Genomic DNA, 269,315 nt, shown 5'->3' with positions numbered 1-269,315 from the left:
TTCTCCCTCTGCTCGTGCTTCAAAGCTGACCCCCGCAGTGGCCAGCACAGTCGTGCTCGTTTAATGCTTTCCACGACTCATGTGCTTCTCTGGACCCAACCTTTGAGTGCGTGGGTAACCTGCAGGCAGGCCAACAACTGAATGGTGCTTTTTATTCTGTCCTAGAGCAGTAGAACAGGTATTTTCATCTGATGAGCATTTGGTAGAGTTTTTGAAGTCAGATTTTGTGGAGTCAAAAAAGGGTTTGTACAACTCTCGACGTTCTTTGAAACCTAGAGATGAGTCTGCGATGGATGCGTGTTTTGCCCTCGGGGCGACTTAGTATGTCACGTAATTGAAATACTGCCTGCCCCCCTGCCCCTGTTCCAGTCCTGCTTGGTCCGCTTGCTGGTACTGTGGCCGCCAGCCAGTCCTTCTGAAGGTGCTGCTGCATCAGATTGCAGAACCCCGGCATTCATGGTGGCAGTGCCCCTTCCCCTCCCAGCCCATTAGCAGCAGAAACCCACACCCTCACATGGGGTCACGTGCCAGCAAGGCCTCACCCTGTACAGGCCGGGCTCTGGGGGGTGGGGGGTCTCTAGCTGATCCAGAGGGACCAGGTTTGGAGCCAGACGCAATGAATCCCCATCCACACTCAGGGGACACGGTGACCTCTTTGGTCTGGACGGTGTGGGAAGCTCATGGGGTCTGGTTTTGTAGGAGGTTCCAGGTGGATAGTCTGCCTGGCTAGGGGGTTCTCTTCAGAGTATATGAAGTGGAAGCTTTCAGGGGTGGCTCTCCAGTAAGTTCTCTTCTGGCTGCAAAAGTAGCACACTCATCTTATACTGTATTGCTGTTTTTTAATGATTGTTTGCCAAGTCATGCGTAGGTAGATGTTTTGTCACAAATATGAATGTGTTTGTTGTTTCCAGACTTTGAGCAATGCAGATCAAGGCCATAAATAGCACTTAGAGAACGATGCCCAGGGTCACGGCAGCACTCCTGCGGACGTTCTGGGACTGCAGGCTCAGGGCTTCCAGCCCAACTCACCCACACACAGTAGCGTTGCTGCTCCAAACTTTCCTGCTAAACATGAGTGAACAGGGAAAAAAGTGGTTAGTTTTCATTTTTAAGCACAAATCATTCTTTTCTTCTATGTTTTTTGCCTTCCTGGTTTATTTGAATTGACTACAAATACCAGATCCTCAGGCTTTCCAGGTGGCTCAGTGGTAAAGAATCCACCTGCCAATGCAGGAGACATGGGTTCAATTCCATGGGTTCAAATGGCAACCCACTCCAGTATCCTTGCCTGGAGATTCCCATGGACAGGGGAGCCTGGCGTGCTACAGTCCATGGGGTCGCAAAGAGTCAAACACGACTTAGCAACTAAACAACAACAAACCCAAATCCTCACATCAGAGGCTGAAGGTGGGACAGCTCTGCCTTTCCCTCCAGCTGTCAAGATGGACTGCCTATGCTTTCTGGCACCTGGAATCCCTCAGACGAGCCTGGCAGAAAAGCAGGCACTTGACAAGAAGTGTAGGAGGCATTTAGACCATCCCAGCATTTGCGCCAGGTCGCAGTGATGTTCCTGGTGTCAGCGGCTGGTAGAGGAAGCAACAGGGCATCTTCTCCATTGCTGCCTCCTCAGAGCAGTGACCACCTTCTCAGCCTTGCCTTTCAGGGTGGAGTTGGGGGCCGCCCCCTGCCCTCACCACACTGGGAACCATTACCTGGAATCTGGAAAACCCGGGAAGCAGAGGGGACGGGGCTGGGTTGGGCGGGGACTTGCTGAGTCCAGATGAGACATCAGAGAGTGAAAGAAAAATCTAAAGCAGCTGGTGGTGAGGAGGGGTGTGGGGATAAGAGGGTGGGAAACCCATCAGTGGCAATCAGTTTTTCTTTTTAAAAAAAACTGTAGACAGGATGGGAATCTTCAGTCTACAGAGTCCCCATGCCAAGGGACGAGGTATTTGTTCTGGCCGACTTACCAAAACAGCATAGATGTTCTTGGCACGAGGCTGTGGAAGCTTTACTTCATTAATCTTACTGCTCCCTCCAAAGAACCCTAAGAAACAATTCCTGCAAGAAGCTTTCTTCCAGTAATAATGGAAGTAAAAAAACAAATAGAAAAGCCCCAAACAACAACAACAGAAACCCAATGCAGAGAAACACGTGGGCCCCTCCCCTGTGGGGCTGGCCTTAGAGGACATTGCCCTGGCTTCTCCATGCCTCTCCATCACCCGCTGGTTGATCATCTTTGCAGCTGATTTCTTCTTTATAAACTCAGTGTCCAGGCACCCATGTCAAGTCCCTCCGTATGGCCATGTGGCCAAGCCCCACAGCCTTGAAGGGAGAGGACTTGTCCCCAAACTCCATGGGGTCAGGCATAGATCTCTCGCAAACACTCTGAAAACAAACTTTAGGTGTGAGTATCATGGTGTTCTCAGGAGCATGATTAACAGCTAAAAGCTACAGAACTGCTATTACATGCAAGACCCTTGTAATTCTGCCAGAAGTTACAAATAATTTTCTGTTCTAAGGAGTGTTTTTACCTAGCATAATGGGTGAAAAGACAACCCTGCATTTTGGAAAAACTTTGTTTTTCCAATGTACAATTGTGTTCATCTCAGTTTTTCAGTTTTCGAAGGCATACTGGAGGGCAGATACTATTCTAATTTTGGAGAAAGAATTAGACACAGACAATCTTAAGTCAATTGCCTGCTCAAGATTATCCAGTTGTGAGTGACAAGGCTAGAGCTTTCCTCTGAGCAGCAGGCTTTGTGTTCTCTTTCTGTGACACTGCCATGCCCTCCCAGTAAAGGCTTTTTAATCCCGATTTTGACTATAGCAGCACCTTGAGATAAAATAAAAAATGCAACAAAATGTGTGTAGACAGAGGAAAGATCGTCCTAAACAGACACCATTCAATCAATTGGCCCATTTAATAATTAAACACTACAGAACTGCAGTTATGTGCAAGACTCTTTAAAAAATCTGCCAGAAGGCACAGATAATTTTCTGTTCTCAGGAGGGTTTTTAGCTAACACGATAGTTCCTCCCCACCCCACCCCCGCCCCTTCCCCAAGTTAGCTAAGGTGGGGGGCTGTTAAAGTTAAGACACATCTGGTCCTTATCACAATGTCCATAAGATAAACAAGAAGAGTTCCATGAGGGAAATGCCAAAACCTCCAATGCACGAATAATGATGAATTGCTCCCGGGCCGTCATCAGCCTTTGGGGAGCATGCTGGAAATGGCAGTGTTGCATTTTTCTTCCCCATGGAGTGAGAGGCTGTGTATTTTTAGGCAAGAAATCAGCATGGGATGCTGGAGGTTTGGCTGCCAGGAACACTCACAATGGAAATTTCTCCAACCTGGGGTATAATGAAAGAGAGACCAAGGTCTGCGGGAGGGGAGTCTTATTTGCATGCCATCCAAAGAAAAGCTCTTTAGCCAGCTTCCCCATTCTTCTGCAGAGGTAACAGCCCCACGACCACAGTTTTGGAAGAGAATTCTTTAATTAGGGTGCGGTCAAAAATTCTGTTAAACAGGATTCTGGAGTGGGCTGCTAGAATCTAGGTGTTGATGCAGTGAGCAAAGTGACCCAGACGTGGGGACACTGGAATAGGCAGAAAGGCAGGGCAGATGGCTGTGAAAGAAATGCTTTTGGGAAAGTAGAAATAAATTGGAAGAAAATGAAAAGTAATAATGGTTTTCTTTGGCTCAGCCAGACAAATGGAAGGTGGAAAGACCAGGCAAATTTAACAGTATTCCAATTATTAAAGAAGGGAACCAGTTGTAATGCTAATTAAAATGAGAGTTATATTGTAAAACTACTTAGCTCTACACCGAGGCACTCTTGTCCTGACACTATGCCACTGCTTGTATCAGAATCTCCCTTTTTCTAGTAGGAAGCTATGCATTCTCTACCAATCTCTTCGACTTATCAGGAATGTATAAGAACTGTGGTAAAATTGGCCAGTATGCCATCTGGTACCATTTTATGGATTTTAAATACATAAATTAAATCAAATAAGAATAGTTTGTATGTATATGAAAGCAAATTTCGCAATCTATAATGCAAGCTACCATGGATGAATTTTAAGGCTGAATACACATTTAGCTTTGGCAAATAGACTTACTGAATGACGTGCCTCTTAATTCAACATATTCTGTAAGCCTATGAATAAAAAGTAGCCCTGCCTGATACGGCTTGGATTTCTGCTCTGCTTGAATCTGGATATGCCCACTTGAGTCAGAGTTAAAGGGCTGCCCACAGTGGGCTCCTGAGGAAGGGCAGTGTGTACCCATCCTCTTGGTGTGCTTCCTCCTCTTTGACATGGAAGATGGGCACAGCAGGGGCCTCTTGCTTCTTCCACTTGCAAACTTAAAAGCCACGAAGAACTTTTACAGTCACACTTCTGCCAGATCTGCAGAATCATAATCTTGACAGATGACAAAGAAGTCTAGGATGTTTGGGTATTTTCTGATTGCATTGCTGGTGAGAAGGAGATGATGTTACAAGATCCCACTGGCTGGGTTGAACCACAATCAACTTGAAGGCTTTTGATTTGTTCTCTGCATGTCTGAGACCTAAGTGGGTACCCATTAATTATGCAGTCAAGTTTGTCCCCTGTACCTATGTCTTTAAGACCCATTTGGTTTAATTGAACAAATAAAGGGTCAAAGCCTCCAATCACTTATGACTGTGTCCCATGTGTCAGGTACTTTGATATACTGGGGGGCTTTTTAAAAAGTAGAACAGAGTTCTTGCTCTTGTGGTACTAAAAATCAAGTAAAGAGGAAAAGTCATAATTGCATTAAGCTAAAATTACAACACGGAGTCTAGCGGATATTCTGCAAAGCAATGTACGACTCATGGGGCAATGAATGGGACAAGGAAGGATGACAACTAAATTAACTACTGGTATGGTGTATGCCCTGAATTAGTTTGATATATGACGACACCCAATGGCTCAGCAGGTAAAGAATCTGCCTGCAATGCAGGAGACACAGGAGTTGCACGTTCAATCCCTGGGTCGGGAAGATCCTCTGGAGGAGGAATGGCAGCCCACTCCAGTATTCTTGGCTGGAAAATCCCGTGGACAGAGGAGCCTGGCGAGCTACAGTTCAAAGGGTTATAAAGAGTCGGACATGACTGAGCACAGATGGGACCAGATGATGACCACGTCTTAAACACGTTCGTCAGCTTCCAGTTCCCATGGGTCAGAAGTCCTGGCATTGCTCACCTGCTCCTCTGCTTAGGGTGTCATGAGGCTGCAGTCAAGGTATCAGCCAGACTGTGTTCTCGTGTGGAGGCTCGTGGAAAGATCTGATTTCAAGCTCATTCAGGTGGTTGGTAGAATTTATTTCCTTGAGATAATAGGACTGAGGGCCTGTTTTCTTGCTGGTTGTGGTTATGAGAACACCCCCAGCTCCACAGTTACATGCCACTAACCTTCACCATAGGTCTCCTCACAGCGTGAACCTTTGGCTTCTTCATGGTCATCAGGGATCTTGGGCCTGATGTCCTGTAACCTTTGCCTTGTTCTATTGGTTTGAAGCAGGGCACAAGTCCCGCTTACTCACAGGGAGGGGATTATAAAGAATATGACCCCTGGAGACAGATCACCTTAAAGTGTGTATACTACAAGCACCAGCCAAACAGAATGGATGCCCCGCTGATCATAGCAGACACTATTCATAAACAAACTTGACCAGTATGTTCCAGTCAAACATGAGCTATGAACACAGACAATACAATCGTAGGAAAAAAGGTCACTTCAGGCCAGGATAAGAACTCTTGACAAGGATAAAGGGGAGAAGGGCCTGGTTCCTTTTCCTGGTTTCTGTTTGGTGTTTGTGGGGAAGTGCTTGGAAGCACTGATTTTCTCTAAATCTGCAAGTCAGAAGCTCATTCATCCCAATCTCTCAGTGCATTTCATCTTAGAACTAAAACGCTCCATACAAATTGCCTGGTCCTGACCATGTGCCCATGAGATTATGGCCAAATGAATCCATTAATTTGAGGAAGTTTCGAAACCAATGTATACCCATGCCATACCCCCCTACACACATACCACACCATACACACACACACACGCAACATCCAAACACATCACACACCATGCCATATCAGATACAAACATACAAATACGTACCACATGTACTAAACCCCTACAAGCCACCCATCACGTTACCATACCCCCCAACACGCACACAAATACACATACACATTGTATAAGTGACAGGTGCCATTTCCACAGATAGTGCTTAACTAGGTTAATACACATTTCCTGAGTAAAAATCTGTATTAAAATTAAAAGGAGAAAATATTCAGTTGATCTAGAAGAACCAATGGGTGTTACTTGAAGGTATTTGAGCAATGTCTTGACTAAGAATTGACTAAAAGACACTTGCTCCTTGGTAGAAAAGCTATGACCAAGCTAGACAGCATATTAAAAAGCAGAGATATTACTTTGCTGACAAAGGTCTGTATACTCAAAGCTATGGTTTTTCCAGTAGGCATGTATGGATGTGAGAGGTGGCTCATAAAGAAAGCTGAGTGCCAAAGAATTGATGCTTTCTCCAACTGTGGTGTTGGAGAAGACTCTTGAGAGTCCCTTGGACTGCAAGGACATCCAACCAGTCTATCCAAAAGAAAATCAGTCCTGAATATTCATTGGAAGGACTGATGCTGAAGCTGAAACTCTAATACTTTGGCCACCTGATGTGAAGAACTGACTCATTTGAAAAGACCTGATCCTGGGAAAGATTGAAGGTGGGAAAAGAAGGGGATGACAGAGGATGAGATGGTTGGATGGCATTGCTGACTCAACGGACATGAGTTTGAGTGGGCTCTGAGAGTCGGTGATGGACAGAGAAGCCTGGTGTGCTGCAGTCCATGGGGTCACAAAGAGTTGGACACGACTGGGCAACTGAAGTAACTTGACTAAGAATTGAGTATGGAAGAGGAATGCAATTGCCTTAACTTCCTTAACCACTTCCAAGAAGAACTCTTAGTGACAGTGTGGCTTGTTGGCTGTGGCTGACCTAGAGCAGGGTATCAGTGCTCTGAAGGCCATCCAGGATACCTCAGAGACATCCTTGTCAACTCTTGGGCTTTGAGGTAACTCTCACTAGCTATGGACTGAATATTTGTTTCCTCTCAAAATTCATATAGACATGATCTCAGTCATGTCTGACTCTTTGTGACCTCTTGGATGGTAACCCACCAGGCTCCTCTGTCCGTGGAATTTCCCAGGCAAGACTACTGGAGTTTGTTGCCATTTCCTTCTTCAGGGGATCTTCCTGGCCCAGGGATCAAAACTGCTTCTCTTTCATCTCTTTCATTGGCAGGCAGATTCTTTATCACTAGCGCCGCCAGGGAAGCCCAAAATTCATATGTTGAAGACTAATCTCCAATGTGATGGTATTTGGAAGCGGGGCCCTTTGGGAGGTGATGAGGTCATGAGGGTGGAGCGAGAATGGCATTAGTGCCCTTATAAAAAAAGAAAGAGGAGGAGACCTAGGATCCCTCTCTCTGTCACATGAGGATATTAAAAGAAGACAGCTGTCTGCAAGCCAGGAAGTGGATTCTCACCAGAAGCAAATCTGCCAGCACCTTGATCATAGATTTCCAGCCTCCAGACTGAGAGAAATGAATGTGGTTGAAGCCCCCTGGTTTACCATTCTGTTACAGCAGCCCAAACAGACTAAGACACAAGCTTTCTGTTCTCTGTCTGAAAACTGTGCCCACTGAGAAATAAGAAAATGACAGAATAGCATCTCTCTAACTGATAAGGGTCACCTTGGAGACTGACATCATCTGCAGGCACGTGGGTTTCCTAACACTGAACCCTGAAACTGACTGTTTGGTCATAGACTGACAATACAGAGGAGGAAGAGACATACTTGCTCTTGGCAGATAGACCAGGGCGGGGCGGGGGGGGGGGGGGCGGTGGGGGTTGGTGAGATTGGGTTAGTGGATTCAGTTTCACATCCTAAGTCACCAGTCTCATTAGGACACCCCCTACCTTGTCTATGGTGGAGAGGGTGAAGCCAGCATACTGGTACCAGGAGAATCACACTCCTGGGCTCCTTCCATGTGGAGGGAAACATCAGCAGAAGGAAAGGAGCCTTTTCTCCACTACTGTCAACAGCTCAGGACATGTCAGTGTGTCTTGGTCCTTGACTGGATCTGGGGAGCTCGACTTTCTGTTCCTTACCTCTATTTGCAAGTTATCCACAGAGACCATAAAAATATAGTCTTAACCACTTGGCAAAGATATTTTGGTATAAAATGCTGCTGCTGCTGCTGCTAAGTCGCTTCAGTCGTGTCTGACTCTGTGCGACCCCATGGATGGCAGCCCACCAGGCTCCCCGTCCCTGGGATTCTCCAGGCAAGAACACTGGAGTGGGTTGCCATTGAAATAGACCAGAAGAAAAGGGAAATTTGCCCACATTGAGGCAGGGTCCTTCCTGCAGGTGATGGAACTAGATATACCTCAGTAAAGCTCTGTTTTCCCCACAATAATGTTCTAATTTTTAATTTTCTATTTTATCAGCTTTTCATATCATATAGCACCAAATATAGTGAAATCTAATGTCATTCCAGGGTCCTGAAAGAAGAAGCAGGTCAACTTTAAATGTCTTTCAGTAACGTAGAAAGTCAGGTGAATTTTCTGGCATTCATATATTCAGCGAAGTGGAGTATTTGCTCTACTTACTAAAAATGACACTCTCTCCCCACCGTTTCCATCTGCATTTACGTACTGTGGGTACTGCTGAGGTAGCTATTTTCCCTGATGTTTACTGCCAATACATTTGCATTTTCTGTCACAATAAATAACCCAGTAAAAACCTCCAATGAGTAGGTTCCAGCCCTGGCTCTTTCTAAGCATGGAATCACAGACCATGATTTATAGTCATGAATGCCCAGAGGAAGGGATAAGTGGACACTTGCAAAGGAAATATAAGTGAATTCAAACAAAAGCTCAGTGGCTGTTAGGAAATTAAAGATGTGAAAGTTCTACAACCATTCAAGTCATGGGTGGAGAAGGAGGCCATGGCAGGAAGAAGCTCTCCCTACACGGGCTGTGTCTAGGGGTCACCCCAGCACCTGCTATGTCACCAGCGTATGAAGCCGACACTCTCATATCTCCACTTCGCAGATGAGAAAATGGAGACTCAAAGAGTTTGAGGGCTGCCTGGGTCACACCGCTCAGTTCAGTTCAGTTCAGTCGCTCAGTCGTGTCTGACTCTTTGCGACCCCATGGACTGCAGCACGCCAGGTTTCTCTGTCCATCACCAATTCCCGGAGCTTGTTCAAACGCATGTCCATCAAGTCAGTGATGCCATTCAAACATCTCATCTTCTGTCGTCCCCTTCTCCTCCTGCCTTCAGTCTTTCCCCGAATCAGGGTCTTTTCCAAGGAGTCAGTTCTTCACATCAGATGGCCGAAGTCCCACTGCTAAAGAGTGGCAAACTCAGGTGACTTGTTCAAGTTAGTACAGAGATTAAGACCTGGAATGGGAACATAATTACATAGTTCACCACCAGAATAGGGTTAAAATGCAGGATGCCCAGTCAATTTGAATTTCAGATAAGAACTTTTTTTTTTTTAAGCATAAAGATATCCCAAATATTGCATGGGATATACTTATGCTGGTGGCTCAGCCAGTAAAGAATCCACCAGCAAGGCAGGAGACCCAGTTTAGATCCCTGAATCAGGAAGATCCTCTGGAGAAGGGAATGGTTAACCATGACAGTATTCTTCCCTGTGTATTCCATGGACAGAGGAACCTGGTGGACTATAGTCCATGGGGTCACAGAGTTGTACACAACTGAGCAACTTTCATTTCTCACACTTTTATGCTAACAAATGATCCTTTGTTTTTCTGAAATTCAGATTTAACAGATACAGTGTCCTGTACTTTTATTTGCTAAATTTGGCAACCCTAATCCAGAATCCACACTTTTAAGCACATATTGTTTTGAGATGCTCAAAGTGCAGCTGGGGAGAAGCGTTCCCCACTCATTTTAGTTTGTATGTCTGTATAGTTTACGTCATACATAAATGGTTGCACCTTATTCTCATAACCAATGGGAAGGGTCAATACTACGAGGAAGCTGAAACCAAACAGCTCATATCATTTGCCTTAAATCAGAAAATACTAATCATATCCAACCCTGACCTGGCACTTGGCCAATGCCAGGTGCTATTTTATGAGTTTTTTACCTATCTTCTCACTTAGTCCTCAAAAATCCTGTAGGATAGGTCAAATCATTATATCCATTCACAGACTGAGCAAAAGAGGCACAGAGGGGTTAAAGAAGTTGTCTGGGTCACACAATCAGCAAGTGGAAGAGCCTGGCTTTGAACCCAGGAAAATCTGGCATCAAAGATGGTATACTTTCATCCACTGTGCTACATTCCTGCTTTAACTCACAAATACAGAATAACTGTAGCTTTGTTCATGCCCAAGGCTGTTCACATGTGTTTGACTCCAAAGTCCATGTTGCTTCTGTAACTCCATTGTAAGTAAAGCCTGCATGTGTGGTGTTAGAGCAGGGGAACACAAAGAATGCTGTATGGGAAAATGAAAAGCTGAAGAGGTCATCCTTGTCCCCAGTCCTCACTGCAGCAAGGACTCCTGGGGATCAGTGCTGTCTGATTTTGTAAACAAAATTTTATTAGAACTCATCCATAAAAAAACTTTATTTACATTATGCTTTCCAACTATGGTGCTGGAGAAGAGTCTTGAGAGTCCCTTGGACTGCAAAGAGATCAAACCAGTCAATCCTAAAGGAAATCAACCCTGAATATTCACTGGATGGACTGATGCTGAAGCAGAAGCTCCAATACTTCAGCCACATGGTTCAAAGAACTGACTCATTGGAAAAGACCTCGATGCTAGGAAAGATTGAAGGCAGGAGGAGAGGATGACAGAAGATGAGGTGGTTGGATGGCATCACCGACTCAATGGACATGAGTTTGAGTAAGCTCCAGGAGATGGTGAAGGACAAGGAGGCCTGACATGTTGCAGTTGATGGGGTCGCAAAGAGTCAGACATGACTTGGCCACTGAACAACGCAATAGAACACAGCCACGCTCACTATTTACATATCACCTGTGGCTGCTTTTATGCTTCAACCACAGAGCTGAATAGTTGAGACAGTTTCCATGACCTACAAAGCCTAAAATATTTACTGTCTGGGCTTCTATACAAAATGTTTGCTGCCCTCTGGTCTACACAATATACACTTGTGATCATTTTACACATGAAGAAACTGAAGCCCTCAAGGGTTAAGTAAGTTGTTCAAAGTCAAATAGCTAGTGAACAGCTCAGCTGGAATTCCACACCAGTACTGTCTAACTCTCAAGTTTAGGTCAAGTAGCCCCTTTGATAAGCCAGGCTAAGAGTTGATGTTAAGTCATAAGTTGACTTGCACTCCATTCAAACAAGTGAAAAATTAAGCTTCTGTATTTTTTCCTCTAATTGACCTAATTATTTTTTAGTGGATCCCACACCAGTGGGTAAATGTAGGCCAGTCCAGTAAACTCAGTCTAATCCTACGGTTTTAATAGTTTCATTAGATCATTCAGGCTGTGGTGAGTCAAACACAGTATTTCAGATTTCCACCCTCTCGGCTTCTTCTTCAGGAGAGCTTTCAGGCACCTAATGGCAGTAGGAGTGGGGTAAGGAAGGATCTTCACGTCCACGTAGAATTTTCTAGATCCTGGTTCTGGGAGCACTAAGGTCTGGCTTATGCCATCTGTTCTCTCTCAGTGACCTTGGGCAGGTTCCCTTATCTACACAGTTGGGATCATAATAAAAGATCAGTTCAGTTCAGTTCAGTCGCTCAGTCGTGTCTGACACTTTGCAACCCCATGAACCGCAGCATGCCAGGCTTCCCTGTCCATCACCAACTCCCTGAGTTTACTCAAACTCATGTCCGTTGAGTCTGTGATGCCATCCAACCATCTCATCCTTTGTCGTCCCCTTCTCCTCCCACCCTCAATCTTTCCCAGCATCAGGGTCTTTTCAAATGAGTCAGTCCTTCGGATCAGGTGGCCAAAGTATTGGAGTTTCAGCTTCAACATCAGTCCTTCCAATGAACACCCAGGACTGATCTCCTTTAGGATGGACTGGTTGGGACTCTCAAGAGTCTTCTCCAACACCACAGTTCAAAAGCATCAATTCTTTGGCACACAGCTTTCTTTGTAGTCCAACTCTCACATCCATACATGACTACTGGAAAAACAATAGCCTTGACTAGATGGACCTTTGTTGGCAAAGTAATGTCTCTGCTTTTTAATATGCTGTCTAGGTTGGTCAAAACTTTCCTCCCAAGGAGTAAGCATCTTTTAATTTCATGGCTGCAATCACCAACTGCAGTGATTTTGGAGCCCAGAAAAATAAAAAGTCAGCCACTGTTTCCACTGTTTGCCCATCTATGTGCCACGAAGTGATGGGACCGGATGCCATGATCTTAGTTTTCTGAATGTTGAGCTTTAAGCCAACTTTTTCACTCTCCTCTTTCACTTTCATCAAGAGGCTCTTTAGATCTTCTTCGCTTTCTGCCATAAGGGTGGTGTTATCTGCATAGCTGAGGTTAGTGACCTCTTTGTCCCCCTGTCAGTCCTCTTGGCCTCTGCAGCCCTGCTTTCCCGGGCATGTAGACAGTGAGATCCCAGAGGGCTAGAAGCTTCTCCATAAGAGTCACCATCTTTCCACTGGAGCCATGTTGGAAGAAGCCACTCATGCCTTAGACCCTGCAGTCTCCACTGGGACTTGGGGAGAAGTGGGCCCCTGGCTCTTCTGAGTTCTTGGCCCTTGCCTCGACCTCTGCAGCACATCTTCCACTTCTAGGACCTTGGCTGGTCCTTGGCCTCCCCTGCCTCTCTCCCCTTCCTCCCATAATCTGCCAAAGTAGAAGAAATGGACCACCCATCTTCTCTGCCTCACACCATGGCTTCTTTCTCCTCTGTCCTAAGGCAAACTCTGTTCTAGTCAGTCAAGCTCTAACGTATAATAAAACTAGAGGAATTCAGAAAAATCCTTTTCTTTTGACAGTGCCTGGCTATGAAGACTATTGACTTGCTAAAGAGGTCAAGGAAGGCAGGTTAGAGGCTCCAGCTGATGAATGGCTTTTTTCTTCCAGATAGAACCTGCTCTTTCTTCCCTGGGGCAACTGAGGTTTATTATTATCCCCTCTAGAGAAGCACTCTGGCAGGTCCACTAGGTGGTGATGTTGCAGAAGGGAACCAAGCCTGGATGTCTGATTGGCCTGAGTCCTCCAGGGGCCTTCCCAACTGGGAGGACTGGAGTCAGTTTCCTGCCCTCAGCTGCGGTGCCAGCTGGGGCTTCCCAGGTGGCGCCAGAGGTAAAGAACCTGCCTGCCAAAGCAGGAGACATAACAGACTAGGGAAGATCCCTGGAGGAGGGCATGGCGACCCACTCCAGTATTCTTGCCTGGAGAATCCCATGGGCAGAGGAGCCTGGTGCGCTACAGTCCATAGGGTAGCAAAGAGTCGGTCAAGACTGACGCGACTTAGCAGGCAAACACGCTCTGCGTTTAGTTGTTTGCTTGCTGCCTAGTCCCCACGCCACCCCATCTCCTCCCAGAATGTAAATTTCATAATGGCAAACTTTGCCTCATCTTTCAGTGCCTGGGCTTTCAATACCAACTTTATTGTTTCAGCTCTTGATGGCTGATCTAACAGCTGGAGGGAGGCCAGGCAAGAAAACAAGTGTTCAGAAGAGGTCAGAAGATCAGAAACCATATAGAAATAGGGCAGAGCTGGTCCTTAACGAGCTCACAGTTCAATGCCATCTTTTACCCTTGAGGAAACAGATGCCCGGAGACAAGGACTTGAATGACATGGGGGGTTAATGGCAGAGCTGACCCCTAGAACCAAGTCCCCTGATCCTCCTTCCAGTCTCCTCCCACCAGGTCACATTCATGGTGAGTGAATCCACACAAAGGCACCGGTGTCTACCCTGCTCGCTTGGTCTTCTAATATAGTTTAGCTGAACATGGACAAATTGAAAGATATTTTTTATTACTTCTTTTTATTTCTCTATTAAAATACAGTTAGAGCACCATATTGATTTAAAAAAAAATATGTGTGGAGGTAGGTTATTAAGAATGAATTTCATTTCAGGAGAGTCATGGGGATCATCTCAGCCTGAGTCCCCAGAAAGCAGGGCCTGAGACAAAAGCTTTATTGCAAGGGGACTGTGACTCCTGGGAGCAGGACTGAGGAACAGGGGGAGGAGACCGGCTGGCCTGTGACACAGGGACTGCTACCCGATCCCACTAGGGACAGCTAAGTGGCCATGTGACCTGAATTTCAGAGCTCCCTGCTGAAGGGCTGGAAGCATTTATGTATCAGCTCTCAGCCTCCACTGGGCAAGGGTGGCCTGGCAGGCATTCCCTGTTGCCCTCTTCTGCATTGGGCAGTCTCTGGGCTGCCCCTGCCATGACATCAGGATGCATATCCTCCATCCCAAGGTGGATCCCACACGACATGTCCAGTTGCCCCTGGGCAAAGCTGGTCAGCATCTGCCTGGAGCAGGTCACTGCAGAGGCAGCTGGAATAAGAGGTGAGGCCCAGAGAGATTTAAGGAGGATTCAGGAGGGGTCTGATCCTCAAACCTTGGTTCTTTCCTATGCAGATGGATGTCAGTGTCCAGAAGATGAAGGTGACTTGGAGCTAGGAGCCTCCAGTGTTTCTGGCTAATTACATGGCCTGGATTTCTCATCGAGGAGTTCTCTAGGAAATTCCATCTGCAGCATCAAAGTCACAGAAGTGCAATGTGCTCTGACATTTGGAAAGAACTGAAACAAAATTCCACCTCGGGGAATTTGGGGTTGCCTAAGTTTTCCCACTTCCTTGAAGCTGCAGTAGGTGTCAGATTTGTCCCCAGATGGGCCCTGACTATATGGAGGTTAGTGAGCAAGCAGGAGCTTAGCCTGTCAGGCAAGATGCTGCAGGAAAAGTAACCTGCACCGACATGGAACAGTTATCATTTGTTGAGATGATGCTATTTCCAGGCACCAGGCTAAGATCACAAGAGTCATTTTCTCATTTGATTCTCATGGCAAACCTTTGAGGTAAATATTATTTCCACTTTATAAAGTAGCAGGACTAGCTACATCGTTTGCTAGGCCCATGAAAAATGAAAATGCTGGGCTCCTTGTTCAAAATTTAAGCATTTCCAGATGGCAAAAACGAAGAAGGAAACAAAGCAGGGAAACTTCTAAGCAGAGGGAGCTCTGTGTGACCATAGTTAACACAGTCAAGAAGGCAGTTCTGTAAAAGAGGAAACCAGAGCTCAGAGAGGTTAAGTGATCTGGCTAAGGTCACACTGTGGGTTAACAGTTGGTGCAATGATTTGAATCCACACTGTCTAACTCTACATACATTTGCTTAGGCTGAAGGTGGAGAGGTGAACCGGAAAGTGTATTTTATTGGGAGTCAGAAGGCTGAGGTTTGAGCAACTCCTCACTTGTTAGGTTTCCCTATGCAGGTCTGGTCTTTACCTTAGTTTCTTCATCAGTAACTTCAGCTCAAAAATCCCTGCATTGTGGTGACCTAAGAGATGAGTAGGAGTGCCAAAAGTTGTCTTGCACTTTGCCCGTGTCACAGACGTCCAAAGGAAGTACCTGATCTCTGGTCAGTCATTCCTAAGGGTTCATATGTCTTTCTGGGGGGAAACCTGGAGTTCAGTGAGAGACTCTGGAGGAGCAGGACCTTCACCAAATCACAGTGGTGTTTATTGGGCTTCTAGCTTACAGGCTGTAGATGCTGACGTGGGCTGACTAAGCAGAAAAGGAGCTTACTCAACGGCTATTGAGGCATAACCCACAGATTCCCTCTCTCCAGTTCTTCTGAATTGAAGTCTCCCTTGTATCAGTCTGATTGAGAGAGTCTCATGAGGGGAAAGGCCTGAGCAGTCATGTTTTCTGAGTTCCGCCATAGAGAAGCCCAACTCTTAATGCCAGAATGTCCCCAAACAGACCAAGGATGCCCTAATGTTTGGGACAGAGTGAAAATATCCACTGTATTGACTCCAAAATGTAAAGATGGCTATTGGTTAATCTAATGTTCAGTTCATGTAAACAGGAACCCAACTTCAGGAGCCTACTCAAAAGAGGTTCTGCTTACAGCACGAAGAGTTCAGGGGTGGGCTGTGTCGGGTTAGGGATGTTGCTCAAGCAACCAATTCCTTACTGCTCCCACCATTCTTAGAGAATGACTATCAACTTCACGGCTTCAAGAAGGCTGCTCTGCCTCCAGACGTTGTGCTGCATTCCAGGCAGAGAGAGGGGGAAGGAGCAACGGGCAAAAGGCACTTGTCAGCCAAATCCCCTTTTTCTCAGTTTAGCAATAGTTTTCTCGGATGCCCCATCCAGTCGACTTCCATTTGTACCTTTGGAGCAGGAACGAGGTAACATGGGAAGCTAAGGAAAAGGGCATTTTCCCAGACTCAATCAGTATATTGTTAGTACAGAAGAAACAGAATACAGATATTTGTTGGGCCATTCTAGCAGTGTCTGCCCCAGCAGCTCTGACCCATTATGACTCTGAAACCTCCCACAACATCCCAATCCCTACTAGCAATGCCCAATACAAATATAACAGAAACCACAAATGCAAGTTATGGTCTACTTCAACATTTTCTAGTAGCCACTTTTTAAAAGTAAAAGGAAACAGGTGAAATGAATCCAAATGTCTTATTTAATATACTGTTTTCAAGATATTATCATTCCATTGTATAATCAACATTACAAAATATTCATGAGATACTGCAGGGTTTTTTTCCATGCCAAGTCTTTAAAATCCAGGGTGTATTGTTTTACACTCACAGTGCATCTCAATTCAAACTAGCTTCATTAGCTTCATTTCAAGTGCCCCATAGGTTCACGTGGCTGGGAGCTTTCGCATTGGACAATACATGCCTACACTTAGCAAAACGGTTCTCAGTTGGATATTTTAAAAGAAGTACAGGGGTTGAGCTGTCATATGACTGAAGATGCACTGGCCATGCTTAGTGGGCAGAGAGGCTGAAGGTCTTCAAGGACCTTGACAACCGTGCAATGCCTAGGACAGTCCCAAAGAGGATGAACTGTCCTGCCCAAGAGCAGATAGGATTTTTTGATGTTGTTGTCTGTTTTTTGTTTTCCTGAGAATCACTGCTTTAATGTGTGGAAAGTGCTCGGAGCTCAGTGCAAGTTTATCATCATCATTAGGCAGTCAAGTGCAGCCTTGATCTTCTAGCATAAAAAACCCTCTGTATAGTCTGATTCCTACTACTAAGAAACTACATACACATGCACCCACAATACCCATAATAATATATATGGGTCGTTGCTATATCTACCATATACATTGTATGTCTGTATATCCATGTATCTGTATCTATATCTACATCTAGCTGTCTCTAGGTTCTTCATGTTTCTTTCCATCCGTATTCAAATAGGAGAATATTATTTATCCCATTGTACATATGAGAAAAGTAAGGCCATAAAAGTTAAGCTGCTTGCTTAAATTCATACAACTGATGAGAACAGAGCCATGACTTCAACCCTCTTTGTGACAGATTATCCATAAATCTGGGAGTCATAGGAGGACCAACGTTACTGGCATCATGGCTTAAGCCAGTCCATCTTTCATTTCCAGTGATCTGCCAAGCCTTTCCTCCAGCAACAATCAGAACAATCCTCCCCACCCCAGCCTCAAGCTCACCAGACTCTTTCTCTCATGTCCTAGAAATGAGCCTGGAGCTGGCGGCAAAGAGAACCTTCCTAGCGCAATTGCAGCCCCAACAATGACAACTGATGAGGCACAATAGCGGGATCTGGCCTGTAATCAGTCTCAAACGATGCTCAGCTATTTAGGCATCCATTCTGTGGGCTCCAGAGAGAGTGAGGGGAGAGGCACGTGCCCCCAAAGGCAGCTCCTTGCTCATCATCGCATGCACCGCTGCCGGGAAAGGACCCCTTTGTGACAGTACCACAAATTACAGCCCGAGCAATCTGGAATCTCAGCTAGAGCTGATTCTCCTCTTCCTAAAAGAAAAATATGTCTTAAGCTTAATTATAGTCTGTCATTACCAGCAATCTTATAATGATCCAAAGTCCCTGGGAAAATGATAATAATAATAATAAATGAGAGAATCAATTTAAATATGAGTTAAAAGACCCAGACAAGTGCGGGAAAGGGAGGTGATGGTGGCATTCTTCATACTGATTGTGAAATGAGGATCAGAGTTTTAGAATAGTTATTCTGGCATGATTGTCAATTTACCAGGCCAAGGGCTCAGTGTTAACTTTACTCTTTCTGAATCTTTAATCTTTTTGCTCCAGAATTCACCTTGTAAAATGTAGGGCCAGCTCCCAAGATAAACCGATACCCAGAATCAAATGACCTAGATTTAATAAGGCAATGCTTCTCAGATCCCAGATGGATGCATTGAACAGACTAAAAGTATTCAGTGATTGTTCTTGGCATGTTAGCAAGAAGATGCTGAGGTTTGTAGGAAGACACCTTTTAAGTCAAGTTTTCTTTGTCAGTTTCCATGGACTGGACAAGCATTTCCTTTCAGGTACAGAAAATCATTGGGAGCTCCCTCTGGTGGTCACATCAGGAATGGACCTGTGTCTCTCTTCCCACCTCCCCACTCATGCCCCCAAAGCAAAACTGAGAAGAGAAATTGCCCCAAGCTGGAGGTCCAAGACAGGATACTTAGAGTGGCAGACTTCTGGGGAGTCTCAGATGTTATGCTAAATCTTCCTGGATTCCAGATGTCCTCCTGAATCCATCAATCTTTGTGAAATGATGAGAATTTCAAGAGAAATTTCTCTTTTTCTAACTTCTTCCTTAGTTATTCTTCATAAATTATTTGTATAAATAAGTACTTTATAGTGTATATAAATAACTCCTTCGTTATTTTCCATTTATTGTTCTGTAAGAATTCCTGAAGCATCAAAGAAATCTTTTAAAATTAAGCCTTTGTGCTTAAAAGCAAGATTTTTATGTGAATTCAGCTTTCTGGAATAAACCCTAAAGCATTAGATATGGGGTTCAGATTGGAACACGGAGCTGACTGTGTTTAGAAAGATTTGGTGGATTCCCCAGTGTGGCCCTCTTTACTAGAATGCTGCATGTCACAAGAAGAACTTGGATACTGCTTCAAGCAGCTCTTCATTCACTTACCATTGCACTCCTGTCTCAGGAAGGAAATAATGGCATGACTTACCCATCAGCCTGGGTTTTGAACCACAGGGAATCTTCTTTGTGGGAACAAAGTTAGGAAATAAACTAATTAGAAGTCAATATATTGTACATAACAGAAAACTCATCTCAAACCAGTTTAAATAGTATACGGAATTTATAGGCATAGGTCAATGAGAAGTCTAGATGTTGCCTTAAGGTACTGTTTGATCCAACAAATCCGAAACATCATCAAGGATCCCCTTCTCTTCATTTCTCTGACTTCTAAGGTGAAGCAGCTACTGTGCTTTGTCCATTTCTCCTCAGCTTTTTCTGAAGGTCAGTTGCTGACATTTCTTATATACTCTAAATATTGTTCCCTGCATCTTTCTGCCAGAGGGCATTCACTATCTCTTCACTGAAGTATGAAGTGTTAGTCGCTCAATCATGTCCAATTCTTTGCCGCCCCATGGACTGTAGCCTGCCAGGCTCTACATGGAATTCATCAGGCAAGAATACTGGAGTGGGTAGCCATGCCCTTCTTCAGGGGATTTTCCTGACCGAGGGATCAAAGCCGGGTATCCTATACAGCAGGCAGATTCTTTACCATCTGAGCCACCAGGAAGCTAGAGTTAATATTTCACAATTGACCCTGATCAAAGAACAAACGTTAAAGTATCCCAGCTTACTCACCACAGCTGGACCATTATGAGACATATGCCACACCATTTCTCATCGTGTTCCCAAGGGACTGAGTCCCCTTTGCCTACAGTGGTCTTACCAATTCAGCCTGCATTGCCTTCTATCCTTTCCCTGTCTCATACAGCTACTCCCTCACAATGTTTTTTGGGACTTCCTCCCCCACAAATCACAACCCAAATCCTTTTCTCAGTATCTCTTTTTGGAGGGTAACACAGACTAAGAAAAAAGCACATGATTTCCAGAAGGGGGACATGGACATTGGACAGCAGACCCCAAATGTTACTCTGTCGAGAAACCCTGAACATGTCCAAGCCCGAGAACCCAGATGCTCCCTTCTGGATGAGGGGCATTTCTGGGAAGGAAACTGGGGTGAATGAGGAGCTCAGCATCTGCAGCAAGACTGCCAATGTTTCCACTGTGACCAGCACATAGGGTGCTGAGGGGGTGGTAGGTGAGGAATGGCAGGAGACAAGACTAAAGGGGAAAAGGACAGATAGTCCATTTTATTCACAGGGGAAATTAGAGAAAACAGCCAAAGGAGGCTGCTTCCAAAAGTCCCTCTCTGCCTACCTCATCACCCAATCTGAGGTTTGCCTGATTTTCTTGACTGCCCCAGACCTCACTGACCTCCCACACCAACACACCATCACTCACAATTTAGATTAGGGGCATCTGATAGAAATGTAATGGAAACCCCAGATGCAAGCCACATATATGATTTAAAATTTTTTAGTATCCACCTCAAATGAGGGAAAAGAAATGGGTGAAATTAATTTTAATAACATTTTATTTAACACAGTATATCACACACATATATATATATATACAATGTATCACACATATCATCCTTTCCAGAGATCATCCATATGTAAGTTATTAATGTGATATTTACTTTTTTTAAAGATACTAAGTCTTCAAAAGCTAGTGTGCATTTCACCCTCACAATACATTTTACTTTAGCCTAGCCACATTTTAAGTGCTTGGTAGCTGCATGGCTAGCGGCTAATGTGCTAGACAACAGAGATTTGGAACACAGTTTGTTACTAGGAATGTACTGCGCAACCCTGTCTGCAAGATGAGGGCAGCTCATGATGGCTCTGGTGACCATGTGAGAAGTTTGGACTTTCTCCAAGTGCCAGGGAAAACTACCAAAAGTTTCCAGACAGGAGAGTGTTATGATCAGAGTCACATGCATAGGTCCTGCAGACTGAGGCTCTTGATGGATCCACTAAGAGGCCTCAATTTTGACCCTGTGTGAATCTCAAAAAAGCAAACACACATACAGGGCAGCAAAGGAGACACAGATATAAAGAACAGACTTCTGGACTCAGTGGGAGGAGAGGGTGGGATGACTTGAGAAGATAGCATTGAAACCTGTACCTTACCATATGTAGACTGGATGGCCAGTGCAAGTTCGATGCATGAAGCAGGGCACCCAGGGACCCCTGCTCTGTGACAACCTGGGGGGATGCGATGGAGAGGGTGGGGGGAGGGGGTTCAGCCTGGGGGAGACACATGGATACTATGGCCGATTCATGTTGATGTATGGCAAAAGCCATCATACTATAGTAAAGTAATTATCATCCAATTAAAATAAATAAATTTATAAAATAAAAGCATTAATAATGTGTATTTATTAAAAAAATAAGCAAACACAAGTGGAGATCCCATAGATTCAAAGAAGCTTGGCACAAACTTTTGAGTGGACAGTCGAAATCCTTCAGAATCAAGGAGCCTGGAACCCCACAGAACTAGCGCAGCTGAGGCCAGGTTCAGTCCTATGCTCATTCAACAGGCATTTTCAGAGCACCTACTGTGTGCCAGCTTTGGTGTGGGGGGTGCAGAGGTGACTAGGACATGCTCCTCCCACCAGCTCCCATCAAACACGTACTTAAGAAACTCAGAATCTAGTGAGCAGGGAAAGGACAGTTCCATTGCTGAATCCCTTCCTAAGAGCTGGGGAAGTACATCATGAAATCCTTAGGATAAGCTCGCCTGGAAGAAGTGGAAGTTCCAGTGGTTTCCAGTGCCACCGAGGAACTGGGAGGAGACATTAGGTCTGCCTAGCTCCGAAGTGGTTGCTGCACCTTCTGGATTCACACATATATTACTTGGTGAGACCACATCTCCTGGAATCACTGACAAATGAAGCCGTGGGGCTTACCTTTGTGGAATTCAGGGGTTTGGGTTGGGGTGGGGGTGCACCCCTGTGGAAGTGAGGAGCACAAAGTCAATGACACCGTAAGTCTCTCCCAGGCCGGGATGTCTCAAACCGCAGATGGCTGACTGGTGGGGAAAGAAGCGAGCAGCTGCAGGTCCCCTTCGGGAGCAAACTGTCAAAGCAGTTGTGCCTGAGGCTGACCTAGCTTGACAGTGTCCACACACAGGTGCTCTCCTTTTCAGGATTTGTTCCAGGTGTTTGTTTATATGCAAACCACTCTATTTGCTGCTGAAAATACTCCTCCAGAGCAGAGGCACAGCTGACTGTGATTCTCTGTGAGACAGCCCAGTGCGCAAGCACTGAAGCCTCCTCCTGGCGCCTCCACACTTGGGGACCACCAGGGTCCCTGAATACAGGCAGCATTGATCACTCCTGCAATCCCAGAATGAATCCCCTCCAGGATACATGCTGATTAGGAAGGGCCTGTCAGTTTTTCTGTCTGACTGTGGACTATTTTATGGGACTTTTCAGTTGCAACAGAGAAAACTCAACTCAGACTGAGTTAATCTCTTTATCTTTCTCACACACACATATACACAAAGAGATGTTTTGTTTCAATGAATAAATAAAAATGTCAGGGATGGTTTCAGGAATAGCTGGATCCAGGTGCTCAAGGTATCACCAGAATCCAGCCTTCTTGCAAGTTCTATTTTCCTCTGGGTAGGCTTCACACTCAAGCAGGTTTTCTCCTCACAATGTCAAGATGGCTGCCATGAGTCTCAAGCTTACAGACTCTGCTCCAAGTTGAACCAAAAAAAAGCTTCTTTTCCTCGCTAATTTCTAATGGGTATGTTGAGGCATAACTGATATACAGCAAACTGCACACATTTAAAGTGTACAATTTGATGAATTTTGATATATGTAGTCACCTAGGAAACCATCTCCACAATCAAAATAGTAAATATATCCATGACTCAGAAGTTTCCTTGGGCCCCTTGTAATCCCCTTTTATTAATTCTCCTTTTCCCCCATTCCCAAGTAACTACTGATCTGCTTTCTGTCACTTTAGATTAGTTTGCATAGTCTAGAGTTTTATATAAATGGAGTCACACAGTATGTTCTACCTGTGAGTGGAGGTCCAGGGTTACTCTGAGATTAATTGGCCATTGGATTTCTAGTTTCTTAAGGCAGAAGCTGATCTGAGACCTTTCTTTTTGTTTAACATGGGTGCTTAGTGCTATAAACTTCTCCCTAAGTTCTGCTTTGTGTGAGTTCCACAAATTTCAATATGTTGTGTTTTCATAGTCATTTAGTTCAAAATACTTCCCAGTTTAGGAAATAGAACTGCCATATGACCCAGCAATCCCACTGCTGAGCATACACACCGAGGAAACCAGAATTGAAAGAGACACGTGTACCCCAATGTTCATCGCAGCACTGTTTATAATAGCCAGGACATGGAAGGAACCTAGAAGCCCATCAGCAAATGAATGAGTAAGAAAGCTGTGGTACATATACACAACGGAGTATTACTCAGCCATTAAAAAGAATACATTTGAATCAGTTCTAATGAGGTGGATGAAACTGGAGCCTATTATACAGAGTGAAGTAAGCTAGAAAGAAAAAGACCAATACAGTATACTAACGCATATATATGGAATTTAGAAAGATGGTAACAATAACCCTGTATGCGAGACAGCAAAAGAGACACAGATGTATACAACAGTCTTTCGGACTCTGTGGGAGAGGGTGAGGGTGGGATGATATGGGAGAATGGCATTGAAACATGTATATTATCATATGTGAAACGGATTGCAGTCCAGGTTCCATGCATGATACAGGATGCTTGGGGCTGGTGCACTGGGATGACCCAGAGGGATGAGATGGGGAGGGAGGTGGGAGCGGGGTTCAGGATGGGGAACACATGTACACCCTTGGCGGATTCGTGTCAATGTATGACAAAACCAATACAATATTGTAAAATAATTAGCTTCCAAAAAATAAATTAATTAATTAAAAATAAATAAAAGTGGTAAACAAATTATACTGAAAACATTACCTTCAAATATATTAAATGGAAAAAAAATACTTGCCAGTTCAATTGTTAATTTCTTCTCTGATCCGTGTTATTTAAAAGTGTGCAGTTTCATTTCACACATCTGGGAATTTTCCAGATGTATTTCTGTTATTTATTTCAAATGTATTTCCCACTGTGGTCAGAGAATATATTTGGTATGGCTTGAAACTTTTAGCAGTTTTAGTGATCCTTCTAGGTATTGTAGTATACCTGGAGTGTGAGTAAGGACAGACCTTGGCTGATATCTGTGGGCTGAGTCATTGGTCCACTTGACTGTTTCATGTCTCTTCTGCAGGAGATGTCTCTGGTGAACTTGAATGTATTAGCCAAAGTTATGACACTTTATGTCCACTCCCATTGCGTCCTCCTTAGACCTTTGTGTCTCCAGTTTCCCAATCTTACTCTTTCTTCTTCTCAACCACCTAACAGTTGGCAAAGGGCCAGGTAGCAAATATTTTACACTTTGCTCAATGCTACCATTATAGTGCAAATGCAACCACAAACAACATGAAAACAAAGGGGTATGGATGGGTTTCAATAAAACTTTATTTACAAAAACAAGCATGGGGCTGGATTTGAGTCTTGTTGGCCAACCCATGATCTGAGTCACTTGCCATTACCCATGAGGTTGTATATTCCCTTGACTCTACCTCTTCTTGTGCCATACAAAGTGGTTGACCAGAGGCAGTGCCCTGAGGCACTTCTCTCCCCGCGCCTTCCAGGGCTACTGTGTGGGGCTGTACGGTAGTGATAGTCCATTTCAAGCCCACACCTACAAATCACTTCAATGAATCAGTGCATTGAGCTTGGGCTAATTCTTCCTCCTTCGGAGAGTTGTAGGGAAGCCCATATCAGGTGTGACCTGTGAGCCATGAGAACAGAATCAGAAAATAGTGACAGGTAGTGTGAGGATCTGGGCCACTCGTTTGTGAAGCTTCCTTGCACCCTCTGACCCCGCTTCTGTCTGACCCCAGAGGTAACATTTCTTTTTTCAGTGTATTACCACTGGGTCTGTCTGTTCTATTGTTTGGTTGATTTGACACCTCCCAGCTTAAGACAGGCAGTCCTGGTCACATGGTTGCCTAAAGTCCCACAGTCAAGTATTCAGTTTCCATCAGAGCCCAGTTATGTGCCAGGAGCTGTGTTTTGAATGGTGTATAGTTTCCTTTCACAGACTTCATGACCTTGTTCCAGAACTCTAGGGGTGCGAGACTGCTATGTCTCTACTTTTGAGACCAGAGTTTCCATGCTGTATGTTTCTCGTGCACCGATACCTCTAGATCCATGGGGTTTCTTGGTTACGTAACCCAAACAAGGATGCTTATCCTACTAAGTCCTACTACAGAATCTTTTTATGCTCTGGGTCCCACTCAGAGCTAGAGACTTTCCAAGTCCCCTGATGAATTGGATTCTATCGGTTTTCTCAAGTAAGACATGCTGCCTCCAGAAAAGAAGCCCATCAAGTTTGTGCTTCTTTCTTGGTGAAGGAGGGCCAAGGTGTATTTTGGATGGACTGGCCCAGCCTGCCTCAGATCACTACACATCTCTGAAGTTTACCAATGTGGCAGGCCTCTGACTCTCTGTAGGGTTTTTCTCCTAGCCCCTACCATGTCCAGCTCTGGCATCCACAGTACTTCTTGCTCACTGGGTCAAATTCATATACTATCACTGATATGGACCAATGCATTGTTCTTCAGGATGGCTACACAGCCCAGGTCCCTTCAGACTATATTATGATAGAAATTAGGATAACTCTCAGGCAAACCTTATAAATTCAGAGCAAAACTGTGATTATGTCCTATAGCCCACCTCATGAAAATTCTAATCCTCCTTCTGGATCAATGTGGGAAAAAGCATATTCACCATATTAATAGCCACATACCATGTTCCTAAGTTATATTCCCACGTTGTGCCAATTTGCTCTAGTAAAGATACCCATTTAGCACATTAGCTGGAATTCTATTACTTGATTAAACTTGGGTGAAAATGGTGGTAGTCCCTTTCCATCCACCATTATCCGTCTGATCTCTGCAGGGGCCAAACTGGTGCATTCACTGGGAATATGATGGGGACCCTGATGTGCTGCAGTTGATGGGGTCTCAAAGATTCAGACACGACTTAGCAACTAAACAACAAAAAAAAAACTGACAGGAGTAGGACCCTTTTATCCTTATAAGCCATTGAAGATGGCACTGATTTCTCCATACCCCTCCCCCAGGGTCAGATAGATAAAGAAATAGATATATCTGTATTTATAAAAATCTATATGAAATATATATACTATCATGTCTTGGGAGGAGTGGGGAGATGTTGAAATTTTAGGTGCTTTCACTTTGTGTTTACAGACAAGAAGCCAATGTGAAGGCTCAACCAATTGCTAAGTGTGCCTATTCGCATCATACTTTCGGAAGCCAGAGAAATTATCAATGGGTAGCTTCATGGACCCAATGTCTCACTGTGAAACAGACCTGCCCCAGGAGTCAATTTATCACATGACCTCATAGGTCTATGCTAACAGAGTTGCTTTTTGCCTCTGGGTTTCAGTGTCAAGTTAGACCTTGTATCCAAAACCCTTGAAATGTCTGGGTGTTCCCCCTTCCCCAGGTTACCTGAATTGATGGACATAGACCCTTGAGGAAAGATGATACTTGTTCAGCTGCTGCAGAATCCATCCTTTCAAGCCTTTTCCTCCAAGCAGAGGGTGCTGGGTCCAAGAAGTAACTCAGATCTGGAAAGTGGCAGAGGATTATGACTTTGTACAGAGGTGGCAGACCTCAGTTTTCTCTTGATTTTCCATATTAAACAGTTATCCTTGTTGTCTGTTATCTAGGACCATGAGCCAGAGGAAGTGGTGGAGGTCTGGAGTAGCAGGGGGAGGGTGTGTGTTGATCACTAAAATAATAATCGCTAAAATAATTCGCATTGACAGCACAAAGTTGCTCAGACCCAGTTCAGTCCTCATAGAATGACCATGTAGCAGATTCACAAATTCAGGCTAAAGGATGGAGTCAGGCTGTAATCAGCCTTTAAACAAAACAAGACAGCTTTAGAAGTCACTCGGAAAGTCTTTACATATGTTAATAGAGGGTCACCAAGAGGGTGTGTGGGGATGAGCTGACCCCAGGCAAATTCAAAGAAATCCTTGTTGTGGGGTCAGGTTGGGTTAACTAGATTTTCCATCACCTCCCCCAAAACCGCTTTTGCTTCTACCTCAGCACAGGGATAAACGACCAGCACAGATCCAGTTAATTTGGTTAGAAGATACATGAAAAAGTTGAGGTTTATATTTTGGCCTCTTATTATTCTAATGATGGTGCCCAATTTCTTTCAGAACCACCTCTAGAGTCTAATACACGCTTTAAGCTTCCCTTCACCTTCTTGGCCAAAGATTAAAGCAAAGGTTTTTTCCCTCTGTTTGGGGAAGGAGGGCAGGTGCCATTTAACTGATGTCCCTAGGAGAATTTTATCTTTGTTTCTTCAAAAAACTTCCTTCAAGTGTAATCCAGGAATGACATTCTCTTCCCTTTCTTTCCACCAGGGGAAGTTGGTCTTATTCTGTTGTTCTGGAAGGAGTCATCTTGGTCCACACGACGCTTCCAGGACGGACCATAACCTGGGACACTATTTTAGTAATCCAGCAGGGGACAGGAGATTGCAGGGAGGAGTACCCATCAGCCTCAGCTCCGATGGAGCCCCCACCAGATGCGACAGAAGAGGTCTTTATCCCTTTCCCAGCTGCCACCCACTTGGCATTCTCTCCAGACCACATAGACAATGGATGACAACCGGAAGAGGAGCGGCTCAGTCCCTGGGGGCTGAACGCTTTACTATAGCCATACAGAAGTATCAGCTATGTCTCCATTGACATCATGACCATCTCCTAACATAAAAGGGCAAAAGACAAATGTTCTATGAATTCCGCTATATGAGTTATCTAGAGTAGTCAGATTCATAGACCAAAGTAGAATGGTGGTGAGCAGGAACCTGGAGGAGAAGAAATGAGAAGCTATTGTTTAATGGGCACAGAGTTTCAGTTTTACAAGCTGGAAACTTCTGGGCAGTTTGGGGAGGGATGAATAGGCAGAGCACAGAGGATCTGGGGTATAGTGAAAATACTCTGCAAGATACCATGTTGACTGACACATGATACATTTGTCCAAAACCCATAGAAGGTACACCACCAAGAGTGAACACTGATGTAAACTACGGACTCTGGCTGAGCATGTGTGTCAGCACAGGTTCACTGATTGTAACAAATGCAGCCCTTTGTTGAGGGATGTTGTCAACAAGGAAGGCTATGTGTGTGTGGGGGCAGGTCTGTGAAGATAGCTTTATCTTCCTCTGAATTTTACTGCCAACCCAAAGTTGCTCTAGTAAATTGTCTTAATTTTAAGCCTTCGCCCCAACCCCACCCCACCAAAAGTTCTGAAGATCTGTTTTTACAGCAATGTGAATACACTTAACACCACCGTACTTTTAAAAATGCTTCTGGGGCTTCTCTGGTGCCTCAGTGGTGAGGAATCCGCCTGCCAATGCAGGAGACACGGGTGAGATCCCTAGTCTAGGAGGATCCCACACGTCGTGGAGCAATTGAGCCCATGCACCACAACTATTGAGTCTGTGCTCTAGAGCCCAGGAACTGCAACTACTGAAGCCTTGTGCCCTAGAGCCCGGGCTCCACAACAGGAGAAGTCCCCACAATGAGAAGCAAGAGCACTGCAGCTACAGAGTGGCCCCTGCTGACCACAACCAAAGAAAAAAGCCTGCACAGCAACAAAGACACAGCACAGCCAAAAAGAAATAAAATTATTTTTAAAATGCTTCTGATGGTAGATTCTATGCTATGTGTTTTTACCACAATAAAAAATATTTTTAACGGTCATCTAAACTTCACTTACTTCCAAACCCAGGTAGCTCCAAACAGTTAACAACAGAATATGCATAGTGATATGTATGAATCAGGCTGTGTGTGTGTCCAAGGCATGCCCATTTGCACACATGTGATTCTGCACACATATGCCCCACAATACTTTCAGGAGAGTGAAGTTGTGCGTGCCCCAAAGTCAAATGGAATAAAATTGGGGAGACCAGAAATCAGTGCTCTTGTGCTGGGAGCCATGAGAGTGGGGCAGTCTGCTTGAGCTCAGCGGCTGAGGCAGAGTGGAGTGGGACTCCCAGGAAGAGGACGGCAGAGAGAAAAAGGAAGAGGCTTGCCCTTCACCCAACCTCGCTGTCCTCTAGCATCCGAGGAGCCACATTTATTTATTTACGGCGGTGACCCTCGGCAGAGTTTCAGAGGATACATCCACAGTGTGGGCTTTTGTGAAGACTTGGATTAAGATGCAAATTAATGACCACAATTCCTGGCCCTTAAATGGCACCCCTTCCTGAAAGCCCTCAAAGAGCTGTCCTATTTGCTGTTCAACAAAATGCTTCTTTCTCTAACAACACTGTGAAGTATAAACAGCCACAAACCACTATCAAAAGAAAATGTTTTAAATACAGTCACTATTGCAGGTGCATTTGAGTTGGGAAATGTATTTGCTCCTATAAATTATTATCAGCTAGGTTTTCCCTTATTTTCTCCCTTTTTAAGCCAGCATAAAAATCCAGAGTAAGTTACCATGAAAAGCTATAATAATGCTAATTTTGTTCCCATTTCCTGGCTTTTTCCCCCAGACTTGAGGCTCTTTATTATGACTGAACATTTTTTTTTCCATTAATCATACCCTTTCTCCTGGGCTCTGCTCTTTTGAAGTTGTGTTATTATTTCCCTCTATGACTGACTGTGGCATATTTGATGTTTCAGATCAACGCCTAATGCATGAAAGCACATTCCCAATGGCTACACTGTCTACCCTGTAGTTTAAAAGCTTCCCCAAATGAGTGGGGATGCGTCACTCTGAAATGTTCAGGGCAGCTTGCCCCGAGACCTCCTTGGGAGCAGGCAGGTCTGAAGCAGGGATCGTAGGTTTATGAGGAGGTGTGAGTCTCAGGTGTCACTCACTGCCTATCTTCCTGGTCACTGCCCAGTCACAAGCGGCACCCACACGTGGGGAAAGCATCCGCTGGGGGCAGCAATTTCCTGCGCGTTCCCTTCATGTCCCCCTCCACGACCCCCCAGCATGATAACAGCTGCTTTTTCTTCAGAAGTGATCCCTGGGGGAACACTGATGCTGCTGAGCAGAGGCTTTGAGGGAATCTGAATCCTTGAGTCTGGATGTGAGAAAGACGGGGAGCATCTAACTCAGAAGTAAGAAATCTGTCAACTCTTTGTGGCAACTTTGTCCTGATAGCTCAGTTGGTAAAGAATCTGCCTGCAATTCAGGAGACCTCAGTTCAATTCCTGGGTCAGGAAAATCCGCTGGAGAAGGGATAGGCTACCCACGCCAGTATTCTGCCTGGAGAATTCCATGGACTGTATAGTCCACAGAGTCGCAAAGAGTCGGACACGACTGAGCCACTTTCACTTTCTTTCACTCTCACTTAGTGGGAGGCCTTGAAGGACCATTACATGGGCCTGAGTCCCACTCCCAGAGGGAGACACAAGTTTGTTTCCTTAATAAACACATTTTGGTGGGTAAAATCTGTTTATTGAATAAATGAATGACGGAGCAAATGAAAAAGAGAGGAATGATTTGCATTAAGTCCCGCCAAAACCCTCAGAGGGAAATGCTCTCAGTAATGTCCATTTTATAGATGGAAAAACTAAGGGTATGAGAGGGTGAGCTCTTGTCAAGGTCACAGAGCTGCCTGAACACAGCTGATGGTCCAGTATTTGTCTTACTCTGAGAACCTCCACTTTCCCTTCCAATCTTGTGCTCTAGCTCATGAGCCAAATTCCAACCTCCAAGTCCACTTAACTCAGGGGCCATCCTGAAGTATTTTTTATTTACAACTGAGTCACTAGTAAATGAAAATAGCAGAGTGGTATGGAGTAATAGGATTTCCCACGTGGCCCTAGTGGTAAAGAACTTGCCAGCAACGCAGGAGACATAAGAGACATGGGTTCAACCCCTGGGTCGGGAAGATCCCCTAGAGGAGGACACAGCAACCCACTCCAGTATTCTTGCCTGGAGAATCCCATGGACAGAGGAGCCTGGCGGGATACAGTCCACAGGGTCGCAAAGAGTTGGACACGACTGAAGCAACTTAACACACTCTCCTATGAGGAGTAATAAGAATTAACATTTGTATAGCACTTACAAGGTGGGGGCACTGTTCTAAGCCCTTTCTTGCATATACTTAGTTTTTTACAATGACGTGTTAGTTTCTGCTGTACAATGAAGCGAATCTGCTATATATGTATATATATCCCCTCCCTCTTAGATCTCCCTCCAAACCCCAAGTTGCACCCATCCCACTCCTCTAGTCACCACAGAGCACCAAGCTGAGCTCCCTGTGCTATACTGCAGGTTCCCACAAGTTATTTATTTTACACATGGTAGTGAATATATGTCAGTCCCAATCTCCCAATTCATCCCACTCCCCTTTTCCACTCTTCCTGTATTAATTCATTAATTACTTTAAAAAAATTATTTGAATCTTCACATCCCTCCTCTGATGTTGGGTTAGGAACTGCCTTTACAGGTGCGGAGACTGAAGACAGTACGTGGCTTGTCAGCAGGAGGCAAAGACTGGACTAGGTGCTGGACAGTTTGGCTCCAGACCTGGCGCTCACTGACTGTGCTGTCATCTGTGATGGGGGAGGCGCTCCTGCATGTTCCCTCTACCCCCTCATGTGGCTGAAGAAGGTGAGGACCGTTCCTGCCTCTTCCGAGCAGGGCGAACACTGTCCCTCCTCACTTCCCCAAGTGAGGAGAAGCCACGGCAGAGGACTGGCCCTGACATACACATGGTGCCTTTGGCTCACACCCAGCATAAGCCTGGCTCTCTAGTTTTCTGCATGGCCCACAGACTCTGCAGCCCACCATTCAGTTGTTGTGGTTTCTAAAGCAGGTTTCTAAAGCAACCATCCACCTGAGCCAAGAGCCCTGGGGAGTCCATGCTTGAATCCCTGGTAGCATCTGGAGAAAAGACCTCGTCTGTCTCATCCTTCTGCCTCTGACCTTGTCCCTCAGGAGAAACTGGGTCCTACAGCATGATTTACGGTTCTTGCTCAGAGGTGGGGCCTCCCTTCGACCTCAGGGGACCTTCTTGGCTTCAGTGCAGATAAAGACAAGAACCTGAATTTTTAGTATTTGACTTGTGTGTTTTCAGAATGTGTGTGAGCCCCTTGAGACCAGTTATCACAGCTTGTTTATCTCTTAACCTCAGAACCTAAAAACAGAATCTGCCTCACTGAGGTGTTCTACTAAAGACAGCTGAATAAGTGAATAGATTAATATAGGGGCTCGGTATATTTGATTTCATTGGATAAAGGAGGCCCCCTCACCTCTCTCCAAGTGATGACTTGGAAAAACATCTCGGAAGTTTCTCCCTTCAGGATACGACGAGGCACATGGCGGTGGAGTGCACCATGGGCAGGGCCAGAGTGCCTGATACAGCTACAGTCAGAGTCGCTCTTCTCTCTTCTCTTTCCCCTAAGAAGTATCTGTATACATTAGTCCCAGCAGGAAAGAGACATCACATTTCTATGGAGGCAATTGAGGAGAATTTAATGAAGAGGTTATTTATAAAGGTGTGAGTAGGATTAAAGGAAACCCCTAAGGGATGGTGAGCAGCAGCAATTGCTCTGCATGTCTAAAGGGGTAAGGATGGGATGGTTCTGGAACCCACAGGGAAAAAGAGAGAGGTGTGGGCACCAGCCACTGCCAACCTAGGGCCTGGAGGGGATAGAGCTGACTTGATCTCTGTCTCCTCCCATCCTTCAGTCTCCTGCTGGTTCCTCCTACTGGCTGGAGCTGAATAGAAGCAAGAGGCATCCCAGAGCTCAGGGCAGGGTGAAGAAAGCAGATGTCTTAGTTCGTACGAGCTGCTGTAATAAACTGCCCACAGACTGGGAGCTTAAACAGCAAACATGTATTTCTCACAGTTCTGGAGGCTGGGAAGTCCAAGATCAAAGTGCTGACAGATCCAGGGTCTGGCGAGAGAACTCTTCCTAGCTTGCAGATGGCTACCTTTCCTTGTGTCCTCAAGGAGGCGGTGGAGAACAGAGACAGAAATCTCGTGCCTCCTCCCCTTTTTATAAGGATACTAATGCTGTTCACTGGGGCTGCTAATGAGCAAATCACCTCGCAAAGCCCACGTCCAAACACTGCCATGTTGGGGATGAAGTCTCAGCATACGAATCTTGGGGGATCACAAACATTCGGTCAATAGCAGCTATGAACCTGGAGGAGCGCTTCAAACCTTCAGCCCAGTAAGATGAATTCATTGATAAAAGCCTCCTCTATTGAAAAGACAAAACAACATTTTGAAAACCAGTACTCTGATCCATCTCCCTTACTTCCCAGCGAGGAAAGTGAGGTAGAAAATCTGATATTGAGCTGATTCACATTGCAAATCTGGAACCTTAACTACCTGATGGCTAATTCCTAATTTGTCCTCAAGGATACTCTTCTAGCTTTTTCTTGGGGCCATACTTCAGAGTCACATGCTCCTCTAAGCACTGGTGTTTGTAACCACTTGCTGATTTTTCGTGAGAGGTCTCTTAAATCACCTGCTGTAACCCACTGCCTGGCCAGGCTGATGCCTCTGAATTTACGGTTCCAGTTAAAGTCACATCCATGAAGGGGGAGGGAATGAACAGCTCTCCCATCGCTTCAAGCCCCCAAATTGATTTGGCACTCGAAGTCACTGTTATATTTTATACTGAGTCTTCTGAATCAGTTCATTGAATTTTAGCTGTAGCTATATAAAATCCTCTCCAGTGAAATTATTTGGCCATATTGCAGATGGTTCTGCCATGATCTATCAATGCCACTAACTATAAGCAATAAAGAAAAAAAAAATCTGCCTTCTTCTCATTATAATGGATTTTCTAAACTCAGATTGAACCTTGGGAGACCCTCCTTCCTTATCTTTTTAATTTTTAAAAGGTAGCATTTTGTATTTTTGTATGAAACATGCAAGAACAGTGGTGGCAAGTTTTGAAGATTTCCTATGTGGTGGAAATATTGCTGGGGAGATTCAGAAAATCTTGGCTTGGATTCCTTGGAAGGAAAAGGTGGGTCTGGGGAGGACTCCTCAGTGTCCAGTTGGACTTGAACACTTGTGATTTAGTGCAGAGCAGGGGGGAGGCATTTGTAAGCAAACAGCAGATATGAAAACCCAGCTGGGACTCTTTTAATGAATTAGTGCATTGCTCAAGGGGGAAAGTTGGCATAATGTCTCCGACAGTTGCAAAAATATATATTATTGTCCTTCTCGGGAACCTGAATCCCAAGTCAGAGAGGAAGCTATTGAAGTGGACTTTGGAAAATATTACAAAGTAGCTTAAGTGGAGGAAGCAGATGGCATCACAAGGAGGAACTGATTCACAACTCAGGGAAGAAAAGCTGTGAGTACATACGAATACATGCCATGCTATGCTATGCTATGCTAAGTCACTTCAGTAGTGTCCAACTCTGTGTGACCCCATAGACAGCAGCCACCAGGCTCCCCCCTCCCTGAGATTCTCCAGGCAAGAACACTGGAGTGGGTTGCCATTTCCTTCTCCAATGCATGAAAGTGAAAAGTGAAAGTGAAGTCGCTCAGTCGTGTCCGACTCTTAGCGACCCCATGGACTGCAGCCTGCCAGGCTCCTCTGTCCATGGGATTCTCCTGGCAAAAGTACTGGAGCGGGGTGCCATTGCCTTCTCCTACGAATACATAGACATCACAAATAATTGTGTATCTAACATCCAGTCTTAAACTCTAAGAGTGTATCTGGAGTTAATATAAATGAGACTTTTAAGACAAGTCTTGAGGCTGATGATGAAGCTAGAGTCAGTATTAACTCACCCAAAAAAGGTGGCAGAGAGAAAATTTCCACTCCTCACCATAAAGTAGCCACATGTTCACCAGTACTGTGGTTTCTTTAGACAGCCTTTTAATATGTCTGTTCCATTGTCAGAGAAAGCCCTTTAGTTAACTGAGATTTTATCCTCTATTATTATTATCATCTATATAATGTCATATACAATGGCAAGTCAAGCAAAAAGATTTTTTTAAGAAGAAAAAACTTTAGAAGTGTTGCAACATTTACACTACTTTTGTAATTAGGGAGGGGGAACCCAAGATCTTTTAATTGAAAACAATTTTATGTTTGAATTATAGGAAATTTGAAGTAAAAAATTTAGTCCTCATTCCTTGCCAACCCAGCTAAGTGTATACCACTTTAAGGACATATATGAAGACAACAGATTCTCTCTATTGGTTTAGGTTCTTTAATTGCCAGCAACAGAAACTGATTTGATAATTTAACTAAAATGGATTTACCCGAAGGATACTGGGGACTCACAGAATCTCCAGAAAGCTGAGGAACTGCACTACAAATGGGAGGGATTCCCTAGAGAGGTATGCAACCAAACCATGACACCATCTCATAGAGGTGTCTGGTCAGTTGGCTGGAAATCAATGCTGTATGCTTGTACCTGCATGTCTTGTTTACAATCCAAAGTCCAAGAGAAGAGTGTGATTGGCTAAGCACTGATCATATGCCATGCTCTGACTGTATTAGGTCAGGGACAGAAAGGACCTGGCTTCAGAGTAAAGTCTCCTAGAATGACCATTTCAGTGGCAATTCCCAAAAGCAATGAAAGCTGCTTTGTGTATGCTAACTCACGTCAGTCATGTCCAACTCTTTGCAATCTTACGGACTGTAGCCCACCAGGCTCCTCTGTTCATGGGATTCTCCAGGCAAGTACTGGAATGGATTGCCACGCCCTTCTCCAGAGCACCTTCTCAACCCAAGGATCGAACCTGCATTTCTTTCATCCCCTGCGTTGGCAGACAGGTTCTTTACCACTAGCACCATCAAGATGCTGTGGGACAACCTCAAAACAGCACAAGTCCACTATGGAACCCAAAAGAAAAAAAAGCAGATTAGAAGTTCCTTTTTCACAAAAATATTTTATTACTAAAATTCTTCTATGTTTTTGTATGGAAAGGTGCTTGGCCTTCTTTCCTTTTTCCCTAGAACCGTGATTCTCAAGTTGTGATCCCCAGACCAACGGCATCAGCACCTCTTGCTGTATCAGTTTCCTAGGGCTGCCATAGCAAATTAGCACAAACTGAGGTGACTTAAAAACAGAAATTTATTCTCTCTTGGTTCTGGAAGATAGAATCTGAAATCAAGTTTTTGGCAAAACCATTCCCCTCTGAAGCCTTCTGAGGAAAAGCATCCTTCCTTTTCTCTTCCTAGTTTTTGGTGGTTGCTGGCAGTCCTTGGTGTTCCTTGGCTTGTAGATGCACCATTTCAACCTCTGCCTCCATCATCGCCTGGCTTTCTCCCTGTATTTCTGTGTCTGTGTCCCTTTTCTTCTTATAAGGACACCAGTCGTATGGAATTTAGGGCCTACGCTAATCCAGTATGACATCATCATAGCTAGTTACATTTGCGGTTACCCTGCTTCTAAATCAGGTCACTTTCTGAAGTTCTGGGTGGATATGAGTTGGGGGTGGGGATGGGGCAGTGATGGGACACACTATTTAACTCTGAACATCAGGGAAATGAGAATTCTCAGAAATTCAAATTCTCAGGCCTCAGCCTAGACCCATTGAGTGGTAAACTTTCCACTGAGTGGAACTCAAGAACCTGTGTTTAAACAAGACCTCCAGGAGATTAACAGAGCCCCCTAAAGGGTGACAATCATTGTCCTGGAAGGAGGTGCACCAGCATCTCCCAACTTCAGCATTCAGTCTACAAAGAAAACATGGGGAAAAATTACCATAAGGAGAAGTTAAATGTCTGATGGAAGAGAGAGTGCAGTACAACAGGAGAGCAGGGATGTGGGGCTGAACTTGGAAGCAAGAGTGGATTTGCACTTGAACACTAACGACATTGCCAGTGGTTGTCAGCTAATGTGCATTTGTCTGCTCAGTTGCTCAGTCATGTTTGACTCTTTGTGACTCCATAGACTGTAGCCCACCAGGCTTCTCTGTCCATGGGATTATTCTGGCAAGAATACTGGAGTGGGTTACCATGCCTTCCTCCAGGGGATCTTCGCAACCCAGGGTTAAAACGCATGTCTCCTTTGGCTCCTGCATTGGCAGACAGATTCTTTACCACGGCAACACCTGGGAAGCCCCAGAATGTATTTATACTTACCCAAAAATAGTCACCTTCATAGTCGTCATCATCATGAACCACTCAAATCATATATGGCAGAAAACAAAAGTCATCACATTAAAGCTCTCAAAATGTGTTTATTGGAGCTAAAGGATGGTCCTTCTACCTTGGCCATTGATTTCATTACTTTAAACTTTATTTTTATTCCTTAATGTTGTTTCTTTCTTCCAAAGAAATGAAGGCTTTCCTTAATTACCAAAAGAAAAAGAAATAATATTCTCTCTTAAGATTTCTGCAGTCTTATTCCTCTGATTAGGGCTCTGTTGCTTCTCTTTAATGCCAGTAATTGATGTGTGGTACAGACTCATTCTCAGGGGTTGGTTGAATTGAATTTATGTGATGTGAAGGTTTTGGCTATTTCACTATGATTAAACTTTTATGCTACATATCAATCAATCTATCAGTCAAAAAGAAATTTCAAGCATATTCTCTGTGCTCCAACACTGTGTTAAGTATTTTTGGAAAGAAATAAGAAGGTACATACAGAAATATAAAGTAGCCTCTCATGCATGCCTCCCCACCCATCCACCCACTCACATACCTATAATCCGTTAGGAGGCAGTGTGTGTGTGTGTGTGCTAAGTCGCTCAGTCGTGTTCAAAGGAGGCAGTGTAGTGTTTAGGAAAAGTGGTGAATTTGGTATCTGAAGACCTTGGATATGGTACTCCTTTCTTCCTGCTTCAGAATAGCCTATGGGCAGGATATTTACTGCTCACTAAATACCACGTTTTTCCAGTAGTCATGTATGGATGTGAGAGTTGAACTATAAAGAAAGCTGATGCCGAAGAATTGATGCTTTTGAACTGTGGTGTTGGAGAAGACTCTTGAGAGTCCCTTGGACTGCAAGGAAATCCAATCAGCCCATCCTAAAGGAGGTCAGTCCTGGGCATTCATTGGATGGACTGATGTTGAAGCTGAAACTCCAATACTTTGGCTACCTGATGCGAAGAGCTAACTCATTTGAAAAGACCCTGATGCTAGGAAAGATTGAGGGCAGGAAGAGAAGGCGGCAACAGAAGATGAGATGGTTGGATGGCATCACTAACGCAATGGACATGAGTTTGTTTGTTTGTTTGTTTTAACTTATTTATTTTAATTGGGGGCTAATTACTTTACAATATTGTGGTGGTTTTTGCCATACATTCACATGAATCAGCCATGGGTGTACATGTGTTCCCCATCCTGAACCTCCCTCCCACCTCCCTCCCCATCCCATCCCTCAGAGTTATCCCAGTGCACCAGCCCTGAGCACCCTGTCTCGATATGAGTTTGGGTGAACTCAGGGAGTTGGTGATGAACAGGGAGGCCTGGTGTGCTGCGGTTCATGGGGTTGCACGGAGTCGGACACGACTGAAGCGACTTAGCAGCAGCAGCAGCAGCCCCCTGCTTACAGTTAAGCAGAGTCATGTGACTAATTATGGCCAATAGGTGTGAGCAGAAGGGACATGTGTCATTTCCAAGCTGGAGCATTTAAGAGTTAGTATGTGACCCTCCTGCTTTTTTTCCTCATCTTTTGCAGCAAGCTCTGAAGACATATACTAAGACACTGCAACCAGCATGACCTCTCTCAGGCTGAATCTCTGAGTGACCAAGTGGAGCAGAGCCTCCCGCTTACTTACAAGACTGAACAAGAAATTAAGTCATGTTGGTTAAGTCACTGAGATATGGTTTTTTGATAATGATGTTGCTTAGTAGATTCTGACCAAAAGAGCCACTGATCTAAATTTGATCAATAAGTTGTTCTCCCAGAATTTGAGCCTTGAGTCAGTGCCTCTTACATGAATGATGCTGTGAGAACATTCATCAAAACTGTGATGTGTTCATTAGACTGTTCCTGCTACAACACTGGTATCACAGTACCCCCTGTCCATCAGGGTTCCATTTACTCCTGCCCACCTCCCAGCTGGGCTGTCTAGATTTCTGTAGTTCTGTGGTCTCTTGACAACCCTCCAATAAGTTCACCTTTGCTTCATTTAGCCAAGGTCTGTTTCTTTTAGCCTTGGTGAGGTTCCTCCCCTTGGCTTTGATATCAGTGATATTGGCCTGCCTGTGCCCCTGCTCACACTCAGCGCTCCTCTTCTACCAGCACTGTCAACCCCACAGCAAGAATTACCTCAGAGGCAAGCCCCAGAAAAAGCCTACAATTAGACCCGATTACCCTTTACCCCTAGAGTACTATCAGGACCCATCTCATTTCCTCGGACAGCACAAAAGAGTACCAGCCTCCCAGGCCATTCCTCAGTGATCTGATTTCTATACATCTCTGGGTATTTCCTGATGTGACTCAGAGCTGCCAGCCCTTCCCAAACCCCAGGTTCTTCCAGCATGCCTCTCAAACTCATGCTTGGTCAGCAGCAAAACCCCACTGTCCTCAGCCTCTTCCATTATTAAACCCCACCTTTCCCTGAGAATGTGGTTTCCCTCAAGCCCTCTGCTGTCATCACTGGTTTTCTCCTGGAGGCATGGAGTATCTCCTCACTGCTCCTTCTAAGACTACCGATTCCATCCTACCCCTGCACCCCACCTCCTGCAAAGTTTTCAGCCTGCTGGAAGCACATCTACCCGCTCCCTGCCTATTGCATTCACCTACCAGCCTCCATGACATACCCCTCAGGCAGTGAAGAGTCAGCTAGCTTGACTTGTATTTTCTCTCCATCACATTTGTCAGCATTCTCAGAGGCTTTGCTACTAAAGTAAACAGTTCATCCAACACTCTGGCCTCTCAATTCTGTCTTCCAATTGTCTTTTTTCTCATCCTATCTCAGCTACCCATTCCCAGAATCATGCTGTAGACCTTGATGTGATCAACAAAGCCACCCCCTCCAAAATGTCTATTTCAAGAAGTAGCCCACTCTCTGATTACATCCTCTCATCTTTCCAGCTCACCTTCTATTATCCTAACTCCAACCAAATCTTCATTTTCACTGGCCCTACAAACTCTTCACTGCCCATCCCTTGCCTTGTGTCTCCACTTCCCTCCTGACCCATCCCTACTGTTTCTCTCTTCTATAAGTCCTCTAGAGAAGTATCACAGTGGTGAACAGCACAGGCTCAGGGTCAGACTGCCAAGTTCAAGCCCTGGCTCTGTCACTTACTAGCTGTGTGCCCTTAGACAAGTTCCTTAATCCTCTGGGCCTCAGTTCATCACCTCATAGAGGGAAATAAGTATCTTTGTCATAAGGTTGTTGTAAATATCAGAAGGGTTACTGTATGGCACCTAGTTTGTGGTGCATAGGAGCCAATATATAAGTGCATGTTGGATAAATTTTTAAAACTCCTCAATCATTTTTATAAAAATAGCATCCTACTGCCTTCTGCCATGTGGCAAAAAGCAAATTTTTGGTTAAACCCAATTCTCCATTTATTTCATACATGTACCTTAGCAGGTCCAAATGGCTAGAGAAAAGTACACGACCATATTTAATTTTAAATGTATGAATTTATGATCACATACTTTGGCTTCCCTGGTGGCTAAGTGGTAAAGAATCTGCCTGTAATGCAGGAGGCATGGGAAATGCAGGTTTGATCCCTGGCGTGGAAAGATCTCCTGGAGGAGGAAATGGCAACCCACTCCTGTATTCTTGACAGGAACATCCCATGGACAGAGGAGCCAAGTGGGCAACAGTCCATAGGATCGCAAAGAGTCAGACATGGCTGAACAACTGACACTGACTGGCTAACCTCATATGGGCCCAGAATCCTACCCCATTCTCTAACCAATACATTCTTCCATTCTCTTTGTAAAGCATTCTCCCCTCTCCAAAATATCTCTAGCACCTCCACCTAGCCTTCAGCTAATGACCTTCTTTCTCCTTTCACAGAGAAACCAAAACAACTCAAGAATTTTCTTGTAATTTAACCAGCATATCAACCAAGCCATCTGAATCTACATCTATCTACTCTTCTGTTTCAAGCGAACCCTTCCTCTTGGGCACTGGAATCCATACTCTTTGCCTATAAAAGACTTGGTTTCTGCAAGTATCTTCTTCTTTCCCTGAAATAGAAATTTCTCCCCATCAGTGATGTATATTCCCATCAGTGTAAAAACATACTTGAATATTGTTCATCTTAAAAAGAAAAAAAACTTAAAACCCTGCCTATCCTTACCCCCTACTGACCCATTTCTTCCTTCCCTTTTAAGCAAGTCTTTTAAAGAGTTGTCTGCATCAGCTGCCTCTACCTTCTCATCAATTCTTCCTTCCTTGATACTCCACTGAACTTACTTTTGTCAAGGTGGCCCAAGATCTCTGGACTGATCAAAGCCAAGAGATCTCGGCTCTCACCTTACATGACCAACATCGGCAACTTGCGAGAGGGTTGCCTTATTTTTGAAGCACGCTCTTTCCTTGGCCCCCCAGGGCATCACTCTCCTGTTGCTTCTCCTTCACTGGTCACTCCTTTTCTGTCTCTTTGGCTGCCCCTCCTCTTCCTGATCTCTGAAAGTTGAGAATCCCAGGTCCTATTCAGTTTCTTGGTTTTTTTTTTTTTTAAAGACTTTTATTTTGTCTAAGAATTTGTTCATGTGATCTTGGAGTCCTTGTCATCAACATGATATATATTTCCCCACCCCTTAACTTTGTTGCTGTTGTTTAGTAGCTCCGTCATGTCCAGCTGTTTTTGAGATCCCACAGACTATAGCCCACCAGGCTTCTCTGCCCATGGAATTCTCCAGGCAAGAACACTGGAGTGGGTTGCCATTTCCTTCTCTGGGGATCTTACCAATTCAGGAATTGAACCGGCAACTCCCACATTTCATGTGAGATCTTAGCTTCCTGATGATGTATAAAACCCACATTGGAAGGTGAAGTCTTAACCACTGGGCCACCAGAATTGTCCCAGTTTCATGGCTTTAAGTGCCAGCTGTACATTGACGACTCCCAACTTTGTGTCTTCAGTTTCCCTTCTCCCTTGAACTCTAGACCCATGTGTCTACTACTTAACTAAAATCTGCATTTTGATATCTAATAACCACCTTGAACTTAAAATATCTAAAACAGAGCTCTTTTTGTTTACTGCCCCTTACCCCAACCCTGCTCCTCATATGTCTTTTCTATTCCAGGAAATGGTCCCATGATTAACACAGCTATTTAGGTCAAATATTTTGAAGTAAGCCTTAATTCTGCCCTTCATCTCAGTTCTATATCCAATCTGTTGGCAAACCTTGCTGGATCTAACTTGAAAATATACCCAGAATCTGATACCTCCATCACTACTAGTCTGTGCTAAGCCGCCACCATCTCACCTGGATGACTAAGGAAGCCTCCCTGCTGGTCTCCTTCTACCTCTACTCTTTTCCTCTAATCCATTTTCCACACATTCAACCAGTGTGATCCTTCTGGTACAAACACCATTTCATTTTACTCTTCTACAAGAGCTTCTCATTCTATTTGTAAGAAAATAAAAAGACACGAAATTCAAAGTTCCTGGTAATCTGACTGTATCTCTGTCTATATCAACTGTCTACTTAACCTATTAGCAGCGTCCCTTAACTTTGTTACCAGGGAACAGTTTTGTGGAAGACAATTTTACCATAGACCAGGAGGTTTCAGGATGATTCAAATACATTACATTTATTATGCACTTTATTTCTATTATTATATCAGCACCTCAGATCATCAGGCATTAGATCCCAGAGGTTGGGAAACCCTGGTCTAGAGCATACCACCCCGCCCTCATCTTTGCCGTAGTTCAACCTCTCGCTTCATTCAGGTCTTTGTTCACATGTCATTTCCTAAGATCGTTTATCTAACACAACATGCTCCCTCTATCTCATTCAATTTCAGTACTAGACAGTTTCCAAAGATGGCTGCCATGGATTCTGTCCATCAGAAGGTGGAGTCTATTTTTCCATCCTTGAGTCTGGGCTCATCTTATGACCTACTTTGACCAATGAAACACACAGTCGATGTCAGGGTGCCCATTCAGGACTAACCTTTAAGAGTCTTGGGAGCTTCTACTTTTGTTTTCTCTGGGGAGACAAACTGCCGTGCTGTAAAGATCAAACTGGACCATTGAATACCATATAGAGAAAGAAGACACATGGATGAGCTTTGAGGCAACAAACAAACCATACAAACAAAGGAATACATTCTTGGATCTTTCAGCCTAGTCTGCTGCCAACTGAATGTGACCAAGTGATTGACCCCAGCTGATGCTACATGGAGCAGAAAAACCAGCCACCTGAGCCCTTCCCAAATGTTGACCCACAGAATCATGAAAAATAATAAAACCACTAAATATTGTGTTTAAAACCACTAAATGTTGGGATAATTTGTTACAAGGCAATAGATACCTGAAATACTTTTTAATTCCTCACTCTCTGCTATAGATAGAGTCTGTCCTCCTAAAATTCATGTGCTGAAACCTCTTCCCCAACGTGATAGTATTAGGATTTAGGGCCTTTGGGAGGTGATTAAATCATGAGTGCAGAGCTCTCGTGAATGAGATTAGAACCTTATGAAAGAGATGCCAGAGAGCTCTTTTGTTCCCTTTCCATCACGGAGGGACACAGAGAGATGATGGCTATCTATGACCCAGGAAGTGGGCTCTCACCAGACAGCAAATTTACTAGCACCTTGATCTTAGACAACCAGCCTCCAGAACTATGAGAAATAAATTGTGTTAATTATTAGCTTCACTGTCTACAGTATTTTTTACCATATTTTAATGGCATTTTGTTATAATAGCCAGAACAGACTATGGCATTGTTTATTTTCTTCATAGCAATTATCTCAGTAAGAAATTACACAATTATCACTTTATCTGTCTGTTGTTTATTATCAGACTCTCTCTCCAGAATATAAACTCTATGAGTGAAAGGACTTTGTTTTGTTCACCACAACATTCCCAGTGCTTGGAGCAATCCCTGGTCTATTTCAAGACCCAACAAATGTTTGTTGAATAAATGAATATACTAAGAACCTGATTGTAGTATAAACCCTGACAGTAGGTGGGATTTTTTTTTTTCTTTCTTGTAACGCAAGTACCTGACATAGGCTTTGATTACAGAGGCATCCACTTCAAAGAGAAGGCCATTTCAAAGATGGCAGTCTGCAATAACACATTGCCAGCTATGAACTAGATGAAGAGCCAGGCCACCTCACTGACTTTTCTTGGTTGGTTTTTGTAACTGACCCATTGGGCTGCTTGTTTTTTTCCCTCTCTTTCCACTCTTATGTTTTAGATTCATCAATAAAGAGTCCTCAAAACCCAAGACTATCACCCTGAGCCCAATAAAAATGCAGAACTCGAGGCCAGTGTTCTCTCTCTCTTTCTCTCTCTCCCTTTATTCCTTACAATGCTGTGTGTGCTTCCAGGTGTGCGCTATAATTTCTAGCTTCTGTTGACTAATAAATCTTTATTTTTTCAAAGTTTCCTGATAGTTATTGCTGATGAGTACCTTGCAATTATATCAAGAACCCAAGGGCCAGTCCAATCACAACATTGGTTATTGAAAGGCCAAGATGGACACAAAACATTGATACATCAGCCTTCCTTTTCTCCCCAAATCATATCCATTTTCATGAAAACATTCTCCTTTAAATTCCAACATCCAACTACATTTGCCTTTTAAACCAGAGATCTCTAGTCACTAGTAAAATAACAGGATTTTTTTTTTAAGTCCAGAAAATACTTTGAGTCAAGGTCTGCTGTGCATTTTAAGATGACATGGACATATTACCATTCACTGGATAGTACAGAACAATCCTGTGGGTGGGTTAATGACAAAGTACCACTTCGTCCTCTCTCTTCTCTGGATAGACTTCTGGTGCCACCAGCCCCTCCCATTTAAATACATAGAAGTCCCCACATTTAGGATAAAACATCCAAGCAGGGGCTGATAATTCCTTATTAATTCCTGAGATCACACCAATTTTTCCATCAAAACATGAGAAGAGTCCCTCTTTGTTAGTCATCAAAGCTCCTTTTCTGGCAGTTTTCCTCCCTGACTCACTGGCCCTCACCATGCAGAAGACATCGGACACTGCCTCATTGGGGAATGCTTTCCTCTGGAATAGGTTTTATTGTGATTTCTTTCATGCCTGGTTGGAACACAAAGTCATAATTAGAACGAGCCTCTTCTCCCAGATCATTGCTCTGATGCTTCTAAATTGGTTTACACAGTCCTATTTCTTTCTAAATGAACTAGATCGCTGCCTTTCTGATTGCAGATGTGTGAGATTGATCAAGGGTCCCTGCCACTTCCCTCTGAAGAACCTTTTCCCCCGTGTTTTCAGGTACTTTGTCCTATACGTTCATTTAGGGAGCCGCATTGCTGGGCTGTAATTTAATTTTTCTAAATTTAGTTTGTAGAAGGCTCACAACCAGTGGAAGGGGATTACGGTTTACCAGGAATTCACATTTAAGCAAAGGAAAGTCCTCTCTGGGGATCTGGATTTATTTACGGAGTCTGGGGACCCAAATGAAGACCAAATAGACTGAGGAGCCACACTTCCCTGCTGCAATTTAACAGTCTCTTAAGCACAAAATCAAACACAATATAAATAAAGTGGCTCAAGTGTTTCCTGAGTGTCTTACCTTAACTTCTGCTGTCTTCTGTCTTGCTGTCCCCTAGATGTCCCCAAAGACCCCCTTCTATCTTCTTAAAGACCTGTAGCTTTTTAAGGAGAAACAATTGCATCTCCTAAAATGCTTCCTGATGACCTTAGAAGCAATCCAGCAACGCAGAAAGTGAAACTACTAAAAGCAGACGTGTTGACGATCTTGATTAGAAAAGGGACTAGTTGTGGGCAATACCTTCCTGAAAACCTTTTATGCACCTAAACCTGTACTTGACATTATGGGAAAAAAACGAAGCGAGACCATTTTATAGCTGACTGTTAATAAAGAAGTTCAAAAGACAAGACATAATACAGCAGGGTAGTTCAGAGCATGCGCTGTGTAAGTCAGCTGGCCGAGCTAGAATCCTGTTAGAATACTTAGCCTTTCTGTGTTTCCTCTCTTGAAAGTCAGAGACAATGAGAGTAACTACTTCTACATAAATATTCTACATAATAGAATTATTATAAGGATTTAAATGAGGTAAGAAATGTAAACAGCAGGGAGTCTGACATGTAGTAAGTGATTTCTATTTTATATAGATATGGATATGGGGGGGTGTGTGTGTGTGTGTGTATCCATACAATACAGAAAATAACTGTTAGAAGGGAGGGGCACATATACTGCTACCAGATTCAGACACAGGAGACATTGTTTGCAGATGGAGGGAATCAGGGAGGCTTCCTGGAAGAATGACCAAGACATTGATGCTTACTTGATATTACATTTGCTTCATCTATTTCCCTGCCCTGTAACTGAAGTATGTGTGAAAGAGCTGAGTTTATTGGGTCCCCTCCTCTCCTGCTGCAGTAAGAGAAGGCTGCCCATCCCAGGTGCTGCACTACAGTGGTAGAAAGGCCATCCGCCTGGGTACCTTGAGTGCTGGTATGCAGGAGGAATGTCTCCTCTAACCCAAACACTCAACACAACCCCTACAATGGATGTGCAGCAGGAGCAAAATAGAAACCTTTCACACGCTAAGCTTTTGGGATTTGGGGCTTAATTTGTCACGCTAGTGTAATCTGATCTGTCTTTTGGGGATTTTTTTTGACAGCACTGAGTCTTTGTTGTTGCACACAGGGTTTCTCTAGTTGCAGTGGCTTCTCTTGTTTAGAGCACACGGGCTCCAGTTGTTGTGGCACGGCACGTGGGCTTAGTTGCGGTGGTGCACAGACTTAGTTGCTCCATGGTATAGCCAATCCTCTGGACCAGGGATTGAACCCGTGTCCCCTGCATTGGCTGGCAGACTCCTAACCACTGGACCACCAGGGAAGTCCACCTAATTTGTCTTGACTAAGATTCTATAGAACATATATGTCCTTGTATAATTTACATACATGTTTATTACCCTTATACATGTAACCTTATGCACATGTAATGTAACCTTATACGTATATGTATGCGATGGTGCTGAGCCCAAGAAAAAGAATGGAAAGAATACAGCTTATGGGACAAATATTTATTTGATTGGAAAGAAAAACTGAGGTCAGATCATGGAGGGCCTTGAAGAGTTCAGACTTTAATCCCTAAGACAGCAAGGAACAATGAAGTATGTTTCCTGGGAAGATTACATTGGGTGGGTTGTAGCAGTGACAGCTCTTTGAAGAGCACGACACTTTCGTGAAGTCCAATACTTTCAGGTGGTACCTGCTTGAGCCAGAGTTTTCCTCCTTTTCCCAAACACTACAAGTGTGTTCTGCGGGTCAATATCAAAAAGAATTGGGTTTTGTGATTCCTACAATAGAAATTTTTGTCATGATTCTTACCCATCTCCATAAACTCTCCTTGTCCACAGTAGCAGGAATCTTCTCTGCATTTGCTACAGGAACTGGGACAGCATCTCGGTGTGGCAGCTTCTAGGAAGAGTGACCCCAAACTGTCACACTTCTTTTCATCGAGTGGAGGCATTGCTGGTGAGCATGTGTCTGGAAATGGAGTGATCTTTAAATACCTCCCTCTACAACCAAACTGAAAAGGAGGCATTTGCTATTATTGTTGCTTATTCGCTAAGTCATGACTGACTCTTTGTAATCCCATGGACTGCAGCCTGCTGCTGAGTCACCAGGGAAGCCCAAAAGGCGGCATACTGGTTCCCAAAGTGGGAAACCAGTTTCCTTATGTACACCAAGAATGCTGGGTTTTGTACTTTTTTTTTCTGGAAACACTAAAACCTATTATATTGGTTAAGGTAATTCTAGCTAGTGTAACAGATAAACCCCAAACTGGGTAATGGTTCAAATATGGTAGCCATTTATTTCTTACACAAAATCTCAAAATGGTATTATTGCTTGCTAAAGGGCTTCTCTCCGTGTGATGATTCAAGAACTCAGTTTCCTTCTAACTTATGGCTTTGTCATCTCCAAGCTGTGATTTCCAAGACTGCTATGCTAACCTTCATCAAGCTGGCAGAAGGGAAAGAAAATGAAGGGTCATGTATGCAGGTTTATGGGGTCAGGTCTTGATGTGGGACACAACATTTCTGCTCACATGCCATTTTCCAAAACTTAATTATCAGATCTCCTCTAACTGCAAAATAGGTAAATGTTATTTGCCTGTGTGTCCAGGAAGGAGACAAAAGGTGTTTTGGGAATAACAGTAGGCTCTGCCACAACTGGTATTGCTCCTCCCAAGCCTTTCCACTTGACTTATGCCTATTAAAAAAAAGTGAGTTTGTAAATTTCTGGCTTCTCATTCTTTCAACAGACATTTAGGGAACACCTACTGTGTTCAAAGCACATGCCTGATGACTTGGGCAAGGGAGATGCAGAGAAAAATGCAAAGAATATCTTTCAAGGAGTTAATCTAGTAGAAGGAAAAAAACTGTATCTATCTATTTCTATCTATCAATATATCTATATCTGTATCTTTCTATCTATGGCAGACAATAAAAAAAGCTCCAAGAGAGATTCAGATAGGGCCTTTTGGAAGTTCTAAAGAGGAGACAGATGGAGGATTCTGTAGTGGGAGTGAAAGAGGCAAAACAGAAGCAGAGTCACAGAGGTAGATAATCGGGGAGTCTTTTTGGTGAGAAATCAGAGATTCAGTTTGACTGGAGCAAAAGGTGTTAGAAGACGCGAGGCAAGTTTCAGTTGGAAAAGTTTCTAGGGTGCCAAGAATGCCCTCCAGTGCTCACTAATCACATACGATGGTGTGCATTTCTGAGAGGCTATTCAATCACCTATCTTCACAGTTTCTATTTTTTCCCCATCTATTTTTCATTAAGCAGGTACCCTGCTTCCTTTCCACTTCAAATAATTATAAAGATGATTATGGAAATGATAGTAGTGGTGATGTTAATGATTAGGAGGGAGAAAAGATTCTTTAAAATTTCCTATCTACCCAGAAATCTTTCTGTCTCACTCTGAGAAGGATCCTTGAGATCATCATTTACAAGGTGCTGTGGGGGCAATTTCCGCTCCTTGGGAGCCCACGTGACAAAAAGTGCAGATTATGGACTTCTTTAGAGTGGATCTCAGTAGAGTGGGGCTGCTTGGCAATCAGCTTGGAGAACACAGAAGTCACCAGACAGCACGCTCAGGCAAGCTCTGAATGGGCCCATCTTCTGAATGGGAGTGGGACTGAAAGCCACTGCTGTGGAGCCTGGCTTCCTCCACCCTCAGCCTTTCAAAAAAGCACCAAGGAGTTCTATGCTAATAAGAGTGCTTATCCTTCATTTAAATTAGGCAGGCAGACCAGCTAAGTGCATGACACTGTAGCCACCTGGCAGATGAAGTTTAGCAATAATTCACGATCATTTCCATTGACCACAAATGTCACCTAACAAAAGGGTGTCTGCTAAAATAGAGTCACAGATGTAGAAAACAAATCTATGGGGGGTAAAGGGAAGAGGGAAGGATAAACTGGGAGATTGGGCTTGACATGTACACATGACTATATGTAAAATAGACAACTAATAAGGACCTAGTTAGTGCATAGTGCAGAGAACTCTACTCAGTACTCTGTAATGACCTATGTGTAACTCTGTAATGACATATGTGTAACTGACTCACTTTGTTGTACACCTGAAACTAACACAATATTGTAAATCAGCTATACTCCAATTTTTAAAAACTTCATTTGTTTTTAATTGAAGGATAATTGCAATTGTGCTGGTTTCTGACATACATGAACATGGATCAGCCATCAGTTTATTTCAGTTCAGTTGCTCAGTCGTGTCTGACTCTTTGCAACCCCATGAATCGCAGCACACCAGGCCTCCCTGTCCATCACCAACTCCCGGAGTTTACTCAAACTCATGTCCATCAAGTTGGTGATGTTATCCAGCCATCTCATCCTCTGTCGTCCCCTTCTCCTCCCACCCCCAATCCCTCCCAGCACCAGAGTCTTTTCCAATGAGTCAACTCTTCGCATGAGGTGGCCTAAGTATTGGAGTTTCAGCTTTAGCATCAGTCCTTCCAATGAACACCCAGGACTGATCTCCTTTAGAATGGACTGGTTGGATCTCCTTGCAGTCCAAGGGACTCTCAAGGGTCTTCTCCAACACCACAGTTCAAAAGCATCAATTCTTTGGTGCTCAGCCTTCTTCACAGTCCAACTCTTACATCCATACATGACCACTGGAAAAACCATAGCCTTGACTAGACAGACCTTTGTTGGCAAAGTAATGTCTCTGCTTTTTAATATGCTATCTAGGTTGGTCATAAGGTATACATATATCCCCTCCCTCTTTAGCCTCCCTCCCACTTCCTACCCCACCCCACCCCTCTAGGTTGTCACATTCAATTTTTTTTTTAAAGGTGTCTGCTGCTAGGTGGAGAGCAACCTGCTCCTCCTTTTCTTTGCCTTCTTTGCTTTCTGGACTCGGTTCAGTTCCTGGACACATTAGAGCCCAACAGGAAAACACTGCTATTCTGTGAAGACCACGGCACATCTGTATGAGGGTGCTGGGGCTACCACAACCAAGTACCAGTAACTGGGGGACTGAAAACCACAGCAATTGATTTTCTCACAGTTTTGAAAAAGCATTCTAAGCAGGAGGAACAAAACTGCCAAGGGGCTGAGGTGGGATGTGCCTGGCCAGGGTGTTTGAAGCAGAGAGAGAAATAATAAGAGTAGTGGGAGCCAAGGGGAAATCTGGGTCATCCGATACTAGTCAGGTTCCCACAGAGACAATGAGACGGAGTTAGGGAGCTCATTAAGAAAGGGAGAGAAAGTTAGGATGTCAAAGCCAGGGTTTCTTCCTTTATGCGTACCATCCACTCTACTGACATTCCTAGGCATCCTTCCAAACCAGCTTGTGCCCATCGCCCCTGGTTCTGCCCCTCCCTCCCCTTCCATCACCTCCTCCTTGCTGGGCACCTGCCTCATCTACACACAGGATGCATCTTGACCTCTTTTATGCCAAACCATCCAAGGCACCCATGTCTAGCAAAGCACCTAGCACGCTGCTATAGACACCGTAACTGCTGAACGGTGTTTCCTGTCTTCATCTCTTAAAATCCTTACCACAACTGTAGGGATTTTCACCGCAAATCAAATTGGAACTGAGTTTTCAGAGAAGACCAAGTTTATGTGCAAAGGCATAAAGATGTAATAGAATCCTTTCAAAGAGCTCTCTTGCTAATGCTAAATTGTAGGGAACAACGCCTGACATTTTCAGATTCCCAGACCAGAGATTGAATATATGATCAAGGGGGAAGAGGGGTGAGCAGTTTTATAAGGTTCTTTGGTCTCATTCTTCTTCCAGATGAAATCTTTATTCGTAGACCAAAAGGAAGGAATAGAGTAAAATAGACTTCATGGATGTCCACAAATATATGTGCCCTGACTTTTGTCCAAGCCAAGTCTTAGCTGTAGAAAATAAACCTTTCTTATAAAGGATCTAAGGAGCTTTAAGGGTTCCAAGAGAAAGTTTGTATATGCTTGTGTGTGTGTGCATATCGAGAGAGGAGAGAGACTGAGTTCATGTGTGTCGGAGATAGTGGGGGTTTGGGTCAAGAAAGTTTAATAGGCGTTTGACTGCTTAGACGAATATAGAAGCAGAACCTAGAGAATGACATCATTACATGGGAAGGGGTTGTTTGTAAGTGGAACTCTTCAGACTAGGAGATTTCAGCACCTGCTTTAATCAACCTTACAACTATTTTTATGAAGGTTTACACTTGTAGAAGTTTGAGTAGTTTTCTTGAGTTTCTTCACTTTGCTTATAGTTTGGAATTTTTCCATGTTTTTGGACACAAATAAATGCAGCTGTTTGCTCTGTGAGAGCTATGGAAAACATATATTTATGCTGCATTTGTGATATAGAGAATGTTCAATTGAGACTGAATTTGGCGTTTTGCCTTATGTTTCAACTTTTCTTTTAAATAACATAAGGACCTTCATTCATGCAAATAATGCTATTGACGCATCAGCATGGTGCAGCAAAAGAACGGGGATATCTGGGCTTCAAAACGAGTTGCCGTTCTGCTGCTTCGGTAATGACCTTCCTGGATGTGGCAGATTACATTTTCCAAAGATGGCCTCAAAAATCTCACATCCCCTGTACTCCTTTCAAGGTGACCTTGACACTCTTCCACCTAAAGGAAAAGTTCACATCCCTTCCTTTAGAATCCAAATGGGCTGTGACTTCCTTACAACCAATGGAATGTGGGAGAAGTGACCATAGATGACTTCTGAGGCCGAGTCATAAAATGCAATGCAGTTTGCTCATCTGAACATTTGTGCTTGGAACCAGGCTGCTGAGTAAGAAGTTGACTATCCCAAGGCTGCTGTACTGTGAGGAAGCTAAGAGTGTGCAACAGACACAGGTGGCCCCTCCAGTTACAAGTCCTCATCTTTGAGTTCTCCTGGCCCCCATGCCAGACAAGTGACTGAAGAAGTCTCCAGATGGTCCAGCTGCCAGTCATGGAGTCAATCCCAGCCTTCAAGTATTTTCACCTGAGATGCACTGGACCCAAGCTATCCCTGCTACATCCTTTCGGAATTCCTGACTCCAATAATTCACTGCTGTACTATTTTGGAGAAGGAAATGGCAATCCACTCCAGTATTCTTCCCTGTCTTCCCTGGGAAGACAGGGAAGAATACTTATCTTCCCATGGACAGATAAGCCTGGTAGGCTACAGTACATAAGGTTGAAAGAGTCAGACACGACTGAGCATAATATTTTATGCCCCTAAGTTTGGAGGTAATAGGAATAATATTATTGGAATCAGAAACAGAAAATTTGAAATCTGGAAGTGGGGGCTACTGTAACAAAAAACTAAAACCGCAGCATTAGCTTTGGGGCCCTGTGGCAGGTGTGTCCCAGAAGCCCTTGAGAGGGAGGTTAGGGCAGGTTGGAAGGGTCTGAGGACAGTGCTAATGAGGACTTAAAGGAAACCAAGGGGCATTTGGAAAAGACTCTGATGCTGGGAGGGACTGGGGTCAGGAGGAAAAGGGGACAACAGAGGATGAGATGGCTGGATGGCATCACTGACTTGATGGATGTGTGTTTGAGTGAACTCCGGGAGATGGTGATGGACAGGAAGGCCTGGTGTGCTACGATTCATGGGGTCGCCAAGAGTCGGACACGACTGAGCCACTGAACTGAACTGAAGGGGCATGTTATCAGAAACTGAGGGAAAAGAAATCCTTGTTATGTGGTGGAAATATTTCAGCAAAACATTTCCCTGTGATAAAGTATAAAAGTAGAAAATATATCTAGTAAATTTGATTTCTGGGCAGCACATTGAGGGTGCTGCCTGACTTCCAGTTGCCAATAAAAAAATGAGAGTGAGACAGATAACAGGAGAAACTTAAGGGTGTTGTCTCACAACAGATAACAGGATAAATTCTTACGTTTTCAAGTGTAACTTGGAGACTGTATAAAGATTCCAGAACAGTCTTTTCTGCCAGGAAGTGTCCCAAAGTAAGAAGTGGCTTCTGGAAAAATGTAGATTCAAGATGTGCTATAAGATGCTTTGATTCAATCTCAGAAAGATCTAAGATGCTACCTCAGAGATTCTCCCAGGAAGATAAAGGTCCTTCTAAGGATCTTAATGTGTCTTTTGTAGAACTTCTTCACTGAACAATAAGACTTCTGAGAAACTTAAGGGTGTTGTCTCACAATAGCCACACAAGGGCCCGAGAGATAAGGGCATGACTAAAAAAGATCTGTAAATTTAGTCTTATCTAATGCAGAAGATTATATATTGATTCACACTTACAAAAAGAAAAAAACACACACACACAAAGTTTTTTTTTTAAAACTATGCAGCGTTGACTGAGAGGAACAGAGATAGTATAAAATGAAAAGAGATTTTTGACTCCCAATCTTTTAAGGATAAGAAGCAGGCTGAAAAGACTATCAAAATGCATGTATGAATCACTCCTTATAGAAAAGAAAGGATAACTCAGAGGGCAGAACTAGAGCCACAAAGAAACACTCCCAGAGAATAGAACTAAAACCTGACATGAGCTCAGACTTCAGAAGTGACCACTGGTGCCTTCTGTGAAAGGAATGTTGACAGCAGTCACACTACACCTGTCCTGCTGTTGTAAGCAGTTTGTTTGTATAAGAAAGAATCCTCTCTTTAGTTCATTAATAGGAATGGTACTTAAGCAGAGCAACTAAAAGCTGTACCTGAGAAGCATCATCCACACTTGGGCTTGACTTTTAAGATGAGATTCTGAACTTATACAACTGATGGAATAATGGGATAAGACTTTGTGCATCTTGGAAAAGAGATAATTCGTTTTGCATATGCAATAGGTATTGTGGCCTGTGGGTGTGGTCACTGTGTTGGATTATATTTTCCAAAGATGACTACAACAATTTCTCCCACCCTACAAGCTCATCTGATATGTAACTTGATACTCCTGTCTTCAAGAGGTGGAGTTTGGACAAGCTTTCGATTCTCTCTTTATCAACAAATGTAGTGAAAATGATGTGAAATGACTTCCAAGATTAGATCATAAAAGACAATGTACTTTCCACCATGTTTGCTGAAATAGTTATCCTTGCAATCTGCAGCCCCATATGAGAAGTTCCCACCCAGAGGCTACCATGCTGGGAGAAACAAAAGCCACATGAAGAAACCACAAGTAGACACTCTAGTCAATAGTCTTAGAGTCCTCCCAGACCAGGTGTCCGGAAAAGGAAATGGTAACCCACTCCAGTATTCTTGCCTAGAGAATCCCGTGGACAGAGGAGCCTGGAGGGCTGCTGTCCATAGGGTCACACAGAGTCGGACAGGACTGAAGCAACTTAGCATGCATGCGTGCATTGGAGAAGGGAATGGCAACCCACTCCAGTATTCTTGCCTGGAGAATCCCAGGGACAGAGGAGCCTGGTGGGCGGCCATCTATGGGGTCGCACAGAGTCGGACACAACTAAAGCGACTTAGCAGCAGCAGCAGACCATGTGTCAGGCATGCAAAAGAATGAGTCTTCAGATGATTCTGACCCCACTATGGAGTCACTCTGCTTTTGAATCTCTCCAGCAGAGACCCCAGGCATTACAAAATAGAGCAAGCTGGCCCTACTGTACCCTTTCTGAATCCCTTACACAGAGTCCATGAAGATAAAGTCATCTTTTATATCACTAAGTTTGGGATGGTTTGTCTTGCAGCAGCAGTTGACTGGGACCTGGACCTCATTTTGTTTTCACATTTGTAATTTGGAGAATCTGGTCTATGTGACTTGCAAGATCCTTTTTAAACTATAAGAACTTGAAAATCTGATCTTATTATATCACTGTATGGCTTAAAGTGGACATGAATTTGGGCAAACTTCGGGAGATGGTGAGGGACAGGAAGGCCTGGCAAGCTGCAGTCCATGGTGTCGCAAAGAACTGGATACGACTGAACAACAATAGGACTTAAAAGCCTTTGGGTCAGATTTCTGCCTATTCCCATCACCTCAAATCTGTTTTCTTTGTGGTTACAGACTCCTCTGCTGGAGAGTACATTTCTCAGACTCCTTTGCAGTGGTCTGTGATCACGGTTCTAAGTTCTCAGTAAGGGAACATGAGTAGAATGGACACCAACCACTTCCCTTTCACTTGCTTAGAAGAAAGTCACAGGGCATGGCTTTTTTCCCATGCCACAAGCTGGAACACAATTAGGCCAGCAACTCAGCTTCAAATCTGCACTTCAGGATGATGTCTTAAGGGAAGCAAAAACCAAAACATGTAAGGAACATCAGGCCCTAAATGGCCCTGGGAGCACGACTGCCCTGGCAGCCTGTCATGTGAAGGGGAAATTAAATTCTTTCTTGTTCAAGCCACATATGTTTGGGTCTCTGTGACTCAAGGATCACTTTAATCCTAACACACCGTTCAAGGGCTCCCAGTGCTTGTGTGACAAATTCCAACTTCCTTAACAGAGATCTGGCTTTGATCCTCCCTCCAGCTGGATCTCCTTCCCTATTCTTTGGTTAAATCAACTGCCTGATGTTCTTGTGTTCTCATGCTATTGTCTCCACATGGTTGGCACATCCTCTTGCTTAGCCAACTACACATCCTCAAGGTCTTGCTTTAAATGACACAACTTAGGTTCCCATGATATGCCCTCAGAGCATCCTGTATTTTTCTTTCATAGCACTTATCACCTTGCTATTAACTAATCCTTTGCATAGCTGTTTGATATCTACTTCACCATGGCACTGTGGACATCATAGGGACAGGCTCATGTTCTTCTTGTTTCTTGCTCTATTTCCAGTCCCCAAAGAGTGCCTGGCACATAGTAGGTACTCAAAGTTTTTTTGTTGTTGAATTTTACTGAATGAACTTGTAAGATAGCTGACCAAGTTTTGCAGTTTAGGCTTGTGGCCAGAAAAGTAAGCAAAAGATGAACCTGCCCAGATGGGTATCAAACTGCGACCTTGGCTTCATAGTTATTATGCTCACAAATCAGCTGAGCTCACCCCCACCAAGCTGTGGGCCTCCTGAGTCTGCTCTCTACAGGCCATCTTGACTGTCGTCAGGGACACTTCTGATAATAGAATCTCTCTCTTTAAAAAATTGGTTTATGGATGAAAAAGTCCCAAGTATATAGGATGCTGAGTTTAGCAGAATCTGTATGTAAATTGGTATTTTGCTGGTGATCAATCTTGTGCTAAAAATGGAAAATCAATAAAAAAAAGAAAATCTAAGGGGAAAAATAAGTTGTAGACATTTTTGGTGCAATGAGTTTCCAAGTCTGAGGACATTGCATCTGAGACCAAGGTTACTGTCAGTTTCAAAGGCCTGTGCCAAAGCAGACCAGATGACCATCTCACATACAGAGAGTAGAGCTGAAGCTCCCAGTGAGAGAAAAGCTCCAAATAGCACTTCCTGGGAAAGGCCTTTGCAGTAGCTCCGTGAGACTAAGAAGGGTTCATCATATATAAACTGCAGTTCCAGGATCTCTGGAGTTGCAGAGTTCACTGAATGGCTGACAGGACATGGGCTGACCTCATGCACCCAAAGTGACTGCAGAAACAGCCACAAGCCCAAGACATTGAAATAATGTGAAAAATAATAAGAATGAGTAAAGAACACCCCATCTCAGAGCCTTTGACTGGACATCAGAAGGAGCTGCCACAGTGGAAAGGTATGGAGTGCATGGGGGGAAGGCAAGCGTTGCTGTCAGTATCAATTCACACTACTTCTAACTGAAGTATGAGGTCCCTCTACAGTGGTCAAGAATGAACTGGGGTGCTAGTAGACCTGTGCATCGTGAACTTTCTCCAAATGATTTATATAAACACCTAACTAACTTAGGTTATACAGAGATAAGGAAGTTTCATTGAAAAAGAAAAAAACTGAGTCGTCCCTCCAAATACCTGTTTGAAGTCCTAAGCCCCAGTATCTCAAACTGTGACCTTATTTGGAAATCAGAATATTTCAGCTGTAATTAGTTAAGATATGGTCATAATGCAGTATTGTGTGGTGTGCTCAGTCATTCAATCGTGTACTACTCTGTGCAACCCCATGGATTTTAGCCCACTATGCTCCTCTGTCCATGGAGATTCTCCAGGCAAGAATAATGGAGTGGGTTGCCATTTCCTCTTCCAGGGGATCTTCCCCACCCAGGGATGGAACCCACATCTCCTGTGTCTCCTGCATTGGCAGGCAGATTCCTTATCCCTGTGCCACCTGGAAAGCCCTGTCTTAGGGTGGGCTCCTAAGACAGGCATGGAAGGAAGACAATGTTAAGAGACCCAGAGAGAAAATGGCTGTCTAAAGCTGAGGAGGAAGTCCTGGAACAGATCTTCCCTCTCAGTCCTCGGAAGGAAGCAACACAGCTGATTTTGATCTCACACTTCTAGCCTCTCGTTCTTCTAGACAGTAAATCTCTGTTGTTAAAGCCGTCCAGTCTGTGGTCCTTTGTTACAGCAGCCCTAAAATACTAACACAGAAGCTTAGTGCAACAGCAGAGAACGTGGAGCTCAGAGGCATTTAGTCTTGGACCCACTCCACACTGGGCTGCCCAGGCAACTCAGTGGTAACGTATCCGCCTGCCAGTACAGGAGACACAGGCAACGCAAGTTCTATCCCTGGGACAAGAAGGCACCCTGGAGGAGGGCACGGCAACCCACTCCAATATTCTTTCCTGGAAAATCCCATGACAGAGGAGCCTGGTGGGCCAAAGTCCATGGAATCACGAAAGAGCTGGACAAGACTGAACATGCATACAAAAACCCCCTCACTATTAATAGCTACGTGACTTTGATTGAGTCATTTAAAAACTTTAAAATTCTCAACTTCCTTCTCTGTCACATGTAGACAATTAAGAGCAATATTCAAAATATTCAACAGCCCACAAGTCATCCTGCAGAGGCTGCCAGTCCCACAAGTGGCCACAGGAGAGTGACTCTAGGGCATTAGTTCTTAAGTTCTCCCTCCCTCCCTCCCTCCCTCCATCCATTCATTCTTGATTCTTGGCAGACAACAAGCACTTAACCTGCTGAAGTTCCAGCACAACTACCAAGATCTGTCTACCCCTTCAGCATGGAATCAGCTCAGAACAGGGAGACAGGATAATGTGATCCATGGTGAGGGAAACACACAGGGCCTCAGACATGATAAGGGGTCCACCCCACCTGTGCTCATCTGGGTCTCTCTTGGGCTGGAGTGTTTAGTGGAGAAGAGGTCTAAGGGTAAGGGGCACAGAGCAGCTGTTATTTACCAACTCATATGGAAGTATTTTACAATTTCAACAACTAATAGAGCCTTCCTGGCTTTTACCTGCTGAATATCAGGCCTAGGATAATTACAGATAATTATACAGTTTTATAAAGATCAGTTGAGGTGACACATGTCAAGTACTTAGCCAAGTGCCTGGCATATGGCAATTGCTCAGTAAATGCTGCTGCTGCTGCTGCTGCTGCTGCTGCTGCTGCTGCTGAGTCGCTTCAGTCGTGTCCGACTCTGTGCGAACCCATAGATGGCAGCCCACCAGGCTCCCCCGTCCCTGGGATTCTCCAGGCAAGAACACTGGAGTGGGTTGCCATTGCCTTCTCCAATACATGAAAGTGAAAAGTGAAATCGAAATCGCTCAGTTGTGTCAGACTCCTAGCGACCCCATGGACTGCAGCCTACCAGGCTCCTCCGTCCATGGGATTTTCCAGGCGAGAGTACTGGAGTTGGGTGCCATTGCCTTCTCTGCTCAGTAAATGCTAGTCTACACTATTATTGAATAGGATAGTGTTTAAATAGAGCTCAAGACACATTTATCAAGAACCTATTAAGGGTTGTTGCATAACAATAGATAACCAGAATTCTGGTCTTCAGAAACCTCAAATACTAGCTTCAGAGCCTTGTGAAGGAGCCAGGGCATGGAATTAGAAGGTCTGGACTCTGGGCACAGCTCTGTCCCTAACAAGCTCTGTGACTTTGAGCATAGTACTTTATCACTCTGGGCCTCTGTTTCTTCTCTTGTACAGTAAGGGGTCCAGCTATCTAAGAGTCCTCGTCTTTGTAGCACTTTATGGTGCTGTAATCTTTCTTCGATATTAACAGTACCTTCACTAACCTTTTGTACAGAGTTCCAACCAAATGTAAAATTCAGCTTAATTTCATGGAGTCATGGACCTTCAAGGTCATCTGGCCCAGTCTGTTCACTGTACAGCTGATGACATCAAATTACAGAGAGGTGAAGGTGCTCCAGTTCCCAGGTTCAAGGCTCCAACCCACTGCTCCCTTTTGAAATTTTTCTGGTCCAGTTTCAACTTTTCCCTCGCCTGGGAAAAGGGGTCATTGCTTCTTGTTCTTCAAATGTTCTGGGATTTGTGAGTAAACTTGCCAACTCATACTTTTTGTGTCTTTGTTGTCTTTGACTTTGCCCTCTCCCATCTTTCCAAATGGATCTGGGTTTTCTATTTCGTGTTTTTTTATTTTTTAGCTTTTAAAACTTTGTTACTATGGTAAATATATATATAAGATAACATTTGCCTTTTTAACCATGATAAGTGTACCAAATGGATCTGATTTCCTGATTCGTTCCCAGTTTCTAAAGAGGCTGACTATATGACATATCACAGTTGAAGAGTCCAATTCTGGCATATTTCTCCATGTTTCTGCAGTGTTCAGATGCTTGGGGAACTCAGCTACTAAACTTGGGGCCACGAGGACAGAGGAGGGGTCTTAGCCTCTTTGTCCTCCCCACTGCCTAGCTCAGCATTCTAAGAGAAGCTCAAGAAATGTTTGCTGAGTGAATAAATGACCCTTCAAGTTAAAGAAGACCCTCCTCAGACTCTCTTATATCACCTTAAGATTGTTTTTCCTGTCTTATGGGAACAAACAGTGTTAATAAATGACAACCACTGTGTCACAGGGGGCATATGTATGCCTCTCTCCCCAAAGGTAAGCTACTCAGTGGAACAGCAAGGGCATGATAAGCCCGTAAACACCCTTGTTGACAGTCTTTCTTAGACATCATGTTTACTTGCCTCCTTGTGTTCCTGTAAGAGAATAAAGAGAAATTTGCCTTTCAGTGACTGAATGAGGTCAAAGCATTATAAACAGTGTCACCAAGAGCTAACAATTTCTGCCCCATGGATGTAATACAAGTGAGCAGATCACTGCCATCCTTGGAAACATTTGCTCAAATACACCCACAGACCCTGGCTGTGGGCTGCAGACAAACGCCTTCTGAGTGCCCACAGACCAGGTGAGCTCAGCGGTTCAGGACCTCACAACTGTTTGGATGTTGAAAGGAATCCTTGCTTTGATGGAAAGTGAGAACCAGTGTACCAGTAATCTTTATCTCTAGCGGGAATGAAGGGGCAGTAAAATCCTTTGGTCTGGCTTTGTATCTTGGTCTCTTGAATTTCCTCTCATTTCACTTGCAGGTTGCAGAGTAAGGCTTGGCTCAGAGAAGCTATTCCCAAACTGTGCAAGGTTCTCTTGGATGTCAGGGTCATGGCCAGGCTGGAGAGGCTGCTGCCAGCTGGGAGAGGCACATCATTAGAGAAATGCCATGACCTGGTATGAAAGGGAAAGATACAAATCAACATCCAGTGTTCTGAAGGACAGCCTAATGGACAATAAATATTTGACCAGCTCTGGCCATTTGTATGAAATGCCACCTTTCACCCTGTCTAGAAAATTGTTTTCTTTTTTTTCCCCCCTAGCCCCATGATTCTTCCACAGTACAGGAGGAAAAACATTTGTGTCACTTCACAACACAGTAGGTAGTGTACACAGTACACAGTAGGTCTTAGATAATGTTAATCTCTTCCTTGTTTGCCTCTCCTTTTCATTGAAATAAGCCCATCCATCTCCACTGGGTAAAAACTGTCCCCCCACCCAAAGACAAATATCAGACAGGAGGACAATGTAGGTGATCCTATTTTATATAATCATCAGACATTTTTTTTTTAAATAAGCCTTGCCAATCGACAGGGTCAGTCCCTCTCTTGGCCTGTAGGAGAGGCCAGTGACCCCCAAGTCAGACGTTTCTATTTTCAGCTCCCCAAGTCCATAGAGCCGTAACCCGAGCCTGGGTGCGGGCTGAGCTGCTAACCCGCCAGCAGCAAGGACCCGTAGTCTCTCTGCATTTCTATTTCCATAAATTTACATCAAATTTGTGCTGAATCATATCCCCCCCACGTGGAAGAAATGAAATACATTATCAATAAGTACAACAAATTTGAATAATCTGAGAGTGGAATGACTTTCCTTGTTTGCTTTCCATTTATTTCCTTGGGCCATGGCTTACTCCACTTCCCACATGGGGTGGGGTTGTATTTATCCCCACCAACCCCTGTGCCCAAGGTTTTCAGTTTTTTTTCTCACAGTTTATATGTGTGTGTGTGTGTGGTCCTTTTATATTATATATATATATATATATATATATATATAAATTCTTTTTTTATATTCTTTTCCATTATAGTTCATCCCAGCATGTTGAATATCGTTCCCTGTGCTATATAGTAGACCTTGCTGTCTATCCATTCTACATGTAATAGTTTGCATCTACTAATCTCAAACTCTCAGTCCATCCTGCCCCCACCTACCTTAATAAGCACATGTCTATTCTCTACATCTGTGAGTTTCTTTCTGTTTGGTAGAAAGGTTGATTTGTTTCATATTTTATTTTATTTTTAAAGTTTTCTTTCAAAGTTTTAAAAAACTTTGTATTTATTTTTGGCTCTGCTGGGTCTTTGTTGCTGTGAGGGCTCTTCCTCAGTTGCGGCAAGCAGGGGCCACCCTCTAGTTTTGGTTTGCAGGCTTTTCATTGTGATGGCCTCTCTGGTTGCAGATTACAGGCTCCAGGGTACTAGGGCTTCAACAGTTGCAGCATGTGGATTCAGTAGTTGTGGCTCCTGGGCTCTAGAGTGCAGGCTTAATCGTTGTGGCGCATGGGAGCTCCACAGCACGTGGAATCCCCCCGCATCTGGGGTGGAACCCAGGCGGATTCCTTACCACTGAACCATCAGGGAGGCTCGGTGTCATATTTTAGATTCATGTCATTCATTCATATAAGTGGTACCATATAATATTTGTCGCTTTCTTTCTTACTTCACTTCATAATCGCTCGTTGATTTCCTGACCTCTTATCAGGAGCCACAAGCCCTGCATCTCCCTTTCCTTCTCCAGTTCATTGTCCTTTCCTCCTGACATCTTGGTCTCCCGTATTAGAACCCTTCCATAGGTAAAAGAAGCTGCCCCTCTACCTCTGCTCATCCCCACCTCCTGCCTGCAACGTGCCAGTCGATCACACCCACCCTTCACCCCTTCTGATGGCAATGCAGTCCCTGGCCTGCCAGGTCGTCATCAGCCCCACTCAGTCATTTTGAGTACCTCAGTGCAGGTTCAGCAGGGAGTGGAACTTCCTTCCACCCCCTGCTGCCCGGCTGATTGGCAGTCAGCGGGGCTGGAGGTGGGGGAGCAGCTTGCAACTGATTGTTTGCTGCTGGGCAGCAAAGGCTTAGTGGAGGCAGAGCGAGCACCCAAGAGCTCAGGGGGCTAAGACACAGAGAATGCTCTGTCAGGAATCCAGCTAGAATCTCCGTCTATCTGTCTGTGTCTGGCTGTTGGCCCTAGTAGGGAAATGATGGAGGAGGCCCTTTATACAGTATCCCCAGGTAAAGGGAAGACAAGAGGCTTATCTTTTACAGAATTGAGGCCACTGGCCTAGGGGACCTCAGGTTATCTGCAGTGCATACTGTTACCTGCAGTCCCCTGCCCCAGGTTAAAGTCAAAGACGAAGGAAGGCATTTAGCAACCAGGTCATGGGGGCTCTTGGCAGGCCCTGCTTAATTTGGCCCTCCATTGACAAGAGGAAGAACTGGGGACTTTGCCATATAGAGCTAATTATTATTAATATATACATTATATATATTAATATATACATTATATATAATGTATATATACATATACATATATATGTATATGTATATATGTATATTTATGTATATGTGTGAAGGTAAAAGTGAAAGTGAAGTTGCTCAGTCAGATCTGACTCTTTGTGACCTCATGGACTGTAGCCTACAACGCTCCTCTGTCCCTGGGATTTTCTAGGCAAGAGTACTGGAGTGGGGTGCCATTGCCTTCTCCAGAGGATCTTCCCAACCCAGGGATCAAACCTAGGTCTCCCACATTGTAGGCAGATGCTTTACCATCTGAGCCACCAGGCAAGTCCATGCATATGTGTATATATACGGCTTTATTGACTATGCCAAAGCCTTTGACTGTGTGGATCACAATAAACTGTGGAAAATTCTGAAAGAGATGGGAATACCAGACCACCTGACCTGCCTCTTGAGAAATCTGTATGCAGGTCAGGAAGCAACAGTTAGAACTGGACATGGAACAACAGACTGGTTCCAAATAGGAAAAGGAGTATGTCAAGGCTGTATATTGTCACCCTGCTTATTTAACTTCTATGCAGAGTACATCATGAGAAACACTGGACTGGAAGAAGCACAAGCTGGAATCAAGATTGTTGGGAGAAATATCAATAACCTCAGATATGCAGATGACACCACCCTTAAGGCAGAAAGTGAAGAGGAACTAAAAAGCCTTTTGATGAAAGTGAAAGTGGAGAGTGAAAAAGTTGGCTTAAAGCTCAACATTCAGAAAATGAAGATCATGGCATCTGGTCTCATCACTTCATGGGAAATAGATGGGGAAACAGTGGAAACAGTGTCAGACTTTATTTTTTGGGGCTCCAAAATCACTGCAGATGGTGACTGCAGCCATGAAATTAAAAGATGCTTACTCCTTGGAAAGAAAGTTATGACCAACCTAGATAGCATATTCAAAAGCAGAGACATTACTTTGCCAACAAAGGTCCATCTAGTCAAGGCTATGGTTTTCCCTGTGGTCATGTATGGATGTGAGAGTTGGACTGTGAAGAAGGCCGAGCGCCGAAGAATTGATGCTTTTGAACTGTGGTGTTGGAGAAGACTCTTGAGAGTCCCTTGGACTGCAAGGAGATCCAACCAGTCCATTCTAAAGGAGATCAACCCTGGGATTTCTTTGGAAGGACTGATGCTGAAGCTGAAACTCCAGTACTTTGGCCACCTCATGTGAAGAGTTGACTCATTGGAAAAGACTCTGATGCTGGGAGGGATTGAGGGCAGGAGGAGAAGGGGACGACAGAGGATGAGATGGCTGGATGGCATCACTGACTCAATGGACGTGAGTTTGAGTGAACTCCGGGAGTTGGTGATGGACAGGGAGGCCTGGCGTGCTGTGATTCATGGGGTCACAAAGAGTCGTACACAACTGAGTGACTGAACTGAACTGATGTATATATACATATATATTTAAATATATAATACATATATATATATACATCATATATATATATAACCACTGTAAACCACTATCATTAAGAATCATTTCCTTCCCAGGTTCATCAGACTGGGTTTCCTAATTCAGGCAGGAGAAAAGTGTGACCATGAACACTGCCCCAGTTGTACATTTTGGAGAGGAGCCGAGCCAAAATCTCTACTGAAGATTTGCTTAATTTCCTTTAATGAGAATGCTGACATTTTTGCTTGGGAAGCCAGACTTTGAACTGAAAATACCGTGTGGTGAAGTTGTAGCAAAAGCTTTAGGGCTTCCCCATGTGTCTGGAGCTGTTTTGACGTGGCCAAACTTATCTAATAAGTCAGTTGAGAACCCGAAACGAGAGTCTTGGTTTCTAATGATAAGTTCAAGTCATCTTATCTTTCCCATTCTCTCCTGAGATTTATTTTGTTTTGTTTTCATTAGTATCTGCTGGTTCAATTTCTTAGATAAAGCTAAAACTCTCAAACTTTTGAAAGTTTTAAGCATTGCTCCAAAGCACCTAAGCACTTTCTTCTAACTATCAGTTCAGTACAGTTCAGTCGCTCAGTCGTTCCGACTCTTTGCGACCCCATGAATCACAGCACACCAGGCCTCCCTGTCCATCACCAACTCCCGGAGTTCACTCAGATTCATGTCCATCGAGTTGGTGATGCCATCCAGCCATCTCATCCTCTGTCATCCCCTTCTCCTCCTGCCCCTAATCCCTCCCAGCATCAGAGTCTTTTCCAATAAGTAAACTCTTCACATGAGGTGGCCAAAGTATTGGAGTTTCAGCTTCAGCATTAGTCCTTCCAATGAACACCCAGTACTGATCTCCTTTAGGATGGACTGGTTGGATCTCCTTGCAGACCAAGGGACTCTCAAGAGTCTTCTCCAATACCACAGTTCAAAAGCATCAATTCTTCAGCACTCAGCTTTCTTCACAATCCAACTCTCATATCCATACATGACCACTGGAAAAACCATAGCCTTGACTAGACGGACCTTTGTTGGCAAAGTAATATCTCTGCTTTTCAATATGCTATCTAGGTTAGTCATAACTCTCCTTCCAAGGAGTAACCATCTTTTAATTTCATGGCTGCAATCACCATCTGCAGTGATTTTGGAGCCCAGAAAAATAAAGTCTGACACTGTTTCCCCATCTATTTCCCATGAAGTGATGAGACCAGATGCCATGATCTAAGTTTTCTGAATGTTGTGCATATAAATAAATAAATAGAACTGGCCCTGGGGCTATGAATATACATGGAAAATTGGGTCCCTAGAGATTTTCCAGAGAGTTAAAGGGGTGTGAAAATAGAGGCTAAAGCCTCTATTTGAAGTGTTTTGAAAGTGTATTGAAAAGTATGTTTCAATACTTTATGTTTCATACATTGAAAGTATGTTTCAATACTTAGTGCCAGGGTGGCAAATTTAAGACAAAGCCACTTGGCTTTAAATTGGTCCCATGCAATGGACTGTGAGATGGAACATTTGATGTACTACTTTTATCAGAGGTGAGGACAGTTGCTGGGTGGTTTTATTTTTTTCTTTGAAAAACGTTAACCACAATGTAATTAGCTTTGTTTTTGTCAGCCTGGGCTGCTGTTGATGAGGTGTCTAGAGGCCTCCTGGTATAGGTGCCTAAAAGCTTAAACTGCGTTTAATTATTATTATTACTCAATGTCAGGCTACATAAATGAAAAGAGATAAAAAAGAAACGCTTGCAGCTACATTGCCTTGGTGTGTGATTTCATCACATCTCACAAGCTAAGCAGGTTCGAGCTGGCACTTGGGGCATAAAACCTCTAAGGGAAACCCAGGCAACTGGAGATGCCGTTTCAAGTGAGTTGAAAGTTTCTCAACATGCTGGGGCGGGAAGAGGCTTGCCACTCTTTGATTTGTCCTCCCCAGTTTTATTTTTAGACACATTAATAACTAGCTGACTTACTTCAGAGAGGAAAGCAAGAAGGGGCAACAGAGTCACTCAGAGAGTGGTCCTAAAGTACGCGATCTCTCATGTGAAGATTCCTTCACTCCCAACAGCTTGCCGGTTGTCCTACTGCCCTAAATCCAGTGAAGCCCCCGAAGCCACAGCAGTACTGAAAGCCTCAGCTAAACATGGTAACTGGAAGGGGCGGGCTGCTCTCCCACCTGAATTCCAGCCAGGAGCAAGACGCAGACCCCGAGGCAGTGGAACACAAGATGGAACAAGTATATGCCCACTCTACCTACAGTCTTTTTCATTGACAGGTTGGGATGAAACCAGTTGGTTTGCCAGAGGGCAACATATTGGCAGACAATATCTTTCTTCTTAGCATGAGACATCCATCCAGCTGTTAGGAACACGTGTTTGACGCTGAGTTAACCCTAGATGTTCAGCTCAGGGATGACCTTTCCACTCTCTTGGATCACAAAGAATAGATTAGGCAGCCCAGCTGGTCGGAAGCCCAGAAGCCTTAGCTATATTCTAGCACCTTCCTTTTTTCTCTTGTTCCCTAGAGCCCTTGTTTCCAAAACTTAAATGGTAAGGTTTGCAAACCCTCTAGGACAGGGACCTGGACAGGTAGTTAAGGGTCTGCGCTGTTACTGAATGTCTCCAGGATGAGCACACACAACAGGCACTGAATGAAAGTGCTGCCTACTAGACTGGCTTCTTTCTATAGCCCCTGGCCTGCCGGAATCTTCTTTAGATGAGGCCCCAACAGGTCATGATGAAGAAGAGTTCAGTCACCCAGGCTCTTCATCAGTGGTGTCACCATTTATATGAATTAGCTGTTGATATACAGCAAATCATCCCAAACCTTAGTGGCTCGAAACAACAGCAGCTTATTTAGCATATGCTCTGTAGGTCAGCAAATTACCCAGGGCTCAGCTGGGTAGTTTCATTGATTTCAACGGGACTCATGCAGGCACCGGTAGCTGCTGGGAGTTAATGGCCTCACTCACATGTAGCAGTTGACTGGTCGTTGGCTGTGAGTCCTTCATCATCCAGCAAGCTATCCTGGGCTTGTTTCTAAGGTGGTGATCATAGGTTCCTAAGAGCATAGAAAGGATAAACCCTACTGTACAATTACTTTACAAGCCTCCTTGTGTAGTACTTGCAAACGTTGTTTTGCCAGAGCAAGTCACATTTGCAAACATTGACTAGCCAGAGCAAGTAGCATGGCTGAGCCTAGAGTCAAAGTTATGGACGCTGACTGCGACATGGGCAGGAAATATTGATAATATTTTGCAAACAACCACACCAATAAAATAAAATAAATAAAATTTATCACACCAATAAAACAAGGCCAACAATACAATGCAATATTTCCAATTCCCAGGGGGTGATACTTCATTTTCAGGTTTCCAAGATGCTAGAAAGGGTCTCTGGGAACTAGAAGTCTTAGTTGAGTCTGTTTCTCCACTTTTTCTAATAAATGGAAGTAACATTCATCCTGCAGGGTTGAGTCAGGATCACTAGGGATTAAAACAAATAAATGTTGGCTGTGGTGTATTCACAACTGTAAAATGGATTCACAGCTTCTCAACCTATATGCTCATTTCCACTGGCAGCACTTCTGAAAGTATGGAAAGCTCACTGCTGGTCATGGTTCAGGTCAGGATTTTAGGTGACTGGGGAAAATCACCTCCAACAATACTGACAAGACATGTATGAAGATTCCCCTGCTCTCTGTAATTCCCTTTTAGTCCTTCCACATATGAGAAAGTCTCAGTTTGATGCCACTGTCTTCAACATCTCTTTTGACACACATTAAGCATCATATTCAGAGCTTTAGCTTCTATTTAGAATTTATTACCGTTTTATTTTCAATATTTTTGTGTTTTATTCACGACAGTTGATAATTCAAGAAACAAACAGAAACAGACATTAGTAACTTAACAAACGACGTTGAATACATAATAACACATAATTCATCATCCATAGGTTCGACAAATATTTGCAGGGCACCTACTATGTGCCAGGCCCTTTACTCAAGGTTTATCAGAGAAGGAGGCAACCCCCTGCCCGAGTGGGGCTTACATTCTAGTGGTGGGAGCCGTGATGGTGGTCAGGGAACGGCTGGATTTGGGGATTTACTTCTTGTAGGGGGAAGCCGAGCCGCCTCCCGCCTGGAGAGCGGTGGCCAGGAGTTTCCCGCAGGCTGGGGCGCGGACCACCAAGAGCTTGGGATCCCAGGCTGCGCGGGCCTGTCCGCGGCCCGCTCGGCGGTGGCGGTGGCGGTGGCAGGGCACCGGGCCTCGGCTCCTCCTCCTCTTCCTCCCGCGGAGGCTGACGTTGAGTCAACAGCGCGGGCGGCCTCAGGAGGCGGCGGCGCGGTGGCTCGGAGGTGCCGGGCCCTCTCGGGGCCGCGCGGGGGCCGGGCGGCGACGGCGGCGACCGCAGCGGCAGAGGAGGGCGGCGTTAGAGAGGCCGGCCCTCGCCGGGAAGAGAAGGCCATGAACGGCGACCGGACCGAGAGCGACTGGCAGGGGCTGGTGAGCGAGGTGAGGCCGAGGCGCCGGCCAGGCGGGATGGGCCAGGCCGAGCGGCCGCCAGCCCCGAGCCCACGCCCCCCGTCCCCCGGGTGGCCTAGCCGGGCGGGGACTCGCCGGGGGACGCGCACTCCCTGGCCTCGGCTCGCTGCCCCCGCGCGTCCTGCAAGGTGCGCGGTTCCTCCCGCGCTTTCCCGTCTGCCCGGGCGCCACTTTCTCCCATGACAGCTGGTGCCAGCCTTTGGGGAGGGCCCTTCCCTCTGGGCAGGGCTTGGCCCTGGATTGGAGAGAGCAGCGCGGATCCGGGAGTGGGAGCCAAGCCCCACCTGCCTTCTCGGTTACCGCTGTTTTGGAGCCAAGCGATTGGACGCCCAGTGCCGAAGCGGAAAGGTGGTGCTAGGGGGGTGAATCCGGGTGGTGTGACAGGCGGAATCACCTACGGCGGAGGTTTGGGGGAGGGAGGGGAAATTCCATAGGGTCCTCCATAGCCTTCATTCATTCAGGTTCAGTTCAGTCGACATATATTTACCGTGGGCCACCTTTGTGTAAGGTGGCTGCTGCTGCTGCTGCTAAGTCGCTTCAGTCGTGTCCGACTCTGTGCGACCCCATGGACTGCAGCCTACCAGGCTCCTCCGTCCATGGGATTCTCTAGGCGGAGGTACTGGAGTGGGTTGCCATTACCTTCTCCAGTAAGGTGGCTGGCTATTTATCGAAGGAGTGAAGCACTGGTGCAGAACTCACTCTATTTGTGGAAGCAGAGAATGCCCTGCGCCCGGCGCCGCCGCACCCCGCCCCCCCTGCCCCGCAAAGATTTTGTCATAAACACCCCTGGGGGCGGCTTTTGCGCTCCTATAAGAGATCCCCTTCAACCCACTCTAAGAATTTTGGGGCCTGGGAGTGGGCTGCCTGACTTCTCCAGGTGAGAGCGGGGTGCTGAGGTCTCATAGGTAAATTGCTTCTCCTGACTTACCATTATTTGTGATGGCAGTTAGTCATGTACCCAGTACCCAGTGCTGATGATCTCCCAGCAATTCTCCTTTCTTTCCCTCCTGAGGACCATCCCCACTGGCAAGGCCAGCTTGGGCCTTCTGTTTTCTGAATCCTACTGTGTACCAGTCGGGGCGTAATGGTTTGCTGTCTTCCTTTCTTGAGTATTGGAAGGGAAAACTTGTACCGTTTTTTTCCTTTAATCCTTTCCTGGGCCTCCAGCTCAGTCTACTAACAGTATTTAATGTCTAGTGTGCAAAACATTGTATTTCTGAAGAGGAATGGGCTGTCATAGCTTCTCCGCAAGTTTAGCTTGTCCACTCTCAGTCTGTAAGTAATAGCTGCACAGTATTACGATACATTGTCGTACAGTCCGTCTGCATCTCCTCTGTCAGGGTACAGAGACTCTGGAGATCTTCTCTCCTGGCCCATGGAGAATCAGACCCAGTAGTGGAGGAAGCTGGAGGTGGTTCTTCTTGGAAGTCCAGTGCTGAGCTCTGAAATAGCAGAATGTTCACTACTCCAGCAAATGCTTGTTGAATGACTGTTAGGAGTCGGGTACATCGCTCTGTATTGGAATGCAGTGGCGGAGAAAACAGACAACCCCTTCTGCCCTCAGAGAACTCCTGAAGCATATAGTATAGTGTGGGAAGAGTGTCACACTGCAAACACTAAGAGAATCCTCAAAGGTGGAATATGAATGATGTGAGAACAAAGAAGAAAGTACTTCCTGGCATGGCTGTCCCGGATCAGGGTGCCTCTACCTTGCACTGACCACGTGGTATTGCAGCCTTCTGGTCTCCCCACTAGGCTATGTGTTTCATTTGGCTTTGTTCCAGGTGCCTACACACTGACTAAGCTCCATATACAGTAGGTCCTCAAAAGTATACTTGCAGAATAAGTCAAGATCCAGAAAGGGGTCTTTCCAGAGTTTTCCTGCCTGTCCTAGCTGTGTATCTCCAGGGCACTTGCCATCTTGCCTTCAGACATTTATTACAGCTAAGGACACGGAGGACACACAGCTCGAGGCTGTGGCGTGTGAAAATGAATGCAGAATGCTTCCCAACTTCATAATAGCCAAAAGCTGTTCCTTGAGTCCATCCACCATGTATAAGGTAGAAATTAGTTTTATTTTACAGATAAAGAAACCGTGATTCAGACAGGCTAAGGAACTTGCTCAGAGCCTCACATCTGAAGGGGGCAGAATTTGGTCTGTTTGATTCCAGAGCTCAGGATCACTAGGCCATGCTTTGTGTCTTAATCACCAGTTCATCTGTGTTTATCTTCACCTAGACAGCAGGTTCTCGAAGGGAGGGGTCTGTGTCTTATTCATCTTTGAATCTCCAGCAATTGGATAAGTATTGCTCAGAGTACAATCTACAGATTATCAGAGGCATATTGGGAACAAAGAGTACAAAGAATCACTGGAATTTGAGGGGAAAATGCAAGTTTCTGGGTCTCTCCTCAGATCCAGTGTAGTGCATTGAATTGTATTCTTTACACCATGGATATATCTAAGTCTTAATGTCCCAGTAGCTGCCATAAGACCTTTTTGGAAACAGGGTCTTTGCAGATAAAATCAGCCAAGGATCCCAAGATGAGATCATCCTGGACTTAGGAATGGGCCCTAAATCTAAGGACTGGTGCTCTTAGATTCGAGACACAGAGCTGCAAGGCAGAAGGCTGTGGGGAAGCAGAAACACACAGAGAGGAAGCCCTTGTGAAGATAGAGGTAGAATGGGGAGCTGGGCAGTGACAGTCCAGGAATGCCAAGACTGCCAGCAGCCACCAGGAGCTGGAGGAGGCTTGGAGTAGGTTGTCCCTCAGAGTCTCCAGAAGGAACCAGTTCTGCCAACACCTTGATTTTGGACTTCTGGCGTCCACAATCGTGAGAGACACATTTCTGTGTGGGAAGCCACCCAACTTGCAGTGATCTGTTGTGGCAACCACGGGAAACTAATTACCTTACTGCATGAAAGTGCCAGGGCTATAGCCCCCAAATCTGCTTTTCTCACAAACAGGGCTCCCCAGGTGTTTCCCTGACCATTTCCTGCCCATGGGTGTACACTGGGTCTGGTGTAGAGACATCGTCTGGGACTCACGCAAGTTGGATTCAAAGAAGAGTATGGTCAGTTTGTGGGACTTCCCTGGTGATTCAGTGATAAAGAATCCTCCTGTCAATGCAGGAGACAGGGGTTCAATCCCTTGGTCAGGAAGATCCCCTGGAGGAGGGCATGGCAACCCACTCTAGTGTTTTTGCCTGGGAAATCCCATGGACAGAGGAGCCTGGCCAGCTACAGTCCATAGGATCGCAAAGAGTCAGACATGACTTAGTGACTAAACAACAGCTACAATGGTCAGTGTCTAGTGGTTTTGAAAGTGACTTTGGAAGCCAGTGGGAGGAACTGGGGAAGACGTCACCACACATGTGACCCAGATCAAATGGGCTTCTCACAGGCGCCCACCTATTTCATCAGATATCCCTGGCCCTACCTCCTACCTCCACACCCCATCGCCCTTCCTGCCCAGGGCTCTGTGCTCTCTTTCAATCAGTTTGCTTCCTTGGTTTGCCTCTAGAAAGCAGTTTTCATTTAAATAACCCTATAGAGATCAGTTTTATTTTCATATTTTCAGTATAACAAGCTGAAATTACAGCCTTCTCTCAGGCCCTGAAGTAAACACGGCCATGCATATGAAAGAAGCGTGGCTGCTGTTCTATTCTGGAAATTAAATGTCTGGGAGGGGGTGGGGGGAAACCATCTTCTCATCACCACCTGAGGTGAGCTTTCATATCAAGAGGACATCTTGAAATGCAGTTGTGCAGACAATCCATAACTTTATTTCTAAGATAAAACTCCTGGTCATCTGTCAGCCGGCTGCTCTACGATAAACCATGCCCAATTCAATTTTGCTGTTTGAATTTTGGTTAATTAATTAGCTGGCAATCAATCCTGTATTCCTTGAGCATGTTATATATTGAGTGACTGGGTGTGCATGCTCAGTCACTCAGTCCTGTCTAACTCTTTGCAACCCTATGGACTGTAGCCCTCCAGGCTTCTCTGTCCATGGGATTTCCCAAGCAAGAATACTGGAGTGGGTTGCCATTTCCTCCTCCAGGGTATCTTCCCAACCCACAGATCGAACCTGCATCTCCTGCATGGGCAGGCGGATTCTTTACCACTGAGCCACCTGGGAAGCCCTGTTAACCCTGGGCCTCTACCCAAAGTTGAGCCACTGACATTTGGGGTAGAGAAGTAGAAGAGGCTTACAGTCTGAACCTGTGGTTAAGGTTGTGACTTTGGGTCTTGTTTGTTAACTGAGATCTGGACCTACGTCATGACTCTACTTCTTTCTTGGTGCAAATGGTCAAAAATCCAACCCAAGGAAGTTTAGCTCAGAAGGAATTTATTGACTAATATTGTGGGCTGAAAAGTGTCCCCAAAAGATATGTTCAAATCCTATTCCCTTCCCCCAATCCCTGTGAATGTGACCTATTTTGGAAATAAGGTCTTTGCAGATGTAATCAAGTTAAGATGAAGTCATTTGAGTGGACTCCTAACCCAATGACCAGTGTCTTTGTAAGAAGAAGGAAATTGGAGTGCATAGATGTGCAAAGAGAAGATGATGTGAAGACAGAGGAAGGAAAGCTGTGTGATAACAGAGGCAAAGGTTGGAGTTATGCTGCTATAAGCCAAGAAATGCCAAAGAATGCTGGCAGCCACCCAAAGCTAGGGAGAGGCAAGGAAGGGTCTTCCTCTAGAGTCTTACTGGGGAGACTGGTGCTTCCTACACCTTGATTTTAGTCTTCTGACCTCCAGGACTATCAGAAATTAATTTATGCTGTTTCAGGCCACCCAGTTTATGCAATTTGTTAACAGCTGCTGCTGCTAAGTTGCTTCCATCGTGTCCAACTCTGTGCAACCCTGTGGACGGCAGCCCATCAGGCTCCCCCGTCCCTGGGATTCTCCAGGCAAGAACACTGGAGTGGGTTGCCATTTCCTTCTCCAATGCATGAAAGTGAAAAGTGAAAATGAAGTCCCTCAGTTGTGTCTGACCCTCAGCGACCCCATGGACTGCAGCCCACCAGGCTCCTCCGACCATGGGATTTTCCAGGCAAGAGTACCTGGGTGGGGTGCCATTGCCTTCTCCGTTGTGTTAATATCCTCTAGCAAACTAATTAGCAAACTAATATAGCTGACATGAATAATCATTCCAAGATGGTGTGGCATGGGGCGCAGCTGGATTCAGCCCTCAGACCACTCAAATGGATGCTTTCTGTCCATGTTTGGGTCTGCTTGTTGCCTGGTATCACCCTCCCACCCTTAAAGTACAGAGGGAGAGACAGAAACTCTCATGCCAGAGGCCCCATAAAAACTCAGGAATCACTCCCTTTGAACCCACTTATATCCCTCACCTGCCCTGGGAGAAGTTGCTCAGGGGTGTAATGATCTATCTGGGGTCTGCAGTTGTATATGGGGCCCTGCCCAGGCCACATGGACTGTGAGTGGACTGGGGCAGTGGGACTGTTTGCCAGAAGAAGGGGAATGGATGTTGATAGAATCACCACATTGTGCAACTCCTCCAAGTCTCATTTTTCTCATCCTTAAACAGGATCGTAAAGTACATGCCATATAGGTGCTCTTATTGTGAGGCTCCAATGAAATCATGCTTGTTAGTGCTTTGCTCTCTTTGTCAAGCAGTAAGTGTTCAGCAAATATCAATATCGTGAGGGTGGACCTCAGGACACCAACTTAGATGTTCATAAAATAAAAACTTCTTTATTTTTTTGTTATAACATTTTAATTTTGATTACAAACTCCCATTGTAAGGAGAGTGGAAACATAATCTAGATTGGAGTCACGCCTCTTCCTGAATTTGTGTTTGAGTTCTAGAGGGAGTTAGTAGTATTTAGCCATTGTAAATAAGTGGTGTTTACTAGCATATCACCCCATGGGCAGGAGTGATGGTGTGGAGGGGCACACGTCTGGTCTAGACTATTTTTGTTTAGCCATACTATCCTTATTTCAGTCTAGTATCTGGTCACTGGTCATTGCTGATCACTGTTGTATCCTCCCTTGTTCTGCTCTTCTGGCCCTTTGGTGTCTATACCACACCCATGATACCCTGGGTGAGTGAAGAGGGGGACTTTGCTCTCTTGCCCAAGATGGGTAGCTTTGATCATTTCTGCTGTCCCTGAATCACTCCTGAACTGAGGAAAACTTTGAGAAACTATGGTGCAATTTTCTGCATAGACATACCACACTACACCAAGCTGGGTCCAGGGAAATGGGGATTATTTTTACTTCCTAAGAAAGAAAAGTGTATTTGTTAGGGTAAAATCTAAACCACTTGAAAAAGATACCTACTCCCCAGTGATATTTAGGTCTTTTTTGTGTTACAGTATGTGGTCCAGTCCAGGAGGACAGCCCTGCGCCACGTGTCATTTAAAAACCCGGGTTTCTTCCATCTTGTTTCTCTACTATTTTTTGAGGGAGTGATCTTCAACTATATAGTTAAAGCTGGGTGGTTGCCATGATTTGTCCCAACCCATAAGTAGGGGAAAGAGAGAGAGAGAGAAAGAGGAAACTCAGGGTAAAGGGCTTTTCTTTAATTAGGGATCACTTCTCATACCCCGTTTGTCTGAGAATCATCACATGGCTACATCTAGCTGCAAGGGAGGCTAGGAAATGTCATCTTAAGCTGGATGTACCCAACTTAAATTTGGGAGGGTTCTATTAAAAACTCAGAAAACACAAACTATAAAAGAAAAAAAAAGTATAAAATGGGCTTTATAACAATTTAAAAAAGTCTACTCTTTGAAAGACTGTTAAGAAAATGAAAAGACAAACTGACTGAGAGAAATTAATGTGCATAACACATATCTTATATCCAGAATATGTAAAGAACTCTTATAATGCAATAATAAGAAAACAGCCTGATTTTTAAAATGGGCAAAAGAGTTAAATAGACACTTCACTGAAGAAGAGATTCAAATAGCAAATAAGCATATGAATGGATACTCAGCATTATCAGTCATCAGAAAGATGTAAATTGAAGCCACAGTAAGACACCACAAAGTTCTTCCTAGGTGGCTCAGTGGTAGAGAATCCTCCTGCCAATGTAGGAGCCACAGGAAACACGGGTTCAACCCCTGGGTGGGGAAGATCCCCTGGAGGAGGAAATGGGAAGTCACTCCAGTATTCTTGCCTGAATAATACCATGGACATAGGAGCCTGGTGGGCTACAGTTTGTGTGGTTGCAAAATAGTCAGACACAACTGAGCAACTGAGCACACACACACACGCAAGATGCTACAATACATCTATTTGAATGAAAAGCAGACTCACAAATAAAAAATGGAAAAACCAAGTGCTGACAAGGAGGCAGAGTGACAGAAAGTCTCCTGCATTGCTAGAGAAGTATAAAATGGTACAGCCACTTTTAGAAACAGTTTTGTAAGTTCTTGTAAAGTCAAATCGACACCTAACCCAACAACCCAGAAATTTTGCTCCTAGATGTTGATCAAAGAGAAATGAAGACACATGCGCACACAAAATCCTATATGTGAATGTTTATTTCAATTTTATTATAATTACTAATAACTGAAAACACAACAATGTTCAAAACTAGTGAGTGGATAAATTGCTACATCTGTGTCATAGAATCCTGTTTAGTATTATGATGGACTAGACTACTGATGCATACAAAAACATGGCAAGTAAAAGAAGCCAGAGACTCAAATGCCCTGGCTGTAATATTCCACTAAGATGAAGTTCTTGAAAAGGCATAACTAAAAGGACAAAAAAGCCAATCAGTGGTTGCCAGAGCCTGGAGTAGGTGAGCAGACTGACTGCAAAGGAACATGAGGCAGCTTTTTGAAGTGATGAACATAGTCTATGCATTGGTTGTATTGATGACTGGATGACTATATAAGTTTGATAAAATCCATAGATCTGTATGCCTCAAAAGAATGATTTTTCTCCTCTATGTAAGCTTATTTACTTCTATGCAGAGTACATCATGAGATACACTGGACTGGAGGAAGCACAAGCTGGAATCAAGATTGCCGGGAGAAATATCAATAACCTCAGATATGCAGATGACACCACCCTTATGGCAGCAAGTGAAGAAGAACTAAAGAGCCTCTTGATGAAAGTGAAAATGGAGAGTGAAAAAGTTGGCTTAAAGCTCAACATTCAGAAAACGAAGATCATGGCATCTAGTTCCATCACTTCATGGGAAATAGATGGGGAAACAGTGTCAGACTTTATTTTTTTGGGCTCCAAAATCACTGCAGATGGTGACTGCAGCCATGAAATTAAAAGATGCTTACTCCTTGGAAGGAAAGTTATGACCAACCTAGATAGCATATTGAAAACCAGAGAGATTACTTTGCCAACAAAGGTTCATCTAGTCAAGGCTATGGTTTTTCCTGTGGTCATGTATGGATGTGAGAGTTGGACTGTGAAGAAAGCTGAGCGCCAAAGAATTGATGCTTTTGAACTGTGGTGTTGGAGAAGACTCTTGAGAGTCCCTTGGACTGCAAGGAGATCCAACCATTGGATCCAGCCATCCAGTGGACCAGATTCAGTCCATTCTGAAGGAGGTCAGCCCTGGGATTTCTTTGGAAGGAATGATGCTAAAGCTGAAACTCCAATACTTTGGCCACCTCATGTGAAGAGTTGACTTATTGGTAAAGACTCTGATGCTGGGAGGGATTGAGGGCAGGAGGAGAAGGGGGCAACAGAGGATGAGATGGCTGGATGGCATCACTGACTCGATGGACGTGAGTCTGAGTGAACTCCAGGAGTTGATGATGGACAGGGAGGCCTGGCGTGCTGTGATTCATGGGGTCTCGGGGAGTTGGACACGACTGAGCGACTGAACTGAACTGAACTGAACTTATACCTCAATAAACCTAAATCTTTCAAAGGGAGGGGGAATGGATATTCAAGACAGCTATTGCTATAGAGAGATTGACTAATTCCCCATTTACCACGTTTCTGTCACAACTAGTTATGCCCCCACATACGCACCTCAGGCCTGCTGTTCTTACTCTGTTCTCCCCACACCAGGGTGATTAGTGTTCATTCTTAGACACCTACTGATATCCAGGCTCTCTCCTCCCTTGTACTCTGTCTGCCTTTTCTCAACTGGAGATCTTTTCTAGTCTTTTGGAGGACCATGGGGGAGGGAGAAACTGGAGAGACTCTTCTGTGCTCTGGTGTATTAAGGATCAGGCTTTCTAAGTTGAAAATCAGTTGCTTTGCTTCCAGTGTTCTGCTGAGTGATCTCTTCCTTGGCACATGAATGCAGACTGTCTGGTTTTTAAGAGGGAGACGGATATGTGGGGAGAAAAGGCGGAGGAGTTACAGAAATTTGAGGCAAGGTGGATAGAGTATCATTTAATATTTCAAAGCATCGTTCATATTGATATTATTAAAGAAGCAGTGCACAATAACGAACAATTGATCTTAGATACATATACAGGCAGTTGGTGAGGCTTGAAGAAGAGAGAAAGTCTTAAAAGAGAATTGGATCTGGGTCCCTCACCTTTGAGTGAAGAGGGTGTGGGCGAAGGTGACAGGAAGCAGCCCTGAGCACTGAACTGGTGGTTGGCCTTTGAGGGAATGCTCCAGCTAAAGGCTGAAACTAGTGCATTGAGGTCGGAGAAGGCAATGGCACCCCACTCTGGTACTCTTGCCTGGAAAATCCCGTGGACAGAGGAGCCTGGTGGGCTGCAGTCCATGGGGTCGCTAGGAGTCGGACATGACTGAGCGACTTCACTTTCACTTTTCACTTTCATGCATTGGAGAAGGAAATGGCAACCCACTTCAGTGTTCTTGCCTGGAGAATCCCAGGGACAGGGGAGCCTGGTGGGCTGCCATCTATGGGGTCGCACAGAGTTGGACACAACTGAAGCAACTTAGCAGTAGCAGCAGCAGTGCATTGAGGTATAGCAGAAATGGAGGTTGGATGGCCACAGTAGACCAGATGGCAAACAACTTCAAAAGCAAGACAGAAGGGTGTGCTCTGATGTAGTTGGCAATAGTCACTGAAAGCTTTTTTAGCTAGAGTGTAAGCTGATGAAAATACTTGGGAAAGATTTGTTTCCACTGAACTCAAGAAGCTCTGAGCCTTTGTCATTCACAAGGCACTGTGCCAGGCAGTAAGGATATAAAGACAAATTTGGTAGCTGTCCTCAAAATCAGGGGAAGATAAGTGAAGATGAGCTACCAGCAATCTAGTCTTTTCTGTCACCATCAATATTCCCAATTACCTCTATTGCCCCTAAGTCATACCATTTATCATATGGTTCTTTAACCAACCTTTGACTTGCCTCTCTCTCCACTGGACCCAAAAGATCTTGAACTCATTGAGGGTAGGGATCATATGTTATTGTGACCTTAGCACTTGCCACTAGATCTTGCCCTTTGTAGATACTCAATGAATGTAGAATATGTGACTGCTTAGATATTTGAATAAAGTGATCAGAGGATACAGCATCAGTGAGGATTAGAGAAAAAGGGATGTCTATGAGACAGATTTTTAAAGGAACATACATACAGGATTTCATAGCCAAGTCGATTGGGAAGATGCAATAGAACAAGTCCCAGATGACCCTCAAGGTGAGGCTGGAGAGTGGTGGTGCTGGGTGTGACAGAGAGGTGAGAGGTGACCGGGTCTGGTGAGAAGCAGACGTGTTCCATTTAGAACTCTGCATTGTTCTGAGTTTCCTGGGAGTGCTTGAACTCCTGCAAGGCAAGCTTGGTGCTTCCTGGGAACATCTTTGATGAGCAGCTATCTTCCTAGTGGCAGGCTAATTTCAGAGTAAGTTTATTAAAATTAGCATGTGGGGGAAAGTGAGTACAACTGCTATTTTTAACTAATAGGATTCATGTTCTCTCCTGTGCAGGGAAATTCGCATCTGTGCTTCTAAAATTGACAATTTCTACTCATATTATGTTAAAAAATTAATTTAGTGGCTTTTGCATTGAATAAAATACATTGGCTGAAGATTAGAAGACGACTTTGGCTAGTCCCTGAATGAAAAATGACCAGAGAGAGCCAGGTTTCTTACCCACTGCCTGGTTTTCCACCAACAAAATCATAGTGGGGCTTTGGGCACTTCCGGCAGAGGACTTTGTGTAGTTGTGAGTTTGTCTCTCTCTGGTCCTTCAGGGAAACGGTGCCAGTGGTAGTAGATACCTGGTGCGCAAGGAACACAAACTTTTAGCAGATGTTTTATTTTGAAGTGTTCCTATTTTTATTTCACCTCTTCTAGTCTACTTTATTTCCATTATCTTATAGTATCCTACTGCAACAAACATCTTACGTTTGAAGATATCAGATCTTTTTCAAGCCAATATACCTTCTATACAACTAGCCTATTAAAATACCTTAAAAAAGATGCCTCACCAGGTGCTCTCACCCAGGGAACTGCAATGGATCCCCATTACCGGGTATCTGAGACCCACCCCAAGCTGGTCTTGACCTATCTTTCCAGCCTTATCCCTCAGTTTTCCTCAGAGATTGGCTGTTCCAGCCAAAGTGATCTGTTCTCTGTTCTGACTTTTGCCTGATTATCCTGACCTCAACTGGGTGGGTCTTCCACTTCTTCCTTTCTGACCAAACACAGCCTTTAGCACTCCTCCAAGGTGGGATGGATGCCCACAGCCCTTGTAAAATCATCCATGACCATCTGAGCTTGAAGTGAGCTCTTCATCATGTTGCCTTATGTAGTACAGGTTACAAACTACTCATGTAGAACTGCCAGCTCCCTGAGAAAGGAAAGGCCCTTCTCTGTGTGTGGATCTCAACTCTTATACAAATTAGTAAGCACCTAAGAGAAGGAACTGTGCCCACCTGTGCTGAGGTGGAAGACTGGAGCTCTAAAAATGATGAGGCTTTATGCTATGGCTCCGGAGGTGAGGACCTGAGTGAGGATACTGAGAGAGCATCCCTCAAGTGACCTAGTTCTGGTCCATTTGTAGGGCCTTGACTTTGGTTTCACATTCTCATTTATGGGGAGACACTCACGGACATGCCTGCCCACCTAGTTTATTCCTGAGGGACATACAGGTGGGGGGTCATTGACATCAGCATGGATCCATCACTGTGTTAGATTGGTCAGTTGGCATGTTAGCAGGAAAAGAAGAATGAAACACAGCCCAGGGGTATTTCAGTGGGACAGGTGGATCACAAAGGAGAAGGTAAGCATTCAACATAGCAGACGCATAATTAACACTGTTGTGGGCAAAGTCTTGTGCTCTGCAGAGAAATTCATTTGGATTGGGGGATTGAGAAAGGTTTTTGATGAGGGTGAATCTGGGACCAGAAAGGTTGGTAGGATTCCTGTAAGTGGAAATGTAAAGAAAAGGTGTTCTAGGCAGAAGGAATGGAGATAGTGTGCCGAGGTGGTAAAACACAGGGCTTGTTTGGGAAATCCCAGATGTCTTTTTGTGATTAGAGACACACATCAGGTACTATTTGTTGGGCTGACCTTGAATGCCCAGAGAGTTCGGGGGTCCTGAGTGGCCTTCATTCTGAAGATGACTCAATGGGCATGACTGTTCACCTTAAAAGGGGAGAGCTTGCCTGGGGATGAAGGTTGAGCAGGACCCACAAGGCCCCCTGGATGCCCACCTGCACCTGGAAGGCATATTTTCTGCTTTGATTGTTGTTGTTCAGTTGCTCAGTCAGGTTCAACCTTTGTGACCCCATGGACTGCAGCACACCAGGCTTCCCTGTCCTTCACCATTCCCTGGAGTTTGATCAAACTCTTGTCCATTGAGTCGGTGATGCCATCCAACCATCTCATCCTCTGTCATCCCCTTCACCTCCTGCCTTCAATCTTTCCCAGCATCAGGGTCTTTTCCAATGAGTTGGCTCTTCACATGAGGTGGCCAAATTATTGGAGCTTCAGTTTCAGCATCAGTCCTTCCGATGAACATTCACGCTTGATTTTCTTTAGGATTGACTGCTTTGATACAATTCCTTAATAAGGACTCTGTGCTACCTTTTCTACTAACCTCTCATGGCCCAGGTTGTCATCTACTCTTCTTGAAATATTTGCAACACCCTCTACTGCTGCTGCTGCCAAGTCACTTCAGTTGTGTCCGACTCTGTGTGACCCCATAGACAGCAGCCCACCAGGCTCCCCCGTCCCTGGGATTCTCCAGGCAAGAACACTGGAGTAGGTTGCCATTTCCTCCTCCAATGCATGAAAGTGAAAAGTGAAAGTGAAGTTGCTCAGTTGTGTCTGACTCCTAGCGACCCCATGGACTGCAGCCTATCAGGCTCCTCCATCCATGGGATTTTCCAGGCAAGAGTACTGGAGTGGGTTGCCATTGCCTTCTCCGTGCAACACCATCTATGATCCTCTTTTTTCCATGCAGTTACTAGAGTTGTCCTTCCAAGCACTGAAACGATTTACCACTGCTTTGCCTAGAGTTCTCGGATGGCTTTCTAGGGTCTGTGGAGTGAGAGGCATTCCTTAGGTGATCTCCGAGGGCCTGTTCTCTCCTCATCTTCAGTAGCTCCTCTGTACCCCTATGCCACCACTGGCCCCAAGCTCTACAGAACTCCTGTTACCAGAGCATTCCACGCCCTGAGATATCTCTAAGCCTTTGCTTGTGTCCAGAGATTACTTGCTACTCACACTTTAAGGCCAGCTCAGATGTCATAACGTCCACTTGAATATCCTCCCTCCTCTGGATCTCAAGAGGCTGAGAAGTGAATGGTGGTATGTTTCAGTTGGGAAGACAGTGTGGGAGATGGTGAGCAGGATAAGAAGGCAAGGCAGTGGGGTTCTTGGGGATAGGGACCTTTGGAGGGGTGGGCACGTGATCCTTGGCAGGTACTTGTGGAAGAAAGGGATGGAGGGTAGGAATGAAGGAGGGAAAGACAGTTCACTGTGCCATTTTCCACATTCTCTTCGAGGCCAGCCCTACTTGTCTGCTAGTGTACCCCACTTCCAACCTCTCCCCAGGCTGATCATGGTTCTGAAGGAGCTGGGAGGGAACGTCTACACGGCCAGCAAATGCCTGGTGTTCTGGGCAGCTTGCTGTCTCAGGCTGCAGTGGCTTACGTAGGTCATCAAGCTCTGCCACTACATAACTACACTGTTGTTGTTCAGTTGCTAAGTGGTATCCAGTTCTTTGCGGCCCCATGGACTGCACCACACTAGACTTCCCTGTCCTTCACTGTCTCCTAGAGTTTGCTCAAACTCATGTCCATTGAGTTGATGATGCATAGATATGTAGCTCCATGGTCTTAGACAAATCTCCTGATTTGTCCAGACCTCAGTTTCTCTGGATTACAATGAGGATAATAATACCTGCCTTGTGGCTCTCACCTAAGATGAGAATAAAGTGAGATGATGTACATGAGAGTATGTTTTATTTTTCTTTATTTATTTTTTAAAGTCCCCCACTTTCTACAGGCAAGGAGGTGGTCCTGTCCTTGCCTTGGCTTTAGGAAAAGCCTTCCCAGGGCTTCAGAGATGCTTCAGCAGAGGGTGGTGATGTGTCAGCTGCTGGCTGTCAACATGATGCCATTGAAAATTCATATTGATGGAGCACAGATTGACATACCTGCTTGCTCTGCCATCTGCAGACCCCACGACCAAGGCAATATTGGAAGTGGCAGTGATGGGAGTCTCTTTTATTTAAGCCAGTTCCAATTTGCTTTTTAATTTGCTCCAGACTGGTGAGTGCTGCTGGGGTCACTCTGTAACCTCTCTTGCTTTCCCAACAGTCTCTAGCTCTGCCAGGCCTCCATGTTTCCAGGCTGCTCCATCAATTCCTGGGCAACTTCCATTCTGTGGCCTCTTCTATGCTTGCCTCATTCACCTTCTGACTTTGCACCCTTCTCACTCCCCTCGGTTCAGTCTCCTGTTGACCACTCTGCCTTCCCTGTTTTCTGGGGTTTTGAATAAGCCTCCTATCCAGCTGATTTCAGTGCTCAAGACTCAGCGTGTGTGCCCAGTCATGCAGTCGTGTTTGATTCTTTGGGACCCCATGAACTGTAGCCCAACCAGGCTCCTCTGTCCATGGGATTTCCCAGCCAAGAATACGGGAGTGGGTTGCCATTTCCTCCTCCAGGGAATTTTCCCGACTCAGCTATCAAACCCATCTCCTGCACTGGCAGGTCAATTCTTTACCACTGAGCCACCTGGGTCCCTCAAGACTCAGCACTTGCTCACAAAGAACTAGCAGTCAGCTCCCCACCCTGGATTCTTGCACGTGCCTTCCTGCCTCCTGCATCTCTTTCTGCCTTTCCTTTTCATCCATCCTGCCTGGTCAAGAGTCTGGAAGCAGGACCACGATCCCTACCTTCCTCGCTTAGAGCCCTCCACGGCCCTATTAGTTCTGCCTTTGGCTCAGACTGTTGTCATTTAAAGTCTCTCTTACTTTCATCCAAACCAAGCCTTTTTTACATTTCTCCTTTTCATGTGGCCTATTAATATGTTCCTGGCAAATATAACTACTTTGGGGTCTTTGTTCAAAGCCCGTGTTTCCATGCACCTGGCCTTTATTCAGGCCGTGCCTTCTGCCTGGAACTCTTGTTCTCTCAGTTCTCCTCACTCCACTTTCAGGTTTGGTCATAACCACCTTGACCCTGAACTAACAGGTCTTTTGCCTTCTGTGATGCCAAGCGTCTAGACACACCGCTGTGACCAGTGTCTCCCTGGCTGCCTCACACTGGAATTGCTTAGGTACATACCTTGCCTCCAGCCTGGAGTTACCCAGTTAGGAGGGGTAGATTCAGTTTTGAATTTCCCATTGTGTGCAGAACAATGTGCTGCATGTAATGAATAAATCTTAAAGAGATGACAAACCCATTGGATTCTCAGCTAATATTTGAATTGAAAAACTACTGGATTAAAACAAGGATATCCTTTTTTGTTTGTCAAAATAACATTCTTATCTCTTTCTCTCCCCCAAAGTCCCCTTATCTCCATTTGGTCTCACAGGCCTTCTGACTCAAAATTTATCAGTAGATTGTGATCTTTTAAAGGTAGTAAGTCAAATCTCCTTTTAATAAGCTCTAAGGGATTTGTGAATTTACTAGAAGTCAGTTCCTCCCTCCCACTCTCCCTCCCACCTTTCCTTCATTTTCCTCCTTTCTTCCAACTGGAATTTTATTCTATCAGATATATTGCTTGAAAAGAGCCAGGCAGAACCTGCAGGTGGGAAATCATTCACTTATAAAGAGCTACTTTCTGCAACGGACTCTGACCTGTTCTATAGTGTATCTGAACAGAGGCCAGCCTTTAACTCTGCTCTGGACTAGAATTTAAGTTTGTTCCTAGGTTATTTGCAACCCACAGTTGACTCTCATGCAAAAAAATTGTGATTTTGTGTGTATGTGTGTGTACCTATGGCCATCTTCTTACCAAAAGCAGTAGTAAATAAAAGTAATTCCTTACATTTGTCTTTCCTCCACTAATATTTAAAGAGGATTAACTATGTCCCAGACCCTTTGGGGATACAAAATCCAACATGATGTTGTCACCTTCCTCTATATTCCTAAATCAATTTCTTGTAACCACTTTACCAATTAGAATGAGCAGGGGGTAACATCTTTATAGATGAAGAAATATGAAGAAATAGAAATTCAGATTGGTTATGAAATGTTCAGAAATTCAGAGTCTTTCTTTTTGGTCACTCAACAGGAAGCAAGCACTTGGAACTAGACTTTTAAACTGAAAAGTTAGAAGATTTTTCCTCTGGGAGCCTTGGGTTCAGATCTTCTGTATACTCATGCCAGCTGTCCTAGCTTTAAACCTAAAAATCTGAGCTAAATAAGAGACATTTGGGGTCTAGCTCCAGGCCCCTGACAAGACTTCAGTTTAGGCTGGAAGTTGAGCTAAAGTGGTGTCAGGAGACCTACAGCTGTGACCACATCCTGAAGGACAGGCAGGACGTCTCCTTTGTTCTGTGGACTGCAGGCAGGCAGGTATGCCAAGTGACCCAGCTCTGTCCAGGCACTGGCTCCATGGAAATTAGGGGACTCTAACTTCCCACCCCTGCCTGGCCACCCCCATCACAGTGTCCTTCAGCCACGGCAGGTTCCTGTCCTTGATGGCCTGAATCTGTGCATGAGAAAAGGTTGGGGTCAAAACCTGAGTGGCTGAAGGTATTACCTAGAGATGGTAAAAGTAGGGTTGTGATGGATGTAACTTCAAGTATCCAAGTACTATGAGTTCACTGCCCCTCCCACCACCCCCACCAAATTTGGAAAATGTAGATACATGCATATGGTGGCCCACCATTTGTCAGGGATCCAGGCACCTTCTGTTTCTCTGCTCAGTCACTCCATTCCAAGAGTGAGTAATGCCTATGTTGTCTTCTAGAAGTATCATGGTTTCAGATCCTATACTTGTCTTTAATCCATTTTGAATTAATTTTTGCAAATGGTGTGAGAACATAGCCCAGTTTGATTCTTTTGCATGTAGGTGTCCTGTTTGCCCAACACTGATTATTGAACAGGCTGTCTTTTCTCCACTGTGGATTCTTGGCTTCTTTAGTTATAGATTAATTACCTATATAAGTGTGGGTTCATTTCTGGGCTGTCTATTCTGTTCCATTGATCTGTGCGTCTGTTTTTGTGCCAGTACCATATAGTTTTGATGATATAGCTTTGTACTGTAGTTTGAATTAGGAAACATGGTCAGAAGCTTTCTCTATCTCTTTTATACTTTAATAAAACTTTATTACACAAAAGCTCTGAGCGATCAAGCCTCGTCTTGGCCCTGGATTGAATTCTTCTCCTCCAGAGGTCAAGAATCCTGGCATCTTTTGTTGTTCAGTGGCAACCTTTCATCTTGGGGGCTTGTCTGGGATTCTTCAGGACAAGGTAAGGATGCTTGGAGCTCTAGTTCTTTGTTCTCCTAGCAAACATGTTTTCTGCTGTACTTTACTAACTCTACACTGTGCTTGTGTGAATAAATGACACGCCCTGCTCAAAGCAAGTGAGGAGCCCTGCTCTGCGGTTCTGTAGTGACCTCATACGGCTTATGGCAGAACCCCTGTTGGGGGTTTATACCAACCTGCCAATGGACTTCCTGGTGGCTCAGATGGTAAAGTGTCTGCCTACAATGTGGGAGACACAGGTTCAATCCCTGGGTCAGGAAGATCTCCTGGAGAAGGAATTGGCAACCCACTCCAGTATTCTTGCCTGGAAAATCCCATGGACAGAGGAGCCTGGTTGGCTATAGTCCATGGGGTCACAAAGAGTTGCCCATGGATAAGCAACTTCACTTTCATTTTTACTACCTTGTTCTTTCTCAAGATTGTTTTGGCTATTCAAAGTCTTTTGTGTTTCCTCATAAATTTTAGAATTATTCTAGTTCTGTGCAAAATGCCATTGGTATTTTTGCAGGGCTTGCATTGAATCTGTAAATTGCTTTGGGTGGTAATCATTTTAACAATGTTGATTCTTCCAATCCATGAACACAATATTATCTTTCTAACTGTTTGTATTATCTCCAATTTCTTTTATCAGTGTCTTATAGTTTTCCAAGTAAGGGTTTTTTACCTCCTTAGTTAGATTTATTCCCAGGTGTTTTACTATTTTTTTAAATTATTTTTTTATTGAAGGATAATTGCTTTACAGAATTCTCTTGTTTTCTGTCAAACCTCAACATGAATCAGCCATCAGTTCAGTTCAGTCGCTCAGTCGTATCTGACTCTGCGACCCCACGAATCACAGCACGCCAGGCCTCCCTGTCCATCAGCAACTCCCGGAGTTCACTCAAACTCATGTCCATCGAGTCGGTGATGCCATCCAGCCATCTCATCCTCTGTTGTCCCCTTCTCCTCCTGCCCCTAATCCCTCCCAGCATCAGAGTCTTTTCCAATGAGTCAACTCTTCACATGAGGTGGCCAAAGTACTGGAGTTTCAGCTTCAGCATCAGTTCTTCCAATGAACACCCAGGACTGATCTCCTTTAGGATGGACTGGTTGGATCTCCTTGCAGTCCAAGGGACTCTCAAGTCTTCTCCAACACCACAGTTCAAAAGCATCAATTCTTTGGCGCTCAGCTTTCTTCACAGTCCAACTCTCACATCCACACATGACCACTGGAAAAACCATAGCCTTGACTAGACGGACCTTTGTTGGCAAAGTAATGTCTCTGCTTTCTAATATGTTATCTAGGTTGGTCATAATTTTCCATCCAAGGAGTAAGCGTCTTTTAATTTCATGACTGCAGTCACCATCTTCAGTGATTTTGGAGCCCAAAAAAATAAAGTCTGACACTATTTCCACTGTTTCCCCATCTACTTCCCATGAAGTGATGGGACCAGATGCCATGATCTTAGTTTTCCGAATGTTGAGCTTTAAGCCAACCTTTTCATTCTCCTCTTTCACTTTCATCAAGAGGCTCTTTAGCTTCTCTTCACTTTCTGCCATAAGGGTGGTATCATCTGCATATCTGAGGTTATTGATATTTCTCCTGGCAATCTTGATTCCAGCTTGTGCTTCTTCCAGCCCAGCATTTCTCATGATGTACTCTAGGTATACATATATCCCCTCCCTTTTGAACCTCCCTCCCATCTCCCACCCCATCCCACCCTCTAGATTGATACAGAGCCCCTGTTTGAGTTTCCTGAGCCATACAACAAATTCCTGTTGGCTATCTATTTTACATATGGTAATTTAAGTTTCCATGTTACTGTTTCCATACCTTTCACCCTTTCCTCCCCTCTCCCCATGTCCATAAGTCTATTCTCTATGTCTGTTTCTCCACTGATGCCCTGTAAATAAATTCTTCAGTACCATTTTTCTAGATTTTGTATATATGCGTTAGAATAAGATATTTATTTTTCTCCTTCTGACTCACCTCACTCTGTATAATAGGTTCTAGGTTCAGCCACCTCATCAGAACTGACTCAAATGTGTTCCTTTTTATGGCTGAGTAATATTCCATTGTGTATATGTACCACAACTTCTTTATCCATTCATCTGTCGATGGATGTCTAGGTTGCTTCCATGTTATAGCTATTGCAAATAGTGCTGCAATGAACAATGGGATACAAGTGTCTTTTTCAGTTTTGGCTTCCTCAGGGTATACGCCTAGGAATGGGATTGCTGGGTCATAAAGTGGTTTTATTTCTAGTTTTTTAATGGATCTCCATACCGTCTTCCATAGGGGCTGTATCAATCTACATTCTCACCAACAGTACAAGAGTGTTCCCTTTACTGCACACCCTCTCCAGCATTTATTGTTTGTAGACTTTGATGATAGCCATTCTGACCAGTGTGAGGTGATATCTCATTAGTTCTGTTTTGCATTTCGCTAATAATGAGTGATGTTGAGCATATTTTCATGTGTTTGTTAACCATCTGTATGTCTTCTTTGGAGAAATGTCTTTTTCCCACTTTTTGATCGGGTTTGTTTTTCTGGCATTGAGTTGTATAAGCTGCTTGTATATTTTGGAAATTAATCCTTTGTCTGTTGTTTCATTTGCTATTCTTTTCTCCCATTCTGAGGGTTGTCTTTTCACCTTGCTTGTAGTTTCCTTTTCTGTGCAAAGCTTTTAAGTTTAATTAGGTCCCACTTGTTTACTTTTGTTTTTATTTCTGTTACTCTAGGAGGTGGGCCATGGAGGATCTTGCTTTGATTTATGTCATCAAGTGTTCTGCCTATGTTTTCCTCTAAGAGTTTTATAGTTTCTGGTCTTACATTTAGGTCTTTAATCCATTTTGAGTTTATCTTTGTGTATGGTGTTAGGAAGTGTTCTAATTTCATTCTTTTACATGTATCTGTCCAATTTTCCCAGCACCATTTATTGAAGAGGCTATCTTTGCCCATATATTCTTGCCTCCTTTGTCAAAAATAAGGTACCCATAGGTGCATGGATTTATTTCTGGGCTTTCTGTCTTGTTCCATTGTTCTATATTTCTGCTTTTGTGCCAGTACCATCCTGTCTTGATGACTGAGGCTTTGTAGTATAATCTGAAGTCAGGAAGGTTGTTTCCTACAGCTTCATTCTTCTTTCTCAGGACTGCTTTGGCTATTCGGAGTCTTTTGTGTTTCCATGTGAATTGTGAAATTTTTTGTTCTGGTTTTGTGAAAAATGCCATTGATAATTTGATAGGGATCACATGGAATCTGTAGATTGCATTTGGTAGTATAGCCATTTTCACAATATTGATTCTTCCTACCCAGCAACATGGAATATCTCTCCATCTGTTTTTGTCATCTTTGATTTCTTTCATCAGTGTCTTATAATTTTATGTGTACAGTTCTTTCATCTCCTTAGGAAAGATTATTCCTAAATATTTAATTTTTTTGTTGCAATGGTGAATGGGATTGATTCCTTAATTTCTCTTTCTGATTTTTCATTGTTAGTATATAGAAATGCAAGTGATTTCTGTGTATTGATTTTGTATCCTGCAACTTTGCTAAATTCACTGATTAGCTCTAGTAATTTTCTGATACTATCTTTAGGATTTTCTATGTACAGTATCATGTCATCTGCAAACAGTGAGAGCTTTGCTTCTTCTTTTCCAATCTGGATTCCTTTTTTTTTCTCTTCTCTGATTCCTGTAGCTCAGATTTCCAAAGCTATGTTTAACTGTGGTGAAAGTGGACACCCCTGTCTTGTTCCTGATCTTAAGGGGAATGCTTTCAGTTTTTCACCATTGAGAATAATGTTTGCTGTAGGCTTATCATATATGGCCTTTACTATGTTGAGGTAGGTTCCTCATATGCCCATTTTCTGAAGAGTTTTAATCATAAATGGGTGCTGAATTTTGTCAAAGGCTTTTCCTGCATCTATTGATATGATCATATCATTTTTATCTTTCAATTTGTTAATATGGTGTATCACATTGATTGATTTGTATATACTGAAGAATCCTTGCATTCCTGGAATAAACCCAACTTTATCATGTGTATCAGCTTTTTGATGTGTTGCCAAATTCTGTTTGCTAAAATTTTGTTGAGGATTTTTTCATCTATGTTCATCAGTAATATTGGTCTTTAGTTTTCTTTTTTTGTGTTGTCTTTGTCTGGGTGATGGTGGTCTCGTAGGATGAGTTTGAAGGTGTTTCTTCCTCTGCAATTTTTTGAAAGAGTTTTAGAAGGATAGGCATTAGCTCTTCTCTAAATGTTTGATAGAATTCTCCTGTGAAGCCATCTGGTCCTGGGCTTTTGTTTTTTGGGAGATTTTGGATCACAGCTTCAATTTCAGTGCTTGTAATTGGGTTTTTCATAATTTCTGTTTCTTCCTGGCTCAGTCTTAGAAGATTGAAATTTTCTAAGAATCTGTCCATTTCTTCCAGGTTATCCATTTTATTGCCATATCGTTGTTTATAATAGTCTCTTATTATAATCCTTTGTATTTCTGCATTGTCTGTTGCAACCTCTCCTTTTTCATTTCTAATTTTGTTGATTTGATTCTTCTCTTTTTTTCTTGATGAGTCTGGCTAAAGGCTTGACAATTTTCTTTATCTTCTCAAGGAACCAGCTTTTAGTTTTATTCATCTTTTTTATTGTTTCTTTCATTTTTCATTTATTTCTGCTCAGATCTTTATGATTTCTTTCCTTCTATGAATTTTGGGGGTTTTTTTATTCTTCTTTTTCCAGTTGTTTTAGGTGTAAAGTTAGGTTGTCTATTCAATGTTTTTCTTGTTTCTTGAGATAGAATTGTATTGATATAAGCTTTCCTCTTAGAACTGCTTTTGCTGCATCCCATAGGTTTCGAGTTGTTGTGTTTTCATTGTCATTTGTTTCTGGAAATTTTTTCATTTCCTTTTTGATTTCTTCAGTAATCTGTTGGTTATTTAGAAATGTGTTGTTTAATCTCCATCTGTTTGTGTTTCTTACAGCTTTTTTCTTATAAGTGATAGCCTCTCTTAGCATTGTGGTCAGAGAAGATGCTTGATATCATTTCAATTTTCTTAAATTTACTGAGGTTTGATTTGTGACCCAAGATGTGGTCTGTCCTGGAGAATGTTCCATGTGCACTTGAGAAGAAAGTGTATTCTTCTGTATTTGGATGGAATGTCCTGAAATTATCAATGAGATCCATCACATCTAATGTATCATTTAAGACTTGTGTTTCCTTATTAATTTTCTGTTTTGATGATCTGTCCATTGGTGTGAGTGGGATGTTGAAATCTCCTACTATTACTGTGTTACTATCAATTTCTCCTTTTATGTCTGTTAGTGTTTGTCTTATGTATTGAGATGCTCCTGTGTTGGGTGCATAGATATTTACAATTGTTATGTCTTCCTCTTGGATTGATCCCTTGATCATTATGTAGTATCCTTCCTTATCTCTTGTAATCTTCTTTATTTTAAGGTCTATTTTGTCTGATATGAGGATTGCTACTCCAGCTTTCTTTTGCTTTCTATTTGCATGGAATATATTTTTCTCTCCTCTCACTTTCAGTCTGTATGTGTCTTTAGGTCTGAAGTGGGTTTCTTATAGCCAGCATATATATGGATCTTGTTTTGTATCCATTCAGCCAGTCTGTGTCTTTTGGTTGGAGCATTTAATCCATTTACATTTAAAGTAATTGTTGATATATATGTTCCTATTGCCATTTTCTTAATCGTTTGGGGTTGATTTTGTAGATCTTTTTTCTTCTCTTGTATTTCTTGACTATATAAGTCCCTTTATCATTTGTTGTAAAGCTGGTTTGGTGGTACTGAATTCTCTTAACTTTTGCTGTCTGAAAAGCTTTTTATTTCTCCATCAATTTTGAGTGAGATCCTTGCCAGGTACTATAACCTTGGTTATATATTTTCCCTTTTCAATACTTTAAATATATCCTGCCATTCCCTCTGGCCTGCAGAGTTTCTGATGAAACATCAGTTGTTAAGTATATGGGGTTTCCCTTTTATGTTACTTATTGCTTCTCCCTTGCTGCTTTTTAATATTCTTTCTTTGTGTTTAGTCTTTGTTAGTTTGATTAGTATGTGTCTTGGTGTGTTTCTCCTTGGGTTTATCCTGTATGGGACTTTTTGTGCCTCTTGGACTTGATTGACTATTTCCTTTTCCATGTTGGGGAAATTTTCAACTACAATCTCTTCAAAAATTTTCTCGTACCCTTTCTTGTTCTTGTCCTCTTCTGGGACCCCTATAATTCAAATATTGGTGCATCTGATATTGTCCCAGAGGTCTCTGAGACTCTCCTCAATTCTTTTCATTCCTTTTACTTTAGTCTGCTCTTCAGAAGTTATTTCCACCATTTTCTCTTCCAGCTCACTGATTCGTTCTTCTGCTTCAGATATTCTGCTATTGATTCCTTCTAGAGTAGTTTTAATTTCAGTAATTGTGTTGTTTGTCTCTGTATGTTTATTCTTTAATTCTTCTAGGTCTTTGTTAATTGATTATTGTGTTTTCTCCATTTTGTTTTCAAGGTTTTTGATCATCTTTACTCTCATTATTCTGAATTCTTTTTCAGGTAGTTTGCCTCTTTCCTGTTCATTTATTTGGACTTATGTGTTTCTAGTTTGTTCCTGCCTTTGTGTGGTATTTCTCTGCCTTTTCCTTATTTTCTTTTAAGTTATTGTGTTTGAGGTCTCCTTTTCTCAGGCTTCAAGGTTGAATTCTTTCTTCCTTTTGGTGTCTGCCCTCCTAAGTTTGGTCCAGAGGTTTGTGTAAGCTTCATATAGGGTGAGATTTGTGCTGAGTTTTTGTTTGTTTTTCCTCTGATGTGCAAGGCTGAGTGAGGTGGTAATCCTGTCTGCTGATGATTGGGTTTGTATTTTTGCTTTGTTTGTTATTTAGATGAGTTGTCCTGCACAGGGTGCTACTGGTGGTTGGGTGATGCTGGGTCTTGTATTCAGGTGGTTTCCTTTGTGTGAGTTCTCACTATTTGAGACTCCCTAGGGTTAGTTCTCTGGTAGTCTAGGGCCTTGGAGTCAGTGCTCCCACTCCAGAGGCTCAGAGCTTGATCTCTGGTCACAAATAAAGTTTCCACAAGTGGTTTGTTATGGCATTAAATGAGATTAAAACATATATCCAAAAATGAGAAACCAAAGATGAACCCCAGACAAATGTCAGTTACAAAATCAGGCAAATAATAATTAAAATAATGGAATATACACATACACATATACACCCATGAGCAAAGTGAAAACAGTCCAACAAAAATAAAGTACAGTAGATTGACCTGGCAAAGGAAGTAAATCAAAAGCTATATTTACCAGTTAAGAACAAAACTAACTAAAGAACAACCTGGAAAACAAAACTAAAGCAAGTTGCCAAGTGGGAGATAAATCAATGAAAACAAAACTAACCAATATGTTGAGAGGAAAGGAAAGAAAGAAAAGAAAGAATAGATATGCAAAGTTAAATAGAGGTAGATGAAGAAGATTTATATACATTAAAGATTCACTGCAAGGAGAAAAGGACAGGAGGAAAGGCAAACAAAGGAATACATATAGAAAAAATATAGTAGGTTTTTAAAAAAATTAAAATTATAAAACAAAAAAGAGAACAGAAGAAGAAAGAAAAAAAAGGAAAACTCCACAGAGCTGCACAAGCTCAATGTAGAGGCAGAGGTTTATAGCAACAATAAAAAGTGTGACTGAATATACACATATACATATACACCCATAAGCAAAATCAAAACAGTCCAACAAAAATAAAGTGCAATAGACCAACCCAGTGAACAAAGGAAACCAAAAATTATATATGCCAGAACAAAATTAACTGAAGCACAAACTGGAAAGCAAAACTAGAGCAAGGTGCCACTTGGGGAATAAAGCAATGAAAATAAAACTAACAAAATGTTGAGAGGAAAGGGAAGAAAGAAAAGAAAGAAAGGATAGATATGCTAAGTTAAATAGAGGTAGATTAAGAAGATTTATATACATTGAAGATTAACTGCAAGGGGAAAAGAACAGTAGAAAAAGCAAACAAAGGAATAAATATAGAAAAAAATAACAGTAGGTTTAAAAATTAAAATTAAAAAAAGAGAGAGAGAGAAAAAAAGGAAAAGAACTGCAAAAGCCCAATGTAGAGGCAGAGGTTTATAACAGCAATAAAAAATGTGACTGAGAAATAAAAAGCTCAAAAGCCTAATTAGATTTCATAGTGCCAATAAAATCGACAACTACAACAGAGGGGGGTAAAAAGGAAAGAAAAAGAAAAAAATCAGAATCTACAGAGCAAGTCAAAAGATAAGAATAATAAATGTTTTTCTTGAGTCACTGCTGTCGGAGTCTTTTCCCTCGCTGGCAGTCATAGTCCACCTCACCTCCCTAGGATGCCCTCCAACATTGTGCTGGTCTCTGGACCTGCTGTGCGGGCAGCTCAGATGCTAATCTGGTCCTACTCCTGTGTGTTCTTGCCTCCAATGTCCACAGCTATCAGAACTAGTGTGTTTTCTTTTGTGGGAGTTCTCAATGACCTTTTATATATTCCATAGACACAGAGTCTGCCTAGCTGATCATGTGGATTTAATTTGCAGGTTGTACAGCTGGTGGGAAGGTTTTGGGTCTTCTTCCATAGACTCACTAACCCTAGGTTTCAATTGTGGTTTATTTCCACCTCTGCATGTGGGTTGTCCACTGGGGTTTGCTCCTGAGGCTGCCCTGGAGGACTTGAGTTTGCCCCTGTGAGGGCCAGGTGTGGAAGTGGTGCAGCGTCTTGGGTCACAGGGGTTCTGGCAGCACCAGGTACACAGGGGGGTTGGCAATTAGAACAGCAGAAAATATAATGTTCTAGAAGGGTATGAAAACCAGTATTGGCCAATACGCTCCAGTCTTTCTCTGTAGCTCCACTCATTTAGGCACTTAGAGGGCTCCCTTTCCTGGGGTCCTTCTCTGTTGTTTGGTGCTTCAGGCACATAGAGGGGTCCCCCCAGCTGGGGTCCTACTCTGTAGTTCAGTGAATCAGTCACTTAAAGGAGCACCTGGGTGGGGTCCTGCTCTGTAGTTCAGTGCTTCAGGCATTTGATGGGCCAGCCTCTCTATTGTTCAGCTGCCAATCGATGCTGGCATGTGGGGAGAGAGAGGCTATGGTGATGGCTCCACCCCCTACACACGACTTATCAATATCACCTTGCTTCCATGGCTGCCCGGCCTTCCTCCGCAGCCATTTCCCACCACAATCTCCTCCCTCACCTCCCCTCAATCTGTCTCTCCACCGTCAACAGCAGCCCTCACCTTGTGATCCCTCCATACTCCCCAAACTCCAGCTCCCAGCTGCTGCACCTTCCAGGGGTCCCTCGTCCCTGTCTGGGGTATGTATGGCTGCGGCAAGGACTGTCTGATTCTCATTCCATTTAGGCTGCCACAGATCAGCTGTTTCAGTCTCACCCTTAAATGTTTCTCTTCTGACTCAGACAGTTGCTCCGATGTGGGGATCGGACCCCTGCCTCAGTTCCCCACCCGCCGAGGGCAGGTCCAGTCCTACTAACACTCCTGTTTTCCCCCCTAGTTCCTTGTTCTACCAGGTTTTGCGTGGTTCTATATATTCTTTTCCTCTGGTCAGGCACTCCTGTCCGCTCTCAGGTGGTGTTCTGCATGAACTTCTATGTCTGAAGGTGTATTCCTGATGTATCCACGGAGAGAGATGTACTCCACCTCCACCTACTTCTCTGCCATCTTGTTCTCTATTTTACTATTTTTGATGGGATTGGTTTGTTTCTTTCTGTAATTTCCTCAGTATCAGTTGTTTGGGGGCATATCAGTATATTATTTAGTATTACTTTTAATATCATATCAGAAATAACAGTAGTTTAAATAAGGTAGAATTATCTGTATTTCTCACTTACATTGTGGAAGGACAGAGGGAACTAAAAAGTGCCCACCAAACTGAGAAGGCATCTTGAGACCAGAAAATGAGACAGACAGTTCCATGGAGTCAATGAATCAGTTTAAGTAAGTAAGTAAGTGTTAGTTACTCAGTCATGCCCGACTCTTTGCTCCTCTGTCCATGAGATTTTCCAGGCAAGGATACTGAAGTGGGTTGCCAATGGATCAGTTTATTATAGGGTAATTTACTAACAGGGTGGGATAAGGGAGATGATGATCTGGAAGCATTTGCAGCTGCACCTGTACCACCTCGGGGCCAGGGGACAATTTCATAGTTAAAAGGGTTTGGGGGTAGGTGCTGGGAAACAGGACATGCATGAATGAGTAACTAATTTCGTGGGCACAGGGAATACGTCAGTGAAAGTCTTCATCATTGTTTGGGGACTAACAGAGCATAGAGGCCAGCTGGTCCCAATGCTTATTAAACAATATCTATTAACTACAAAGCCCTTGATGACAGAGAAGTGACTTATTGCACAGGACAGTTCTGGGTAGGGTCAGCAAAAGGACAGGAGAAACTTTAAGGACTCAAGATGCCTCCATTATGCTAACAGCCATACACACAGTAAGTCTGGAGGTAGACTGAGCTGATATGGTGGCTCACTACTTGTCAGGGGCCCATATAAAGGAGTGTATCTTTCCCCTTAAAGAAACTTCACAGAAGTCCCAAAGGACACTTCTGCTTCCATCTTACTGATAGCACTTTATATGTATAAAGGGGATCTCAGGGGCTTTCCAGGTGGCACTAGTGGTAAAGAACCCGCCTGCCAATGCAGGAGATGTAAGAGACGTGAGTTCAATCCCTGGGACAGGAAGATTCCCTGGAGAAGGACATGGTAACCCAGTTCAGTATTCTTGCCTGGGAAATCCCATGGACAGAGGAGCCTGGTGGGCCACAGTCCATGGGGTCACAAAGAGTTGGACTGAAGCAACTTAGCTGGCATGCACACACAGAGGATCACAGAAGTACCTACTCCTGGGGTCTCATTGTGGGACGAATGAGCTCACATGTATCAAGTGCCTGGTACACAGTCACTAGAGGACACTTGTGTTTTGACTGATGCTTTTGTGGTAGTACCTGGTATCAAAGTCAGAGTCTTACTCAGCATACCCACTGCCCTCCATATCCTTTTAGGTCTCGCTGCCTCTGAAATGTTATCTCCTTTTGGAGTGGTCAGCCTGATCTTATATCTAGCAATTAGCAGTTTGTTGCTTCTGTCCGTGGTGATACTGATTATCACTGAATTTTCTTTACTAAAAGAGAGATGTCCAAACCTTGACATTACCTGTAACAGTAATGTCTGGGTGTCCTTCTTCAAGGAATCTCTTAAGTGTCGGGTTTTAATTCTGTTCTTGCAGAAGAGTAAACACGTTATTATCATTTAAAGGCTATCCTGATAAGCGGTGATGACAAAAGTAGTGTTGGTGGTGGACAAACTGACTGTCAAGAAAAGCCAGTATCGATACAATTGTTCCCGACACTGCCTTGTGATCCACTAGTGGTTTGTAGCCAGTGAGGGTTTTGCCATCTTCCCTGAAAGCCAGAATTAACTCAGGTCGCCCACAGGAGCCCTTCACTAACATAATCAACTCATTTGCACAGTTATTAGTCAGAGAAACAGACCTGGACAGAGTCCCTGCCTTAACAAGTGCTTACAATTTAGTCTGGTCTCTGAATCTCCGGTAATTTGAGTCACCAGGATTGCACACCCACTCGTGTTCCAGAATGAATCTACCTCACTTTTTGCTGTGGGGCTGAGTTCCAAGCTGACAGTTCTTGTGGAGGAAAATTTCTCACTAATCAGTACTGCCTGGAGTCGGTGAAAAGAAAGAATGATGAGGATAGTTAATTTGAAGGAGGAAATTAACGGTGCTCAGAAAAATATGAGCAAGAAGTAGAGAGGAGGGAAAAAAAAAACACCTTCCAGCCATGAGACTCAGCTGAGCACACCTTCATCCTGTAGGCAGAAATTTGGGCCCAAGTGGCTCTTTAGCAATGACTCTGTGGTTCTCATCCAGCAAGAACCACTGGGGGAGCTTAACGATCACAATTGGTTGAAATCTTGGCAGATGGCGGTAAGAGCTCTATTTACTTGGATAATTAAAATGGTGATGGATTTGCATGGCTGATTTCAAGATTTCTAGTCTGCAGATGACTGCCTTGTGGGGCAGATGGGGATGGAACCCCTCCTTGCTTTAGAGTATCTGCACCTGACTCAAGTTTCAGAGCGAAGGGAGCCAGGGAATATTCCCACAAAATGCTCCATCTTGAGTTGAATCTTCATCTTGAGCACTCTGACCCTCTTATGGAACTGTTCATCCCCTCAGGGAGATACTATCTTTCAGAAAGGCAAGGTCTGCTGACAAACTTAGAAACAAAGATTGTTTTCTTTCTTTGAATGGGACAGACACAGTTCTCTTGATTCTTCCGATACTGTGATAATTAATGATTGATCCCTTTGGATTTTATTGAGTGCTCTTTTTTTTTTTTTTAAACATGTGTTGTCTTATGAAATCTGTAGACTCTTCTGTAAGAGAGGCAGGGCACTGCAGCAGAAAAGGCATGGCACAGGCCTGTGTTCAAATCCCACCTTTGCCACTTACAGGCTGCATCCTTTTTTTTAACCTCTTAGCATCTTGATTTCCCTATCTGTAAAAGGGGGTAATGATGTCTACCTTTTGGAGTTATGATAGGGATTAATGATTTATACATGAAAAATGATGAATCATCTTTGGGCAGAGAGTAGCTTTCAAAATGATGATGGTTATTCATACCGATGTTTATAAAAGAGGAAACGGAAGCTCAGAGTGGGTACAGGGGTTTGCATAGTCCAGCCAGTGGTAGGTGACGGCAGTGAACCCACTGCTGCTGCTGCTGCCAAGTCGCTCCAGTCGTTTCCGACTCTGTGCGACCCCATAGACGGCAGCCCACCAGGCTCCCCCGTCCCTGGGACTCTCCAGGCAAGAACACTGGAGTAGGTTGCCGTTTCCTTCTCCAAAGCATGAAAGTGAAAAGTGAAAGTGAAGTCGTGCAGTCCTGTCCGACTCTTCGCGACCCCATGGACTGCAGCCTACCAGGCTCCTCTGCCCATGGGATTTGCCAGGCAAGAGTACTGGAGTGGGGTGCCATTGCCTTCTCTGAACCCACATGGCACCCTAAATCCCACCTGCCATGTTGCTTTTATTAATGGCACCTTTGCATCCCCCCAATTCCCTCTTGCTACATGATGGTCCAGGAAGCAACTCTGTTAGCAAATGCCACCCCTTTGTACTCCTGGCACATCTATAAAGTGAAGGCATTGCCACCGGTCCCTCTGCTTCTGATATTTGGAGTCAGAGCTGAGAGGTTAAGATCTGATAGGTAGGGATGGGGGTGCCATATTGGGGAATGTTGGGGTCTTTTTATGATTTCTTTTTTGAGAGAAAAGGAAGTGGAGCCACAGCATCTTTACAGCTTTTAAAGATAGATTGACCAAAATGTTGTCCTTGCTTGGCTGCCTTTTTACTATCACCCAGCCCACAGGGGGAGCCCTCTGCAACTGAATCAAATCATCATCATATTATGGAGTAACCATAGAACCTACTAATGTCATGACTTTCCCAGGGTGAATGTTATGTGTTATAATATCGTTGCGTAGCCTTAGCATTAGCATGTGAGGCTTAGTGACGTGGGCTGTCACCTGTGCCCAGTGTATCGCAGGTTCAAGAGAGAACCTCAGATACATGGGTAGTCCCCGCCCAAGAGAGAACCTCAGATACATGGGTAGTCCCCCCCCGCCCCCGCCGCCCAAGAGAGAACCTCAGATACATGAGTAGTTCCGCCCCCCCGCCCAAACTTTAAACTTTTTATTTTGTATTGGGGTGTAGCCAGTTAACAATGTTGTGATAGTTTCATGAACAGTGAAGGCACCCAGCCATAATATATAGATGTATCCATTCTTCCCAGGACCCCCTCCCATTCAGGCTGCCACATAACACTGAGCAGAGTTCCAGTACATGGGTGGTTTTAATGCTCCATGCTGAACTGCAAACCAGCATTGTATGTCCCACCCTCGGCATCTTGGCCTGAGGTAAAGTTAGAAAGATAGCCTAGCATGAGGGAGAGAGCACATTCACTCCAGGCAAGCAATGATTTTTAAAAATATTTGCTCTCTTCAGCAAATTCAAGGGGGTTTCCTAGCCCACGTATGGCCAACTGGAAGGAAAGCTGATCTTTTTTGCTTTTCATTTTCTCATCTTTATCAGCCTTAAAAGAATAAGGTTATATTCTTTGGAGAGCAAGAAGATGGGGAGAAGGGAGAAAGGATAAATAACAGGAGTGAAAGGATTGAAATAGATATTCAGACGAACCTTTGTTATTCATAACTCCAGTTAACCAAGACTGTCAGCGAATTTCACATACCCCCCAGCTACTATGGATCACATTATAAACTCTTCCAATTACCTGAAATCTCACTTAACTTAAATTTCAGCACATCCCCTAGGGCATGTAATAATCAAAGTTTGCCTGTCGAAAGTAATACTGGAGAGGGGAACCGCCATGGTAACTCTGAGAAAGATAAATCATTTTAAAAAAAAAAAAAAAGAGTCATCTTAGAGAATGGCATTAGAATCATTAGGTTACAGACTTGAAATTGCTGAACTGTTATCTAGAAATTACAGAGGCGAACACAGATTTAGAAAAAGACTGGAAATGCACAGGAAGCTGTACAGTTGCACATGGTTGGGAAGGACTCTCGTGAAGGCATGGGTTCCTGGTACGTGGCTGGGATTGCGGAGGCTGGAGGACTTCCGCCAAGTGAGCATCAGTTGTGTGGTCAGCCCCACATTGCATGGACCCTATAGATGCCCACACTCAGTCTGGGGAAGTTCTAAGTATATGTGTATCTCCAGGTGACAGTCCTGTATGTCCGTCTGGAGCAGCGATTCTGCAAGACCTCAGAGGATGGCAGTGCTGAATGGAATATATGCCTAGATGATGAAGGAAGTGCTCATTTTAAGTGATAAAAATGAGCTTAAATACAAAAACTATTTTGATAACTCTATAGGAGCTATCCTGTGCCCTCTCTGTACACATCAAGTTTATGTAAAACTGGTCTTTTTTTCGCCCCTAAACGTGATGCTAAAATGGGATTTAGAGATTTAGGTTTAATAATAAATTGATGGCTATCTTACTACAATTTTGTATTACAAATATCATATTTGTAGACAACATGTATATATTTTTTGGATTCATAGGAACTGAAATTCCTTTATTTCTCAAATATTTGGGGGGCACCCACTCTGGTTGAGGAGCTGTACTTGGCTCTGGAGAAGCAAAGGTGAATGAGGTGGACTCTTGACTGCAAAGAGGCCTCAGTCTGTGGGGAGGCAGGTGATGGTGATGCAACATATGGTGTTCTAATCAAGGGGTACCCAGAATGCTGTGTGACTGCCAGGCGCCAGCTCTTACTCTGCTCTGGGATGGCAGGGGGCTTCCCAGTCAGGGACTTGTGAGCTGGGGCCAGGAGCCGACAAGAGAGAGGTGAGGGAGAGCGAGTATAGGGTAGCAGTAAGTGGGACTTGATAGAATCATGGCTGGCAAGAAAAGTCAGGGAGGTGGATTGCAGCCAGATATCAAAGGGCTCTTGTTTGCCACTTCCTTTAATAGAAATATTTTTAAAGAAGAGTGACAGTACCGGATTTGTGGTTTTCAAAGGGAGCAGTACCTGGCCTAGACAGGTGAGCAAACAAATGATGATCCCAGCTAGGAATCACTGGGAATTCTGGGAATGGAGGGACTAGCTTATTTGAGGTTGGAGAAGTCATGTTGATTGTTGAATACTGTTTACCTGGCACTGCTGAGTGGATGGGGAGGAGGTATTCCTGGATGGGGAGAGAGGGTAAGGTAGGAAGAGGGTGATAGCAGAGTAAAGTGCAGCGGGGGACCAGGGAAGGAAATCCCTGTAAGAGTGAGCGCACTGTTGAGAAGTTTCTAAATTATTCCCGAACATGAACCCTTCAGCCATGTGTGTTTATCATCACACCAAGAAACCTTTCTGGAATAGCAGGCCATGTTCTTGTAGCAGCTAATGAGAGAGAGCTAACCCAATCCCATCAGTAAAAGCCACCAAGGACCACGAGGCACTGTTTGACAGAGAGGGTCACTTGGTGGAGAGGTCCCCTCCCTGACACCCCAGCTACCTTCATCTCTCTCAGCCATTATCTGGTTGTAAAGCCATCCAAATAGTAATGTAGTATGTCAGATAGTCATTTTATCATTATGATCTTACTTGTAGCAATTATGACTTGCTTTATTGCAGATAACAGTAAATGGGTAGATAAAAGTCACTCAGTGATGAAAACTGTGGGTCTGAGTTCTTAAGATGAGAAGCACAAGCTACCTTCAAGTATTTGTGTGGGGGCATGAATTAACATCAACAAATGAGCTATGAGCTCTGCTTTAAAATTGTAATTGAAATGCAATTCAAAAGAAATCTATTTTTGAGAGGATAATAAAAACATTTCATGGTATCTAATATACATGCCAAAAACTGGGCATATTTTTCCAAGTTTATTCCATTCATGTTTCACTGATTACCCAGTATACTTGGTGGGTGTGTGTTTTTCCTTCCTCCAGTTGGTAGGTGTATGTGCCCTGCAGCTGTGTAAACTTCACCACCATGTATGTATTTTTGTGTGTGTGTGATGAGTAGAGGCTCAAAGGTTAATTCAAATAAAAGTTGGTATTTAATGCCCACCATTTCTTTTTCAGCCTTTATTCATGAAGCACTAGAAGGCAAACCTTAGTGAGTCTGAGAAATAAGCTCAATAGAATGCATCTACTTAGGTGTATGTATGGTTAGGCCACTCAAGATGGCTGTGCTCTTGCCTTCTGTACAACCCCTGCCTGACCAGTGCCTGCTTCACCTACACCTTTCTCACCAGATTGACCTTCCTACATACTTGCCCCAGGCCCCAGCTAGTGACTGGTCTTATGTGTCCCTCTGCTAGTTTCCCTGGTAACCTGACATCACTTCACCCTATAACCGGCAGTCTTCCCCTCCCCCTGGAACGAGGCCTGTCACTAAGTCCTGCCTGCCATCTGCCGCACACCGTGGGGTGTTGCTCTAGGACCTTGCTTCAGACGAGTAAGCTCCCCATCCGTTAAACCACTGATGTCTCTGTTGCTGACTCCAGGGTCTTTACTTGGTCTTGTAGGCCTGCAGGGAGCTGCCCAACACTAGGTTATTTGTGGTGAACACTTGCTGTTTTCTCACTTCCCTGCATTCATTTCTCTTTCTCATCAGCACCCCAATTTGGAAGGTGTTACCACTGGATACGGTCTAGACAGACAGGTTGGAGGGATACAGTCTGGGTATCCTGTCCCCTGGGCCTAGAATGACTCGTGATCAGCTTTAGGCCAGTTGGAAACACTCTTGACCTGAGACATAAAGAATCTGAAACACAATGGAGTTCATTTCTACCCTGTTCAGTCACCTCTAACCTGGCCTTCTTTGCATTGAGACCTGGTGGTTCCTGGCCCTGCCTCCAGCCTCCAGAGCCACCTCACTGCCTGCCTGTTTCCAGGTCTTCTCTGTCTTCCTGGCAATTCCATGAGTCCCAGTATCCTTGAGCTTCCCTGGTGGCTCTGATGATAAAGAATATGCCTGCGATGCGGGAGATCTGGGTTCGATCTCTGGGTTGGAAAGATCCCCTGGAGAAGGCAAAGGCTACCCACTCCAGTATTCTTACCTGGAGAATTCCATGGACTGAGGAGCCTGGCGAGTTATAGTCCATGAATCGGACAAAGAATCGGTCTCAAGAATTGATCTCAAAGAATCAGACACGACTGAGTGACTTTCACTTTCATTTTTACTTTTTCATCCTTCCAACACATTCCTAGGAAAGAGTGTGGATTACCGTTGCCTGCAACCAAAGGATCCTAACAGATATGTGCAGAGAACAGTCTGCCTTCACTACTTATGACCTTCATGATGAAGATAAATTAACCTCTTTGGGCTTCGGTGTCCTTATCTCTAAAATGGGGCTGATCAAACAAGTTATTTCAGGGTTAAAAAAAAAAATGTTTAAAGCAGAGCTTTTGGCATGATTTGGAAACTAGTAATTTTCACTCAGTAGTGGCTGTTCCATTTACTCTTATAATCAAATAAAGGTCTTCTTCACATTATTATTATTCCTAACAGTGCCTGGCACATAGTAGACATTCAGAGACTACTGCTTTTTTTCCCTTCCCCTCTCTGAAAACAAACTTACCTTTTCTGAGGTAGAGAGCAAATATCCCTGGTGTGTATACCACACGAACTTGATAAGCAGAATCACACCCTGACTGAAGAGTGGAAATGGGGGCCTAAGGAGAACCCAGTGTGTATCCCTTGGCCCCACCCAGGTGACCAGAAAGTGGGGCATTTGCCAGTGCCCTGTTCAGCTCAGCCCTTTGGAACATGGCTGGGTGGCCTTGTGACCCATTTCCCAACCCCTCATGTGATTGTGATACCAGCTGCTAAGGCTGAGGCTAAGCCCATGCATGCATCTGGTTGCCTAGGTAGCACCTTGCTTATCAATATTGCATTATGCAAGGTGATCACAGACCCCTACATTAAGAAATAGCAAAGCCAGTGTGTTCTTTGTGGGCCTGACAGTTCAGATCAAAACAGGATTCAGAGGTGTGTCTTCAAAGGGGGCCCCGAACCCCAGATCCTTCCCCTCCCCCATGGGCTTGGTAGCCAGTTCTACCCAAGCTGTAGAGTCCAAGATAATGTACACTACATGCTGTCAGAACAAAACCGTCTTTCTAAAAGGATTCTTAATGTCACTCCTCTATGCAGAAACCCTTGGGGCTCCTGCCTGCTGAAAGAATGAAATCTGAACTCGTCAGCAACACTTCCAGGCCCTTTCTGACCCGGCCACCATCTATCTCTCCTTCCATCTTCATCTCACACAGCTTTTATCCCCACCTCTCCACTGGAGCCAGCCCTGGGTGCTGCTTGCTGTGCTGACAATGTGTCTTCCTGCTGCTCACCTTTGTGTTTCTCTGTGGCTGTTTCCCTGCTAGGGGTATTGTTTTCCCATCACCACTCCTGTCACAACTCCATATATCCCCAGACAAAATTTATCCATCTACTTATTCTTCAGAATCCATTTCAAATGTTCACATCTTCCTCCAGCTCTTTGAGTACCTTCTTTGATCACTTGGCTCATGATAAAAATAGTAGTAATAACAATGAAGGTGGATACAGCACTTACTATTTTAAATGTTTTACATACGCAAGTGCTTTTAATGCTCACATCTGCCCTGTGAAGATACTTTAATTATACTCATTTAATAAATGGTATAACTGAGGCACAGAGAGGCTGAGTAATTGATAACTAGTGAGTGGTAAAGCCAAGATTTGAATATAGGCATTCCAGCTTTTTCTGCCATGCTGTCAGCTGTTACTCTGAACTGCTTTTCTCTGTGTTCTGGGAGTTTTGTTTTTGCTTCTTTATAGCATTTAACATATTATACAGTTAGTAACTATTCATGAATGATGATGAGGCTACTTACTATCATCTATTATTATCTCTTTTCTTATAATAATAATTATTATTACTATAAAAAGTACTAGGCACTATTCTAAGTTTATAGGCATTTGTGACTCCCTAGCCAGGAACGTGTGCCTTAATTAGGTAATGTGAAAATGGTGCTAAACTTGGAATGAGAAGAATCCTCAGTTTAGATTTTAGCTCTGGCATCTACTTGCCAGCCTTGGATAAGTCAATTTACTATTCTGAGTCCCAGCTTCCTCATTTATATAATGATGGGCTTGTCTTAGACCATCCCTGAGGTCTTCACTAGCTATAAGTTTGAGAATCTGTAAAATGGGTCCAATATCACATGGGTCACAGGTGTGTTGAAGATGTAGTAAGATTAAGTTTTCTCATTCATTAGCCATATACCATGTGCTGTTCTTAGCTTTGGGGATCTGGATAAAACATCACATTCTTGCTGCTATGGATGTGGAGATGTTAAAAGTAAATCAATAATTAGTCCTATAACTCAAGGTCAAGTGGTAAGTACTATGAAGGAAGGTAACACAGTATAAGGAGATTGAGAATCTCTTTCCTAAGAAGGAGACATTACAATAGAAATTTGAATAAAACCAGGGAAGAAGCCACGCAATCCAAGCAGAGAGCAGTGCAAAGGTCCTGAGGTTGGAATTGGCTTAATGTGGTCAAAGCTAGCAAGGAGACCAGTGAAGATGGAGAGCACTGCGCAAGGGGGAATAGAAGGACTTTGGACTTTGTTTCAGTGTGATGTGAGCTTTTGAACCACCATTTGGCACCATGTGTTTTCATTTGAAAAGCATCTTTCTTGTTACTATTTGGAAAATAGAGGTGGGTAGAACGAGGAAGTAGAAATAGGAGGCTAGGGCCACAGTCCAATCAAGAGATGATGGTGACTTGAAGGAGGATGATAAGGGTAGAAGTGGGTGAGAAGCATTTGAATTCAATATGTCTTATGAAGATAGCACCCATAGGATTTGCTGATGAATACACGAGGGCTGGGAAAGAAAAGGAGGCAAGGGCGAGTCCAGGGTTTTCATGGAAAACCAAATATGGTTTGGTTTACCAACAGGGCAGGTCTGGAGCAGGGCAGGTCTGAGAGAATATCAAGGGCTCATTTAAAATGCCTCTAAGATGCTCAAATAGAGGTACACATTGGCTAGCAGAGCAGGAATACAGGGGAGTGGTCTGAGCTGGGATATCAATTTGGGTAAAATCAGCACAGAGATGACAGCGAAAGTCATTGGACTGAACGAGATTGCCTTGATGCAGGGTTGTTAGGGATAGAATTGGAGTTAGCCAAGAGGGCTAGGCCTGAGTTACGACTTAGACAATTATGAGTTCGACTGCTCTTTGAAAAATAAAGTGTCTTATGCCCACGATTCAGCTGGTGAATACCCCAGTGTGGTGAACTGACTATCATCTGACACTCCACTAGCAGAGCTCTTGGGAACATGGACTTGGCTGAACACTGAGTAGGACTGTAGGTGGCCTCTGCCTCTTCAGCCACTCCCCGTGAAATGCGACTGAAAAGGCCCCGGGATAGCAAGCCCAGAGATACATCCACACACCTAGGTACCCCTATCTTCGACAAAGGAGGCAAAAATATGGAGAAAAGGCTGTTTAACCAGTGGTTCTGGGAAGTCTGGTCAACCACCTGTAAAAGAATGAAACTAGAACACTTTCTAACACCATACACAAAAATAAACTCAAACTTGACTAAAGATCTAGATGTAACACCAGAAATTATAAAACTCTTAGAGAAAAGCATAGGCAGAACATTCTCTGACATAAATCACAGCAGGATCCTCTATGACTGACCTTCCAAAATAATGGGAATAAAAACAAAAATAAACAATGGGACCTAATTAAGCTTCAAAGCTTTTGCACAATGAAAGAAACTATAAGCAAGGTGAAAAGGCAGCCTTCAGAATGGAAGAAGATAATAGCAAATGAAACAACTGACAAAGAATTAATCTCCAAAATATACAAGCAGCTCATGCAGCTCAATACCAGAAAAATGAATGACCCTATCAAAAAGTGGGCCAAAGAACTAAACAGATATTTCTCCAAAGAAGAAATACAGATGGCTAACAAACACATGAAAAGATGCTCAACATCACTCATTATCAGAGAAATGCAAATCAGAACTACAATGAGGTATCATCTCATGCTGGTCAGAATGGCTGTGATCCAAAAGTCTACAAAAAATAAATGCTGGAGAGGGTGTGGAGAAAAGGGAATCCTCTTACACTGTTGGTGGGAATGCAAGCTAGTACAGCCACTATGGAGACCAGTGTGAAGATTCCTTAAAAAACTGGAAATAGAACTACCATATGACCCAGCAATCCCACTGCTGGGCATACACACCAAGGAAACCAGAATTGAAAGAGACACGTGTACCCTAATTTTCACTGAAGCACTGTTTACAACAGCCAGGACATGGAAGGAATCTAGATATCCACTGGCAGACGAATGGATAAGGAAATTGTGGTACATATACACAATGGACTATTACTCAGCTATAAAAAAAGAATGCACTTAAGTCAGTTCTAATGAGATAGAGGAAACTGGAGCCTATTATTCAGAGTGAAGTAAGTCAGAAAGAGAAACACCAATATGGTATATTAACGAAATATATGGAATTTAGAAAGATGATAACAATGACCCTATATGCAAGACAGCAAAAGAGACACAGATATAAAGAACAGAGTTTTGGACTATGTGGGAGAAGGCGGTGGGATGATTCGAGAGAATAACATCGAAACATGGGTATTACCATATGTAAAAGTGCAAGTTCGATGCATGAAGCATGGCACTCAAAGCTGGTGTTCTGGGACAACCCAGAGGGATGGCGTGGGGAGGGGGGTTCAGGATTGGGGGACACATGTACACCCATGGCTGATTCATGTTGATGTATGGCAAAAACCACCACAATATTGTAAAGTAATTAGCCTGCAATTAAAATAAATCATTTTTTTAAAAAGAAAAGGCCCCAGGAGGGCTGCCTGTCTTCCAAACAGGGTCTCAAATACTATGAATTAAAATGGTTTTCAGTTACACAATTATCTCTAAGAGTGTCTTGTTAAAAATATGGTTTGACCCAAGAGAGGTGATTTGTGGAACTGCTAATAATTTAATTGGTACCAATACAGAATATTAAAAAGAATCTGAAATTCATAATTAAGAGCCCTAGTTTGAACTGACAGTTGTTAGCATTGTGACTTTGAAAAAGACGATTAATCTCAGCTATCTTGTCTATAAAATGGGGAAAGCAGTTTTTGTTAAAATTGCCATATAATGTTGCCTATCAAACGAGAGTCTCTGGGAAAATGTTTTGTAAGCTTTAAGTGCTGTAAAAAAATAATGCCTTCAGTTTTGAGAATGTTTCCAAAGCCAAATATTAACATCATACCTTGCATTTCAAGCTCCCAGTAATCTCATTGAGGTAGGCAGCTGCTGCTGCTACTGCTGCTAAGTCGCTTCAGTCGTGTCCGACTCTGTGCGACCCCACAGATGGCAGCTCACCAGACTCCTCCATCCTTGGGATTCTCCAGGCAAGAACACTGGAGTGGGTTGCCATTTCCTTCTCCAATGCATGACAGTGAAAAGTGAAAGTGAAGTCGCTCAGTCGTGTCCGACTCCTAGCGACCCCATGGACTGCAGCCCACCAGGCTCCTTCGTCCATGGGATTTTCCAGGCAAGAGTACTGGAGTGGGGTGCCAGAGGTAGGCAGAGCAGGTATTAATTAATCCGAGTTGCACCTCAACCCCAAAGAACTGGTTAATTCTATTACATAATGGCTTTACCCCCCAGCTACATTCTTGCCTCTCTTGCTGTCTTTCACTAAATATTTGTTGAATGAATGAATAAATGTATGGAGTAACTTATTGTAGAAAAGTCATTTCCAAACTTTAGAATGGCAGTCCACAGAATATGTTGAAAATATGCATAGAAAGTGTGTTTGTTCCTACACACATATTAACAGACAAAAGTTTCATGAAATAATACTTAATTTACTGCATGGGATCACGCTATTTTCTGTTCTATTCTGGTTTTGTTTTTGTTTTAAAGAAAACGAGGGTAGCAGCTGAATTGAGTTCATTACACAAACTGATGTATTGTGACCCACAGTTTGGAAGACACTGTTACGGAAGATGCTGGCAGCTGGGAACCTTGTTCTTTGCAATTGGGCAAGTCACTTGGGTTATCTGGGAGGTTTATCCCTGCTCCAGTGTTCATGCTAATTTTCAAGAATAAAGGCATTATGAGGTGATGGGAATAGGCATGTAAGCATTGTGACAGCTTGAACATTTACTGCATGTAATGTATTTTCAGTTTTTCCTTGCCTATATAAGGAAATAAAAAAATCGAATAATGTCCTAGGTTTGGATAATTAACTGTTTGAGAAAGATTTGATTTTCATCACAAATGTGTCTTTGAGACTATATAGAGATTTGCAAGGGTGACTTTGAAATAAAAGGCAGTTTCTGTATCTGATATCCTTGGCCCCCAGATATGTTTCTGAGGCAGGATTTTTGGCATCTGAAAGGAAATGCAGTAAGTGAAGTGTATATTGTGTATCAGCCCCAGTAGACTTCTGGGCGGCAGCAAATAATCAAACACATTGATTTGTCTTCAGCAAATGTATGAATATTCACAATCTGTGGCATAAGACAGTAAAAACCCTCACATCAGCTGAGGTCACTAACAAGATGTGAACACGTTTTCAGTTTTCAAAACTTTGGGCGTTTCAGAAAAACCCATAAGGGATTGTGGAAATTACGTCTTGTTATCCAGGTATCATGTTTTTCCTTCTCAAAATCCCCAGGACCATTTATCCATTTAGGAGACCAAATGCTTGGCTTGGTGCCTAACACATTGAAAGACACCCAGAAAATATTCCCTGAATGAATGATTGAGACCAACTACAATTTATAGAAAATTGTTGCAACCAAGCCTTTTGAGAAAACAGCCTCTAGTCTTATCCCATTTCCTTTAAGTGGATGGAAACCTTGTTGCCTCTACTTGGCTCCCTCACAAGGAGCAGAGGAGAGGGATGCTCATGAATTCTTTATTTTTTCCTTCTTCCTTCAGGCCTTGTATCTAGTTTTAGAAGGGGGTGGGTGAAGAGATTCTAAACATAAAAGGAGCCAAATTTAAAATTCCCCTTTCTTAGCTTCCCTATGCTGAAAATACCAACTAGATGTAGTAACCAACTCCATGAGTATTCTGATTGTTTTTTCATGGAATGCTTGGTTTGTCAGAAATTGGGGTTTCACAAGCTTGGCTATACAAAGACTTGGGTTCAGATTCTAGCTCTACTAAACCCTTAGCATATAACATAAACTCTTTCAGTCTCACTTTCTCATTTAGGAAATGTACATTGAAATAACACAGTAACTCCACTGCAGTGCTGTGGGGATTAAAGGAGATCATCCGTGGAAAGCATTTGACATAAAACTTTGGTTTTGTTGTTGCTAACAGCAATAATAATAGTGATAATATCAGTCCTCCTCATCATTGTGGTAACTCAGTAGAAGCACAGAGCAGGGCAGATTTGATCTCCCCAATCTGGCTACCCTCATCCTTTGCTATGGATCGTGTTAGTCAGGATGGGCTAAGATGTGCTCTGATAACAAACACCCCCAAATCTTTGTATCTTAACGGTACAAAAGTTTATTTCTGGATCACACAGATTACTCTGTGGACCCAAAAGATTCTTCAGAGCAGTTGTCTGCTGTGGTTCCATGATCCAAGTTGTGCTGGTGATTCATACCTTGACCCTCGGGATCTTCCACCCTGGAACTGCCTCGTAGTCCTCTGGTTCCCCTTTACTGTATAAAGCAAGTTACATGGTTCTGCCTTACTCCAAAGCAATGGGGGGAGAACAGTCCGGCCAGATGCCTGGAAGTAAAGAAGAACGAGAAATACTGGCGAGAGGCACTAACGACGACCACGCAGACATTTAGCCTTTTCTCACTCTGTCGTAGATGGTTATCACAAACACAGTGTTTATTGCTTTGGCCTGAGCACCCTTTCCAACCAGGTGGTTATCCTGAAATTACTGCTGCAGGTGATCTTTAGAAATCATTGAGCTAACTCTGCCCTAGGTGAGGTAGAGGAGGCACTTTCTAGGCACCAGAAGTGAGTCATGCCTCCTGGGTTGGAGCCCCACCCCCAAGTGTTCTCCCCAGCACCCTGCACCCCAGTGATACTGGATGGGATGTTGAAATCATGGGTTCCTCATGTTAGGAGGCACTCTGGGGAACCCTGCTCATTTTCCAAGAGTGGAAACTGAGACCCAGGCAGCATGAGTTTGTTTTGTTTCCTGTTTTCTGGAGCTTTCCCAGGGTCCCCAAATTCATGATTACCCCATCACTTAACCTACATCTGGACAGAGGCCTCCTGGCTCTGCCTGGTCGTTTTCTACTGTCCACCGCTTCCACCAGCCATACTTATCCTCCTTTAGAAGCGGAGACGCCCCACACGCAACGACTGGCTTGTCTCGCTTTCTGTTCTATTTCCGGTCCCTTGTAAGGCTGAGGCTGGACCTGTGCATTCCCTGGTTGTTCAGAGCGACCCATGGAGGAGGATCTTCAGCACCTCTTTCTTTCTTATCATTTGTTTTTTGTTTCCAATTGGAGGGACAGAAAATGGGACCATTTAGCAGTTGCTACCACAGGGACTAAACTGTCACCATTTTAGAAGAATGAGAAATTCTGTCTCATTCCCCAGTACACCCCACCCCCACCCCCAAATACCTCCCAGAGTTTCTATTGATATTTTAATGAGACTGCATGTAGAAGCTCTTTGGCCAGATGGTAAAATATGGTCCCTGCTTGTACTTGTTCAGAACCCCTCTGTGCTATAAAAAGGGGGCTCAGACAACCCTGAATGGCTCTGAGACTGAGGCTTGCCTGGAAATTCTGGGCTGCAGCTGGCCTTTCAGTCCCTCCAGACTATGTTCATTGTTTCTAACTTCACAGTGGGAAGCTGAGGCCTCCAGAGCCTGGGTTTTCAAAGTACAGGTGGAGTAAGAATCACCTGTGCCATGTGCTAATAGCAGACTTCTGAGCCAACCACCAGAGATTGACGATTTGGGCAATATGTGAGCTGGGGGTGAGCAGTCTGAGCCCAGGCTCAGAAATCTGCATTTTCACAAGCGTCCCAGGGTAACATAGAGCAGGGCTCTTGTTGATGCCAGTGCACCAAGGTGGCAGAACTATAGAGGAGGTGTCCCATCTTCAGCCAGAGCAACAACACTGGAGCTATTTTATAAATAAGGCTTAAGCCTAAGGCTTGTTCTGCTGATAGAAACAAATGACATGGAATAACATTTTTGCAATTCACTATTCTAGACCACAGTAAGCAGAAGAAAGAACCATCCAGCAGTGGCTTTCTCAAGACCAAACTTGAAGTGGCTTCATCTTTATACAGAATGGGTTTCTTACGCTTTGATGAAATTTATAATTGTCTTGTTTTCCACACCCTAAACACAGCCAAACAGCAGCAATGCTGCTCCTCAAATCCTTGGTCCCTGGGTCTTAGGCACCTCTGTGCCTGTTTGCTACCAAGTGTCTTAGACAGAGAGGGAATGGATGTCTACTTCTGCTCTTTACAGCTTCCAAGGCCCAGTTTGTGTCATGCTTTGGGAGAGAAGCGGCTTCTCTCTTGGACCCTCACAGACTGCAGTTCAAGGTTAGGGAAATTGAATTCCATTTTGCCAGTAAGTGGTGGCCCTTACCTGGTCGCCTTCAATAGACCAGATGTGACTCTAACCTTGCCTGCTTCAGCTTATAACATCTACACATGATTGTGATCTTCTTCCCCAAAGTGGGAAGAATCGGAGTATATGTGGGCCCTTAGCTTTGGATCTGAAGGGACAAAGGCTGTCTTTGTGCCATCAGTACTAACACCACTGCCAGCCGAGGCTGCTGATCACAGGCAAAGAACTGAAGGCACAAGGGTAGATCTGTTAAACTGTGTGTAAATGGTATTTTTTCCTGTGAAATCTCAATACCTCCCTGAGGACACTGCTGTTCAGATTTTTGAGCTACTCTTCTCTGATATTTACACGTCGGGGATTTTACTCTTGAGAAATCACTGTGGCAACAGAACCATTTGCCTCCACGAAGACGATGTCGAAGTCTTAAAATCTGGGACGTTTTAAGGCAGGATTCCAAGCTCATTACTGCCTGGAATAAGATTCATCCAAGGTGGAAGTGTCCTCTCTTAAAACTCAAATCATCTCAGAATGGCTTTTCTTTCCCCTTTGTTTTTGAAGCTAAGCAATTACTTTTTTTTTTCTTAAGGAAAAAAAATGTGCTAATGCACAAAACTCTCTTTTACCCCTTTCATTTATTTGAAATTGAACTTAACAAAGTCAGTTCCAAGCAAGCACTATATATGAGTAATGCTTTTTGTCCATAAAAGAGCATTGACTCGAATGGTATGGGAGTGCTGATCCTCTGTCTGCTTTGTGTGAGCGTCCGTAATGACAAAGTGCTCATGTCAGAGTGTATAATGAAACTATAAATTGTTTTCATGAATGCTCTGAATTTGGTCTTTTACGGGGCAAATTCAAAAGGTATTTAGTGCCACATCTCACATATGTGAATAACACCAGACGGTACAACAGACCCAGTTAAAAGGACAGAATCCCAGTCGGGCTTCTGGCCCAGGTGGTGGGTGATTGTCAGGTGAGGGTCTGTCATAGTGGGGGGAATGGGGCGATGGAGGGACGAAGATATCCTGCAACTCTGAGGAAGAGTTCCAGCAAGATGGAACTTGACTTTGAGGGGATAATTTAGTGTGACTAAAATACTTCACTCATAAAATTGGTCTCTGGGTGGTGGGTATCTGCACTTGAATCCTAGAAAAAAGTGCACACCTCTGCCTGATTTTAGTGAACAAAAACTCTCAAGCGAGAAAATGTCTGCTAGGTTGCATGGGCCGGTGCAATCTATTGTAGTAATGTATAGTTTGATCAAATTATTTTTATTACATTTTTTGTATTTTTTAAAATTATAGAAACCATATAGGTGTATTCTAGAACATTTGGCAAACATAAAAAAAGTATAAAGATTAAAGAAAACATGCAAATAATTGTGCTACCAAGAGATAATTATTAGTAGTATACAGAATTTTTACTAAATTTGTGTTACGTTATTTTGTAAAATTTTAATAGAATTTTACACAGTCTTATCAGGATATATAAATGCCTTTTGAAACAAAATTTGGCATCCTGTTATCTATTTAACTATGGAATTGTTTAAAAGGATTGTGCTCTTTAACTTACCAATTATTTTCCCTGTCTCAGTTGGCCAAACTTCATGAACGTCCACGGTTCTGGTTCTGTCACAAGGGTACTGTGTCCGGTACTTTAGCAGCTTTTGGGCTCACGTGTCATTGAATGACAAATGTCTCTGGGTATATGATCTCTGAAGGCAAAAAGCAACAAAGCAAAATCAACCCTGCGGAGTGTGTGAACTCCAACGCAGGTGAAAGGAGGGCGGCTTGATGACAGTTCTGAGTCACGTGGGTGTGTTTATTCTGCAGTACCTGGTGTGTAAAAGGAAGCTGGAGAGTAAGAAGGAAGCCCTGCTGATCCTTTCCAAGGAGCTGGACACATGCCAGCAGGAAAGGGACCAGTACAAACTCATGGCCAATCAGCTTCGAGAGCGTCACCAGTCCCTGAAGAAGAAGTACCGCGAGCTCATCGTGCGTATTACGTTATGGTGATGTCCCTGTTCCCTTACGGAGATAGAAAGAGGGGCTTTAAACATGCGATCTCTTCTAAAGAGGGCTGAATCCAGACAGTTACCAACTGGAAAGACATGAAAGTCATCAACCCTACTTCCTCCACACCCAGTACCATTTGATACTGGTTGATAAGTATATGCTTCTGGATACTTGCTCTGGCACCCGTGAATGTACACACATACCTGAATGTGTCTGCGTGTGCCTTATTTACTTATTAATGAATTGTATGAAGGGTTTATTTTTCTGGAGAATTCATGTTATAAATTGATTCTAATACAGAACCCACTAACGAGCTGCATGCGGTTATTTAAGTTTCATTTTGAATTAATTAGAATTAAATAAAATTGAACACTCAGACTAGTCATATTTCATGTGCTCAATCGCTATAGTTGGCTGGGGCTACCGTATGGGATTGTGTTTATATAGAACATTTCCATGCTGGCTGCTATATTGGACAGTTAGCTGTGGGACATGTCCCTCATTGCAGAGAGTCCTATTGGACAGCTTTATATAAATGTTACTCTAAAACTTGCTCTTTTCGCTCAGCACTTTATTTTGGACATGTCTCTAGGCCATATATACAGATTTAACTCATTAAAAAATATTTGCATAGTAGTATTGCCATAATTTTTAAACCTTTCCCTCTCCTGGGCAATTAGATTTTCTCTAGTTTTCATATGGCACAATTTTTAAGGATGCAAATTAAAATGAATTGGAGGATACCAACTGCATAGTGCTATTTTGCATTCTCACTTCGTTTTTTCTCACTTATGCCATCTCTTTTTTAAGTGCTGACACTATTGCTTACGTTTAACCAGCTTTGCTGGGGTCATTGAATTGTCCTCAACAGAAATACAATAGAAAGATTCCTAAGGTTAAAGTAATGTTGACTTACATGAGGACTGCATCAGATATAGGAATACTGTTTCCTGAGCATTTATCATTTACCTGAGATATTTATGTATTCCCAGATGGCACATGAGGGAGAGAAATTAAATCCTTTTAAGACAAAAATCTGATAGGGCTATAAGTTCTCAGTTAGTTTTCTTGTATTTTGGGCATATCCTGTCCCCAAATTGTTCTGCCTATAGAGAAAATTCAAGTGTGTATGTATATGCACGTGCATATGTGTGTCCGTTACTATTACCTTGAATCTAATTATTTAAAAAAGGAACACAAACCAAATGAAATACTATTTGTTTAGTCTGCTCAAAAGTAATTTTGATAAATCTAAGTAATGAATTTATTTGGCTCACATAGGTTTAGAAAATATATCAGTTCAGTTTAGTCACTCAGTCGTGTCCGACTCTGCGACCCCATGGACTGCAGTACACCAGGCTTCCCAGGCCATCATCAACTCCTGGAGCTTGCTCAAACTCATGTCCATCAAGTCAGTGATGCCATCCAACCATCTTATAGAAAACATATAAATTGGTCCTAATTGAAAGTGATTCTTCAGAGGTTTTCCCAAAATAACTCTGGTTCAGTTTACAGTTACCAGTTTTTAAAGTATATTTTAGTTTGGTTCAGAACATTGCTGGTTGCAAGGGGCAGGAGTGTGGAGGGTCTGAATTTAGTTCATAGTTCAGTACAGTTCCTTGAAGCTACATATATCTGATTTTTTAAGAAATAAAATGTAACATTGGTTTCTTTGTAGGATGGAGATCCATCACTTCCCCCTGAAAAGAGGAAACAGGTAAGACTTTCTCCTGATCTTTGGTAACTCTCAGGATGTTTGTATTGATGTCTTACAACAACTGGAGGATCAGGGAATCCCAAAATGTGTAGAGAAATCTTTTAATTTCTCAGAGGTGTTTGTATTACTGGGGGAAGTGTGGTTCAGAAACACTGACTACAAAGAGGAGCTAAGGGTTGGGTGAAGGGGACACAGTGAAGTCTAACAGGATAGAAGAGGACACCCAAGTTGACCGTGTTCCCTTTCAACAGGGGACCCTGTTGAAAAACCACGAGTTGAGGGCACACTGCTAGCGGGCTTTAGCTCACTGTTCCATGGATGAATGCCATTCTGCCACTTGAGACTTTTAAAGACATCTTCCCAGCAAAACTCATAAGCCATTTATGTTCTCTCCTAAATGCTAACCAGCATTGTTTATTGATGAATCCATTTCCCACAGATTGTAGGTGCCTACTTTTATCAATGAACAAATCCTTATCTTGTATATATGTGTGTGTGTGTGTGTTTCTGGACTTTCTGTTTGTTCCATTGAGCTTCCTGTACCATCCTATTTGTACCACATTATTCTGTTTTGTTTATACTTTCAATACCTATTTGGGCTATTATCCTTAGCTTTGCTCTTTCTTTTCAGATTTCTTTTTTTTTTTTTAATATAACTGACAAATATTTTATCAAGTCCTCCTCTGATCCCCACCCCACCCAAACCCATTCCTGGTGGTATTTTGATTGGAGTTTTCTTAAATTTATAGATTGATGTAGGGACAGTTAACACTTTTATAGCATTATGTCCAGGAATATCATACATCAAATTTTTAAAATCCAGTTGCATGCATACATATATATATTGCTTTTTTCAAAGATATCTTGTTAGCTGTTTCCTTAACTTCACAGTTTTCTATACTGACACACCCTGACTGGTAGCCTTTCATGGGCTTGAAGGTAGCCTGGATGATGGTGATATTAATGCTATGTGTTCCATGTTATGGGAAACCCTCTGCACCAGAGCAGGGCTTCAAAACTGGTGGATGAAAATAAGGACTCAGGAATTGTTTGCTGTCCTCAGAGCTGTAGTGGCTCAGCCAACATCCTGTTTTTGTTCATTGATCATATACCTGGCACAGCATATAAACACGTAAGCTTCATAACTGTGTAAACTGTAGACACACACACACACAACATTTACCCTTAAATAACAATTCGGTCCTGCGGTTACCCTTTCAGGCATTCAGTTCTGGTCACTCCCATATTCCTTTCCTATTTTATTTGATTATTTTGTAATGCTCCAGCTTTGAGCTAATATCAGATTCTTCTATGGAGCTAATTGATGTTTTTTTCCTAAACAAAATGATGTGTAAATTTATCATAAATGTTTTAAAATTGGGATCCTTAGTGTGGGATCACTTATGTTTTTGTTTTTGGTGTCTATGAGCTGTCATCTTTGCTGCGATTTTAGGGTTTGTTAGTATTCATGAAGGAGTTTTACAGTGTAAGTGAATTCACGTTCCGTGACTTTATAATAAAAAATTTACATTGACTGAAGAGAATCTGATGAATTCCAGTAAGTCTGTCAAGCTGCATTCTTACAACTCTGGGGAAACAAACAGGTTCAATGTCCTAAGTTCTGGTTTTGTAGCTTTTAATATGGCATTTAGTTTCTGTCCCTTTAGGATTTAGTGTGGTGGTTTGAGCTTGGGCTCTGCACCCTTCCTGCCTGTGATGGATGACATAGAACGGACTGGGGTACCAGTGACAGACATTCTAAACTGCTCAAACAGTAAAGAAATCGATACCCTTGCATAACCGCAAGTTGAGAGGTAGTGCGGGTCTCAGATGCTGCAGTGTCATGTACTCATTCTCTTTTCTCTACCATACTTATCAAAGAAAAATACAGTAAATCAAATCTTGGATTTCAGATGGACCATGAACACCTTTTTAGTATAAGAGTGTGGGACTTTCCTGGTGGCTCAGACGGTGAAGAATCTGCCTGCAATGCAGGAGATGTGGGTTCGATCCCTGGGTCAGGAAGATCCCCTGGGGAAGGAAATGGCTACCTACTCCAGTATTCTTACCTGGAGAATTCCATCAACAGAGGAGCCTGATGAGCTACAGGGCGTGGGGTTGCAAAGAGTCAGATACGACTGAGCGACTAACACTTTCAATTTCATGTATCATGCAATAATATTTACTTAACTAAAACAATATTGACTGTTAATCTGAAGTTCACATTGAGCTGGGAATCGTATATTTTATCAGACTATTCTATCACTGTGCCCATTTTAACATCAGTTTCTTCTTGAATTTAGCATCAGCTTTCTCCTGAGGCCAGTTCCTATAAGCAGGAAAGACCGAAAACCCAGCCCTGGAATATAAGTCCTTCCCTCCAGTCTCACTGGGCCAATGTAGGACATGCTCTCCTTCCTGGTCTGTTAATATTCACTGCTAAGTCGCTTCAGTCATGTCTGACTCTGTGCAACCCCATAGATGGCAGCCCATCAGGCTCCACCATCCCTGGGATTCTCCAGGCAAGAACACTGGAGTGGGTTGCCATCTCCTTCTCCGTTAATATTCACTGGGAGGATACTATTCATTAATTGGCTTAGATTAATCACCTGGGATAGAAGGGCAGTGATACCCACTAAACTAATCATGTGCCTTGGGAAGTTTCCTTTCTGGGCCTGAGACTTGGTGTTTCCATCTACAAAATGGGAATAAATATGGTGCCCACTGCATGGTGTGGCTGTGAGAAACAAATGAGATAACTAAAGTAGAGTCTTCAGCACAGTGCCTGGCACAGGGTGAGGATCAATAAATATTTATCATCCTCTCCCCCTCCTGATCATCCCTTTCTTTTCTAATCAACTGTATATTTGTGTGCCTTTGTCAGGACTCTTCTGGTTACACTTGGAAACTTGAAATAGCTTGGGCCAAAGAGGAAGTTACTGGCTCATAGAACCTCAGAAGGGTTGGGTGAGCAGCCACCTTGGGAGGCAGAAATACAGCCAGGCCTCAAGACCAGCTACCACCAGCACTCAGGGGCCCCCAGGTTTTTCTTCTGCCTTCAGCATTCTCTGGGTCAGCTCTCATTTCTTTTTCTGGACCTGCTTTCTCTATAGAATAGGAAACATGACTGCTGACCACATAAGGGCTACAGATCCCACGTCTTTGATCTCTAGGAAGAAGCTGCTCCCTGAGTCCCAGGAGATAGCTCCCCTAGGCCAGGCTCAGTCCAGGAGTCCACTTCAGGGTCAACTGGGCATGGCCAGGCATACTGTAGATATAAGGCAGCTTCTGCTGTTGTCATGGTGACAGGATGCTGGGTAGACTGTGTCTTAACCATCTGCTCTACGTGCCTTCCTGAGACAGTCTTGGAATGACAAATCGTAATGATGGCAGCCAGTGTTTTTGAGTGCTCATCCTTGCCATATCAGACCCTATGCCCAACATTACACCTTGGAGGATCCCATTTAATTCCCACACCACCATGGGAGGTGGGTTATTATTATTATTGCCATCAGACAAACTAGGAAATTGAAGCCAGTGGCAGTTAAGTAAATTACTGAAGGGAAATAACATAAGGAATTGGTGATGGAGAAAGAGTATAAAGTCCTGCAGTCTACTCAGAGCTCATTCTTAGAGCCACCATGGTTCAGTAAGAGTTTATGGAACACCTTATGTGTATCCTGTGCTGATTAGACACTAGGAACACAGGAGTGAAAAAAGTCAGACCCAAATCCTTGAGCGTGTGAAACCTAAACGGCTCAAGAGCATTGTCATTTGCACCTCTTGTCCTGGCATAATTTTATTTTTACGTAAGATTTTTTTGATGTGGTTGTCCTACTCTTTTTTGTGAGCAGCCTGCCAGGCTCCTCTGTCCCTGGGATTACCCAGGCAAGAATACAGGAACCGGACCATTTTGAAAGTCTTCATTGAATTTGTTACAATATTGCTTCTGTTATACACACACACACACACACACACACACACACACACACACACACATATAGAGATAGACCAGGAGGCATGTGGGATCTTAGCTACCCAACCAGGGATGGAATCCACACCCCTTGCTTTGGAAGGCAAACTCTTAACCACTGGACTGCCAGGGAAATCCCTGTTCTGACATAATTTGTATTAGTGCTCCCTTCTCTCTCCAGAGTGTCTTGATTTGGATGATAAATAATATAGTTACCTTAAGTTACCTAAGCATCACAGTAGAGATGCTGAGAGCAGACAATAAACAAAATAATTAAAATATATAGGATGTTAAATGGTTTAGTCGGTGCAATGGAGAGAAAAATATAGCCCAAAGCCAGGGAGGGAATTCTGGCTTAGTAATGGAAAAAATGTCTTGATAAACAATGGGGGGAAATGGTTCTAGTATTTGTGGGAAAATTCTTACCTGTTTAAAATATAGGTTTTCAAATTTTGTTTACCTTTAGTTGATTTATAAAAGTATGCTGTTGGTTTTTGGATGGGCAAGGGTGTTCAGATGCCCTCTTCATTAGCTCAGTGTGGGGAAGAAAATGCACTGTTGAATTTGCAGGTGCTGGTTACAGTGAAACTTTCCATTTAGCCAGAAGCAGACAGCTTTGGCATCTGTGTGCTGGTACTGGATGAGAGAGGCACAATTACCTTCTTCGCTTTTTCCTCAGCAGGAACAAGGGGTGGAAGTGTGCACCCTGACCTAGTGTCTCCTGTCTTATATCGCGTGTTTATCCCAAAGGCAAAACAGTAGGTGAAGTATTTACCCCTCCAGCTGCAAAGCAAATGTACCTGTGTTAGCAGAAGGCATTGGGATGAGAACCAGCTGCCGGGGTAACAGATGGGACATGGAAGGGGGTCAAGAGATCCCCACAGTGGAAAAGGGGAAGATGCAGTATTGAGGACCTCATTGGCCACAGGCCTCGAAACCGTGGCTTCAGTTTCTTGACTTGAAGGAGGGATTCCTATGGCTTCCTCCCCTCTTCAGCTCAGAAGGAGAGATTACTATCATCACTGTCTTTTGGACTGAATGTTTACTTCCCCCCACCCCAATAAATTCACATGTTGAAATTCCGCTCCTCAGTGTGGTGGTGTTGGGAGGTGGGGCCTCTGAGAGGTAGTTAGGATGAGGTGAGGTCGTGAGGGTAGAGTCCTCACGAGCAGATTCAGCGCCCTTCTGAGAGTTATGAAAGAGCATGCTTTGTCTGCCATGTGAGTACAAAACCAGAAACCTACCACCTGAAAGGGGGCTCCCTAGAACCTGTGCTGGCACCTTGATCTCTAATTCCCTGCCTCTGAAACTGTGAGACATAAACTTCTGTTGTTTATAAGCCACCCAGTCTGTGGTGCTTTGTTGTAGCAGCTCGAGCTGGCTACAAATGTCTTGTGAGTTCTTCTCAAATATAGGCAGAAGCAGTACCGCATCCACAGCTTTGCAGTGCTTTGCGCTTTTCAGAGGCCGTGTGCGTATGGTGTGCCTGCACACGGGTATCTGTGTATGTGTGTCATCTGCCAGCTGGCTTCTGCGGCCTCACGGCAAGTTAGGTCTTTCCTAAAGTTGAAAGGCAATATATAAAAGCTGAGGTTCTGGTATCCAGCTTAGGGGATTCAAGTATAATACTTTCACTTGCTGACTGGCTGATCTAGGGCAAGCTGTGTAACCTTTCTGAGACTCAGTTTCCTCCTCTCCAAAATGAATGTAATCATGAGATAGATTCATAAAATTTTCATAAAGAATTACTGTGATAACCTGTATAAAGCCCGTTGCCTGTGCTTGGTGAGTGCTCAGTGTTGTTGTTCAGTTGCTCAGTAGTGTCCGGCTCTTTGTGATCCCATGGGGAGCTTACTGGGTGTTGCCTAAGTCTTTCATTTTTCTTGTGACTTGTCCAGGGTCATACAGCAGGTGAACAGAGCAGGACTAAAAATCCAAATCTGCTAGTGTGTTGTTCAGTGTTCTAATTTAGGTTTTTGTTCCTTATTTGACTCTGAGGCTGTTTGAATTGGAAAGAGCACGTGCTCAGTCACTCATTCATGTCTGACTCTTTGCGACCCCATGGACTGTAGACTGCCAGGCTCCTCTATCCATGGGGATTCTCCAGGCAAGAATACTGGAGTGGGTTGCTATGTCTTCCTCCAGGGCATCTTCCCAACCTAGGGATTGAACCCAGGTCTCCTGCATTGCAGGCAGATTCTTTACCATCTGAGCCACCAGGGAAGTCCAGGAAAAAGCATAGTCAATATTTAATCCAACCCGTTTTGGAAGTTCAAAGATGAAGTGCTTTATCTGAAGCCTTCTGCGTAAGCAGTGGTTGAGAACCAGAAACTGAGCTAGAAATCTGTATCTGTTAGGCCAGTGTTCTTTCTTGTGGCAACCAGTGTCCGGTCATAATATCTACCTGTTTTTTGTCTCCTCCTCTTAGGATAGACAAGAACATTCACGTTTGTAGTTCTAGAAATATGGTTGTCAATCGAGGCTCTCTTTTAGAATTTAGAATCCTTTTTAAAACAACTCAATTTCCAATGGCAAATCATCTGTTAAAGAAGCAGTGAAGAAATCGTGACAACAGTGATTTCACTAATAGCTTCTCAGGGGATATTGAAATGAAAATTTCTTCTTGATACTCCAGGCAGAACTATACACAGAGCACCTCTCTGCAGTGCAGTGCAAGATCACCAAAAGATCTCAGATGACCCTTTAAATATTTTTCTTTTGCTAAACAAGTAGTTCCTCCAAAGGAGATAAAGGGGAATTTAAATGATCTGGGGTTAATCTTCTTACAGGTTGGGATTCTTTGGGGTCATGGCAACACAGTTTTCCCCTAGCAGACTCCTCCTTGAATAAACAATCAAACACATCTTTGTCTTTGCCTGTTTTGATTTCAAGTGGAGGTACCAGGGGAGGTATTCCTCTTAGTTCCGGGAGGGGGCCTTTGCTTTCTTCCCTTAAAAAGTGATGGCTTATTTGGATGATGACATGCGCCAGAATGACAACCCTGGAGAAATCAGAGCACGGAATGACCCTTTGTAGAATGGGAGGGAGCCTTTTGCTTCAGCAGAAAATCTTCTTGGTCAATCTTATTTTAGTCCCCTGTGACCACAAATCAGAGCAACTTTGTATATGCATTCCAGTTTGATGCTCAGAACCTAAAACTTCCTTCAAAGGTCTTGAGTGCTTTGAGATGTTTCTTTTTATAACACTTTGAACAGTACAGCTTCACTGTTACACCAGGGAAACTGGGAAGAAATCCAGGGTTCAGCCTGTGGGAACCCGCCCCCCCGCCCCCCGCCACACTTCCTTCTAAGTGCTACCGCCTCCTGCTCAGAAGCCCTTCGAGTCCTTGCAACAGCTTTTGTCAGAAAGGTGAGGGCTTCCCCCAATCTATAGATGGAGGGATTTAAGCTCAATGAGTCTAAAGAACTTGGGAGCTATTACAGGAGCCACTGAAGTGGCAGATGCAGAACCATAATGGCCAAGATTAAGCAAACATTTATTTATATAGCAACTTCCTCAGCCCATAGAAGAGCATTTGCCTGTGGGCCTGGAAATGCCTGCCTTCGCCAGTGTGTGTTTGGAGATTGTGAGGTGAGAGTAGTTGGGCCGAGGGCTCCTTACACAGCCAAAAACTGTGTGACTGTGTGGAATGAACTCTCTTTCGGGTGGTTGTTTTTTGTAAATAAGAAAGCTGTTGCTGTAGCAGAGGTTTGGCAGTTGCTGTGAACAGGAGGCCATTGCTCAGCAAAGCAAGTTTCACTCTGTTAACACAGGAGTCGCTGTAGACCAAAGCAGCGGAGTAGAAATTGCAATTAAATTTGCTATCAATCACACCACTCAAGTATACTCCAAATTTTCTCAAACTTTTTTTTTTTTTTTTTTTTTTACATATTCTTGCTTAATTGAGTACTTTGCACTACTGGAGGTGTGAGTTTAAAGGGTTCAGGTGATAAACACCATGTAGTTGAGGAGCATTTTCTAAATCTGGTCTCTTTCTCACAGTTAAAAAAAAAAAAAGTAGTCTTCTTGAGGAAGTGCCTAGGCCACGTTTTTACCTGCCTCTCTCTTATTTTTTTCCCCCTCCAGTTTTTAAATCCTGGTTTTGATATGTCAGCTAGCTGAGAAGGCAGTTACAGGATTTTCTGGTACACATCACTTTTACGTTATGATGGAGAATTATGAGTCATTATGATGACTTTTCCATGGCTAGGTTTCTGAAGTGGTGTATATCTCATAAATTACAAAGTTTTCAGGATAACTCAAGGGATCATAACTGAAATGTTGCTCCTTTCCCCTCCAGGTGGCTGAATTATTTAAGAACTTGGGTGAAAACATGTGGCCTTCCCATTTTGCTGCCCTTCCCAGTGTCTGGTTAGCGCAAGGTTGGAAGGTTAATGTTAAACTTTTCATCACTTTCTTTCATTTTGTTTTTATCTGTTGGAGAGGAAAATCTTTTCCTCTACCTTCTTAGGTTCAGTGCATGGGGGCCTGCAAATTTAACTGACAAAAGCAGATAACAGGAGAAAAAAGCAATTTTATAAATGTTTTATGTGCATGGAAGTTCACAGAGAAGAAAAAAAAGTAAAAGTGTTAGTTGCTTAGTCGTGTCCAGCCCTTTATGACCCCATGGACTGTAGCCCACCAGGCCCCTCTGTCTATGGAATTCTCTAGGCAAGAATACTGGTGTGGGTTGCCATGCCCTACTCCAGGGGATCTTCTGACCCCAGAGTTGAACCCAGGTTTCCTGCATTGCAGGTGGATTCTTTATTGTCTGAGCTGCCAGGGAAGTAAAACTCAAAAGAATTATTTAGACTGGGGTGGGAGGGGTTTACATACCATTTTAATAAAAGAAAAGGGCATGTGGGCTTCCAGGGATGATAAGTTGTGGGACAGTAACTAGAAAGACATATAGGAAAACTAGCAGAAGATAGGGTTATTTTGGTAAGGTTTGTTTGTGCAGATTCATCATGGTGCCGGTTCTCTGTGTCTGGTGATAAGAGATGCTCTTCCCTTTCTGGTACTACAGAGAGGATACTGGTACTACTGATCCTCACAAATAGGAATTTATGCCCTGTTTTTAGGCTGAAAAGGGGAAGGGAGAACATTCTCAGTGTTTGTTGATTCTCAATTGCCTTCAGATCAAAATAATTCTCATGGCAGAGGAGTATATTTTGGGGTGACATATACTGATCTCATGTCCAACTTTTCATTTCTTATATCAGTGAGAAAATTGGTAAATAATGGATCTTGTCTCCCCACCTAAAAGATTTAGGGCTGCTTCTTGTAACAGATATCCTGAATTCCCCTCCTTGTAAACCAGTCTTGGTTACTTGATCTTAGAAAACAGGGGTCCTTCAAAGAGATTGTCATTGCCAATGTGATATACCATTAAAATAAAAAAAAAACTCCCACCACTTCTTATAAGTTTAAAAAATATATTGCATCTATAGTGTAAATTTCTATGTATTTTCTGACATTGATGAAGGAATTCAAACACAGTGGTAGAGGCAAGAGCCAGAGTTTAGGATGCAGCAGGACTTGAAGAAAGCAACGACAGATCCCCTTGTCCATGTGACCAGTCTGCCTCACTGAGAATTTCTGCAAAAATAAAGCAGAGAGTTTGGGGCAAGATGCACACGGCTCTCTCAACTCCCAGACCTCTGCATTTATAACAACTGTCAGGATGTGTAGTCTTCATCTCTGTGCAGAGAGAATTTCCACAAGCATCATAGTCCCCACACCAGGGGCTGGCCTTGGCTGGCACTTTTGTGAACATCCATTGTAACTGGGGGTTGACTGGATCCTTGACAAAGGAAAGTGTGTTGGAATAGACAGCTGTAAAGTCCTTTCAGCCTCGGGTCTCCCAGCCATGTTTTCAGCACATCTGTCTTCTCTCTTTTCTGCATCACAATTTTAATATAGAAACTCCGAACTAGAAGAGTGACTTAAATATATAGCTTCTACAATATACTCTGGTATATTCAGCATCCCGCTATTATCAGAGTGAAAATGTCAACCTTTTAACATCAGCCCTGGCTATATCTGAATATTAAAAGAGGCTTCTTTTGAAACCTTTTCATGTTTTGCTATTTATGCTACTCCCTGCCCCAGAGACTTAGAGGAAATAATCGCTCGGTTTTGTTTTCTTCCCTGTGAAATCCTTTCCAGTGTTAGACGGTCTGCCACTTTTTCCCTGACATTTCCTTTACATCGTGCAGCTATTCTAAACTGATGGTCACAGAGTCCTTCTCAATAACACAGAGACAAACGCTCTGCATAGCTGATAAATTATAAGCAGGCACCGCGTGTTAGCTTGATGGATGCTTATAGTGAATGTGTGTGAGTCATGGGTGTTATTTTTGGTCAAAAGAATTGTGTGAACTTTTCTCCTCTATTTTGAGTGCTTTGAAATGTACTACTTTTCTTTCTCTCTCTCTCTCTTTTTTTTTTTTTTGTTCTTTAAGGTGTTTGTCAAGGAATTAGGCACTGTAACAGAATAGTCATTTTCTAGTTTTCAAAGTTATCGTTTGGGAGTTGAGGAGGTGGAAGGACTGCATAGAAAAGAATTGTGTATTGACAAGTAAGCCAGCCTATGAAATGGGAAAGAAAATTACAGTCACCTGCTTTAGAAGGGGGATCTCCCCGACCTTCCCTACCCCAAGGGTCAGTTTGAAAGCTGGGGTAGATTATGGTGAATTCCCTTGGAGGACATATGATTCTAATTAACCATTGTTTTGCAGTTACTGTCAAAACGCTTGACTTTATTTTAGTAGATTTCTTTTCAGCCAGGCTGCAGAGTAAATAATGTTTGACAATCACATCACTACGTCTCTGAATCGCTGTTTCCTAAAGCAGCCCTGTCCTCTGCTTCACATATCACTGGAACCTTTGATATATAAACTGAGTGCCTGCCTCGCTCTGACACCCAAATACCAGGAAGTATCTCTGGGCTGAATGCTCTTCAAAGCAGGGCCTAAGGACCAGTGAAGGGCTGCAAGCTGCCATTTCTCATCCCTGTGACAAAGATAAGTGCAGGAATTGAGAGCAGGTGTTAAAATATTTTTTTTAATTAGAAGATAATTAATTTACAGTATTGTAATGGTGTCTGCCATACATCAACATGAATCAGCCATAGACATACATGTGTCCCCCCACTCCTGAATCTCCTTCCCACCTCCCTCCCCACCCCATCCCTCCAGGTTATCATAGAGCACTGGCTTTGGGTTCCCTGCATCATACATCAAATTCCAACAGGCTACCTATTTTACATATGGTAAACGTATATATTTCCTTGCTAGCAGTCTGACAGTACGTGTGATTTTATGTCAGGTGAATCTAACAAACACTTGGGGCCTTGAGGTCTTCTTCAATTTGTTTTCCTAGGAGTTGATCTCCATTGTATTTTGCACAAATACTGATCTGTGACAGATTGGAGGTCAGGGTCTTTCACCACCATGAGTTCAAGCTGTGCGGGTTAAGCTATTGTGGTTACATCGGCGAACAAAGGTCAGGGTCTTCCACCCACCTAAGGGGCTCAAGCAGTGATTGATTCAGAAAGAGCAGGTCAAGGACGTTGCAGATTTTTGTTGTTGTTAACTTTCACTGTTGCTCCCACAAGCGTTTCCTTCTGAACACCTCTTCCACTGTTTTAAGAGAAGCCGGCTCCTGTGAAGGTGAATTTTGCTGTGTCTCCTGCAGATGGGGTGCTGAGATGCTGCGTGCAGGTGCCAGCAGACTCCCTGAGGACACTTTCAACCACGCACCAGCCAGCACTGGGCTGCTCCTTGCACCCTGCCTCTGGGCCAGTCCCTGTGGCGTGGGGTGCCTGTCCCTCCATCTGCTGGGGAAGGATTATGCTTGCTGAGCTAATGTCTGGGAAGTGTTCTGGAGTTCCCTGGAGGAAAAGGAGAGGCTGCCCGCTTGTGATACTTTGTGCTAGCACAGGAGAGCTGCAAGAAGGAGGGGAGGAACCCAGAAAAGAAAATCAAGAATTGAATCATCTCTCTACTGCAGTCCCTGGGGTTAACCTGCCCTAGTGGTTTTGAACTGTTTTCCAAAGTGGACATCTTGTGATGTGAGAGCGAGAAGGAAGCCGGTTGCCTTCGCCCTACCTGGAACTTTCCCCGGGATATCCACAAGCCTCAAGCTTGCTGTTCCTCCTTTTCCAAGTCTTGGTTTAGACGTGGCCTTCCTTGCGACACCTTCTGTGATCTTTCCCCGGCACACGCCGTCCCTTTGCCTGCTCTGTTTGTTTCACATAGTACTCATCATTTAACTCATCAGTCATCATTCATTTTGTTGAAATATAATACAGTGAATATAATGTCATCTATTAAAATGTAAGTTTACAAGGGCAAGGGGCTGTGGACTAAAAAATTCGTCACAACTTTGAAAGTCGAGTTATTTGATTTGGTGGGAAGGTTAAGGAGTCTGAGCCCTGGAGGCAGCATCTCAATAGCTCTGAGAAAACTGCTCCGAGGAGGCAGGAGAGAGTCAGGCTATATACAAGTTTGCAATAAAGGGGCCAGGCAGTCAGTCTGAGCATCAAAGATTATTGTTAAGTAGTTAGGAAAACCAGATATCAAGCTAAGAATTTAGTGTTCTTCTATGTATGGGAAGATGCAAGCCTCTGGGCTCACTGAATTCATTCCTTTCATATGCACCTCAACTATCTGGGGCCAAATCCTGATTCTAGAATGTTTACATCCTTAATTCCTTGTTCACCTTAAGGGGTGGCAGGTGTGGTAGATGGCTGCTTCTTGCAGCCCCCTACCCCCACTCCTCAGCAATCGCCTTTGGGGGATGGCGGCATCTGCCGGATCGCTGGCATAGTGTTCCCTTTTGGGAGCCCCCATTCACATTAGGAGGCCAGAAATCATGGATGGCTGTGACATTTCTTGCCCACTGATATGGCAGGAAATACTTCATTTCACAAGACTTTGTCTGTATTGCTCACTGTTGTATCTCCAGAGTCTAAAAATTGTGCCTGACACATAGTGGACACTCCCTAAATATTTGTTGTCTAAATGAATGGGTGACTGAGTGCAGTGACAGGATGACAAAGAAGACAGCTGTGTCCAAGGAGCCTTTCTGCCAATCTGCCCAACTGTCCACTGAGTGAGTGAGTTGGAGCCACTGGAAGGGCAGAGTCAAAGAGAGATGACCAGCCTTTAACCAGTGTCTACTATACATCAAGCACTGTAGAAGATGTCCTAGGTTCATTATTCAGTGAAAGTATCAACTTATTACATGAACTATGTATGGTTAGCTCCATTTCATAGGTGAAGAAACTCAAGAGGTTAAGAGACTTACTTAAGGTCACCCAGTCCAGTTAGTGGCAGAACTGGGACCCAACTTAGTCTATGATTCCTTCTGGAGAAATTTCCAAAAGTCGTCTGTTGATCATAGTATCTCTTGTTTGTTTGCTCTCCTGCCTGCAAAATGGGGGTGAATTTTCCTTATCCTTCACCAAATTTTTATCTGATAAGGACAGGAATCTGGGAAAATTGGAAAACAACTATTACAAGATATGAACTTTGCAAATATGGGGTTGAGAATTAGATCACGTTTTTGAATAATGTTCACAAATAAGCAAGTGGAAATCAGGGCTGGGTTGAATCCTGCCAAGTGGGGATGAGCGGGGTTTCTATGCAATGTTACGTTCTATGAACTGGTTTCAGTTTTTTATTATTCCAGACATTTCTAGGCTAAGACCACAATCTTCAGACTCAACCTATTATCTTTAATATAAGAAATATTTATGGAGCATCCACTAGGTTCTCGAGGTAGACCAGTAGAGAGAACAAGGTTCCTTGCCCTTAACAGAACTTATCTCTTACTAGGGAGAGAGAGACGGGAAATAAACACTGAGCAATAAACATATGTCAACATATGGCAATAAACAAGAAAGTAAATTACATGGTATGTTAAGAGATGGAAGTGCCATGGAAATAAAAAGTAGTGCAGGGGAAAGGGCTTGGGCATTCAGGGGAGGTGGGCAGTTTGCACCATTAGACAGTGGTCCACATGGGCCTTTTGAAATGATGCACTTTGAACAAAGACCTCAAAAAGGTCAGGGAGTGAGCCAAGAGGTATCTGGGAGGGAGAGCATTCTAGTCCAAGAGAACTGACAGAGGGAGAGATGCTGAGATGGGTCCTGCCTGCACTATGCGGGGAACTGCCAGAAGGTGGGCTTGCGAGGAGCTGAATGGGGCCTACCTTGACAGTAGAGATGCTGGATATTCCAATGGCTGGAATATGGGAGATGAAATAAAGCGAGGAGTCAAGCGTGAGCCAAGGTTTAGTCTTTCACTTTCATTCCCCTTTAATTACCTAACATAACTGAGTATTCCTGGAAGTATTAGCATTGAAGTCTGGAGATTTAGCCAACTGCATTTGCACTCATCCACAAAGTCTCTGGATTTGAGTTTCTTCAGCTATCACAGGGCAGGAATCTAAAAGATGACTCTCAAACCCCTTGTATGACTGTTTCTGAAAAATGCCTCTTCAGGAGTCATATTCCGATTGCTGGCTTGCTTGCCTCCCTCCTTCCTTCATTCATTTATTCATCAGGAGTCTTTAAAACATTTGCTGAAATGAGAGCACTTCCTGGAGCAATGTCCTTGGAGGCTTAGGAAAGAGGAAAAAGAATCTGTACCTTTGAATAGTTCGTTTCTTCCTGTTGACGTTAGATAAGAGCACAATAAGCAAGGTGAGAATTAGAACAAATTAGCAAAATTTGAATAGTATAGAAGCAGCAGCCTTGGGAGGTAAAGTTGAATAGTAAGTTACAAGCTTGAATAGATGAAAGCATGCACATAGTTTGGGAACAGATGTAAATTCAAGTTCAGGGAACCTGAGAAGGGTGGGAGCATGGTAAAGGATGCTCAAGCGGTCCAGAGGAACTGGCTATGATGTGTTGATGAAGCTGGACTGAAGGAGGGGAGAACTGCCCATGTGGGCTAGCGGGATCTGGTCTGAGCAGGAAGAAATCTTAAGGAAGCGATGCCATTACAAAGACTGGACTGGAAGGCGCTCATCCTGGCTGTTTGGTACTCTGGGAACTAGAACAGGGGAATAAGGAGGTGAGCAAAGCAGCCTAGGAAGTTGTTGCATTACCCTGGATCCTGATTTCTGTAATCATGATACCTCACCAGTCTCTTGTCTGACTGATTTTTTTTTTGATCAAAATTCTGGGCATTAAGGTGGCAAAGAAAAGTTCATTAAACATGATCTATTTGAAGGAAAAAACTATCCAAACAAGGAAATGAAACTTTTCCATTATTGTCGGCCCAAAGTTAGCATTGAACTCTAGGACTGCTTGTAAGAGTTTTCATGAGGAGCTCTTTTTAAAAAAACGTCAATACCACGTCCTCCATCACTTGTCTGTGAGCCATTCTGGAAATAAAGAACATTCCCAAATTGAGGTTCATGGCCAATTTTATTTCCCTCCATGCGGTTGTAGTGGCATGATTTTCACACTCGCTATATTCGTACATGTGTTTACTCTAAAGGGCTTTGTGTGCTTCAGCTGGGCTTGGATGCTGACTGCAATAAGCCTAATAAAATGTCACATTTCTCCACTCCTCCATTTCTGATTATATTTCATAATGTGTTGATATTTGCAGGCTAATCTTGCACAACTATTGAGAGATTCTCAGGACCGAAATAAACATCTGGGAGAAGAAATTAAAGAACTTCAGCAAAGGCTCGGAGAAGTCCAGGGTGACAATAAGGTACTGTGAATATTTAAAGACAAGAAGCTCTCCTGAGTAGTTTTGTGCCATAGGTTTATGTATGGTGCATCAGAAAAATGTAATACAGCATTTGTGTAAAAATTTGTTATAGATTTTTACATTTACAATGGAAATTCAGTTCAGCATTTCTTATCTTTATTACATTCCCTTTGCATGTATGCGTGCACATGCGTCTGTGTGTGTTTCTGGGTTGCTCTAAAATATTGTCACAACCCATTGTAGAAGTTTCATTATGTTCAGCTTGGTGCCGAATAACATTGTGGTTGAGGGCAAAATAAAACCCAAATGCTATACTTTCTCCCTTCTATACAAATAATGGATTTGTGGCTCAGATGATTTGGAATTATTCACATTCGGTTTTGAATTTTAAGTAGTCATCCTACTAATTATGTTCACATAACCAATTTATTTTATTGCTAAATTTGGCAATTTGTATGGAACATTGCTCAAAATCCACTGCTTGGTATTAATCAAACTCCCCTGTTGGCAACGTTAATTATAAAATATGAACTCATAAACTCCAAACTAAATGTGAACACTCTCTCTCCCAGCTGAAGCTGTGAACAAAAGTACAATTGAGAAAAGGAAGAAAAACTACCCAAGTTTAATTCTGTCCCCCGCCCCCCAAATAATTTCCTGTTTTGCCAAGATAACTTCAATTTTAACTTCTTGCTAGAGGCAGCTTTCACAACAGGGATGGCCTTTGGAGTTTGACTCAAGAAAACTACATGGAAGGAGGTGCTTTCTTGGGAAATGTCTTTTGAATGGCACCAAATCCCCTGACAAATGATGGGCATGTTCAGCGTTGCTGGGAGTCATTGGTGATCAGGAGGTGCCATTTTGAAAGATGCTCATTCTTTTTTAAAAAAATGCACGGAAGTGTCTGGATCATCCAGAGAACCCTTCCATGACAAAAGAGCAGAGAGGATTGTGTGTTTACTGCTGGCTGAAGGGGCTCAACCTAAGGGCATACTGGGGAGTCCTCTACGCAGCCTCTTCTCCACTTGCTGCTGCTGCTGCTGTCACTTCAGTCGTGTCTGACTCTGTGCGACCCCATAGATGGCAGCCCACCAGGCTCCCCCATCCCTGGGATTCTCCAGGCAAGAACACTGGAGTGGGTTGCCATTTCCTTCTCCAATGCATGAAAGTGAAAAGTGAAAGTGAAGTCACTCAGTCGTGTCTGACTCTTCGTGGCCCCATGGACTGAAGCCTACCAGGCTCCTCCTTCCATGGGATTTTCCAGGCAAGAGTACTGGAGTGGGTTGTCATTGCCTTCTCCACTTCTCCACTTACTCTGCCTTTAAAATTTTTTTAAAAACTCTTGGATTTAACATACTATATTTGCAAAAGTAAGCTCTACTATTCTCAGTCATGAAATAGGAGGTGGATGAGAATGCCTAAGAAAGGTACTAATTAACCTTAGACAAGCTAATCAGGCCTTCCAAAATGATTTAAGCTCTGTAACCTAGGTGTTTGGTCAAAAATTAAAGGCCAGGCCTTCTTAGTCACTCCCATAAGTTATAACATCAGAGTAAGTTTTTCCAGAGACTAAAATCAGGCATGTACAATCCTGTCCTTTAAATGTGTAAAAATATTGCAGGAATTTTGAGATGAAATGGGGCTTCCTTGATGGCTCAGACAGTAAAGAATCTGCCTGCAATGCAGGAGACCTGGGTTAAATCCCTGGCTCCAAAAGAAGCCCTGCAGAAGTAAATGGCAACCCACTCCAGTATTCTTGCCTGGAGAATGCCATGGACAGAGGAGCCTGGCGGGCTACAGTCCATGGGGTCGCAAAGAGTTGGACACGACTAAGTGACTAATACACTTGGAAGTGATATAAATCCACAATATACTAAAACATTTTGAAACGTGATATTTGGATTCATGGTTCTTCTTGACTGATTTTTTTGCTTCTTTTCTTTTTTATTTTCTGGGCTACCCCCAACTCTCCTAAACACACCTCTGTCTCACCTTCTGGTCACTTATAATTGTATCACTTTGTAGGCATGAGATATTCTAGGCATTGACATTTGCAACTGATATTTCAAGGAAAGAAAGGGAGGGGGTGTGCACGTAAGTGTGTGTGTGAGTGTGTGTGAAATACTAAGTGCAGGTCTGGGGCTGCTTTTGCATTGGCACCATCTGAACTTCATGATTTCCCTGCATTCTGGGTCTTTATTCCAGTAGCTGAACACATTTATCAAACTTGCTTTTCTCAACCAAGGTTTAGGATTTAGTGACTCATTTTCATGGCCTGTGAAGTAATTTGCTTGCCAAAAGGTGCAGGGAAGATGTTATAATGTTCAGTAGACCCTGTATCTCAGTATCCAGACCTCTCCTCCTCAAAATAGACCAGCTACAGTGAGCCCCAGAAATTCCATTTATTCTCATTTGCATCTAAAGTAATAGGGCTGGTTTATTTTCAGCCCCCTGTGAGTCATGTTCATCCTCCCCCCTACCCTCACCCCCAGTCATCAGCATTAAGGCCAGATGACTCATTCAGTAATGACACCAGCCATCATGAGAAGCTCAGAGGCCTCTGTTGAAGGGTGGCCATGAGTGTGGTAGGAAATGAGTTAACCCCACCTTTGCTTTTTATTCATTGCATCACTCACAGCTCCAACCTTCCCATCACCTTCTGCATCCAGTCCCATCTCTCTACCTTGGTGTGCTGATCCCTATTATCTAGCCCCTCCTAATTTCTCCAGCCACATCTCTTGCCATTAGTCGCCTCATACCTCCACCCTGCAGTGCTCATTTCAGCCTCTTTCTGGAGCCATACTGCCGTGTGCCTCAGGGCCTTTGCACCTGCTGCCACAGTCTGGAACACTCTTCCCCTTTACTTCCGCAAACTCCCGCTCATCTTTCAGGTCATAGGTCAGATGTAGCCTTCTCCAACCCTTAGGGGCTTTCCTGCACACACCAACAGTGTCCTACTCTTTCCCCTCTGCTTGTACTTTTGTGGCTCTCCACCCATAAGCACAAACCCTTTGCAGGCCAAATTCCTGGTATCCTTAGGAATTAGCATTCTTAGTTTGTGATGCATAGATTTTATTTAATAGATCTTTTAAAATTTTTAATTGGAGGATAATTGCTTTACAATGTTGTGTTGGTTTCTGCCAAACAACAATGTGAATCAGCTATAAGTCTACATAAATACCCCCTCCCTCTTGAGCCTCCCTCCAACTCATACTCTATCCCACTCCTCTAGGTTGTCACAGAGCACTGGGTTGGGCTCCCTGTGTTACAGCAACTTCCCACTAGCTATCTGTTTTACACATGGTAACGTATATGTTTTGAGGCTACTCTCTCAATTCATCTGCCCTCTCCTTCACCCGTTATTCTCTATCTGTGTCTCTATTCCTACCCTGCAAATAGTGTGATCAGTACCATTTTTCTAGATTCCATATATATTTGTTCTCTTTGACTTACTTCACTCTGTGTAACAGGCTCTAGGTTCATCCACCTTAGTTCAACTGATTCAAATTCGTTCCTTTTTATGGCTGAGTAATATTCCATTTATATATGTACCACAACTTCTTTATCCATTCATCTATTGATGGACATCTAGGTTGCTTCCATGTCTTGGCTATTGTAAATAGTGCTACAGTGAATGTTGAGATACATGTGTCTTTTTGAATTATGGTTTTTCTCAGGGTATATGCCCAGTAGTGGGATTGCTGGGTCATATGGGAGTTTTACTCCTAGTTTTTAAGGAATCTCCATGCTGTTCTCCATAGTGGCTGTATCTATTTAATAACAGATCTTTATTGAAGCAATGGAATAGGATAAATGAATGAATAAAGGAAATGTAAAAAAAAGAGCAAAAAAGTTCAAGAAAGAGGAAGAGAAAAAGAAAAAGAACACAAGAAAATAGCAGACGGACTGCCCGTCTGGTTGTCATCACTAACTTGCTTTGTGGGGTGAAGACTAATTTAGAAATCTGGAGAAAGGAGTTAGAAAGCATACCATTCCATTCAAGAAAAACCTGAAGAAAACCAAACCTAAGCTGTGAGACCTTGGGAAACCCCTGGAGGGGTCAGGGAGAGCTGTGGCTGAGCCTAAGTAGATGTGGGATGAGACTCCTGCTCCTAGACTGGCTCAAGCCTATTCAATTCAAGAAATAATAATTGATGTTGTTTGATTCCTAACTCCCCATATTCTGAACAGAAGGGCTGATGGCATCAATTAGAAGCAACTATTAAAGTGGAATTTTTTTTTTTTTTTTATCTTCAAGTTGCCATTTTAACTGATGACCCTTCACCATATTTTGGGAAGCCCAGATTCTAGACGTTAAGTACATTTAAGAAACAAGGTGATAGAAAATTACTTGCCTTGGTAATTTTTTTTTTTGCCTTGGTTATTTTAAGGTAGACTAATTTTTCCATTTGTTCAGCTAGAGCCTTGTAACCCTACGTGCCATAAAGCATTTTCAAACAGCCTCTTGAGAGATTTGTTGCCACCCTGGCTTACAAGCAGCTTGGTACTCACACAGGGCTGGCAGGTGGATGGTGGGCTTCCATGATCAACATCACCTAGTATTCTCTGAGCATAGCCCAATAATTTCTCAAGGCTCGCAGACAGATACAACACCCTAGTCCAAACCAGACAAGAGGCGGGAAAAGGGAAGCCTAGTAGATGTCCTCCCCTTTCTTGATAATTATACCTCTGAAAGGTTAAAGAAGGAAGGGAGGACTTACACCTCCACAAATCTCCCTGGGGAAAGCTCTTCACGAGGGTGGATTGCCTAGGGTTCTTTGTGTGTCCGTCTGTGAGGAATAAGGACCAATTACATGGGAAGACCCAGCAGTGCTAGGACCTCAAGTCTGGAAAGCAGCCCACTGAGAGAATTACAGCTTCCATTCCTGCCCCCACCATACTCCTGCATCTGCTTCTGAGCAGACATTAGAAAAAGAGAAGATTCAGGGAAAGGGGACCGGGAGGAAGAAGGAGGTCTTTGAGAATTTAAGAATCAGTAAGAGGCACAAAGGTCCCCAGTGGCTCAGCAGTAAAGAATCTACCTGCAATGCAGGAGACCCAGGTCTGATCGCTGGGTCAGGAAGATCCCCTGGAGAGGGAAATGGCAACCCACTTCAGTATTCTTGCCTGAGATATCCCATGGACAGAGGAGCCTGGCGGGCTACAGTCCACGGGGTCACAAAGAGTCAGACACGACTGAAGCAACTGAGCACATGTGCACACAAGAGGCACGAAACCAACCAAGCATACTTGACTCACAGATATCCAGAAGGGGGCTGGTGAACCTGCTGCTCCTAAGAGGGAGCCTGGCTGGTAGTGCTGTGCCGATTTCTGTGGTATAAACACTGGTGCCATGACATTTAAATATCAGGCCAGCAAATTGAAGTCACTGAATTGGAAGTTAGAAAGCTTGGCACTCCAGAAAGAGCCAGCTCCAGCCTTCCACTGCCAAAATGGTATAGTCTAGAATAGTCCAGAAGGTCCATCTTTGGAAACTGCTAGACCAGATTTATATTCTAGCTCTGTCAGTTACAATCTGTGTGCATGTTCTTACCTTGTGCAAGTCATTTGTCTCTCTGGGCCTCAGTTTCCTCATCTGTAAAATGGGAGTAATGATATCTCACGTAGACTTGCTGTCAGTTTTCATCATTATTCATCAATACATAATTGGGAACTCACTGTGTGCTGATTAATGTTCTAGGTGCTATGACTACATCAAGGAATAACAAAGACAAGGTACCCAGTCTCACAGATATACAGTCTAGTTGGGGAGACGGAGGGTAAGAAAATTAAGTAGTTATATACACAATCATCAGACAGTGTTTAGTGCTAGGAAGAAAAGAAAACAAGAGATTTAATGATTAGAATTGTGTGTGTCCATCAATATTGTTTATAAAGGGTGCAGTATGGTGTCTGGCATCCAGTAAGCACTCCATGAAGGGTAAACATTGCTGGTATCTTTAGCACAACCTGGGCCCAGATCAGCTTAGAGTCCGCTTGTATAAAATTTCCACCAGGAATCTCAAGGTCGTTTTACCTGTTGATCAGCTGTTTCCAGTGGACCAGGTGGGCATATGCCTCCCATTAGAGACACAGACTGGGGTGAGAAGCCTGGCACCTTGCATTTTATGTGCCCCTTGTGGAATAAGCACCTAATGGAATATACCAGGAGTGGCATCTCATGTTTCTGTTGGGTTTTCTAGTCCACTTGCTTTTATGTTTCCTTCATTTTACAGGTTACAGCACTTTTAGTACAGAAAAACAATAATGCAACGTGAGGCACTCAAAACCAAGGAACGTCAGGTGGGCAGTGTCAGGCAGTCACTTTTACTGGGTCCCTACTGGCCAATTTAAATGTAACTGTTTGCAATTGTGCATAAACATGAGGTTTTGCCCTTAATAATGAGCTTTATGTTACACCAGCTGACAGTCTTTAAATAACTCTGTTTTATCTGGTATTGGCACCATAAAATGATAGACCCTTTCAGTGAATGTATCTCTATTGACATGGGACTTTTGGATGGATTCAGCAAGCAAACCAATTGAGCAAAGCCACCAGCCAATAAAGATCGACTAATGAGCATGCAGGTGATTTATTAAAGTAGACTTTGTTTTTATTAAAAAAAAAAAAAAGAGTGCTCAGCTGTGGATGTTTATAACAGTCCAGGATGAGGGATCAGAGAGCTCTTCATAAACATTTCCTCTTTATGCTTCAAAGGAGCACTGAGATGTCCTAGCCTGTGGGAAGCCCACATGAAGAGGGCACTCTAATGAAGAGCTCTCACCCTGGGTAATTAGAAATTAATTACCAAGAATCAATCTAACTCAATGCAACTATGAACCATGCCATGTAGAGCCACCCAAGATGGACGGATCATGGTGGAGAGTTCTGACAAAACGTGGTCCACTGGAAAGGGGAATGGCAAACCACTTCAATATTCTTGCCTTGAGAACCCCATGAACGTTAAGAAAAGGTAAAAAAAACAGGACACTGAAAGATAAACTCCCCAGGTCGGTAGGTGCCCAATATGCTACTGGAGATCAGTGGAGAAATAATTCCAGAAAGAATGAAGAGATGGAGCCAAAGCAAAAACAACACCAAGTTGTGGATGTGATAGAAGCAAAGTCTGATGATGTAAAGAGCAATATTGCATAGGAACCTGGAATGTTAGGTCCCCAAATCAAGGCAAATTTAAGTGGTCAAACAAGAGATGGCAAGAGTGAATGTTGATGTTTTAGGAATCAGTGAACTAAAATGGACTGGAATGGGTGAATTTAACTCAGATGACCATTATATCTACTACTGTGAGCAAGAATCCCTTAGAAGAAATGAAGTAGCCATCATAATCAACAAGAGTCCAAAATGCAATACTTGGATGCAATCTCAAAAACAACAGAATGATCTCTGTTCGTTTCCAAGGCAAACCATTCAATATAACAGTAATCCAAGTCTATGCCCTGACCAGTAATGCTGAAGAAGCTGAAGTTAAAAGTTTCTGTGAAGACCTATAACACCTTCTAGAACTAACACCCCAAAAAGATGTCCTTTTCATTACAGGGGACTGGAATGCAAAAGTAGGAAGTCAAGAAACACCTGGAGTAACAGGCAAATTTGGCCTTGGAATACAGAATGAACCAGGGCAAAGGCTAATAGAGTTTTGCCAAGAGAACGCACTGGTCATAGTAAACACCCTCTTCCAACAACACAAGAGAAGACTCTACACATGGACATCACCAGATGGTCAATATTGAAATCAGATTGATTATATTTTTTGCAGCCAAAGATGAAGACGCTCTATACAGTTAGTAAAACCAAGACCAGGAGCTGACTGTGGCTCAGATCGTGAACTCCTTATTGCCAAATTCAGACTTAAACTGAAGAAAGTGGGGGAAACCACTAGATCATTCAGGTATGACCTAAATCAAATCCCTTACGATTATACAGCGGAAGTGAGAAATAGACTCAAGGGATTAGGTCTGATAGAGTGCCTGAAGAACTATGGACAGAGGTTCGTGACATTGTACAGAAGACAGGGATCAAGACCATCTCCAAGAAAAAGAAATGCAAAACAGCAAAATGGCTGTCTGGGGAGGCCTTACAAATAGCTGTGAAAAAAAGGGAAGCGAAACTAAAGGAGAAAAGGAAAGATATACCCATTTGAATGCAGAGTTCCTAAGAATAGCAAGGAGAGATAAGAAAGCCTTCCTCAGTGATCAGTGCAAAGAAATAGAGGAAAACAATAGAATGGGAAAGACTAGAGATCTATTCAAGAAAATTAGAGATACCAAGGGAGCATTTCATGCAAAGACGGCACAATAAAGGACAGAAAGGGTATGAACCTAACAGAAGCAGAAGATATTAAGAAGTGGCAAGAATATACAGATGAACTATACAAAAAAGATCTTCATGACCCAGATAACCACGATGGTGTGATCACTCACCTAGGGCCAGACATCCTGGAATGTGAGGTCAAATGGGCCTTAGGCAGCACCACTATGAATAAAGTTAGTGGAGGTGATGAAATTCCAGTTGAGCTATTTCAAATCCTAAAAGATGATGCTGTGAAAGTGTTGCACTCAATATGCCAGCAAATTTGGAAAACTCAGCAATGGCCCCAGGACTGGAAAAGGTCTGTTTTCATTCCAATCCCTAAGAAAGGCAATGCCAAAGAATGCTCGAACTACCCCACAGTTGCACTCATCTCACACGTTAGTAAACTAATGCTCAAAATTCTCCAAGCCAGGCTTCAATAGTACATGAACTGTGAATGTACAGATGTTCAGGCTGGTTTTAGAAAAGACAGAGGAACCAGAGATCAAATTGCCAACATCTGTTGGATCATTGAAAAAGTAAGAGAGTTCCAGAAAAACATCTATTTCTGCTTTACTGACTATGCGAAAGCCTTTGACTGTGTGGACCACAACAAACTCTGGAAAATTCTTAAAGACATGGGAATACCAGACCACCTGACCTGCCTCCTGAGAAATCTGTATGCAGGTCAGGAAGCAACAGTTAGAACTGGACATGGAACAACAGACTGGTTCCAAGTAGGAAAAGGAGTACATCAAGGCTGTATATTGTCACCCTGATTATTTAACTTATATGCAGAGTACATCATGAGAAACTCTGGACTGGATGAAGCACAAGCTGAAATCAAGATTGCTGGGAGAAATATCAATAACCTCGGATATGCAGATGACATCACCCTTATGACAGAAAGCGAAGAAGAACTAAAGAGCCTCTTAATGAAAATGAAAGAGGAGAGTGAAAAAGTTAGCTTAAAACTCAACATTTGGAAAACTAAGATCATGGCAACTGGTCCCATCACTTCATGGCAAATAGATGGGGAAACAGTGGAAACAGTGACAGACTTTATTTTGTTGGGCTCCAAAATCACTGCAGATGGTGACTGCAGCCATGAAATTAAAAGATGCTTACTCCTTGGGATAAAAGTTATGACCAAGCTAGACAGCATATTAAAAAGCAGAGATATTACTTTGCCAGCAAAGGTATGCTAGTCAAAGCTATGGTTTTTTTCAGTAGTCATGTATGGATGTGAGAGTTGGCTATAAAGAAAGCTGAGTGCTGAAGAATTGATGCTTTTGAACTGTGGTGTTGGAGAAAACTCTTGAGAGTCCCTTGGACTGCAAGGAGATCCAACCAGTCCATCCTAAAGGAAATCAGTCCTGAATATTCGTTGAAAGGACTGATGCTGAAGCTGAAACTCCAATACTTTGGCCACCTGATGCGAAGAACTGACTCATTTGAAAAGCCCCTGATGCTGGGAAAGATTGAAGGTGGGAGGAGAAAGGGACAACAGAGGATGAGATGGTTGGATGGCATCATCAACTCAATGGAGATGAGTTTGAGTCAACTCCGGGAGTTGGTGATGGACAGGAAGGCCTGGCGTACTGCAGTCCATGGGGTCGCAAAGAGTCGGACATGATTGAGCAACTGAACTGAACCAAGAATTAAAATGAGCCAGAAGGTCCCTTCACCTGTTCTGGCCCTGTCATATCTTACTTTAACTGAGATCTTAACAGCGAACCATAGGCAACACTCAGTTAGTTCAGCAAGCAGCCAGACTGGTTCAACATTTCCTAATGCTTTATTGGCAGATGAATTAGACAAATGAATTTGGTCTCAGAGACCATATTTAAGCTTGTTCTGGTTTGTATGAGCTTATAGCCTGGGTAGAAGACTTATTTTACAGTACACCACCCCCAAATTGGGATACTCTGGTGGCCCAGCAGTAAAGAATCTACCTGCAATGCAGGAATCCCTGGGTTGGGAAGATCTCCTGGAGAAGGAAGTGGTGACCCAATTCAGTATTGTTGCCTAGGAAATCCCATGGACAGAGAAGTTTGATGGGCTACAGTCCATGGGGTTGCAAAGAGTCAGACATGACTTACTGACTAAACAACAACTACAATGTACCCAAATTACACTAAAATCAAAACAAATTGAAGCAGCTTTAAAACTGCTTTGTACAACTCTCTAAATTTTGTCCCCCTGGGAACAATGTGTTCTGAACTATCCGAAGATAAGTCAGGAGCTTGCTAGCTGTGTGATCTTAGGCCAGTTCCTTGGCCCAACTGACCTCTCTCTATCTCAGTTGTTCTCATCTGTACAGTGGAGGTAATTGTGGTACTTGCCTCACAGAGAGTGGTTCGGTTCAATTCAATTCAACACATCTTCATTGAAAACCTGACTCTCTGGTCTGGAAATAGGGTAATAAACCAACCCACTGAATTCCTGCTGTCATGGAGTTTCTATTCTAGTGGGCATAGAAGGACAGTGAGAAAATAGATAGATATATGGTATAACACTGTTTGAACATCTCTGATGTAGTTATTGGTATCATGTAGTGATGATTGGTATTTTCCAGCCTTTTTAGAGATGCAAAATGGTAGGTCTTAGAGTTGACAAAATCTTATATTTGATTGAATACAGTAAAACATGTCAGACAGTGCTAAGTACTAAGTCAACAAGTTACAGCAGGCTAGAGAGCTGTAGGGCTTCCCAGGTGGCGCTAGAGGTAAAGAACCCTCCTGCCAATACAGGAGACATAAGAAATATGAGTTGGATCCCTGGGTAGGGAAGATCTCCTGGAGGAGGGCTTGGCCACGCCAGTGTTCTTGCCTGGAGAATCCCATGGACAGAGGAGCCTGGCAGGTGACAGTCCATGGGGTCACAAAGAGTTGAACATGACTGAGCGACCTCACAGGCATGGAGCTGTGTAGACTGCAGCCTGGAGGGCACTGCTTACACTGGGTGTCAGGAAGGCACTCCTGTCCACATGCCCTTGGTTCCGAGGCCTGAAGGAAGTCAGACGGGAGGTGCTCCAGGCAGTGAGTGCTGTCATCGGTGAGGAGAGAGGCTGCAGAGTGCTCACTCCAGGACCCTCACCACCAGGGTTCAACTCCCAGCCCTGCCATTTCTAAGGTCTGTGAGGTGGTCAAGTCACTCCACCTCTCTGTCTCCACGGGGATCGGAACAGTACATCACGGGATGCTTGTTGGACTTACCAGGTCAGTGTGTAAGCACTGAGGACAGGGCTTGGCATGTGATGGTGAGGGGAAGTGTACACCCCAGTCTGAGCCCAGGTCCCGGGCAAGGACCCTGGCTTCAGCACTCTGCTGCAGCCCCTCCACGGCTCTCCCCTGTGAAGACAACAGACAGTGTCTGCCTCCTGGGCTTGTGGGAAGCCGCAAACCGGAGGCTTCCTGTATCTAAGATGCATCTGAGGACTCTCTGAGGCTAGCCGGACCCTGCTATGAGCACTAGATATTTCTGTGCATGTGGCCAGAGAGGTCCCTGAGGTGGAGCTGACAGTGGGAGGGATAAGCATATGAGCGAGTTGATTTCTGGAAGCACAGTGAAGGCATTGGGGCACTTACTTGAAGGTGAACGCTTCAGCAATGGTGTTCAGGGAAGACCTCCTAGAGGAGGTGACATTCGATCTGTGACCTGAAAGAGACAGAAGACGTGGGTTCTGCACAGACCTGTGGGGAGAGCAAGTGCTGAGGCCCAGAGGCGGGCAGAAGCAGGGGCTGAAGGGAAGCCAGCGAAGCTGGTGAATAAGAGAGGTGGTTAGAGTTGGGGTCGAGAAGCGGGTGGGGGCAGTTCATGCATCATCAGCTCTCAGAAGGGCTTTGCGATTTATCCCAAATTTATTCCATTGCAGTGAAGTCACTGGAGCTACTGTGTGTAAGGAAAGCTTCTAGCATGTTGTTTGGCCCAAACTGGGTGCTCATTAACTGGGAAACATTTACTGACGCACACTAATGAGTGTGTGCATGGTGATCTCCAGAGCCTGGGAAGAAGACAATGAAAACTGCTGTATTATGTTTTTTTGTTGTTCTTTAAGTGACAAATTCTTTTGTTTAAAGCTAGAACTGGATTTGTCATATAGGTCTAGGAATTTGAACTTTGGTGTACACAATAGAATTGCCTACTTGGAGCCATTTAAAGCTCTTGTGTCTAATTTTATCAAGGGTATTTCAGAAGGTCAGGGGGCAATAGGAGAGGATGTGGAAAAAACCGATAAAGACAAGAGAGGCAGGAACTTGTTTTTTAAGTCACCCAGCACAACACCGGCAGCTGAATGTCTAATAAATGACTTTTGGTGCTGACCTCTCCCTAGGCATGCTATTTGCAGAAGTATGCAAGGACCAGGGTGAGGAAGGGCTCACATCTATTTCCTGTCCACTTTTTCATCTAGTCCTCCCAGTAATTCTGGCAAATAGAGAGTCATTGGATGAGGATTATAGCCATACCAGCTATAATTGGGGATTGCACTTTCAAAGCTCTTCAGAGAGTGATCATTGCATTGTATCTTTGCATTGCAAGGATGGAGACCATCCCCAGAGTTGGAGTTGTGCAGTGCACAGGCTGGGCAGCCGTACTTAACTGTCCTGTCTACAAGATAGCTCTTACCCTCACTATGGACTCACTATGGAATGTGCCCCCCACCAAAATTTGTATGTTGGAACCCAGTCTGAAATGAGATGGTATTAGGTGCTGAGGCCTTTGGGTGATTAGGTGATTTGGGTGATTCAGGGTGGCAGAGCTGACATGAATGGAATTAGTACCCTCGTAAAAGAGACCCCAGTAAGCTCTTTTGCCCCCTTGGCCAAGTGAGGACATAGTGAGAAGACAGATGACTATGAACCAGAAGGTGGGCCCTCACTAGACAAAATATCTACCAGGGCTTTGATCTTGGACTTCCTAGCCTCCATCTGTGAGAAATAAATGTTTGCTGTTTATTAGCTACTCCGTCTATAGTATTCTGTAATAGCAGCCTAAATAGACTGAGACAGAAATTGGTTCTGAGAAGTGGGGTGCTGCTACAACAGTGTGGAAGCAGCTTTGGAACTGGGTAGTGGGTAGAAAGGTTGCAAGAATTTTGAGGCCCCTGCTAGAAAAAGCCTATTGTCCTTCACAGCATTGCTATGAAGTAGGGGCAATTCTGGTGAGGACTGAGAAGAAAAGAGAGAGAGGGAGCTGTAGAGAAAGCTTCAGTCTTCGTGGAGATACTTAAGTCATCCTGAACAGAATGTTGGTAGAAATATGGACGGTAAAGGCCATCCTGATGAGGTCTTACATGCAAATGAGGAACATGTTATTGGACGCTGGGCAAAGGCCATCCTTCTTGTATGTTAGTCACTCAGTCATGTCCTAATCTTTGTGAGCCATGAACTGTAGCCCACCAGAGGCTCCTCTGCCCATGGGATTCTCCAGTCAAGAATACCTGGAGAATAGTGGGTAGCCATTCCCTTCTCCAGGGGATCTTCCTGACCCAGGGATTGAACCTGGGTGTCCTGCATTGCAGGCAGAGTCTTTACCATCTGAGCCACCAGGGAAACTTGGTTGAATTGTGATTAGGTCCTGTTGCTTTATAGAAGGTAAAACTTGTAGGTGATGAAGTTGGATATTCGAAGAAATGTCTAAGCCGAGTGTTGAAGAAGCAGCCTGGTTTCTCCTGACTGCTTGTGGCGGATTCATTTTGATATTTGGCAAAACTAACACAATTTGTAAAGTTTAAAAATAAAATAAAATTTAAAATAATTAAAAATAATAATAATAAATTTAAAAAAAAGAAAAAAAATGTGAGAAGAGAGAGATGGTTTGAAGATGGAATTGTTCAGCAAAAAGGAATCAGAATTTAAAGATTTGGAAAATTCTCAGCCTGTCTATATTGCAAAAAAATGAGAATGCTAAGGGTGTTGGCCTAACAACACTTTGATAAGGAGGTTAATACTAATTAGTATTAGTAAGAGGCTGGGCACTATTTTTCAGGACAAGAGAAGAATGACATGGAAGGTGATTCAGAGACCAGCAAGGCTGTCACTCCTGCCACAAGCCTGGAGTGCGTGGCTCTAGAGGACAGTTGCCTCCACTTGAATTAGAAAAGAGGGGGCCTCCCAGAACCCCAAGGCTGAAGACCCCAGCCCAGGAGAGCTACAGGGCCCTGGCAGAGCCATCCTGCCACGCCTTGGGGGCGATGTTACCAGTGGGCCTGGAAGGTAGAGCATCCATCCAAAGAGGATTAGTCCTGAGCCTTACAATTTAATGTTGTTTGCTCTGTTAGGTTTGGGGCTTACTTGAGACCTGTCACCCTTTCCTCTTTCCTGTTTCTTCCTGTTGGAATGGTAATGTCTCTCCTGCCTGTGTCCCACCTTTGTATTTTGGGAGCACATAACTTGCTAGGTCTCTCCATTTCACAGCTGGAGAGGAGTTGGCCTCAGGATGTATCTCACTTCCAATCTCACTCATGGGTGATTTAAACAAGGTGAGGTTTAGATGAAGCTTTGGACTTCAGACTCTAGAGTTGATGCTGGAATCAGTTAATTCTTTGGGAGGTGTTGGGATACAGTAAATGTATTTTGCATATGAGAAGAACATGAATCTGGGGGTGATCATGGGTGGAATACTATAAGCTGTATCCCCAACACACACACAAAATTCATATGTTGAAGCCTAGCCCCCAATGTGGTGATATTTTTAGGTTCGGCCTTTGGGAGATGATTAAGTCATGAGGGTGGAGCCCTAATCCATGGGGTTAGTGCCTTTGTAAAAGGGACCCTAGAGAGCTCTCTCAGCCCTTCCACCATGTGAGGACACAGCCAAAGGACAGCCCTCTATGAACCGGGAAACACCCAATCCACTAGCATTTTCATCTTGGACTTCCCAGCCTCTAGAATTATGAGAGATGTTTATTGTTATAAGCCACACAGTGTATGGCAGTCTGTTATAGCAGTTTGAACGAACTAAGACAGTCCCCACTTTCAGAAACACTGATGTCACCCAGGGCTCCGTGAAGGTTAGGTGACAGCTGAGGACATGTGACTAGAATGAGCAGATGCAGGAGCTGAACACAGGTAACACCAGGAGAATAATAGCTGCTCCTGCCTCTGGCTACTGGGGAAAATTGTTGTTGTTCAGTTACCGAGCTGTGTCTGACTCTTTGTGACCCCATAACTGCAGCTCACCAGGCCTCCATCCTTCACTATCTCCCAGAGTTTGCTCAAACTCATGTCCACTGAGTTGGTGATGACTCATTGGTGAGCTGGGGAAAATGGGTTCAGGCAAATGAAAACAAGATGAGGGAGAGGCTGTTGAGGGCTCTGAGGGATGAAGGCAGAGAAGAGATCAAGGAGGAAGTGAGTCATTCCGACTGGGGGGCCTTCTCGGCACCCGAGTTTGAGCAGGGCTTTGGCAGAGGAGTCAAACTCTGTCGTCGGGGTGGGGGAAGGGCGCCCAAGAGCCGTTTGCCACATCGTTTTGCAGTCTTGTCCCTCGGCCACATCTCAGCTGCAGCTGCACCTCATCCATAAGCGGACGACTCACACCCGTAATTCATTCATAAGCATTTATTTCCATCTAAATCAGCAAACGGACATGTCTCTTGATGGCCATGCACGCGCCTCTCAGGGCACTGGTCCACTCCGAGGGTTGGCACAGGGAGGCTGGCTGTGCAGTTTCGATAGTCCCATTGGAGGAAATTAAGTGCTCAGAGCAGTTGCTTCCTAACAGCTTCCAAGGTGGGAAATCAACCCCGTTGCCTGTGGTCTACAGATAACGTTGGCTCGGCAGCTCACTTTCCTCCAGCTTGGAAGAAAATTGGGACTTCCCCAGTGAGTGTATGTGTGGGGAACCTCACGTGGAGGGGGACACCAGTGGTCACAGCCATGACTGTAATAGCAGCTAACATTGATCGAGCACTATTTATGTTCTGGGGCTGTGCTAAGTATGGTAGAGAAATACCTTCTCTTACGTGGGACTAGGTTCTAAAATCAGCATGTAAGAGGCAAAAACTTGGGTCTGGCTGAAATTCGCCTTGAAGTTCCCTTAAGTTGCCCATAATGTTCAGGCACATGGCCATGCAAGCTCCTGAACAGCAGTCTTACTTATAAACATGAACAATATGATTTTGCCTAAATGCATCATCAGTCTCTCTCTCACCTTGCCCTCAGTCTGGGACATTGAAAGTAGGGGTGGGGGGAGCCACCAGTTTTTAAAATTATTATCTCTCCCATCCCCTTTTCTTCATCCTGCTCTTCTTCCCCTTGGTTTTCCCCCTCATCTTTTCAGAAACTGGACCCATCAATTTGAATTGCCCTAAGTTAAATTCTCATTTAATACAACTTCACTCTGACTTCATGCTCAGTGCTGGGGAGGGGAAATTGCCCCCTCCACCCCTCTTGACGTCTTGTGTTGGACACAAGACAGATGATTAGCAGGAGAAAAAGAGACATCTTTGAAATTCATGCTGGTCTCTCAGACATGGGATCTAAGAAGTGACCAAAGCAGGTAACTTTTATACTTTCAGAGAAAGAAATAATATATTTGGGAGGAATTGACAGAAGAGAGAACCTTAGGTTTTGGGTGCCCAATTAGTGAAAAATATAAACTGAGTTTTGACTTGGGGTAGTAAATAGAAGCAGTAACAGAGTTTGTTTAGATTTTGGTTTCTTGCCTGAATTCCCTACCTCTGACAGTAAGGGTGTCCTTCTACCTTCAGATGCAAGGAGTACACCTTTCGAATGAGAGATTTTTTACATTTATTTTTTAATTTGAATATAATTGCTTTGGGCTTCCCAGATGGCTCAGTGGTAAAGAATCCACCTGCCAAGCAGGAGATATGGGTTTGATCCCAGGGTTGGGAAGATTCCCCTAGAGGAGTGCCTGGCAAACCCACTCCAGTATTCTTGCCTGGAGAATTCTGTGGGCAGAGGAGCCTGGCATGCTACAGTCCACGGGGTTGCAAAAGAGCCAGACCCAACTGAGCAACTAAACAACAACGATACAACACAACAACAACAACATAATTGCTTCACAATGTTGTATTCATTTCTGCTATACAACAATACGAATCAGCTCTACGTATGTCCCCTCCCTCTTGAGCCTCGCTCCCACCCCATCCCCATTCCACTGCTCTAGGTCATCACAGAGCACCAGGCTGCATTCCCTGTGCTATACAGCCTCTTCCCACTCGCTCTCTTACACATGGTAGTACATATGTCAACGCTACTCTCACAGTTCATCCCACCTTTTCCTTCCCGCTCTGTGTCTACAAGTCCATTCCACATGAGAGAGATCTTTTCCTGCTCTCAGGGTGATAGAAAGGAGGATCAGAGTCCCTCTTGTTAAGGGCCAAGTGTCCCTCTTGGCCATTTCTTAAGTAACTTTAATTCAAAATAATCAATATGGCATTGAGGCACATTTGGGTGCAGCCTACTCTGGGCCGGACAGTTACAGGCACTCTGGAGAGTAAAAAGCTGGACTGTTGCTGTCGTACTCTTACAGTAAAAGATACTAAGAGAAGTTTAGGCATAAGCCTGAGGTTGCACAGCTCTCAAACTTGGCCCCAGGACACCAGCCCCCAGGCAGGCAGACTCCAGAACCTGTGAGCTATTAGCTGAGAAGACAAGAGCAGTCTCCCTGGGGCTTCTGTCCCTGCTCTCATGGCCCCTTTGGGCCCCTTCAGCCAATTGAACGTTGAGTGTCAGACCCAACCAGTGATCCAGCTATTACCAACTTGGGCCTCACTTCTTAAAAATAAGTGTTTCATCCAGCCCAGCCCTGAGATTTAATAGCCGATATTGTATGCACATTAAACACCAAATGATTGTTAACATGTTTATTGAAGCTTAACAGGCATCCAGTATATAAAAGATGACTCTCTTCTATGGCTGTCAGACCTCAATAAACATGTTTAATAATTAATTGGCATTAAGCAAACATAATTGTGTGATTCTAAATTAAGTGTTCGGCGAAGCGTACTGTGAATGGGAAACCACAGTGGTGTTTTATTACTTAAAGTTCAGGCTGTCAATCTGGCTTTTCACATACAAGGAAAAGCACCCTGCTTTCAAAGCCATGTGGCATGCTGGTTGCCTCATGCCAAAAAAAAGCCACAGGCCTTCCTGTTCCTAGACTCTTTGATCTGAAAGTGTTTCTTATTTGGTTAGCTGTTTGTCTTTCACTCACTTGGGGTTCTGAAAGTCCTGAGTCAAGAATTTGTGTTTTCACGTTATCAGCTTTCAGGTGAATTAACCAGTTCTGACACAAACTCCATTCTCCCCCAAGTATAGCCAGTGCTTGACACTTGCTGTAGTTACATTCTCTAAAATCCCTCCAAACACTGATTTAGGGAATACGGAACCATTGTTCCTAGGGGAAGTAGGAGATTAGGTTCCTCTGAGCCTCTCATCACAACACTTTTGTCACCTGATCAATATATGTTTTGCACGTTTCTGTTTAACTTTATTTAACTTACATTGTTCATTCTTTACCATTGAACTCACAGCCAATAGCACTGTGACTCGTGCCTGGATGAAACTTATCTAACACACAGATATTCTCTGTAAGGCACATCATGACCTCTTGTGCTCAGAAACACCAAACAACACTCCAGCACAGCTCAGGGGGCCTTCTTAAACAGCAAAACAGTGAGAGAAGGTGCAAAAATGTGAGGGAAGAAAAGGGGCACAAATGAGACCATGAAAAGGTCACTTGTTTATAATATGAGCTGAAACAAGAAAGTATAATGATCTTAGCTGGGAACTTTCCTGTGGGACATTCCCATTGTTTGCAACTCTGCATTTGTTTGCCCATATCCACCTACAAGGGCTTCCCAGGTGGCTCAGAGGTAAAGAATCTGCCTGCCAATGCAACAGATGCAGGTTCGATTCCTGGATTGGGAAGATCCCCTGAAGGAGAAAATGGCAACCCAGTCCAGTATTCTTGCCTGGAAAATCCCATGGACAGAGGAGTCTAGTGGGCTAGGAGTCTAGTGGGAGTCTAGTGTGACTCTAGTCACAGAGTCAGACATGACTTAGTGACTGGGCATGCAAGCATCCACCCATGCAAAAGCACCATGAATGTTGATTCCAAGGCTACAAGAAAATTTGCTTTATGCAGGTATACAAAGATGAAATCCTTGAGTTTTGAAATGAGAATTCCATCAAACATGGCCATCTGTATACTAAGTGCCGTGTATCCTCTGCTAGGCCTTTGTACAAGCTGTTCCACCTGCCTGTAACGTTGTCTGCTGATCCTCATGATGCTGTTGCTCACAATAGTTGCACAATAAATATTTGTGCAGTTCAGCTGACTAGTTTTCAAATAAGGACCCCAAATATATCATAGCCTAAATGTCAAGAATGTGGGAGATTGCCCATCTTAGCAGATTCTTTGCAACATTGTGTTATCATTTTTTTACACTTTGCTAAGTTTAAAAGAGACCCAGAGTTTTTTCCCTCACTGTGTTAGGGCTACACAGGACATCCATCTTCAGATGCCTAGCCCTGTGTTCCCATTAGCCTTATAGGTGAATGCATGGACATGTGTGTTTAGGCATGCCTGTACAGAATACAATATGAATTTTTTTAATTGAATTAATGATATTGGTAAGAAATTTCTTTGTCTTGTGCCTTTCCCAAGTATTTCTTGAAAAATGTTTTCTTCCAACACTTTCTGCCTAAGTAGGCTTGGGGTTTTGTTTAGATCTATTCATTTTCACTCTCTCTCGCCCTCTTCTTTTCCTACCAATGGAAAATGCAGCTGTTGAGGATGACAATTGCCAAACAGAGGCTGGGAGACGAAGAAATTGGCGTGCGGCACTTTGCAGCCCATGAGCGTGAAGATTTGGTTCAGCAGCTGGAGAGAGCAAAGGAACAGGTTATCGTCAACATCTGTTAAGAGTTGGGGGTGAGAGTTGGGGGTGTGTTCGCACAGCTGGGCACGACACAGAGAAGAGTAGACTGTGCCCTGTTTCTCCGAGAGTGTGGGGGTGTCTGGGATGTGGTCAGAGGAGGAAGAAGGATACAGTTGGAATGCATTTACTGCCTTCGTTCTCTGCTAAGTTCTTAAGCGATCTCTTCTGTTTTTGGCTTCGAGCAGATCTGCTGTCTTACTTTGGGTGTCATTGTTCTGAACATAGCAAGAAACATCCCCTGTACCCAGGAGAGACAGGGAGCGAACAAACGTGATGAACTGGCCTTAATTTGCAAGTTTCAGCTGAAATACTGAGCGATGCTTTTTAGTCTAAATCTTAACAGGTACCAAGCCCTAGTTAGGGAGCAGCTTAGAGAGCCTCAACTTTGTTTTTCTTCTCTTATTAAGTGATTTTGAAGAACAGAACAAGATTTCTGGGTCTAGAGTGGTTTAAAAAAGTATGTAGTTGTAAGACACTGGCTGCTGTTATCAATGTCTGGATTTGCCCTCTCTGAGCCTCTGGCTTTAGGGCAGGCTGCAGTTGGTAAGCAAGAAGTTCTGTGCTGTCTCATCTTGGATATAGTAAGTGACTGGCTAGAAGCCATCTCCTTGTTTTTAGCTTTCATCATAGTGGCGCTTATGGTTTTATAGAAGATGGCTGGCATTAATAAGCTCTCTAAAAGTCAGTCAGCAAAATAGACGATTCCCTGTCTAACCCTCAAGCCAGTGTCTGCAGAACTCCTTAAGTAAGGGCGCTTCCTTTGCTTTCAGATTGAGTCTCTGGAGCATGACCTACAGGCTTCTGTGGATGAGCTTCAGGATGTTAAAGAAGAGCGGTCTTCCTACCAGGACAAAGTCGAGAGGCTCAACCAGGAGCTGAACCACATCCTCAGTGGCCATGAGAACCGTATCATTGATGTGGACGCCTTGTGTATGGAGAACAGGCAAGTGCCCAGGCCCTGGCCTGTAGTCATAGGGTGCTTGCCCTCCACTTGCCTGCAGGCTGGGAGTTATTTGCAGCCCTATTTACATTTGATAAAATTGCCTTACAATGAAAGGAAAGTCCCAACTCTAAAGCAATGATATTAATGTCACCCATTAGTTGTAAAAGTACGAAAAGAACAACCAAATGCTCACAGGCTACACACGTGCAGTCTTTCCCTGCCTTCTCTGGTTGGGTGAGAAGGGTAGGGAACAGTGGAAGCTGCTTGTTATTGCTATCAAGAAGACAGAAAAGAATAAGAAAATAAATTGAGGAATTCCCTTAGCTGTTTCTTTTCCTGGAGGCAAATTTCCGTGTCTGAATATGACTAACTTTACAGCGTGTCTGGTGTCGCCTCTTCCTGCTTTGCTTCCCAGTGGAATTCATCTTAATGAGAATTATTTGAAAACTGTGCTGATACCCCTTAGGGGATCTCTGCAGAGGGCTGTTCTGAAGTGAGGTTTAGGTGACTTGGGAATATTTGACCTTCATCGCATCCATTTAAGAAGAGGTCACCAAGATGCACTTTACCTCTTTTGGGTGGAGGAAGGCATTATATGTAAAAGGTGGTTCTTCAGGTGTGTGGTTTTCCTTTTTTCCCCCTTATTGTTGAGTGTATGGTTTTTTATTTTGCTCCCAAACTCTTTCTAGTTGTATGTATTCTTTTCCAGGTACCTTCAAGAGAGATTAAAGCAACTTCACGAAGAGGTCAACCTCTTGAAATCTAACATTGCCAAATACAAGGTAGAAGATTCTGACAGTGAGGGTGATGATTCACGATTGTACATCTAAATGTCATTCTATTTTAATTCTCTTTTATGTGCCAAAGATATTCTAGTGCTTGCCTGCCCTCCAGATAGTGCAGTAAGAATGCTTAAACTGAGGCACCAGTGAGAATTAAGCCCCCAAGCAGCAAACACAACAGAAACAGGTTTTGCAAGAGCTCCTTCTATTACCTGGACAGGGCACACTGAGACCAGCAGAATCTGGCTGCCACCACTTTACAGCCTCGGTCCATATGAAACTGAATTTCCTCTCCAGCTTTTCTGTACGGTGTTTTGTGATCAGATGCTTTGTCTCCTAATCATCCATAAGAAAATGATTTCTGAGCGATGAGGAAACAATGATCGGGAAATCACAATCTAAACGATAGTGTTCATGTCACACTGAGAGGACGGAATGTTTAAATTCTCCCCACAGTTATTTAGTCTAATTCCAGCACCATCAGTTAGATAATATCTATTTCTGCAGATGTTAGTTGTAAGTGTTATAATTAGCAAAATCTCCTGGGTGTCTCTGCTTTGAAACTAGATTGACTTCTCTTCCTGAGGGTGAAGGTTTACAGCCGTCTAGATGCTGGGGAGAGCCGGCTCATTTTCCTGACTTTTGACGTTTGCTTTATTCTCGGAAGTCTCTATGCTGTCCTTCCTTTTCCATTCTGTGGGGGCCAGGCTTGAGTTTATACCCATCTATATATACACATAGCTCTTAACATTGTATAATTAATACGTAATTTAAAAAACTTGTGTATGCATTCACTTAACATCATTTATTCAGTTCTTCCACGAAAGTTAAACCCAGCCTCTATCTCATGTCTGTTCAGAAGGGGTTTCCATAACTAGTGACTTCACACATTAGACTGAGTTCTTGTTTCAGATTTGATTTAATTTAACGCATATGCATTGAGTATCTTCTATATATAGGAGGATGTAATTGCTGTAATTATGCTGGGCACCAACTGAAAAAAAAACTCTTTACCAGGTCCGTAAAAATCAGAACTCTTTGGCAAGGACTCTGAATTTTGAAAGTCAGGCCAGCATTTAGAGTTTGCAAAGAGTTCTTGTGTGCTGGAGGGGAGGATGCATCTACCGGAATTAGGTATTTTTCCTTTATTGGCTTTTCTGACAGAGGTTTTTGTTTTCTCCCAATGCTGCTTAGAATGCTCTTGAGAGACGGAAAAACTCAAAAGGCCAGAACAAATCCAGCAGCAGTGCTCTGACTGGAGTCCTGTCTGCAAAGCAAGGTAAGGGTCATTTTCTGGGAGGGACCATGTATGATCACAGAATGCTGCTGCTGTGGGTCTACATCTCAGTTTGTGAATTAGGAACCAAAATGATCCTTAGAGTGTGCATGCATGCATACTAAGTTACTTCAGTTGTGTCCGACTCAGTGCAACCCCAGGGACTATAGCCCACCAGGCTCTTTCTGTCCATGTTGATTCTCCAGGTAAGAATACTGCCTGGAGGGCATGGGTTGCCATGCCCTCCTTCAGGGATCTCCCCGACCCAGAGTTCAAACCTGTGTCTCTTACATCTCCTGTATTGGCAGGTGGATTCTTTATCACCAGCACCACTTGGGAAGCCCAATCCTTAGAGTGGTCACCCCCAAACCTCCCCCTGCATCATCATTGCCTGGAGGGCTTATTAAAACACAGATCACAGGGCCCGGCCTGAGAGTTTCCAATTTAGTGGGCCTAGGGTAAGCCCAGAAAGTGTGCATTTCTAAAAAGTTCCCAGCTGATGCAATGCTGGTTTGGGTACCCTGCTTGGAGAGCTGCTGCAATGAAGGTTCCTCCAATAACTGAGCCCCATTTGCATCTATTCATCTAACTGTACTCTCCTTTCTGGATTGTTTTCCCTTTTGTAATCACCAGGTCAGCATCCCCAAGTGTCTATTCCATCCTCATTGAATTTCTCCTTTTTGTGGCCTCTGAGATCAGACTAGAAAAGTCTCCTAGCTACTGAAATCATTTTATCATGGCACGCATGCCTTTTTTCAAAGAAGTTTTTATTGATTGCAATCTTGTTCCTTCTTCTTGTCGATTCCGATGAAAAATAATGATCTTCCATGAACAGTCAGGGGAATAAATAGCAGAGCGCTTGCTTCTGACACTTAATATTTGGGGATTCAGTTTTAAACGTGAGCCTCAAGTGGGCCGTGCTGGGCTGGCCTGTTTTGGGCTTGTTGGCAACGCAGACCAGCAAGGATCACGTGGTAGTCCTCATAAGAGCTATGGTGAATTAAAAAAAAAAAAATGTGCTGAATCCAGCCTGCCTAAGCAACTCCTTTTTTCCCCCCTCAACTAGAAAAGACACCCTAGAATTATTTTTAAAGAGAAGACTACAGTATTCTATAGAAATGTGGAGTAGCCCATCTAAGTACAGCTGTGTATACCCTTGATAGCCAAACATCTCTGAATGTTGAGACCCAGTCCTGTCACTGTTGTGGGGAATGCCAGCCAAGCTCAAGCACACTGGCAGAGCAGTCAGCCAGCCAAAACTTTCTAGAGAACCATTTGGCAGTCTGTTACAAAAAGCCTTAAACCAATCCCCTTTGAGCCGATAAGAAATGATTACAGACATATGTAAGCACTTAGCTTTAAGAAAGTTCTTCTTCATTAATTATAAGGAAAAAAAACATTGAAAACAACATAAATGTCCAGCATAATTAAATAAATTTCCGGTCCCTGATAGCTCAGTTGGTAAAGAATCTGCCTGCAATGCAGGAGACCCAAATTCAATTCCCAGGGGAAGGTCTGCTGGAGAAGGCATAGGCTACCCACTCCAGTATTCTTGGGCTTCCTGGTGGCTCAGCTGGTAAAGAATCCGCCTGCAATCTGGGAGACCTGGGTTTGATCCTTGGGTTGGGAAGATCCCCTGGAGAAGGGAAAGGCTACCTACTCCAGTATTCTTGCCTGGAGAATTCCATGGACAGAGGAGCCTGGCAGGCTACAGTCCATGGGGTCACAAAGAGTTGAACACATCTAAGCACGCATATGCACCACAGCCCAGTTCTCAGCATAATGCTAGGCATATAACAGGCAGATAAGAAAGAGTGAAGAAGGGTGGCTGAATGAATAGACCTCAAAGAAGGTAACCTTCAGCTAATGGTTTTAATCCATCAGCACCTTGCTTTTTTGTCCATGAAATGGGAATAAATAACATTTTCCAGGTTCTTTTTAAAATTTGAAGTCTCGAATTAGTATGAGCATTTTGAAGTATAAAATACTAGAAAAATACAAAAGATTATTACCTTTTTTTAACCATTTATCATTTATTTATTATTATTATTCTTTTTACTTTACAATATTCTATTGGTTTTGCCATACATCAGCATGAATCTGCCATGGGTGTACACGTGTTCCCCATCCTGAACCCCCCTCCCACCACCCTCCCCATACCATCCCTCTGGGTCATCCCAGTGCACCAGCCCCAAGCATCCTGTATCCTGCATCGAACCTGGACTGGCAATTCGTTTCTTATATGATATTATACATGTTTCAATGCCATTCTCCCAAATCATCCCACCCTCTCCCTCTCCCACAAAGTCCAGAAGACTGTTCTATACATCTGTGTCTCTTTTGCTCTCTCACATACAGGGTTATAGATTATTACCTTTTAAAAAAATGTTGCAAAAGTCCACAAGGACTCCTCCTTTCTGTTTAATTCTCACACTGATTTTTATTTCATTTTACTTTTGACACTTGAAGTGGATTCTTCAATTACAACACAGTAGCACATAGAAGTCAGGAATTGATCCCAGCTTCGTTGTCCAGGAAGAAGTAACGTTGGTTTGCATTTGATCATTCCAGAAGGATTTAAGACTAAGATGTAATTTTATATCCCTCCTAGTTCAGGATCTGTTATCTGAGGATCACGGGTGCAGTCTCCCAGCTACTCCACAGTCCATTTCTGATCTGAAATCTCTGGCAACAGCCCTGTTGGAGACGATCCATGAGAAAAACATGGTCATCCAGCACCAGAGGCAGACCAACAAGTAGGTGGCCAGACCCTGGGGTGCAGGGTGGGCAGGAGATCGGTGGGACGATGGCTGTCAGCAGGCAACCAGGTGGCAACCAGGTGGGCTGCAAGCCTTAAGGGAAGGAGAGGAGAACCCTCGAATCTAGAGGGAAGCTTACCTGGATCAACAAGGAGAGAATACCGGCTATTCCTCACTGAATGCTTAGTCTGAGCCACTCACCAAGCCATGCATGTTGCCTGGCTGATTTTGATGGTATACGTGCCTGGGGAACTTAACCTTAACTTAATCTCCAGTCTCCTCTAGGCAACTCACCTCCTCATGCCGTTTTAACCTCATGGCACGGCTTTCTGGGGCTCTGAGAGTAGAAACACCAAAGCATCAACTTACAAGCCTATGGGGCTTGGAACGGAGTCTCATGCCATTTTTCCAAATCAGCAAAAAAAAAAAAAAAAAAAAGACGGTGAAAAGGAATAATATCTAAGAGAGCATGTCTTCTTCTGTTACTATAAACATGTTAACTACATTGGACAAAATCAAGCAAGTTAAAGTGGCATGTAGAGATGACAGAAGCAAAATTGGAAGTGTTCAGAGAATGGTGAATAAACCATAAATCAATGCAACAAACGTTGCCAATAGAGCCAGCTTCGAGGACCAGCGACTCATGCAGTCACACACAGCCCAGTGTTCAGAAGGTCCCTGCACTTGGTCTAATGCTCTGCAGTCACCATCTTCAAATTCTTGATCGTTTTTTAACAAGAGGGCCCCGAAGTTTCATTTTGCACTGGGCCCTGCAAATTACGTAGCTAGTCCTGCTTTTATGACCTACACGTGGAAGCAAAATTAAAGTGTGCCATGTAGGAGCAGCTTCCCAAAGACTGGGCTTCCAGCAAGAACAGGGAGCAGTCAGGGAACTGGGGGCCTGGTGAGGTGGGGGTTTGCAAGGGGAGAGGCAACCGTGAAATGATGGAGAGTATTGTAAAAACAAAATAGCAAAAAGAGAGGCTGGGAGTGAAGGGAAGATAGCACAGGAGATTAAGATATATATAAAAGAAGGCGGAGAGCAGTGGAGGGAGTCTGGGCAATCTCAGAGGGATGACAAGGGTGATTTATTGACAGAAGGTTTTTTAAAATTCTTTTAAAAGAAATATTAACCAAGGACTGAAACAGCCAGATGCTAAAATGGAGATGCTCCTCAGGGGAGGACGAAGAAATGGGGATCTCCTCAAATAGGTACAAGGTCTGTTTTATTCCGCAGCTGGTAGTGGTCCCAGGAGCCTTCTCTGTCCTCGCCAACTCCCTATAAAGCATCCACAGAGGCCCTTTCAAACCTCCTCGGGTCTTCTCAGCCCTCATTTGTTCTCAGCAGGTAGCCTCAGCTTCTCTTTTACTGAGAAAACAAAGCCTGCCTATCAAGAGCCCGGAGGCTCACTGCTCCCCAGTGTCTTCCACCCTCTCCCTCTGGTCTCTGGGAAACACACTGACCCACTGACCTACTGGTCCTTACCCTGCTCCCTCCTCTGGGGCCTGGCTCTCCTGTGAGCTCCTCTTTCAACCTTTTCAATTTCTGCCCCTCCTGCTGCGTCTGCATTTTCACCCAGAAACCTTCCAGATCTTTTTAAACATCCACCCCAAAAGGGTTCCATTCACCTCCAATCTTTGTGAACAAGAGGCCATCTTTATTTCTTCCTCAACCACCTCCCAAATGTGTGTTCTCGGGGAGGGGGACACCTATGATAGAATTACTTGAAGGGGGTGATTGTTTAGAAATGCAGATTTGGGGGGTTTCTGGAAGGAATGTCAGGATTCTGAATTTTAGCAGGTGTCCAGTGATGCCAGGGACAGGCTTGAATACCTCCCAAGACCTCTTCTGAATTTTCCATAGCAATCTTCCTGTGAGGGTCACCAGTACCCCAGACCTCACTTTCTGAGTCTCTTTCTTCTATAATTTCTCTTCATCCCAATTCCCATCTTGAAAACCATCTTCTTGGATTCCTTCTGCTCTCTCTGCTGCCTCGTTCCCTCTCCCTTCTCCTCTTCCTCCTTCCACCCTAGGCTTCTTCCTCCTCTTCCTCTCTTCTCTGATCTTCCATCTTCTTACCCCTACTCAGGGGACCTGTCTTTGCTTCTCGTTCTTTACAGACTTCCTAGAACTCTTGGCACCTTGCCATCAAGAGCAAGACCCACATTTCCAGCCGCTCAGTTGACAGTTTCTCCTGAATTTCAGCTCTTCAAATTCAATGAGTCTAGAGTCTGGAGCACCCATTCCTTAGTATGTTTTCAGATCAGATCAGATCAGATCAGTCGCTCAGTCGTGTCTGACTCTTTGCGACCCCATGAATCGCAGCACGCCAGGCCTCCCTGTCCATCACCAGCTCCCAGAGTTTGCTCAGACTCATGTCCATCGAGTCAGTGATGCCATCCAGCCATCTCATCGTCTGTCGTCCCCTTCTCCTCTTGCCCCCAATCGCTCCCAGCATCAGAGTCTTTTCCAATGAGTCAACTCTTCCCATGAGGTGGCCAGAATACTGGAGTTTCAGCTTTAGCGTTACTCCTTCCAAAGAAATCCCAGGGCTGATCTCCTTCAGAATGGACTGGTTGGATCTCCTTGCAGTCCAAGGGACTCTCAAGAGTCTTCTCCAACACCACAGTTCAAAAGCATCAATTCTTCGGCGCTCAGCCTTCTTCACAGTCCAACTCTCACATCCATACATGACCACAGGAAAAACCATAGCCTTGACTAGACGAACCTTTGTTGGCAAAGTAATGTCTCTGCTTTTCAATATGCTATCTAGGTTGGTCATAACTTTCCTTCCAAGGAGTAAGCATCTCTTAATTTCATGGCTGCAGTCACCATCTGTAGTGATTTTGGAGCCCAGAAAAATAAAGTCTGACACTGTTTCCACTGTTTCCCCATGTATTTGCCATGAAGTGATGGGACCGGATGCCCTGATCTTCGTTTTCTGAATGTTGAGCTTTAAGCCAACTTTTTCACTCTCCACTTTCACTTTCATCAAGAGGCTTCTTAGTTCCTCTTCACTTTCTGCCGTAAGGGTGGTGTCATCTGCATATCTGAGGTTATTGATATTTCTCCCGGCAATCTTGATTCCAGCTTGTGTTTCTTCCAGTCCAGCGTTTCTCATGATGTATTCTGTATAGAAGTTAAATAAGCAGGGTGACAATATACAGCCTTGACGTACTCCTTTTCCTATTTGGAACCAGTCTGTTGTTCCATGTCCAGTTCTAACTGTTGCTTGCTGACCTGCATACAAATTTGTTTTAATGTATGTTTTAATAAAACATAATAGTATGTTTTAATGTACTTTAAAATGCTTGTGCCCTTTGACCCAAAGGGTCAGTTTCTAGAAATTTATCTGAAAGAAACAAATCAGAACAATACTCTTAAGATTTATCCATGAGGTGGTTCACTGTAGATTCATTTATAAGAGTGAAAATGAGTGGAAACAACCAGAATATTTTTAAATCGGAGAATAGTACCGTGTGTACACGCTAAGTCGCTTCAGTCGTGTCCAGCTCTTTGTGACCCTGTGGACCTTAGCCCGCTAGGCTCCTCTGTCCATGGAATTTTACAGGCAAGGATACTGGAGTGGACTGCCATGCCCTCCTCCAGGAGATCTTCCAGACCCAAGGATCGAAGCTACATTTCCTGTGGCTCCTGCATTGCAGGTGAATTCTTTACTGCTGGGCCACCAGGGAAGCCCTGGAGAATGGTTAAGGTTATAGTAAATCCATAAGGCAGAATATTACACAGCCCCTTAAAGTGTGACTTGAAGAATATTTAACACGTTCTGGCCACCATCCTAATGCCTAGGTTTGACGAACTTCCACATCACTTGGGTTGCAGCTGTCCCAAGGCCATAATGTTCGTCCATTTTGGTCACCATCCTCTCTAGAACGTTGGACAGCGCTAGGCCCACAATGGGTGCTTATAATTATTTGATAATGAATAGATGATTGACTTAGTCTAACCCTTTATTCCTCTTCCCTTAATACTCATGTGCAAATGGGCATTAAGTTTTATGATTTTCATGCATGCATTCGTCTACTCAATATATATTTCCTGAATGCTTGCCAGGGCCCTTCTGTGTTCATCTCCTACCTGCTCCCTCTGCTTGTTCCCCACCAGACCATTCATTATCTTGTCCTTAGGAAGACCATCCCATGAACCCTTGATCCTCAGACCCCCGCCTGCCTCCTCTGCTGTTTACCTGGGCACACTACCTGCCGACCTTGGTGCTGATCACAATGCAAGCCTCCACCAAAAAGCCCAGCTGAGTCCCACCACCTGCTAAACTCAATGATCCCAAGCTGCTGGCTGACACTCCCATCTCTTGTGATGGACTGATTTCCTAATACATGCCCACCATACCCCACTGCAACCACACGCATCTCCAGGTTTCAAGGACCCTTGCTTTCTATTGAGAAAGATAGACGTTTTCATTTTGCAGGCTTTGTTTCTTTAACGCACCTTTTTGTTTTTAACGGTTATTTAATCATTTTGAGGAGAAGGTGATGGCACCCCACTCCAGTACTCTTGCCTGGAGAATCCCATGGATGGAGAAGCCTGGTAGGCTGCAGTCCATGGGGTCGCTAAGAGTCGGGCATGACTGGGCGACTTCACTTTGACTTTTCACTTTCATGCAGTGGAGAAGGAAATGGCAACCCACTCCAGTGTTCTTGCCTGGAGAATCCCAGGGATGGGGGAGCCTGGTGGGCTGCCGTCTATGGGGTCACAAAGAGTCGGACACGACTGAAGCGACTTAGCAGCAGCAGCAGCAGCAGCAATCATTTTGAACCATCTGATTCACATTTTAAAAGGTTAAACAACAGTATATCTCCAAACCATTGTCTCTCAGCCACCCAATCCACCTTCCTGGAAGAAACCACCGTTCCTCATTTTTTATGTGTCCTTGCCAAGGATACATATATAAGCAAATGTATAATATAATACATTTATATAGACACACATAAATACTCATATATTTTATATACATATATATTTTCTTTTTTGTCTCTCCCTTTTTATCTTTTTACAAATGGTAGCTAGCATTCATCAAAAAAGTTTTTTTCACCGTCTTCCACCTTGCTTTTTTCTCATTACAATAGATCTTGAAGATTGCCTCATATCAGTACATAAAGTACCTAATGTGCCATTTTTAATACTTTGAGGGTCTTAAGTTTCATACTTTCAATAAGTGTTTTATTTGGGGGTATGTGAAAAAAAAACAAATTATATAACAGATGGAGGGGGGCTAAGAATAAAATGTGAATTTGGTCTGCTTGCTCTTATCCCCCTTGATTTAGCCTTTTGTAACTAAAATTTTAAAATGGCTTTGTTGAGGTGGAGCATTAGCAGTAGGAATGGATGCAGGTGTCTGTTCTGTAAGAGCGTGTGCCCCCTACTGGCTTTCCGCTGCCTGGCACTACACCCTCTACCCCTTGCCCATCCCCACCCTCCTCTCCCTTAATGCTGCTGCTGCTGCTGCTGCTGCTGCTAAGTCGCTTCAGTCGTGTCCGACTCTGTGCGAACCCATAGACAACAGCCCACCAGGCTCCCCCGTCCCTGGGATTCTCCAGGCAAGAACACTGGAGTGGGTTGCCATTTCCTTCTCCAATGTATGAAAGTGAAAAGTGAAAGTGAAGCTGCTCAGTCGTGCCTGACTCTTAGCGACCCCATGGACTGCTGCCTACCAGGCTCCTCTGTCCATGGGATTTTCCAGGTAAGAGTACTGGAGTGGGGTGCCATTGCCTTCTCCTCCCTTAACGCTAAGAAGGCCCAATGGGAGCCAGCTTGACAAACTGATGAATAAACCTAGGACTTTATAATTGGAGAGAATATTCAATTAATAAGCATTTTGCTTGAGGTACTTGTTGCGAGTTTGCAGCTGTCTAGCTATTGTTAAAGAAGGGATGGGGTTCGTGTGTCTTATAAACAGGTTAATGATGAAGAGGCAAATATTAAGAGCATGTCTCATGGAACACCACCTTCAGTTCTCCAGCCTTTTCCAACGAGCCCTCGCTCTGCCGGTGGTGGGGTGGTGGCCACAGTGGTTTATACGTGAGGACATCCTGGCCTTTCACCACCCTCTGTGCTTTGCCTAAAACTCTTCACTGCTCTCTCCCTTACCTGGACAATGGTAAGTAGCCTGGAAGTTCAAGATCTTGGAAGCAGCAGGAGCTGTCCTGGATCAGAGCAAAGACTCAAAAGAAGATCTCCTGGGGTGAAGGTGGGGGGCGAGGTTATCTGCAGTTTGTGTGGGGCCACTGCCAGCTCTTCCTCTTTTAGGGATCAGGCTCCCCCCGAGACCCTCATTCAGGATTCCTGCTTCCCATGTTGTCCAGAGAGAGAGGACAGGGCAAAGTGGTGGCTAGTTCCTGAGTTAGTTCTGTCTTTTGCAGATCCCCTGTGGGCTCCCCTGGTGGCTCAGAGATGGTAAAGAATCTGCCTGCAATGCAGGAGACCTGGGTTCAATCCCTGGGTCAAGAAGATCTCCTGGAGAAGGGAATGGCTCCCCACTCCAGTATTCTTGCCTGAAGAATTCCATGGACAGAGGGGCCTGGCAGGCTACAGTCCAGGGGGTCACAAAGAGTTGGACACGACTGAGCGACTAACACACACAGTGTTTTACTATCAGAAACTACTACTGAAAATCCTATCTAGAAGCCCAGTGTCTTGAAGTTTTTTCTAGGCTATCAGGTAGACATATGCTAAAATTTTCCCTATTCTAAAACAAGCCACAGCTAAATAAAAACTTTATTTTAAACACCACCCCCCTGCCCCACCCCGCATCTTACAAAGAAAAAAATCCTCTCTCAAGCCTGTTTATGCCTCAAGCTACTACCCTGACTGTCTCCTTGGATTCCCTGCTAAACTACATGAAGAGTCATCTATATTCACCGCTTCAGCTTTCTCATAGGCTGCTTTTCCAACCCTGTCACTTGGGTTCTGGATTTCACCCCTTTGTCTGTCTTGTAACAGCTCTCTCAAGGGTTGGGCACATCTCAGCGGCCTTTTTCATCCTGTGTGACCACCTCCTAGAATAAGATGATACAGACCATGCCACCTGACCTAGAACCCTCTCTCCCTTCCCCATATGGCCCTGGTGCCAGGTGGTGCCTGTTCCCTTTCCACCTGTTCCTCTGGTCCCTTCTTGCTTTACGCAGGTGACACTGTGGTCCCCAGTTCTCCTGACTTCTCTCTTTCCGTTGGGGAGTAGACCTGCCCCCAGCATACACTCTCATCCTTGCACTCCTGGATCTTCCTGTCTCCCAGAGACGTCCATCTGTCTCCTCAGGTATCCCAAGGTCACCTCCTCCCCTGCCTCCTTCTTATGACTCTTCCTTTGGCTTCCTACATCCTCACTGGCTCTTGTGGGATATAGCTTCTCATCTTTGTTCCTTACAGCCTCAATAATTGTTGGATTGGTTGAACTTCACTGAACGGACCCTGTTTTTACTTCTACTTTCTCGATCTGTGTGTTCTGCCAGCTATGAAGGCTCTAATAAGCCTCTCCTCTCCCTGGGCTGTGTTACATCACATTCAGTGGACCACCTGCTATATCTGTTCAGTGTGAAGCCAACTAGAAGACCATGTGTCATTTGAAGGATCTTGAGTTATATTTTGCAGGTCCAGCTGTGGCTGCATCCATATTTCAGTTATGCATAGTTTTAAAGAGAACTTGCTTTAGGCATGTGAATGCTGGTTTTCTAGTGTCGTGAGGGTGTTATTGGTTAAGAACATGAACTTGGGAGGCAAAGGTTAATCTACCTGAGGCATAGGTTAAAAATCCATGCTCATCACCAGCTGAGTCCAGCATGTGGTTTTGGTTACGCTGACTAATTTCTATGCCTCTGTTTTCTAATGGGAGTAGAGGGTGCTGGGTGAGAACACTGCAGGGTGGGAAAAGACATAGATTTAGGATGAGCTGTGTGTCCTTAGACAAACTGCTTGACCTCTCTGTTAGGGCCCACATATATAAAAGGAGGATAAAAATACAGTCTACACTGCAGAGTTTTGTCAGGTCAGAGAAGAAAGTGTACTTTTGGTAGATGTTTGGCATGCACTCTGACTCAGACCTGGGATTCAGGAAAGATTAATTGCTATTTGTGTTAACCATAGAATAGTTGTTATTGTTATTGATGATGTTATTGTTGCCATTACTACTACCACAGCTTCTACTGGGTCCATTTTACTACCTCCAGCCCTGCATCAGATGCCTGTGTCAGACTAAAGAAAAAAAGCAGTCAGCACCAACAAACTAAGGCAAGGTCCCTGAGAGTAGATTGTTCCAGACGCCAGCAAATTCACATCAGCACGTTTCTGGGAGACGTGCCTGCGTTATCCAGGAACATCAGAAAAAATACAACCAAATGTCTCTTCACCACGCCTTTGAGCGTTGCCCTGACGGCATCTTTCATTGTACACAGAAGAGTTAAGCCTTATCTTTTGTTTCCAAGAAGCAGCCACATACAGATGATCTGATCATTCTAAGAAGCAGGCATCAGCTTGAACACCAATGTGATTGCATCTCAAACCCATCAGCTGGTGAAAAGGGAGCTCAGATCAGAAGGTCTGAGCAAAATATTGAAAGCGAGATTACGAAGAAAGGTGTTTATTGAGGGGTCAGAGACGTGAAAGCCGAATAGACCCAACAAATGGAGTGAAAATTGAAAGTAATTGATAAAGACTATGCAGAATTTAAGACTTAAGGAAAAGAAGAAAAGAAAAAAGCTCTAAGTACCTAGATGAACAAAACCACACAGAGTCACGTCAAAGAGTTTTCTGTGAACTCAAAGGGAATATTAATTAAGAGTCTGCAAGTCAATTCAGGTAAAATAAGGATGCATTAGAAGCAATACACATATATGCAGATATATACATATTCAGATCTTGGTATGTACGTGGGTGTGTGCATCTATGTCTAGAATATAAAGAAGTATAGAAGAACAATTCTGGCATTCTGGTTTCTCCTGCTGAAAGACTTTGAAACATTGTTATTAAGGTGATTTCCACATCATTTTAGCACAGCAGTGCCAAGAAAATCCCCCAAAGATAAAGACTGGTTTTTCAATTTCCAGGCCAATGAAAAGCGATTGAAGTTTCAGATGACTATCACATCATTTCCCAACTATATTTAATTTTGTGTAGAGTGAAGGAGGGGAAATATGTGGCCACATTTAGGTCTCTTCATGCATAGAGATAAAGTTTGGCTTCTAAGTAAACAGAGTAATCTGTTAAAATACACATTCAAGATCTTATACATCATAGTGAATCAGAATAGTCATCCTGGAAAGCAGTGTAATTATTTTAGTGATTCTATAATTTCGGAAAGTTTTTCAAATGTGTATTTTTCAATTCCAGAGATCATTACAAGCTATGAAAAATGCATTTATTTAATGAAATATATTTATTGAGCACCAGGCATTATGCTAGATATCAAGGATATGGCCATTCGTAAGTCATAGGTTAGGTCTAAGAAGGTGGGTATTATTTTATTGACTCGAAGTAACATCACCAAGCATGTTCTTTCATCTTATTTGTTCGACTTGGTTGCTTCTAAAACTCAGATCCACCCTCAAAGAATCAAGTTGTGATACTTGTAAGAGTATTCAAAATTAAGTGTCATCTTTAGCCACGCTGCTCCTGCTGCTGCTGCTAAGTCGCCTCAGTCGTGTCTGACTCTGTGCGACCCCAGAGACGGCAGCCCACCAGGCTCCCCTGTCCCTGGGATTCTCCAGGCAAGAACACTGGAGTGGGTTGCCATTTCCTTCTCCAATGTATGAAACTGAAAAGTGAAAGTGAAGTCGCTCAGTCATGTCCGACTCTTTGTGACCCCATGGACTGCAGCCTACCAGGCTCCTCCATCTATGGGATTTTCCAGGCAAGAGTACTGGATTGGGGTGCCATTGCCTTCTCTGCTTTAGCCATGAGGAATTCCCAAATAGAAATGATGTAAGATGCCTGGGTAATGATAGAATCATTGTTTGTCTTCCCAGCTACCTTTGTGGGAGAAGATTCACTTGAATGGCAACACTTTAGTAAGGTTTAAATCACTTTAAATCATTCACTTTATATTTTCATATGTACTTGCAGTAGAGTCTGTGTATGTTTAGCACGTGGGTGCGTGCTCACACACACACACAAACACATACACCACTGTTTTTAGCACGTGTCTTAAGTCTCAAAACATTTTCTCTCTACTAGTGCATCACCAGCCTTCCCAGATAGCCTGCTCACAGCCCTAAGAGCTGATGAGACAGATGCTTATTGATCTGTCTTTTGCCATTTTTCTCCCCTTTTCCAGAATCCTAGGGAATCGGGTGGCTGAACTGGAGAAAAAATTAAGAACTCTGGAAGTTTCTGGTTTGTGGAGTCTCCCAGGTAAGTAGAACTTTATAAAAATTTCTTTTTTTGAAAATTTGCAGAGCAGACTTTACCTTTTTAACGTTCTTTTATTTGAAGATTATTGCTGAGATGTCTATAAGTGTTTGAAACTTAAAAGCCATGATTTTGGAGGAAATCAGAAAAAACCTAATAAATATACAAAGTGAACTATGAAGTTTGCTAATCTAAATTCTGAAATTGTCATTGTATATGTCTGTATGTATGTTATTTTTAACTTTTGTGAGTATGGTAAATTGCTTCATTTTTTCCCTGTAGGTGTCTTATAGAGATGTGTTCAGTTTAATCATCACCCCTTAAAAGGAATATAAGAACTCACAAAAATTTATTCTATTTAATCATTCGTTCTAAAAATGAATGTACGAACTTACAAAGACGTATTCAATTTAATCATCAGTCTTAAAATTGAATATAAGAACAAACAATTGTTCTAACCCAAATGCGCTTTACAACCTTCTTCCCTCTTCCCTCATTCCATTTGCTACATAGCTTGAAAATAAAAATTTCTGCTGTAGATTTTTTTTTCCGCAGTGGTGCCGGGTGTGAAGAAACTGATGTTTCACATTAATTAGCTATATTTATCCCATTTGTCTTGGTAAAATACCCCCCTTCATGAGACCCCCGTCAGCTTTCTTCTTTCTCTTTACATTCTCCAGAAACTTGTATTTATCATTTTCTACCACCTCCTCTTTCCCTGGAAGCAACTTTGTACATATATTTTTAGTTACTTAACCTTTCTGCACAAACCCTTCTCTACCCTTGAATCATATCCGTTGCTTCCTTGTAATGTATGAGAAATGAACATTGCCACAGGGACATGGACAAAACCACATGTTTTCTTAATGTAAATCTGAATAGCCGCCTCAGGTTGCCTGGAAGTGTATTTCATAAATTGCAATTTTTAGTAGAGATTCCTTGAACTTGATGTCAGAAGACCTAACAGACCTAATTAGTGCCAAGTGCCATCCTGGGGATTTGAATGATCCATTTTGCACAAGAATCTTTTGATGCAGTTAAAACCTTATCTCTTTTGAAGGCCTTTCTTTTATTGCATTGAATTTCAACACAGTCAGGCAAATTTATCGTTTATTTGTGCAGTCGGATTGCTATTTCTGTGCATGTTCTAGCGTTTGGATTTTTTTTTTCTCTCCAAATGACTTAGTGAGATTTCACAATGTTTTATTTCTACAACTTATGTAAAAAGATGGAAGTCAAATAAATGAAAGAATGCTGAGAATTTCCTATCTCTGCTGTTGTTTGGTCTAGGTTAGAATGGCTATTATGCAATAACAATTGTTTCTTTCCTTTTTTTTTTTTTCCCTCCTGCTGCCTGAAGGCCTGAGCTACAATGTTTCCATAGGATTTGGGAGTATGTTCTTTTTGAAATATCTGTGTTTGTGGCTAATAGCAGTGCATTAATGTCATCCCTGCATGTAAATAAATAGAAATGCATTCTCTTTGTATCCTTGCACTTTTCTGATTAGAATAGTCAATTGAAATAGAGAATTCAATTAGCACAAAGCAAATATTAAATGGTAGCATTTGCTTGGAGGGCAGCGACTGAATGAATTTTATGCCCCAGCCTGTTTGTTCTAATCTCTGGCCTCCACGTGGGTACAAAGTGGGAGGACAAGAAGAAAAGAACTGCAGTTCCCCCAATCTGACACGGTTTATGTGACTGTGGTAGCACTGCCCTGATGCAGTAATAAAGGATGTTACAATGAGGCATCACCTCACTATCATTTTCAAACCATGTGGGGGGAGAGGGGCCTCTTTCCTGCAAATCAGACCAGTCCCTTCTATCTGCTCATCATTGTATGGTCTCCATTTGAGCTCTAATAGGCAAGCAAGCGGAGAAGGCAATGGCACCCCACTTCAGAAAATCCCATGGACGGAGGAGCCTGGAAGGCTGCAGTCCATGGGGTCGCTGAGGGTCGGACACTACTCAGCAACTTCACTTTAACTTTTCACTTTCATGCATTGGAGAGGGAAATGGCAACCCACTCCAGTGTTCTTGCCTGGAGAATCCCAGGGACGGGGGAGCCTGGTGGGCTGCCGTCTATGGGGTCGCACAGAGTTGGACATGACTGAAGTGACTTAACAGCAGCAGCAGCAGCAGCCAAGCAAGAGGAAGTATATTATTTTTTTTCTTCTCCTCTTCCTCCTTCCTCCTCTTACTTCCTCCACTTCCTTTTTCTCTTCTCCTTCCACTTTTCTCTTCTTCCTCTTCCTCTTTCGCTAAGTAAGGGAATATTTACTATTTTAGCCAAGTAGAGGGGATTGAGACCCAGTGGTTTCAGAGAATTGCTAGCTCTCAGTTATTTACCAGTCTTGAAAGGATCTGTGTCTCCTCTAAGAGATCAGTCCATAACATGTTGATACTTTCTGAGTATCATCTTTGTGAATTCAGTCCTGTACCAGGCGTTCTAGACATGCCCCTCGCCCCCTCCAAGAATCAACAGTCCCACTGCTGCTGCTGCTGCTAAGTTGCGTCAGTCGTGTCCGACTGTGTGTGACCCTATGGACAGCAGCCCGCCAGGCTCCGCTGTCCACAGGATTCTCTAGGCAAGAATACTGGAGTGGGTAGGAAAGTGCGATGAATATGCAGCAGTGAAAGGAAAACACAAAATGATACAGAAGTGTCAATGAGGTGATAAAGATGTTAGTATGTGAGGGAATAATGTGACAAGTCATTGAATACTGGACCTGGAATGACAGTTGAGAGCAAAAAGTTCAAGGATGACAAATACTTGGTGTATATTACACAGCATCATTTCTGTGCCAGTGGCAGACATAGCTAATCAATCACATCGCCCTTCCTTGCTAATCTCACATGTGGCCCTCAAAACAGTCTTTTACATTGGCTTTCCAGGAAGCTACCTCCTGGTCAGAGTTGACATGTGAGAGAAAACCTTCTTCCCTTTCATGAACTAGTCTGATCCCCTCATTTTAAGGAAACAGAAATTTCCATAAGGAAACAGAAATTCAAGAAGTTGGGTAATACCTAAGGCCACAGAAGCTGAACTCAGGTGTTCAGATCTTCATTTCAGTGCTCCATCTGCCCAGGCAAAGTACAGTTCAGGAAAGAGAGACACAGAAGGCAGGGGGCTGGCAGATAGGAGAGTGAGGGAGGGTAGGGAGTGTAGATCAAATCAGCTGGGGACTGGTTCTCAAAGCAAGCTGAATTGGAGAAGAAAGATTCAGAAGCTGGAACAATCTCTCCCAAGACTCTAAAGGACCGTGGTGAAGAAGCCCACCTCTCATGACTATAAGGCAGAATTTCTCTTGGCCTTGGAGCATGCTCTTTTTCTTTGACTCTCTTCTCCCTCCCTCCTCACTCTCTCAGCCAACAATATTCAGCTCTTGGTGGTGTTGGATAGAGTTGGGGCAAATGTGTGATCTTGCCGGGAAGCAGGCAAGTCTGACAGATGTCACAGCCCATGTGGAGAAATCATCTGGAAAGCAGCAAGTCCTCCAGACTGTTTAACAGTCCCTGAGAGGTGGGGGAGACACAGGGCTCTGTAGAGAAAGCCACAGGGTGGGCTGGTTGGCCTTGCTCTTCAGGAAGGAATGGCCCTCCACTCTCCCCAGCCCCCCATCTGTCAGCCTTCTTCTCCCGGCAGTTTGCTGGCATCTGCGGGTGAGAATGATGCTTGGAGGGGGCGGGGGAGGGGGCAGGCACTGAGAGAAGGCTTCCTGGATGTGCTTCTGCTCCGAAAAGAAACACTGAAAGCCGGGAAAAAGTCTGGCAAGAGCAGAGCCTGGCTCTTTGAGCTTTTTATTTGAATTCTGTATTTTCCACTCTCAACATCAGTCTGGGGAGGAAAATGTGCATTCTGAAAGTAACTGGCACATTTTGGAGAAAGGAAGGAGTGCTGTTGTGTTATAGGGAATCAGGAGGGCTTCTGGAAACTCAAATGCCAGTTAACAGAAGGGCCTGTGTAACCTGCGTTGATTGTGGTTTGAATCTAGTTTGTGGATCGTCCACACCCCATTCCCCAGTCCCAAGGACCAAAATGGAGCTGGGAGACAGCAGACCATCAGATTAGAGTTCAACATAGTCAATACAGAGAGAGCCTGGGCTTAGAAACAACAGAACTGAGAGCCTTCTAAGGAGGGTCTTTGAATTCTTCAAATGTTTTGCAAAAACCAATCTTGACATTTTACCATCAGATAAGGAAGTAATCTTTGCAGGTGGGGATTTTGGAAGGTGTTTATCTTCTCCTCCAACCCCTACTTTGATTAGATACCGATTAATTTATGGACAAATGGTGGTTTCTGTTTCCCATGTCTGCATTCCTGTTGCTCAGATTCTTGCAGAAGTTTAGGGCTTCCCAAGTGGCTCAGTGGTAAAGAATCTACCTGCCTATATAGGAGATGCAATAGATGCAGGTTTGATTCTTGGGCTGAGAAGATTCCTTGGAGGAGGCATGGCAACTCACTCCAGTATTCTTGCCTGGAGAACTCCATGGACAGAAAAGCCTGGTAGGCTATAGTCTGTGGAGTCGCAAAGAGTCAGACATGACAGCACACCCACACATACCCCAGCATTTTTGAGGAGCCATTGTGGAGTGGATAATTCACTGTGGTTGAAGAGGGCCAGGAAGTCATTCTGCCCTAGAGGATTCCTCACAATAGGAAGACGCGAGGGTCTCCCTCCCACTGCCGTACCCACTCAGCTGCAGCCAGCTCCCAGCTCCGCCCATATTCTGATTCCTTGACCACAGGACAGAGTGGACTTGGAAGGCTTGTTGGAGCACAGACAATAGAGTGTGCCTCTGCTGCCAGCGTATCTGCTGGAAAGATGGAACAGGAATTGCAATTCTCCCCCTAACTTAGGACAGTGACTTATTGAAGAGAAACACAAGAAGCCCACTTGAGACATCTGGTATGGCTTCGTAACAACCATTATTGCTTCATGGTGTTTCTAAATTGTATCTTTGCAACATAAGGGGAGACCTGACTGGGTTGACTTCATCCTGTTGTTCAGTTGCTCAGTTGTGTCTGACTCTTTGCAACCCTATGGATTGCAGCACACTAGGCTTCCCTGTCTGTCAGCAACTCGTGGAGCTTACTCAAACTCATGTGCATCGAGTTGGTGATGCCATCCAACCTTCTCATCCTCTGTTGTCCCCTTCTCCTCCTGCCTTCAATCTTTCACAGCATTGGGGTCTTTTCCAATGAGTCAGCTCTTCGTATCAGGTGGCCAAAGTATTGGAGTTTCATCTTCAGCATCAATCCTTTCAATGAATATTCAGGATTGATTTCCTTTAGGATGAACTGGTTGGATCTCCTTGCAGTCCAGGGGACTCTCAAGTGTCTTCTCCAACACCACAGTTCAAACGCATCAATTCTTCGGCACTCAGTTTTCTTTATAGTCCAACTGTCACATCCATACATGACTACTGGAAAAACCATAGCTTTGACTTGGTGAACCTTTATTGGCAAAATGATGCCTGTGCTTTTTAATATGCTCTCTAGGTTTGTCATAGCTACATCCGGAGAGCCTCTTAAAATATCCAAAGCTTCAGTTCAGTGGTTCTCCTTGGGAAACCTCTCCAGATTGTGGTCCTAAAGACTCTGGATTTCTTTCAACTTGAGACAATATCTATACTCCTGGAGAACTTCAGGGCCAGCTCATATCAGATCCCTCTTCTTCTGGGATGACCCTCATGAAGCAGAAACCCGAGAGTGATGGCTGCTAATAACAAGCTCCACCTGCCTGAGGGAGCCACAGGCATCCATACCCACCAAGTAAACATCAGGATTCCCAAGGATGCATCAACCATTTATTCACAGTTATCAGCTGTTTATGAAGCACCTACCGTATGCCAAACTCTCTACTAGTTTTGGAAATCAAGTTAATAAGATTGCATGTATGGCCAACAGGGAGGGTAGTATTACAAACAAGTTAAGGGCTCAGAGGTGCAGGCCAAGGTTCACCTCGTTCTCCAAGGCAGTGGACATCTTGACCCAAGTACCATTCTGTGCTCCACCAAACCTGAGTAGAATCATAGAACTTTAGAGCCCCAGAGACATTCAGTGACTTGGCTTCAGATAAGGTTTCATTCAAAGCCAGACAGCTGAGGCTGGAGCATGGGCTGGGCCATGGTCCTGGGGTTCACTGTTGGCATGGTGGTACCCACCAAGAGAATCTTCGGGGTTCATGGGCAGGAGTTGGAGATGAAATCCTCCCTCACCTGACCACTGGGCAGCATCACCTTCTGTGTACGTGTTTTGTGTCCATGTGTACAAGCTCACATTTCAAAGCCACACCTCCCTGCTCCCCACCTTCATACCTTGCCATGGCCTCAAAAATAGAGTTGTAATGGTTTTCCTTTCCTCTTCCTCTTCACCTCAGGCTTTCTCTGCCTGGTTAGGGAGCTCATATGAATTGATAAAAGGGTTTGGCTGGGATGTGTCTTTATATCCTAAATAGAGTCTAGCTGTGATCATTTGGGGAACCTGATACTACCTGCCTTATGACATACTTATGATTCAATTTAAATGACCAAATCTAATTAAATCAGACCCAGTGTGTATGGCAGTTCTACTGGTTCCATAAAACAGTCATTTCAATCTGTGAAATTTCTTGAGTGCTGACGAAATGCCTACATGTTTTACGTGAATCAGTTCATTTTATCTCCACCACCCCCGGAGGTGGCTGCTGTTATTCTTCCTCACTGTACAGACGAGGGCTCTGAGGCTCAGAGAGGCTCAGTGACTTGTCTGAGGTCACCGGCTAGCTGGTGATGGGCTCCCGGACACAAGCACTGCAGCATGGCTCCAGAGCCTGCACTCAGAGCGCTCGACTACTCTTGTTAGTATTGCTCTTGTCTCACCCAGATGAAAGCCATTCAGTTTCTGATAGATACAGCATGCTACCCTTTCACGGTGGCATTTGTGGGCATCTGTGTTCTGAGCAGACTTTAGGACTCATAGGCAGCTGGCCCTGGACCCCTCTGCCCTGCCTTCACTGCGGAGAGGGTAGGCTGGCCCTTCTCCACCATGGCACTGTCTATGATTGAAGAAGGAGCCTTGCTCACCCAAAGAGCCAGTCCCTTGGGTGGGCTGAGTGTTGCCACCACTCCAGTGGTGACATAATATGTCCATTTTCCTCTTTTCTGTGACAGGGGGCAAAGACACCATACTGTTCAGTGACCCGGCTCTTCCCACCATGCAGAGGTCAAGATCCCCACTGCTCAAGTTTGTGGAGCAGCCCAGTGAAAACAAAGCAAGTCCCAAGGATGGTAAGCAAGCCCTTAATTTCTTGACTCTTTCCTGGCCTGTGCCTGGTGCGGGGGATGAGTGGACACCAGTCCTTCACCTTTCTGCAGCATCTGCAGCACTTTTGGGTCATCCCTCATGCTTCCTCTTATTTGGAGTTTCCAGCAGAAGAACACTGGTTCCTGCACTCTCAGCATAGTGGAACGAGGCTAAGAGTGAGGGTGCAGGATTTAAGCAACCTGGGTTCATATTCCAGCCTCACATCACACTGGTTGTGAGAACCTGGACTGGTAACTTCAGCTTCAGTTTCCTTTCCTATAAGACAATGAGATGAGACACTGCCAACCTCGGGGAAATCTTGACACATTGCCTGACATGTGGTAAGTAGTCTGGGAATCAGTTGAATGAAGGAAAAATCTTCCTTACCAGGCACACTTTCTGGAGGCAGTGTGTTTTAAAGGAGATCAAGGGCCCATTTAAGGTGCCAGATGAAGCAACAAGGTGAGAACCAGATCTCTTCCAAGGTGGTAGTCTCATTTCTCTAGCTAAACTATCCTTCACATCTTTCTGAGTTTTGCTCAGCTTCTTCCTACAGTCCCAATATGGTTGCCAGCTTCCAAATGATCCCCACTTCCTGGCATTCATGTGCTTGTATAGTTCTCTCCCACATTGGTCTATGTGACTGATGGGTTACAACAGAAGTGATGGTACATGACTTCTGAGGTCAAGTTATAAAAGGCACATGGTCTGCCTTGCGCTCTCTGACTTGGACCACTCACCATAGAGAAAGATGGGTGCCATATCACAACGATTCTTGACCATCCCTACATGCTCTTCATGTGGCCTGGAACTGAGGCCTCCAGCCATCAGCCACGTGAGTGCACCATCTTGGAAGCAGATTCTCCAGCCCCAGGCAAACCTTCAGATGACAGTAGCCCTTGTAAAGGTTTTGATGACAACCACATTAGAGACCATTAGCAAGAACCACCCAGATAAACTTCTACAGGCTCCCAAGTCATAAGCTGCTAAGTTTCAAGATAATTTGTTGTACACCATTAGATAACTAATATACATCTATTTCTGCTTTATTGAGACTATGCCAAAGCCTTTGACTGTGTAGATCACAATATACTGTGGAAAGTTCTGAAAGAGATGAGAATACCAGACCACCTGACCTGCCTCTTGAGAAACCTGTATGCAGGTCAGGAAGCAACAGTTAGAACTGGACATGGAACAACAGACTGGTTCCAAGTAGGAAAGGGAGTACATCAAGGCTGTATATTTTCACCCTACTTATTTAACTTATATGCAGAGTACATCATGAGAAACGCTGGGCTGGAAGAAGCACAAGCTGGAATCAAGATTGCCAGGAGAAATATCAATAACCTCAGATATGCAGATGACACCACCCTTATGGCAGAAAGCAAAGAAGAAGTAAAGAGCCTTTTGATGAAAGCGAAAGAGGAAAGTGAAAAAGTTGGCTTAAAACTCAACATTCGGAAAACTAAGATTATGACATCCGGCCCCATCACTTCATGGCAAATAGATGGGGAAACAATGGAAACAGTGACTGACTTTATTTTGGGGGGCTCTAAAATCACTGCAGATGGTGACTGCAGCCATGAAATTAAAAGACGCTTACTCCTTGGAAGCAAAGTTATGACCAACCTAGACAGCATATTAAAAGCAGAGACATTACTTTGTCAACAAAGGTCCACCTAATCAAGGCTATAGTTTTTCCAGTAGTCATGTATGGATGTGAGAGTTGGACTATAAAGAAATCTGAGCGCAGAAGAATTGATGCTTTTGAACTGTGGTGTTGGAGAAGACTCTTGAGAGTCCCTTGGACTGCAGGAAGATCCAACCAGTCCATTCTAAAGGAAATCAGTCCTGGGTGTTCATTGGAAGGAGTGATGTTGAAGCTGAAACTCCATACTTTGGCCGCCTGATGCAAAGAGCTGACTCATTTGAAAAGACCCTGATGCTGGGAAAGATTGAGGGCAGGTGGAGAAGGGGACGACAGAGGATGAGATGGTTGGATGGCATCACCGACTCAGTGGACATGAGTTTGGGTAAACTCCGGGAGTTGGTGATGGACAGGGAGGCCTGGCGTGCTGTGGTTTATGGGGTTGCAGAGTCAGACACGACTGAGCAACTGAACTGAACTGATACCCAGCACATGGGTATCAAGGTTCTTTCCTGTGTTTCTACAATTTCCTCTACATGTTCTTTTGCTGAGAATCATGTCTTCAACCATCACCTCTACCAAAATATATTTGAAATATTTTTTCCCAGTGGGTCTCATTTACAGAGTCATTGTCCTATCTTTCCCAAAGCACAACCTGTCCCACCAACATACTCTATGGACTTTTCAAATGTGACATCACAGCCCTTCCTGCTGCCCTTCTTCTTGTCACTTAACTCTCCAGCAACCCTCAGAGTCATCATCAACCACTCTGCATTTTCCTTCTCCATCCATATCTGGTCTGTTGCTACCATTTCTTCAGAGTTTCTTGCATCTCCATTCCTATCACCTCTGGCTTGGTTTGGGCCCTCCTGACCTCCTGGGAAAGGCCTCCATTCTGGTTTTCTTGCCTCCCAGAATCTCCTTACTCCCTTCCCATCTTTATCCTGCTGCTATAGGATAAAGCTTCTGGAGCACGTTTTCCATCATAGTTGTACTGTGCTCAGAAAATGTCAAGTGGCTCCCCAACTGTCTATTATTAACTGTTGTGTAACAAAGCACCCCCAAACTTAGAACTTAAAGCCACAGCTGTGTATTATTTATCATGAGTCTTTGGATCAGATGAGTGGTTCTGCTTATCTGACCTGGGTTCAGCAAGGCTCAGTCACCTCTGCTTTTGCACAGCTGTGTTTTGAAGCCCATTCTGATCACTCATACTAGTGCATGGAATCATAAGAGGAAAAGCCAAGACAGATCTGAGATTTCAACAGAGAAGTCCTCCAAGCACAAGCAGAGAGAATTCCTGGAGAGAGCCCCTGACTCGGGTGGTTTCCACGGTGGCCGGAAGACAAAGCTGGGACTTTCTAGCTTTGACTTTCCAGCCAGCAGCGTGTGGCTGTTTGCAAGGCTGTCCCGTAACACACCATAGCCCACTGTGCCATCTGGGACATGTCTTGGCAAGTGGTCATCCCATTCCAGCATCCAGTGCTCCCGTGGACATCTAAAGCCCTCTGTCTGCTGTGGGCTCGCTGAGCTCCCAGGCCTGCTAACCTGACATGGAGTCTGAGCCTGGCTTGATTTTCACGAGGGTGGCATAAGGGATGGTCTGATTCAAAATGATAGCTTCCAGAGTCCCATCATTAGCTTTCATTGTTCCAGCTCCATCCTTTGCCAGCACGCATGGCAACAAGGAAGCGTTTATGTAGCTGCTGTCAGTGTCTGGGGTGGCCTCATCACCGCTGTATCTCTGATTAATTCCAGCTGAAAGCAGCTCGCACTCAGGAGGACAGAGCCCATCAGAGACCAGTTCACAAAAAAAGACGAATGTGCCCTTTGGGCCAGTGTTTGGGGAGGGGGACATGGTTTTTAGGAGACTTGCAATCTTTTCCACAAAGAGCTATTTACTGTTTTTCATCTTTTAGAGAAAATGTTTTTTTTTCTTTACGCACTATTTGTGTCCTAACGCATTTTTATCAGTTGATTGCCTCATCATTATTGGTATGTATGTTGTTATTAATAAGTATTAATGATGCTAATTCTGTTTGCTACAGCAGCACAGATTAATTCCTATTTGGGGGTAACACTATTTTCCGATTCTGAGCTAATTCAGAAATCTTTCTTTTATGGAAATGGGCATGCCATGTGTCTGTTCTCAAAGGAAAAATAAAACTCCCACAGCTTAAGATCAACATTCCAGAACCACAGAGTTAAGGACAATTTTGTTCCCACAGCGAATAACCAGAGGCCCTCATTATTAGCTCAAGCGTTGTGGTATTTTCAGTAACTTTTCTTAGTCTTCTGATCATGACTTGAGTATACATTTTGGATATCTTTGGGATAAACAAAAGGGAGAAGAGGATTTGTGGATCCCGCTGTTGACCCATAATCCTGTCTCAGAGCCTGGTCTCTGTATGGTCTGAGACTCCGAAAATCTAGGCTTTCTCAGGAAAAAAAATAATCTGCACTGCTGCTGCTGCTGCTAAGTCGCTTCAGTCGTGTCCGACTCTGTGCGACCCCATAGACGGCAGCCCACCAGGCCCTGCCGTCCCTGGGATTCTCCAGGCAAGAACACTAGAGTGGGTTGCCATTTCCTCCTCCAATAATCTGCACTAGGACCAAATAAGAGAATTACAGCCTTGTTCATCCCCTCATTGTGGCTGCGTCTTGCTCGATAATGATGACAGCAGTGTAGCTCCCCTCCCCTCACCCTCCAAACGTTGAAAAGTTCTCCCTGGTAATCTCAGAGGTTTGCCATTTTAAAAGATTCATACATTTGAACACGAGTGGAATGTCACCTAAAGAAATGCCATGAGGCAGGGGACTGGTGACCAGAAGGCCTCAGTGTAATTTAGACCACTCTCCCTTAGATGCAAATTAAGATAGAGAAGATTAACCTGACCCACAGTAAAAACACTGCAAAAGGTTTAGGGGTTAGGTTGTTATGGATAAGGTTAATTAATTTTTCAGGGGCGCCAGAATATACTACTAAGTGTCCTGGTAGAAGTAATTTCATAAGAGTAATTTCCAGAAGGATTTTATTCATTTCTCACTGGTGAAAATTTTCACTGTAAAAAAGACCATAATTTACCCCTTTTGAGTAAAGTTTCTCGCGCTGTGCTGGAAACTGGCTCATTTTGGCTCTGTTTCCCTTGTCTCCTGTACAACCACTATAACATTTTTCACTTGTTTATACAAAAATTATGTGATTGCCTCCCTGAGTTATCTCAGGTGTAGCTAAATGCTTGTGTGAGTTAGAAATCTTTTTTTTTTCTTCTGAAAGTGCCATTTTAAGAACTTTTAGGGTGGCAACCTGAACCTGGAATAAATTAATTTGAAGATTGCTTTCATTTATTAATGGATAGTATTGAAATATATGTACTAATACGTTCATTTATTCATGCACTGATGTAAATGTCCATAGATTCAAATGTTTAATAAGATATTTATTGAGCCCCCAGTGTAGAGCACTGGCCAGGATAAAAGATTAATTGGGTAAGATATTAAACTTCAGGTGGGTTTTATAAAATAGTTATATGTAAGTAACAATCCAAGGGTTAAAAGCACAAAGTTCCCTTGGCAGTTCAGACACAATTTTGTGGGGATTAGGACAGTGGGGAGATTACCTCTGGGTAGATTTATCAAATAGGCTTCATGAAGGAGGTAGAGGGTAGGACTCACTCTTGAAACTGGTCATCTGGATGCATCAAGAGTGATGGTCATAGAGGCATCAAGCACATAAGCAAAGGCACAGAGGGCAGGGCCGGGTGCTATGAAGGGTTCTGTGTAGCTGGAATGTAGGGATATGAGGAGAGTTGGTATGGCAGGTAGATGGATGTGGAGTCACTTAAGGCCTTGAATGTCAGGAGAAGCTTGGGCTTTGCTCCCTGGGCACAGACAGCTCTTAGAGATTTGAAAGCTGGGGAAAGGCATGGTTAGATTTGTGTTTCAGTTCTAGTGTTTCTCACACTGTAACATCCACCCACATCACCTGTGATCTTATTAAAATGTAGGCTCTGAAACAGTAGGTCTGGGGTAGGACTCTGCATGTCTGACAAGCTGCCAGGTGATGCTCCCACTGCTGGTCCACAGACCCCACTTGGAGGAGCAAAGTTTTAGGGAAGGTTCCTCTCCCAACAGGTTGGATCTGAGCAGAAGGAGTATGGGAACCTATTAGGAACTAACATACACTATCCTGGCTGAACAGATCTGAATAGTTACTTTTTTAAAAATCAAGACTTGCTTTAGTCACTCATTTATACATTCAAGAATCTCATTGTAAACACAAGTAATGGTCTCATTTTCAGATACAGTACTTACTGTGGTCAATGAGTTCTCAGGAGAGTTGTCCATAACTAAAACACAGGCTTTAGAGTATATATGAAAAAATTAAATTTTTGTTCCTGGGGGATTTCTGTGGTCATCCAAAGAGCTAAAGAGAAAGAAATGGCTTATTTTGAAAGGTGAGATGCAAATCTATATCAGAAGAACTAGAGATCTGGAGTGTAGGGACAGAGGTCAAGCTCTGTCTGTTGAAGGAGACCACAGTCCTCTTCCCCAGGGACCAGCCTGTCAGTTGTCACACCCACCACTCTCTTTGCATCATCTCCTCTTCCGTCATTCTTCCCACCCTTCATCTTAGCTGTTTCATTGCAGTCTTATGGTCCATCTGATCTCATCAGTATTTCATCTCTTCTAGAGTTTCTCAGAATTTTTGCCAGGGTTCAGCCATGTTTAAATTTCTTAAAACTTTTAAACATTTGATTGGGTAAATAAATGTTAAAAAACACATAGTTACTTAATTCAGTAAGTGAAATGTGATCAAACAAGTCAACTTTCTTTCAAACCTCCTACAGTTCTCCCTTCAGTTCAGTTGAGTCGCTCAGTCATGTCCGACTCTTTGCGACCCCGTGAACTGCAGCACGCCAGGCCTCCCCATCCATCACCAACTCCCGGAGTCCACCCAAACTCATGTCCATCAAATCGGTGATGCCGTCCAGCCATCTCATGCTCTGTCGTCCCCTTCTCTTGCCCCCAATCCTTCCCAGCATCAGAGTCTTTTCCAATGAGTCAAGTCTTCGTATGAGGTGGCCAAAGTATTGGAGTTTCAGCTTTAGCATCAGTCCTTCCAAGAACACCCAGGACTGATCTCCTTTAGAATGGACTGGTTGGATCTCCTTGCAGTCCAAGGGACTCTTAAGAGTCTTCTCCAACACCACAGTTCAAAAGCATCAATTCTTTGGTGCTCAGCTTTCTTCACAGTCCAACTTAGCTCCCCCAAATTCCATCTTTCAGCTTGAAGTTGCACCTGCATGTATCTGATACAGGTCTGATTGTGGTGGGTTCTGCTCTGGCTCCATCTGGGGAACCAGGAAACATGCCCCAGCCCCCTTACCCTTGCAATCTGCCCAGCAAGCCTCTTCCAGACACTTTATCCCTGTCTGGCCTGAGGGCTAAACCAGTCTTGACTTCTGGGAACCTTGGTGTCTGGTGTTGAATGCACATGTCCACGTGCTAAGAGTTCATTCCCCAAGTGCTTCTTCCCAGGCACGCAGAGCCCCTGTGGCTTGTTAGGTTCAAAAGGGACATTAGAGAGCCCTGCCCTTTATTTTATGTCTGAAAAAAAGGAGGCAGAACAGGTTGTCCTGATTACAAAGCAAGCAAATAGGAAAATGGGGGCAGGAGGCTGGTTCTCAGGGGCCCACGTTCTCTTTCATCCCCCTCTAGTTGCAGCTGGAGAATTTCTATTATACAAGTTTAGGGAGAACAGTTTAGTTAGGAGGGGTAGGGAGCTTGAAGCTGCTTTTGCATATAACCTTTTATTAAAATTGAGGAAGTACCAGTGGTTGGCATCAAAGAATGAGGTGCTGATGGAGATTGAGGGCGGGGGGCACTCAATCTCTCCTAACTACTCCTTTTTCCTACACTGAAGAAGCCAGAACCACTTTGTATTACTGAAAAGCCCCAGATCTTCCCTGAGCTACACAACGCACAAAACCTTTGTCCTCAGTTTAAATATTTCATGAGCTCAAGAAGTCACCATCAGTGAGCGAAGCAGGTGATAACCAGGCTCCTGGAAAGGAGGGGTTACAGACACGGCCCACGTGACCCCTTTCCTTCAATTAATGACAGGAGTCACCAGAGTGGCTGCTTTCTTTTTTGTGGGCCCTGTGTTGCCTTTGGCAGCATTTTCTACCTCGGAGGCCCGGCCACAGTGGGCTGGAGGTTGGGAGGAGAGGGGAAGTGAGGGCTGAATTCCAGCTGGAGGTCTGATGCTGATCCCCCCACCCGCTGTCTGTTTCAGGGGAGGCTCAGAAGCAAGATGAAAGTTGTGCTGCTCCCGAGGCGTTGGCAGTGCGGGAAGATGCCGGGAGGCTTGCTGTCAGCTCCCCAGCAAGTCAGAGCCACAGGAACCAAACCAAGCCCTTTCATCCCTCATTACTCCAAATACCTTCTGAGGAAGAAGAGGTAAACAGGCTTGGGAGGGAGACCGTGAAACTGACAGAGGAGCAGGCAGCTGCAGGCCCAGAAGGAGTCAGGAGAGAGAGTCCCGTGGAGGGCCAGAGGGAGGAGATGGGGCCATCCCCCCCAGGCCTGACCGCCGACGGGCCCTGCCCCAAAACTTGCCGGGACTCCTCTGAGTCCAGCCAGCCAGAAGCCAAAGTTTCCACCCTGGAGGATGACAAGGACACTGCAGAGGGTGGAGGAGGCACAAGGAGCACTGTGAAAACATGAAGCGGAAAGAGATCAGGCACGATGCCATGTCGAAGGTACTCCAGACGTAAAGAATTACACATCAGAACAGCTCAGCGAAGAAGTCACTTTCTCCTAAAACACCTCCAAGTCTGCAAGTGAGAAGGGACACGGATCCGGTTGCAAACTGTGAATATTCTGATGATGCCAGCAGAGTCTGATTTATTAAACACAGGTCCTCAAGCTTTTCAGTGTCTCTTTCTGTGGAAGCCACACTGCTGTAAATGTGGCCAGGCACGGGTTCATGTCAGCCATATGGCTGGTTTTCAGCATCGGTCTTTTCTGTCAGCATTAGTTTTATTTAGAGATAAGATGTTTTTCTATTATCAATTAAAGTTGTTGGTCAAAAGTATGGAAAGGGTTTGAAACGGGTGGGGTTTTTAATCAGGTGCCCGTCTTTGTCATGACTCAGTGGCTGTAGAGTAAGGAGTGGTTGAGCATAGTGGGTCCAGAGGACCCACGGCTCCTCTCTTCACATCAGGGCCGGGTGGGACCTCCCAGCATGGATGTTCCTGGCATCCTGCCTGTAGCACTGTCTGTCCTGGCACAAATGGCAAGTGGAAAGGGGCTTAAGTGGGCTCAGAAGGCTAGGCTTTTGGTTTGAAATCCATAACGCCTGTTGAGACCTGTCTGCTGACTACTAGAGCTGAGTTTTCCAGCCTGGAATTCTAGAGGATTAATTGACCTGGAGTGATGGCGGGTTGTGGAGAAGCAGAGAGGAAGGGGACTCCAATGGTGTTTTGATTTTTTGTTTCTGAGATGATATGGGAGCCAAAACCTGGGAATGCTGGTTCTCTGCCTTCAACCCAGGCTGCATTTAGGGCTTTATGGTCCTGTGGGTTGTGGCAAGTGTAGCTGCTTCTGGGCCAATCCAGGTTTCCCCACCGCCTGGAATCTCTAGCCATTGCTCCTGCAGCAGAATGCTGCGGCCACCCGCTCTGTGGCACCAGGCACTGAGGTTTTAAGGGCAAGGCAGAGCTTGTCGCCCTAGAGTGGAAAGAGAGGGAAAAACAAAGTTACTTTATTACAGCCTGGGGAGGCAGAGTGTGGAACCAAATTCAAGCTCTAAATGCAAGAAAGTAGAGAGTGGTTACCCCCACCTGCAGCTTCCCTTGGGAATAAAATTAGCTTTTCGAGGCAGCATCTGGTGCTGTAGGGCGTTCAGGGTTCATGAAATGAGACCTTTCCTTGTGCCAAATGCAGTTTATTTCCCAGGAGTACCTAAAACCAGATCCCAAAGCTCAAAATGTCCCTGAGAACTGGAATCACTCCTTTGAGAGAGACTCCTGAAGAGAAAAGAGAAGTTCCCAAGGTAGGAAAGGTAGAAAATTCATCAATTCATCCTAGAAATCAGATATATTTAGACCAGGCTTGCGTCCCAGGTGTGAATCCCACATGTACATGGGTGGCCAGCAGCTCCTCCCCCAACACCTCCCTTCCACGTTTTACCTCCTGGCATCACTTGGCCAGCAGGGAAGGTTCCATCACACTTGGCACTGTCTCAATCTGAAGGAGGGCAGGGTGCAGACTAGAGGGTCCTGTTTTTTTACCAGAGGCACCTGGAAAGACCTCCAGCTGCCTCGCCCCACTCACCTGAGGTCACCCCCACTAGCAGGATGCGGGCACACCCGAGTCAGCGCACCGTGGCTCCTGGTGAGCTGGACACATCTACCCCTGCCCTCCGGGGCCCAAGGCTCCAGTCATTCATCCTTCTGTGCTCCAGCCCCTCCCCCTCCCCACACCTATTCTCCCCGCCTTCCGCTCCAGGGAGTCCACTTATGCAGCTGCAAAGCTTCCTGCTCAGGCCGGCAGCCACAGCAATTGTTTGCCTGCTGCACCAGGCCTAAACTCCCTGCAGATGTTTAGCTCTACTGTGTAGGACGCCAGAGCCACCACAGGAAAACATGGCCAGATTTAATACTGGGATAATAAAAAGAAAAATCTCTTCCCTACTATAGCCTTGGTTTTGATACACAGTTGGCCAGGTGCATGTCTTTAGGGCCTCCATCACCTGCTGAAAAGCAGGGCTTATAATAAGCTCCAGCACATTCCATCATGGATAGGAAAACTGCTGTGAGTCCCAGAGAGTGAGGTTCAGGGCAGAGGGTCATAGGAAATGCTCACCTAAATTCTGTATGTCCAATCAGCTTGGGGTTGGGGGTCTTGTGTTATTAGATGAAACTGTAGCCAATGAGTTGATCCTGTCGTATTTGTAATCTGAACATTGCCCTGTACACATGTGACACTGTCCCTCCTTTGCTATTCTAATCCAACATGATTCCAAGGACATTAAAGAGTTTCAGCAATTACTTAACAGTTGTCTATTGTCTTTTCATGAGTCATTGTGAAAGTGTGCTTCATTCTGTCTTCTACTCTACCGAATAACCTTGCATCAGTCAGGATCCTCTCAGCTACAGTTCACACTTTTAAGAAACTTAAACTATAGGGAAATGAATTATATTGCATAACAAGAACTCAGAAGTAGGGCATTTCAGGGCTGGTTCATTCAAGAAAGTTATCAAGGAACTCATTTTGTCTTGCTGCCCTGCCTGCCTCAGTGGCAGATACTTCCTCATGCTAACAACATGGCTGCAACGGCACCAGCCATCACTTGTTCTCACATATTGTCCAAAGGCAGAAGGAAGTTGTGTGTATGTGTGTGTTTTAAGAGCGAGTAACCCAATGCTTGTCAGGGCTTCCAAGGTAGCTCAGTGGTAAAAGAATCTGCCTCCCTGTGTAGGAGATACAGGTGTGATCCCTGGGTTGAGAAGATGCCGTGGAGGAGGAAATGGCAACCTACTCCAGAATTCTTGCCCAGAAAATTCCATGGACAGAAGAGCCTGGCAGGCTGCAGTTCATGGGGTTGCTAAGTCAGACACAGCTGAGCAACTGAGCACACATTCATGCAACCTAGGACTTGCCACATTTCATTGGTCAAAATTGTCACATGCCTATGTCTAAACAGTCCTTAGCAAGGAAGATGGATTTTCTGTGATGGGTTTAGGTCTATCGAGGAAGCCTGTCCCTGACATGGAGACTCGAAAAGGGTGAACACTGAAACAAAATCAGGTATTGGGAAGTGTAGAAGAATTGGGAGTAGATTCGAGTAGGCTGCCAACAGAATTGTCTATGAACCACACATGTCTGTTCTTGTTGTATTTTTTCTCTTAAAAACCACAATATTACATTACTGGCAAATGTAGAGTTGGAGAGAGGAGCAGTTGTTGTTTGTTAAGAAAAATGTCATCTCATCCCTCCCTTCCCCTGGCTTCTGCATCATCTGTCCTATTTTGTAGCTAGAATGTTCCCACCTCTGTTTACCTCTTCAAGTATGTCTGTCCTTCCATTATTTTTTTCCAGCTCAGTTGCCAGCAGAATGCAGAGCAGTCTGGATAAATGAAACTGAGCTGGCAGGTCTCTTAATGAAGTGCACACATGGCATTTCTTGCGATTGCTCTGTACCTGAGAGCCTTTGGGTGTGGATTTTTACATGTGAGTGTTTGTCATTCTTCTAATGAAGGCTCACAGAAATGGGTTGGCTTTTGTAAACCAGGCATTTCTCATCCCTAATCCTCTTCTCTTTCTGTGCCTCCTCTGCCCACCTCTTCTCCCCCTCCCCTTCTTCTTCCCTTGAAACATCTATTTCGGATGCCTCTCTAGCTAGGAGCCCTCTGATGGCATTCAGCTCAGGCCCTGCTGGAACTTCCTCCCCGCCGGCAGTCTTAAGGAAGCTAAATTCATTTTCCAGTTATTGTTCCTCTTTCTTTGCCCTCAGTCCAAAATACACACCACATCATGAGGTGAAGTTCTAAAAAGAGTTCTAGTGTCGGCCATTCATGTGTTGGAGTGAATTGGGGGATGTGTTATCCCTACTGGAGCATTTGCACCCCAGTTCACCATGTGAATTGGTCCAGATGGAAGTCCAATCTTCTCTCTAAAGAATTTCAAAGACCAGCTGCTTGCTCATTGGGGTTATCTTTTTCTGTCTCTTTCAAATCACAGCATGCCTTTGCCCCACTTGGTTTCCTCCAAAACCTGGGGGGCTCTCCTGGCTGGATCATTTCCTGTTGCCCCATGAGCTGGTGCCCTCTTTCTCTTTGGCTCTATTTGAGCACATTCCCCCCTGCCCTTGGCTTTCATTGTGGAAGCCTCCATTTGGAACAAATGTTCCTCCTTAATAATACTGAGGGTACCTTCACACGGCTCAGTTAGGATGTCTAAACGCCAAAGGGTTTCCCTCAACTCACTATTGTTATATATTCCTTGTCTTCCAGATGTCTTTCTGAACAGAGAAAAATTTGAAGATCATAGAGATGCAGTAGAGAGCTCGGCAGTGAATCTAATTAGAAATGAGAAGCAGAAAAATAAGAAGGCCCCGTCTCTCGATATTATGGTTGCTCACAAAAACAAAATAAGTTGATACAGCGTGATGGCAATTTAAAATGATAGATATAGATGTGCTGCCTTACTTTTCACATCACCTCTTTACTAAATGAGGATTTTTTTCGGATGCTTAGGCAAAGTGTGCATAATACTGACAAGTATGACTTTCTGAAATCTATATGAGCCCAGGAATATATTTTGGGATCGTAGCGAAGGCCAGTGATAGCCTATTAAATTTAAAACAATAGACTTAAAGAAGCACACCAGCTGCTGTTTTGTACTTTGATTTAAAGAAAGAAGTAACTTCTATTCAGGTGTAGACCTTGTTTTATTGGATTCTACCATCATCGTGTATCATAACTATATATTTTTTGTTACCTGAAATTAAAATGTAATTTTCCCAATGTAGGTGATTGATTATCTTTATTACTTACATTATCCCCCCCACCCACCCTCGCTGAAGGCCAAGCCTGGGCTGAGCATAGTTTCTAGCAAACTGTAGCAGCTTATCACTTGCAATCTGTCACCTAAAATTATTAGATCATATGCTAGTTGTGAAAAATATGGAGAATGTAAAGATTTTATGCAATCAGCCAAAAACGCCAGATCTAAAATCAGTTGGTTTATTTCCTGCCATCTTTCAAGTTGACCAAAGCTCTCACTGATTTGCTCTATTTTCTTACGTTTTTAGTATTTCTGTATATACATGCACTGAAAAGCCCCACTTGGAAAAAAAATGCACTGCAATTCTGAGAAAAAGCTTATCCTAAACATCTAAAGATAGCATTTCTAATTATTGTCGACATTGTGTTTACACTGTGCAAACTTGAGCATTATTCTCACTTTACCAGCTGTGTCTAGGTAGAGTCATTACATCAAACGCTTCTAATTTTACAAAAAGAAATCAAAACAAGTGTGTGTTTAAGTCTCAGTGACAAACGCAAACCCTGTGAGTCAAATAGGCAAACTGATTAGCAAGCTGGCTGGGAAGTCAAAACAGCAACTATAAGGAGATTAACAAAATAGATCTGTAAGAGTAGAGGAGTGAAAATAGCCTCAAGGGGCCAAGTGGGGTCCTGTAGGCGGGTTGGTTGTACATATCCGGTTCTGTGCCGGGAACCAGATGCCTGCCCTTATGGCCGCCAGTCTTTCCCTCATTTAGAGCTGTGATCACAGAATTCATCTCAGCTGGCCTCCTAATGGATGTGGAACTCCTTCTTCCAAACCAAAGAGGTAGCAGCCTTTCCTTTACTTGAATCCTTCCAGTGACACAATCCTCACTACATTTCAAGGTCATTCAGTCCACTGTGCGAGCGTGCCAAATCGCTTCAGTTGTATCTGACTCTGCGATCCCATGAACTGTAGCCCACCAGGCTCCTCTGTCCATGGGCTTCTCCAGGCAAGAATACTGGAGTGGGTTGCCATACCCTCCTCCAGGGAATCTTCCTGACCCAGAAATTGAACCCTTGTCTCCGGTGTCTCCTGTATTGGCAGGTGGGTTCTTTACCACTAGCACCACCAGGGAAGCCCCCATCCAATCCATTACTGCTGCTGCTGCTAATTCGCTTCAGTCGCATCGGACTCTGTGCAACCCCATAGATGGCAGCCCACCAGGCTCCTCTGTCCCTAGAGTTCTCCAGGCAAGAATACTGGACTGGGTTGCCATTTCCTTCTCCAATGCATGAAAGTGAAAGTGAAGTCACTCAGTCATGTCTAACTCTTTGCGACCCCATGGACTGTAGCCTACCAGGCTCCTCCGTCCATGAGATTTTCCAGGCAAGAGTACTGGAGTGGGGTGCCATTGCCTTCTCCGAATCCATTACTAGGTAACTATTTTTCTGACCTTAAGCTATTATTATTAATTAATCATTCATTAGATCCTTAGGCCTTAATGCTATGCTATACACCTCTCAGTAGTAACAATTTAATCACTACAACAAGCCAATGTAATAATCTTGTTTTACAGATGAGAGAACTCAGGCCCAGAGAGGTGAAGTGACTCACTTAGGTCACAAAGTTTATAAGTGTGGTCAAGCTGGGATTCCAAACAGGCCTTCCTACCTGAGCCTGAACTGTTGGTCACTGTGCTATACACGTTCCTTGTCCTTACAGTGAACCGTAATTTGCCCCTCTAATATTTCTTTTTTTTGTTTCTTGCCTCAGGAACCCCATAGAGCAGTTCATCAACCCCATGTCCATGAATGGACAGAACAGAAATGAAGCGGATCTGCCAGGGTATCTTTTCAGTCTAGCGGAGTCAAAGGTAGTGAAGAGAGAAACTGAAAACAGAAGGTGCTGTGGCCTGAATGTTTGTGTTTCCTGCAAAATTCATGTTGAAATCCTAACCCCCAATATGATGGTGTTAAGAGGGGAGATCTTTGGTAGGGGTCCCAAAGTCATGAAGGGAGAACCTTCTTGAATGAGATGTTGTTGTTGTTCAGTCATTTAGTCACGTCTGACTCTTTTCAACCTCATGGACTGCAGCTGCCAGGCCTCCCTGTCCTTCACCAACTACCAGAGTTTGCTCAAACTCATGTCCATTGAGTAGGTGATGCCATCCAACCATCTCATCCTCTGTCATTCCCTTCTCCTGCCTTCAATCTTTCTCAGCATCAGGGTCTTTTCTAATGAGTCAATTATTCAAATCAGGTGGCCAAAGTATTGGAGCTTCAGTTTCAGCATCAGTCCTTCCAGTGAATATTCAGGATTGATTTCCTTTAGTATTGACTGGTTGGAGCTCCCTGTAGTCCAAGGGACTCTCAAGAGTCTTCAACATCACGGTTCAAAAGTGCCAATTCTTCAACACTCTTGAATGAGATGGGTGCTTTAAAAAAGGCTCGAAAGAGATCCCTTCCACCACGTGAGAACACAGCAAAGAGGTGCAGGCTATGAGACCCAAAGAGGCTCTCATCCACCATGTTGGTGCCCTGATTTGCACTCCCAGCCTCCAGAACTGTGAGAAATAAATGTCTATTGTTTATAAGATAGCCAGGCTGCAGTATTTTGTGATAGCAGCCCAAATGGACCAAGACAGAAAATAAACAATGAGAGGCACCAGCCCCTTCTGAAAAACAAGTACAAACTTCCATTGACAATCCTGAATTAACCTGTAATCTGGGCAGCAGTGTCAAAGATGGGGTGCTGGCTTTTTATTCTTGCCCTTTGTGTGTTCCTATGTAATTGCTGCCTGTTTTCACAACTTTTAATTGTGGGGATAGGCAAATGCATCTGAGATCAGGATATTTAAATACACGGTTTACTAATCCCTTATCAGTGCCGACCTGTACAGTTTAAAATAATATTTCAGACTGTTACCAAACCAAACTGGGGTCTGCTTGCCTGATACTCAGTAAAGCCAACCTACTTACACCGGGCTGTGGTGATGGAAAGGGCACCCAATGTGGGGCCAAGCGAGAATGGACAGCTCATTGAAAAGATTCAAACTCCCTGATGGTTTTCAGTGAAGGGTTTCTTAAGATGAAGGAGAAGGTCACAGGGTGCATGAGCCACTCAAGAACATCCTTCTGGTTGGCTGGTGATGAAGACAAAGTGATCTTTCAGGAATCTCAGTCATCAACCTTCTGGTTCCAACTGGTCTGGGGTCTACATGGTTGTCACCACGCCATGAACCTCTTTCACCTGGTAGGGGGTTTAGTATCTGCCAAATGGCTCAAGGATATGGCTTACGTTCTCTATAGCCCTTGAGGAGGAACTAAAGGTCCTTGACTGTTTTATAACTAAACATTTATTTAAATATAACAAAATATAACTATTTTACATTTATAAGTATTTGATAACTGAACATTTACTTTGTCTTGCTTGGTGGTTTTCCTTTATTTCTGTATTTTCTCACTTCTCTGATTCCATTTGCTCTCTAGAACTCGGGGAAGGCCCAGCAGGCTAGAGTTCTTCTACAGACTGGGGGATGTGGGGATGGGAACACAAGGAGTCTGTCCCTGGGAAGGCCTTGCAGAGTCCTATTCAGTTTCAAAACCAGTGAGAACCAGTTGGTGGAGCAAATTCACCAGGCAATAGTCTTTCTTCCCAGTTGTCACTTGGGTTCAAGGAATGGTTTTTAAATAACAAGTCAGTCCTAGTAAGAGGTAAAAATAACCACTGGGGATGAGTTTTTGGCTAAAGTTCTGTTTGACTCTCACTGCCTCAAGAGTCTGAGAGAAACAGAAGCTGCCTATAAAGAACCAGGGTGGAAAACTCACAGCTAGGAAGTGGGTCTATCCCAGGAAGCTAAAAAGTTAATATACTTTCATTAATAAATGAAAGTGAATACACAGGACTGATCTAGTCCGTGTGTAGATTATAATTTTCAAGAGCAGAGGCAGAACCGTTCCCCCATCAACCCTTGATCAAGACCAACCTACCTTTGGACCCCACTGCTTCCAACTGTTTTTGTAATCAAGAAGTTAAGAAGAGGGACTTCCCTAGTGGTCCAGTGATTGACTCCACACTTCCAAAGCAGGGGGCCAGGGTTTGATCCTTGGTCATGGAACTAAGATTCCACATGCCATATGGCATGGCCAAAAAAAAAAAAGTCAAGAAGAGCATTGTCCTGGTTGTGGAGAAGGCTGACAACTTCAGATACCAACACCAACTTCCCTGCAACTTGCCCAGTGACACTGCCGCAGTAGCCCTGTCTCCGCCATCTGGAAAATGGACCTCAGGCTTCACACAGAGGCAGCTGTGAAAGTCCACAGAGCCCAGCAAGTTGGTGCACCCCTCATGCCAGGCCAGTGGCTCCAGCACCAGGATCACTGGGAGTGAAAGTGCTAGTCACTCAGTCATGTCAGTCCCTGCAACTCTACGGACTGTAGCCCACCAGGCTCCTCTGTCCATGGGGATTCTCCAGGCAAGAATACTGGAGCGGGTAGCCATTCCTTCTCCAGGGGGATCTTCCCAACCCAGGGCTTGAACCCACGTCTCCTGCATTGGAGGCAGACTCTTTACTGTTTGAGCCACCAGGGAAGCCCAGAATCACTGGGAAGGTTGTTTGAAATACATTTCCTCCTCTGCCTTTGAATTCCACAGCTCTGGGATGTAGCCCAGGAAGCTGTTTTTTTGTTTATTTTGCCACTTCCCTAAGTGATCTTGGTTTCCTCCCTCTTGCGAGCTCCACCCAAATGCATAAGGATCAATAGGTGATTAAATTTTGCAGAGGAGCTATGTAGGGAAGAAAGAGAAGTCCTACAGGGATTTGGGAAACGTCTTTACCATTCCTCAAAAATAGCTGAGCCAGGAAGAAGCATCAAAAAAGAAAAAAGTAACCAAGGCCCCCATGAAGTACTGATTTGCTGAGTTTTTAATGTGCAATGCAAATATTGTCAAACAACCCCCAAAGGAGCTGCTTTCTTGAGGGAGTGAGGGGTGGAGGTGGCCGGGGGAAATACCTGGAGACACCTGGAAGAGGCACCTAAGTGCAGGCTGCACAAGCTACGGGGGCAGAGGTGGGGGAGTGGTGGTAGGCAAATTCCGGAGGGGTCTCAGAATGCCTAGAAGGAGCCCATAGGAGGTGGGGGTAGGTGGGTGATTAGGGCATAGAGGGATCTCAGGGCTCACAAGGTAAAGATGTGGGTGTCAAGGTGGAAAGGGACCTCAGAGTCTGGAAGACCCTCAGGGTTCATGCGTTTACTTCGGTATCTCTGGGGGTTCCTCAGAGCTCGGGGTGCCCTCAGGATGAAAGGGGGGTGTCTCAATATACACGGTTGAAGACCTCAAAGTGAAGGGGATTTTCAGTTAGATCCTAGCCATGGCAGAAGTGGTACTCCAGAGTACAGAGTGTCTCCGGGAGGGGAAGGAGAAAAATCAAGGTGAGCGGGTAGGCGGCTTGGGGTCTCAAGGAGGGGATCGTGGGCCTTGAAGAGGCGTCAGGATGTTGAGGGGTCCCAGGGTTCCCCAGGATGCGTAGAAGGGGTCCTGGGCCACATAGAGAGCATCTTGGGTGCTTGGAGGAATGTCAGGGTATAGCAAGGTCTGGGGTCCTTGGGAGAGATGTCACAGCGTTCAGGGATACTGGGGTACGTTGTGGGGGGGGGGGGGGCGGCGCTGAGGCACATAGAGGGGATCTCGGGAGCCTGGAGAGAAGTCCGGGCGTGGAGCGGTCTAGGGGCACTTAGAGGGGAGTCGGGGCATGGAAAGGCTCCCAGAGCGCATAGAAGGGGTCTGCGGCGCGCGGTCGGAGCTCAGGACCACCTAGGTGGAGCGCTCAGACGGCTTTACACTCGCTCTCGCGCCGCCGCTTCTTGCGCTCCGCGTGCTCCTGCGTTTGGCGTGCCCAGGGCCCGGGGCCACACAGACCCACCACGCAGCAGGCAAGCCGGCGGCCGGCGTTACCGTTCTCCAGACTGGCCTGATTGCCGCCGCGGCCCATGTCGTCCTCGCCCGCGTGGACCACCACGGCACGGCCCGCGATCGAATGCGGGCCGGTGAGCGAGGCAGCCAGGCCGGAGCGGTACTTCCAGACCTGGCCATCGCGCACGGCGAAGTTGCCGAAGTCGCCCGGGTGCTGCGGGTGCGGCACGGACATCGGGTTGTAGTGCGGCCCGGTGGAGTCGCAGCCCTGGCTCAGGTCCCCAAACTGGTGCACGTGGATGGCACGGCTTGTGCCGTTGGGCTCGTTCGGGAAGCCCTCAAGGTGGAAGAAGGCCTCCAGCAGGGCGCCAGGCCGGAGCTGCCGGAAGAGCACGAGGCCGCTGACCCGGGGCTGCTCCGCCTCCAGCGTGGCCGACGGCAGCACCCGGCAGACGGCATGGAGCGCCGCGTCCGGGTCGATGGCCGCCGCCTGCCGCTGCATCATCTCCTGCCAGATCTCCGTCACCTTGGCGTGCATGTCGCGGATCTGCTCCTCCGTGTTGGAGCCCATCTGCTGCTGGATCTGGTCGGCCGAGGCATAGGCCACCAGGACCACAGAGGCACAGAGCAGCGCCAGCATGGCCAGAGTCGAGCACCTGCGGGCACCCCCAGGGGGTGGGGGCAGAACGAGGCTTAGTCGCTGCAAACCTGGAATCCCAGACCCTCCGGGGTCCTTGACTCCAGACCCTTCCTGCTGTGAGGGGCTTTCTTGCCCAGCGTGCTTTTTTTGTTATTTTGGCCCCTGTCTTTCCAGGGCCTGCTGTATTCCTGAAACTGGGCTAGGTGCTGCCGTTGTAAAGATGGATGAGGAATAATCTCAAGAAACTCACAGGGATCTTTCTGAGCCACAAGTCTTATCGTGATCCTCCCAACTACCATCTCCATAGCAATGTGAGTCCGGGACATTGGCCAAGGGGTGGGCTTCCCTGGTGGCTCAGACTGTAAAGAATTCGCCTGCAATGTGGGAGACCTTTGGGTTCCATCCATGGGTTGGGAAGATCCCCTGAAGGAGGGCATGGCAACCCACTCAGTACTCTTGCCTGGAGAAACCCCATGGACAGAGGAGCCTGGTGGGCTACAGTCCATGGGGTCATGAAGAGTCAGACACAAAAGAGCCACTAAGCACAACAGGGGTTGTCTCAGGCTACCTGAGGGAGGCTCTTGTGGCCCTTCCAGATCTCCTTCTTCTCAGCATCTCTGCCCCCTCATCTCCTGCCACTCTTTTTCTGCATCCTCTTAGACTGGCAGCATAAGGCTTGCTGCCGCTGCTTCTTGCACTTGCTATGTGCTCTCTGAAGTGGCCCATCCCCTCCTCTCTGCCATGTTCTGTAGACTTGAAGCCAGAAACTCAGTCTTATTCATCTGTATCCCCAGCATCTGGGCCTGCACCTGGCAGTAGGAGACATTTAATATGTGAATTCACATCCCATGTGAATGTGGGATGAGGAGTTCACTGAGAGACAGATGTGTCATCAGATCATTCCAATGCTATCCTCTGATTGAAGATGGAGCTTTGTGCAGGGCAAGGCCAGAATAAGCAATGTGCGTCTCCATGGGGGACTCCAGGAGGGCTTCCCAGAGGAGGTGACTTCTGAAGGTCCCACAGGACAAGTAGAAGCTTTTCAGCCAAGCCAGGTCAGAAGCCCATTTCAGGCAGGAGGCACAACATGAGCGTTCACAGACTGTGAAGGGACACAGTTTGTATGGGGCATGGGGGAAATTTAGTGTGGTTGGGACGCAGCCTGTGCCACCAGGGAGGAGTCGAGGCTGAAGAGGGAGCTTTGGGCCAAGGAGGGAGGGGCTGGGCTTGCTCTGCTAAAGTGCGTGGTTATTAACCAGGAGGCTAGTGCTGGTAGAAGTTTTTAAGCAGAAAAGTGAGTTTTGAGATAGTTTTTAGTCTGGCAGGAGAAAGGATGTGGGCTAGACTTCGGGAATGGAGAGGACAGAGGAGAAGGCGGGAATGGAGAGGACAGAGGAGAAGGGATGGGAAGACTTCAGGGAGAAATGGAGACAGGCAGAGGGTGATGAATTAGGGGGCAGCAACAGCAATCCAAACCAAAAATGATGAAGGCTATTACCAAAGTGGAGGCAACATGGTTTCAGGAGTGCTTCAAACGGTTTCACGGTTTGGGTACCACTGGCAGTGGAGAAGAGGAGCTGGGGATGACTGAGTTCCCAGCAGGGGAGACTGGATGATGGATGGTGTACCAGGCCCTGAGAAGACAGGAGAGAGGGCAAGTTTCGCCCAAGCTTGCTAAGGGTAAGATCCCAGGTGGGATGTTGGGCAGACGGTTGTAAATGGGAGTTCTGGCCCTTGGAAGAGGCAGTGTCAGTGGAAGGGGTTCTCAGTGTTTGTTGGCTACACATCAGATTCTGAATCTTAAAATTCAGATGCCCAGGCTACACCCTAAGAGAGTCTGATTCAGTGGGCATGAGTTGTTTAATTTTGTTTTATTTTATTTATAGCTCTGGTACCCAACCAGGAATTTTAAAGCAAGACACATATACTAACTGCAGTATTGTGGGGGAAATTTCTGACTCTGCCTTAGCTATAAGACAAGGCTGTAAGACCACCAAGGATCACTAGGAAGGTTAAATGAGATACGAGATGACAGGCCATTTTCACATTTTTAAGCCTTCCCACAGGGATCAATGCTGCCTCTAAAGAGCTGGTTTGAGCGTCAACTGCATTGTCAAAGGCCTTCTCCAACCTCAAAGCAGATGCCATTTTAAAGTTAAAATCTGGGATTGAGTGTTTATTCCTTCCATAATCATTACAGAAAGACAATCTAGTATGGTGATTAAAATCATGGATTCCAGAACTCCCTGGATCTGAAGCCTGACACTGCCACTTTATTTACTCCCTTAGAGTTAGCATACTTGTTATTTTTGTTACAGAGTACCAGAGAAAGTGCTGGACTGCAGAGTCTAGTTGGGCTCACCCTCCTCTCTGAGCCTTCTGTTTTCTTATATGCAAATAGAGATAATCATACTTACCTTAGAGACTTGCTGTAATGCTTGAAAGACACAATTAGAATCGCTAACATTTACTGAACACACATACAGGCACTATTAAAAACACTTTGCAAATGTTAATTCATGTAGCCTCCCAAGAACCCTCTGGGGTGGTTGTACTGTTACCCCCATTCTAGAGCACAGAGAAACTGAGGCACAAAAAGGTGAATGTTGTACAGACAACTAAGTCATGTCCAACTCTTTGTGACCCCATAAACTGTAGCACACCAGGCTCCTCGGTCCTCCACTATCTCCCAGAGTTACACATTCAATAATAGCTGAGGCAGGATGTGAAGGGGTGTGGTCTGCCCCAAGCCCAGGGTTTAGGCACCACACTGTATAGCTCTCATCAGAGGCAATTAACCCAGAGCCTGGTACATAAAACATTCCCAGTAAGCGGCAGCTCTTAGCTATCAGAGAAAAACTGCTGATAAGGATTTCAGGACTATCCACTATTGAAGCTGTGGGAGGAGGAGGTGGCCAGGAAAGGCTCCAAGAAGGAGTGACAGGTAGGAGGAGAGGTCCAGAAAGTGACATCAAGGGAAGCACTTCTGACATGGCCTGGTTACTATGATAAAGCCCCAGGGATCCGGGGCGGGAATAGAGGACTATCCCTGAGGCCACATCTTGGCCTCAAGCTCTCCATCACTACCGACCACCCCTGTCCTTTTGAGCTGGTCCTACCCCTCAGGAGGGCTCTGCCAACTGAAAGGTTTTTCACTGAAAGCATACAGCAAAAACAGGTTGTTTTGGACATGTCCACAAAGCTTTCTTTTCCAAAAATGCTTGGGTCATAATTAACACTTGAAGGAGATGTTTTTGTCTTAAAAAGAGAGAGAATGTGTGTGTGTGTGTGTGTGTGTGTGTGTGTGTGTGCGTGCGTGTCGCTTAGTCGTGTCCGACTCTTTACAAGTCCATGGGCTGTAGGCCACCAGGCTCCCCTGTCCATGGAACTCTCCTGGGAAGAATACTGGAGTGGGTTGCCTTTCCCTTCTCCAGGGCATCTTCCCTACCCAGGGATCGAACCTGAGTCTCCTGCATTGCAGGTGGATTCTTTACTTTCTGAGCCACCAGGGAAGCCCTCTTAAATAAAAGAGAATTCTTCTTAAACCCCAGGTAAAACTCCTTGGGTCTTAAGCTTTTCACTTCGAGCCCTCCAGTTCAGCTCGCAGAAGGCTCACCCTTCTCAGTCTCTCAGTTTGAGCTGTAGATGACCAAGTGGTTTCAGAAGGGCTTGCTTGTTCCGGAGGGGAGAACAAAGTTATCAGGGAACAGAGCAAGCTACCAAGCTGGTGCCTCCTTCCTGGGTTTGGGTTTGAGAAAACTGTTTACTCCCCACCCCCTCAAAGACTCCAGGGTCTTCTAATGCCTGGGTGCCCTATGAGACGGGGTCCCGGCTGTGAGTCTGAGCCTGCGGGGTCCTCCCTTTGTGCCTCTCCTAAGCAGATGGCTTTCCCTCGCCACCCACACCAGGCAACATCCAGAAACATCTACCTTCCTCACTCCACATCTCTCTTTTCTCTAACCCAGAGGATGCTGAGGTCCTCTTGAAGAGCATTAACGGATCCCCAAACAGTCACTTCCTGCCTCCGCCCATTGCCTTCCTCAGCCCTCTCACCACCGCCCTCCTCCTCCCCTTCAGAGCAGCTGGACTCTGTCAAGAAGTGCGTTTTCTCCCATGAAAATGTTCAAATCCTTTTCCTAGAAGAGGCTGGATGCCCTGCCCCAGTTTCAGACTCAGTAAGCATACTCTGAGAAGAGTGAAATGAACCTCGACTTCACACCCACCTTTCCAGCTCTTCAAAGAGCGCTATCTCACCTGGGACCCGAGGAGCAGCACCTCACCAGCTGGTCACAGGAATGCGGGCAACTCCCGGGCTGTTTGTGACTGAGCAGGGCAGCCTCTGGGGGAGTGGTCACTGAGAGGAAAGAAGGTCATTGGGCTGGTTTAGGCAGGGAAGCTGGCCAGGCAGTCCTTGTTGTGGAATTGCCTCACCTCCCCCAGCTCTGTCCCCTCCCCGCAGTCCCTCCCCAGCCCCGCGTTCCCTGGCCAAGTACTCCTTTTCGTGACTTCACTGAGTTGTGCAGACGTAGCAAGTGACCTTCAGGGCACAGCAGGGGAATAAAAAGTAGACAGAAAATAGCTTGTTTGGAGAGGTGTACAATGGTCTCTTTCTTGAGACGCCCTTTGCTGTCCCCTGATTTCCTCAGCTCTTGATTTACTTTTGCTGGATGTCTAAGAAGAAAATGGACATCCTGCAAAAATGCATAATGTTTTCTCCAGGACCGTGCTTCCACACCTGTGAGAGATGAGACGCAGGCGGGGTAGCAGTTACCCACTCAGGCTGCAGAGTCCAAGCCGTGCACTTCCTAAGGATGTGCCTGTGCCTCCGTTTCATCATCTGTAACATGGGGAGGTGAGGCTAACCCAGTGCCCTGCCCGTAGTCCCACTCATCCTGTTCTCGCTTCCTTATTAAAGTTATGGAGGAGTCCTTTAAAAGAATGAGTAGTGTGGAGGAACCACTTTTGCTTCCCCAGTGCCCTTTTTCTCCTTCTTTTGCCATAATCTTTCCTCAATCACAGCAGTTCTTTCCAGAAATAGAAGCTCCCTGCCCCCCACCCCAGAAAAGCCCACATTGGAAAAGGCAGCTTGCCTGCCTGCCTGTCTGCCCTCCAGCCTGCTTTCAATAAATGCTTAGTGGGTGCTCACTCTGTTGTGTACTGGTACCCAAAGCTGTGTGAGTCCCTGCCTTTTGGGGTTCATACTCCAGGGAGGGAACAGCAGTGTCAACAGATCCATCTAGTACAGAGTGGGGACTGCAACTGGGGAAGCAAAGCCAGGGCCCCTAGAGACCCAGACCCTTGTCCTGACCTCAGGAAAGCTTGTTCACAATCTAGACTTCTGGGCCCCATCCCAGGCTAAGTTAATCCTTTGCCAGCAGGGCTTCCTGGAATCATCTTTTTAAAAACTAGCTATTCTAGAGTATGGGCTTCTCAGGTGGCTCAGTGGTAAAGAATTCACCTGCCAAGCATTAGACACAGATTTGATCCCTGGGTCAGGAAGATCCCCTGGAGGAGGAAATGGCAGCCCACTCCAGTATTCTTGCCTAGGAAATCCCGTGGACAGAGGAACCTGGCCCTCTACAGTCCATGGGGTTGCAAAAGAGTTGGACATGATGTAGCAACTGAAACAACAAGAATTCTGGGGTACAACCAGGTTTGGAAACCTCTGCTTGGCAGGCAGAACTCAAACTAAAGATCTTGTCCTGGAGCAGCCATTGCACAAGATAAGATGGAGACTTCTGGGCACTCAGAGCCTCCAGCCTCTACCCTGGCATCAGCCCACCTGGCACACTGAGAACTCGGGCATCATGGGCTCAGTCCCTCCCACTCTGCATTCTGTTGATGGGCGTAGGTGCCTTTGACTAATGACTTTTCTGAGTTCCAGATGCTGCCCTCCACTCTACCTCACCCTGAAACATTCTGGTTTCCCGTTCTGAATTGTCCATCCAACTGAAAAAAAAAAAAATGAAATCTGTATTTTCATTGTTATTGAAGTAAGAATTGTATCAGTTCATAACTACTGTATGAAGTAGCACTTTCTTTTATTTAAGCAGTTAGTTTTATTTAAGGGCCAAGAAAGATTTCCTCTGCTATGATATTCTAGGATTGGTATTAAAATCCATTTTCACTTTCCTTTTTATGGCATTCTAGGAGAAATTTGCTTTTTCTCCTACCCGACCTCGTGAACATCCATGCACCACTCCTTTGGCAATAGCACCCCAATTTCCTTCTTGGAAACCACTGCATTTTCAGTCCATGCAAGTAGTATTGATTCACGCTTTGCTCCAGAGGTGGGTTCCTGACCAGTCATAATATTGCATTAGTTCCAGAATAATACATTCAGAGCCAGTAAGATGCAGTGACATTTTTGCTGGGACTGTTATGAAGGATGCATCTTCTCTTTCCCAATGGACTTGAAACTGGAGGAGAAAGGGTAAAGTTATTGTACCCCCTTGCTCCACTCAGGGAAAACCCATCTGAGGATGGGGCCAGTGGAGGGAAGTAGAATAAAAGTAGAGTGATATTTGGACCCAGTTGCAGTGTTTAAGCCCCTGGATCCAGCTGTACCTGAAACTGTTTTCATTATGTGAGTCAAATACATTCTTTTTTTGTTTGTTTTTTAATGGACAAATGATTTATTGGTAGTTTTTGTACCTTTTTAGTAATATACACATTTTATAATACATATATTTAAACATAGCCTAATAAACAATACATTCTATTTTTCTATTCCTACAACATGTATTAAAACCAGAAACTCTTAACAGCATTTGTCTTTGGGGTGCAGAACTGAGAATGAGGAAGGAGAGGAAGAAGCATCCTAATCACCATTTGGAGTTTTTTTCCTAAAATTATTTATGAGAAAGCATTACTTCATTAAAAAATTATTTATAATTTATTGTTTTTAATAGACTAGTATGTTTTACCAGTCTATTACAAAATACCTTCTCTTTCTGCTCAAGTTGTTTGGGCTGCATTTTCTGTACTTGAGACCAAACACTTTACAAAACACTTTCTCACATACTGTTTTATTTAATGCTTGCATTAATTTTGTGGGATAGGTGTTAATTTGCCCAGTTTGTAGATAAGGAAATGAGATTCAGAAGGAATATTCTTTCTGAATAATAGGTCAATTATACTTCAGTTTTTTTTAAAGAAAAGAACAGGCCGAAAGTTTCAGTGTTATAACACGGCAAAGGCAAAATTTAAACCCAAGAGTCTCTGATTGCTGATCCTGGTCCCTTAATCATTATGTTTTATTACCTCCAAAAGTCTGAAGGGGAGATGAAAGAAAAGTTCAAAACAAATGACTCTGTACCTCCCAGTTATCCCTGTAGTCAATGAGTGCCGTGCAAACAAGACACCTAACCCTCAACCTCTGTCCTTTCTCCTTGTGCTAATGCATAATACAATGGAAAATCAAGCAAGCATTGTCAATCAGCCATTATTAGGAGATGCATTCCAATGGACTTCCATCTGAATAGAAGAGAGCTTTGCTAGAGAACTTCGGACTTCTTTTATGCAGGAATATCAGTTGTACATAACTTCCTTCTCGTTGTGTTTAGAAAACTGATAGAATTAAATTCTACCAGGAAATAAAGTGGTTACTGTGAGGAGAAAGTTTCTGAATACAACAGTTAGGATTTCAGATTGCCTCCATAAAAGGCCAGAGTCTGTGTGGTAACAGTTTACCCAACCAGAGGACTTCAGATACACCTGAGACCGCTTCAAGTGTGTCTTGCCCGCCTGGGTTCTCCCAGAAGCCCCTGGGAAGTAAGAGTGGAACCAGGGACCTGTGTAGTTTAACCTTGCTTCCTGTCATTTTGTCCAAACCCAACAGGATAATATGGGGAAAAGGAGATGCTTGTTGGCAAAGTGGTCAGGGAGATTAAAAACATCACTCTTATTAATAGTCATAAACCAATACTATCTCAGATGTATTTCGTGCCTCTTCTCTGCCAGGCACGAGTTAAGTGACTCGCATGCACCTTTTCTTTGTAATAGCCCTGCTCTTCAGTGAAGAGACACTGCATCCCGTGTCCATGCTATGTTCTGGGAAATTTCCTTTTCACTGTGAATGTGTAACCCTTCCGTTGAAATGTACGTGAATCAGAAGGGAATGGAAACCAGTCAGAACCAGGAACTTCTCAACAAGTTACACTTGGCTGGCCATGTGAAGAGAAGACCAACTGTAGCACACGAAAAGCAATGTCTTTCTGGTCAGAAGGTGAGTATGTGCAAAGTATTTTCTCAGGAAAACATCAAAGTAAAATCCCTCCAAGCTAAGTCCTTCACGGGGTCTGACCTTGCCTCTAGTTCCACTTCCTGCCCATACCTGTGAGAGAACACTTAGCTCATTCCTGTTTTGCCACATAAAAACAAAATAGCAGTATGAATATTTAAAAGCATATCCAATGAAGCATTCATCTCCTCAAAATAATTGCACAGTACACCCCACTTGAGAAAAGAGAAGTATTTTTCAGCTTATTTTCTAGTTGTATTTATTTTAAAATATTTGTTGAACCGTTGGCCATATTGACCCCTCCCTCTGCTTGCTGCCTCCCACTATAGAAGCTGGAAAGCCAGGCACTTACTTTCCCAGAATCCCTTGCAGCTGGTGGTGGTCATAAGACCCAGTTATAGCCAATTGGACATGATCTGATGTGGCTTTGGGAAAAGTTCTCACTTTCATTATTAAAAAGACAGAAATGATTGGTGCTGCCTCTTTATCCTTCCTATTGTCTTAAACATGGGTTTGATGCCTGGTAATGTGGCAGCTCCTTTAGGGCTATAAGTTGGTGAGAATGAGAACAAAAGCCAACGTGCACAGGATGAAGGAGAAAAAAATGGAAAGAACCTAGGTCCTCAAAAGCTTCATTAAAAACTAAATTAAATTAAAAGCTAAAGAGGGAAAAGTGTCTCACTGAACACCTTAACTAACACTAGCGCAGTTGTAGTTTTCTGATAATAGGAGGAAATTACCTCCATGTTTTCCACTGTCAGTGGGTTTCTGTTATTAATACTTACAGCCAGATTCATGCCTGACTGATAAAATTACGTACCAGACTCTGCTCTGGGCATCATGACTCTGAAAATGTATGAATCATAACCTTAGTTCAGGCGGCTCATAATCTATTTGAACAGACCTACATATGAAGGACCACAGATTCTCCCCAGTGTTATTTTCATAATTTACAAATAACAAAACTGAGACCCACAGTGGTTAATTGCCTTGTTCAGTGTCACATCTAATAGGTGCAGAGGAAGGACTTGAGCCCAGATCGCTGAGCCTTCAGATTGGTGCCTGTCTATCTCACTGGTTCTGATGCTTCATAGACTATCTCTTTCCCTTTCCCCTTCTGACCGCCCCCTGCAATACACACACACCCTGCAACCTCACCAGGAAGAAGAAAACCTCTCCCCATTCAGATGGCCACCCTGGCCCAATTCCTTTTGTCCACACCTTCAGAATGACCAAATGAACTACAACAAGAAAAAGATGGACAGGAAACCCCCAGGGAGCTTGTGCAAAATGTATAAACACTGCAACATGTAGAAATTGGCATCTAGGGACGGAAGTGACATAACATTCTCTCCTCCTAGGGTTATAGAAAATCAAAGCTGGAAGAAACTGTACGGAAGAGGTCCTCTGACTCAGCCTCTATTTTAGAAAAGGATTTAGGCAGTCTAAATGCTGACGGAATTCAGAAAGCCTCAGATTTGAAGCCTAGGGAGGAAAATAGAGAAGCAGCCATGTGTCTCACTTAGAAAATGAATCCAGTAGGGTTCTGGCCCTTCTTTAGTGATGGTCTCAAATGGAGTGAGTAGTGACTCTCATCACAGCCTCCAAACCACCATCACCTACCAATATCACCCAGAGATGAATCCAGAAGGGCAGCAGTATCTGAAAGATTAGATAGTCCTGCATTATGGCCCTAGTAGTGTATTTTGAATTTCATTTCACAGAATTTTGGAACAATTTTACAAAGCAAGCAACCTCCTCGCAGTTCTTCTGAGCCCAGACACAGCTGTTCAGGATCCATCTTGCCTTTCCTGGAGAGAATGGAAGTAGGTTTGAGGTCTTGGGACATCCTCCTTATGGCAGGGACATAATAGGAGCTATTGGCAGACCCAGATGGGGACCAGGACATGGAACTTTCTCCAGCTTTTGTCCATCTTAGCATAAGAAGCTTTTCACATTGGTCTTTCTCCACAAAATTTTTACATCAGAAACTAGGGGGTATCTCTTATTGGCTGCTGCATGCTAAATAATGTCTGATTCTTTGCAACCCTATGAATTGTAGGCCACCAGGCTCCCCGTCCATGGGATTCTCCAGGCAAGAATACTAGAGTGGGATGCCATTTCCTTCTCAGGGGATCTTCCTGACCCAGAGATCCGATCCCCATCTCCTGTGTCTCCTGCATTGCAGGTAGATTCTTTAGATTTTTTGCTACTGAGCCACCGGGTTAATTTCCCTTAAAACCCAAGGCAGAAGAGTTGGGATCTAACTGTTGGTTCAACTACTTTATTTGACTTATGGAAATGTGTTTTGATCATCAGAGCATTTTCCTGGTTGGGCGTTATTGATCAGAATAAAGTTATCTTCTCATTTGGGAACATGTATTTATTACATACACACTAACATAGACTTGAAATTGCTTTTAAAATACATTACAAGGAGCGAACAGGCATTTGTAAAAGAAAATGCCCATGCCTAGGATGGAACAATCCTCTCTTTTGAGGATGGTTTAGTTAGAAGCATTCTAACTTTCAAAGTCGTATCAACTCAAACAGAACTCAAGTGTTTATTACAATAGGAACTGAAAACTCAGACACCTATGGGGGCCAGACAGGTCACATCATGACGAAAGTGGGCCAGGTATGTGTTGTCTCCTTTTTGTCATTAAACACATAGCCTTTCTATATGTGTTGTGTCTTCATATTCTAGTGGAGGTATTTACCTGAAGAAAAATTTCTTTTCTGTGAGAAAAAGAGCAACAGCCCATTGAAAAATGGCAACTCAGCCCCAGTGCCTGGAAAACAATAGAGAAGAGTGGAGATTGGAGAGAAATTCTGAATAGATATGGGGCAGCAGCTGCACAACCAGATGTTGCCAAATGGGAATGCTGCCTATTATTGCCATACCTTCTGTTTTCAAGAGAGACCAGAGACTGACATCTCTACATGATAGTTCTCATTTTTCAAATGATGGTTCAATAGTGTTATTTGCTGTCTGTAAAGGCTACATATCAAATATACAGATAAATTGACAGTAAAAGGATGAAAAAAGATTTACCATGCAAACAGCCTAAGACAAGCACGATTATACTAATATCAGACAAAGTAGATGTTGAGATAAAGACGATTGGTGTAGATCATTGCAATTGGGCATTTCACGATGATGAAAGCACATTTATCAGGAAGACAGTAATCCTTAAATGTTTACCCAATAACAAACCATTAGAATACATTGACAAAAATTTGGCTAAAGAGATAAATAAATAAGTGCATAATCATAATTGGACATTTTTTAACACATTCTCTTTTTAGTTGATAGAAGTGAAGTGAATTGAAGTCGCTCAGTCATGTCTGTCTCTTTGCGACCCCATGGACAGTAGCCTACCGGGCTCCTTCATCCACGGGATTTTCCAGGCAAGAATACTGGAGTGGGCTGCCATTTCCTTCTCCAGAGGATCTTCCCAACCCAGGGATCAAACCCGGGTCTCCTGCATTGCAGACAGACATTTTACTGTCTGAGCCACCAGGGAAGCCCATGAAGTTGCTCAGTCATGTCCGACTGTTTGCGACCCCATGGACTGTAGCCTACCAGGCTCCTCTGTCCATGGGATTTTCCAGGCAAGAGTACTGGAGTGAGTTGCCATTTCCTCCTCCAGGGGATCTTCCTGACCCAGGGATCGAACCTGGATCTCCTGCGTTTCAGGCAGGCTCTTTACCCTTTGAGCCACCAGGACATTTTTTAACATATTCTCTTTTTAGTTGATAGAAGAAATAGACAAAAAATACTTGGCATATAGATTATCTGGACAACACTTATCAACCAACATGACTAAAATTATTTTCCCAACAATTGCAGAATAAATGTTCTTTTCAAGTTTACATGAAATATTCACCAAGGTAGACTATATCCTAGTCTATCCTGATTTCATTATATTTTAAAAAGTTAAAGCTTTATAGATTATGTTAATATGTTATCTGATTGCAATGAAAGAAAAATAGATATCAATAACAACGAAATATCTAGAAAATTCCCAAATATATGAAAATTAAATAAGGCACACTAAATAATCCATGAGTCAAAGAAGAAACCCTAAGGGAAATTAGAACATATTTCTAAGTGAATCATAATGAAAACAACACATCAAAATTTGTGGAATGTAGCCAAAGCAGTTATTACAGGAAAATATATAACTTTAAATGCTTGTGTTAGAAAAATAGGGAGGTTTAAGTGTTAATAAGCTAGGAAAATCACAACAATGTAAGCAGAAGGAAAGAAATAATAAAAAACATAAATCAATGAAATTGAGAACAGATAAACTTTAGAGAAAGTTTAAAAAGCCAAAAGAAGGTACTTTGGAAAGATTAATAAAATTGATAAAGTTCTAGTAAAACTAATTTAAAAAGAGAGAGTAATCCAAATTACCAGTGTAAGAAATAGAAGAGGGCATAAACACATCATATCCTATGGCTATCAAAAAGATAATTAAATATTCTGAGTAAATTTGTTTATAAATTCAATAATTGAGATATATTGCAAAAATTCTTAAAAAATTCAACTTACCAAAATTGATACAAGAAAAATAATTTAAATGGCCCTGTACATTAAAAATATTTTTTTTTGTAGCTCAAAAATCTTTTCCTCAGAGAAAAGCATAGGCCCACATGGGTTCATCGGTGAATTCTACCAAATAGTTATCAAATATTTAAGAAAGAAGTAATATCACACTTACACAAACTCTTTCAGAAAATAGAGGAGAAAATTCTTCTCAATTTATTTTACAACACTAGCATAAACCTGAAACCAAAATCCCAACAGATTAATGTCCTTCATTAACACAGAAAAAGATTCCTCAACAAAATATTAGCAAAACAAATCCAGAAAATATATAATAGGGAAAGTATATCATGACCAAGTAGAATTTATCTCAGAAATACAAGATTGGTTTAACACTTGAAAATTTGCCTATGCAATTCACCACATTAACAGAATAAAGGAGAAAAATCACATGATTATCTCAATAAGAGAAGAAAAAGTATTTGACAAAAGCCAATCCCCATTCATGATAAAGACTCCTTGATTAGAAGGAAATAGAGGGGAACCTCCTTGATTTCATCAAAGACAGCTATGAAAAGCCTACAGATAACAGCATGCGTGATGGAGAAATTTTGACTGCTTTCCACCTAAGATTGGAACTGTTCTTCCTACCTACTGTACTGGAAGTCCCTGCCAGTGCAGTAAGACAAGAAAAAAAAGGATGGATATTGAGGAGGAAGAAAGGAAACTTGATACGAACATTGTGGTTGTCTACAGAGAAAATTCCAAGGACTATTTTAAAAACTACTATAAATAGTAAAAGAATTTAACAAGGTTAAAAGGACCATATGTCATGATCAAGTGGGATTTATCCCAGGAATGCAAGGATTGTTCAATATAGACAAATCAACCAATGTGATACACAATATTAACAAATAATTAAAGAATGAAAACCATATGATTATCTTGATAGATGCATGAAAGCTCTTGACAAAATCCAGCATGAATGGACCTAGAGACTGTCATACAGAGTGAAGTAAGTCAGAAAGAGAAAAACAAATACTGTGTATTAACACACAGGGAACAGGGAACTCTATTCAATGCTCTGTGGTGACCCAAATGGGAAGGAAATCCACAAAAGAGGGGATATATGTAGAGCTGATTAGCTTTGCTGTACAGCAGAAACTAACACAACATTGAAAGCAATTATCCTCCAATAAAAATTAATTAAAAGAATTTAGCAAGGTCACATAATACAAAGCCAGTAAATAAAAATCAATTGGATTTTTGTATACTGGCAAAAAACAACTGAGAATGAAATAAATACTATTTATAAGAACATCAAAGAGAATAAAATATTCAGTAATAAATATAGAAAAAGATTTTAATACTTCAACCCTTAAAATGTACAAAATGTACAAAAATACAAAATGTTTCTGAGAGATATTAAAGTAGATCTAAATATAGTTATTTCATATTCATGGATTATAAAATAAGTATTGTTAAGATGTCAGTTATCTCAGATTCAATGCAGTTCTAGTCATAAGCCCAGCAGACTTTTATAGAAATTGAAGAGATGATTCTATAATGTATGTAAAAAAGCAAAGGATCTAGAATAGCTAAAATAATTTTTCAGGAAAAAAGTTAGAGGACTGATACTACCTGACTTCAAGACCCATTAGAAAACTCTATCAATTAAGTGTAGGAGATAAATTTTTATGACCTTCAAGTAGGTAGAGTTTGCTTAGTAGAACAAAAAAAGCATAAATTATAAAATAAAATGGACAAATTGCATTTCGTCTCAATTAAAAATTTTTTTGTTCTTCAAAAGTCACTTTTATAAAACTGAAAAGGGAAACCACAGACCAGGATATGTTACTAATACACTTGTCTGTCAAAGGACTTGTATCCAGAATGTATAGACAATGTCTACAATGAAATAATAAGAAAGATAACCCAATTTTAAAAATGGGATCAAATAATTTAATCAATGCTTCAGTACAAATGACCAATAAGCATCTTCACTGATCATCAAGAAAATGCAAAACAAAACCACAATTGAATATCACTGTACATCAATATTCTTGCTAAAAAGAAAAACACGGATGATGTAAATGTTGGTGAGAATGTGGAATAGCTAGAACTCCTACATTATTGGTGAGTGTATAAAATGGTGAACCACTTTGGAAAAGTTTTCAGAAGTTTCTCACAAGGTTAAGCACACACTTAGCATGGGGTGGCAGAGGATGAGATGGTTAGATGGCATCAGCAACTCAACGCACATGAGTTTGAGCAAACTCCAGGAGATGGTGAAAGACAGGGAAGGCTGCCGTGCTGCAGTCTATGGGCTCACAGAGTCGGAAATGACTTAGCCACTCAACACCACCAAATAACATGTGATCCAACCATTTCATTCCTAGATATTTACTCAAGACACATGAGAATGAATATCCACACAAAGACCTATGCAAGAATATGCATAAGAGCTTTATACATAAGTGTTCCACTGGGAACATCACAAATGTCCATCAGCAGGTCAATAGATCATCTGTGTTATATTTCCATAATTGGACACTATTCAGAAATAAGAAGGAATAAACTGCTAGTACATACAGCAACGTAGAGTGATGTCAACAGTGTAACCCTGAGTGAAAGAAGCCAGACACAAAATAGTACGTATTGTGTGATTCTATTCAAATGAAGTTCTAGAACAGGTTCACTAATCTATTGTCATAGGAATTAGAACAAGGGCTTCCTACGATGGGGGTTAAGGGGCGCTGAATATGGATGTGTATCAGAATTAGCTGCAAAGAGACATGAGAAATCTTTCTGGAGTGATGAAAGTGGGGTAATGGAGATGTTCTATATTGAATATGAGATGCTTAAATGAGGGTTTGTCAAAGATCATACATTTTATTGCTTGTAAATTGTACTTCAGTAAATTTGAAAAGCAAAGACATGTGTAAACATTAGCAGAATAATCAAGTTGGCAGCTGTTGGGCTGAACCTCACTGGTGTGAAAATAACCTCAAGTTCAAATTCTTTCCAGACAAAGTCATCTAAATGGAATTTTGGATTTTATGTTTTTGGTCCTTAAAGTTCAGTCTCACAGTTTGAGATCAAGCCTGTAATGAGTAACCATTCTAGATAAGAAAGAGGAGGCGTTTCTATCCATTGCTGAATGGTTGTCTTATTGAGGAGCTAATCAATTCTGAAGCCTTCTGCCAAGTCTCTGATGGAGACCTCAGGAGTGGTGAGTGCTGCGCCTGGCTTGGTTAGCTGAACTGGGCACCACTTCACAGACCTTATCCACTCCAAGCTCAAGGTCCTCACGAATGAAAACAGGACAGTAATTGTGTAAGGATGAAATGAGATACGTGTATAAAAGTAACCAGCAAAGTGCTTGGCACATAGTAACCACCACACTCTATCATTCTATTACTTCTAGTTGTTGGTTGTTTTTTTTTTTTTTTTTTTTTGAGAATTGCTCATTTTTATAAATTGAGCTAGAGAATGCACAGAGTTGTCAGGATGGGTATGGGAAGACGTGTAAATATAAAATAAATGTCTTTATCTCACCATAGGTAACTGATCCTCCTTTTTAGGAGTCAAGATACTGGTATCTGTTGCTATATTAGCTACATCTCCTTCCAGCCAACTTCAGCAAACAGGAGTTTATGGGTTCACAGAACCGAACAATCCAGTGTCTTATATTCCAGTAACCCTGCAACCCCTAATAAGTCCAACAGGAGTTCCAGGTTAAGGCTAGGGGGCTTGTTTGGGTCCCACATATGAACCAGCTGCAGCGTGGATGAGAATGAATACACTACTGTGATAGGCACATCAATAGCCAGGAGCCAGGGTCAGCCCAACCAACCCACAAAGGAAGAGAGAGAAAGACATAATTCCCCAAAGGAAAACATGGGTGCCTCGCTGTCAAAATTGTATATATCTCGTAAGTGGTTCCGGGCCCTAGGAATTGTTCTCCACAACAGATGCCACAGTGAGTACTGCGGTAGATTACCCACAAGAAGATTAGTGTTCTGGGGAGAAAGGAACTCCTGGGAAGCTGTCTGCACATCACAGGGCCCTGCACTCAGTTTTCACACCTATTCCCAGTGAGGCGCCACTTCTTAAAATTCCTAAGAACATTAGCTCCACGATGAAAAAAAAAAAAAAAGACTGTTTCTAATAAGCATCCGTGACTTTGTCCTGTTATTAAATAGATTTTGGAATCTCTTCTTTCCCTGTAAACAGAGTTTGGATTTATTAGGTACCACCAGTGAAGGTAGCTTAGTTTGGAGGAAGAGAAGGAAGGAATTGTTTATTTTTTCAAATATTCCAATTTTATAAGAGGGCTATTTGGTCCCTTGGGATACTTTACTTCCTGTTATGAGACCAGTCAAATGGGATGAATGAATCAGACCATTCAGTTGGAGGCCATAAATTTTAGCTGAATGGACAAGAAAACAAGTCCTCTGCTTTTCAAGTGGCAGCAGAACATGTTCAGATCAATGCTGGCTCTAGGCTGCTGGAATTGCTGTCATTCATCCTTTGGGGCTTTCCACATTTTACAGAGAACTTCTATGGCCTGTGTGTCACGGATACGACTGTCAACCCCTGCTTTTCCTTGCTGATAGGCATACATTTTGTTCAAGTATCCAACTCTACCCAAGAAGATTCAGATCACCAAGAAAATTTCCTGATTAATCTACTTCAGCCAGCACATGGGGCTCCCCAAGGACGGTCAAGCAAAGGGATGGAATAATTTGGATCCCTGAGCTGCGACGGTTCTGCACCTGAGTCTTTTTTATCTCTGGACTTCCCACTCTGTGATTTATTATATATGTTAGTACGAGTCAGGGGTTTCTTTATTTGTAGCCTATACTAATACGATGTACCATCCCCAGTAAGGAATTCACCTTTATTCAGGCAATGCTCAGTTAAGAATGCTTTTCCCCCTTACCTACCTGGGCACTAGAACCTAGGCTGCAGTTTTCAATAGAAAGAACCCAAAAGTAACTGCCAGGGGTGCTTTTGGCTACAAATATGATAGAAGGTTACTTAAACACTTGGATGTTTGTCTCATGGAATAAAACGTTCACTGTGGCTCGTGGCTCAGGAAATTCACATCTTTCCTTTTCCTCATCAGCAGTGTGTAGACTTCTGACCTCATGCTTGCTGCCTCCGTCCTGCAAGTTGGCTTTGAAACCTCCAGATGTCCATCTCATTCAGAAGGAGGGGGCAGTGGAAGCTCCTTGTCTTCCTGATGCCTTCAATTTATGTCTCATGGTGAGGAATGTGTCACAGGGCATCTCTAGATTCATGGGACTCTAACAGAGCAAGTGTGCTTAGCCTAAAATACTGCTACCCTAGCAAAATTAAATTTGCCTTATTAAGAAGGAAGAGAATGTTTATTAGGGAGGCGGCTTGCAATGACTGCAACACTAGTTCAGATATTTATCTTTAGTTCTTTAAGGAACTAAAGAAGCTCTTTAATTTGAGATTTTACAAAGACAGCAAGAAGATTAGATGAGAAGAACCAAGCTCATCCTGTGGCATTAACTACTTACAATTAACTTAAGCATGAATAAAGAGGACCCAGGCTAGAAATAACCACAAAGTCTTGTCTATTTCTTATCTAAAGGGAGTGATGTAAACCTTAGCCAGATGTAGCTAAAAGAAATATTGCACCCAGATCTTCCTTATCATCCTTGTACTGCACCATTCACAGAGCTTCTCTGGGTCTCAAAATGTTAAATGCTTGTTTCCCTTGAGCAGAGCTGCCAATGATCCATCTATCTATCCATCCATTGTCTCTCTACCCTTCCATCATCCGTCCATTTACTTATTCAATATAAGCTTTCTAAAGTACAGAGTCTTGTCAACAATACTTCTAAAACTTTACCTTTCCTAGTGATGAGGCTACTGCACAGGTCTGTGTAAATGTTCCTTCAATATGCTCACAAAATTCCTTGTTTTGCTATCAGACCTGTATGGCTGCTTGCTGCCTCCCTGCCTGTCTCTGGAGCAAGCTCCAATCTTCATTAGTGGGTAGGAGCAGTTTTGTTGTATGCCCTGACTTTTGACAGGAAGAGACGATTTTTCAAGTTGAGAATTACTTGAAAAATCCCCTTGGAGACCTATCACTGACTCTTAAACTTAGGGAGATGTCCAGGGCAGCAAAATTAAGCAATGACTCTCACCCTTCTCCCCAATCAGCACTATTACCCCTTAAGCTCAGGGTTTTGCTGTTTAATCCCACAGGGGTTGTGGTGTTCCTATTTTTACCCAGAGAGAAAACAAGAGCAAGAAAAGTTAAGGAACAACTTAGTATTTCTCTCTTAGGTAAGACAAAGAAATCTGCTGTCTCATCTCCAAAAATCGCAGTGAATATTATTTTGCCAAGAAATGGAGGGAGACCTGCTTTCATGAGCACATGTGAATACACGTAGGTGATTTTCCCAAACATGTTAGAAGATACCTTGGAAATGCCCAGAGAGATGGTGAACAGGGGCATCGTCAGGGGAGGAGGGGCAGAGTGGGAATTACCTGGTTGTCCAGTGGTTAAGACTCCATGTTTTCACTGCCAAGGGCTCGGGTTCAATCCCTGGTTGGGAAGCCAAGATCCTACAAGACGGGAAGTGCCCAAGAAAAAAACAGAATCTTAAAAAGTGGGGTAGAGGGAGCAGTTTTCTCAGAGCTACTGGAATGCTGCCTCCTGGGCTCAGAGTCCTTAACATTCCCACCAAATAAAATAACTGTACTTTCAGATTTTTTAAAAGGGGAGGGCAGAGAGGAGGTCTTTGGGTTATTTACTGTCCTACAGCATGCACCCCAACAACCATTTTTTTTCATGTTTCATGGGTTGTTTAGATAATGGGTTAGCTGGGGATTGGCTGCTGGCAGCTCCTTTACTGGTCTCTATTGGGTTCTTTCTTGCACTTTCTGTCAGTGGGCAACTGGGTTGCCACTGGGCTGGATATCTGAGTCTCAGGTGTTCCTCTGTGTGATCATCCTTCATGTGATGACTCATCCTCCAAGCCCTGTCCATGTGGCCTTGTTTTATGATAAGGGTACTCAGGCTTCCCAGGTGACTTGGTGGTAAAAAATCTGCCTGCCAATGCAGGAGACTCGGGTTCAAACCCTGGGTCAGGAAGATTCCCTGGAGAAGGAAATGGCAACCCCCTCCAGTATTCTTGCCTGGAAAATCCCATGGACAGAGGAGCCTCACAGGCCGCAGGCCAAGGGGTCACAAAGAGTTGGACACAACTTAGTGACTAAACAACAACTCAGACATTATACTTGAGAGCTCAGGGCATGGCAAAAGGTTCAGGCCTTCTGAATGCCTGGGCTCAGATTCCTGCAACATCTTTCCTCCAAATTCCATTGGTCAAAGCAGTTATGGGCCAAACTAGATTCAGTTCAGTTCAGTTCAGTTCAGTCGCTCAGTTGTGTCTGACTCTTTGTGACCCCATGAATCGCAGCACACCAGGCCTCCCTGTCCATCACCATCTCTTGGAGTTCACTCAAACTCACATCCATCGAGTTGGTGATGCCATCCAGCCATCTCATCCTCTGTCATCCCCTTCTCCGCCTGCCCCCAATCCCTCCCAGCATCAGAGTCTTTTCCAATGAGTCAACTCTTCGCATGAGGTGGCCAAAGTACTGGAGTTTCAGCTTTAGCATCATTTCTTCCAAAGAACACCCAGGGCTGATCTCCTTTAGAATGGACTGGTTGAATCTCCTTGCAGTCCAAGGGACTCTCAAGAGTCTTCTCCAACACCACAGCTCAAAAGCATCAATTTTTCGGCGCTCGGCTTTCTTCACAGTCCAACTCTCACATACATACATGACCACTGGAAAAACCATAGCCTCGACTAGACAGACCTTTGTTGGCAAAGTAATGTCTCTGCTTTTGAATATGCTATCTAGGTTGGTCATAACTTTTCTTCCAAGGAGTTAGGTGGAGGTAAATGTCTAATGTTTAGGAGTTTTAATGCTCAGACTGTCACTAGGAAAAGAAGGCATACTGAACAAAACTGATCAGTTTACAGCTTGACTTGTAGCCAGTACCAATGCCTCCTGGCAGATTCATTTAGGAGACAATCCTGACTTAGGGGACCTGCGTTGTGAAATAGGGTTATGTAAGATTTTGGAGTCAGGCTCAGAGTCAGAGAGGCTCTTAATAATACACTCATTTCCACTCTGTGATTCCACATGTCTTTAATAATCCTTTCCTCGGGATGAAGATAAGTCCTGCTTTAAAACATCTGAAGAAACTGCAGAGCAGTGGCCTCATTCTGCTACGGCCAAGGCTGCCTTCAAGACCACCTGTAAGAGCACCCTATTTAAGCAAAATGTGTTGATTATTTTTAGCATAACTTAAGCCCTAGGAGACTAATGAGGTGTTAACAGTGTGTGTTAATTATGTGATTTTTGTTGTCTTCATTAAAGTTACAATTCTCAATCCGATTTGCCACCTGAAATCCCAGAGGAGCCACATCGCTCTTCTGACCCTGAGCTTTTAGTTCCCTGCAGTTTGCACAATCACATAAACATATTTTGTTTTCCCTGTGGAGAATCAGATGAGCATGGCTCCCACACTCAGAAGACCTTGGCTACCCCCTTCTTAATTCTTACACATTTTTAATCTCCATTATGAGCAGTTGGATCTTACAGTAAGGTCAAGGTGCAGAATGCTAGCGACATTAGCTCATTGTTGACTGTTTAGAGCAGACTGTCCTTCAACTCAACAGAAAACTGCCAGAGAAGCTGAAAACCAGGAAGAAGGAGAAGCACAAAAATCAGCTCTCAGTGCTTTTTGCAGTGTTTTAATTAACTGAGGAATTGTGTTGCATGCACACGACTCTGATTATTTTTAAACTTTTGCAATATATGCTATACCTCTGTCCCAAGTGACAATACATCCCATCCAGAAAAAACCTTTTCTCAGGAAGAGATAATCACCTATCCAGACTCATTTGAAGCAGCAATCAGCATCCCTTTCATGACTTTGTCTGCATCACTGATGTTCTAGAGGGACTTTATTTGGCAATGGTGAAGGGATCTATTGCAAGTCCAGGAGGTAATGGATTCAGGATTTCAGCTGAAAATGTCTTAATGATGGCCCCATCAGGATGAATGAAATTGTAATGAAAATAGCAGGTGAATCTGACTGGCAAATAGGACATTATGAGTCTTCTTAGAAATTAGAGTTGTCTAAAAATGGAATGGACCGTCACATGAGGTAGTGAGCTCCCCATAAAAAAATCAAGGATGTTGAAGTTAAGGTTCCATGTCAGAGAAAGGTTAGACTTGATACTCTTTGGGGTCTCTTCCAACTTTCATCTAGATTCCATGATTGTTCAACTGGAGAAATAGCTTTGACTTTGAAAATTTGCAAGTTTGGTTCCATGATGAAACATGATAGAGTAGAAAGCCAGGCACTCCTGGATTCCAACCTCTGCCCTCTTACTAAGGCTGTGTTATTATGAGCAAGTTACTCAAATTCTCTGTGGTGTCTAAAATGAGGGTTGAAATATATCACTTCTAAGGCTGTTTTAAGAGTCAGAAGCAATACATTTAAAATACAAGACCCAAGGTAAGCACTCAGTAAATCATAGTTCTGGTTGCTCTTAGGAGTTTGATTCTTAACTTTGCTCTTCATCCTCCACTTCAATGATACAGTCTTGATTTGTAAAAACAGAAGAAATGGAGGTCTTAGAAAGTTATTGGTAAAATATCAAGTTGTACAATTGAACAATGAAGGCAGAGCAAGTCTTCATGCTACATCAACAGGTAGAAAGGGGTCACATGCCTAACCCAAGGACATATGGCCATTCCCCAAGTCTGCCTCACCCACTCTACCAGCAGGGCTCCCAAACATTCCCCTATGTCTTCTGTCCACAGGGCAGAGTCAATCCAGATGCGAGTTGCCCTCTGGAAAGATGTTCCCACTGATGGTGAATTTAGCTCAGCCAATGGAAGCCTCTAGAAAGCTAGCATCTGGAGAACTGAGCTAGAATCTGTGTTTGTAGACTCTAAATTAATTGTGGTCTGCCACTAACTCATTGTTTACCTGTTTACCTACATATCTGGGGCTTTGTAGAGGGAACACGTTCATCTGTTTAGATCTTGGTATCCCCTTTCTTCCACATGGTTCAAAATTTTAAAGTACAAAAATGGTATACACGACACAAATGAACATATCTACAAAATAGAAACAGACTCACAGACATAGAGAACAGGCATGTGGTTGCCAAGGGGAAGGTGGGAGTGGGGGGGAAGGCGGGAGTGGGGGGGAAGGACTGGGAGTTTGGGATTAGCAGATGCGACTATCATATATAGGATGGATAAACAACTACATGCTAATGTATAGTACAGGGAACTATATTCACTATACTATAATAAGCCATAATAGAAAAAAAATTGTATAACTGAGTTACTTTGCTATACAGCAGAAATTAACATAATATTAAATAAATCAACTGTAGTTCAGTAAAATTATTTTTAAAAATCATACAACAAAAAAGGCCTCCCTGGTGGCTCAGTGGTAAAGAATCTGCCTGCAATGCTGGAATCCCTGGGTCAAGAGGATCCCCTGGAGCAGGAAATGGCAACCCACTCCAGTATTCTTGCCTGGGAAATCCCATGGGCAGAGGGGCTTGGCAGGCTACAGTCCATGGGGTCGCAAAGAGTTAGACATGACTTAGCGTCTCAACAACCCACCAGCACATACAACGAAAAGGCACCCTGATGCTTTGTTGCCCAGGTAGCCAGTTCTCCTTTCCAGAGACAACTAGTTTATACAATACAGTTTATATGTATAAAATCCCAGAGGCATTTTTTTAACTCGAGGTAAAATTCACATATGGCAATTTTAAAGTGTACAATTCAGTGGCATTTGGTGTATTTACAATGTTGTGCAGTCATCACGTCTCTAAAACTTTTTTAGCACCCCAGAAAAAGCAAAAGATAAAATTAACCGTTCAGTTCAGTTCAGTCGCTCAGTCGTGTCCGACTCTTTGCGACCCCATGAATCGCAGCACGCCAGGCCTCCCTGTCCATCACCAACTCCCAGAGTTCACTCAGACTTACCTCCATCGAGTCGGTGATGCCATCCAGCCATCTCATCCTCTGTCATCCCCCTCTCCTCCTGCCCTCAATCTTTCCCAGCATCGGGGTCTTTTCAAATGAGTCAGCTCTTCATATCAGGTGGCCAAAGTATTGGAGTTTCAGCTTCAGCATCATTCCTTCGAATGAACACCCAGGACTGATCTCCTTTAGGATAGTCTGGTTGGATCTCCTTGCAGTTATGTTATCACTACCCATTTCTCCCCCACTAGCCTCCCACCTTGGTAACCACTAATCTGCTTTCCAACTTCATGAATCTGCCTATTCTGGATACTTCCTATAAGAGGAATCATACAATACATGACCTTTCCTGTCTAGCTTCTTTCACTTATAATGTTTTCAGGGTTCATCCAAGTTGTAGAGTGTATCACTACTTCGTTCTTTTTATGGCTGAATAACATTCTGTTGTATGTATATGCCACAATTTGTTTATTCATTTATCTGCTGATGAATGACATTTGAGTTGTTTTCACCTACTGATTGTTATGAATAATGCTGCTTTGGTCTTTTGTGTACAAGTTCCCATATGGATTTCTTTTGCATATATATCTAGGAGTAAAATTGCTGGGCCATACAGCAATAGAATAGAATTTAAATATTGAGAAATAGGAAGTTTTTAAACATGCAGTTTCCTCTATTTTCACATAGTTGCCTGCATACTACACGTATTATGTTGCACTTTGCTTTACTCACTTGACAATGGGCTCTATAGATCTTTTCAGTGGTATGCTGGTAAGTAGTTAACGACCAGCTTTTGTGAGATAGGGAGTGCCTTGATTGCTAGTATTTACAGATGTCCGTGGTGTAACTGCTACCATGGTCAATTTCAAGCTGTGTGAGGTCACTGAGTACAGAGTTAGGAAGAGAAGCTAATTATCTGCGCTCTGAATTGGTCCAAGCCACCTCCATCACACAGCTAGATCTTTCCATATCAGAGCATGAAGAGCTGCCTCATTCCCTTTCATGACGGTGTAGCAGGTCATTTTAGGATGTACTATAATTTTTTAACCAGTCCCTTGTGGTAGACACTCAGGTTGTTTCCGGCCTTTTACTTCCACAATCCAGACTTCAATGGATAACCTTGTGCGCGTGTCATTTTGCTCACATGCAAATATAGCAGAGGACATGGTTCCATGACTTCATAAGAGGCACTAAGGGAAGAAATTCTCAAAAGACAATTTATTCCTTCACTGGACAGTTTTGGCTCTTAGGAAAAATTCTATGCAAAGAAATTGTCTGTTTTACCCCAGTTTCCTCATGAGTAAAACAGATGCAAAGTAACTAGCCACTTGCCAGTGTCAAAGAATTAACGTAAAACTTTAAAATGAAAAACATAATTTTCTTCTGAAAGATCAAAATCTGTGTTAACACAAAATGACATGGTTTACACTTGGTGACCTCAAGCACTATCACAAGTAGGTGGGTGAGAAAAAGTCGATTCCTGGGACATTGTGCCCTGTTCTGGAATCCATAAGGGTGAGACTCCCAGCAGAGGGATCCAATGAAATGATTAGAAATAGGATAGTTGTAGAGTTTCAATGCAGTTCTTCTTTACATTATTTGACCAAGGAGCTGGAAGACAGTGTTTCTCAGCCATCTCATTGCACTTCAGCCTCATTTGGGAAGCTTTTAAAATCTTGATGTCCAAGCCACAGCCTGGATGGATTAAATCATACTCTGCAGTTAGAAACACAGGTACCCGTATTTTTTAAAGCTCCCCTTGGTGAGTCCACTGTTTAGCCAAGATTGGGAAGAGAATATGAGCAGGGAATCATATTAGAGAAATAGGGAAACACATTGGTATTAGTCTAGGGGAAAGCCAATGGGATATATATGTACAAATAAAGAGATTTATTCTAAGAAATTGGCTCATGTGGTTATGGAGATAGAAAATCCAAAATCTGCAGAATGGGCCTTCAGGCTGGAGACCAGAGAAGAGAATGCTTCAGTTCAAGTCTAGAGGCCACTTGTTGCTGAATTCTCTCTTGTTTGGGGAGGTGAATCTTCTGTTCTATTCATACCTTCAACTGATTGGATGAGGCCCACTCACAATATAAAGTGCTATCTGCTCTGTTCAAGGTCCACTGGTTTAAATGTTAATCTCATCCAAAAATCATTCAGAAGAATGTTTGAGCACATATCTGGGCACCATGGCCCAGCCATCACAATTAATTACACAAAATTAACCATCACAATTTAACAGTTGTTTGGAAATATTCAAAAATTTCATCGTTAGGGTATGGGGACAGGAATTCAGGGTTATTTAAAGGTATGTTTCCCTGACTTGATTACAAAGAGATGCCCTCTTAAATTCCTTAGCTTCATCCCTAGAGGAACCATTTACCTGTTACTTGTAAGCCCTATTCCCAGAACCCACAGATTTTATTAAAATTAAGAATTAGGAGAAGATAAGGTATTTTGTTCCATCATCTTGGAATTGGATGTTTTTATTAAAAGATTATCAACTTTTTGCCAGCAGGAGTGAGTATTGTAAATTGTGCACAGAGATTTACTAGAGTGAATGTAAAAAGGTTGATCTTAGGTCAGGAACATATTCCTTTAAGAAAATCTGATTCCTTCTGCTCTCTTGAAAGAACTCCAGCAGCAAAACCCAGAATTAAAAAGATTAGTGTTGAGAGTTCTGTTGGTCTCAGCAGGAAGGACTATGGGTTTTATTGGGAAAATCTAATTTTCCCTTCTCTTCTTGATAAAAGGGCTTCCGAGTCTTTCCATGTCACCAACAATAGAGTTTGCTTCCTTCCAGATGATTGGGAGTTTAGAATCCAGATTTTCTAAGCAGCTGATCATCAGGATGCCTGAATATCCCAAGGTGTTTGATTTCAAGTAGCCTTTGAATTGGGTTAGGAATCAAGGCTCTGTAGTGATCTTAGCCATGTGCTTCCATCTGCCTTTGCACCTCACGCTGTTGTTCACACTCCCATTTCAGAATCAGACAGTCAGCGCAGTGAGGAGATCCAGGCCATGAGGAAAATGCAGGGGATCTGAGGACCACACTGAGCCTCACAGTGGCCACATGCGATGCTCTGATTCCCAGAGGTCGTGGGTTCTACCCCAAGGCACGTTCAACCTGTGGAGCTAGCTGCCTAATAAAGCTGGGACTGCTGTGAGTCACCAGGAAACTGAGTCAGCCTCATTGATTTGGAGTAGGAGGGTGTGGGCTGAGCTTGTGGGGACCTTGAATGAGGATTTGTGGTCATGGAAATAGTTCCATTTTGCCAGCTACGAATCAGCCAGCATTCATTCAGTCCAAAAGCAGAAGAGCTGAAGTTAAAAATAAGTCAACCTTTTCATTTTAGGCAAGGCTGAGCACACCCTGAAATGGGAATTGGGTATCATGTGGACCTGCCTCGCTCTGGAGACTCAGGAGACAGAGGTAGGGGATGGAGGGGAAGGAGCACTAACCCAAGATCTCACCTCCCTCCATAGCTTCCCTGACTATGCTATATGGATAGTGGTAGATAGGGAAAGTATGTGGATCTATCTGTCTGGCAGGGAAGATGGCCTGAATTGAAGCAGAGTTGACCTCCTATCCTTTTCTCAGCTAAAGCTTGGGGGACCCAGAGCCTCAGTCTTCTCTCTGTACCTAGTCAGGAGATGGCATCACGGTAAGAGCACCCGTGCTGTGTGTAAGTTAGGTGTACATCGGTACTCAGCTACTCCCGTTGTTAAAACACTGGAATATTTTCATGCTCCTTGGTAAAGGTATATTGACCTAGCCCTCTGTTTGTCTCACTGCTACCAGCTACTCAGCACCTCCTCTGGGATTTCATGAATTGCCCCAGTACCCAGTAACTAAAGGGTTGATGTACTTCCCCAGTGGCTCAGCAGTAAAAGAATTTGCCTGCAATTCAGGGGACGTGCAGGAGACCTGGATTCGATCCCTGGATTGGGAAGATCCTCTGGATAAAAGAAATAGCAACCCACTCCAGTATTCTTGCCTGGGAAATCCCACGGACAGAGGAGCCTGCTATGCTACAGTCCATGGGGTCGCAAAGAATCAGACATAATTGAGTGACTAAACAGCAACCACAGCAAAGGGTCGATTCCTTGTGCAGCGGGACATCCAGAAAACTGAATTCCCTCTGTCCTCGTAAACAAACGAAACCTCCAGTATCAAAATCCAGAACTCAAACAGATTAGTGGTGAGGGGTCTTTTGGTCTCAACAGGAAGGAATCCATGGTTTGGGGGGGAAATCATGGACAACCCAATTATCCTTTCTCTTCTTTATAAAAGGTTTTAGAATTTTTCCATGTCATTAGCTGTGAGATTTTCTTTCTTCCAAAAATGACTAGAAGCTTCAGTGCCAACTACATCCTTTGGGATTAGTCCTAATCAATACAGTAGTGGTTAAGTATAGTGACCATCAACATTGGGTATAGATGTAGGTGTGGTCCACCTGAAGACAGTGTTTGGCTGGTAACCCAAAGGACTGTATACACAGACTTGCCTACTTAGCAGAAAATACTCCTCTGTTTCATCACAGCATTTCCCTGCTAGTTCAGTCATCTGGGTATCATCTCCCATGTTCTGGGACACAGACTCTTGAGTTCAGCCACTCAGCATCTTCATCATGCCTCTGTATGGTGCCTCTGCCCCCACTGGCCCTCTGTTGGTGATTCTACCACTATGGCCAGTCTGAAGTCAGGGCTCCCTTTCTCGTGTCCACTGAATCCCAAATGTGGGCAGGTCCTTCCATGGGGTTCCCCAGAGGATCAGAGACCAGAATGTCATTTTTTAACAGGCATGAGAGTGATGCAGGGGAGTAAATTACAGATCAAAGCTCATAGTTCTGATGGGCCTTCACCTATCCTGGCATCCTAAACAGGTCAGTTTCCCTGAAATGCACCCTCCTGACTACTCTGGGGCTAGGATGAGCTTCCACCACCTGCCATCAGAAAGGCCAAGATGTCCCCACATTTTAGAGTTCAGGCCAGGTGACTTGGCGTATCTCAACAACAGGGAGGAAAGGGGTTTCTCACCTAGCTCTAGCGCCCCCAGTAAGACGCTGACAGCTTGATTGAGGTAAATTGGCACTGGGTTCAACCAGCTCTCTCACCAAGGGTCCAAGCATCCTGCAAAGGATGGAAGCAACCAGGTACAGACCCCACTTACCGTCAGGATGTTTGTTATATTGTCATCCCCATTTTATAGAAGAGAAACTGAGTCCTGGAAAGGCCTAGTAACTCAGCTAAGCTCACACAGCCTGCAAAGCTTCTAAGACCATGTGCCTGAATGAACACTCTAAAACCTGAACTTTTAACCACTACACAAAGCCCTTTTCTTATGTGGATCTGGAGAGCTGTTAAACATCTTCAGTGATCAGCCTGTTGCAAATGTGCAAAAGGCATATGGTGCTCATGAGTTAAGAAGGAAGTTGAGCTTGAAGGCTTCTGGTGGGCTTCATAGGGAACAGAAACCAACAATGGGGAGCTTAGAGCCTCCTCCTCATCAGTGGAACTCTGGAAATTTTCCAGTTCATTCCTTGACCATCATATCAGTAGTGTCAGGAGAGGCAGCTTGAGCCGCAGCAGTAGTGTTCTTGAGTTCTTCAGCTGCCATGTTCCTTCGCACATTATTCTATGCAGCTGTTTAAGATTAACAAAGACATGATCACAAACAGGGTTGTCAAACTTAAGACCTTGATCCACCACATTCTCCAGTCTCTTGTGTATCAGTCTTCTTCTGACTGTGATAAAGTTCCACTGGGATGAGTATGGTTTTTCTGCTGGATTTTTTCAAATCAGATTCCTCATCGCTGTCTTTCTGCCTTGTATCCTTCAAATGCCTCCATCACTTGGGTCAGTAAATTCACTTCTCTGAATTTACTTTGTTTCTAAAGTAACAAAGGTTAGAAAGCAGAAACATGGAATCACTTAGATCTGTGCTATGTATGTAGTTTCCCTTCCTTTCATCTTTCCTTCCAAATATAAATGAAGAAAAATATTCCATAATAACAAAATAGTTTTAATAATTTCTTCATTCTTTTCAGTGTTTTCCATATGCCCCTTGTGTATTGCTCCATGGACAGTATACATGCAATTCTGTAGAACTGGATACATTGTCTGGAGATTTTAAAACATATCTGTAAATTATTTGCCACTCCTGTCTTTAAGATGTAGTTTCTGTCTCTCCTCTCCTCTAAGCTGGGATGACTTAGTGATCTCCCTGTAGCCAACAGAATACAGCAAAAGTATGCTGTGTAACTTTCAGAACTGGGTCAGACGAGGCCACAGAGCTTTTGTCTGGTTCTTTTGGGATGTTAGCTCTAGGGGAAGCTGGCAGCGTGTAAGACGGCCAAGTATCCTGAGACTGCCATGCTAGGAATCCCACACATAGACGCTCTGATTGACAGCCCAGCTGAGCTTGCAGCTGACAGCCAGCATCAACTGCTAACTGTATGAGTGAGCCATCCTGGACATCTAGCCCAGGCTGACATGTTACTGCAACTGCATGAGTAACCTCAAGCAAGAACTGCTCAGCAGAGCATTTTTCAATTTCTAATGCACAGAATCATAAGTAAAATAAAACCGTTGGTTTAAGCCACTAAGTGTTGAGCCAGTTTTCCATGCAACACTAGTAACAAAAATGAATTTTGGTACCTGGGAATGAGCAGCTGCTATAATAAAAACCTAAAACATGTGACATTGACACTGGGTAAGGTATAAGGGCTGGAAGGGCCATGAGAAGTATGTCAGTGAAAGCTTGAAAGAATGCAAGGAAATGTTACAAGGAACTAAAGGAAAGGAGACTGTTGTTATTTAGTGGTAGAAAGTTTAGCAAAACCATCACCTGCAGTGATGTGGAAAGTAGAAAATGCACTCAATGAACTTTATGCTTCGGGTAAGAGAACTTCCAGGCAGAGTGTTTAAGATGCCACCTGGCTTCTTTGGAGCTGCCTTTAATAAAATGAGAGTAGAATGATATAAACAGATGAACTGAAAAACCAACTATACAGTTTTCAAGTAGAATTTGGAGGAAATACAAATGGCAAAAGAGAATATTTTTATCCAGCAGAGGATTGAAAGTAAAAACAAGCCCAGGAAAAAGATTTTCAGGAAAATGTAGTCACAGGGTAAAAATGAATCCAGAAAGGGTGAGTTTAAAACACTCTTTTAAAGATTTCAGAAAGATGCAAGGTGTTATCTCAAAAATATCATCAACCAGATAAGAAAAATTGTCTAAGGACCTTAAGGCCACTCTTTGTAAACCATACCTCTTAAATGATAGGACTTCTAGACTCTCAAGGATGTTGCCATTAGCAGATTTATAGAGAGTTGAAGGGAGAGAAGGGTCTACCTCAAAGACGCTTTGTGAATTTTACCTAATGAAGGAAACAATAATATTTCATAAAGACCCGCAAAATTTTCAAGAGAATTTTACTTGCAGAAGCAATACCACCTTGAACTGAAAAAGACAGCACCAACATGAAATGGGGGAAAAAAAGGCCTTTGAAACTCCAGCCCTTCTGTGAGATAAAAGCAGAATGAGAAAGCTACCCAGCTGCAAATAGACCGTTTATTATAGTAAAGGAAGGACTACGCAAAGCCACCTATAGAGTCAATGCAATCCATATCAAAATTCCAATGGCATTTTTCACATAAAAGAAAAAATAATCTGAAAATGTGTAAGGAATCACAAAAGACTCCAACTAGCCAAAGCAATCCTGAGAAAGAAAAATAGCTGGCACTCTCACACTTCCTGAGTTCAAACTATACTAAAAAAATATAATAATCAAAACAGTATGATACTGACATAAAGGTAGACACGTAGACCAACGGAACAAAATCGAGAGCCCAGAAATAACTCCTTGCATATATGGTCAACTAACACTTGACTGGAAGTCAACAATACTCAATAGGAAAGGATAGTCTTTTTAATAAGTAATGGTGTAAAAACTGGATAACTACATACAGGAAGTAAATGAAATTGGACTTATACCGCTCACACAAAATTAAAATGGATTAAAAACTTAAACATAAGACCTGAAACCATATAACTTCTAGGAAAAAAAGCTAACTAGAAGAAAACAGAGGAAAAAGCTCTTTGACACCAGTCTTGACAATAGTTTTTTGGACATGACACAAAAAGCACAAACAACAAAACTAAAATATCAACAAGTGGGATTACATCAATCTAAAAAATTAAGGGAGAACCCTGTGCACTGTTGGTGGGAATGTAAATTGGTTCAGCACTATGGAAAACAGTATAGAGTTTCTCAAAAACTTAAAAATAGAGCTACCATATAATCCACCAATTCTACTTCTGAGTATATATCCAAAGGGATTGAAAATAAGATATCAAATAAATAAGTGCATTTCTGTGTTTATCGCAGCATTTTATTCACAACACCCAAGATATGGAAGCAGCCTAAGTGTTCATCCAGAGATGAATGAAAGAAGCATGGATATATCAAGTGGTGTATGTCTACATATACACACAATGGAATATTATTCAACCATAAAAAAGAAGGAAATCCTGCTATTTCTAACAACCTAGATGGACCTTGAGAGCATTACACTGAAATAAATCAGACAGATAAATGCAAATATTATATGTTCTTACTTATATGCAGAATCTAGAAAACCAAACTCCTAGGAACAGAGAGTAGAGTGGTGTGGGGGAAATTGGGAAGATGTTGGTCAAAAGGTACAAACTTGCAGTTGGAAGATGGGTTCTGGGAATCTAATCACTGCAGTGTGATATAGTTAACAACACTGTATTATACAATTAAAAGTGGCTAAAAGACTAGATCTTAAATGTTCTCACTACAAAGAAGAAACAGTAATTATATAACATGATGGATGTGTTAGTTAAGGCTACAGTGGTAATCATATTGCAATATATGTATATCAGATCAATACATTGCATACTTTAAACTGACACAATGTTACATGTAATTATATCTCAGTAAAAATTAAAAAATGTTTAAAATTACTACAGCTGCTTCCCAGTTCTTTTTCTCAAATACAGGTAATAAAAATAACCACCTTCCTCATTTTCCTTCATTTGGATTATTTCCTTAGAATAAATTCCAAAAGGAAAATAACCAAGTGAAAGCATATGAACATTTTCATAATATCTAATTCATAGTGCCAAATTACTGTCCTAAAAGATAGTACCAATTTTCCACCAAAACCTTATGGGTATAGCAGTTTAACTGCAACTTCACCAGCTTTGGGTATCATAATTTTAGGTATATTTAAAAGCGTCACAAATCCAAAGCTGTTCTTGTGTATCTATTGTAAAATTCCAGTACCCTAATCCTAGAAAAGAATCCATACTAGTTGCAGCCACAGATCTCCCTCAGCTCAGTCCAACCCAGTTCTTTATCACCTGGTTGATATTTTCCTTTTTATCCAAACAAAATTATTCTACTGTATTTTGAGCCTCTTTCTGGAAGGTTGGCCAAGAAGAAGGGCTATTTTCCCTCTGCATTGCTTACATGCCTCTCAAAAATAGCCCTGAACTAGGACTTCCCTGGTGGTCTGGGGGCTAAGACTCCATGCTTCTAACACAGGAGATCCAGGTTTGGTCTTTGGTCAGGGAACTAGATCCCATATGCCGCAACTTAGAGTTCGCAGGCTGCAACTAAAGATCCCATGTCCCACAACTAAGACCTGGGCAGCCAAATAAAATAAATAAAAATAAATATTAAAAAATAGCCCTGAATTATACTGACTTTCTAGGCTTCTCTGGTGGCTTAGCTGGTCAAGAATCCACCTGCAATGAGGGACACCTGGGTTCAATCCCTGGGTTGGGAAGATCCCCTGGAGAAGGGAACTGCTACCCACTCCAGTAGTCTTGCTTGGAGAATTCCACGGACTGTATATATAGTCCATGAGGTCACAAAGAGTCGGACATGACTGAGTGAGTTTCACTCTGGTCTACCTGGATCTTGCTATCATTACCATTCACTGAGAGTTTACTGTGAACCATATGCATGTTGAACTGTTATTTCATTCTTTTCCTTGCAAGGTAGACTTTATTCCTCCTTTTCATATAAGGACTATAAATCAGAGTCATTAAGTAACTTGTCCGGATCACAATTTGTAAGTGATAGAGACAGAATTTGAAGCCATGCTTTAGGCCACTACTTTTCATGGCCAATCTATTGACTGTTTCCTTCCCACTCAGCCAGACTTTCTGGAAGGAAGGAAGAAGGCAGTGGAAAATATCCATTTGCTCCTTTCAAAATTGTCTACTTCCTCCAAATACTGTCCTGATCCCTATTTTTGAACCATCCCAATTCAAAAGTCAGCATCTAGGTTTTAACCATGTCTGTTTCACACATGACAATGACATTAAGGTTCATCTTGATGTACATTTTGTTTAGAGATATTGGAGAGAAAGTAAAAGTGAGTGTGCCTATGTCAATATATGAATGTCTTTTCTGAAAATTTTTTTCAAGAATCAGAAAATTTTATACTTCTTAAATAAAGTGGGAAGAAAAAAAGTATTTTAAGTTATTCTGCTTTTTTGCAGTCCTTTATATTTCTTCTCCTTCCTTGGGATAAGCTGGGGTATGAAATATTGAAGCCAAAGGACGAGATCACTGAGAGATTGGAGAGTGAGCCGTAAACATGACTTGGCTTCTCTGGAATGCGAGCTCCATGGAGGCGAGGTCTGTGCCTCTTCATTGCTATGTCCCCTTTACCAGCAGCTGAGACTCAGTAGGCACTCATATCTGTGAAGTGAATGAATGAGCCACATGGCTTCCTGCCCAACAGTCCTCTAAGTCTTTACAGCTGAGGTAACTTGTCACATGACTTCAGATTCAGCATCTGCCATGGAACCAGTCCTGGGTGCTTGATACTCAAAGTCTTGTCCCTGGACCAGTGCCTGGAAGCTTGTCCAGAATCCCAAGCCTCCGCTTCCCAAACTGGATGAATCAGCATCTACATTTTAACAAGATCTCCAAGTGATTCATACCCACGTAAAAATGTCTTAATGACTGTCTAGGCCAGTCTCAGAATGTGGTCTCTGAAGCAGCAGCAGCAGCCTCAGCTAAGAGCCTATTAGAACATCTACTGAATTGGAAACTTTGAAGCAATATATGCTTGTAACCTCCAGGAGGTTCAGATACATTTTAATATTTAGAACCATTGACATAGCTTCATCACTCTGCTCTTAATTTCACTCAAACTTTAGATCTTGGCTGTAGTAACCCGACCGTTTTCTTTTTTCCTATAACCAAATATTTACTTGAACCACTTGAAAGTGAGAAGCCTACTTTCTTTTAAAGCTTTGTATTTCAGATTTGGATAGCTCTGAAAATTCTTCCTTACCAGTTTTATGTAGATTGACATTTGCTGTTCTGTTCCAAACGCAATGAATAACTTCATTCTTCTGATCCAGTCTTTAAAGGGTCCAGATATAAAATTCTAAATGTGAGTTTCAGAACACAGGAACAGATCATGTCAAGATTGTCCAGGCCTGTGAAGACAGCAATTCCCTGTACAAAGATGCTCAGAAGAAGGGATGTGAGAAAGGTGAAGTCTGGCCATTTCACTGTGAGTGATTCATTCACCTGCAGGGCTGCATGTGTCCAGTAGATGGCCTCTTTCTAATTCACCTGTAAGTGTTGGATGAGCCAGCAGAGATCCTGAATCTTACTCCTGTGGTGCATGGATGATTATTTAAATATACAGTAGGATGCATGCATGCTAAGTCGCTGCAGTTGTGTCGGACTCTTTGTGACCCTATGGGCCCTAGCCTAGCCCAGGTCCCTCTGTGCATAGGATTCTCCAAGCAAGAATATTGGAGTGGGTTGCCATGCCCTCCTCCAGAGGATCTTCCTGACCCAGGGATCGAACTGAAGTCTCCTGTGGCTCCTGTTTTGCAGGCAGATTCTTTACCGCTGAGCCACCGGGGAAGCCCATACAGTAGGGTACCACAGTCTTAAGATCAATGCAGTGCATGCAGCTTTAACATTTTCTGTGCTGTGCGCTTCCACCTTGATTACAGGTGATGGATTACTCTCCTCTGCTCCTTCTGACAGTTGTAGAACTGTTTGCTCTTCTTCTAATTCCCACTCTTTCCTCCTGGTTCACTGTTAGTCTCTCACTTGTCAGCTACTTGATCTCTTCTTTAAGGTTTTATTAGTGTATCTTCTTCATTTCTCTGAGCTCTTATACATGGTTCTTCAAATTCTTTTAAAACTCAAACATTTTTCAGCCAATAAACGCCTAAAGTACACCTAGTTTCTTATAAATAGGGTTTGTACAGTGAGTTAAAACAGGAAATATATATGTCTGTATATATGTAAGTCATATAGCTATCACCTACCTGCCACTAGTCAGTGTCGGTACTTATAAACTAACATCTCTGGTTTTCACAAAGAAACGTTCTTTGACTGAGATTTTAAGATGAAAACACATTTCCTAGTGACCCTGGGGGAAATTTAAGCATTTCACTTAAAGGGATATGGAATTAAAATGTGTCTACTTGTAGTTTCTGCCCATTGATCCTAGCTGTCACTGGCAGCAAAGAGAATGAGTGTTGTCCTTCCTCCTCCTGTCTGCCCTGGAGATTTTAAAAATAGTTATCATACCTCCCCTCCTCTATTTCACCCTCTTAATCCCTCCTCCATAAACAAAACGCCCTCCGTTTCTCCCATTGTTTATCATGTGGCAGTTTCAGTTTGCCATCTTGATTGTTGTCCTCTGAACAGGTTCTTTTTAGTCTATAGCATGCGAAATAGATGATGCCAAAATAAGACATAACTTGGAGTGCTCAGAGAAGCACGGAATAAAGAAAGAATAAAGAAATAAATATCATCTCCCTTGTTTAAGATAATATACCTCTATTAATGTTACATAATATCACAGATTGCTTACTTAAGCCCCCACGTCCTGCTGCTGGCCCTCATCAAACAAAACCCTAGATTCTCATGCATGATATTGGTAAGGAGGCCATTGCTACACAATGTTGCTTTGCATGGCTTTCAGTAGGGCTTCCTCTTACTGTAGCTTCTGGGGCTTTCCAGCCTCTTGCCCCTCCAGAAAAGAGAGCCAGCAGCCACGTCTCTCTATGCCACGTTCTTAGGCCCAGTCCCAATTCAGTCTCAGGACAGCTCAGGACAGCCTTTGTAACGATTGCTGGCTGTTTATTCACCAGCAGGTTTGAACACTTGATTTTTAACAAGAGCCACAAAAATGAAGTGCTATCTACGAGGAAATCTGGTGACAATGATTTGTTATTATTACTTCTATTCCCAGCCCAGATGGTTCTCCAGATGAAACGGATAAAAAAAAAAAATTGGATCCTCTTTGTGGCTGGTGACAGGTGCAGACTTGGCCCCTCCAGTGGGATCTCATCAGACACACAGCACACCGCCGGCTCAGGAGCTTCCCACAGGCACGTGTGTGTTGTAGCAATCCCGAGAACTGTCAAGTGAATAATTGGCCTCTTATCTGGAGTCTTTAGAAGATTCCCTTCTGCACATCCTTTGAAAAGCTGTATCAGTCAGGTTCTTTGTTTGCAAGCAACAGAAACAAGGTCTGGCTAACTTGAGCAGAAAAGGTATTTTTTGAACGAACATAGAGGGGTCTTTCCACAATTGATAAAAGGCCAGACAACCAGGCTTTGTATATAATGAGAACCAGGGGGGTCCCAGAAATGTAAGGAGCAAGAGATAATTGACAGTCTTACCAGGGTGTGGCTAAAATAAACGAGCTACAACTTCATATTTCCTGACTTTGTATCACACCCATCAAGATTTAAAATTTGAGTCCAGGGACTTCCCTGGTGGTCCAGTGGTTAAGAATCCACCTTGCAATGCAGGGGACACAAGTTCAGTCTCTGGTCAGAGAACTAAGATCTCCCATGCCCGTGAGCTACAAAGTCCACGTGCTGCAACTGCTGAGCCAGTGCATCGCAACCAGAGTCTGTGCACCGCAACGAGTGATCCCACATGACACAAAGAAGGTCCCTCGTGCCACAACTAAGACCCAACAGAGCCAAATGAATACATAAATGGTGTTTTACCATAGATAAATAAAATTTTAGCCCGGAGAGTTTGATGTCTCACTTACGTCTTACGTGTATCTCCTGGCTAGAAAAGGGTGCGGCCTCTGGTTAGCAGTCTCAGCAAAGCAACACACAATAGAGACATAAGGACATAAAGTTATATTGAAAAGGTGGGGTTTCCAGAATGGCAGAGAGAGGAACTCAACAAATTCTTTCTGTCCCAAACAACTGTAAAACCAGATAGAAATGTCAAAAACAACTTTGAGACCCTGAACACTGTCCAAAGACATGCAACAAAACTAAGATGTTTTTATTCAAGTAAGCCTACTGAAACTTAGCTAAGGACAGTTGGACTCTATGATACTTCAACTCACAGCTACTCCCATCATCCCTTCAGTTGCATCAATATCATAGGTCTACCAGGGCAGGATAAGCTCTGAAAACCAACTACATTTTTTTTCAGAGAAAGCTGACATGATTTGGAGTGGAGCATGGAAAAAATCCCGTGCCTTCAGACATCATGATTAACAGTACTGATTGTATTAGCAAACAAATGGGAAAGGTTAATGTGACAGCTAGTCTTTAGGCTGTGATATTGTTTGGGACATTGGTAGAAGAAGACTTAGAAACATAGCCAGAAATTTGACAATGATATTAAAGGAACTGGATAGGCATAGTTGGCCTCAATAAGCTTCAGCCTATCCCCAGAGATCTCAAAAGCTGTAACCATGCTCCAGGCTAAGTGCATATCCAAGAGAGGCTGGAGAAGATTTTAGCTATGTACATATGCCTGAATAATGTGAGATTTTGTGTACAAACAGAGAAGACACAAACAGGCATAAAGTATAAGCAAGGGCAGATGTATAACCTGCTTGAATTTAAATGTGTTTTCAAATCCATAGAGTGCTCCAACAGCCAGGGGTAGAAGCTTTACTGACTGAAGGTGCTTGAATACAACCTCTGACCAATTAGTAAGCTATGCTGAACTAAGGGTTAATTGTAGGAAGGCAAACTTAGAAAGAAAAGCTAGAACAAAAAAGAAAATTAGCAAAGACATGCCAAGACTGAAGTTGAGAGACTCTACAGAATAAGCCAAAGCAAGTCAATAAACAAACAAAAAACAATGCTAACAACAACTCCCAGAAAGGGAGTCAGAATCCAGAGTTGCTACAATATATTATCTAAAATTTCTAGTTTCTAATAAAAGATTATAAGGCATTTGAAGAAACAGGAAAGTAGGAAATGCTTAGGGAATAAGCAGTCAATAGAAGCGGTTTCTGAGAGATCCTGTAAGATGGTGGACTTAGAAGAAAAAAACTTTAAAGCAGGTAGCAAAAATATGTTCAAAATTAAAAGAAATTACATTTAAAAATTAAGGGAAAGTATGGTGACTGACTCATCAAATAGAGAATATTAACAAACAGATAGAAATCATGTGTTGAAAACCAGTGGTCACAGGACTGGAAAAGGTCAGTTTTCATTCCAATTCCAAAGAAAGAAATGCCAAAGAATGCTCAAACTACTGCACAATTGCACTCATCTCACACGTTAGTAAAGTAATGCTCAAAATTCTCCAAGCCAGGCTTCAGCAATACATGAACCATGAACTTCCAGATGTTCAAGCTGGTTTTAGAAAAGGCAGAGGAACCAGAGATCAAATTGCCAACATCCGTTGAATCATCGAAAAAGCAAGAGAGTTCCAGAAAAACATCTATTTCTATTTTATTGACTATGTCAAAGCCTTTGACTGTGTGGATCACAATAAACTCTGGAAAATTCTGAAAGAGGTGGTAATACCAGACCACCTGACCTGCCTCTTGAGAAACCTATATGCAGGTTAGGAAGCAACAGGTAGAACTGGACATGGAACAACAGACTGGTTCCAAATTGGGAAAGGAGTATGTCAAGGCTGTATATTGTCACCTTGCTTATTTAACTTATATGCAGAGTACATCATGAGAAACACTGGGCTGGATGAAGCACAAGCTGGAATCAAGATTGCCGGGAGAAATATCAATAACCTCAGATATGCAGATGATACCACCCTTATGGCAGAAAGTGAAGAAGAACTAAAGAGCCTCTTGATGAAAGTGAAACAGGAGAGTGAAAAAGTTGGCTTAAAACTCAACATTCAGAAAACTAAGATCATGGCATCCAGTCCCATCACTTTATGGCAAATAGATGGGTAAACAGTGGAAACAGTGTCAGACTTTATTTTTCTGGGCTCCAAAATCACTGCAGATGGTGACTGAAACCATGAAATTAAAAGACACTTCTTGGAAGAAAAGTTATGACCAACCTAGACAGCATATTAAAAAGAAGAGACATTATTTGCCAACAAAGGTACGCTAGTCAAAGCTATGGTTTTTCCAGTAGTCATGTACGGATGTGAGAGGTGGATCATAAAGAAAACTGAGCACCAAAGATTGATGTTTTTGAACTGTGGTGTTGGAGAAGACTCTTGAGAATCCCCTGGACTGCAAGGAGATCCAACCAGTCCATCCTAAAGGAAATCAGTCCTGAATATTCATTGGAAGGACTGATGCTGAAGCTCCAATTCTTTGGCCACCTGATGTGAAGAACTGACTCATTTGAAAAGACCCTGATGCTGGGAAAGATTGAAGGCAGGAGGAGAAGGGGATGAAAGAGAATGAGATGGTTGGATGACATCACCAACTCAGTGGACATGAGTTTAAGTAAACTCTGGGAATTGGTGATGGACAGGGTGGCCTGGCATGCTGCAATCCACAGGGTTGCAAAGAGTCAGACATGACTGTGCGACTGAACTGAACTGAACTGAACTGAAATGGAAAATTAACAGTTGAAAAGTAAAGTAAGGGAAATGGAATTTTCACTAGAGGAGCTCAACATCATATTTGAGATGGTATAATAAAGAATCAGTGACCTTGAATATAAATCAACAAAAATTATACAATCTGAAGAACAAAAAAGAAGAAAATTGCATAGAGCCCCAAACAGTCGTAAGAATCCATTGGACATGCCAACATATATGTAATGGTAATATCTGAAGGAGAGAAGTGAGGGAAGGGCAAAAAATACTAGAAGAAATAATGGCCAAAAAATTCCCAAGTTTGATAAGAAACATGAATCTACAGATTCAAGAAGTTTTATGAAGTTCAAGTAGTTTAAATACAAAAAGATCTATATCTAACTATTTCATATACATACACCTATAGTCAATTAATCTTCAACAATGGAGACCAGAATATACAATGGAGAAAAGACAGTCTCTTCAGCAAGTGTTGGGAAAGCTGGACAGCCACATATAAATCAATGAAGTTAGAACATTCCCTCATACCATATACAAAAATAAACTCAAAATAGCTTAAAGACTTTAATATAACACATGACACCATTTAACTGTTAGAAGGGAACATAGGCAAACCATTCTCCGACATAAATCATGGCAATGTTTTCTTAAATCCATCTTCCAGGGCAAAAGAAATAAAAGCAAAAAAAAAAAGAAGGGACCTAATCAAATTAAGCTTTTGCACAGCAAAGGAAATCATAAACAACACAAATAAAACTATTTACAGACTGGGAGAAAATATTTGCTAATGATTCAACCAACAATGGCTTAATTTTTAAAATATACAAATGACTCATAGAGCTTAATATCAAAAAACAAACAATCCAATCAAAAAATGGGTAGATGATCTAAATAGACATTTGTCTAAATAAGACATACAGATAGTCAACAGGTACATGAAAAGATTCTCATTATTGCTAATTATTAGAAAAATGCAAATCAAAACTACAATGAGACATCACCTCACATTGGCCAAAATGACCATCATAAAAAGTCTACAAATAATAAATGCTGGAGAGGATATGGAGAAAAGGGAACCTTCTTACATTGTTAATGGTGATGTAAGTTGATACAGCTATTATGGAAAACAGTATAGAGGCTCCTTAAAAAAACTAAAAATAGAGTTGCCATATGATCCAGCAGTCCCATTCTTGGGCATATATCCAGAAAAGATGAAAATTCTAACTTGAAAAGATATACGCACCCCAGTGTTCATATGCATGCACGTGCTATGGAAGCAACTTAAATGTCCATTGACAGATGAATGGGTAAAGAAGTGGTGTATATATGCAATGGAATATTACACAGCCATAAAAAAGAATAAAATATCACCATTTGCAGCAACATTGATGCCCCTGGAGATCATCATACTAAGTGAAGTAAGTTGGACAGAGAAAGATAAATATTACATGATGTCACATATATGTGGAGTCCAAAAGCAATGCAAATTAACTTATATATAAAACAGAAACAGACAAACATAGAAAACATTATCGTTACCAAAGGTATAAGTGGGGAGCAATAAATTAGGAGTATGAGATTAACATACACAGCACTATATATAAAATAGATAAACTACAGGATTTACTGTATAGCACAGGGAACCGTATTCAATATCTTGTAATAACCTATAATGGAAAAGAATCTAAAATATATATATATATATTCTTTTCCAGATACATACACATACATACACGCACACACACATGCACACACACATATATATATACAGTCTGAATTACTTTGCTGTGCACCTGAAACTAACACCATATTGTAAATCAACTGTAGTTCATTTTTTAAATAAATAAACACATCATATACAAACTATTGAAAGCTAAAGACAAGCTTGAAAGAAACAAGAGAAAAATGACTCATCACATACAGAGAGACAACAATACAGTTAGTAGCTGATTCCTTATCAGAAACAAGAAAGAGATAAAATCAGGAAATCCATAAATATTTGGAAATTAAATAATGCACTTCAAAAGAACTGGTGAGTCAAAGGAAAAAAATTTGAAAATATTTGAAATGGATGAAAACAAAAACACAACATATCAAAAATGTATGGATACAACTAAAACAATGCTAGTAAGAAAGTATATAGTTTTAAATGTGTATATTATAAAAGAAGAACAATCTCAAATCAATAACCTAAGTTTCCACCTTAAGAAACTAGAAAAAAGGAACAGACTAAGCCCAAAGCAAATGGAGAAAGGAAATAATAAAAAATTATAGTGGACAAAACAGAAAACAAAACAACACTGAAAAATTAATAGAACCAAAGTCTGTTTCTTTGAAACACTTCCAAAAATTGACCACTCTTTTTCCTGATTGACCAAGAAACAAAGGATAAAACACAAATAGCAAAAATCAGAAGGAAAGAGGATTCTACTGTATAGAAATTAAAGGAATTATTAGTACAAAGAATCAGCACAATGTTATGGCAACAACCAGACAATTTAAATGAAATTGACAGATTTCTAGAAGAACACCATCAAAATGGACTCAAGAAGAAATTTTAAAAATATAAATGCCTACAACAACAAAACTTGAACTAGTAAATAAAAATCTCCCAAAGGCAAAAAAACTCCAGACCCAGATGGCTTGTTCAGTGAATTCTATTCAATTCAGTTCAGTTCAGTCACTCGGTCGTGTCCAACTCTTTGCAACCCCATGAACCGCAGCATTCCAGGCCTCCCTGTCGATCAACTCCCAGAGTCCACCCAAACCCATGTCCATTGAGTCAGTGATGCCATCCCACCATCTCATCCTCTGTCGTCCCCTTCTCCTCCTGCCCTCAATCTTTCCCAGCATCAGGGTCTTTTCAAATGAGTCACCTCTTCGCACGAGGTGGCCAAATGATTGGAGTTTCAGCTTCTCCTTCCAATGAATATTCAGAACTGATTTTCTTTAGGATGGACTGGTTGGATCTCCTTGCAGTCCAAGGGACTCTCAAGAATCTTCTCCAACACCACAGTTCAAAAGCATCAATTCTTCGGTGCTCAGCTTTCTTCACAGTCCAACTCTCACATCCATACATGACTACTGGAAAAACCATAGCCTTGACTAGCATACCTTTGTTGGCAAAGTAATGTCTCTTCTTTTTAATATGCTGTCTAGGTTGGTCACAACTTTCCTTCCAAAGAGTAAGTGTCTTTTAATTTCATGGTTTCAGTCACTATCTGCAGTGATTTTGGAGCCCAGAAAAATAAAGTCAGCCACTGTTTCCACTGTTTCCCCATCTATTTGCCATGAAGCAATGGGACCAGATGCCATGATCTTCATTTTCTGAATGTTGAGCTTTAAGCCAACTTTTTCACTCTCCTCTTTCCTCAAGAGGCTTTTTAGTTCCTCTTCACTTTCTGCCATAAGTGTGGTGTCATCTGCATATCTGAGGTTATTGATATTTCTCCCGGCAGTCTTGATTCCAGCTTGTGCTTCTTCCAGCTCAGCGTTTCTCATAATGTACTCTGCATAGAAGTTAAATAAGCAAGGTGACAATATACAGCCTTGACATACTCCTTTCCCAATTTGGAACAATTCTGTTGTTGCATGTCCAGTTCTAACTGTTGCTTCCTGACCTGCATCCAGGTTTCTTAAGAGGCAGGTCAGGTGGTCTGGTATTCCCATCTCTTTCAGAATTTTCCACAGTTTGTTGTGATCCACACAGTCAAAGGCTTTGGTGTAGTCAATAAAGCAGAAATAAGTTTTTCTGGAACTCTCTTGCTTTTTCGATGATTCAACGGATGTTGGCAATTTGATCTCTGGTTCCTCTGCCTTTTCTATAACCAGCTTGAACATCTGGAAGTTCATGGTTCACGTATTGCTAAAGCCTGGCTTGGAGAATTTTAATTCTATTAAGTATGTATATAATAAATAAAACAATCCTTCAGAAACTTTTCCAGAAAATACAGAGAGGGGAAAAACTTCCCAAATTATCCTATGACGCCACTATTACTCAGATGCCAACATCGGGTAATGGTCAGATGCCAAGATCAGACAAAGATATCACAAGAAAATAAAACTGTAGACTAATATCCTGAGAAATGCGTGTGTATGCTTAGTTGCTCAGTCTTGTCCACCTCTTTTTGACCCCATGGACTGTAGCCCGGCAGCCTCCTCTGTCCATGGGATTTCTCAGGCAAGAATACTGGAGCAGGTTGCCATTTGCTACTCCCAGGGATCTTCCTCAACTGGGAATCATGCCCGCATCTCTTATATCTCCTACCTTATCAGGCAGATTCTTCACCACTGTGAAACCTGGGCAGGAATACAGACACAAAAATCCTCAACAAAATATTAGCCAAATGAATCTAGAAACATATAAAAAGAATTACACACCTTGACCAGGTAGGATTTATCTCAGTAATACAAGATTGGTTTAACATCTGAACATTAACTAATGTAAAGCACCCTATTAAGAGAACAAAGCCACACGATTATCTCAATAGATGCAGGAAAAGGATTTAACTGAATCCAGCACTCATTCAAGTAAAAATTTTCTACAAAATAGGAAGAGAAGTTCTTCAACCTGAAAAAGGGCATCTATGAAAACCTTAAAGCTAAATATCATACTTAATGGTGAAAGACTTAATGCCTTCCCCCCAAGATCAGCAAGAAAGCAAGAATGTACTGTCTCATCATTTTGAAATGCCATTTTGTTAGAGGTTTTAGGTGACACAGTAGTAAAGAATCTGCCTGCCAATACAAGAGAAGCAGGTTCAGTCCCTGGGTAGGGAAGATTCCCCAGAGTAGAAAATGGCCAACCTCTCCAGTATTCTTGCCTGGTAAATTCCCTGAACAGAGGCTACAGTCCATGGGGTTGCAAAGAATCTGACATGACTGAGTATAGCACCACCACTGTTAGCTAGGGAATGTTAGCTAGCTAGTGAATCAATGCAAAAATTTTTAATTAAAACTATCTGGATTAAAAGGAAGAAGTAAAATAGTCTCTATTTGAAGATTACTTAATCCTGTATAGGGAAAATTCTAAGGAATCCATAGTTTTCTTTTAAAACTACTGGAAATGATGTATGAGTATACCAAGGTCCAGGATATAAGATCAATATACAAAACTCAATTGTATTTCTGTAGAACAGTAATGAACAATCCACAAAATGAAATTTCAAAAACAATTTCATTACAGCAGAAATTGATACAACATTGTAAATCAACTATACTCCAATAAAATTTTTTAAAAAACCAATTTAGTTCATGACAGCCTCAAAAGAGGTAAAATATTTAATAATAGACTAACCAATAAAGTGTAAGGCTTGTGCACTGTAAATTAGAAACCATTACGGAAAGAAATAAGAATTGAACACATGAAGAAATATTCCATGTTCATGGATCAGAAGACAGTTGTTACAGAAGTCAGTTATCCCCATAGTAATTTATAGATTCAACATAATTTCTATAAGATTCTGGGAGTTGTTTTTCCAGAAATTAACAAGTTGATTCTAAAATTTATATAAAAAGGCAAAAGTCAGAATAGCAAAATCAATTTTGAAGAAGAGAAATGTGGCAGAATTTTCACTTCGAAACTTACTATAAAGCTATAGTAATCAAGACATGTGACACTGGTATAAGAAGATAGATAGATAGATTTAAATTAAACAGAATTTAGTCTAGAAATAAAGACATATTTAGGTCAACTGATTTTCAAAAGAGATGCCAAAACAATTCAATGGACAAAAAATAGTCTTTTCAACAAATAGCACTGGGATAATTGAATATTCACATGACAAAAGAATATCCAAATTTCACACCATACATAAAAGTTAATTCAAATTGGATTATAACTAAACTTTAGTCTAAGAGCTAAAACTATAAAACTTCAAGAAAGAAAAAAATAGGAGTAAATCCTTGTGTCCTTGGGTTAGACAAGAGTTCTTAGATACAACACCAAATGTACAATACATAAAAGAAAAAAAATGATAAATCTGATTTTATCAAATTAAACATCTTTGTGTTTCAAAAGAGACTATTCAGAAAATGAAGAAGCAAGTTGTAGGCTGGGAGAAAATGTTTACACACTGTATATCTGGTAAAAGACTTGTATCCAGAATAAATAACATAATAAATAAGGAAGACAACAATTCAATTTTAAATGGACACAAGATTTGAATAGACATATCACCAAGAAATGAATCACTAATAAGCCCATTTTCAAATGCTTAACAGAAGGACTTCCCTGATGGTCCAGTAATTAAGAATCTACTTTGCAACAGAGGGAACATGGGTTCAATCCCTGGTTGGGGAATTAAGATACCACATGCCGAGGGGCAACTAAGCCCATATGCCACAATTAGAGAGTCTGTGTGCTGCAACTAAGACCCAGTGTAGCCAAATGAGTGAATGTTTTTTTAAAAGATAATGGTGATGGTTGTACAGTGAGAATGTAATTAATGCCACTGGATTATAACTTAAAATGGGCACAATGGCAAATTTTCTGTTTGTATATTTATTTTTAAATGCTTAACATCATTAGTCTTCAGGGGATGGCAAATTAAAATCACAGTGAGACACCACTTAGCACCAACTATTTGCACCAATTATTGTCTGACCAACCTAGATAGCATATTGAAAACAGAGACATTATTTTGTCAACAAAGGTCCATCTAGTCAAGGCTATGGTTTTTCCAGTGGTCATGTATGGATGTGAGAGTTGGACTGTGAAGAAAGCTGAGCACCAAAGAATTGATGTTTTTGAACTGTGGTGTTGGAGAAGACTCTTGAGAGTCCCTTGGACTGCAAGGAGATCCAACCAGTCCATTCTGAAGGAGATCAGTCCTGAGTGTTCATTGGAAGGACTGATGCTGAAGCTGAAACTCCAGTACTTTGGCCACCTCATGCGAAGAGTTGACTCATTGGAAAAGACCCTGGTGCTGGGAGGGATTGGGGGCAGGAGGAGAAGGGGACGACAGAGGATGAGATGGCTGGATGGCATCACCAACTCGATGGACATGAGTTTGGGTAAACTCTGGGAGTTGATGATGGACAGGGAGGCCTGGCGTGCTGCGATTCATAGGGTCACAAAGAGTCAGACATGACTGAGCAATTGACTGACCGACCGATAGACAATAACAAATATTAGCAAGGATGTGGGGAAATTAGGCCCCTCATACATTGCTGGCAGGAATGTAAAATGTATCTAGCTGCTTTGAAAATAGCTTGACAGTTTCTTTAAAAGATAAACATAAAGTTATCATTTGACCAAGCTAAACCACTCCCAGGAAACTACCCAAGCAAAATGAAAACATATGCCAACAAACAGACATGTTCATGAATGCTCATAGCAGTATTATTTGTAATAGACAATCACATACTCATCAGCTGATGAATGGATAAACAAAATGTGGTATATCTACAATTAAATACAATTCAACAAAAAAAAGAAAAGAAAAGAGATGAAATACTGACATATGCTTGTTGTATAAATGAGCCAAATATGGCCAGTGTGTATTGGTCCCTAGGGTGTTTATTTCTTCAGACTGAAACCTATTAGCCAAAAGTCCTGATGAAACTCGAATGGTTATGGATCCAGTTATCCTAAAAATATTCCAAACAAGCAGATTTTTAGCAACTTAAACTTCCCTGATGTGTGTATAATGTGTAATGTGTGTGCAGCTCAGTCGTATCTGACTCCATGGACTATAGCCCACCAGGCTCCTCTGTCCATGGAATTTTCCAGGTAAGAATACTGGAGTGAGTTGCCATTTTTTTCTCCAGAGGATGTGTATGCTCCACTTAACCTCACCCCATATCTGCTAGCAATCAAAAAGGTGTGCCCTGGGCCCCAAGACCCCATACTACTGTTCTCCATATGTCTGACCTGGAGATTGCCAGGCACTGTGAAGTAACATTACCTAAACACACAAGCCTCTTTTCTGATCCCCTCCTCTTCTAGATAATGACCCCAGAGCCATAAGTCTCTGGATGGTCTCATCCTGAAAGATGCTTCCTCTCCAATGCAAGCTTAAGCACCACGCAATGAAATTCCTCATGTGCTACTGCCTCTCTGGGTCATATTTTTATCCTTCATCAGACTGGAAATCCTTTGCACAGCCTATAAGTCTATAACATGGATGAACCTCAAAAACATTACATGAAGTGAAAAAAGCCTGACACAATAGACTATATATTTTATAATTTCAAATGTTCAGAAAAGGGCAGTATGTAGAGACAGGAAACAGATTGTTTGCTTGAGGGTAGGAGCCACTTGTGTGAAATCCCATAGACCCAAGCTTTGGACTCCAAACTCCTAATGTCCAGTCTTATCCCAGAGCCTGTCACTTCTGTGCAAGCTGGAGCAAAGAGATCTGTTGGGTTGCATGGCTCTCCCCGCTTCTTCCCATAGACATTGGCATCACCGCCTTTGTTTCCTCAACTCTCTCTCTCTTCATCTTCCTGTGTTACAACATAACCTGCGAACTGAATGAGACTTTTATAAAAAATTTTTATTTATTTATTTTGGCTGTGCTGCGTCTCTGTTGTTGCTTGCAGGCTTTTCTCTAGTTACAGCAATGGGGGCTACTCTGGTTGCAGTGTGTGGGCTTCTCATTGCAGTGGCTTCTCTTGTTGAAGAGCACAGGCTCTAGGGAACACAGGCTTCAGCAGTTGTGGCTCCCAGGCTCTATAGCACAGACTCAATAGTTGTCGTGCATGGGCTTAGTTGTTCCAAGATACGTGGGATCTTCCAGGATCAAGGATCGAGCCTGTGTCTCCTGCACTGGCAGGTGAATTCTTTACCACTGGGCCACCAGAGAAGCCCTGAATGAAACTAATTATAAAGATCACTGGTTTTCTAACATTTGTGAGCTCTTAATTCCTCTCTTTCTCCCCAGTTCTGATAAAATCACAGTATGTGAAGCAGATGTAGTAAGACCTGAGGAGATGAGAAGACAGGATCCAGGGATTGTCTCTCCCTCTTTTACTCCCTACCTGGGCTGTGTCTGCAGAGTCGTTAGGCTCTGAAGGATGTAGTTTGGAAGCTACTAACCATAGTCCTACTTCCTTATTCAAAACAGAACAACTGACCCCCACAAGAGGAGACGGTACTTCCCCGAGGCCCCACAGCTTCCTCAGTGGCAGACACCAAGACAGGAACTTAGGTCTCTTCACTCTCTCTCCAGTGGTTTGCCACAACAACGAGGGGCTTTCCAGGCCACATTTCCCTGAGTGCCAGCATTGTTTCTAGAATCTGAAAATACCCAACCAAACAATAGCAGGGTGTCAGAAAAGGTCACCTGGAGAAGGAGGGAGTGGCTGAGTTCAGGCCTGAAGGATGAATTAGCCAAGAGAGCTGAGTAGCATTTGATGACATACTTAAGATTTCTCAAAAATCAAAATGGAGTAACTATGGTTCAGGCATTGAAAATAAACCCCAGTGACCATTGTGGATGTGGTTACAGACACATTCCTACATCACTGAGAACTTGAATTTTCTGAACTGTATCAAACTCAAGGACACCATCAGCCATTTTCAAAACCAGTATCTCCTAGCAGGAGCTAGCTGCAACATCTTTCAAAGTTTCAAAGTTTAGAACACCAACCACTCCTGACTTAACAAGCACCTTTACTTCTTGCCAGCTCCAACCCTAATTCTTGACAAACAATTTATCCAATCTTGGCAGGGAGTGGGGGGTACCTTTATAAGTTTCCCCTATTTTGTAGTCTAGTTCAGTTCAGTCGCTTAGTCATGTCTGACTCTTTGTGACCCCATCACAGCACGCTGGGCCTCCCTGTCCAGCACCAACTCCCAGAGTTTACCCAAACTCATGTCCGTCGAGTCGGTGATGCCATCCAGCCATCTCATCCTCTGTCATCCCCTTCTCCTCCTGCCCCCAATCCCTCCCAGCATCAGGGTCTTTTCCAATGAGTCAACTCTTCACATGAGTTGGCCAAAGTATTGGAGTTTCAGCTTCAACATCAGTCCTTCCAATGAACACTCAGGACTGATCTCCTTTAGGATGGACTGGTTGGATCTCCTTGCAGTCCAAGGGACTCTCAAGAGTCTTCTCTAACACCACAGTTCAAAAGCATCAATTCTTTGGTGCTCAGCTTTCTTCACAGTCCAACTCTCACATCCATACATGACCACTGGAGAAACCATAGCCTTGAGTAGACGGATCTTTGTTGGCAAAGTAATGTCTCTGCTGTTTAATATGCTATCTAGGTTGATCATAACTTTCCTTCCAGCCAAACATAATTCAAGGTGAACTTCTTTGAATTTCTACTTCCTGGGCTGCAATCCTAACAAACCCCAAATAAACATTTTTTTCCTTCTCCAGGTCTCCATTCTTGGAATGCTTGGTTAACACATTTCACCTTGAGGGGACTGCATATGCAAAGATCCTGAGGCAAGAGAGAGTGATAACTTCAATGGTTTCAAGTCTGATCACAGGTCATGTGATAAAAGATGAGGCTGAAATAGCTACCAGACTCTAGATCATGAATGACAATGAATACCATGCTAAGGAGTTTGGGCTTGAACTTTGTCTTGAAGAAAGTTAATTACAAATAAGCTGAAGTCTCATATCACTCAAAAATGTATCCTCTTTTTACATTTATGTTCAGGTGCAAGAAAGGGCCCTGTCCTTAGTTCCACCATGCAGAGCTTATACATATGTCAGTAAGTACTTTAAGAACAGAATGGTCTCCTTTGAACAATTCTATTTATATTTAGGGTTAGTAATACAGAATGAAACTTATGAAATACACTGATATAAATGAGCAAGTGATGTGGTTTGGGGTATGGGAAAAAATGAGGGACAAAGGGGTATGATCTGCTTTTAAAATCTGCCAGGAGACTCTGCAACTATCGTATGCAGAGGGCGTGGTCTGGTCAGTTTCCATCCATTTCAGGTTTTAAGCACCACCCAACAACTTTCTGCCAAGCAGAAACTGGGAAAGTTATATATGCAGAATATCAGTCTGGCCCTGGTGAGGATCATGGTTTAAGTTGATCAGGGTTTGACACATGGAGTCCAGTTAAGATGTTGTGGGAGGACTGTAGCAAGGCAGTGATGGCTGGCAAACTGAAAGCCAACAAAGAGATAATATTGTCAGGATCTGATGAATGATTAAGCTGGGGGATGAGAAAAAGGAAGGCATCAAGAATGACTACCAAATTTCTCCTTTGGGAAACTCAGGCACCTGGATGGATGGTAATGCCTTTCACTAAGACAAGAAACACAGAAGGCACAATATGTCTGAACTATGAGGCTATGAGATCCATCCATCAGTCAGATGCACTTGTCGACACATATCGGAAAACTCAATCCCAAATGGTCGAAACAATAAGGGTGTGCAGTATCTCATATTACAAGTGTAGAGAAATGGTGCTTTCTGAGCTGGTTATTTCAGAAGCTCAACAAATTTATCAAAGACCCAGGTTTTTCCAACTCTACCCTGTCCTCCTCAGCGTGTCTGTGAGCCCCACTCATCTCTGTGAGCAAGATGATCCAGCAGCCCCAGGCGTCACACCTTCACACACTGGATTAGTTCCCTAGGGCTGTTAAAACAAAATGTCTCAAACTGAATGGCTTACGACATCAGAAAATTATTGTCTCACAGTTCTGGAGGCCAGAAATCAGAAAACAAGGTGTTAGCTAGGTTAGTTCTTTCTGAGAGTTTTGATGAAGAATATTCCATGCCTTTGGTTTCTGGTGTTAAGAAAATTCCCAGAGTTCCTTGGCTTCAGCTGCATACTTTCAGTCTCTGCCTCCATCATCACTCAGCACTCTCTCTGTATCTATGTCCAAATTTGCCTTATTTTACAAGGACTCCAGTTGTACTATATTAGGGTCCACCATACTCCAATATGACCTTGTCTTAACCTCTTACATCTACAATGACATCATTCCCAAACAAGATCAACTTCTGAAGTAACCTGTGGTTTAGGACTTCAACATACGTTTTTCGTGAAACATGATCAACCCATAATGTACATTAGGCAGAAAGGGAAGGTGATAGTTAATTTGATTGGGTCTTTTGTTGCCTAAATATTCAGTCAAGCATCATTCTGGGTGTTTCTGAGAAGGCGTTTTAGGATGAGATTAAATGAGAGTAAGGCAGATTGCCTCCCTAATGTGGGTACCTGCGTGCATGGTACCTTTGTGACCTCACCAGGCTTCTCTGTCCATGGGATTCTCCAGGCTAGAGAACTGGAGTGGGTTCCCACGCCCTCCTCCAGGAGATCTTCCCAGATCAGAGATGAGATCCACATCTCCTGCATTGGCAAATGTGTTCATTACCACTACGCCACCTGGGAAGCCCAATGTGGGTGAGCCTCATCCAATTAGTTGGAGCCTTGAATAGAACAGAAGGAGCTAACTTCTCCCCAGGTAAGAGAGAATTCTTCTACCTGACTGCCTTCACACTGGGACATTGACTTTTTTCCTGCCTTTGGACTCAAACTGAAACATGAGTTCTTCTGGAATCTTGGGCCACTGGCTTTCAGACTAGATCTACACCATTGCCTCTGGTTCTCAGCCTCCATACTCAGACCAGAACTAAACCATACATTCTCCCAGGTCTCCAGCTTACTGACTCACCATGTCACTTTTGGAACTTACTAGCCCCCATAATTGCATAAGCCAAGTCCTCATGATAAATCTCTCTCTCTCTCACTCTCTACACATTTCTTTGTTGTTGTTGTTTTTCAGTGATTAAGTCATGTCTGACGCTTTGCAACCCCATTGACTGCAGCATGCCAGGCTCCTCTGTCCTCTACTATCTCCTGGAGTTTGCTCAAATTCATGTCCATTGAGTCGGTGATGATATCTAACCATCTTATCCTCTGCCACCCTCTTCTCCTTTTGCTTTCAATCTCGTCCAGTATTAGGGCCTTTTCTCTGTATATATATCTGGTTCTGTGGAGAATCCTAATGATAAAGGGGACCAGCTCTTCTTGGTATCCATTTTGTCTTTTTTTTAGAGTCAAGAAACCTTACTCAGAAGCTCTGTTCTCATCAGCCACATTTAGGGAATGGGAGTGCCATGATTCACTTAGACCAATCTGAATTCATCTCAATGGCTTGGGGAAGATGTGCAAATGTAAGCAGCTGTTTACAGGAAACCGCCCTTAGCAGGAAGCCCCTTTCCTGTCACTTTAGCAAAGCTCTACTGTAACTCACTTCTAAATCAAGCACCCCCAGGCTCTACTAATCTCCCGCCCAAGCATACCTTTCAAATCTTTTAATCACATAGTACGTTGCTTGGCTTGTTGGTTCTTTTCATAGATCAAAGAAATAGAAATGAAAAATAAATAACTAACAGATGACCAGAGCTCTTCCTCAGCTTCCCCTTAAGTTAACTCAACAAAGTGTGTGACTGAACTATGTGAGCAAGATAACATCCAGAGAAAGATCAGAGAAGTTGATAAGCCCACACCCCCGCCTGCACACATTGGGGGATGGTGACGACTCTGACCTCCTATCTCAATGATTAACTGAGGTTCCTTTTTTGTTTCCCTTTAAAACTTTCTTGGCCAAGCAGAATCTTTGGAGGTGGTTCTTGGGGAACACTGAGTCCAGCATCTCCCCAGATAGCCAGCATTCTTATTAAAGGCAACTTTTCTTCCTACAGACATTTGTGAGTATTGATTGTGTAAGTGGTGATCAGTGGGACCCAATTTATTTGTTAACACAAACTAGAACAAAAGTAAGACTCCTCCAGCACAGAAGCAGGGGAAAGGCTTGCCAGGTCAGCTACAGCAGACAGCAAGTGTTGGGAGGCAAGAGAGCCTTAGGTCAGGACACAGGCAGCCAGGTGCCAGCATCCAGGAGTCAGAGAGACACCAATGAAGGCTTGCTGAGGCTCTAGGCCAGTAGAGCATTGCCTCGTGTACCTTGTTGGGGTCAGAATCTGCCTCAGCTAACAAGCCTTTGGACTCTACAGGTGATGCCTGGGGGAAAATGGAGTTGTCTGGAAATAGGGTGAAGTTCAGTTCAGTTCAGTTGTTCAGTCGTGTCTGACTCTTTGCAATCCCATGGACACCAGGCTCCCCTGTCCATCACCAACTCCCGGAGCTTACTCAAACTTGTATCCTTCATGTGAGCTACTGAAGGCAAATCTTGTCTTCCAGTGTAAACAGGAAGATATTTCCTCAGCCATGGAAATGTCAAGACTTCTAGAATTTGCCCACTAATGTCATTCCCACACTCATTCTTACCCTTCAAATGAACTCAAAGATGCTTCTGTTATCAGCGACTCCTCTGTGAGACAGTCACATTATCTGTCTCTGTAAATGTCTGTTATCACAGACAATAAGTTCATCTCCACACACTGGATGTTCTGAAAGATCGGTACCCACCTGCTTCCTTCCCTTTGGGAGCTTATGCTCTATTCCAGACCCCAAAACAAGAGGCTATAGTTAATATTGCTCATGTATATATAAGGAATGGGGCTTCCCTGGTGGCTCAGATGGTAAAGAATCTGCCTGTGGGAAACCTGGGTTCGATCCCTGGGTCAGGAAGATCCCCTAGAGAAGGGAATGGCAACCCACTCCAGTGTACTTACCTGGAGAATCCCATCGACAGAGGAGCCTGGCAGGCTACAATCTATGGGGTTGCAAAAAGTCGGATGTGACTGAGTGACTAACACACACACATACACACATATACACATAAGGAATATTTCCTAAATGCTGGGCACTGAGCTGAGGACTTAATGTGTCCTATGGTTTAGTTCTCACAATATAGTGGATACATACTGTTATTTTCATTCATTACAGAAAATGGAAGCTCAAAAATATTCCCTGACTTGTTCAGGTTTAGACAAGGAGAGGATTTGGTACTCTCATTCAACTCATTTAAGCCTGTGTTCTTGCCCATAACACATGGGACAATAGTACCTGTTGGAATTAGAGAACGTGAGAAGCTTTTATGGATAAGGTCAAGATTAAGAGCAAAGATCTCCTAAAAGGAGAAAGCTTACCTTAAGGAAGCTCCCCTTGAACGATGAATAGAATTTAGTACAAGTTTTCTTGCTTTTTTTTCAGAGTGAGATGGTGAGACACAGCAGGGGGCGACGGATTTCTCAAGGTCATGCCACAAGTCGCTAGCCAACCCTAGCCTGTCACTCAAAGTTCCCAGTTACCAGCTCACTGAATTCAGCTTTGAAGTGGCTGGGGTGGAGCTCTGTCAGGAATTTTAAAAGTCTGAAATAAAACACCCACCTGCATCTTTCCCCTTCTCCTATCCCCCTTCTTGTCTCCCCAGCCTCCGCAAACAACCTTTTTATCATCCCTCCCACCAATCCATAAACTCTCCCAGGAAATGCCAGGACCTGAACACCATATTGGCCAGTAGGGACTCGGTCAACTTCTTTGCCTTCCGGCTGTTCTAAGCAAACAAAGGGCAGTGCACAAGTTATTAGTAAATACCAAGGCTTAGTTTATTGTATAAAACTTCAATCCAACAAATAAATGAGCCATCAAGTTTGAATTTATGTAGCATTCAAAACACATTAAAGGCATTTGACCATGACAAAGGCCTTTCCTGTTTTGAATGATGAAGCCAGCACGGCAAATACCTTTCGGATGAGACATTAAGCGAGGTCCTTTCAGTTTGTCTCTGGGGACTGTCAAGGTGGAAAGCGAAGGTTCCGGCACTCTTTCTAAAGAACTGTTTTGGGAGAATCCCATCTTGGTGAATGTCTCCTTTCTTCAAAACAGAGTTCGTGAGCCTATAATGGTCAGAACAATGACAACCGCTCAGCTAAGAGCCATCTAGCTGACTGCCATGAAGCCCTATACTAACTTTGAGATATTCCCAGGGAGACATCAAGGAACCAAGACTTTTCATGAAAAGATTCTGATAGCTGATCACTGGAGGGTCCAGTTGCTATTGTGGACTGTCTCTGAGCAATTTCATTGTCTGCAAATTGATGAATAATACCCCTCAAAGGGTGGTGAGCAATGAATGAGATAATCCAGGCATTTGATCAGTTTCAAAGCCTTGTTCAAATAAAAAGTGTTATTATTCATAATGTATAAGAATAATAGTTCAGCTCCACCTTTTCACTCCATTTCAGTTTTTCTTGCTTCAGCTTCAAGCAACAGAAATTGTCTCATTCTGCTGGTATTTGTGTTCTTGCTGGAAGATTTTGGGTCTCCCTGGTAGCTTAAACAGTAAAGAATCCACCTGGGTTGGATCCCTGGGTCTGGAAGATCCCCTGAAGAAGGAACTGGCTACCCACTCTCTGCTCCAAATGAAGCTGCTACTAATAATTGGAAGTTGAGTCATGGGAGTTGAGTTTCATTTGGTCAAAATTGAGCCTCCATGTAAACAGGTGATTCTCAGGCAGCCATCACCTAGAGACTTAGTGCAGGAGAATATTTGTGTGGTCTTCTTCCCAATGCACTTCAATTCCCACCCAAATAAAGAACAAAGTAAAAACTTAAAAGTACCCCCTACCAATAAACACCCCCAAATAGAACTCCAACAAATCTAGGTAGGAGAGGTTGGAAAGGGAATATTCATTCAACAAACTGATTGGGTGCTCACCAAGTTCCAGCACTGTGTTGGCTGCTGAATTACAAAGATGAGTAAGACACAGGCCCTGCTTTTCAGGGCAGTGAGACATAAATAGATATGCCAGTAATAGATGTGCTTCAGCTGGAAGCTGTGACCAACTAGCTCTAACTTTCGAGGTCTAGTTCCATTCCCTTTTTTGGGGGGCTCTTGGGGTTAGGACTGATCTGTGTGCATAAGGGTTCCAGTCATGTGTAGTGCCTCTTTCTTTCACCTGCAGCGTCCTGGGTCCTCAGTCTCACCCTGGGGCGGCTGATCCCAGTGGATGCACCTAAAGGTTCATCTCATATAAATGCTCTACTACAAGGAGCACAGCGTGATCCAAGAGAGCCGAAAGCAGTCACGGATTTGAAGAGGACAAAGAGGACAAAGAAGACAAAAAGACTGAAGAGAATAAAGCCAGCCCCTGGCCTCTAAATCTGAACTTTTGTGTAAGAGCTGTAAATAAACACTAATATTGACTAAATTCTTATGCTATACTCTCAATCTCATTAAATTGTCACAACAATCCTGGAAAACAAATATGTACTTCCCTGATCTACTGCTCAGGAAATGGAGGCTCAGTGTAAAGATCTTTTCTAAGATCCAGAGCCAGTATAGTCAGGATTAGAACTCACATTTCACTGACTTCAAATCTGGACTCTGAACTGTGCATTGCACTCTCTCCGTATCCAAGCCCTTTTACCCTGGACTTCTTGTTAAAGGCTTGATCTTTTGAAAAATCAAGTTCTTGAATCTTCTGAAAAATCAACTTCTGAACATCAAAGTTTGGGTGAGACGATGTGTGCATGTAAAGCTCCTAGTAAAATAACTGGACCTACTAAGTGCTGAATGGATGACAGCTTCTTTTCCTTCTACTGTTATTATTATCATGCTATGGCAAGAGCTCAGAGAATAGAACTCAATTCTAGCAGAAAGCCTGGGACAAGTGAGACCTGGAAGATTATCAATATATTCAGAGCAGAACCCAAGTCCTAAAGAAAAGACTGCTGCTGCTGCTAAGTCGCTTCAGTCGTGTCCGACTCTGTGCGACCCCATAGACGGCAGCCCACCAGGCTCCCCCGTCCCTGGGATTCTGCAGGCAAGAACACTGCAGTGGGTTGCCATTTCCTTCTCCAATGCATGAAAGGGAAAAGTGAAAGTGAAGTCGCTCAGTCGTGTCCGACTCTTAGCGACCCCATGGACTGCAGCCCACCAGGCTTCTCCATCCATGGGATTTTCTAGGCAAGAGTACTGGAGTGGGGTGCCATTGCCTTCTCTGAAAGAAAAGACAGAACTGGGCAATTTCTCAAGACTGCTTATGGAAAGACAGAACTTTGTGCTAAGCAGCAAGGTTCCCAAGTATGTGTCCATTCATCTACCTTTCCATCCATCCATTCATCCATCCAACAAAATCTTTTTTTTTTTAACATCAGTTTTTAGTTAATTTTATCTTATTCTAACATTTAGGGACTTCCCTGGTAGTCCAGTGGTTAAGACTTCGTGCTCCCAATGCAGAGGCCACAGGTTTGATCCCAGGTTGGAGAACTAAGACCCTGCATACCACACGACACAGCTTAAATAATCATAATATTTACTTGACTGCACTGAGTCTTAGTTGCAGCATGTGAACTCTTAGTTGCAGTATGTGGGATCTACTTCCCTGACCAGGGATCAAACCTGGGCCCCCTGCATTAGGAGTGTGGAGCCTTAGCCACTGGAGTACCAGGGAAGTCCCTAACAAAATTTGTCTATGCATATCTAATGTGCCTGGCACTGAGTTTGAAAGGATGAACAAAACAGATGTCACTCTGATCCTAGGAAGTTCATAGGTGGGGAGGATGCACAACAGTAAACACATAAGTAAATAAACACATCCTCACAAATTGAGGAAAGCATTATGACTATGAGGTACAGGTGCTGTGCTAGAGCACGCTGGAGGAGGGCCCCTGCTGAGAATAGATGGGCAAGGAAGGCCTGTCCAAAGAGGTAACATTTAAAACAGATTAGGAAGATAAGAAGAAGGAGAGGGTGGGACAGAGTGAACTGAGTGCTGCCCTCACCAAGCTGCCCACAAACCACCTAATGGCAAGTCCTACTGATATAACAGCTCACCTGCAAACTCTCAACTAAAGTGGGAGTGGAAGGTTTTGTGAATGACTCTCCCTGAACTGTTGGTTCAGAGACTACGGCCCTCTGGTCCTAACGGTGGTTTCCTGCAAGGCGTCAACAACAAGGACTCCAGAAGGCACAGACGAGCTGTTGCCCAAACCCTCCCCCAATTCCTCACGAGATACAGTGAATGAAGGGGTTCCGGGAGTGGATCTGGGGACTCTGGTGGGGACACACCACCCAATGAGCTTTAGTCAGCCTGTTTTCCAAAGCCCCAAACAGAGCACTACTGCTATTTACATTTCAATGTAAATTAAGCTGCCTTCAACTAGCAAGGCTGTGTAAACTAGTGTTTAATGTCAGGTTTATATTAATATTTGCATTAACAAGATTGATCGTTTACATAACAATGCATACGTAAAGTCTGGGCTAGGTTTGGGTTTACACACATTTGCATAATGTTTACAGATTGATTGATTCGACAAACTGTGCATAAATTCACGTCAACTGCTAGTTGTTTGTTTATTTTTTCTACTGGGGCTTGATAGCCTATATCTTAATAAATGGGTGAAACTGAACCTGAGTCCTCTGTTATAACCTTCACAGAAGATTTAATAGTTCTGAAAAGTAATTTTCGATGAAAAAGAGTGAGATGAAATCATTGTGGCTATTTTCTCCTTTCATCTCCAGCACTGAGTATAAGAAGGAGGTTACCAGCTTTAAACTATGCTCTAACAGAGATAAAACCCAGCTGTAGGCAGAAAATCTAGATTCAGGACTCCCTCTGTCTGTGCCATCCTGGAGAGTTTCCTAGAGAAGTTCAGATTTGGTGGGGACCTTAACGGATCATCTGAACCTCCGCTACACTGGTCCCCAGAAGGCAGATGAGGGCAGCTTCTTTTTATGGCTTTCTTTTATTCCTTTTAACCAGCTCCTCTTGGTTAAAGAATGATCTAGATATTAGCCCCCAACCTCAAGCAGAGGGAAATCTGGAAAGGAGCAGAAGCAGAAAAGAAAGGCACAATGCAGGAAGAAATGAAAATTAACTAATTAAAAAAATTTTTAATTATTTTTCGTGGACCTCCAATAGTTCAGTTAATCACTTCCTCAATTTGTGGCACAGAGTCTACATGGGCCGCAAGGCCCTAGTTTCCCCTCCAATTCATCCCCACCCTACAAAGAGGTACCACACAAATAAATGTGCCCAGCAGATCCCTGCAGATCATGGAAATAAATGAAGACCAACTAAATGAGAATAAGCAGAGGCAATTTACTCTGAGTTTGCTATAGCAAAGTCATCCACTGTCACTAGCATCCTGGCAGGGACTCAGAGGCAGCCAGAGGAGTGGGAAAGCTTTATAGTAGGAAAAAAGAGAAGGCTTCCAGAATGCCCTGATTGGAGAAGCTGTTGACATGTTAAGTTGGAGGCTAGCTAACTACAAGAGAGATAGCCTATGTGATTGGTTAGTGGTTCCTATTTAACATTCTCTAATTGGTTTTCGAAGATGGAAGTGGGGGCAAACATTAGACAAACTGTGAGTTATTAATCAAGTCCTGGCTGTACATACAAGCTCAGTCACTCAGTCGTGTTTGACTCTTCGCGACCGCATGGACTGTAGCTGGCCAGGCTCCTCTGTCCATGGAATTATCCAGGCAAGAACACTGAAACGGGTTGCCATTTCCTCCTCCAGAGGATATTCCCAACCCAGGGATCAAATCCACATCTCCAGCACTTACTTCATTGGCAGGCAGATTTTTACCACTGCACCACCTGGAAAGCTCCTAGTCCTGGCCATTTGGGGTCAACCCACTCCAGTACTTTTGCCTAGAAAATCCCATGGACGGAGGAGCCTGGTAGGCTGCAGTCCATGGGGTCGCTAAGAGTCGGCTACGACTGAGCGACTTCACTTTCACTTTTCACTTTCATGCATTGGAGAAGGAAATGGCAACCCACTGCAGTGTTCTTGCCTGGAGAATCCCAGGGACGGGAAGCCTGGTGGGCTGACGTCTATGGGGTCGCACAGAGTCGGACACGACTGAAGTGAAGCAGCAGCAGCAACAGTTGATTAACAGTCTGACTTCCTACAAGAAAGACTTACAGCAGGCTGGCTTCCTAGGCTAGTTATTGAGTTAACTATTGGTTTCCTGGACAGGTTGCTGCAGGTGGTGCGTTAGAGTTCTATTTTTATACATGGTCTGTCCACTGTCTGTTTGTATGTTCATTCTCAAGATGCAGGTACCTTATAAAATACACAGAGGTAAGTCAAAGAAGCAGAAACATCTTATGACATCCCTTATATGTGGAATCTAAAAAGACATGATACAAACAAACTTAACTTACAAAACAGAAACAGACTCACAGACTTAAGAGAATGAAGTTATGGTTGCCAGGGGGAAGGATGGGGGAAAGGATAGTTAGGGAGTTTGGGATGGACAACAAGGACCTCCTGTATAGCACAGGGAAGTCTCCTCAATGTTATGTGGCAGCCTGGATGGAAGGGGAGTTTGGGGGAGAATGGAAACATGTCTATGTATGGCTGAGTCCTTCTGCTGTTCACCTGAGACTATCAAAACATTGTTAATCGGCTATACTCCAGTACAGAATAAAAAGTTTAAAAATACATAGTGCTATTTTCTGTGTGTTTGTATTTTGAACTTACTAGAGAGTATTGTGTCAAAATTTCTTGCTTATCTACTCACTCAATAGTAAGAGTCAAGGGTGGTATCTGGATTGCTATATGTGGTGAGGACAGGGAAGCCTGGCATGCTGCAGTTTATGGGGTGGCAAAGAGTTGTACACGACTTAGCAACTGAACAACAACAATGTCAGACATTGCACCTTACAGTTGCATATATACAATAGAGTATATCCATTTGTACATACTTTCACATTTAAGAGTTGCCTCTGGTATCCATTACCACTAACAGGGCTGAGAGCAAGATCCTCATGCATGCTCACATAAGAGTACACCAGAGTAGGCCAGATTCTTTACAGTCTGAGCCACCAGAACCTGTCACAGTTAGGTATTAATCTGAAGTTCATTTTTGTATATAATATGAATCAGATTCCTACCTCACACCATATGCCAACACCATGTGTAGAGCAATACTTTTCTTCTCCACTAATTTTTGGTGGCGTATTTGTTATGATAAAGTTACTGTTCCTATCTTATTCTGTCTGAGTTTCTGTTCTATCAGTCTTTTCCTGGGCCTGGCTAAAATTCTAAAACAGAAGATAGGCGGATGGAAGGAGTGAAATTGGGTACACCCATGAAGCCTCCATTTGGAGGTTTATTGGATTTTGGCTGTTTTATTATTATAAGCTAACTTCCTCTATATTTGTTTTCAATATCACAATTTAAAGGAAGACATTTTAAAATGCATGGTTTAGGGCTGTAGGGTTTTCAGTGAGAAAGCCTGAGGTCCCTGATATTCTAGTATCAGGAATTAGCCAACTTTTTATGCAAAGTCAGTAGTAAATATTTTAGGTTTTGCAAGTCTAAATGACTCAACTTTGCCCTTGCGGCATGAAAGCAGCCATAGACAAAATGGTTGCAAAGAGCATGGCTGTGACCAATAAGGCTTTATTTACAAAAACAAGCTGGCTGGACTGGGCCTAGAGGATACAGCTTACCAAACCCTATGCTGTAATACTTGTAGTAGTTTCCTTATCCACATGAGGTAACCATGACCTTTCATTGTGAAACTCATCAAGGAAACTATTATCTTTTTCTTTTTCCTTTTAAAAAATTTTCTATTGGCTTATACCCCTGCAAAAGGGAATGGCAACCCTCTCCAGTATTCTTGCCTGGAGAATTCCAGGGACAGAGGAGCCTGGCGGGCTACAGTCCACGGGGTCGCAAAGAGTCGGAGACAGCTGAGTGACTAACACTCTGACTTTCATAGCTGATGTGCAATGTTGTGTTAGTTTCAGGTATACAGCAAAGTGAATCAGTTACACACAAACGTACATCCTCTCTTTTTTAGATTCTTTTCCCATATATTCCATTACAGCGTATGGAGTAGAGTTCCTTGTGCTCTATGTTAGGTCCTTATTAGTTAACTATTTTATATAGTAGTGTGTATACGTAAGTCCCAAACTTTCAGTTTTCCCTCTCTCTCTGACCCCATGGTAACTATGTTTGTTTCCTACATCTGTGACTCTATTTCTGTTTTGTAAATAAGTTCATTTTTACCTTATTTTTAGATTTCACATATAAGTGATATCACATGATAAAAGATAACATTATTTTTTATAAGAGACCCAGATCTACGAAGCTGGGCATCAGATGTGTTCATTTGCTATCCCAGTATTACTTATAATAATTATATGGTAAATTATATAATAATAGATAACCAAAATAGTTTTCAGAGAATCATTAGGAAACATATGCAGATTATTATGCAGCCATTAAAAATGTTTACAGAAATCATTAATAGCCTATGTAAATGTTTATGATATAATACTAACTTTAAAATGAGGACAAAAATAACATATATATATAAGATATAAACTATATTTTTAAATGTACAGAGAATTAAATGTACAGAGTTAGTGACCACTCTAGATGCATAAAGTTGTGGATGAATTTTAATTTTTAATTTCATCTGAATATTTGTATGAATTTTCTATTTTTTTAATAGTGGAGCTATATTATTTTTTACATAAAAATATTTTCTAAGGAATTTTAAGGATGATCTCCATAAAACAATCTAGATGAATCCCCTCAGTGTCAAGGAGCACTGAGCAGATGGACAATAGAAAAGCTTTCTAGGGACTTCCCTAGTCCAGTGGTTAAGAATCTACCTGTCAATGCAGGGGACATGGGTTCAATCCCTGGTCTGGGAAGTTCCCACACATCATGGAGCAACTAAGTCCACGAACCACAACTACTGAAGCCTGCATGCCTAAAGCCTGTGCTCCGCAGCAAGAGAAGCCACTGCAAGTAGAGAGTAGATCCCACTCTCAGCAACCATAGAAAGCCCGAGTGTAGTAACAAAGATCCAGCATAGACAAATAAATTAATTAAATTTGAAAAGAAAAGCTTTCTAGTTACATCCCAGTAATTCAGAATGTGCAACAATTCCAACCAAAAACAGCTGCACCAGGCAGGGGCATGAGGGAGTTGCACTAGGGAACAGACTGAACCGCCAGGGGCTGTGGGCAGCAGGCTTTTTAGTATCAAAGGGTGAAGTGCCCCTGGTTCCAGAGGAAGGATACAGTAAGCTTGCTTGAATAAATCTTTGGGCCAGCCAGGAACTGAGAGAAAAGCAAGAACTACACCTGGGCTGTTTAACAGGGCTAAGAGACCTGGTCTCCAGGAGCAGAGTGGGAACCTTGGCTGTTGTTGTTCAGTCGTTCAGTCATGTCCGATTCTTTGCACCCCCATGGACTGCAGAACCTTGGGGTTAGGCCATTTGAGGATCTCCTGATTTTATCAATGCCAAGGCAGCCTATAATATGAAATCTTAATTTTAGGCCTTGCACCATACCCATATTAAAAATGGTGTTAATGGTAGGATTCTCCAGGCAAGAATACTGGAGTGGGTTGCCATTTCCTTCTGCAATGGTAAAAGGGAAATCAAGAGGATTGACAGCAAGGAGATGAAGTAGAAGTTGCCATTGAATGAGCAGACTAAAATGAAGGAGGCTCAGACAGCACCCTGAGGGAAGGGTACCACTCTTTCCAAAATGCTTTGCACTCTTCAGAAGAATCTTTCTTATTTCAAGTGTATTGAAGAATTGGCAAGGCTGGTCTTTCTGGGAAGATCCTCAAGGGCAACATTTTAGGGCATTTGAGCTCATGAAGATGATGAACACTGGCAGGCTCCCATCCTGGAGCCTGTTCAACACCTACCAGCGGGTCTTGCTAGTGTGATTTTAAATGCCCATAAAAATCAGGCTTTATTGATGGGGAAAACATAATATCTCTTTGGAAGTGGGCCCTGTTTTGTGCAAAGAGAGTATCCACAATGTTCCAACTATAGATAACTGACACAGGAGTCCTCTGGGGCTATCTCAGCCTCGAATGTAAATGTCTGAAGAACTCATTAAAAACAGCATGATTGGCATCTAAGTTATGTTGCTTTTGCCTGCATTTCAGATGCCCCATCGGGTCAGAGACCAAATTATTTTCACTCTGTGGGATGAAAAGAAGTTTGCAGTTCTTTCTCCGTTTGCTTTGGGCACACGCATGTGTGTCACTATTATTTTTATCTTCAACTCATCCAGATTGAATTATTTTCTCTACATTTACATCCTCACACAGGAAAGAGGGGGTGAGTATGGAGGTTGAAAGCCCCTTGACTTGGAGAGGGATTTCCTATCTGCCCTTCCCCCCATGTATGTGTGCATACACGTGCACGCACATAACACATACACGCACAGAGTTGTACACTAATGCCCTATACAGCCGGGGCACCAGCCTCACTTTGCTACTTGCCACCCTCTTCTGTCACTCCTGCCAGGAGAACACGGGCAGACATCGCTGTGTCTTCCTCCTGGCAGCCCTTCTGTTTGGCATGCTGTTCCCTGCCCGTCTCCTCTCACCTTCACCTCCTTCCTCACCGTCTTTTCCTGGCTGACCCATAGCCACCCTTTGGAGCTCACTTCCTCAGAGAGGCACGTCACCAGGCCTGAGGCAGTGATCTGCAGATGGAGCGGAGTTGGGCAGAGACTAGGGTGAGAACAATGGGGCACAGGTGGTGGCCCTGCAGGTAGGAAGGGCTGGCCTGAGGGCACCCCTTGCTTTGAACCCTCAAGGGCTCCTCCCTGCCCCCAGGAAGTCATCCAAACTCCTCAGAGTCTGATGTGAGGCCCTTTTCTTTCCACACTTCATCTCTTGCCGCTTCTCCTGGCTTCCCCCCAGGGAAGCCTACCCTCCCCAGATAATTTACCCTATTCTAGCATTGTTTCTTCACTTTCTGATCCCCTTCCTCCGCTCTGCTCCTTGAGGGCTGGCACCAGGGCTCACCATGCACTGGTGTCTCCCCAGCACCCAGGACTGGGCTTAGCACAGAGCAGGCTCTTGGGAAATATGTGCTGGGGAGTAAGGGGTGGAGGAGCTGGATTTCCTGCCTGTGGGATCAGAGCACAGAACCCCTCAACAGCCCTGTCTATACTGCCAGCCTCTGAGAGTGCTACGCAGTGCAGGCTGGGGCTGGGATAGGGAAAAGAGAAATTAGGGGTTAAAGAGCATATAGTAAGTAGCAGGAAATGTTCACACGGAGGTAACAGTGAGAACAAGACCTTGTTAGAAGTTCCTCCAGAATCAGAAGCTCCAGACCCCATGCTGTCTCTGCCATGAGCTTGCTGGGTAGGCTCTAATTCAAGGGATTGCCCTGGGGTCTAAATTCGGAACTTCCTTAAGCTGTCGGTCTAGGACACTGCTGTGTATACGGTGAAACCTGCCTAAGGAATGCAAAGAAATGGTTTAGGTTAATTAAAAACACACACAAAACACATCTGCAGTTTTTTTCCACGTGCTGCCATCTTTTTTCTTTCCATTTAGAGAATATGTTCCCAGGATAGCCCTGGGTTTAAGCTTTGGTAGACATGTATATCATTTCAGTCCTGGTTCCACCACTTAGAACCTGTCAGAGGGCAGCCAAATTTTTTGGTAAAAGGACAGAGAGGAAATCGTTCAGGCTTTGTAAGCCTGAACCTCTCAACCCTGCCTTTGTGACAGAAAAGCAGCCACAGACCACATATAACTGAGGACATGGTCAAGTCCCAGTGAAACTTTATTTACAAAAGCAGACAATGAGCTGCTCTGGTCCACTGGCCATAGTTTGCCAACCTCTGTCCTCAGTGATCTCGAGTATATCACATGTCATCTGAAAAAAAATTGAGGGATATAATACCTACTTTCTAGCAGTTGAAGCAATGTTATATGAAATTCCCTTGACATTTTTTAACAAACTAAATCACTAGAGAAATATACACTAGCAGTAGTGACGGTAATGTAAATGTGTTATTGTTTCATTAATAAATCACATTTATTTAGTACCCCCTGTACGTGAGGTGCAGTGCTTTCATTATTTTCCTGACTCCTCACTAAACGTCTCTCAAAAGAAAAAAAGAAAGCAATTGACTCCAATTGACTGATAAGGAAACAGAGGCTCAGAAACAGGCTCAAAAGTTACACAGGTGATTGGAGACAGGGCTGAAGTTTAACTAAGAGCAGTTTTCACATCCAAAGCAGTGGCCTCGGAAGAAAAAAAAAAACAGAAATGGAAATGTGTGAGGGGTGAAAATAACAGGCAAATAGATGAACAAATGGGCATACACAGACAGGTCCCAGTTGTGTTTAGAAGGAGGACAGGGCCAGGCCATACTCCTTGGTTATCAAAAGATGGCTGATACTTGCCATGGCATCTGGAGCAAGACACTTCCCTAGGCTTCTCCTGGGCGGGGCCCCAGATTTAAATCCTAAACAAGACCAGCTCTGGATGATGGGTTCTGCCAGCAGCGGAGAGCTGGCCTTCTCTGCAAGGGATTTCCTAAGTCACAACGTAGCCCTCCAGAACTTTCTGGGCCTGCCTCAGCCCCAGGGAAGGCTGGAGCAGCCGGTGCCACTTGAGCGCTGAGTCCCCTGCCTGGAGGAGGCCAGATTTAGCAATCTGTCACACACAGCCCGCCTCATCGTGACACAGGGCTCTGAGATGCAGGCAGCTCAGGCAGGCAGAAAGGCATCTGTCGGCGGCGCGCAGACAGGGATTAGAGAGGCCGGGGGAGGATAATGATGCCATTTGCTTTTCTATAAAGCGCGTGTCAGGAGGAAAGGATTAAGCTAATTGAAGAAATCTCCAGCACTTACGTCAAAGGTGGCTGCAAAGCGATTGCTTTATCTTGCATCTCACCTGCTTCAGAGACCCAGCTCGAGGAAGCCTACCCACGGCTCCACTTTGTCCCCAGCAACTCTTTTCAGAAATAGTTTGAGTTGGCGTTAGCCATTCTGCAAAGGAGAGAGGAGCTAAAAATAAGCTCATGAGAAAGCGGATCCCTCCCTGCCTTTTTTTTTAAACTTCCAAAGCTTACATGGAGTTTCCCAGAGAAAGATAAAGAGCTGGTTTTCCTGAGCTGGTTTTACATATCTGTGCACATGTAACAGGCAAAATAAATGTCACTGAGGGTGTACATACTGCACTGGGACAGGTGGCAGCCATCTCAGACATTTTTTTTTATCTTTCTGGAACATTACCTTATGCTCCGGGGAGTTGTGTTGCATGCAAAGAGAAAGCACAGACTTCAGAATCATTTATCACTGGTCTCCCCTCCTGTAACACCTCGAGTCCCAAACATCTCCAAACCCAGAACCAACCTGAAAGGCATAGGCTTTTGTCTTTTGTCACACAAATGCAACTCGGTTTTTGAGGTTGCCAGGTGACAGATTTTTGCATCCTCTCTATAATGAATTTGGGAACACAGCAAATCATCAGAAAGGTTTCCTCCTTCTTTTAGTTCAAGGTATTATACCACATCTACTCAAATAATGGGCTTTCCAGGTAGTTCAGACAGTAAAGAATCTGCCTGCAATGCAGGAGACCCATGTTCAATCCCTGGGTCGGCAAGATTCCCTGGAGAAGGGAATGGCAACCCACTCCAGTACTCTTGCCTGGAAAATTCTATGGACAGAGGAGCTTGGCAGGACAGAGTCCACAGGATCACAAAGATTTGGACACAACTGAGTAATTAACACTACTCAAATAATATTTGACAAATGGCTGCTATTTCCCAATGAATAAAATATCACATCTGAAAAATATAATCAGCTGCTTAATTTTTACCATGATACACTCTTTGACTGTCTTAGAAAATGGATTACCTGATGAATTCAGAGATGTTTGTTTGAGTGCTTGGGACTGGAAACCTGGCTTCATTCTCTGTCACTCTCTAGCTTTTTGACCTTGAGTGAGTTATTTCGACTCACTTTGATTTCTTCATTGGTATCATGAGGGAGTAACACTGCCCACGTTGAGCTGTTGTGAAGGTTACATGAGATGGCTCAAGAAAGGCAGAGAGGAGGCAGTCCGGAGTGGGAGCTTTCCTCGTTGTCATCATCTGCCAGAAAGGCATAAGGTATTGTGTTAGTCAGGGTTCTTCAGAGAAACAGAACCAACAGGATGTAAATATGTATGTATACAGAATAAAGAGAGAAGCGAGTGAATTTTAAGGAATTGGCTCATGCAGTTGTGGGGGCTGGCAAGTCCAAAATGTGCAGGGCTGACTGTCAGGCTGGAAATTCCTGCAGGAGTGAACGTTACAGTCTGGAGTCCAAAGATAGTCAGGAGGCACAATTCCTTCATCTTCGGAGATCTCAGCCTTTTTTTCTTAAGGGCTTGGACTAACTGGCTGAGGTCCACCCCCATTACAAAGGGTAATCTGCTTTACTTCAACTCTATTGATTTCAATGTTAATCACATCTTTAAAAAATGTATTTTTACAGCAACATGTAGACTGGTGTTTGACCAAACAACTGGGCACCATAGCTTAGCCAAGTTGACATGTCAACCATCACAGGTATGGTACCTCTATCACAGGTATGTTACTACAGGGAATGGGCTTCCCTGGTGACTCAGTCAGTAAAGAATCCGCCTGCAATATGGGAGACCTGGGTTTGATTCCTGGGTTGGGAAGATCCCCTTGATAAGGGCATGGCAACCCACTCCAGTATTTTTGCCTAGAGTCAGGGACAGAGGAGCCTGGCAGACTGCAGTCCAGGGGGTCACAAAGAGTCGGACACAACTGAGCAACTAAGCACAGCACACACTACAGGGAACATCATAGCTAACCAAGCAGCAAGCATGGAATAAACCGTAGATTAGCAACACATGCATTTATAAAGGCACAGCAACAACACAAAAGGTGCGACCGCCCATCACCTGCTTAGCGCCTTCGTCCCAGGACCTATCAGAAGCCGAGAAGGAGGAAGATCCCCTGGTGTGATGGAAAACACTTCACGCTCAGAGCTGGCCTCTCTTAGAGCTCGTGTCCCGGTTCCAGCCTTCTCTGCCCTGGATGAGTGTGCAGCTCCTCAGGCAGTTCCCTGGACGTCTCCAAACTTCCTGAGCTGCAACTCATAAGAAACACATCAGCCCTGCCTCCCGCACAGGGAAACTGTGAGAGGAAAATGAGGCAACTCTTGGGAGGGGCTTTGTAAGTAAACCACGAAGAGTCCTAATAGACATAACACATTATCTATCCCACAGGAACGTAATGTCCCTCTGGACAGAGGGAGTCCAGTTATTAGTACCAAAACAAGTAAAAGGCAACTCTCCTAGATCATAAATTTGACCTAACTGTAATATTAGCTGATATCATTAATATTTTCAATTAAAATTAATCTTCTCATTGTCTTGGGATTTCAAAAGGTTTTTTGGCTGCAAATTCAGTGACTGAGTTGTCTGAACACTAATCTTTCCCCCCATCCCAATAAATTTTCACTGCATTTGGGCAGAGGTCAAGTTCCCAGGTGGTACCAGTGCTAAAGAACGTGCCTCCTAATTCAGGAGACGTAAGAGACATGGGCTCAATCCCTGGGTCAGGAAGATTCCCTAGAGGAGGACATGGCAACCTACTCCAGCATTCTTGCCTGGAGAATCCCATGGACAGAAATGCCTGGCAAGCTACGGTCCATAGGGTTGCAAAGGGTCAGACACGACTGAAGCAACTTAACACAGCACAGCATAAGTATTTGAGCAGAAAGTATTTCATTGCATTTGAGCAGAGCTCAAAGCAGCAGGTCTAACAAATGTTTGTTGTAGGTGATTCATTCATTACAGAGATGTTTATGGAGTCCTCGCCATGTGCCAGGCACCACGCTGGGCTTTGGTTGGAGGCGGGAGACTTGAAGTGCTGAGTCATAGCACGGTGTAAGTGCTCGACAAAGGCCAGCTATTTATTATTTTTTCATATGCTATTATGTGGTCATTTTTGAAAAAGAAAGATAGAATTACTGCTTTAAAATATAGATAAATATGAGCCAACCTTCCTGCCAACCTCGGCAGGTTTTCTAGGCCAGCAACTCAGGGTCTGTTCAATATCACTCTGAAGTCAGGGGACCAGGAGCCCAGATTGAGGCAATCATTCTTTGGAGAACTTCACCATCAAAGGAAATTGTCCTGTGTTGTCTCTTAGAACACTTCACACTTCATTGGGAAGCTATAAAAACAATTACCAGGTCATTAGTAAAGGTTATTATTATTTTTTTAAGATCCAAAAGCTTCTCTCCCAGAATGACCTTAGCCAGCCTTGCAGTGAGAGACAGTTGCTGCAATGGAAAGAGTGAGAGCTTTGGAGTAGAAACTGAGGCTCCCAGCACTGGGTGCTTAACCTCCGAGCCTTGAGCTCCTGGATCCTGTGCTGAACTAGGAGCCCTTCCTGTGTCATTGGGCTATTTGTGCAGTTGAAATAAGGTGACTTTGGGAATAAGACCCTACATTATCCTGGGCACTTAGAAACCATTC

The 269,315-nt window shown here is 43.5% G+C and overlaps 2 protein-coding genes and 1 long non-coding RNA gene across 14 annotated transcripts; 1 reads left to right on the top strand and 2 right to left on the bottom strand.

The window, feature by feature from the left end:
* The first annotated feature begins 68,399 nt into the window (after positions 1–68,399).
* On the top strand, positions 68,400–188,477 carry CCDC149 (coiled-coil domain containing 149). 3 transcript variants are annotated; one of them, XM_027544191.1, is made up of 13 exons: positions 68,415–69,638; positions 116,508–116,669; positions 118,369–118,407; positions 134,008–134,115; positions 154,187–154,303; positions 155,111–155,283; positions 155,993–156,065; positions 157,260–157,344; positions 159,953–160,097; positions 170,405–170,481; positions 171,839–171,871; positions 177,636–177,752; positions 185,715–188,477. In XM_027544191.1, the coding sequence occupies exons 1-13, from the start codon at positions 69,108–69,110 to the stop codon at positions 186,143–186,145; spliced, it is 2,091 nt and encodes a 696-aa protein (XP_027399992.1). In that variant the 5' UTR covers positions 68,415–69,107; the 3' UTR covers positions 186,146–188,477. The 3 variants fall into 3 exon arrangements, with proteins under 3 accessions (XP_027399994.1, XP_027399992.1, XP_027399993.1); XM_027544192.1 differs by lacking the exon at positions 171,839–171,871 and having other exon boundaries at positions 68,417–69,638; XM_027544193.1 differs by lacking the exons at positions 116,508–116,669; positions 118,369–118,407 and having other exon boundaries at positions 68,400–69,638.
* A 7,360-nt stretch (positions 188,478–195,837) lies between these two features.
* On the bottom strand, positions 195,838–216,920 carry SOD3 (superoxide dismutase 3). Of its 5 annotated transcripts, XM_027544186.1 has the most exons (4): positions 216,815–216,920; positions 201,744–201,843; positions 198,988–199,123; positions 195,838–197,505 (listed from the first exon to the last, which is right to left on the bottom strand). In XM_027544186.1, the coding sequence occupies exons 3-4, from the start codon at positions 199,002–199,004 to the stop codon at positions 196,764–196,766; spliced, it is 759 nt and encodes a 252-aa protein (XP_027399987.1). In that variant the 5' UTR covers positions 199,005–199,123; positions 201,744–201,843; positions 216,815–216,920; the 3' UTR covers positions 195,838–196,763. The 5 variants fall into 5 exon arrangements, with proteins under 5 accessions (XP_027399987.1, XP_027399988.1, XP_027399986.1 ...); XM_027544187.1 differs by lacking the exon at positions 216,815–216,920 and having other exon boundaries at positions 201,713–201,899; XM_027544185.1 differs by lacking the exon at positions 216,815–216,920 and having other exon boundaries at positions 201,744–201,899.
* A 36,672-nt stretch (positions 216,921–253,592) lies between these two features.
* Positions 253,593–268,007, bottom strand: LOC113894174. 6 transcript variants are annotated; one of them, XR_003511498.1, is made up of 4 exons: positions 267,732–268,007; positions 266,675–266,910; positions 264,097–265,804; positions 253,593–253,908 (listed from the first exon to the last, which is right to left on the bottom strand). It is a non-coding gene; the product is annotated as an uncharacterized LOC113894174 (long non-coding RNA). The 6 variants fall into 6 exon arrangements; XR_003511499.1 differs by having other exon boundaries at positions 253,593–254,543; positions 265,667–265,804; positions 267,732–267,993; XR_003511503.1 differs by having other exon boundaries at positions 265,667–265,804; positions 267,732–267,993.
* Positions 268,008–269,315: the final 1,308 nt, after the last annotated feature.

Source organism: Bos indicus x Bos taurus, chromosome 6, assembly GCF_003369695.1.
Source record: "Bos indicus x Bos taurus breed Angus x Brahman F1 hybrid chromosome 6, Bos_hybrid_MaternalHap_v2.0, whole genome shotgun sequence".
Classification (NCBI taxonomy): domain Eukaryota; kingdom Metazoa; phylum Chordata; class Mammalia; order Artiodactyla; family Bovidae; genus Bos; species Bos indicus x Bos taurus.
Note: the sequence above shows the minus strand (reverse complement) of the source record. Positions and strands in the feature narration are given on the sequence as shown.

Bases quoted from the DNA above. Each gene is read 5' to 3' on its own strand.
- CCDC149 (XM_027544191.1), top strand. From the start codon at position 69,108: ATGTGCCAGGCCCTTTACTCAAGGTTTATCAGAGAAGGAGGCAACCCC. The intron at 156,066-157,259 runs GTAGAAGATTCT...AATGCTGCTTAG, and splicing joins CTAACATTGCCAAATACAAG to AATGCTCTTGAGAGACGGAA. The intron at 157,345-159,952 runs GTAAGGGTCATT...TATCCCTCCTAG, and splicing joins AGTCCTGTCTGCAAAGCAAG to TTCAGGATCTGTTATCTGAG.